Source organism: Zymoseptoria tritici, chromosome 9 (genome assembly GCF_000219625.1).
Source record: "Zymoseptoria tritici IPO323 chromosome 9, whole genome shotgun sequence".
Lineage (NCBI taxonomy): Eukaryota > Fungi > Ascomycota > Dothideomycetes > Mycosphaerellales > Mycosphaerellaceae > Zymoseptoria > Zymoseptoria tritici.
In genome coordinates, this window is record NC_018210.1 from 598,734 (window position 1) to 822,901 (window position 224,168).

The 224,168-nt window shown below is 52.0% G+C and overlaps 80 protein-coding genes across 80 annotated transcripts in view; 40 read left to right on the forward strand and 40 right to left on the reverse strand.

Moving 5' to 3' along the window:
• MYCGRDRAFT_95610 (uncharacterized protein) overlaps nucleotides 1-98 on the forward strand; it is a gene marked incomplete at both ends in the record, with an annotated part of 1,046 nt that extends 948 nt beyond the window's left edge. The window contains one exon of the mRNA XM_003849281.1: nucleotides 1-98. This exon is cut by the window's left edge and continues 672 nt beyond it. Within this exon, the coding sequence (XP_003849329.1) occupies nucleotides 1-98 (98 nt within the window).
• A 6,429-nt stretch (nucleotides 99-6,527) lies between these two features.
• MYCGRDRAFT_95611 (uncharacterized protein) lies at nucleotides 6,528-8,500 on the forward strand (the record flags this gene model as incomplete). Its single annotated transcript, XM_003849282.1, has 2 exons — nucleotides 6,528-7,131; nucleotides 7,884-8,500. The coding sequence occupies 2 exons, from the start codon at nucleotides 6,528-6,530 to the stop codon at nucleotides 8,498-8,500; spliced, it is 1,221 nt and encodes a 406-aa protein (XP_003849330.1).
• A 5,500-nt stretch (nucleotides 8,501-14,000) lies between these two features.
• MYCGRDRAFT_48237 (putative major facilitator superfamily transporter) lies at nucleotides 14,001-15,792 on the forward strand (the record flags this gene model as incomplete). Its single annotated transcript, XM_003849283.1, has 3 exons — nucleotides 14,001-14,167; nucleotides 14,279-14,587; nucleotides 14,658-15,792. 3 exons carry the CDS (start codon nucleotides 14,001-14,003, stop codon nucleotides 15,790-15,792), a joined length of 1,611 nt encoding a protein of 536 aa, XP_003849331.1.
• Nucleotides 15,793-25,353: 9,561 nt separating this feature from the next.
• MYCGRDRAFT_87428 (uncharacterized protein) lies at nucleotides 25,354-25,755 on the forward strand (the record flags this gene model as incomplete). Its single annotated transcript, XM_003849284.1, has 1 exon — nucleotides 25,354-25,755. The coding sequence occupies one exon, from the start codon at nucleotides 25,354-25,356 to the stop codon at nucleotides 25,753-25,755; it is 402 nt and encodes a 133-aa protein (XP_003849332.1).
• Nucleotides 25,756-25,917: 162 nt separating this feature from the next.
• MYCGRDRAFT_47899 (uncharacterized protein) lies at nucleotides 25,918-27,498 on the reverse strand (the record flags this gene model as incomplete). The annotated part of the gene is made up of 1 exon (XM_003849736.1): nucleotides 25,918-27,498. The coding sequence occupies one exon, from the start codon at nucleotides 27,496-27,498 to the stop codon at nucleotides 25,918-25,920; it is 1,581 nt and encodes a 526-aa protein (XP_003849784.1).
• A 1,642-nt stretch (nucleotides 27,499-29,140) lies between these two features.
• On the reverse strand, nucleotides 29,141-30,679 carry MYCGRDRAFT_47688 (uncharacterized protein; the record flags this gene model as incomplete). The annotated part of the gene is made up of 1 exon (XM_003849735.1): nucleotides 29,141-30,679. The coding sequence occupies one exon, from the start codon at nucleotides 30,677-30,679 to the stop codon at nucleotides 29,141-29,143; it is 1,539 nt and encodes a 512-aa protein (XP_003849783.1).
• A 513-nt stretch (nucleotides 30,680-31,192) lies between these two features.
• MYCGRDRAFT_26160 (uncharacterized protein) lies at nucleotides 31,193-32,044 on the reverse strand (the record flags this gene model as incomplete). Its single annotated transcript, XM_003849734.1, has 1 exon — nucleotides 31,193-32,044. A coding segment is annotated over one exon (852 nt), but the record flags the coding sequence as incomplete, so codon positions are not given.
• A 598-nt stretch (nucleotides 32,045-32,642) lies between these two features.
• On the reverse strand, nucleotides 32,643-34,133 carry MYCGRDRAFT_87430 (uncharacterized protein; the record flags this gene model as incomplete). The annotated part of the gene is made up of 5 exons (XM_003849733.1): nucleotides 32,643-32,782; nucleotides 32,843-32,948; nucleotides 33,000-33,921; nucleotides 33,971-34,026; nucleotides 34,077-34,133. The coding sequence occupies 5 exons, from the start codon at nucleotides 34,131-34,133 to the stop codon at nucleotides 32,643-32,645; spliced, it is 1,281 nt and encodes a 426-aa protein (XP_003849781.1).
• A 1,551-nt stretch (nucleotides 34,134-35,684) lies between these two features.
• Nucleotides 35,685-37,514, reverse strand: MYCGRDRAFT_47978 (uncharacterized protein; the record flags this gene model as incomplete). Its single annotated transcript, XM_003849732.1, has 8 exons — nucleotides 35,685-35,749; nucleotides 35,799-35,881; nucleotides 35,933-36,059; nucleotides 36,113-36,403; nucleotides 36,459-36,924; nucleotides 36,975-37,100; nucleotides 37,152-37,312; nucleotides 37,370-37,514. 8 exons carry the CDS (start codon nucleotides 37,512-37,514, stop codon nucleotides 35,685-35,687), a joined length of 1,464 nt encoding a protein of 487 aa, XP_003849780.1.
• A 679-nt stretch (nucleotides 37,515-38,193) lies between these two features.
• Nucleotides 38,194-40,920, reverse strand: MYCGRDRAFT_75388 (uncharacterized protein; the record flags this gene model as incomplete). The annotated part of the gene is made up of 3 exons (XM_003849731.1): nucleotides 38,194-40,620; nucleotides 40,680-40,707; nucleotides 40,766-40,920. 3 exons carry the CDS (start codon nucleotides 40,918-40,920, stop codon nucleotides 38,194-38,196), a joined length of 2,610 nt encoding a protein of 869 aa, XP_003849779.1.
• A 603-nt stretch (nucleotides 40,921-41,523) lies between these two features.
• On the reverse strand, nucleotides 41,524-42,119 carry MYCGRDRAFT_105683 (uncharacterized protein; the record flags this gene model as incomplete). The annotated part of the gene is made up of 1 exon (XM_003849730.1): nucleotides 41,524-42,119. One exon carries the CDS (start codon nucleotides 41,991-41,993, stop codon nucleotides 41,586-41,588), a length of 408 nt encoding a protein of 135 aa, XP_003849778.1.
• A 1,624-nt stretch (nucleotides 42,120-43,743) lies between these two features.
• MYCGRDRAFT_105685 (uncharacterized protein) lies at nucleotides 43,744-44,455 on the forward strand (the record flags this gene model as incomplete). Its single annotated transcript, XM_003849285.1, has 1 exon — nucleotides 43,744-44,455. The coding sequence occupies one exon, from the start codon at nucleotides 43,744-43,746 to the stop codon at nucleotides 44,422-44,424; it is 681 nt and encodes a 226-aa protein (XP_003849333.1).
• Nucleotides 44,456-46,175: 1,720 nt separating this feature from the next.
• Nucleotides 46,176-47,252, forward strand: MYCGRDRAFT_75392 (uncharacterized protein; the record flags this gene model as incomplete). Its single annotated transcript, XM_003849286.1, has 2 exons — nucleotides 46,176-46,330; nucleotides 46,383-47,252. The coding sequence occupies 2 exons, from the start codon at nucleotides 46,176-46,178 to the stop codon at nucleotides 47,227-47,229; spliced, it is 1,002 nt and encodes a 333-aa protein (XP_003849334.1).
• A 365-nt stretch (nucleotides 47,253-47,617) lies between these two features.
• MYCGRDRAFT_87434 (uncharacterized protein) lies at nucleotides 47,618-48,492 on the forward strand (the record flags this gene model as incomplete). Its single annotated transcript, XM_003849287.1, has 2 exons — nucleotides 47,618-48,397; nucleotides 48,460-48,492. The coding sequence occupies 2 exons, from the start codon at nucleotides 47,618-47,620 to the stop codon at nucleotides 48,490-48,492; spliced, it is 813 nt and encodes a 270-aa protein (XP_003849335.1).
• A 4,188-nt stretch (nucleotides 48,493-52,680) lies between these two features.
• MYCGRDRAFT_87435 (uncharacterized protein) lies at nucleotides 52,681-54,018 on the forward strand (the record flags this gene model as incomplete). The annotated part of the gene is made up of 4 exons (XM_003849288.1): nucleotides 52,681-53,188; nucleotides 53,244-53,542; nucleotides 53,594-53,756; nucleotides 53,807-54,018. The coding sequence occupies 4 exons, from the start codon at nucleotides 52,681-52,683 to the stop codon at nucleotides 54,016-54,018; spliced, it is 1,182 nt and encodes a 393-aa protein (XP_003849336.1).
• Nucleotides 54,019-54,643: 625 nt separating this feature from the next.
• On the reverse strand, nucleotides 54,644-55,101 carry MYCGRDRAFT_95620 (uncharacterized protein; the record flags this gene model as incomplete). Its single annotated transcript, XM_003849729.1, has 2 exons — nucleotides 54,644-54,817; nucleotides 54,901-55,101. 2 exons carry the CDS (start codon nucleotides 55,099-55,101, stop codon nucleotides 54,644-54,646), a joined length of 375 nt encoding a protein of 124 aa, XP_003849777.1.
• A 1,084-nt stretch (nucleotides 55,102-56,185) lies between these two features.
• On the reverse strand, nucleotides 56,186-58,323 carry MYCGRDRAFT_95621 (peptidase M28; the record flags this gene model as incomplete). The annotated part of the gene is made up of 3 exons (XM_003849728.1): nucleotides 56,186-56,536; nucleotides 56,650-56,790; nucleotides 56,845-58,323. 3 exons carry the CDS (start codon nucleotides 58,321-58,323, stop codon nucleotides 56,186-56,188), a joined length of 1,971 nt encoding a protein of 656 aa, XP_003849776.1.
• Nucleotides 58,324-58,483: 160 nt separating this feature from the next.
• Nucleotides 58,484-62,440, forward strand: MYCGRDRAFT_110699 (uncharacterized protein; the record flags this gene model as incomplete). Its single annotated transcript, XM_003849289.1, has 3 exons — nucleotides 58,484-58,491; nucleotides 58,846-59,059; nucleotides 59,117-62,440. 3 exons carry the CDS (start codon nucleotides 58,484-58,486, stop codon nucleotides 62,438-62,440), a joined length of 3,546 nt encoding a protein of 1,181 aa, XP_003849337.1.
• Nucleotides 62,441-62,599: 159 nt separating this feature from the next.
• MYCGRDRAFT_101169 (serine/threonine-protein phosphatase 4 catalytic subunit) lies at nucleotides 62,600-63,684 on the reverse strand (the record flags this gene model as incomplete). The annotated part of the gene is made up of 3 exons (XM_003849727.1): nucleotides 62,600-63,315; nucleotides 63,377-63,610; nucleotides 63,669-63,684. 3 exons carry the CDS (start codon nucleotides 63,682-63,684, stop codon nucleotides 62,600-62,602), a joined length of 966 nt encoding a protein of 321 aa, XP_003849775.1.
• A 622-nt stretch (nucleotides 63,685-64,306) lies between these two features.
• On the forward strand, nucleotides 64,307-66,466 carry MYCGRDRAFT_110701 (uncharacterized protein; the record flags this gene model as incomplete). The annotated part of the gene is made up of 2 exons (XM_003849290.1): nucleotides 64,307-64,590; nucleotides 64,648-66,466. The coding sequence occupies 2 exons, from the start codon at nucleotides 64,517-64,519 to the stop codon at nucleotides 66,464-66,466; spliced, it is 1,893 nt and encodes a 630-aa protein (XP_003849338.1).
• A 1,982-nt stretch (nucleotides 66,467-68,448) lies between these two features.
• MYCGRDRAFT_95625 (uncharacterized protein) lies at nucleotides 68,449-69,664 on the forward strand (the record flags this gene model as incomplete). Its single annotated transcript, XM_003849291.1, has 4 exons — nucleotides 68,449-68,563; nucleotides 69,147-69,294; nucleotides 69,395-69,497; nucleotides 69,581-69,664. The coding sequence occupies 4 exons, from the start codon at nucleotides 68,449-68,451 to the stop codon at nucleotides 69,662-69,664; spliced, it is 450 nt and encodes a 149-aa protein (XP_003849339.1).
• A 602-nt stretch (nucleotides 69,665-70,266) lies between these two features.
• Nucleotides 70,267-71,481, forward strand: MYCGRDRAFT_47515 (uncharacterized protein; the record flags this gene model as incomplete). Its single annotated transcript, XM_003849292.1, has 2 exons — nucleotides 70,267-70,821; nucleotides 70,909-71,481. 2 exons carry the CDS (start codon nucleotides 70,267-70,269, stop codon nucleotides 71,479-71,481), a joined length of 1,128 nt encoding a protein of 375 aa, XP_003849340.1.
• Nucleotides 71,482-78,159: 6,678 nt separating this feature from the next.
• Nucleotides 78,160-81,167, forward strand: MYCGRDRAFT_95627 (uncharacterized protein; the record flags this gene model as incomplete). Its single annotated transcript, XM_003849293.1, has 5 exons — nucleotides 78,160-78,230; nucleotides 78,283-78,502; nucleotides 78,566-79,101; nucleotides 79,233-80,942; nucleotides 81,095-81,167. 5 exons carry the CDS (start codon nucleotides 78,160-78,162, stop codon nucleotides 81,165-81,167), a joined length of 2,610 nt encoding a protein of 869 aa, XP_003849341.1.
• Nucleotides 81,168-81,750: 583 nt separating this feature from the next.
• MYCGRDRAFT_48067 (uncharacterized protein) lies at nucleotides 81,751-84,232 on the reverse strand (the record flags this gene model as incomplete). The annotated part of the gene is made up of 3 exons (XM_003849726.1): nucleotides 81,751-83,931; nucleotides 83,994-84,133; nucleotides 84,193-84,232. The coding sequence occupies 3 exons, from the start codon at nucleotides 84,230-84,232 to the stop codon at nucleotides 81,751-81,753; spliced, it is 2,361 nt and encodes a 786-aa protein (XP_003849774.1).
• A 301-nt stretch (nucleotides 84,233-84,533) lies between these two features.
• Nucleotides 84,534-85,097, forward strand: MYCGRDRAFT_18277 (uncharacterized protein; the record flags this gene model as incomplete). The annotated part of the gene is made up of 1 exon (XM_003849294.1): nucleotides 84,534-85,097. A coding segment is annotated over one exon (564 nt), but the record flags the coding sequence as incomplete, so codon positions are not given.
• Nucleotides 85,098-85,574: 477 nt separating this feature from the next.
• On the reverse strand, nucleotides 85,575-87,159 carry Nuf2 (Nuf2 like protein; the record flags this gene model as incomplete). Its single annotated transcript, XM_003849725.1, has 3 exons — nucleotides 85,575-85,691; nucleotides 85,815-86,996; nucleotides 87,049-87,159. The coding sequence occupies 3 exons, from the start codon at nucleotides 87,157-87,159 to the stop codon at nucleotides 85,575-85,577; spliced, it is 1,410 nt and encodes a 469-aa protein (XP_003849773.1).
• A 1,024-nt stretch (nucleotides 87,160-88,183) lies between these two features.
• MYCGRDRAFT_95631 (Ca2+-modulated nonselective cation channel polycystin) lies at nucleotides 88,184-91,791 on the forward strand (the record flags this gene model as incomplete). Its single annotated transcript, XM_003849295.1, has 2 exons — nucleotides 88,184-88,350; nucleotides 88,464-91,791. The coding sequence occupies 2 exons, from the start codon at nucleotides 88,184-88,186 to the stop codon at nucleotides 91,789-91,791; spliced, it is 3,495 nt and encodes a 1,164-aa protein (XP_003849343.1).
• Nucleotides 91,792-92,275: 484 nt separating this feature from the next.
• On the forward strand, nucleotides 92,276-95,283 carry MYCGRDRAFT_75413 (uncharacterized protein; the record flags this gene model as incomplete). Its single annotated transcript, XM_003849296.1, has 2 exons — nucleotides 92,276-94,085; nucleotides 94,137-95,283. 2 exons carry the CDS (start codon nucleotides 92,482-92,484, stop codon nucleotides 95,281-95,283), a joined length of 2,751 nt encoding a protein of 916 aa, XP_003849344.1.
• A 2,019-nt stretch (nucleotides 95,284-97,302) lies between these two features.
• MYCGRDRAFT_75416 (uncharacterized protein) lies at nucleotides 97,303-98,456 on the reverse strand (the record flags this gene model as incomplete). The annotated part of the gene is made up of 2 exons (XM_003849724.1): nucleotides 97,303-97,523; nucleotides 97,576-98,456. 2 exons carry the CDS (start codon nucleotides 98,450-98,452, stop codon nucleotides 97,303-97,305), a joined length of 1,098 nt encoding a protein of 365 aa, XP_003849772.1.
• A 144-nt stretch (nucleotides 98,457-98,600) lies between these two features.
• On the forward strand, nucleotides 98,601-101,838 carry MYCGRDRAFT_110705 (uncharacterized protein; the record flags this gene model as incomplete). The annotated part of the gene is made up of 3 exons (XM_003849297.1): nucleotides 98,601-100,292; nucleotides 100,445-100,486; nucleotides 100,798-101,838. 3 exons carry the CDS (start codon nucleotides 98,601-98,603, stop codon nucleotides 101,836-101,838), a joined length of 2,775 nt encoding a protein of 924 aa, XP_003849345.1.
• Nucleotides 101,839-102,367: 529 nt separating this feature from the next.
• Nucleotides 102,368-105,906, forward strand: MYCGRDRAFT_95635 (uncharacterized protein; the record flags this gene model as incomplete). The annotated part of the gene is made up of 5 exons (XM_003849298.1): nucleotides 102,368-103,318; nucleotides 103,735-103,769; nucleotides 103,976-104,747; nucleotides 104,954-104,983; nucleotides 105,196-105,906. 5 exons carry the CDS (start codon nucleotides 102,368-102,370, stop codon nucleotides 105,904-105,906), a joined length of 2,499 nt encoding a protein of 832 aa, XP_003849346.1.
• A 492-nt stretch (nucleotides 105,907-106,398) lies between these two features.
• Nucleotides 106,399-107,567, reverse strand: MYCGRDRAFT_95636 (uncharacterized protein; the record flags this gene model as incomplete). Its single annotated transcript, XM_003849723.1, has 4 exons — nucleotides 106,399-106,680; nucleotides 106,736-106,950; nucleotides 107,011-107,178; nucleotides 107,234-107,567. The coding sequence occupies 4 exons, from the start codon at nucleotides 107,565-107,567 to the stop codon at nucleotides 106,399-106,401; spliced, it is 999 nt and encodes a 332-aa protein (XP_003849771.1).
• Nucleotides 107,568-107,658: 91 nt separating this feature from the next.
• On the reverse strand, nucleotides 107,659-108,108 carry MYCGRDRAFT_105689 (uncharacterized protein; the record flags this gene model as incomplete). Its single annotated transcript, XM_003849722.1, has 2 exons — nucleotides 107,659-107,939; nucleotides 107,996-108,108. 2 exons carry the CDS (start codon nucleotides 108,009-108,011, stop codon nucleotides 107,716-107,718), a joined length of 240 nt encoding a protein of 79 aa, XP_003849770.1.
• Nucleotides 108,109-108,404: 296 nt separating this feature from the next.
• On the forward strand, nucleotides 108,405-109,273 carry MYCGRDRAFT_95637 (uncharacterized protein; the record flags this gene model as incomplete). Its single annotated transcript, XM_003849299.1, has 3 exons — nucleotides 108,405-108,444; nucleotides 108,495-108,652; nucleotides 108,716-109,273. 3 exons carry the CDS (start codon nucleotides 108,405-108,407, stop codon nucleotides 109,271-109,273), a joined length of 756 nt encoding a protein of 251 aa, XP_003849347.1.
• A 151-nt stretch (nucleotides 109,274-109,424) lies between these two features.
• On the reverse strand, nucleotides 109,425-110,117 carry MYCGRDRAFT_47222 (uncharacterized protein; the record flags this gene model as incomplete). Its single annotated transcript, XM_003849721.1, has 1 exon — nucleotides 109,425-110,117. The coding sequence occupies one exon, from the start codon at nucleotides 110,115-110,117 to the stop codon at nucleotides 109,425-109,427; it is 693 nt and encodes a 230-aa protein (XP_003849769.1).
• A 463-nt stretch (nucleotides 110,118-110,580) lies between these two features.
• MYCGRDRAFT_47930 (uncharacterized protein) lies at nucleotides 110,581-113,718 on the forward strand (the record flags this gene model as incomplete). The annotated part of the gene is made up of 2 exons (XM_003849300.1): nucleotides 110,581-113,174; nucleotides 113,223-113,718. 2 exons carry the CDS (start codon nucleotides 110,581-110,583, stop codon nucleotides 113,716-113,718), a joined length of 3,090 nt encoding a protein of 1,029 aa, XP_003849348.1.
• A 272-nt stretch (nucleotides 113,719-113,990) lies between these two features.
• MYCGRDRAFT_47119 (uncharacterized protein) lies at nucleotides 113,991-115,457 on the reverse strand (the record flags this gene model as incomplete). The annotated part of the gene is made up of 2 exons (XM_003849720.1): nucleotides 113,991-114,694; nucleotides 114,749-115,457. The coding sequence occupies 2 exons, from the start codon at nucleotides 115,455-115,457 to the stop codon at nucleotides 113,991-113,993; spliced, it is 1,413 nt and encodes a 470-aa protein (XP_003849768.1).
• Nucleotides 115,458-116,013: 556 nt separating this feature from the next.
• On the forward strand, nucleotides 116,014-117,585 carry MYCGRDRAFT_95640 (uncharacterized protein; the record flags this gene model as incomplete). The annotated part of the gene is made up of 4 exons (XM_003849301.1): nucleotides 116,014-116,112; nucleotides 116,408-116,483; nucleotides 116,656-116,924; nucleotides 117,241-117,585. The coding sequence occupies 4 exons, from the start codon at nucleotides 116,014-116,016 to the stop codon at nucleotides 117,583-117,585; spliced, it is 789 nt and encodes a 262-aa protein (XP_003849349.1).
• A 448-nt stretch (nucleotides 117,586-118,033) lies between these two features.
• MYCGRDRAFT_87443 (uncharacterized protein) lies at nucleotides 118,034-118,694 on the reverse strand (the record flags this gene model as incomplete). The annotated part of the gene is made up of 2 exons (XM_003849719.1): nucleotides 118,034-118,210; nucleotides 118,311-118,694. 2 exons carry the CDS (start codon nucleotides 118,692-118,694, stop codon nucleotides 118,034-118,036), a joined length of 561 nt encoding a protein of 186 aa, XP_003849767.1.
• A 932-nt stretch (nucleotides 118,695-119,626) lies between these two features.
• On the reverse strand, nucleotides 119,627-120,014 carry MYCGRDRAFT_105691 (uncharacterized protein; the record flags this gene model as incomplete). The annotated part of the gene is made up of 1 exon (XM_003849718.1): nucleotides 119,627-120,014. One exon carries the CDS (start codon nucleotides 120,006-120,008, stop codon nucleotides 119,643-119,645), a length of 366 nt encoding a protein of 121 aa, XP_003849766.1.
• An 802-nt stretch (nucleotides 120,015-120,816) lies between these two features.
• Nucleotides 120,817-121,605, forward strand: MYCGRDRAFT_95642 (uncharacterized protein; the record flags this gene model as incomplete). Its single annotated transcript, XM_003849302.1, has 1 exon — nucleotides 120,817-121,605. The coding sequence occupies one exon, from the start codon at nucleotides 120,817-120,819 to the stop codon at nucleotides 121,603-121,605; it is 789 nt and encodes a 262-aa protein (XP_003849350.1).
• Nucleotides 121,606-122,184: 579 nt separating this feature from the next.
• MYCGRDRAFT_95643 (uncharacterized protein) lies at nucleotides 122,185-124,300 on the forward strand (the record flags this gene model as incomplete). The annotated part of the gene is made up of 4 exons (XM_003849303.1): nucleotides 122,185-122,609; nucleotides 122,672-122,906; nucleotides 123,121-123,295; nucleotides 123,534-124,300. 4 exons carry the CDS (start codon nucleotides 122,185-122,187, stop codon nucleotides 124,298-124,300), a joined length of 1,602 nt encoding a protein of 533 aa, XP_003849351.1.
• A 424-nt stretch (nucleotides 124,301-124,724) lies between these two features.
• MYCGRDRAFT_75418 (uncharacterized protein) lies at nucleotides 124,725-126,104 on the reverse strand (the record flags this gene model as incomplete). Its single annotated transcript, XM_003849717.1, has 1 exon — nucleotides 124,725-126,104. The coding sequence occupies one exon, from the start codon at nucleotides 125,999-126,001 to the stop codon at nucleotides 124,925-124,927; it is 1,077 nt and encodes a 358-aa protein (XP_003849765.1).
• A 222-nt stretch (nucleotides 126,105-126,326) lies between these two features.
• Nucleotides 126,327-128,600, forward strand: MYCGRDRAFT_75420 (uncharacterized protein; the record flags this gene model as incomplete). Its single annotated transcript, XM_003849304.1, has 1 exon — nucleotides 126,327-128,600. One exon carries the CDS (start codon nucleotides 126,327-126,329, stop codon nucleotides 128,598-128,600), a length of 2,274 nt encoding a protein of 757 aa, XP_003849352.1.
• A 156-nt stretch (nucleotides 128,601-128,756) lies between these two features.
• On the reverse strand, nucleotides 128,757-129,492 carry MYCGRDRAFT_105694 (uncharacterized protein; the record flags this gene model as incomplete). The annotated part of the gene is made up of 2 exons (XM_003849716.1): nucleotides 128,757-129,109; nucleotides 129,208-129,492. Coding segments are annotated over 2 exons (484 nt in total), but the record flags the coding sequence as incomplete, so codon positions are not given.
• A 271-nt stretch (nucleotides 129,493-129,763) lies between these two features.
• Nucleotides 129,764-132,191, forward strand: MYCGRDRAFT_75424 (uncharacterized protein; the record flags this gene model as incomplete). The annotated part of the gene is made up of 1 exon (XM_003849305.1): nucleotides 129,764-132,191. One exon carries the CDS (start codon nucleotides 129,981-129,983, stop codon nucleotides 132,189-132,191), a length of 2,211 nt encoding a protein of 736 aa, XP_003849353.1.
• A 1,775-nt stretch (nucleotides 132,192-133,966) lies between these two features.
• MYCGRDRAFT_87449 (uncharacterized protein) lies at nucleotides 133,967-135,064 on the forward strand (the record flags this gene model as incomplete). Its single annotated transcript, XM_003849306.1, has 1 exon — nucleotides 133,967-135,064. The coding sequence occupies one exon, from the start codon at nucleotides 133,967-133,969 to the stop codon at nucleotides 135,062-135,064; it is 1,098 nt and encodes a 365-aa protein (XP_003849354.1).
• A 202-nt stretch (nucleotides 135,065-135,266) lies between these two features.
• On the reverse strand, nucleotides 135,267-136,043 carry MYCGRDRAFT_62256 (uncharacterized protein; the record flags this gene model as incomplete). Its single annotated transcript, XM_003849715.1, has 2 exons — nucleotides 135,267-135,836; nucleotides 135,895-136,043. 2 exons carry the CDS (start codon nucleotides 136,019-136,021, stop codon nucleotides 135,352-135,354), a joined length of 612 nt encoding a protein of 203 aa, XP_003849763.1.
• Nucleotides 136,044-136,662: 619 nt separating this feature from the next.
• MYCGRDRAFT_30166 (uncharacterized protein) lies at nucleotides 136,663-137,454 on the forward strand (the record flags this gene model as incomplete). The annotated part of the gene is made up of 1 exon (XM_003849307.1): nucleotides 136,663-137,454. A coding segment is annotated over one exon (792 nt), but the record flags the coding sequence as incomplete, so codon positions are not given.
• A 3,323-nt stretch (nucleotides 137,455-140,777) lies between these two features.
• On the reverse strand, nucleotides 140,778-142,506 carry MgAMN5 (putative 1,2-alpha-mannosidase; the record flags this gene model as incomplete). The annotated part of the gene is made up of 2 exons (XM_003849714.1): nucleotides 140,778-141,615; nucleotides 141,665-142,506. 2 exons carry the CDS (start codon nucleotides 142,504-142,506, stop codon nucleotides 140,778-140,780), a joined length of 1,680 nt encoding a protein of 559 aa, XP_003849762.1.
• A 4,376-nt stretch (nucleotides 142,507-146,882) lies between these two features.
• Nucleotides 146,883-147,970, reverse strand: MYCGRDRAFT_62258 (uncharacterized protein; the record flags this gene model as incomplete). Its single annotated transcript, XM_003849713.1, has 3 exons — nucleotides 146,883-147,461; nucleotides 147,523-147,623; nucleotides 147,676-147,970. Coding segments are annotated over 3 exons (966 nt in total), but the record flags the coding sequence as incomplete, so codon positions are not given.
• A 6,567-nt stretch (nucleotides 147,971-154,537) lies between these two features.
• MYCGRDRAFT_62261 (uncharacterized protein) lies at nucleotides 154,538-155,712 on the forward strand (the record flags this gene model as incomplete). Its single annotated transcript, XM_003849308.1, has 1 exon — nucleotides 154,538-155,712. A coding segment is annotated over one exon (1,083 nt), but the record flags the coding sequence as incomplete, so codon positions are not given.
• Nucleotides 155,713-155,855: 143 nt separating this feature from the next.
• Nucleotides 155,856-158,291, reverse strand: MYCGRDRAFT_101180 (RNA-dependent ATPase; the record flags this gene model as incomplete). Its single annotated transcript, XM_003849712.1, has 1 exon — nucleotides 155,856-158,291. One exon carries the CDS (start codon nucleotides 158,289-158,291, stop codon nucleotides 155,856-155,858), a length of 2,436 nt encoding a protein of 811 aa, XP_003849760.1.
• A 166-nt stretch (nucleotides 158,292-158,457) lies between these two features.
• MYCGRDRAFT_75437 (uncharacterized protein) lies at nucleotides 158,458-159,181 on the forward strand (the record flags this gene model as incomplete). Its single annotated transcript, XM_003849309.1, has 1 exon — nucleotides 158,458-159,181. The coding sequence occupies one exon, from the start codon at nucleotides 158,474-158,476 to the stop codon at nucleotides 159,179-159,181; it is 708 nt and encodes a 235-aa protein (XP_003849357.1).
• Nucleotides 159,182-159,836: 655 nt separating this feature from the next.
• MYCGRDRAFT_101182 (uncharacterized protein) lies at nucleotides 159,837-162,062 on the reverse strand (the record flags this gene model as incomplete). Its single annotated transcript, XM_003849711.1, has 2 exons — nucleotides 159,837-161,089; nucleotides 161,143-162,062. The coding sequence occupies 2 exons, from the start codon at nucleotides 161,927-161,929 to the stop codon at nucleotides 159,837-159,839; spliced, it is 2,040 nt and encodes a 679-aa protein (XP_003849759.1).
• Nucleotides 162,063-162,490: 428 nt separating this feature from the next.
• Nucleotides 162,491-163,113, forward strand: MYCGRDRAFT_110715 (uncharacterized protein; the record flags this gene model as incomplete). Its single annotated transcript, XM_003849310.1, has 1 exon — nucleotides 162,491-163,113. One exon carries the CDS (start codon nucleotides 162,491-162,493, stop codon nucleotides 162,815-162,817), a length of 327 nt encoding a protein of 108 aa, XP_003849358.1.
• Nucleotides 163,114-163,518: 405 nt separating this feature from the next.
• Nucleotides 163,519-165,403, forward strand: MYCGRDRAFT_62271 (uncharacterized protein; the record flags this gene model as incomplete). The annotated part of the gene is made up of 2 exons (XM_003849311.1): nucleotides 163,519-164,266; nucleotides 164,687-165,403. 2 exons carry the CDS (start codon nucleotides 163,519-163,521, stop codon nucleotides 165,289-165,291), a joined length of 1,353 nt encoding a protein of 450 aa, XP_003849359.1.
• Nucleotides 165,404-165,520: 117 nt separating this feature from the next.
• MYCGRDRAFT_101184 (uncharacterized protein) lies at nucleotides 165,521-166,890 on the reverse strand (the record flags this gene model as incomplete). Its single annotated transcript, XM_003849710.1, has 2 exons — nucleotides 165,521-166,694; nucleotides 166,765-166,890. The coding sequence occupies 2 exons, from the start codon at nucleotides 166,869-166,871 to the stop codon at nucleotides 165,521-165,523; spliced, it is 1,281 nt and encodes a 426-aa protein (XP_003849758.1).
• A 3,475-nt stretch (nucleotides 166,891-170,365) lies between these two features.
• Nucleotides 170,366-171,702, forward strand: MYCGRDRAFT_75448 (uncharacterized protein; the record flags this gene model as incomplete). Its single annotated transcript, XM_003849312.1, has 2 exons — nucleotides 170,366-170,616; nucleotides 170,673-171,702. The coding sequence occupies 2 exons, from the start codon at nucleotides 170,366-170,368 to the stop codon at nucleotides 171,622-171,624; spliced, it is 1,203 nt and encodes a 400-aa protein (XP_003849360.1).
• Nucleotides 171,703-171,708: 6 nt separating this feature from the next.
• Nucleotides 171,709-173,719, reverse strand: MYCGRDRAFT_75450 (uncharacterized protein; the record flags this gene model as incomplete). Its single annotated transcript, XM_003849709.1, has 4 exons — nucleotides 171,709-172,295; nucleotides 172,350-172,916; nucleotides 172,977-173,408; nucleotides 173,521-173,719. 4 exons carry the CDS (start codon nucleotides 173,600-173,602, stop codon nucleotides 171,709-171,711), a joined length of 1,668 nt encoding a protein of 555 aa, XP_003849757.1.
• Nucleotides 173,720-174,179: 460 nt separating this feature from the next.
• On the reverse strand, nucleotides 174,180-175,657 carry MYCGRDRAFT_95660 (uncharacterized protein; the record flags this gene model as incomplete). The annotated part of the gene is made up of 9 exons (XM_003849708.1): nucleotides 174,180-174,363; nucleotides 174,423-174,508; nucleotides 174,564-174,699; nucleotides 174,752-175,100; nucleotides 175,154-175,240; nucleotides 175,298-175,321; nucleotides 175,372-175,477; nucleotides 175,537-175,584; nucleotides 175,646-175,657. 9 exons carry the CDS (start codon nucleotides 175,655-175,657, stop codon nucleotides 174,180-174,182), a joined length of 1,032 nt encoding a protein of 343 aa, XP_003849756.1.
• A 430-nt stretch (nucleotides 175,658-176,087) lies between these two features.
• On the reverse strand, nucleotides 176,088-177,758 carry MYCGRDRAFT_87460 (uncharacterized protein; the record flags this gene model as incomplete). The annotated part of the gene is made up of 1 exon (XM_003849707.1): nucleotides 176,088-177,758. One exon carries the CDS (start codon nucleotides 177,756-177,758, stop codon nucleotides 176,088-176,090), a length of 1,671 nt encoding a protein of 556 aa, XP_003849755.1.
• A 1,098-nt stretch (nucleotides 177,759-178,856) lies between these two features.
• MYCGRDRAFT_95662 (uncharacterized protein) lies at nucleotides 178,857-180,290 on the forward strand (the record flags this gene model as incomplete). The annotated part of the gene is made up of 5 exons (XM_003849313.1): nucleotides 178,857-179,056; nucleotides 179,125-179,187; nucleotides 179,264-179,440; nucleotides 179,497-179,709; nucleotides 180,224-180,290. The coding sequence occupies 5 exons, from the start codon at nucleotides 178,857-178,859 to the stop codon at nucleotides 180,288-180,290; spliced, it is 720 nt and encodes a 239-aa protein (XP_003849361.1).
• A 225-nt stretch (nucleotides 180,291-180,515) lies between these two features.
• On the reverse strand, nucleotides 180,516-183,505 carry MYCGRDRAFT_95663 (uncharacterized protein; the record flags this gene model as incomplete). The annotated part of the gene is made up of 4 exons (XM_003849706.1): nucleotides 180,516-181,730; nucleotides 181,840-182,723; nucleotides 182,890-183,235; nucleotides 183,329-183,505. 4 exons carry the CDS (start codon nucleotides 183,503-183,505, stop codon nucleotides 180,516-180,518), a joined length of 2,622 nt encoding a protein of 873 aa, XP_003849754.1.
• A 2,859-nt stretch (nucleotides 183,506-186,364) lies between these two features.
• MYCGRDRAFT_87461 (uncharacterized protein) lies at nucleotides 186,365-188,244 on the forward strand (the record flags this gene model as incomplete). Its single annotated transcript, XM_003849314.1, has 3 exons — nucleotides 186,365-186,373; nucleotides 186,596-186,765; nucleotides 186,819-188,244. 3 exons carry the CDS (start codon nucleotides 186,365-186,367, stop codon nucleotides 188,242-188,244), a joined length of 1,605 nt encoding a protein of 534 aa, XP_003849362.1.
• An 841-nt stretch (nucleotides 188,245-189,085) lies between these two features.
• Nucleotides 189,086-189,498, reverse strand: MYCGRDRAFT_95665 (uncharacterized protein; the record flags this gene model as incomplete). The annotated part of the gene is made up of 2 exons (XM_003849705.1): nucleotides 189,086-189,211; nucleotides 189,316-189,498. 2 exons carry the CDS (start codon nucleotides 189,496-189,498, stop codon nucleotides 189,086-189,088), a joined length of 309 nt encoding a protein of 102 aa, XP_003849753.1.
• Nucleotides 189,499-189,554: 56 nt separating this feature from the next.
• MYCGRDRAFT_105698 (uncharacterized protein) lies at nucleotides 189,555-190,027 on the reverse strand (the record flags this gene model as incomplete). The annotated part of the gene is made up of 1 exon (XM_003849704.1): nucleotides 189,555-190,027. The coding sequence occupies one exon, from the start codon at nucleotides 189,886-189,888 to the stop codon at nucleotides 189,655-189,657; it is 234 nt and encodes a 77-aa protein (XP_003849752.1).
• A 384-nt stretch (nucleotides 190,028-190,411) lies between these two features.
• MYCGRDRAFT_47735 (uncharacterized protein) lies at nucleotides 190,412-191,028 on the forward strand (the record flags this gene model as incomplete). The annotated part of the gene is made up of 2 exons (XM_003849315.1): nucleotides 190,412-190,540; nucleotides 190,600-191,028. 2 exons carry the CDS (start codon nucleotides 190,412-190,414, stop codon nucleotides 191,026-191,028), a joined length of 558 nt encoding a protein of 185 aa, XP_003849363.1.
• A 25-nt stretch (nucleotides 191,029-191,053) lies between these two features.
• MYCGRDRAFT_95666 (uncharacterized protein) lies at nucleotides 191,054-192,161 on the reverse strand (the record flags this gene model as incomplete). The annotated part of the gene is made up of 2 exons (XM_003849703.1): nucleotides 191,054-191,975; nucleotides 192,034-192,161. 2 exons carry the CDS (start codon nucleotides 192,159-192,161, stop codon nucleotides 191,054-191,056), a joined length of 1,050 nt encoding a protein of 349 aa, XP_003849751.1.
• A 177-nt stretch (nucleotides 192,162-192,338) lies between these two features.
• MYCGRDRAFT_110722 (uncharacterized protein) lies at nucleotides 192,339-193,455 on the reverse strand (the record flags this gene model as incomplete). Its single annotated transcript, XM_003849702.1, has 5 exons — nucleotides 192,339-192,689; nucleotides 192,763-193,008; nucleotides 193,064-193,175; nucleotides 193,232-193,318; nucleotides 193,386-193,455. 5 exons carry the CDS (start codon nucleotides 193,453-193,455, stop codon nucleotides 192,503-192,505), a joined length of 702 nt encoding a protein of 233 aa, XP_003849750.1.
• A 477-nt stretch (nucleotides 193,456-193,932) lies between these two features.
• MYCGRDRAFT_47207 (uncharacterized protein) lies at nucleotides 193,933-195,635 on the forward strand (the record flags this gene model as incomplete). Its single annotated transcript, XM_003849316.1, has 3 exons — nucleotides 193,933-194,137; nucleotides 194,194-194,405; nucleotides 194,517-195,635. The coding sequence occupies 3 exons, from the start codon at nucleotides 193,933-193,935 to the stop codon at nucleotides 195,633-195,635; spliced, it is 1,536 nt and encodes a 511-aa protein (XP_003849364.1).
• Nucleotides 195,636-195,802: 167 nt separating this feature from the next.
• On the reverse strand, nucleotides 195,803-196,417 carry MYCGRDRAFT_87466 (uncharacterized protein; the record flags this gene model as incomplete). The annotated part of the gene is made up of 1 exon (XM_003849701.1): nucleotides 195,803-196,417. The coding sequence occupies one exon, from the start codon at nucleotides 196,415-196,417 to the stop codon at nucleotides 195,803-195,805; it is 615 nt and encodes a 204-aa protein (XP_003849749.1).
• An 849-nt stretch (nucleotides 196,418-197,266) lies between these two features.
• MYCGRDRAFT_75458 (uncharacterized protein) lies at nucleotides 197,267-201,871 on the forward strand (the record flags this gene model as incomplete). The annotated part of the gene is made up of 2 exons (XM_003849317.1): nucleotides 197,267-199,455; nucleotides 199,534-201,871. 2 exons carry the CDS (start codon nucleotides 197,267-197,269, stop codon nucleotides 201,869-201,871), a joined length of 4,527 nt encoding a protein of 1,508 aa, XP_003849365.1.
• A 483-nt stretch (nucleotides 201,872-202,354) lies between these two features.
• Nucleotides 202,355-204,478, forward strand: MYCGRDRAFT_75460 (uncharacterized protein; the record flags this gene model as incomplete). The annotated part of the gene is made up of 5 exons (XM_003849318.1): nucleotides 202,355-202,540; nucleotides 202,609-202,729; nucleotides 202,788-203,519; nucleotides 203,636-203,680; nucleotides 203,814-204,478. The coding sequence occupies 5 exons, from the start codon at nucleotides 202,532-202,534 to the stop codon at nucleotides 204,338-204,340; spliced, it is 1,434 nt and encodes a 477-aa protein (XP_003849366.1).
• An 882-nt stretch (nucleotides 204,479-205,360) lies between these two features.
• MgSCP4 (serine carboxypeptidase) lies at nucleotides 205,361-206,818 on the forward strand (the record flags this gene model as incomplete). Its single annotated transcript, XM_003849319.1, has 1 exon — nucleotides 205,361-206,818. A coding segment is annotated over one exon (1,458 nt), but the record flags the coding sequence as incomplete, so codon positions are not given.
• A 328-nt stretch (nucleotides 206,819-207,146) lies between these two features.
• On the reverse strand, nucleotides 207,147-207,623 carry MYCGRDRAFT_95672 (uncharacterized protein; the record flags this gene model as incomplete). Its single annotated transcript, XM_003849700.1, has 2 exons — nucleotides 207,147-207,261; nucleotides 207,313-207,623. 2 exons carry the CDS (start codon nucleotides 207,621-207,623, stop codon nucleotides 207,147-207,149), a joined length of 426 nt encoding a protein of 141 aa, XP_003849748.1.
• A 2,169-nt stretch (nucleotides 207,624-209,792) lies between these two features.
• Nucleotides 209,793-210,645, reverse strand: MYCGRDRAFT_75463 (uncharacterized protein; the record flags this gene model as incomplete). The annotated part of the gene is made up of 1 exon (XM_003849699.1): nucleotides 209,793-210,645. One exon carries the CDS (start codon nucleotides 210,546-210,548, stop codon nucleotides 209,793-209,795), a length of 756 nt encoding a protein of 251 aa, XP_003849747.1.
• Nucleotides 210,646-211,844: 1,199 nt separating this feature from the next.
• Nucleotides 211,845-213,983, reverse strand: MYCGRDRAFT_75467 (uncharacterized protein; the record flags this gene model as incomplete). Its single annotated transcript, XM_003849698.1, has 3 exons — nucleotides 211,845-212,811; nucleotides 212,869-213,045; nucleotides 213,109-213,983. 3 exons carry the CDS (start codon nucleotides 213,858-213,860, stop codon nucleotides 211,845-211,847), a joined length of 1,896 nt encoding a protein of 631 aa, XP_003849746.1.
• A 746-nt stretch (nucleotides 213,984-214,729) lies between these two features.
• MYCGRDRAFT_101192 (uncharacterized protein) lies at nucleotides 214,730-217,200 on the reverse strand (the record flags this gene model as incomplete). Its single annotated transcript, XM_003849697.1, has 2 exons — nucleotides 214,730-214,914; nucleotides 215,044-217,200. The coding sequence occupies 2 exons, from the start codon at nucleotides 216,980-216,982 to the stop codon at nucleotides 214,730-214,732; spliced, it is 2,124 nt and encodes a 707-aa protein (XP_003849745.1).
• A 1,080-nt stretch (nucleotides 217,201-218,280) lies between these two features.
• MYCGRDRAFT_48013 (uncharacterized protein) lies at nucleotides 218,281-220,118 on the forward strand (the record flags this gene model as incomplete). The annotated part of the gene is made up of 5 exons (XM_003849320.1): nucleotides 218,281-218,677; nucleotides 218,755-218,932; nucleotides 219,002-219,300; nucleotides 219,368-219,415; nucleotides 219,481-220,118. The coding sequence occupies 5 exons, from the start codon at nucleotides 218,281-218,283 to the stop codon at nucleotides 220,116-220,118; spliced, it is 1,560 nt and encodes a 519-aa protein (XP_003849368.1).
• Between the last annotated feature and the right edge of the window lie 4,050 nt (nucleotides 220,119-224,168).

The following is a 224,168-nucleotide window of genomic DNA, read 5'->3' on the forward strand; positions in this document are numbered from 1 at the left end:
GGCTGAAGACTACAGTGATCAGCATCGATGGTGATGGCTGGTCCCCTGAGGGCTGCAAATTCTCGATCCTCGCGAGAGGCAGACTTATCGATGTCTGAAGAAGGTCAAACGCCAGTGTTGGCAGGGAAGGAATAGGAGTGCGGCAGCCCCTTGCGAGTTTCTCTCTCACGACGGTTCGATCGGAATCTGCACATATGAGTCGTGTCGCTCATACGATCTGAATGGAAATATCGATGGCACCACTGGAGGAGTAGACACTCGCGGAAGCAGAAGTGCTAAGACAGCAGTACTGGCGGGATCAATACGCAATTTCGCAGCATCCAAGCAATCGCAGCGTTTCTGTAATTCAAGGATCGGTTGAAGTTGAGTCTTTGGTATTGCACATGGAAGTCCCTTCCTCTTCACAGTTCTTTTCTCATGTCTGCCAAAGCTAGAAGCTTGGGGAATGATCTCGCTTCCAGCGCTCAGTGCCAGAAGTAGGACCGAGATGGACGCCTGTCTGTCATAATCTGCAGCCTGCGACTGCGCCCGAGTGGTCGCCTCGTCGTTTGCTCAGAAGCTTTATGCATACAGAGGCCATGGTGCACATAATAAAGGGCTGACAGTGACTAACGTGATCCCTCACCGCCTCATCGCATCCCGTGGTAGAACTGCACCTTCCGAACTTCGACGCTGTCGGAATTCCTGCCTTGCAGGACCTAATCTATACATGATTTGCCTCCTCCTCTGAAATACGACGTGCTTTGCGACCCCGCATCTTCGAAGCATGCGACGCCCACCGAAAGTGACCATTTGCCGCATCTTGATGACAGCCCCTGACTGCAGCAAAATCTTCGGGATCCTAGTTTGTTTGTTTGTTTGTTTGTTTGTTCCATTTACGTCCTATAGGAGTCTATAACTATGTAGGACGGCTGTCTCGCGACAGTAGTCTATCTATGTACAATCGTTGTTCTCTCGTATCTCTTAACCTTAGGGAAAGACCCGTGCCTAGGATAGTAGCAAGCTAGTATCGAAGGACTTTAAAGAAAGACAAATAAGGAAAAGTAAAAGGAATGTAGGCTAGACAGTCTCGTCTTCGCCTCTTGCTAGGTACTAGGACCTAGAAGCAATCTTTATATCCGAGAGAAAGGTAGTAAGGTATTTCCGGAGTTCCTTATCTTCTACTATTTCTAATAGAGATCGTGCTTGTCGTAGCGGTAGTAGCCTAAATATATCGTAGATAGGGCAGCTACATATAAGGTGTTTTGCTATTTCTCGTCGTCCGTAAGGGCAGTCTAGCGTCGTTACGTATCTAAAGCGATAGAGATAGGACTTTAGGTATCCGTGTCCTAATAGGATAGTATAGAAGGCACTAGTTAAAGCGCGTCTTCCTCCTATTCTATGTTTTCCTAGCGAGCTCTATAGAAATCGACTAAGGTAGCTATTTGTATTCCTAGGTACCTTATTAATCTCCCGTTGTCTTACTATTTTATATTAGGTTTTCTAGACGCTAAAGAGATCGTCTTTTGCGTAGTTAGCCCTCTCGTATTCTACGAAATACTTATATTATCGGAGTTAATAACAGAGTAGTTATATCTATATTCTCTATCGTTTTTGCGGAAGTATCTCTCTCGAGTCCTCGTATCGGACTTCTCGCGTATCCGAAGGCGCGCTTTAGATAGCGAGTCTTACGGGGTAGTTTTTAGGTAGCTTTACTGCGCGTAGAGAGTATAAAATTAACTGTCTCTCTAGGCGTAGATCTAGGGGGAAGAGATTTAACTCTACTTCGGACGGGACGTTTAGGGCGGTACGGAAAACGCCTAGGATCTTTCTATAAGCTTTACTTTATAAAGATACTAGAGGTTTTATGCTCTTTTTCGACCGCTACTAAACTAGGGCCCCGTAGTCTGCTATTATAGTAACGCAGGCTAGGTAGATCTTTCTTAATAATATAGAAGATAGACCGCGTTCGGTATTTGCTAGTCTTTCTAATTAATAGAATGCCGCTTGTACTTGTGCCGATCTTATTATAATATGCTCCTTAAAGGTAAGACCGGCGTCTAGCTAAATTCTAAGCTACCTTATTACTTTCTTTACCGGGCGAACAATATCGCCGTTTAGAAGAATTACCGGGCAATCGGACCCTTTCCCTTTCGAGAAGTGTACTAGGTCTATCTTTACTAGGTCGAAAGTAATCGAGTTCTTCTTTCCTAGGTCTATTAGCCTTCTTGCCTTACGTTCTAGTACCTTAGAGTTCTTCTTAAGGGACGTAGACGAGGTAGATAGTCTAATATCGTCGACGTAGGAACTAGGAGTAACTCCTTATAGCGAGAAGAATATGTCGCGCGTATAGATAAGAAAGAGGATAGGAGATATCGGGCTGCCTTACGGAACACCGATCTCTACGTCCTAGAATTCCTATATCTATCCGTCGAATGCTATTCGTAGGCGTCTATTACTTATAAACGACTAAACCTAATATATAAGGCTATGCGGAAGCCTTAACTAGATTATTATTCTTAACAGTCGGTTCTTTGTAACGTAGTCGTATGCTCCTCTTACGTCGAGGAAGATAACCGAAGTCTTCTTTTTCTTTCTTCGATTCTCCTCGATTTTGTTCGTTAAGAGAAGTACTATATCGATAGCCGATTTCTTCTTTCGCCCTCCTAACTACGAGTCGTATAAAAGGGGCTTCGTCTCTATAATAATCCTTAGGCGTTTTGCAAGTATTCTCTCGCTAATCTTACTAAGATAGTTTAGGAGAGAGATAACTTAGTAGGCCTTAAGGACCGAATAGTCTAGTTTTCCCGGCTTTGCTAGAACTACGCCTATTGCAACTTTCTAGCATCGGGGATAGTATCCTTTATCGAGTAGCCTACTGTATATATGTAGAAAGGTAATAGGAATAGCGCCGTACGCTTTACTAATAATAGCTTGCATAATACCGTCTAGGCCCGGCGTTTTTCCTTTTACTATCTTCGTACTATAGGCGGCAGCGAGTTCCTCTTTAGTTAGTGTAGTCCAGCCCTAATCCCCGGCTGTATACGCTTCCTAACGGCTAGGTAGAGGTTCCTCGGCAGGAGGGCGCGGAAATAAGGCTTCGGAGAAGGCCTTATATTTCCCCTCGAAAGAATCTTCGTTGTTTATCGTAGGTATCTGTCTTCGGCTGCTATTCCTAGTATAGGATATAGCTTTAAAGATAGATTTCGAGTCTTCTTTTTCGAAGAAAGCGTTCTAGTAGTTCTTCTTAGCTGTTTTAATAGCTTAGAAGTACTCGTTTCTCGCTTTCGTATACGCCTCTTTCTCGTCTAGCGTCGGCGTACGTCCGTAGGTAAAGGTCTGTCTATATATTCTAGACATTATATAGCGTAGCGTACATAGCTCTCTATTCTACTAAGGTTTTGCGCAGGCGTATACTACTTTCTCTAGGATTGCTCCCCGCATCGATTCGGTAATATACGAGGTAAAGGAGTCTACGATGTCGTCGAGGGAGTTCGTATAGTTAATAGACGTCGCCTTACTTATTAGGAGATCTATAAACAGTTTCTAATCCGCGGAAGCTATATCTAGAACTACTTTCTTCTATTAGGCTCGATCTTACGCGCTAATAAGGTCTATAGATATAGCCTTATAGTCTAAGCCTATCGGAATCGTTCTCTAGTCGATTTCTTTCGTAGATAAGGATCCTCTTATAAACGTAAGGTCTAGGACCGACTCTGCGTCTAGGTACGGCCTATAGAAGGTCCCGACACCTATCGTATTACATAAAGTAAAGCCCTAGTCTTCTATCTACTCTATAAATTCGCGGGTACTAGTAGTATCCTTTCCCCTCGGATCCTAGGACGGGTGTCTAAGGTTAAAGTCTCCTACTAGTAGAGTGTTTAGAAGGAACGTATTACGTAGAGAGTAGAGGCTTCTTTCTATTATTCGTCGGTTTTGCGGGTTCTCGGTATCCCAAAGGTCCTTCTCGTTATAGAGATTAACTATCTGGATCTTATTGCCCTTCTTGTTTAAAATAACAAAGGAAAGTATGTCGCTATCGTCTAATAAAATAGGAGAGATATTAACGTTAAGTCTTATGCTAATATATAGCATTATTCTTAGCCGGATCGTCGAATCCGTAGTCGTTAGGAATAGCTAGTTATAATCCCGGTATGCGATAGATCTTGTCTCTTTATAGCCTATTATCGGGTCTTCTATAGTCTACGGTTCCTAGACTAGTAAAAGGTCGGCTTTCTGCTTAACCGCGACGTCTAAGGTAGACTCTATAGCCTCGATAGATTAGTTAAGATTAACATAGAAAATCCGTAGAGAGTATTTTAATATATAGAACGTTCTAGGGGCCTCCCTTTCTGTTATATACGATCCTTCGCCTTCTCGACTCTTAGGCTGTCCGCGCCTACGTATAGACGGTTTTAAATAGCCCTTTTTGCCTCCTCCTCGGTAGTAAAACCTACTAGAACTATCGCCCTAGTAAGAGTCTTTCTTCTCTCTTCGTTTATTAGCTAAATCGGGGTACCTACGAGTTTAAGACCTCTATTAAAGGTCTTAATTTCTCGTTAAATGTCCTATAGGCCTATTAGCGTATTAAAGTTCGCGGTTGAGATGCTATAGACTACGACCTTATGCTAGAGAGAGTCCTCTATTACCTATACCTCGCCTACAATATTAGTAACCTTAGTAAGGCTATCGATCGTTCGTTAGCAGGCTTTCTCTATTATAAAGTTTAGGACAATGTTACCCCGAACTAATTTCTTTATCGCAAGGATAGCTAGCTCTTAGTCTTCGCCTTTAAGAGCGTCGTTAATTTTGTCTCGGGTTGCGATCTAGTCGAGTTCCTTCTTTTTATCCTTTAGTATAAGGATAAGAGGCATCGGTTCTACTTGTTCTTTCGGCTTGCTAGCCCTCCGGGAGATAGTCGTCTACTATTGTTATTGTTGTTATTGTTATTATATTATCTTTGTTATCGAGGAGGTAGAGGTAGAGGTAGCGGATCCGCTATCTCCCTTAATAACGTCTACGAAAGTAGGCTTCTTCGCTTATGCTACTAGTTTCTTTGTTATCGTTTCTAGGTTCGAGACTTGCTTTACGAGGATTTAGGACGTTATCTTAAAGTCTATACGCTCGGTAAAGTGCTAAAAGACTTCGAGAAGGTCGAGAACCTAGGTTTGTTCTTCTAGAATCCCGCCTAGATCCCCTACTGCTTCGACTAGTAGCTATCGGGCTTATAGGATCTTCTCGTTCGCAGGCGTGCAAGAGAGTGTTTATTTCTTTCTAAGAGAAGGGCTACGAGTCGGGGAGCTACTAAATTCAAAGGGGTTTTGCCTTTTCCTAGGTAGGAAAGGAATGCCGGTTCTTTTTAGTAGTTCCTTCGGTAACGGCAGGGTTTTAAGAGACTTAAACGTAACTTCCTCGTCCCCTCTAGCTATAGCTTTTAGAGTCTAAGGGGCTATACTTACGTCTGTTATTTCCGTCTCGGTAGATATTATCTTATTATTGTTATTTGTTATTTAAAAAGAGGCTTAGCAGTCTTACGCCGAGAGGGCTGCTTATTCGTCTCTATTTCTAATCGCGTTCGGGTCCTAGCCTACTTACGATACTAGGGCACTCTTCTCCCTACTATATAAAGTAGGAGTATAGGAGAAGGTATACTTTAAAGAGGAGAGAAGAGATATATAAATATACCTCTGCTTCTAGGAAGTACTTTAGCCTATAGTAATATGCGTCTTTATAGCAGGCTTTAGAGGCGTTCTATAGGTAGCCGTAGTAAGTTCGGGATAACCTTTGTCTCTAGGGAAAGGTAGGCCTATACTCTATATAGAGTATCTAGCTATATAGTTAGTACTACTACTCTAATCCTTAAAGGTACAAATTCGTTCTTACTAAACTATACTACTTCTTTAGCTTCCTCTCTCGGCGGCGTAGGACAATAGGTAACTCTAGTATAGAGAGAACTAAGTATATATGTATGTTTATATATCCTAGGAATACTGCTCTTATTTAGCCTTTAGCTCTTTTAAAATTCGACTAAATTAGGCGTTTAATAGCTAGAATAAAAGCTCTCGTCGAGGGCTTTTAAACAGGCTATACGGCGTCCGAATCGGTAGCGTATTAGTTATGTTGTAGTATGTTAAAGTGTTGTAGTACAGGTTATAAACCTTCCTTGTATAATGCCCTAAATAGGGAATATTTCGAGTGTAGGGGAGGTAAGGTCGGAATAAGGTTTCGGAGGTAGGGGCTAAATCCTAGAGTTTAGGGTCCAAATTTGTACCCTAAAGGGGGTAACAAGGTAAATCTTTAAACTCTAGTAGCGGCGTAGGTTTTAAGGGCAGCGGGGTAAATGCGGGTTCGTTAAAACGGCCTTGATAAGGGCTTTCGAATAGTGCGTGTTTAGTAATAATCGGGTCAATATTGGGTGTGCAATGGAAGTGCGGATGTCGATGTCGGGATCCTAGTACATGTAACGTTCAGCATCGGTATCACAGCAGTAAAAGAGGTGCGATACAAATGCACTCACTCGTTCTCGACAAGTCCTGCACGTGTCAACTATGTCGCCCATGAAATCACTTCACTTCCTCGCGGGTCTTCCGCGCTCCCGTCGGTCCGCCACAAGCGCCGATACTTCATCAAAATTCGTGCACATGGATTCGCGCATGATGAGCAACCACCGCTCACGGAGACATCAACGAAATTCAAAGATGGTCAGCCAAAATAAGAGGAGACTGCGCAGGAATGATAAGAGGCTGCGCAGGATGGAGTGGGAGGACGAGAGGAGGAAAGAGCCAGAGAGGATGGAACTTGCTCGGCAGGCCAAGAAGGACACAGAGATCAAGATGCTGGCAAGAAACGAGCGCGACCGTGTCGACCGCGAGCTCTGGTACAACTCGGATACAGATGCCTTGTCGCACACGGCAAGACTCCTGCAACGACTTCCTCAAGAGCTCTTCGACGCCATCTATGAGCATGTTGTATCTGGAGTTTCGGAATCGAGCATCATTAAGGTCGAGAAGCATCAATACAAGCCGCCCATGATGCTACAGATCACGAAGCCGTTGCGCCAGAAGTTCATGAAGACGTACTACGGGACCAACATCTTCTCCTTTACTGATCCTGAAGTCTGCAGCGAGTGGCTTGAAACGCTCGCGCAGGACTGTACGTCGCTGCTAAAGACGATTCACTACGACACACGCTCCGCTAAGAGTTCGATCGGGAAAGAGACGGCATTATTTAGCATGAACAGCATCTTACGACATCTGCTGCATCGGCTGGCTCCTGGGTTTGTCCTCTGGCAGCAAGACATGGAATACAGTCCCTCACGCAGATGGCCCAAAGCCGAAGTGACCTCGTCTTCGGTCACGGGAAGCGTACGCTTTCACTATACTTTTGCTGTACCGGACGAGCGTTTGGGACACTGAATGCGAGCGACTGGAGGCATGCAGGGGCTGCGTCGGGGTAGGCGGGATCTGAAGGCACTGGGATCAATGACCGGGAGGGATAGTCGAGCCGCACAAGCATTGCCGCTACGAAATTCACGAACCGCGGAACCCAGACATGACCGGCAGCTGAAAATGCTGATAGAGCTCAAAGGACGAGAGACTGGGTAGCATGATCAGGAGCACAGCTTTGAGACTGGAAGGATTGTCGCTTGCACATCATAGCTCAAGACTTGCGTATAGCTTTACGAGAAGCCTTTGCGAGAGTGGTATCAGTTCATGAAGGTAAACATACGAGACCTGTTAATACATCCGTGCAACATCGTTCAAGGAATTCACTTCACTTCCTTGTGACGGCCCGTCCCGGAAGTTTAGACCCTGCATGCACAGGCCGAGCTTGCAAGTCGCGCCGGCTGGCGCACCTCCCTCATGCTTGCTGTCTGAACACACCTTCACTTTAACACTCAAAAGGCATCAACAACACCAACATGGCCACCGCTCGGAAGCCAAAGATCGAATCGGCAGAATCACGCAAGTGGAGCACAATCGGCGAAGGAACGCTTGAGGAGAAGCCGTCGGAACCCGTGACATACCAGCTGGTGGAACCCATCCAAGCACTTCCCCAAGAGCTCTACGACATCGTCCGCGACTGCACCGTGGATGAGTACATCCCTTTCCGGACCAAAATCAAGATCGACAAGGCGTACAAGCCACCAATGCTGCTCGGACTTACGGAGAGGACACGGTACCTGCTTTCTCCAAAGTACTACGTCACCAACGTCTTCTCGTTCACAGACCTCGAGATCGGCCACAAGTGGCTCGCCGCTCTTGCACCAAAATACAGCTCAAGAATCAGACAGATCTGTTACGACACTCGCTCCACGGATCACAAGCATCGTTCGGCGTCGAGCATGCAGTTGTACAGCGCGATCAATACGACTTTCATGGACACTTTCTGCAATCTGAACGATGGTCTCGTCATCTGGACGCCGCTGCAAGAGCACAAAGGTCAATCAGACGACACCTGGTTTAGGATTCAAGGTTCGGTCGGAACGTACAGTATTCCTGATACGGTGGTTTCCGAATGATTGCTGTGGGAGTACAGCAGTGACTAGAAGGTGCGAATAGAGCATACGCACAATGCACTGAGCTATGGTACGAGTACAATGGAATCCGACAGCTGCAGGTGGGAGAGTCTCTACATGATGATATGTGGATGCCACGGGGTCGAATTTGGCTGAGAAATCGAGAAAGGGTCAAATTTCAGCGCCCAAATCAAGTGCACTGCGAGGCAACACAGTGTTGTAGGTATTATTTTGCTTTTATGCGTGAGGTCGATGCGCTTCTGAGCCTTTGCTGAGCGCATATTGGTTCGAGGCTCCGAGCTGCATTGCATGTGCCAGTAAGGTAAGCATCTTGACACGACAAAATTTCACTTCACTTCCGTACCGCTCCCTCCCGAAGGCTTTCTTGGCTCGGAAAGTTTTCGCCCTTCTGTCTCGAACTTAGTCTCCTTCTCTGTTTCGGCATACAAAACCTGGCCACCACTTTCCCAGAACATCACGGTTCACCGGAGCACGACACTATGGTCAACGCCGACAAAGAAAACCGCGCAAGCTCATGCTGCGCGTCAGTTCCTTCGCTCACGCGCACAAATACAAAGGCGATCGAAGTCGCGCAGGCTCCATCAGAACAAGCTTCGAAGCGGAACATGCACGAAGCAATACCGTTGGCAAACAAGCAACGCAGAGCAGGCGAGGAACGATACCGGACGACAAAGAGGACCGCGGAGCTCGTGCAGGATCTCCCTCAAGAATTGTTTGACAGCATACTGGCCCTGGTCATGGCTCCAGATATCCCAATGACGAGCATTGTTCACATCGACAAGCAACACAAACCGCCGAAACGTCTGCAACTTACGCGATCCTTGCACAACAATCTGGCGCGGAACTACTATGCAACAAACGTCTTTTCCTTCACCAGCTTGGACCTTTGTCGCCAGTGGTTCAAGGCGCTCGCACCTCAGCATAGCCGGTGGGTCAAGACGATGCGCTATGCCCCGTCCTCAACGGCTCAATACCCCGAAAAGGGCGACGTCATGAATAATAGGACGCAAAAGTTCGAGGAAGCTCGAGAGACTCTCGCAGGTTTATACTGGAAAGTTACATCAGGTCTGATGTTCATAGGACCGCAGGAGCCGGTCTACAAGGTTATGGAGTGGCGGAAGGTCGAGCTCCCCGCCTGGCGTCACCCAAGTGTGCACATGTCAAGAGATGAATACAAGTGCTGGCTTGGATGGTCTACACGTCGTGCTATCGTCGGCGAAGTGTTGGGACTGTGATATCCTGGAGGCGTTAGAGATGGTGAATGGCAGAACGGGGTGGAAAGGCATGCGAGGGAGATACCAATGGATCGATCTTGGCTGGAGCAGGGCAAATGGTCTCGAGCTCGACGACCTGACTTCCAGATCGATCAGCATTGCACCGATATGGTGCAGTCTGCACCAGCGATACGTTGTCCAGTCGAAGATTACGAGTTCTTAGGCTGGAGTATCCCCTCCACGACTCGATCGCATGTGTTTACCCTCCTGATCATTGAAGTCGTGTACACTTGGATCCAATACGCTCACTGTTTCAACCTCCACTACTTTCAAACTGCGCTATGCCAAGATCTGCCTGCTTGCAGCACGGATTTCACTTCACTTCACTTCACTTCACTTTCTCACGCGGCCCGCTCCGAAAGCTCAGCTGAGCAAGCTCTTCCTCCGAGAAACTTCCAAAGTCTCTTTTCCTACTCAACACATCTTCAACGAACACTTCCTGTCCACCTTCTCAACATCACACCCTACCAAAATGGCGGACAACACAGGCCCAGATCCCTTCTGCAATCTCGAGATTGTATTCAAGCCGGCGAAGACTGTCATCACACAAGATGCCGACACCAAGAAGAGCATCGCGGTGACCAAGCACGAGTCTGCAGAAGCGCGCAAATGGAAGGAACATGCGGCGAAACAGCTGGCAAAGCGCCGCGCAGCGGCTGCGCTGAAGTTCAAGACTCTGCTTCACGACCTACCTCAAGAGCTTTTCGACAAGATTCACGACTACGCCATGGCTTTCGACATTCCTGAAGGCTGTGTCATCGTGGTCGACGAGAAGTACAAGCCACCGAGCTACCTGCAAATCACTCAAGAGCTCCGGGATGAGTCTGCTAAGGAATACTTCGCCAACAACATTTTCTCCTTCACGGACCTGAGGGACTGTCACAAGTGGGTGTGCGCGCTCGAAGCCCAACACAGCCGTCACGTAAGAAATCTTCGCTACGACGCTCACCAGATTCCGGATGCGGTCAACAGCCGTGTGGAAAGGCCAATCGCTCCCATGATCATACGCCAGGACCTCACATCTTGGAGTCGCGCTGCCAGTAAGTCCGGTACCGAGATCGATAAGATGTATGGTAACGCTGAGCAGTGGCTCAACGCGCTGCACACCAACGAGTCCGTCAGTTTGGAATGGAGTGGGTGGGTCTTGTTGGAGCCCGACTACTCGACGTGGAACTACGGCTGCCGTTGCAATGGCGAATGCAGTCGATAGGACTCTACGTAGTGCTCACTGAGGTGAATTCGTACGGGAGACCAGCGTTAAGAAGCATGCCGGGGCGCGCATGACGGGCGATCTGCTATACATAAGGGCAGACACATCGACATGTGGATGATGTGTATGCTTGATTTGCTGAGGGCTTTGCGACGTCATAGATCCAAGCGATTGAGAGACTTACGGCATCAGTTCACTGGTGCAGAAGCTTAGCAGGAGACCGGCATCTCGCAATTCAATTTCAGCGGCTTTCAACCTCGACCCAAAGGTATCTCAGTATGTGCTACTCCGGAAACGTGCTGATTCGAAAGCATTTAGCAACTTCACTGTCTCAGCGCGTGCGCATTATCCCAGCTTTGGTTTGCCTCAGTAACATAAATGCACAGATCGTCACGAAAAAATGGTTGCCATGCAAAACATAATTCATCAACACAACCTCTCTTTCCACGACTTGACATGCAACAACAAATGGCAAACATGAACTGTACCACGGAAGATCCAATGCTTATGGACTCTCCTTCCAGACAAAGCGCAGTGAGGTTCAAAGAGATTGCCAACATACCTCCAGCCGAGTAAGCAAACTGGCGCATGCCCCTATCCACTTCACCAGACGACAAGCACTCACAAGATACCACAGCACATCCTTCCAATCCACCTCCTCACCATGTCCACCTCCGCGCTCCCCCGACTCGAGATACGACAGCCTCCAACCCGACGAGGACTCTCAACAACCCGCACCAACCTCCAACCCAATCACCGACCCGAAACCCACCCCAAAACCCCTCCCACCACCAAACCACCCACCGCGCAAGAAGAAGAAAACCTCCAAACACTTCGATTACGACCAACAACTCAAACTCCTCCGCCAACACCTCCTCGCCCGCTGTCCCATCCTCAGCCAATCCTCCAACCGCATCCACGCCATCGTCTCCTGGGGCGGGAATATCTCCTCCACACTAGCTCTGCGACCCGCTGTCGAGGTCCAGCGGACCTTTTTGGAGGACACATTCCCGGGAGTTTATGCCAAGGAGGATATGTATGACCGGCTGCGGAAAGGGAAGAAGGAGGCGAGAGAAGAGCCGCCGCCGGAGAGGGAGTGGGGATTTGGAGTGGATCCGCATGAGGGTGTGGATCGAGGACGGTTGGAGTGGAGGATGGAGGAGGTATTTGATTTTGAGGGGTTTTATGGCGACCGGGAGGCCCGGGAGGGGGAGGTGAGGTGTGATGGGTGAAGGTGGGTGGTTTGGGAACATGAAAATGGGGAAGTCAAGGAGAACTTGGCCGCTGCGCATTCAAGGTTGGGATATTGGATTGCTTGATTGACTGGAAGATGGAAACACTGCTTGCTTGAAAGCGATACGGCAGGCGGAGGCAGGAAAAGGACACAATGAAGGCTGGCGGGAGAGATGCAAAGTTGACGGCAGAGAGACAAAATCGACGAAAGGAGAGCAAAGTGACCGCTGGAAAGATAAAGTCAACGAAAGGAGAGAAAGTTGATGGTAGAGAGCAAAAGTTCAACGGATCGGGCGAGAGTGTTGCTGGAAAAGAGCGATGTGAGAAATCAGTCGATGTCATTCAGCGCCAATCCCACGACGAACAAACCTCAACCTGATAAAGAGGATGCGTCGCGCAAAGACCTTGCAATAGCCAAATGTCGGTCTTTTGAAGCGAACCTTCTTTCACGTGCAAGTGATCTTCTTTGCCAAGTGCCGAGCTGAAAGTCTAAAAGTCAGCAGTTTGAACCGCCAGGAAACCTTCTGCGAGTGAAACCGGCGACCTCTGAAACGCTCGCAGGTTCGGCCATGGACACCGCTCTTTGGCTGCGGCACGAGGTCCGTTCCACGTCTATACTGAGCTGTTTCGCGGCAGCTTCCTAGAAGGAGCTTGTCTCGGTTCCTGGACATGCGTGCTGAGGCATGGAACAATCTCGCACAATTGCATGTCTGACACAGCACTGTCGAGACGGTCATGACTCCATGGATCGGCACACCTGCGACCATACGTTGCCATGCTTGAAGTCATGTGAACGTCTCATGCTCCAGTGCGAGTTGCAGCCATAGGCAGACATAGCTGTTGCCTCGGTGTCCTTTCTGGTTGTCGAAGCGGGGACGAATGCAGGCAAAGGCTTGGACAGCGAGGTTCAGCCAGCGACGTGCCTTGATCGACGCCGCACACGGCTCGTACTGCTCGTTTGGACGACGTCGTGCCGCCACCGAGATGGAAGTGAAGTTCGCCGCGAGTTCCTTCGCCGCACTACTGCACGTGGAACGCGGGGAATCATAGTTCTAACCAATTCGAAACTTAGCGCAAAGCTTCGTTCATCCGCACCCCCTTTCGGCGCACAGTCTCTGCACGTCGCGCTTTCGACTTGTCGTAAATTGGCGCTCTTCTTCACAAATGACGACGATGAACTCTGCGCTTACTCCAGAAATAGAGAGGATACGCGGCCGAACTGGGTCCATGGCGGCTCGCCGCTGACAGCACCGCCGGCCTCAGGGATCCCATCCCGGTACACCAATTTTAACAGCTCCGTTAAGGTTAACGGCTGGCGCAAGACCCATGAAGCATGATTGGCTTGGCCGCACCAATGCCGAGACCTTCAAGGATTACCCCGGAATCCGACTCACAAGCCTACCGAGGCGTTGGCCGCAGGGAACGCGTGAACGTGGTGTGCCCATGTTACACCTCTCAACGGGCTCGTGCGGGCTGGGTTATTAAGGAGGGCATGGGGCTGCTCTGTCTTTTCTTCCGGCCTACCCACCCTCGACCAACTGCGCCTCGACGCTCTGGACAGTGTCGTTCATTCCTTTTCTCTTTCACATCGATTGATTCGCAGTATCGATGGCCAAGATGAAGCAATCATCTTTTGACCAGGAGCCTGGCATTGCGATGCTGGAGAAGTCGCAGACGCTCAGCTCGAATGAGGATGTCACCGACAGGGCGGCGAGAGGAGAGGACAAGGTGGGCAACTACTGACATTGCGATGCAGGACTGGTTCATGCTAACGACCGCGACGCAGTTGACATGGCAGCTCTTCTTCTGCATGGTCGGAATGTGTCTGGCTTTCGTCGTCGCGGAAGTCACGCCACTGTTTTTGGCTACCTGTTTTACCATCATCGCCGCGGATCTGCACGCCTTGGAGCATGTCATCTGGATTCTTGTGGGGTGAGTATCTCGGGGAAGACTCTCCAGGCATGCCATTGGCGTGTTTTGCCAGCCCTGGCGCAATGTCTCGAGGTCGAGCATTTTCCCGAGACTCTGCTAATCATTGAGCAGTCCTTACATTGCGACAGGCGCCGTTGCTCCTTTCGTTGGCAACCTGTCCGATCTTCTGGGCCGCAGGGTGATCATCCTCGGCTCTCTCGTCCTTACTCTGGTTGCATTCTCGATGATGGCTGCGGCGCCAACTTTTGCAGTCTTCCTCACTGGCGCTATCTTCTGCGGTGCAGCGATCGGTACCCTCATCATGTCGGTCATTTCAGCTGCGTCGGAGCTGGTTCCGATGCACAAGCGAGGTGCGACGATCGGATACATTTCTCTGGGCATCATTCCTTTCGCACCAGGCAGCATGTATGGCCAATTGATGTGAGTAGAGCATTGGCAAAACGCGGCATGACATATTCGTCTGAGGCTTCACTGACATTTCCGCGTCCAGTGCCATGCACAACTGGCGATACATCTTCCTCATGCTCGGTCTGATAGCAGTTCTGGCTTTCATCTTCTTGTTCATATTTTATTCCCCGCCTCCTCGGCCGAACTCCGCCGGCCTTTCCAAGATGGACATCCTCAAACGCATCGACTACGGCGGCTGCTTCTTGTCCGTTTCCGGAATCGTGGTCTTCCTCCTGGGCATCAACTGGGGCGGCGAGTACCGCTGGGCCTCTACTCGAGTCGTCTCCTGCCTCATCGTCGGCCCGGTGCTCATGGGATTGTTCGTCCTGTACGAAATCTACGGCACGAAATACCCAATGTTCCCCATGCGCCTGGTCCAAAGCAAGCGTCACTTCGCCGCCGTGGCCGTCCTATGCCTCACGAGCGGTGTCAACTACGTCCCTATCACGGTCTTCTGGACCATCCAAGTATACACCGTTTACGGCGCCACCTTCTCCGACGCCGGCCGCTGGCTCCTCCCCCTCGGCTTCTGCATCATCGGCGGAGCTGGCATCTCCGCCATCCTAATCACAGTCTTCAAGAAACACATCCACTGGGTCCTCATGTTCTTCTGCATCCTGCAGACCGTCGGAATCGCGTCCATGGCGGCTTTCGACCCACACAACATCAATTCCGTCTGGGCGCCGATGGTAGTCGGCTTGATCGGTGTCGGAGGCGTGCTACTCCCATCGCAAGTTGTCTTCTCCGTCATCTCTCCAGATGACCTCATCGGAACAAGCGTCGCGCTGTCCGTCGTCATCCGCATGATCGGCCAGGTCATCGGAAAGAGCATGTTCTACAACATCTTCAAGACGGACGTGATCAAGCACGCACCGAAAATTATCGCCATCCCTGCCGTGCAGGCGGGTTTCACGAGCGTCCCACGCATTACCGCGGTCGTCAACCAGATGACTGCAGGACCTTTGAAGTACTACATCGACCGCGGACTGTTCCCAGAAATCACGCATGATCCGGCGAAAATCCAGGCTCTCATCGAGGCGGGCAAGACATTGTACGGCAATTCGTTGGGCATGATATACCTGATCTCGCTGCCGTGGGGAATTTTGGCGATTGGATCTTGTTTCTTGCTGTGGGGTGTGGACAAGTACATTGATGAGCATGTTGCGGTGCATCTGTGAGGGACGGAAAAATTTGTTTCATTGGAGTTTATTGCTAATATTCATACGAATTGACGTGTTGATCATGGTCACTGGCATACGTCTTCGTGTCCTGCTCGACGCCATGCCACCGCATTCCACCCATCACTCTTACATCAGCCACGTACCAGCGGGCATTGACGGATATGAGAACCACGCCGATTGTTGGCAGCTTCGCCACGAACTCAATCACCGACGACCAGGATCTTGCCCGTCTCAATGGACCGACCGGATCACCATCATGGATTGTACCAGCATCATTCAGCCGAGGTGTGACTAGGTTAAGTGCTTGATCCGTCAAGCTCATGGACCAAGCCTCGTGGGCAGGATTCGTGACAGTCAGGCCTTCCCGGCGCCTGAGTCGGAAACCTGCTCAATGGTACGCAATCACTCTGTGCGATATTGTTCCAGCCATTTCGCGGACTACCAATTGGACATCCGCTGGCTCTCAAGAAGACGGCTGCTCATTCGGCAAATTTTCTGGTTCCCGGTACCTCGAGAACCGGCAAATGATGATAGATCGATCACGGGTTCAAGGATATGCAAAAAGATAGGGCTCTACCCCTGGCGAGAAGCAATGCTTGTTGTTAATTAAGTAGTGCAATGCAGGGGTGAACTTCAAGATTAAGAAAAACCATGTGTTTCTTAAGGTTATCGACCTAAAGACTATATAGACGCCGTAATTCTAAATACCCAAAAGGGGTTAGGGTCTTATCGCTAATATCCTATAATATTATATAGGACACTAACTACGTAATTAGGTTGTTAGAGTTAATATCCCTAGTCTTACCCTGTTTTATAAATTAACGCTAACAGATCGACATACCCCCGAGATCCGTTTATATTATACTAAACGATCTTAACCCTCGCTCTCCTCGCTGTTAGAGTCGTCGTCCGAACCTTCGATTTCGGGGTCCTTCTTTAATAATACCTTAACATCCTCTTCGGGTAGTAGAATATTAATAAGCGCTAGGGCGGCGGCTTAACGACAGCGTTAAAGTTTAAGAGATTCTAGCTCGAACTCGCCGGATCCGCTAGCTATAGCGTTAAAGACGGCGGCTCCTTAGCCTTTTCTATGTTAGTTCCCTACTATCGCGGTTATAGCGTCCTCCTCGGCGTAGGCGTCTCTTATTATCCGGTCGGGAATAGTAACGTTACTCGATCGAGGTCCTTTAGGTAGAGGTAAGGGAGCGACCTTCCTAGCGTTACGGTTTATCTTTCTAGTCTTCGATTACTTAGACTTAGTATTAACGCCTATTACGTTTTCGTCTTCGTCCTTATCTTAGCGTTTACGTTTCGCGGGCTTCTCGACCTTAACGGTAACGGCCTTAGTAGGTTGCTTCTTTGCTAGTACCTTCCTCTTAGTCGGCTTAGGTATAGGTATAAGCTCCTTCTCCTCTTCGTCGGAAGAGTCGTTAATAGGCTAATTGCGTCGTAGGCGAGCTAGTAGTCCGGAGTAGTATAGAGTAAGGTAGTTTTCTAGATCGTTATCTCCTTTAGACTCTTCGTTAAGGGCGTCTAGGGCAGCCTAAGCGACCTGTCTCTTCTTTTTACGTTCCTTAGAGGCCTTAGACTTATAATTATGTTCTTTTACTATCTAGCGCATAGTCTTAATGTCTAGGATCCGGTTGTTTCTAGAATCGGCTTTAGGCTTATTTAGGGTTTAGTCGTCCTAGGTCGGCGTAGCATAGGCGCGAGTATAGTTTTTTAATATCGTAGACGTAGCGATAGGGTCGATGCTTTTAATAATTCGATCCTTTCCTTCGCCCTTAAAGGTATAGAGGGCCTCTAGGTCCTTAAGAATCTAAAGAAGTCTAGGGTAGTAGATAGTAACTCCGCTCTTAATATCGTTAAAGATACATTTAAGCTAAGTAAGAATGTCGATATACGGAACGTTAATAATAAAGGGAGCTAATAGGTAAAGTTTTACTAAATATAGCGCCTTAAACTCCTTTATGCGGTTAATCGAGTTAAGGAGGGTAAGTAGGATAGACTTTAACTACCTTTTAGGCTTTAACTTATTTTCCGTAGCGTCGCGTTAGAGTACTCCGTCTTCTCCTTTATTCTATTAGAACGCCTACTCCTTCGTTACGCTAAAGTTAGTAAACTGCCTAAATTCTCTAGAGAAGTTGTCGAATGCATTTTAGTAAGTCTTAACGATCTTATCGGTAATTTTAGGTTATTTGTCTAGAAGAGTTGTAGGCCTCTTAGTACTCTGCTACCTACTAGTTATACGTAGGGTCTTAGGAGTGCGAGTTAATTTCTTCGTTAGGGTCTGCTAAGGTTAGATCTAACGACGTAAAGTCTCTATTATAAAGGTTCTACGTAAGGGGCTATAGTTAAAGTTACCCTTTCTAGTCTTCTTCGTAGGAATAGGGTCGACTTCGGATCTATCCTACAACTCCTTCTTAATATTAGCGGCTTTAGACTCGGCCTCTTTAGTAGCTTTACGTTGTTTCTCTACCTTCTCCTCTACTTTCCGGATAGCTAATTCTCTTACCTTTGCGTCCTAGTATACTATTAGGTCCTCTTCGGTTAGGTAACTATTCGTTCTTAGCTTTATTTCGTATAACTAAATAGCTTTAAGGTCCCTAGCTTACTAGGCCTAAAAGGCCTTATCCGATTGTCTAGTAACTAGATTAGCTTAATAAAGTATTATAGCGTAATTCTTAAACTCCTTTTTGTCGAGGATAACTATTTCTTAAGGAGGAGCGTTGTCCTTATTTAGGACTTTAGCTCTAGCTACTATAGTATCCTCCTATGTATTCCTGTCGTTTAGGACTTATGCGCTTTAATCCGGTATCTACGCATTACTTGCTACGCGCTAATTAAGGTAGCGGTGTCGGAACATATCGTCCTTATCGCTTAGTTAATCTTCGGCCGCTAACAACTCGCGGTTAACTATAGCTTTAGCTACGACGTCGATTACGTCTTCTTCCCTTAGATAAGGCTACGTACCCTACTAGTTATCCTAAACTTTATCTTACGTACGAGCGGTTACGGCCTTAGCGGTAACTTAGCGTAGCTATTCTAGAGAGAATAGATTAATAGGAGTGTCGACGCGCGCGTTCGGGTCGTTAGCGTCGATGCTAGACTAGTTGTCGCCTATCGTAGAGGTAGTTTTCGAGTGTTTTCTCGACTTCTTAGTTAATTTAGGGATGTTTTCGAGTGCGTTAAAGTCTAGAAGTAGTGCCTCGTTCTCGGGGTTAAGGTTGTGCCTGTTTCTAGTGTTTACTATCGCGATAGTGCTACTATACAATGTTAACACCTCTACTAATGCAAAATAAGGTAGTTAAAGAAAAGAAGAGAAAGTAGAAGTGCAAACGGAAAAGATATAAGCTCTAAGAATAAGCATAGACTAGTGCTAAGGAATGCGTTACGGGTTTAGAAGTACGCGTAGTTCGGCATATAATAGCTGTTTAGGCCTTTAGCGGCTGCTAATTTTAGTTTAGCGCAAAAAGTAAAGTAAATTTAGCTTTAAAAGGGTAATCCGGTCGATAGATCCCTAGATGTATACGTCCTAGACTACTTGTTAAGGTAGTAAACGTAATAATTTAAGTCCGTATATAATGTGTATATAAGGCTATATAATAGCTCCTAATCGTTATATAGACTTCTTTCTAATAGTAAAGTTAGGCTAGGCATTTGCCTAGCCCTTACCCCCGGGATCCGGTAGTAAAGTTTTACTATTAGCGTAGTCCTTACCCCCTAGATCCGGTAGTATTATTATTCGGAGCTAGTCTAGAAAGGCGCGATGCCGTTGTGCTAATAGCAGTTTTGTTATCCCGTCCGCGGGTATTAAGGTAGTTTCGACCTATTCGACCTTAAGGTCTCCGGCTTAGTACCTCTTACGTAGCTAGCACTACTATATATCTATATGCCTTATCTTAGTATCTAGCTTTTAGCCTTATATAGTAACGACTCGAATAGTTTGCTTATTGTTATATAACAACCTGCCCTTGCTGTTAAGGCTTAGGTCTATGCTTTTAAATACTCGTTCCTACTAGATTATCTCCGTTCTAGTATAGCTAAGTATATATAGCTCTAACTCCGTAGATAATTTAGTAACTATAGTCTGCTTTATAGACTTCTAGTCGACAATTCCTCTAAATAAGAAGAAAACTATACCCTTTAAGCTTCTTCGCGTCTCTAGATCGTCTACGAACGAAGTATCTAAGGCTCCGAAGAACTCTAGCAGTTACGATAGGTAGGTAAGCCTACTATCGTCTTTGCTATACTAAACGCTTAATTAAGAGCTTTATAGTAGATATCTAATATAATAATCTGCTACTTTAAGATAGTGTTCGGCCGGATTTACTAGATAACGTACTAGCAAAGAAACTATAAAAGCGATATCCGGTCTCGTATAGGATACTGCGAAGTTAAGAGAACTAACTTTTAACTACATCTCCTTAATTATATAGGGTTTCGCCTTTTCTTTTGCCGGTTCCTAATTAAAGTTTATCGGTAGAGGTATATCCGCCCTTTTTTTAGTTAATAAGACATTATATCTTCCGGCGACCTTCTTAATGTAGGTGTCTTAGTTAAGCTATATGTCCCTAGTCTCTCTGTTCCGGATAATTTTAATTCTATAGAAGTAGTCGATTAGGCCTATAACCCTTATCTCGTATTTAGCTATTAGCCTTTTCTATATATCTTCGGCGTAAACTTTATATTTATAATAAAATGCTAATATAATATTATCGACGAAGAAGAAGATTATAACTTTTCTATCGGTATATAGACAATTAACGACTTGCCGTAGTCTAAGCTCTTCGACTCCTTTACTTAGATCTCCCTATTATAGCGCTAGGGACTCCTTAAAGCCGTAAAGGGCGCGAACGTATTTTAATAGTATGTTCGGGTCTCGAAAACCGTCTAGGGGTTAAAGGTAGATTAGCGTTAGCAACTTAGAGTTTAGAAAGGCGTTTATAGCGTCTATCTAGATTATTTCTAGGTTAAAGTATACTATAATTACTATTAATAACCTAAATAGCCTCGCTGCGAGGGTGGCTGCGTACGTATTAAGCTCGGTTAACTACAAATCTCCTCTTATATAGATTCGAGCCTTAAACTTCTCTAAGTGCCCTTTTAAGTCTTACTTATATTTAAATACCTATGTTAATAGGACGGTAGGGTTGTTTTCCGCTTAACTTTTAGGGATCTAATAGAACGTTCTAGTATCTAAGGCCTTTTAGAATTTAGCTCTTACTACTTTCTTAAACTCCTCTAAGTACTTATATATAATAAGATCTTTCTAGCGTTTTAGTTCTAGCGGTAAATCTCCGATTAGGACCGGTACGTCTTTTACGGATGCTCCTTCTTCTATAACCGCCTTTATCGTAGTAATAGCGAAGACTCTTAATATCGTCGTATACGTCGCGAACATTCCCGTAGTATTAAATAAGGTTATTTCGCTAAAGTTAAAGTCTATAACCTCGGCGTTGAAGCTTAGAGGTAACTAGTAATCGATTATTCTCTACCGTTAAGCCGATAACGTCGGTTTATCTAGCTTATCGTCCGGATCTATTTGTTCCGGTCCGCGCTTCTAAGCTTAATTAAAAGGGAAGAGTTAATTGTCCGTATACTTAATGCCTTAGACACCGACAAACGTTTTTATAATGTCCTCTCGTATCTCTTTAGGTCGGTTATAGGGGATTATATATTTAATATTACTATCGTCCTAAATTAGAGTACCTCTTCGGAAGGATTCCGGAATTTCGACCTTATTACCTTATCTAGCGATGTAGCTTATGTATATAGCCTCTTATAGGTTATAAAATTAATATACTTCTATAGCGTAGTCTAGTTCGACATTAATCGTAAGATTAAGTAGCACTACTATGTTTAGATCGAAGTCGTAGAGTCCTTCGTACTTTATCTTCTTATTAAATACTATATCTCTAGTCCTAATTACTCTGTCTAGGCTTAGGATCTAGATCCGAAAGATGTTATATCCCTCGAAGCCGACTAGGTATCCGATTCTTACTCGCTCTATTATCTTCTCCCTTTTAGGGACGTCTTTTAGATTAGTTTTATATATATACGCTCTCGACCCGAACTTATAGATGTAGGCGATATCTAGCTTCTAGTTTGTCGCTATCTCTTATATAGATTTATAACCTAATGCTTACGTTAGGGCCCTATTTATAATATAGGCTACTATTACGTAGGCTTTATTCTAGAGATCCTTTAGGAGCCTCGATTCGATAATTAGTGTCCTTGCTATCTCGACAATAACGCCGCCGGCTCGTTCTACTAGGTCCTATACTTACGTATACGGTGCTAAGGGCTTCTACATTACTAATCCCTTACGGAGTACGGATTAAAACGTTAATCCGTACTTAGGGTCTACGTCCGATCTAAGGGCGAATATTTTACGACCTATACTCTTTATAAAGGTCTAAAGTTCCTCGAAGTATCGTACTAGGCTCGCTTAATTAGCATTCGGCATCGTCTAAACGAAGTATAGGTATGTCGTTAAATCTACGGCGTAAAACATATATTTATCTCCGTTCTTTACTATATTAAATTCTACGATATTAGACGCAACGTCGGAAAAAGGTGCTAGCATCCTAATCTTAACCGGTTTTCTTTAAGAAACGACTCTTTTCGACTTACTCTAGGTATATAAGTAGCATTCGTACATTTTAGGGGCCGCATCTCTATCTTTTAGATACTCTACGCCTTTAGCGGCTCGATAGAGTTCTAATATACGATTACCTCCGATGTAGCCTATAACTCGGTACTATTAGGCCTAAGAGAGGACTCTAGGTCGTCTCGTAGCCCTACTATCCGTCGCGAAGGCGACGAGCTATTTGTCGGCTAGTTAATCCCTTTTTAACGCTATCTCGACGCTTAGGGGTTAACTGTCCTCGTTAAGTAGCTAGTTAATAATTTTAATCCTTACTTTCGGCGTAGTCGCTAGGTTTAGGTATAGTAGGCCGCTATATCGCTTAATCTTAGTAACAACTGCTCCGGACTTATCTATCTAGTTGTCGGTCCTCTCGTCTAAGAAGAGGCCGAAGTCTCTATATAGCCTAGTCGATACGATGTTAACGTAAAATCCGGGTATATATAGGACGTCCCTTAGTAATAGCGTAATCGGCTTACCTAAGGGTAATAGGAACTACACTTTTGCCGTACCTCTTATAGTAGCCTTTATCTATTAGTTCCCGGTGTAAATCGATACGTTATATAGTATATTAACGACCTCGAATCCCGCTATAGTTAGATTGTTTACGATATAAACGTTTAAGCTACTATCTAGAAGCTATCGATTCTTCTCGTCGTAAGCTTCGGTCGATATTACTCTAAACTAAGTTACCGCTCTAATAGCGTAACTGCTATACTACGTCTTCGGTTCGTTAGAGACGATTATCCTACTTAAACTAGGTGTTCCGGACCTAGTCTATTCCTTTAGTACCTTAGTAACCTTATAGTAATCCTTTAGTCCTATAGTAATAGGGTCTCTAAATTTTATCTACTAGAGGCACTTAGCCTTGTCCTTCTTAAGGATATTCCGGTAGTTGTCGAGGAATTTCTTATCCTCTTTTGTTATATCGGCTTTATTAGGTCGAAGACGATAGTTAACGATAGGACAATCTCCTAGTTTTAGATACGCTTTGTCGGCGTCTTTACCTATATACGGTTAATAGGTCCTGTCCTTATTATTAGGCCTGTTCCCTCTATTTTAATTACCTAAATTAGTCGTTACGTTAAATATTACCTAACCTATTCCGGTAATTTAAGCCTCTTTAGACCTAAACGTAGCGTTTGTACGGAACTACTTAGCTAAGTTGCTAGGGTCTCTATTAATAAACGTAGTTACGTCGTAAACGTATTAACTAAGATTATTCTTGCTTGCTAATAGTCTTCTTATAGTAATATTAATCTTATCTTCTACTATCTGTACGAAGTCGTCTTTTAGGATACTAGCGGCCGGATAGTATCCTCTAACTATCTTCTTTTTAAGCTTAATCTACTTCTATAGGTGTATAAGGATGTTAGATAACTTAGGTCTAGACAACAGGTCGTTATATTATTTAGAAAGTATTCTACGCCTCGTTGCGTCGTCCGGCGCGAATATCTTAGTTACGAAGTCTATCTAGCTTACTAGTGTCCTAGACTAATCGTTAAGGTCGTCTAGGTACGTTAACGGAATAGTCCGGCTAAAGTATTTTTTAAAATCTTCTTTCTTCTTCCTAAACATCTCGTAGATAACGGATTCTCTAGTATAGTTCTTTATTTTAGAGTCGAAAATAGCTTTATTTTGTTGCTACTTTATAAAGTTCTCGCCTTCTAGAAGTTAAGTGTCTATAAGGCCTAAATCCGTCTTATTCGGTATATTTAGGACCTTTAGTTCTAGAGTTCGGTCTACGGCTATACCGTTTATAACTATTAGGGTTGTCTCTCGTATATATTACTATATATAGTTATTAATTGCCGCCGACTTAGTGTTTAGGTACTATTCGTCGTACTTAGTTTAATCGGTGTAGACGATTTCTCGACGCTTTAGTCCTATTACGGTTAGAAAACCTAACGAGTCTAGCTTAAGACCTTCTATTGTTGCTTGTTAATGCGAATTTGTCTTTAATCTTGTTGTTTAAGTCGAAACCGGGCTTATAACTGTTAATTAAGTAGTGCAATGTAGGGGTAAACTTTAAGATTAAGAAAACCTATATGTTTCTTAAGGTTATCGACCTAAAGACTATATAGACGCCGTGATTCTAAATACCTAAAAGGGGTTGGGGTCTTATCGCTAATATCCTATAATATCATATAGGATACTAACTACGTAATCAGGTTGTTAGAGTTAATATCCCTAGTCTTACCCTGTTTCATGAATTAACGCTAACAGATCGACACTTGTCTTGAAACCCACACGGATCTGGGTCCTCCCGGAAGACTCGCTCAAGGCTCCCCTGCTCTCTCAAACCGCCTTATTTCTGAATTTGAACCTCGGCCTCGCACTGTCGCCAACGCACCAATCACCCCTCCATTCAATATCCTGCGCTCAAGCATCCCGAGCGTTGAACCACCTGATGTCTGGCAGTACGGTGACCACTCCGATGCGTTCAGCCACTGTGAGCTTTACCTAAGTCGACTGTTGTCAACGATCTGGCCTTGTCCTCCCGGGAGTGCTGTCAAAGGACGAATTGGTACTTTATCTTGAACCCAGTCTCGCCGATGTCATCGAATCGGAGCAGGGATATAGTCGTGGAAAGAGTCTGGGCCACTCTTGTATACACGAAACAAGATGAGCCTGGAACATCCTGATCCGGTGCTGTCCAACCAACTTGTGCAAAAGCGGACAAATCAGGAAAACAGTGGAAATCGTGAGCATCCGCGAGGAACAAGACAGCAGGTGGTCAACACCACAGCTCACCGCACTCGCGACAAGGATGGATGGCTGGATGGACTGACGATGTCATTTGATGACGCAGAACAGCTGGTCACTCTCGCATATACTACGTGAACTCGATCGCCCATTTCCCAACACTACACTCGACCAATCCAACTCAGCTGTGGTCGTACAACATCATGACTTCAATCAACGTCTGCAAGAACCGAAGCCGCTCAAACTCAACCATGGAAGTGCCAGACGACGAGCGACGCCAATCCACCGACAATCTGCGCCGCTCGACAACCACTGCCAAAACAACCACTGCCAAAACCATCGATCCCGCCGAGAACGCAAAGTACTGCTCCTTCTACAGGCGCCTCAGCCGGGAAGTCAACGAGAAGATTCAAGAAGCCGCGTACAACGACGATGTCACAGTGGAGCAAGTGAAGCAAGAGTCGAAGAGGAAGACCCCTCCGCCGGTCTTGGATGGACCGGAATTGCACGATTTCAGAAAGTTCAGGAAGGAGGACTTTGAGAAGTTCAAGGCTTCGAAGCAGGTGTATAAGGGCGCGGAGGTCGTGACCAAGAAATGGGAGTAGGATGCGATTTGTTCTGATCATGCGCCATCCGGACAACCGCGTGCGTTCCAATATGATTCCGGACGAGAAACTCCGCGATGTACATTGAGCTCAAGACCGATCGGCCGCCGCACCCCTCGACATGCTGGAGAATGAGCCCGACCGTCAGACACCGAACCTGCTTCAGCCAGCACCACGACTCTTCTTCGCAGCCCGTTTCCTCATGGGATGAGGCGGCTGCTTCCAAGCAGGCTGATCAGGATCCAATCCAACAAGACAGTTCACGGTCTCCGCTCCCTCTCCTGCATCATTGATCTGAGTGCCGATCGGCGAGCGCCAGTGTCCCGTCATCTTGATCTCAAGATCAAGCATCTCAGCTAGTGTTTGGCCGGCGGAAAGAGCGTCCGCTGCACGAGCGTGGTAGAAGGACGTCAATATTTGCTTAGCGGCTTCTCGGTCACCGGTGGTGATGAGAGCAGCGGCGGCTTTTTCGTAAACCTCAATGTCACTCCGCGAAGCGTTTTCCACTCCTCTCAGTATATTTTGCACTCTTGTTAGATAGTTCTCCGGGTCCGAGCAAGTGTAATATAGTACGCGCTTGAACACACGCCCAGCGAACAGACTCGCCTCCTGTAATTCGAAATCAGGATTCAAGAAAGAGGACGAAGCACCTGTTGTAAGATATCGATGTTGACCGTACTCCGGCGGCACCGAAGTCACCCCAAGCCAAGTCGGAATGAAAGGAGCAGTAACGGAGCCAATTGGAGCGTTCCACATGCGCAGAAGATCGCAATCAGTCCCAGCTCGAAGGCTCACAATCTGGCCATATCCAGCTTCGTCGTCGGAGATGCGGTAGTCTCGCACACGTTCCATGAGTTTCTCTTCCGTCAGAGGTACCATGGCGAGAGTCGCTTCTTCTAGCGCTGCTTGCGACATGTATTTGAAGCCTCCGTCGCGGGCAGTGTAGTTGCCTTGGACTCCGTAGACTTTGAAGATGTTGAATGGCTCGGAGCCTTTCGGGTCCCACCATCCCTGCTCCACAGCGAATGAGACCAGATTCGGAGAACCCATGTAGTCGGTGTTGTTGGTCATGTAGTCAGTCGGAAAGTCCTCGATATATCCCGGGTAGAGGACTCGCACAGTGTTCTCGCCCAATCGTTCCGCGGCCCAGAGTCCTTTGCCTCCGGAAAATTGCAACATCACCCAGCCTTCGTTGTGGTCCGCCACAAGATGCGAATTGCCTCCATAATCGGCGTAGCCGTACTCCGCGATCAGATCGCCCATGATCTCGATGCCCTCCCGGGCTGTGCTGGCTCGTTCTAAGACTCTGCGGGCAAGATCACTGTACTGCAGTCCTCGTTGTGGATTCGGTGTCATATCGTAAAGTTCCGTCCTCGAGTCGGACCAGACATCTCGGACAGTGATACCTTTCTCGTTCAGTCCGCCATTAGTTAATGGTGCCGGGAAACCCTCAAAGTCCGAGTATTCCATTGACATGTACCGGAAGGTATGGGCCACTTGCGGTATCTGGATCAATTCTCCTGGAAGTACAGCGTCCTCGGTAACACCAACCGTGATGGTCTCGTTCAAAGCATGGTCTTTCGCTGGGAAGATTTCGAGCCAATGGCTGCTCACTTCCTCACCGGTGCCTCCGACAAGAACGGACCCATCTGCTGTGAGATTCTTGCCGACATAGAAGGCGTGGCTTGCGGAAGCCGCTCCCGTGAAAGCCAGCAGCGCTGAGGCGAGACTTATCGCAGTCATGTTAGATGTACGCTTCGATCGAGGTGCGTATATTTCGATCTCTTGCCAGCGCTTTTCTTCGACGAAGTTCGTTTTGTGTCCCTCATGAATCGAAGAAGAAAATGGTACCAGGATCCTTGGCCGCTTGGCCGAAGCCCGATAGAGGCCGCATCTTTCGCAGGATAAGACGAGGAAAACTGACAGCTTTGAAGGCAGATCAGCCGCTGTCGTGGCGTGGACCACGGAGTTTCCTCAGGCCTCGATCCGACTCAAATGTCGGCGCCGATGTGATGGACCTCACGTATCAAAAGCCGGGCGAAACCCAGGTCCTGTCTCCAAAACATGAGTGAATGCTCGTCCGTTTAGCCCTTCCCGAGCCAACGTGATCATCAAGCTCGATCGTCTGTCGATGCCCGCCAAAAAGAGACATCGATTGAGTTTCCAACCTGTCTTTACCGGGAGGTCCGGGAACCCAGGTCGACACTCATGGCCCCCCCGCGGTACGAGACCGCCCTCTTCCGGTCATCCCGAGACGAACTGTTTAGAGCACATAAGCAGCTTGTCCCTCCCCGCCATTTTCAACTCCAACATTGAATCCGACTTCAAGATTGACTTCCACGCCAACTTCTACGCCAACTTCCGAGGTCACACCGGAACTTCGAAACAACAAGAACGTCAACGACAACAATGCAGATCTTCCAGGTCTCCATCATCCTCGCGCTGACCTCTACGGTCACAGCAGTATGGGCAAGTCTGCCCTCAGACTTGCGCGTATACTTTCGCGTACTAACACTGTCCAGCGATGCCAAACGTGCTCCGGCGACGTCGACTGTCAACAATTCCCTTACGGCCACTGTGTTGGAAACGGACCAGGAGAAACTGGTGTCTGGGACTGCAACTCCGTACGCATTTCTTTTTACCATCACGGGAGTGACAACTCCTTCTATCCCGTTGGCTGACGTTCGTTTTTCCCGAAGAATGCGCCCTGTCTTACTCATGACAACAACGACATCCCCAATCTCCATTGGTGCGTTCCTCTCACAGACCAGCCTGGTCAGACTGCGACTTGCACTTAGCGCTCGTTTGCGCTTGAGGATGTTCGGAGGTGTTTCGAAAGCATGGCACCCTCCTTCAATGGCCGGCGCCGAGTCGAATCATTGCTTTCTGCTTGCAGTCCTTGGCCTTTGACGAAGAGGACACGACACTCGTTCGGGGAAAAGAAAGAGGAGGGCACCGTCACACATGATGGCGCTGGTGGCTACCTGGAAGCTTTGTACGTCAGCTCGAGAAAGGAATACAAGTCATCGACCGATACACCTTTTTCTCCCTGTCCTGTGTGTCCGGTACCCACAGTGATGTCCATCAGCAGACTGGACAAAAATGTCATGGTATCTTGAGGATCGTATGAAGGACTTACTCGAGTTGATGCACTGTTATAACTCCCCTACTCGAAAGATTGCGGTTCTCCGCTTTGGGACGAGGAGAGATAGATCTGTTGATGTTACCCCGATCAATGCTGTTCTCATTCATCAGTGCCTGTAACATTGGTGGTATACATGCTGACCCGTCTTCGTGCTGCAACGCGCCCTATCAAAGTCCTGTTTTACTCTTTCTTGCCCGATGCCTTTCCGAGGGTCTGCATTTGCGAACCTTCTATCATGCCTCATCTGCCTCTTGCTCGAACCCACTTGTTTCTTACAAGTACCTCCGGCTTCCCGCCGATGAACGCAAAAGACAAAATGCAAGTAAAGAAGCAGATGGCTGCCAGCACAGCATTCATGTTGCCATACCCAATCTTCTCCTTTAACTCTCCGGCGAGCTCAGGTCCGATGCCCAAACCGAGGTTGAACACCATGCTGCTCAGTCCATAAAGCTGTGCATAAGGTCCATTCTGACCGAAAAGCTTTGGATTCGCTTCGTAGTATTTTTGCACGATTGCTCCAGCTTCCACAATACTGGGTGCTCCAATTCCAGCAAGACCGAGTCCACAACCACAGAGTAGGACAACATAGATGGCAATCTGGTCGCTCCCTCCAGGCTGAACAAGTCGGAGGCAGATCAACACTGGTCCCAGAAAGCCATATGCGAATACAGCGACGACTTTGGTGCCATATCGATCTACGGCCCATCCGATGACCGGACCAAACACAAAGTCGAAAACGCCAAGCGGGATGAAGAGAAGGCCGGCCTTGAGAGGTGCAAATCCAAAGGCCTGCTTCGCAAAAGTTGGGATCGTGGAGTCGAATGACCCCAGAAGGAGTGCTTGGACCATGGAGATCAGCAGAGCAGTGAGTAGCATGGGGTCTGACAAGCAATTGAGAAGAGGAATCTTTCTAAACAGGCCGGACATCGAACCCGCTGGCGGCAGATGGTAGTATTCGTCCGGAGGTGGCACGCTGCCGAGCAATGGCGTTTGCTCGTGATCCTGGCCATTGTTGTTTCCGTTGGAGTCCTGCTGTTCCCCGTCGTTGTTGTCCTGCTCCTGCTGTCTGGCAGTGAGGTCGCCGACAGAATCCGGGTCTTCGGCATGGTACTTCATTGCAATCTTCTTCTCGATCACAAGCAATCGCATGATAAAGTCGATGACCAGCATCGCCGCGCTAATGCCAAAGACTCCAATGTAGCCCGTCTTCTCGTACAGAACGCCACCCAGAAGTGGCGCCGCAAAAGCGCCCACCGAGATGAATCCAAAGATGCTCCCGATGGTCTTGCCTAGGTTCTCCGGACCAACTGTCTCGAGGCACATAGCCAAGCCGACCGTCCAGACGACCGCCGCACTGATACCCTGCAAGACCCGCGCCAACGCCAAGATCACCACCGTCTGCCCAAGGAACAGCAACACAGTAGAAGCCAGCAAAGCCGCCAGTCCGAATAAGAACGGCGCCTGTCTCGTCGCCGTTTTGTCCGCGAAGTATCCAGCAATGGGCGAAGCAATCACCGATGACGCTGCATATCCGGCCAGCAAAGCGGAGACATAGCTTTGGACTTGGTCTTCAGGAACTCCGACTCGATCTTGGAGCATGAAAGGAAGCACCGGAACGATGATGCCGTAGAGGAAGAGATCCGTGAAGAGACCGACTGCCACTGTGGCTATGATGAACACTGTGTTGGAACGCCATTCGAGTCCGGCAGGGAGGACGGAGTAGTCATTTTGGACCTGGATTGTGTTCAACAGCTTTGTGAGGCCACGAGATTTGGGCATTGCATCCACACCGGCCTATCCTGAGGTCGGACAATGAAACAGACACGATTCCGCGAGAATGGAAAATGTTGTAATGGGCAGGAAAATGGTCGGAGATAATGCATGATGCAGATGTCGCGCAGACGTCATCTCCTGCCAGCTTGAAGTCTGTTTGAGCCGTGAAGGCTCGACCCACCTCACCTCATCCTCAACATCGACACTTTCATAATGTTACAGAAGTTCTCATACTGTAGCCGCTGGCAAAGCGACAACATACACGCCGCCTCGAAGAAGAGCGGGTGTCGTTCCATGTTGCTACTTGAACGACGCACTACCAGCTTGAATTATCCCATCCTCACGCTGGGCATCCACATCCGCCAACACTTTATTTGCCTTTGCATATACTCTTTGTCGTTCTATTTCCACCTCGATCCATTCAGAATTCATCAGCTCCGAGCCACAGACTCGCTTAGACAGCAGAAACGTCAGCATTTTAACGATATTGAACACGGTCGATACTCTGGAACTCACCCCTCTTCTTTCCCGAAAGTCACGATGTAGACCTTCCCATATCTCTCTTTCTGCACACCCGAGCTCAGCTTCCGCAACACCACCTCCGCAACTCGGCCGGTATTGTTCCCAAGCTGGCTTCGACATCGGCTGCCAGGGCTTTGGTAGCGGCCAGTCACTGAAATGCACGTACTTCGTCTCTCGTAAAATCTTCTTCGCGTCCCAGACCTCACCTGCGTTCGCGAGGTATCCGGAGTGGTTCGATTCGCGGAATTCGCCAGTAAGCAGAATGTTGCCGCGATGTGGCAGGACGAGAGCAGAGTCTCCGTACAGCTTGTTCAAGATCTCCATGTCGAAGTCCTCCTTTCCGCGGGTAAGTAGCGCAGCTTGAATGCTAGCGAAAGCTTCGCTGGAAGGGGTGAGGAGTGTAACCGCAGAGGTGAGTTCGATCTGGCGGCCATCGGAGGTGAGAGGCTTCCAGTATGCGCGCGGCATTGCGACCGGAGCCTCGGCGAGATGAAAAAGCTCGTCGAGAGGCTGTAGTAGAGTGGAATCAGAGTCCAAGGCGAGGATACGCGAGAACTGAGTCTGATTGAACGCAAGCAACTTAGTAGGAGAATGCATCCAGGTCGAAGCCGCTGAAATTGACGACACCTCTTGTAGGTCGATGGGCTGGAGAACCGCTGAGTACAGATCACGGGCTTGCACGAGTAGTCGAGATTCGATGCTGTCGGTTGGTAAAGATTCCCAAGTTCGCGGATATAGTAGCAGTCGCTCGGGCTGCGAACCAAGGCGATGGAGAGTTTCGAGGAGCATGAGAGAATTGCAGAGATAGTCTGAGTCTGTGGCGTAGGTCGCGTACGCAAACTCATTCCAAGTCTTGCCTGGCGGTGGCGGTGTGTTGCTGTGGTGCTTGGTCCTGATCGACCAAGGGTGGCGAGGGAAATGAATGTTACGCCGATACAGGAGACTGCTCCTACTCAGTGCGAACCACAGCATGAGGAGTAACAGTGCCACAGCTAGGGCGAATCTTTCATGTACCTTGCTCCATCGCTTGATCATTGGCGTTGAAGAAGGAGAGAGGCGGTTCCACAGTACTTTCTTCGGCGAGTCGGATGGCCAGCTATCGTATCGTCCTCGCGTGCTGCTGTGTACTGGCGAAGCCCACGTGGAGCCGATTCTGCTCTTATGCTGAGCCGGTGATGGCATCCATACTTTGCCGAGAGACTTCGTCGAGTACAACGACGACATCGCCGATCAAGCCTGAGGTGCACTGCGTCTAGTAAGCAGGAACGCCTTGAGCGAAATTTCCCGATCGAAGTGAAGTGTTTCGTGAGAGCATAAACTGATGCGCGCGTTCCCGTCGCGCAAGGTGTTAAAAGCGCGCAATCTGGAATGTAGATCGTAATTCTTTCGACTTGGGTCTCCCCTGTCTTCTCCCACCACAACCCGGTCGTACCCCAGGAACACTACTCTACTTCTTTCCAAAGAATGACATAATGTTTCCTTGTCCGGGCTTTCCGCCCTTCTTGACAGCCTTGGTGCTCGCGGCCACCTGCACCTTAGCCTTCTTGGGTGCCGGCTCATCCTCAGAGAACGACTCCCATACAGCCTCTTCCCTGGTGACTGCGAAAGTTAGCGACCGATCATGGGACATGTAAGCAGAAAACATACCAAGATATCCATCCTCGTCCTTGACGGTCTTTTTCTTCATGACCCTCCTGCGACCTCTTCTCCGTCCATTCTCGACTGTCAACGTCTCTGTCGGCTCTTCCTTTGCCTGTGAGGTAGCTCCATCAATCGCGCCATCGTCATGCTGACTATGTTCGACCTCGGTGGGCGTTGCTGTACCTGGCGTCGCCCTACGGTCTTCCATCTCCTCATCCTCAGCGTCCATCATAGCCTCGAGCCTGGCTTTCCGATCGTTCTTCGACTCTCCCGTGGGTTCTTTGACTTCTGCTAGCTCTTCAGGAAGGCCGGAGCCTGCATCGTCGTCATCATCATCGGAAAAGCCGCCCATTGCTACGTCTTCTTTCTCCGCAGCCGCGGCTGCCTCTTGGGACTCCTCCGCCTTTCGTTTAGCATTGGCGGTTCCTTTGGCGAACGACTTGAAGATGCTGGAGTCGTTCTTCTTTGCAGGCTTCCTGGTCGTATCGAACTTGCTGGCGGGCACAATCTTCTCGGCGGGTTTGGCCTCTGCGGAGGGCGTGGCTGCTCTGGACGATGCAGCTGGCGCTGCGGCTTTCGCAGAGGCGGGTTTCGCGGCCGCAGGCTTCGCAGGAGCAACGACTTTCGGTGGCACACCGCCCTTTGCCCTTCTCCTAACCTCCTTGTTCTGTATAACACCGTACTGCTTCCACTCCTTCATCGGATCTTCTCCAGCATGCTCGGCGGCGACCCGTCTGTTGCAGTCTGTCAAGACTTGTATATCTCCGACAGTGCTTGGCTGTAGACTGTAGATGTGTATTCCGGAAATGCTTTCAAACCGCTTCCGTGCTTCTTCGAGATGCTCCTCCCGTACCAACATCACAGAGTGCATGCGAACGATAGCCTCCGACTCGTGGTCTTGCGGCTGCATCGAGCTGCTCGGTAGCAGCGGACTGCTCTGCAGGATACTGTCGTCCCCATCCTGCTGACTCTGGCTTTGCACCGGGCTCGTTTGGGCGATCGTTTTCGTGCCGCTGAGAATGTAGGTTGCGTGGACGCTGCCGGGCTTCTTGCTGTTCTGCTTGCGGTGAAAGTCGAACAGCATCCTAAACATGATCAGAAGCTTGGCATGCTTTTATGCGCATAGGTGCGTACTGTTTCGCGAGATTACTGTGGACTTTCAATGCTCTGCTCAAGTTGCGGTAGCTGATCTATACATTGTCAGTCGTCGCTTGGATGAGAATAGATGAAGAAGACTTACGAACTGCTGCTCGTTGAGCACTTGCACAGCAAGGTACTCATTGTAGTCTTGCGCCATGCTTGAGTGAATTGAGATGTCAGAGATGTGCTTCCTGGACGGTGGCCTCGGAGGTAGACGTGTCGAAGCACGAACTCGACGCGAAACCTCAGGCATCAACTTTTCCCTCTAAGCGTTCCTTCGTTCACGGCGACTTCACCTCTTTCACACCACCATCAGAATGTCGAATGTGCTCATCCTATGCATTGTGTCAACGACCGACGTCATTACCGTCGAAGATGATCAATGTTTTGCATTGCGGGACTCCCCAAGACGTCGCCCCTGCAGGATATATGCATGATGTAGCCACCACACTCCGCGTTGAGGAACATCATTAGACGGAGAGCCCTGTATAACGATATCACTGTGCAGAGGTTTGTGCTTTGACATTCCGGGCACGATGTCGAGCATATGACCGAGTGGCCATCAGTGGTGGGCAGCGGCTGCCTGCACGTATCGGTATAACATTTGCCAATTCTCAATTGACTATTTGCAAGCTGAAATGAGACAGTGTTGGACTCCTGGGTCATGCGACTTGCGAAAGTCAGAAGTGGGGTTCCATTTGATCTCGCTCTCGATAGGAGGCGTTCGATTTCGTTCGAATACAATTGGGCATTGGCATACCGATGCCACGGTTGAAGATGCGACCAAGAAGATCTGGGGCCGTACTGAGCTCCAAGGTCTGTGCAGAGCGCCGGAAGCCAGTATGGAGTGATGTTCACTCCGAGGCCATACTTGCGCAAGGAAGCCAGAGCCCGTCAAACAGTCGGAACACCATGAACCTTGTGCGTCACACCAACAGTCCTGAGAAAAGTCTGCCTGCTCATGTCCGGCCACAGATAGGTGAGAACAACATGCAAAATTGGCGGACGTCTCTGGTAAAGCCACATCGTACTAGAAGGCCAGTGCACGATGCTCCATACGTTTCGTAGCCCGTCCGAAGGTCGCAGCGACAGTCCGCTCCTGCCGCTTTCGGCTAGCTCAAGGGCCAACTCCGGCACTCAAAAGGCAATCAACATATTGAACAAACGTTTGCCTCCGCCATCTTCGGTGAAATGTCCTGGTGGGATTGTCCCAACTACCCGTTACTTCGTGCCCATCATCCGCAAGGTAGGTGTGAAAGGATGCAGTGTTCAAATCCTGCGGTACATTTCGACCATCGCTGAAGTAACAATAAACGGTTCTGTACCCGACACCGGTGGTCTGGTGCGAGACAGCCATCAAAGCCTGAATGTCCCTTTCTTTTTGCCAATTATCTTGGGTGGTGAGGGCCGCGTGGTCAAGTCCGCGTCGAAAGTTTTGTTTGCATCGTTATCGAAGAGCGAGGACGACCACCCACGAGCAGCCTCCTTTCCTGCTCATGTGATGTATCGCTGGTGGATATAGGCAAGACAAATCAGGCCTTCTCTCGCGCACCTTGATCATGCTTGGTTTGCCCACCCTCCTCGTGAAAGCTCTTTTGCTTCGTGTCGTCCGAGGCGTCATCGGCCGACACATCGATCTCGCGTTGATAGACAACCACTTCATCTGACGCAGAAGGAAGTCAGCACACCCACACGCACGGAGGAGTTTTCAAATTCTTGACATACCGACGTCTCCGAAAATGGCTGCGACTTCTTCGAGAGGCTTTCCCTTCGCTGGCCAGGGTGTCAGCTAAGCTCACTGTATTGAGAGACACAAACTCACTGTCCGGAAACCAGAACCAGATGATGACACTGCCGATCGTGCCAGGGATGATGAAAGCAAGATAAAACTTCCAGCCGATGTTTCTGAAAAATTTTAGTCTTGCCCAAGTGTCACGAGCGGCCGGAGAGACCTACTCGAATGCAGTTGGCGCTGCTTGAAGCCACATGATGTTCATCAACGAGATCATCGCTACGCCTGCGGACATACCCTTGGCACGCAGGTGGGCCGGCCAGATCTCAGCGATGTATGTGAATTGCAGTCCTGCGTAAAGTCAGAGAACAGAATTCAAACCTCAATTGTTCAGTCGGACTCACCGTCGAGACACCAGTCGTACGGAATCTCGAAAATGAAGAGCATTGCAACGGCAGCTTGCAAAGCGGCCTCATTGCTCGAGTTGGCGAACTGAGCTAGCAATGCTGCTTCGATGATGAGTGTGACCATGCAGCCGAACACACCCACGGCGATGAACCTGTTGCGAGAGAAGTGGTCGACCAAGAACGATGCCATCATGTTCAGGCCGACTGCCAGTGTCAACCACGCGGCTGGATAGAGCAGTTGCTTGGTTTCGGAGAAGCCAAGTCTTTTGTACAAGAGCGGGCCGTAGTCTAGATGTCGTCAGCATTCGGGATGTTATTGATATCAGTACTTCATGGTTCGTACTATTGATGACGAGCACTCCCGAGCACTGAATGAAAGCCGTGGTGCCTAACGTAAGCCACAGCCTCTTCCTCAACGACGGCTTCCGGAAGATGTGCATCCAGCGATCATCAAGCGTACGATCAAGTGCCAGCTGTTTTTCAATCTGAACATACTCCGAGCGGGCGAACGAATGATGCGGATCGGAGGCATCGTCGTGGAGACGGAGAAGAATAGCTCGTGCTTCTTCTGGTCGATCGTTCATGAGAAGCCAGCGAGGACTTTCGGGAACCCAGTACAATCCGCAGAGCAACATCAAAGGCCATAAGCACTGGAACATGATCGGTACACGCCATGTGTAGTTGCCGCCTTCACTCCACCAGTAGAAGCCGAAACCGATCCAAGCTTGTATCGCATAGCCGGTAACCAAGGAGATGGCATGGACGTTGACGAGAGCTCCACGGAGATGAGCCGGTACGACTTCGGACATCTGCAATTTTATTAGCACAGGGTCCGATGGGATCGAGTGATGGGACTGACCCAGATAGGCACGGCAGCCAGGATCATGAATGCGCTCGCTCCGGCGATGAAGCGAAAGACGAGGAAGACAACGATGTGAGTACTACCCGCCAGCGCTGCACCGGAGACCATGGCTATGAAGGCCGCCTGCGATGTATTAGAAGTGATGAGGTTGTTGGGGCCCGCAAAAGAACTCACGACGCCGATGCCAGCCTTACGTCCCCACTTATCCGTGAAGAGAGGCAGTGTGAGTGTCCCGATGACTCCACCGGCCTGGAATAGCCCATTCGTTGCAGCAATGAGCTGTGTGCCATTCGGACGAGTCGCAAGAGCGAAGTATGAGACGAAAGTCGGTTGTCCTGTTCGGCATCGATCAGTACCACAGTCGACGATCGACGGTGATATTCAGCACATACCCAAGGTCGATCCAATAATGGAGGCAGTGTATCCATAGGACAGAGACCCGATCGAAACGAACAACAGCATCCACAAATTGTAGGCATTAAGTTTGCGATCACTGCCTTCTTCTCCAGTAGCAAATATGCGCGAGAGGAGACCCATCGCAACAATGGAATGATAGAGCAGGACAGGAACCAACGACAAGAAAAGCTTGATGCTCGAGAAAGAACATACCCTACAACGATCCTCAGATCCTTATATTCACCCGCCGACCCGGTCGAGTCGCACCCGTCCATCCGGCAAACCTCACACCGTGCGGAGTCGTTTCGGCAACCGTGCTTGAGCCTGAAATGCTGGACGACACGAGGCCGAAGCTCGGCCTGGATACCATGCTCGTAGATAAGTGGTTGGCGCACTTGCATGCATTCCTGGTAGCGATGCCCGAGAGCGGTGATATGAGAAGACCCCGCATGATGGGCTGACTCGGCGGGGACGACTTCGTTGAGAAGGGCTGTTACCAATCCGAAATTCTTTTGCAAATGTTGGTAGACTTCGATAGAGGCAGATTGTCCGCACATGAAGTGCAAGACCATGGTCGCAAGCTTGTAGAGTACTCGCAAGGCCAAACGGTCCGGAGCGAAAAGCGCTGGCAAGAAGACTGTCGTCAATATAAGCCTGATGTACAAGCGAGCTTGACCACGCGAGGTGGTTCGAGTTTCGGCTACGGAGAGCTTGCTGGCGACTACAGCTGGCGGATCCGGAATGCAAGCAGGTGTCCCGCTTCCTTAAGGCAGTTCAAAGATCTGCCAGAATCATCCAAGCGTTTCTCTTCTCTGCGAAATCAAGGCACAAACAACCTCGAGTACGCCGCAATACTCGTCCTGCAACAGATGCACTTCGTGTAGTTTCTCGCCGCCAGACCCACCCGGCAATCATCACACATGCTCAAGCATCCACACGGCCAGACCAGAACCGTGCGCGGCGTGCTTTGACACACGACGCACTGTGGTCCGCTTTCACCCATACCTTCGGCGCCGGTCTCCCATGTGCTTTGGCGCTTGGTGGCTGCTTTGGCTTTCGAGCGCATTTTGAGCAGGAATTCCTCGAGGTCACGCTCTTCCTCCTCATCTGATGTGGGCTGGGTCGTGGTGGGAGGACGCAGGCCGCTGAGTAGCTCGGCGCGGCTGCGCTCCGTGGTGCGCCGGTATTGACTGCGAGTCATGGGGTGGTTGAACTGCAGGCGGAAGGAAAGAAGATGAGCGTCTTCGCGGTCGGATTGTGTTTGGGGATTGAGTAATCGTGAGAGGGAGCCAAGATCGAGGCCGGCGTCCGATGCTGGAGTGCCCTCCCGGTTGCGGGTCCCATATACGTCTGTTTGTGTCGGCGTTCTGCGGCCGCTTGATTCCTCCTCCCATTCTTGTTGATCATCTGTCGTGCTGGCGTTGGTCGACATTGAAATCATGCTGGTAGTGTCATCGTTATCATCGTCCTGTTCCTGGTAGTCCCCACTTGCATCGAGCTCTCCGAACCAGCCGCCGTTGCGGAACCATCTCCAAAGCTCGCCGTCCAGTTGCTCCTCGCCTTGGTATGTTCCAGCACGCTCAAGTCTCCGCCGAGATTCGGCCTCGACATCGATGTTGTCATCTCGCGCCAATGATAGCCTTCCGTCTCGTCCGATCATGTAGAATCCCAGAAAGTCCTTCTGAGCCTGTTCAGCTGGCATGGGGTTCGGCGAAGGTCGGTCGAGCAGACCGGCTACTTTCAATAGCCAATTCGGTCGATACCTCACACCAATCGTGCGCAGAAGATTAAGCAAGATATGCGCCTCCAAGCCGACCACCAGCCAGAAGATTCCGGCAACAAAGTCTCCCGTCAACTGCATGCGACTCCGGCGCTGCGCCAGCCCAAGCCCAGTCTCTCTATCTGCGTTGGGCTTGTCGGCTTGAGTTGTGCGTACAGCTTTGGATTTCCTCTCGCGCGCGTACGGCGACTGCCCGATGGCCGCATTTTGATGATCGACAAAGCTAAGACCGCGAGCGATGTCTTCGCCGAGTAGCTCGGTCGGTATGGCCAATAATCTGCGCTTCTCCACACCTGCCGCTAACTCATCGACTCTCTTCTGCTCCAGCCATGTCATGTTCGCAATCTTGATCTGCCGACCCTCATTCAAGTATACGGCCTCGCTCGCAGCTGTAAGCACGTTGAAGCCAATCTTGAGCAGAGTCGTGTAGAAGTCTTCCGACATCTTGATTCGTATCGTTGATGACTGCGAGAACTGGACGTTCGCTTGAAGGTTGTGGTAGGCCCAGGCGAAGCGCCGTCGAATGGAGCCGCCTTCAGCAGCACCAGATGGAACAGACATCGCAGTGAAGATCATGGCCAGAAGGTAGATTCCCCCGCAAAGGAGGATACCGCATACGATCAGGAAATGAGGTACGAAGCCGACGATGCAGACTGTTGGGAATCGGAGTACTCCAAGATCTGTGGCGAGATCGGTAGGTGCGAAGTAGATCTTGAGAAAGCTCCAGACGAAAGTAGTCATGTAACAGCAAGCCCAGATGCCGGTATTAACAAGCCTCGCCTTCTGTCTGATGCCAAAGACTGCCAGAGTTGCACTGCTCAGGTGACTGAAGCATGATATCAGACACACCAGCAAAACCTCCGGAGGGACATTCAGACGTTGCAGTACATCTCCCCGAGTAAGAGCGATGCCCGACGCCTGGATAGGTCCACTTTCTTTCGATCCAAAGAACCCGAATCCGAGAATACTGCTGATCATGGCTTCACACTCTGCAAAGGCGAGGGAGTGCTCGAATAGAGTCATCCCGGTCTCAGGTACTGGTGCCTTGCCCTGCAGCGCGCAGGACAATGTCTCGAAGAATTGGCTTGTGCAAAGAGTGATGAAAAACCAGTAAAGTAGCGACATTGTACCGCGCAGCTCACTTTTGTCGTCTTCCATGCCAATCATTGACATGGATCGGGCGTTGCAGCAAGTTGCATCGTCCTGCCAGAAGAGAAGTGTGGAGCTTAGCCAGTAGATGAAACCGCCTTCACCACCGAAGTCGATCGCGAGCGTCTTCAGAGGATCGCCGTACCGAAGTTGCGAGTAATTCGGCGACGTTTGACATCGCAGACCCTGAAGGATCATGATCGTTTGCATAATGAGAGCCGAGATCGGGACGAGGTATATTGCCGCTCGCACGTGGAGTCGAAATCGCAAATGTTCTCGTGAGGATGCATAGAATTGTGTGCGATTAAGCAAGATTGCCTGCGGCCGAATATCAGTACGTGTTGTCTGCATCCCCAACGACCGTCGATCTGCCTTACGATAGCGAAGGTTGTCAAAGCCCACTTCCTGCGATCCTGATCAGCTCCTGTGCTTATCACAGTTTATGCGGATCACCCAGACTTACGAAGATAAGTACGAGAAGATTCCTCCAATGTTCTTCATCTTCACGAATCCGTCCACCACACTCGTCCAGAACCATGACGACTGTTCCTCTCCAACGCGGCTCAGAGCCTCTCTGACCGAAGCCTCCAGTATCTCAGCCGTGCTTTGTGCGAACATTGAGCTCGTGATGGTGACCGTCGTGTTCATGGTTGTCCCAGTCGCGTCTGCAATCACACTGCCTCCACTCCACATCTTGTCAACCGCCTCCGGCATGTGGTCCCAGGCAAAAGATCCAGCTCGTTGGGCCAGGCGTGGAACGACCAGGAGAAGGTCCATTGCGGACGGAATGAGGGAGGAGTTGTCCATGCCTCCTGCTTCAATTGCAGGTCCGCCGCGTATGGCGGATTTCGGGTGGAGATGTATATGTGGTAGCTCTCATGCAGTGATTGCCTCTCCAGTCCGTTGACTGTTCACAAGTATGCTCGGTTTCGGTCGGACGACATGGCGCTTATGATAGCGCAGTTTTGAGGTAGGCGGGGGAAGGCGAAGGGACCGGTCGTCGATGTTTGGTGGTCGATTGTATGGATTCAAGGTTGGAATGAGGACAAGACGCGGGCAAGGTCGTTGGCTGACGTGACCGCGGCTTCCGACAGCGGACTTGGCTCCGTGCAGGTGAAACACCTTTTGACCTTCCATTCTTGCCTTCTCCTACATTTTCACTCCACGACTTCGTGTGAACGGACAGTCTAACGTCGATATTCATGGCTTCCTCTGTCAGGGAATTATTCGCTACAATGCTTCAATCATGGCTATGACTACCATGCACTTGACGACGGCCGCCTTCATCTATCTTCCCAAAATCGCTCCGGGACCTCCTGCGGACTCGCATTCAAGCTTGCCCTCAACGACGTCGAGCTATCGTCTCCGAAAAGCGCCACGATCGCAGCAAAGAAACCCGCGGCAGTGATGATCCAGCTTGCGATCGAGAAACCCGTCGAGAAGTCCTTATCAACAGCAAAGCCATACGCAAGGGCCACCGCCAGACTGAATAGGACAGCAAGCAACAATCCAACGCAAATCCTCTTCACATCAAAGGTCTCCAGCACTTCCATATCAATGACGGCGCCCGGTTCTATCAGCCCATCAAGACGACAGGTCCACTTCCGCGGAGCAGATTGTCGGCGTCCATCCCTCCCTCCTGCTCCTGCCCACCTACTCCGCAAACTGGACAACTTCTGCAATTGATACATGAACCACACCTTGGCCTTCTCATCATCAAGGGCCGTGATAGGAATGAGCTTACTAACATTCCACTTGCCCTGATTAAAGCGCCGAGACGGATATGCATGGTACTGCCGAAAGTACACGAAGTGAATCTTCGTATACGAAGCGATCGTCTCCTTAAAGCCAATCTTGGTCGCTTTGAGTATATGGTACTCTTCTTTCAGGCGGCGGGCGAATTGGACGTCGTCCCAGCTGGATTTGACATAGGGTATATCCCGTGACTTGTAGATCTCGCCATGCCGGGTCACAACGAGTCGGAGGTGGGCACTGAAAGGGGAGCCATCGGAGCTGGGACGTACGGCGCGAGTCCACAGGCCGCGGGCACGGTAGGAACGAGGAGGACGAGAGAGGTGCTCCGACTGACCGGTCACAGGTCGACCGTAGCTTTCACCGTACAACTGATTCACCGTAGGACGGGCGTAGTCATGGATGCGATAGTGGCTTGGTCGTGGAGGCCGAGGGCGGATTTCATGCTCGTCGTCTTCATCGTCCTCATCATCGCCGGAAGCACGCGAGTTCCCGCCGTAGAAGTCGTCCAGCACATCGTCGGAGTCCTCGAAATCTGCCTCCGGCTCGCTTTCAACGACAATGTGTTTTCGGGGTCGTCGCCGACGGCTACGGCGCGGCGATGAAGACCGCCGTTCGTCGGTGACGTCTTTCTCTGGGGCACTCTGATATATGTGGTAGGATCGTGGTCTCCGCTCTTCGGAACGCGGAAGTGGGGTTCTGGAACTATCATCGCGATATGCCATGTTCTAATACGAGCAGTTCGAGGAAAAACAAAAAACATATACTGGGAGCTTCCTCGCTCGGCAGCAGGATCCGAGCTAATACACTCATGGCGAGCGGGTCTAGAGCTCGGTATGGTGTGATGTGCGGATCTGCGGTCAGCCCCAGAACATGCAGCTAAATCGACCTGCTGTGCCAGATGCGGCTTGAAGTTCAGCCGCACCATGATGCAGAGTTGTCTGATCGCCAGCTTTCGCGAGTTAGCAAGTCCAGCCAGCATGACGCCCGGCTAGAGTTTGCCGAAGAGTCTTCAAGTGCGAGAATCCATTCGAATGGGTCATGGCGCATCACGTCTTACGACTATTGGTGTTCGTTGCGCTTTACGGAAGGAGCGACCACGACTTCTGTCACCGTCTTGGCCATTCACTCATGTATGCCTACGCTAGCGTGCTAGATGCTCGAGCACATGATCGCTCGACTAGTGTATGACCCATGATCTAAACCGATACCTCATGATGCTTTCAGAAGCTTTGTGCGCAAAGTGCAGGCGTTTGAACGAACTTCTCGGACGTAAATTGACGAGGAGGCGGCATTTTGTGGAGAACGCTCATTCACCTACAAGTACTAACCACGTCTCTCTGCGTGCATCACTAAATGCGCTAAAAAATCACATGCTTCCGTTCCTTCCGTTTGTAGACTGACGAATCCAGCTTAGCCGCCATCGCCTGCTCCGTTTGCTTGTGCTACCACTTCATCATCACTCCTCCACACTCAACTTTGCACCACTTCTCAACATCAACACCAACATCCGACATGGAGACCAACATCCAATCGTCGCCAGCCATGCCAGCCACGTCAGCCTCCATCGCTGCAGAGAAGGCAATCGAGCCCACTTCACTGACCTCAAACACTAACACCATCGATCAATCTTCAGACACAGTCCAGTCCCCGACCACCGCCATGACAGCGCCGCCGACATTTTCTGAAATGCCAGCGACCACTTCCACCGATCTCGCAGTCCAAGAGCCTCCCAAAGTCCACCCTGATGCCGCCGAAATCATCCGTCAAATCGAGTTCTACCTCTCCGACGACAACCTTCCCGGTGACGCCCATCTGCTTGCCCGCACAGGTCCCACCGGTGATGGCTGGGTCTCGATCAACGAGCTCTTCGGCTTCAAGAAGATGCGCAACTACAAACCGCGCACGCTCGCCAAACAAGCCCTCCTCATGAGCGACAAGCTCATCGTCAACGGCAAATTCATCCGCCGCAAGGATCCTCTCACCGTCCCGCTGCACGTCACGCCAGCGATCAACGATGATCGGGTGAAGTCTAAGCTGGTGATTGACAAGCCGTGGTTGACGAAGGGGATGTTGAAGCCGACGGGATTTGAAGAAGGTGCCACCGAGGGACCTCTCAAGCCGGAGGAGTATGCCGCGCAGAGGAAGTTGTTTGATCCGGAGATGGACTTCACCATTCGGATTGAGTATGCGGTTACGAAGTACCTGTCCAAGCGGAAGATGCATCAGAAGACGGCGAACATTTTCATCAAGTTCTTGCTGTTTGGCGGGTTTGATGGAGGACAGAATATGTTTACTGGAGGGCTGGATGAGAAGGCAATGGAGGAGTACGATAAGGATGAGATTATGCAGATGAAGGTATGCTGGTGACTTATATTGTCTTGGAGGAACTCACTGACTGTGATACTCGCAGGCTCAATACGGTGTCGCTGATTGCGTGCTGGACGGTCTTCTCGAGCCTCCCAACAACCAAGGCGAGACTCCTTGGAGCGTCGACTTCGAGAGCATGGCCAAAGCCTTCCTTTCATCCGAGTTCTTCCAGCGCTTCGATTGGATGGAGGAGCAAGTCGTGATCGACACGACCAACGTCCTCAAGAACTTCTACAACTATCTCCTGTACCACGACGTCGCTCCGGAGTTTGAGGAAGACATCCTCAACGCCCGCGAGATTTGCAATGTTGCTGCAAAGGAGTTGCCCATCCTCACAGCAGTCAGTCGTGCCCTTCCTGGAAGCTTCAACCAAGCCTGCTCCACTCTCTTCGATGGCTACTATCGCAGTGTACGCGTCAACGAGCCGAATGCAGAATGGGTGCATCCAGATGACGACCTGGGTTTGTCGGACAAGGTGGCCTGGAGAATGTTCAATTGTGGAGCCGGAGCACACTGCACCCAAGAGCAAATGGAGATGATCGCGGAGATCAAAGTGGCAGGCCTGAAAGAGCTTCCCGTGAAGACGTACGACACAGGTCTGGAAGTGACGGCAGTCGAGTTTGCGGACCAGGGAGCAATGGCGGTCTACGATGACCCAGATGTCAAGGGCACCGAACTCGACAAGCCGACTGGAGTCATGCACTGCAAGTTCTGGCAAGCTCCGAACCAGGCGCCAATGGATTTGACTGCGGCGAGGAAGGCGGAGCTCGATGCGCAGAAGCTGAAGACGTGAGTCTTCTCTCCATCAGGTCTTTGACCCAAGAAACTGACAAATTTTAGATACGACTTCATCGTGGAGGAGGCTATCCTCCGCAACTGCTTCCCCGGCATGAAGCTCGTCGTCACCATCAAAGAGCTTGAAGGCCTGGGTCTCGTGTGGATCGACCACTTCGACAAGGTGTATCCGAGCTTCCATACTTACACGCGGAACGAGTTCTGGCGCGAGAGGAAAGTGCCAGGGCCGCCAGATTCGTGGATGATGCGGGCAAATGAGAAGGACGCCGAGCGGGCTGCTAGCGGTGGTGAGTTAGGTCCTTTCAGAGATGAGGACGAGGAGTGTGAGCTTGACCGATGTCGTGAAGGTCGCGATGTTAGCGGAGGTGGCGATGGCAATGGCGGCAGTGATGAAGGTGGCCCGGACGGCATCGACAGCGTGGCGAATGGCGAACGCGATAAGGGAGATGGCCGTGCACGCGGAGAGGCCGACGGCGGCGAAATCGATGTCAACGGCGCTCACGTCGACACTGATGAGCTTCCGGCGCAAGCGAGCGACGTCGACCGCATGCCGCAAGACGACGAGCCGCCCAGTCGAAGGGATGGCGAAGAATTGACTTGAGGTCGATGAAGTTGATGTGCTCCTGCCAAAAGCAGAGCGTGCAACATCGGGCTAGCGGAAGCTTATTTATCCGCCGATGCCGGCCGGATGAGGGGTCCCCAATGGCAAGGATTCCGTCACAGGCGAGCTCCTCACCACAACAGACAACTCAGGCGTCCGTCGGCTTACCAATACTTAGAAAGCGGCACTGTAAGGTACCTTGCTCTTGCAGCTTCCTCTTGTTGATTATACTCTTCCTCTTCAAACCTCGTTCATGTCCCTCAGACTCGCCTCCAAACGCCTTCTCACTTCCACAGCGACCTCTAGAGCATCAGCCATAACCTCTCAGATCAGGAATCACATCCACATCCGAACCATGGCGTCCATACCCTCCACCATGAAAGGCGTGATCATCGAGAAGAACGGCGGCAGCGACGTCCTGCAATACAAAACCGACCTGCCCGTTCCTGAACCAAAAGAAGGGCAGATCCTCGTGAAGAACGACTACATTGGCATCAACTACATCGACACGTGAGACACATCCGTACACTTCCTAAAGATTCGACCTGACCAGAGTGAACAGATACTTCCGCACTGGCCTATATCCCGCCCCTCGAATGCCTCTCATCCTCGGCCGCGAAGCCGAGGGCACAGTGGTATCCACCGGCTCCGGCGAGACCTACGGACTGAAGGAGGGTGACAAAGTCGTATGGATGGCGGAGGGAGCATACGCCGAATACACCGCCGCTCCGGCCGCGAAAGCCGTCAAGGTACCTTCAGGCGTGGAGCCGAAGATCGCGGCCGCGGCTCTGCTACAGGGAATCACAGCCTTGACGCTGGTGAGGGAAAGTCATGCTGTCAAGAAAGGGGATTGGGTATTGGTGCACGCGGCGGCAGGTGGAGTGGGACTGTGGTTGTGTCAGTTGTTGAAGGCGATTGGCGCGAACACAATCGGGACTGCGTCAACACAGGCCAAAGTCGACTTGGCGACAAAAGCAGGAGCTACACACATGATCAACTACTCCGAGGAGAAAGATGTGAAGGGCAAAATCATGGAGCTCACAGGCGGGAAGGGCGTCATCGCTGTGTTCGACGGCGTCGGCAAGGATACCTTTGATCTCTCCCTCGACGTGCTCGCTCGGAAAGGCAGCATGGTCTCTTTCGGCAACGCATCTGGCGCCGTGCCACCCGTCACGATTGCGAGGTTGTCGGCGAAGAACGCGAGGTTGATGCGTCCAACGCTATTCAACTACATTGTTGAGAGGGAGGAGTTCGAGCATTACGTCAAAGAGCTGTTCAAGTTCGTGGTGGAGGATAAGTTGGACGTGAGGATCCATGAGGTGTATCCGTTGAGTGAGGTGGCGAGAGCGCATGATGATATTGAGGGCAGGAGGACGACGGGGAAGCTGTTATTGGATCCAAGCAAGTAGACTAGGACAATGCGAGATCGAGTCCTGGAGCGCTCAGCATATTCCATGCGATCGGCTCCTGTGTCGACAACTGATATGAAAGCCTCGAGACGAGCCACTCCATCTCGGCTGAATCGTCCCGATGACGGCGCTCTATCTTCCCCACTTGAAGCTCAATGGCTTCCATCAGCACGCAACAGCTCCAACGACACTCCGTCCCCTGCAGTGATCAATCAGGATCTTCTATCTCCCGCCATACAAATTTCTGCAGTCTCGAAGTCCTCCCTCTCCTCCGATCAACCGCCCCATGAGTCTCCTCAAGCCGACTCACTTCTTCCGAACACTCATCAGCACATCTCGACCAACTGCTTCCGCCCTGCACACCCCACTTGCACACCTCTCCCGCACTATGTCAACCGCAATGGGCAAGCGCCTCGAAGGCAAGACCATCGTCGTAACTGGTGCCTCCTCAGGCATCGGCCGCAGCACCGTCATCGAATTCGCACGCACCTCGCCCAACAACCTCAAACTCGTCCTTACCGCCCGACGGATAGACACCCTCAAGCAGATCGCCGAAGAAATCACCAAAGAACTCGGATCCGGCGTAAAAGTCCTCCCCGTTCAGCTAGACGTCAGCCAACCCGACCAGGTCCGGTCATTCGTCGAGAACCTCCCCAAAGAGTTCCAGAACATTGATGTCCTAGTCAACAACGCAGGTCTGGTAAAGGGCGTGGACAAAGCAGGCGACATCAAAGAGGAGGACATCGCCGTCATGCTCAACACAAATGTCACCGGCCTCATCAACATGACCCAAACCGTCCTCAAAGGCATGAAGTCCCGCGGCGAGTCCGGCCAGGGCGACATCATCAACGTCGGCTCCATCGCCGGTCGAGAACCCTACCCTGGCGGCTCAATTTACTGCGCATCAAAAGCCGCGGTGCGATCTTTCACAGACGCCATGAGGAGGGAATTGATCGCCACAAGAATCCGTGTGATTGAAATCGACCCGGGTCAAGTCGAGACGGAGTTCAGCGTGGTCAGGTTTTATGGAGACAAGGCGAAAGCGGACGCGGTCTACGCGGGCTGCACACCGTTGACGCCCGAGGATATCGCGGAGACGATTGTATTTGCGGCGGGGAGGCCGGAAAATGTGGTTATGGCGGATACGCTTATTTTCCCGAATCATCAGGTATGTGTTGTCCCTTTTGTGCGGTTTGCTTTTTGTGGAGGTGAGGCTGATGATGCGGCAAGGCGGCGGCGACGGTCATGCACAAGAAGGGTTGAGCAAATGGTGTCTGACTACTGTGATGTAGGCCGGTGCGGGAGGAGCGCTGTACAAGAAACCGCAGCCGAATGCGAAGATTTAGACGATGAAGTAGATTGGAGAGTCTCGAAAGAGTGTCATGTACAGTCGACATATGTCTCGCGCGCGCATGTAGCAGCAGACTGCGCTCCAATCATCGCTTTCCTTTCCTCCCTTCCGTCCTCCCGAACACCTTTCCCATACCCGTCCTTCCGTGCTCCACAACATCTTTCCCTCGCTCACTTCCTATCCGGCTGAGGCTGAGGAGGCTTGGGAGTAATGCAAAACCCCTTGCAAACTCCCGAGTCATCATGCAACGTCTTCGGGTTCGCGGCGGCGCATCCACATTTCCCGGCCCTTGGGTGCCAGAAGCCCGCCACATTTTGACCTTGCTGCGAGGATACAGTCAGCAGCTGTTCGTGCAAGATGTGGTATTTAATGACTTGGGATGACTTACGGAGTTCTTGGCGGTGCAGCAGTGGCAGTTTTGGTGGCATGTGGATGCTCCGAGGGTGAAAGGGAGGTTGGCGAGGAGGAAGAGCGCGGTGAGGATGGTGGAGCGCATTTTGGTGAGTTGAGTTGGTGGTGGTCGTCTGGGTTTTCGAACGTGTTTGTAGTGGAAGGCTCGTTTGATGGGAAGAGAAGGAAAGAGGTCATTGGAAAAGCTGTGAGCTATGTACGCATGCTGTCCCATGTAGCCATGGGCCAGGAGCCGACTGCTGGGCAGCATCAAGTTAGCCGATGCCTGGGTTGCGAACCCGCAGTCCTCCATCTCAGCTAGAGGTGTTGCCCTTAATGCACGCACTGTGCACACAGTGCATTTTGCACTGTGTGCACAGTGGTTTCTAAAAGGTCCGTTGTGCACACACCGGCTTGCTATAAATAGTAATCCGTAACCGATATAGAGCCCTTATAACCTCCTTTAATCTTATTGTTTATGCTCTTGCTATGCCCTTACTATCCTGTGTATATCTCCTGCTCTGTAAATAGCAGCGTGCAATGTTGCGTCGTAGAAGAAGCTAGTAGATAAGGGCGGTGTCGGTAGATAAGTTGTTAGACCGGTAGAGGTATAAAGAGGTAAGGAATATACTATAAAAACGGTTAGTTAGTCCTTTATTGCATCCTTATTTATTAACTAACATAACGAGCTCTTACGCCTCTAGCTCTTAATCCACCGCCTTCGACGAGCTAATAGACCGTGTAGTGTTGCCGACTAAGAAGCGCAAGACTAATAAGGGTAACTACTAGAAGGAAGTCGTCCGAGACTTTACTGCTAGCAGCAGGAATTACCCTTAAGTAACATGCATCTATTGCTCGGATCGATAGCATTCCGGATCTGCTAGTCGTTATGTTACATACCTTTAGAGGTGTTAGAGACTGCCGGCGAGGTTGTATCTAGTCTACTAACGCCACCTCTTAGATCCGGACGCGGTCGTGAACTCGGACTCTAAGGGTGAAGACTACAACGACAGTTAGCAAGACATAAGGGTGTTAGGGCTAGTAGACTCTATAAACGATCGTAACTACTATGCTGCTACTAAGGCCTGCGCAGAGTAGATATTCGCCGCCGGCTTGCTACTGCATACTGTTAACCATCCGGTGTTTAAGAAGTTTATAAAACTCGTCCGGCTAGCCTTCACACCGCTAACTCGATAGTAGCTTACTAAGACGATCCTACCGCGCTAATATAAGACTCTTAAGAGCCAGATTAACGAGGAGATTAGCAAGGCTAGAAGGATTACGTTGCTAAGTAACGGCTAGACCGACAGAGCGAGCAGGAGCGTTGTTAATTACCTCGCGGTTACTACTAAGGCTGCGTATTTCCTATCGTCGGAGTGGGTCGGTGCGGAGCGTAGCTCGGCGCAGAATTATGCGAGAAGTCTTATGCGTGTCGTCCAGAAGTTTCCGCGTAGCAAGGTAGTTGCAATAACCTTAGATAATGCGAGTGTAATAAAGGGTGCTTAATAGAAGGTTAGTTTAGAATCGAAGAAAATAAAGCTTAGCTTTAAAGTTTAGCGATCTGTAGATATCTACCTAAAGGGGCTAAGCGTCCGCTACGGTCCGCAATTTCGGCTGCACCCCGCATGCTGTAAATTCTCTAATTAGCTCGCTAACAGCTTAGTTAGATATCCGAGTAGTATCCTTAAATTGTCGGACTTAGCTGCTGCTCTTACTAACTTAACCTTCTTATAAACGACCTTTACGAGGAGTAGCTCGTTAAACTTACCTTCCGCGACGCTTAGGCGGTCGCCGAGTACTTTAAGAACACCTTTATGCCTAAGGAGTTAATTATTAAGATTAGTAAGGGCCGTGCGAAGCGCTTCTAAGTGCAAGGTAGTGTGCGTTAGCAAGGCAGACTAAACTGCGCAAAATCAGTCTAAGACAACCGCGTCTACATTAAGGAGCTAGTTAAGAGGCACTAGGATCGACTGCTTTATAGCGCCGACGCAAAGTAGAGGGCAGCATAGCGTAAGATCTTAAAGATCGTAGATAAGACCGCTAACTTCTAGCATAACCTTAAGCGTTACATTAACCTTATAAAGCCCTTCCTTAAGGTAACTATTGCTCTTAAGCACGACTACCCTCGCCTTAGCTATATATATAGCAACTTCCGGTAGCTATATAATTAGTCGTAGAACAACGGTCTGCTTACTAACAACGAGATTAAGCCTATGATTAACATGCGATACGAGGCTCTTTATCACCTCCTTATGCTCGTCGCTTACCTCGCTAATGTTAAGGAGCGTAGCAAGGACTGCAACGCGTTCGTCCTCGTTACTAACGACTAGCTTTACTCGATAACTAGCTTCCTTGTCGACTTCTGTGCTGCTTAACAACGCACTAGCACTCTTAAGGGATATAGCGGTTAGCTAGAGTCTACGGTCGAGATATACACTCGTGCTAGTGCCCTCTTAGCTGATCTACAGAGCCTTCGCAACCGTAATAGTGTCTTTAGCAACTTAGTTATATAGAAGTCCGGCTTAGCTAAGAATATGTTAACAACGCAGTAGTAGCATAACAACTTCCGGACGAGCTATCCAGAGCTTACCGCCCTCTGTTTATTCGCTCTAGCAGTATATCTAATAATAGGGCCGGCTAAATGCAATTAGTTAGCCTATAGCTTCATTTAGAGCCTCCGCCGCAATCGCCTTAGCTATAAGGTCCTTAAGATGCTTATCTATATGTTCTAGAACCTTCGCATTAAGTATCGCGTTAACAATAGCATCCTTAAGGACATTAAACGTAATTCTGATAATATAGCAGGCCCTGCAGAGATGCTAGAGCTATTAAGGGAGTTATAAGATAAGGAGCAGATAACAGCAACGTTTACAGAGGTTGTTAAAGAGGCGTTATTAATAGATCTAGCACTAACAGAGCGATAGCAATAAACAACGAGCACTATTTACTAACATGCAACTTCCTATTAAGGTTAGCGTGGCCACTGTGTGCACCATGGTGCACACCAGTATGTACACGTGCACACCGCCATTTTGCTTACATGCACCGTGCACCAACACCTCTAATCTCAGCCGGATCTGATGTCGATCTTAGCCATCGATGGCCTGTAGTCTCGCACCGTGGGCCTGCTCACGTGGTGGTTGCTCTCTCGTTCTTTGCTGGGAACAAGCTCGAATGAATGAAGACCATCTGGGCTCCCCTTGTCGACGTTCCGGCGAAGCCGCCTGGGCTCGTATCCGAGGATCTGGCTACGTCAGCTACGATGAATTGACAGTGCCCGATGCTCCAAGTCATGGTGGCTAGGAGCACTGGTCCACGCCTTTCAGAGTGTGTAGCTGTTTCGAGGCAGGCAACAGGAACAGTGCTGTATCGAGAGAGAGCCTGATCAGATCGCTTATGTCAGCAGCTCGGGACGCTCCGTCTCCCGCGCTACTTAGATTTCATTTCACGACACAGTCCTCCTCCGCCCCTTGTTCACTCATACTCCCGCCGTTTCGAGCAATGGAGTTACAGGCTCCAGTCAGACGAAGCGCCAGCCGTCAGGTCATCAAATGATCGATTGAAGATACGCGCTCGGGCCACTTGACATGTCTGCAGCCGTCTTGCGGCATGCATTGTTTCGATCTTCACATCTCCGCACATCTTTCCCTGCACTTCAGCGCGGCCTCCTCTGGACGGTTTCTCATGCGAACATTCGAACGCCAGTAAGGATGTCGCACACCGCGAACTACGACAAACTAGAGCCTTCGGTGCCGCTCGAAGAAGAGACTCTGCGTCACTACAAGGCCGAACGATACTATCCTATGAACATCGGTGATGTGTTTCAGGATAGATATAGCATCATTGGCAAGCTTGGATATGGCACAAGTTCCACTGTCTGGCTGTGCCACGACTTGCTCACACCCCAGAAGTACGTTGCGCTGAAGGTGTACGTCAACAGCGGCAAGCCTCTTCGCGAACTATCGATTTACGAGCACATCAATCGTGTGGAGTCTAAGCACGGTGGACGTGCTCGCATCCGCGCGCTTCTCGACTCATTCGTCGTTAGTGGGCCGCATGGCGAACACACTTGCCTTGTTCACGAGGCTCTCGGCATGAACATGGAAGAGCTGAAAGAGCTCCTCGGAGAGATTCCACCCGATTTCATTCAGCAGTGTCTGCGTGACATACTGCGTGCAATCCATTTCTTGCACCAAGAGGCTCATGTCATCCACACTGGTGAGATTCGCTTTCTGACCTCATATTTCCGCTATGCTGACCTTCGAGCGAACAGACGTACAACCAAAGAACATTCTGATGGGAGTCCTCAAGACCGACACGGCTTTTGAGAGATACCAGCAAGACGAGGTCGAGAAGCCTTCGCCACGCAAAGAATTGCCCGATCGGACAATTTACGTGTCCCGACCAATGCGATATACGCTAGGCTTGCCGTCGCTGTCCGACTTCAGCGAAGCACGATTTGACGAGCCACAGAACAGCGGTCTCATAATGCCTGATGTCTACCGCGCGCCCGAGGTGATCCTAGGCATGCCCTGGGGCCACTCCGTTGACCTATGGGGCTATGCTATGACGGTATTTCTGCCTGGTCAGCGCACTGGGGAATGTCGGCTAATCTGCGAACAGATTTGGGATCTTTTTGAGCCAAGGAAGCTCTTCAACACGCAAGATGTGGACGGGCGCTACTCTGAAGCCATTCATTTGGCACAGATGGTGGCTATCATGGGACCCCCTCCGCTCGAATTCTTGAAGCGCTCGGAACGAAGCCGGCTGTTTTGGGATGCGCAAGGTTTGTCACTCACTCGCGTTTGCGCACGCATGTGCTAACTTTGGGCGAAGGCAACTGGCAGTGTGATGTTCCAATTCCTGATATGACGCTCCACTCCAAGGAACAAAGATTGCACGGCGAAGAGCAAAAGTTCTTCCTCGAATTCATGATGAAAACACTTCGATGGGATCCGGATGATAGGAGCGCTCTCGAACACGTGTTCATGGACGAATTTCTGCTGGCCGACCTGATTGCAAAGGGCGAGGTTGTGCACAAGGAATGACGAGTCGGGACTTCACAATCTCGCAGACTCCTGACGCTCATCACGGTAGGTCGGCGGCGCCACGTCCTGCGCCAGAACGGGCGACCTCGAAGAGTCCAGATTGTTGATTGACGTAGGCCATTCATCGGCGGGTGGACGACAAGACTCGCTTACGATACTAGTCCTGCCTGGCTCTGAACGGGGCTGTTTCCAGCACAACGGAACACCCACATCCACGCCACGATCTCTCTCCCTTTTCGGGAGAGATGAGGGTGACGTGTCTTGGACTCCTTCGGGACATTCCGTTGACCAGCCAGGCACTACAGGAGGCTGTTTGACCACGAGACTTGATCAATTGCGGACGAAACTGACCCGCCAGCCAGATTCTTCGAGACTGGTATACCAGTCTGTGTGTCTCCCATGGCGAGATGACGCACCGTGCTCCTGCGTGACTACCGATGTCTCCGTGTCATATTAGCTGCGTTGAAGCAACGCACGATGCGCCACTTGGCTTTGCGCCAATCTCGACGCACGCATTTCCACCAGACCGGACGGGCCGTCTCGTTGGACTTTGTTGAAGCGACATCAAAGCAGATAAGGAAGGTTTGAGTGACGGAGGAACCGCTCTGCTTTGCGACCCACATAACTACTCTCCAGTATCCTCAACCTCACTTTCCTCGACCTCCAATTCAAATCTTCTCAGTCTCGACAAGCCATTGCGCTCCTGCGAAATATCAAACACGTCTATCCACTCCCGCACATCCCCTCCAATCGCCCTCTCCTCTTCCTCCCTTCGCCGTCGTTTCGACTCGGCGTAGCTCTACCATCTAGGAAGAGCAAGTTTGCTGCAGAGAAGCGGTCAGTCTCGTGTCATCTACCATCTTGATCAGATCCTGATCTTACAGTACGGCCCGGGCAGCGTTCGCAGTACGCTCCAACTATCCTGTGTCCGCTGCAGCAGATAACCACACGGTCGTCCGCCGGCTGGCCTTTCTCGTCGAGGCAACGTGGGTGTGCGTCGTTGGCTTTGGTGGGCTCGGAGTCCGCGGTGACCATGGTCGCGAGGACGCTGATGAGCGCGATGGTGATGGTGCGGAATTGCATGGTGGTAGGTGGATGGTGTTTGGGTGACTGTTGGTGTTATCGCTACGAGGAGTCAGTCTTGATCCAAAGAGGATTGACGAATGGAGCCATACCTTTCGATGTCCTTGATCGAAATTGTGAGACGAAGAGCTTGCAGAGAAGTGTTTGTTCTGCTCGAGGCGCAGCTCGAATATAACGTCTACTACTCCTCGACCGCACTGGCCATCTGTCGATGACAGTTCTAATTCAGGAGCAGAATCCTGTCATCAGATCATACGATCTGCTGACCGCGTCCAAAATCAAACTATCGAAATCATACATCTACCATCTCCCGGTACAAAATGGGCCTCTGAGCCCCTGTTGATACCTGGCTGGTATGCCTCAGCGCCTTTGTCTTTGCCATTCTTGACGACTTTTGATCGCGATCCGTTGGAAAGAGCCACGGAGTAGAGGTCTGTCAGGTCATACCATGTGCTGACCACATCCTGGATAGAACTATCGAAACCGTATTTTGTGCCGTCTTCAAGCAGAGACCGAACGACTTCGAGCCCCTGTTGCTGCCTGTCCGGCATTCCTCACCGCCTTTGTGTCAGCAATATGCCCTATGTCAGCATGATCGTTCGAAGACCTCCCGGTGTATTCAACGAAATTGAGTTGCAAGTGAGAACTCACTTCTGACTTCCCGGGCTAATGTCCAAACTTGGAGAGGTCCAGACCTCGTGGGACGTCTTCACCGCTCGATATCGGCTGATGATGAGTGTACTTTGACAGACTACCTTGCCGAAAAGTGATCCGTTGCTCAGCGCCGGGATTGGGCGAATGAGTTCTTGCGAGGCTCCATGCGCCTTTCGGGTCGCGATCGATCACTACACTCTGAGCCATCCGCACTGAGGGAGCAGTCATTTCGAGAAGCCTGTGTGCCACATCTGTTGCTTTGTACATGTTTCCCATGCATACCAATGCGTCACTACAAATCTGTATCGTCGTTTGTCTGAGAAGTTTCATTCCATAGTTCCGCAGTCCATATGGCCGGATGGTGATCTCTCCTCGGAGCCCAGTGAGCCGTATTGACCCCTGTTTGACTCCCCAGACCACTTGGCGATATTTACGCCTTCAACACCTCTCCAGCAGCGACGATGACACCCGCCGTAATCTCCACCCATTCCATCGCCAATTTCAGATTCTTATCCAAAACAATCGACTCCGTGATTCCCGGGAACGTGACCGGCGCGTATCCATCATCCCTCCCAGGAGCGAAGATTGCATGCCGATAGAACGTCCGATCGGGCAGACCAGGTGTATCGGCGAACCTTCGGTGGAAGCTTTGGTACTTCTTGTTTTGCGCGGTAATCAAATCCGTGTCTCTTGCTGCTACAGCATCCGCGGTCAAGGAGTCCGCTTGCTCGGCATGAACGCGGAATGTGTCGATTGCTGAGCGGAGGGCAGTGAGATCGAGCTCAACGCTTTGTGCAGCGATGTTTTTTGTAGCTGTGCGTAGTATATATCCATTTCCGTGGCGAAATTGGTGAGGTTGAAAGGCAGGGCGTCATCGCTAGCGAAGTTGTAGACCAGAAGAGAGACATATTGGGCAACGGCGGCGTGGACTTGGAAGCCTGGGTCGCCGAAGCGGCGCATCCATTCGTAGGTGTCGTAATTGCTGTGATACATGAAGATGGGACTCGTGGGGCTTGCGACCGAGCCGACGTCGAGCTGGGAGGAATGTTAGTTTCAATGGTCTGTTTGTGCAAGTGAGATGAGACCTACCGTTGGGAATCCGTTCTGCACAAAGGCAATGTAGTCACTGCCGGCACCAAGAACCTGCGGCTGTTTACTCCAAGCTTCGTACATGGTGCCGCTAGTCCTTGGCCATTGTACCTTCTTCATCGTCTCGATTGCAATCTGGTGCAGCTCAGGAGTGCCGGCAAAAGCAGGAACGGGCCCGATGGTAGCAGAGTCGAAGTTGATGTATGTCGCGGCGGACGCATTGAGCCAGGGAAGGTATTCCTCCACGAATTCTGTCGAGCCAACCATGCCGTACTCTTCAGCGTCCCAGGATGCAAAGATAATGGTGCGTTTGGGCTTCCAGCCAGTCTTTAGTAGACCCCCGAACGCTTTTGCGACTTCATTCAAGGCGGCTGTACCGCTATTCGGATCACCGGCTCCGCCGATCATCCATGCATCTCTGTGGTTCCCGATAATGATTGCACCCTCATTAGGGTCAGTCCCGTTGATGACCCCAATTGCGTTCCAGATATCGGTGTAAGTTTCGTTCATCAAGTTCGACAGACCGAGCGTGACGCCTGGAGCAGGGCCAGAGTAGTAGCCAGTGTCGTAATCGCCGATCCACTTGCTACGGTTGACCTCTGCTCCCGAAGCTCCGAAGCCTTCGAGCGCGGCTAGAAGTGGACCGGCGTTGATATAGCTGATTGGTAGAGATGGAATGACTGGGGTAACATCGTCTCTTCCCGTTCTGGGTACGCCCGCTTTGGAAGGGTAGCCTGGAGTCGTCGGGTCTCCTGGACGAGTTGACAAAAAGAGGACGGTACCTCGCTGGACGTAAGTCGGATTACGAGCTGGACCGTCCGGGTAGGCCAAATATCCACCCGATACTTTGATTCTGTCATCGGCCAGGTCGTTGAACATGATGCAGCCGATCATGCCGTATGCTTGAGCGTTCTTGACCTTCAGTCCGCGGAACGGGCCTCCATATCGAGAGAGGGCAATTTTGCCTTTCAGCTCCACGCCCAATTCGAGGAGACGTTCGAAGTCGGGAATTTGTCCGATGCCGACGTAGACATATTCAGCTTCGACCGAGCCGCTGGCAGAGTAGGCATGAAAGGTGGGTACGCGGTTCGGGAAGCCAGTGACGGGATCCTCCTTGAGGACGGCCTCCTCTAGCTCTGGTTGGTAGACGCTGCCATTGGACCAAGTCGCGTTCAAGCTGTTGTCGAGAGGATAGTTCAAGAAGACGTTGTATACATCGAGTCGGCTGTCAAATCCTGCCTCAGCCCAGAGATCAGCGGTGTACTGAGCCTGGCTTTGGTTGGTTCCTGCGAGATGGAGGCCTTGCGTGTAGTAGAATGAGTATTGCGAGATGCTGCTGTTGCTGATAGAGTTGGTCAACAGTCTCTCGTTGTCAGTGAGCCCTGGACTGGCCTGTCTCTTGGAGTGGACAGTGGAGGAAGATGCAGAGACTCCAAGCACAAGCAAAGCTGTGCCCAGCTTGAGAAGATGAGATGCCATGGCGAATTTGGACAATGCCTTTCGGACCTGCCTTGTTGGGGAATGGCGAGGCGTTATATGTCGATCTGCAATGCACTACTCGTGAATCTCCCGAGTCTTCTCCGTGTAAATACCTGCTAGATCTCTCTTGTAGTTGACACCCATCAGGACTCACAGGGACATGTTGTCGTGAGTCGCCAAGCTCCCGGGCTGGTGTCGGAGTCCGATCTCAACTTCAGCCTGCACCGACCGAAGTAGCTCTTCGGCCATCTTGATGGAGTAAAGCTCTTCTCGGCGTTACTTGGGGAGCACTGTCCCGGGCCTCGCCAGCAAGGCGCTTCCGCCCCATCGTGTAGCAATTGATATGACACTCGTGGCGATCAATACCGCGGGCGCAATGTCAGAGATGCTGCTGCAAACTTCCGATGTCGTTATTCATCAGAGAGATGGCCTGCGACGATGAGGCGAAGACAACAGGAAGCCGCGGGTAAAGCTCGGGGAATTCTTTGCCAAGCACCTTCCTCCTTGCTAGCATGCATCCAGGTCTCACTTCGTCTCTTCGACCATCGACGAACATCAAATGGAGCCGCAGGAAGAAGATGATGATCTCAAGCTCGCCAAAGCGTCAGCAGGTCTGCTCAACGATCTCGAGCGAGACCTGCCTAGAGTGCTGTGGAAGGCATCAAAACCTGGATCAGGTACCCGAAAGGCGCATACAAGAGTGAGAAAGCGCGATCTGCAGCGTATCACTTCCTACGTACGTAGGGACTTCACTCCAGGACATGCTAAAACTGCTTACTGACACCCGAAATAGATAGAGCCATTTCAAGGTGAACCGCAATTACTGGATGCCAAGCTGAAGACGATTCTACCACCGATTGTAGACGCCTACCTCGAATTTTTGACTTCACAAAAGTCATTGGATGATACACAGTCCGATCATCTCGACTTTCAGACCGCAGTTTTTGCTTTGCTGTACACTCTGTGCAAGGTTCGTGGCCAGAAAATCATCGCTGGCTTTCTCAACAATGAGCCTCGCTTCCTGGAGCCGGTTCTCGAAGCTGTGGAACGGTGCACTTTCGATACCAATGATCGAGAAGTGCAATGGCAAGTACCATACGTTCTCTTGCTCTGGTTGTCTCATTTGCTCCTCACACCGTTTGACTTGCAGTCCATTTCGACCAGCGTTGGTCCTGCAACTTCTGCCGACAATGACTCTGCTCTTCTTCAAGGACTCCCTCCTCTGATCTCGAGGATCCTACGAGTTGGGCTACACCATCTGCGCATGCCCACGAAAGCTCAAGATGCGGCCGCTGCCATGCTTGTGCGACTTTCAACACGACCCGATGTGCACAAGGTTCGCTTGGCAGACCGACTGGTCAACGATCGGCTGCCGAAGCTGGAAAGCAAGGCTACGGACATGCCCAATATGTACGAGATGCTGGGGTCGCTGCGCTTCGTCGCCGGCGTGGCATCGTCGGCCGAGTTGAGTCATCTCATCCCAAGCATCTATCGTACGTGCGAAAAGACCTTCGACGAGAGTGACGAGTCCACGTTATCATCCAACGCGGTCGCCAAGAAGGTTATTGTCAAGATTTTTCGGAATGTCGCAATACTCTCGCTACGATCAGTCGCGACTCGAGGACCTCTTCTCAGCTTTCTTCAGACGACCAGCGTGCTCGAAAATGTGATCGATTATCTACTTCGCTCCCTTGGCGACAAAGACACGCCTGTGAGATATGCAGCTGCGAAGGCGATGAGTCTCATTGTGCTCGAGTTGGAACCTGAGATGGCGCACGAAGTCATACAGGCGGTCTTGGATACTTTCAAAGAAGACATGCCGAAGACCATCCAAGCCGCGGACTTTTCCACTGCGAATCCTCTCAAATGGCACGGCTTGACTTTGGCGCTGGCGCATACCCTATTCAAACGTTCCGCATCACCAGCTCAACTCCCCGACATTCTCGATGCACTGATCTCGGCGCTTCAATTCCAACAGCGGACGGCGACGGGAAGCACACTTGGGACAAATGTCAGAGATGCAGCGAATTTTGGCATCTGGTCATTGGCCCGGCGATACACCACTGCAGAGCTATTGCCAGTCAAAGCCAACATCTTGCATAGCAGCGATGATCAGCGATCAGATATGCCCGTGGTCCAGCTGCTTGCTATCCAGCTCATCCTCTCCGCATGCCTCGATCCGGCCGGCAACATCCGTCGTGGGTCATCAGCAGCATTCCAAGAGCTGGTGGGACGGCATCCCGATCAGATTCACGAAGGTATTGCTCTCGTCCAGGTGGTCGACTACCAAGCTGTGAGTCTGCGACACCGAGCCATGGTCGATGTTGCGAGCAAAGCGGCCGCGATGCACAACATGTACTGGTCCAATCTGCTCTCGGGGCTCCTAGGCTGGCGTGGTCTTGGTTCCGCAGATGTGTCTTCCCGAGCGGATGCAGCGGAATCGATCTCGCAACTGTCAAGAATGTTGCATGTTTGCGAGCGGCTCGATGTGCTTGGAATGATTGGACGTCTGCTGTCTGACTGCTCGGCTAAGGACGTCGAACAATTGCATGGCCTGACTCTTGCGGCGGCGTATATGCTTGAGCCCTCGCACTCCATCACTTCGGATCAAGAAGTCGAGCCGTTACAGCCCGACATTATCAGCATGTGGAAGCATTTCGCCTCTCTGCAGGCTTCGATAAAAGAATTTCATCCGAGACTACTCAAGTCGGAGCTCCCGGCATCTCTTGGCCTTTATACCACAGCCCTGTGCAATGCCACGCAGAGAGTTCCCGGAGAGGCTCTTCAAGCAGAACAAGTGCCCTTCGACGTACTTGACATTGTCACCGATCGTTTGCTCGCGCGGCATGAGGAGTCGATACTGCACATCGTTCCCGGCTTGGCGCGGTCGGTTCATGGGCTTGTCAAGGCCGCCGGAACCTCTCTGCCATGTCTCGAGCCATATCACCTGGCTCAAAAACTAGCAGCCGACAGTACAAAGAGCACCTTGACGAGCGCCGGCCGAGCAATGGCCTTTGGCGTTCTGTCATCATCCTACACAGATGACGGCGCATTCGACAGGCAGAAAAACATGTTAGTCGTCAGCCTGTGTTCTCTAATGAGCAGCAAAACCGTCGACTGGCGTGTCATCTGCGCGCGAGCCCTCCAGCTAGCCGTGAATAGCGTCCCACATACTGCAACCCTCGATGCCGCTACCGCGCAGTCCATCTGCTCCGCTATCCACCAAGGCCTAAACGACTATACCATCGACGAGCGCGGCGACATCGGCTCCCTGGTCCGCCTCCAGTCCATCACCTGCACATCCACAATCCTCTCCCACCCAGCATTCAAATTTCACCTCGACTCCCTCCAACTCCTTTCCAACGACATCCACCGCCTCTCCCTCGAAAAACTCGATCGCGTCCGCCTATCCGCCGCCCACTGCCGCGCCACCCACCTCGACCTCACCCTCCCCATCACGGACATCCCATCCGTCTCCTCAAAACCCTACTTCCGCGCCGCTCTGCACCCCCTCACAGACCCTTCCACGCCCTCAGCCACCACCCACGCCCTCCTCACCGGCATCATCTCCTCCGCCGGCTTCAGCGCCGAATCCCTCCTCCAATCCTCCCGGCACGTCCTCGCCACCCTCCTCTCCACCACCAAACCCCAGCACTTCGAATCCCTCCTAACATCCTACACCACCATCCTCGCCGACCTGCTCACCTCCCCTTCCGCCAGCATCTCCATCCACCCCGCCCTCTGCCTCCTGTCTTATATCCTCTCCACCCTCCTGCCTCACTTCCCACACCTCGCATCCCCAGTCTCGAAATTCAAGTGGCGAACTCTTCTGTCTACTGTGCAGAAGGCGCATCATAAGTCGACGGATATAACGAGGTTGATGGCTGCTGTGGGGGTGTATTGTGCGATGGCGGAGGTCGGGGTGGTGAGAGGGGAGGTGTTGAGGAAATTGGTCAGCATGCTCAAGACCAATCCTTTTCCACGAGTTAGGGTGGCGGTGGCGGAGGTATCGTGGATGGTGACGGGGGAGGAAACGCTGTTGCCGGTCGACTGGGCGAGACCGGTTAAGGAGAATGCTGGTGTGGTGCAGGGGTTGCAGAAGGTGCTGTTAGATTAGTAGGACGGAGAAGAGAAGAATTGAAGCGTCCGCTGGAAGTCATGCAAATTGGCTCTATCGTGGTATCTCTCTCTCTCTCGTCTTGACTGTAATTCACATCTCGTCCCGTCGCATCGCATCGTGTCAAAAATCATCCATGCCTTTCAAAACCCATCACCATCACAAAAAGTAATCCCGAACCGGATCCCCACCACCCTGAGCCTGCTGCTGCGCCTGCTGCTCCACCCTCATAACCTCATTCTCCGGCGCCGCATCAAACACATTCCACTTCCTCTCCCCTCCCGGCCCGACCTCCAAGACACTCGCTAAATTCCCACACCGATAACAGTAATTGGGAGCACTCCAGACTGTACTCAGTCGGTCTTCAAACATGACCATGTATCCCTCATTACAGAGTTGATGCGCGCGGAGGATGTGCGTCATGCTATTCACCGCCAGGAATTTCTTCACCACTTGTGCTCCGAATGTGTACCCCGCTCCTCTAGGCGAAAGAGAGAATTCATCCCTCTCAGCGTCCGGATCCGACCATACCAAATCCGCCATCGGTCCTTCGTGGGGAATCTCCCGGAAGCGGTCGATGATTTTGATCTGGTCGATACTGTGAATCGAGGGAGACAAGCCGCCGTGTACGCAGAAGATTTTGTCATCGATGACGCAGGAGAGGGAGAGGTAGTCGAACATGTCGGTGAAGTGGTGCCAGACGGCGGGATTGCCGTATTTGCGGGAACATTCGGTGTAGAAGCCGTAGGATTGCGTGACGCCGCGGGACTCGTGGTTGCCGCGGAGGAGGTGCACCCGGGAAGGGTAGCGGAGTTTGAGGCAGATGAGGAGGGAGATGGTTTCGATTGAGAAGAGGCCGCGGTCGACGTAGTCTCCTGTTGAGGGGAGGGGATTAGTGGGTGGAATTGTGGTATTGATCGCGTGACCTCGACATACCCAAGAAGAGATAGTTTGTGTCCGGACAGTATCCACCGATTTTGAAGATCTCAATCATGTCGAAGAATTGGCCGTGGATGTCGCCGACGACGGTCACGGGGGCTTGGATGTGGACGACATTGCTCTCCTTCATCAACAGCTCTTTTGCTTTGGCGCAGACGGCTTCGATGACCGAGTCGGCGAGGAGTTCTTTGCGGTAGAGGCGGTCGATGCATTCGTCGAGATCTACGCTGGCTGATGTTGAGGTCAGTCATGGGTGAGATGTCAGTGTGAGGAGAGATCTCATGCTCACCCGGCAGACCAGGCATTTCTGTGGGAAGGCTCTCGCTCTCGAGCTGTGGTGGCCGTAGCTATGACCGGTCTTTGGTTCAGGTGCGGAAGCAAGTCCGGGCCGGTGCTGGCGAAACGAGCGGGATGCAGTCGGCTGTCACCATCATTGGGACATCAAGACTGAGATCGCTGGGGGAGGTGAGAGTCGTAGTAGAAGAGCAGGCGATCCGGCGACACAACGACAAAACCACGGCGGGAAGATGTCGTTCATTGCCTGTTGCTTCTGATGCGGCGAAGTCGGGAGTGCCGTGCTGGGTATCTCTCAGTCTGGATGAATATCTGATCCTGCCGTTTCCACCACCCAATTTCATTTCTCTCGACCAACGACGACAATTAATCTCCGACAACCAGGCACGACGACCTCTTCTTCCTCTCAACAACAACATCGGATGCCCACCATGCCACCGCTCGCCTGCCTGGATCGCTAACCGGAGACTGACTTTGAGAGATTGTCCATACTAATTGTGACTTCCAGTTGCTCGACGACGTGTTTGGCCGTACAACGTCTCCCTGCGAATCTTGGGACGGAAGAAAATCTACGATTCAACGCTCCGAATGAGCATCGTCTGAGAACACATCTCACTACTCTTCTCTACCTCGTCAGAACACCACCAAAAGGACGGGATTTCAGCAGATTGTCTCCTTGCAACTCTCGAAAACAATTCCAATTCTTCTCCCGATCAGCAGCACTCCTTAAATCAAACAAGACCGACCTCTCTCTTCTCCACGGTCAATCTTTCCCATCTCGACACATCTCTTCCCTCATCAGCACACATCTGAGAAAGATAGACTGTCTGCAACCTTTTCGTCATGTACCCAAATCAGGGTGGCTACCAGCCGCATCAACCTCCACCATCATACGGGCAGCCGTCACAATACAGCGGGTATGTTGGCAGATGTGGCAAACTTGTCTCAACACGAACGACTAACATCATGCCTAGACCGCCACCAGCGAAAAAGCCAAGAGGTAACCCTGTCATCACTCGCTATCCTCCACCCCCTGGCTACAGAGGACCGGCACAACCGCATCCTCAATTTCAGCCTCCACCTCAAACTGCCTGGCAGCAACCACCGCCACCGCAAGGCTTTGCGTACGGCGGCTATCCAGGATATCAGCAGCCACAATTCCAGCAGCCGCCTGCGCAGTATCCGGGCTATCCGTATCAGCAACCTCAACACCCTCTGCCAGCTTATCCTCCGCCACAAGCGTACCAAGCTCCTCAATGGCAAGCGCCGCCACAAATCTCTCCCAATGCTCAAGCCGGCGCATTCCAGCCTCCACAAGCTCGCAACCCACGTCGGACAGCCTCTCAATCTCAACACAGGAATGCCTCCGGAAGTCTACTCGATGGCAATGGCGAAGTCATGCCACCACTTGATGACAGCCTCGGAAGCGAGGAGAGCTTCGAGGAAGACTTCGACGGAGAATGCTACTTTGCGAGGTATCCTGAGGAGATCAATCCGGATCTGAGTCTGGGTATCATCGAGTGGAAGGCGCCGTTGCCTACCAGGCGTGCTCTGCCGTCCACATTCGATGAAGCAGAATTAGAAGCTTTGGCACCTCGCAAGCCGCCGCCGGTGGATGAACAGTCCGTATCGGATTACTTCACCATCGCACGACGAGAAGAGGCATTTCTCAGCGTGCGTCAGACCGATGGCTGGCACGAGATCAAAGACAGCCTTATCTTCAGAGAATTTCCAGCGGTCTGCAGAAACCTCATCACTTTGCAGGAACTGATCGCACAATACCGCAACCGTTTCGATGCAGCCTGGGCATCAGAAGATGAGGACATGTCCCGGTCGCCCACGCCCGACCTCTCACGCGGACCCACTCCATCGCGCACCGTCTCCGGCCATAGCATGGAAGTGGACCACGAGCATGCCACGGCTGTGCCCAGTAAGGAGATGGCCGAAGCTCCGAGCCAGGATCCACACGGCTACCTCGATGGTCTGGAGCAGGCTTTGCACAACAACAGCCGCCGTAATGCGCACCAGAACCAACACAACAATCCTCGCCCGAACAACAAACGCTCTCACTCCCGCGCCAGCTCGGTCGCCAACCACGGACGCAACGGCTCGATCTCTCATTTCCGCGCCAACTCCGTCTTCTCCAACCATTCTCGCGCCGGATCGGTCAACCATCACTCTCGCGCCAGCTCCGTCTCACACTCCCGCGCCCTGCCTAAAGTCCGCGACCAAGCTCAAGAAGACATCCTTGCCTCGCTCGGCGTCGAAGGCTCGCCCAGTCAAGTCTACGAGACTCCCGGTCCAGCGTTCGGCCCACCGCCTACCACGGCGGAGAAGGAGAAGGAGAGGCATAGCCGTGCTAACTCAATCGGAAGTGGTCAAGTCGGAAGCGTCAAATCTGGGAGTGGTCATGCTCCGCCGTTTGCGATCCCGCCTCCACCGCCTGGTCGTCCACCCTTCCAGTCCCAATCGCAGTATTTCAACCAGCAACGCCGGGCTTCGCGAGATCCATGGGCTGGAAACGGACAATACGCATCTCACAATGGCAACCGCCCGACGTCCCGCCCGACTTCCGCTTCATCCCACCGTACAGCTGCGGGAAGTGACTTTGGCGACATCATGGAGGAGGAGAATGAGGCTACGCCGAAAGCGGCGGAGAAGAAAGTGGGTGTGATTGGACAGGGTAGGAAGAGGAGCTATTCGGATCTGAAGAAGGGTGGTGGGAGGGGTAGGAATGAGGATGGAGAGGAGACGCCGCGCGCGAGGAAGATGGGAAGAAAGGGCGGGAGATAGTGAATGAGCGGAGAGGGCAGTAAGTATCTCCTTTCCTCACTGAGGTGAGAATATGCCTCGAAAGTATGAATTAATGCATAATATCTCTCTACTTTTGACCCTCTCTCTTCTTCGAGCTGACCGACTGAGCAAATGAGGTCGAGATTGGTACTTCAAAACGACAGAGCGCGAAAGAGATCAACCTGCTGGAGAGGGAAAACCTCGTGTTCGCTGCAGAACCGAGGCACCGCGGACGCGATCGTGGTTGAGCAGCAACAGCAACAACAACAACAACAACAACAGCAACAACACAGCACCAGCACCAGCACCATCAGCAGCAGCATCAGCACCATGGTTAGCGAGAGGATTAAGTCTTCGATCCCAAACGCTACTACTGATGCCCAACACTAACCATTCGTTCCTAGTAGCACCAGGCAAATACACACTGTGTACGATCGATGGGTATACTTTACTGCCCGCACGCCTTCTGACCTCCGCGCGAGGGAAGAGGCCAGACGCGTTGTGGTCCTCATTCGCAGAAGTCAGACCCGTTGTGCTGCTTCATCCGCAGCTTCGACGGCCTACCGTTGTCGCGCCGAGAATTCCATCGACTTCTGCGCGTACTGGCGCCGCTGGGGAGTAGAGTTGCACGTGCAAATCTACCAGCACTAACCAAGGTCTGTCCCTGAAGGACGAAGAGATCATACGACGGTCGCATGTTGCGCTTCGGGGTGGCTTGGTGTAGCTGAGCCGCTTGTGGCGGATGTGTTCTTCCAAGAGGAGGCGATGCGGGAGAGGGTGGCTGATTTGGTTGGTGAAGGGTTTGTTCGCTGCTGAATGGAGTGAAGCCACGGTTGCATGTGGTGGGCCGGAGGAGGATACACTTACCTTGAGTGATAGGCGCGATCTAAAATCACCTCAGCAACCAAGACCACGGAGAGACCAGGACGAGGATCGCGGAGGAGATGCAGTCGAGGAAGAGGACGAGGACAAGACGGCGTCTTGCTCGCCTGGCTGGCCCACGAACTCTGGCTCTTACTTTCCATTGCGATCGGTACGGCTGGTGTCTTCTCTTGATGCTGCTGAGCAGCTGAGCTGTTCCGGGCGCATGCGTTCGTTTCGAAGCGGGAATGGCAGGAGAGGGATACTTGGTCGGATGAGAAGTGGCGTGTTCGCTGCAGAAGTGATCGTCCGCACTATTGCGAGCCACCACGCGGGGGGAGTCGACACTTGTATCAGGCGGTTGAAGGGATCTGAACTACTTCAGCGACGATGGTGACGACGACGGCGACGACGACGACAGCGACGACAGCGACGACGACGACAGCGACAGTAGCAGTGAGGGAAGAGAAGTTTGATCTTACGTCTCGGCTTATTGTTGGGAAGCTGAGTTGATCGAGCCAATGGTATTCCTTCCAGAATGGGCGGCGTGGAGGAGAGGGATGGAGGTGAAGTCGGATGGCATGTTCGCTGCAGAGCTGAAGGGACGCATGATACTTTGAATGAGGAATGATTACCTATAACTGCAGCAGTGGAAGACGTGTCTACCATGCAGACAACACGCACCGCCGCGCATTCATGGCGCCGTCCCTCCCTGGCTTCGAACGCTGCACCGAACAGATGTTTGTGAAGGACACTTCATTCTTCATGTGAATCATCGATTACCAGAAGGTTGGATCTCTCCGTTGGAACATGAAGCTACCAAGCTCTTTCAATCCATGATGTTTGCTTAAGATGTGGCAAAAGCACAGAAATGCCGTACGGTTCCATTCGCACCAGGGCCTCTGGTGGATGTACTTGTCACCATTTCAACTCAGACTTTTGGTCCAAACGAAGGAGCTCTGGCTGAACTTGCTCGATTCGACACCTCAGCTCGACGTCGTCGCTTGCGACGTGATCAGTGAATTGGATCGCAAGCCTCGGCTTCAAGTCCCAGTACTGACGACGCAGAGCTGTTCTTCCTGAAGTGCGGCGATGAGCGATGAACCACAGTCCTGGATACTATGCCGAGCAGTCCATACGCTGACCTGCTGCTGAGATGTTGTCAAGGTGAACTGTTCGCACTCGCTCCGGAAGGCGAGGAAAATCTGCTGGGCATGGCGAGAAACACTGAAGTTGGTATGTATGCCTCGTTCGAGACGGCCTGCGATGCGAGCAACGAAGACGTGGGCGGGGCGTTTGAGTCGCGATGAAACTGACATCGCAACTTCCGACTCTCCTTTCACTTTGATCTAACAACTCTCTGATCTGCACTGTGCCTCCATGCATCTACGGTCGAGGCCATGGGATCAAAGTCTCGATATGGGTAGGAGGTCAGCGAGATTGGTCTATCGGGCTTGTTCGCACCCAGGGGTAAGGACTCAAAAATCCGCGCGGTGGAGACCGCAATTCACCTGTATGCACATCGGCGAGGGACGCATCTGTGACCTGTCCACTCCGCCCTCCAAGCACGATCGTCTCGGCATCGCCGCCGCACCAACGCCGCTGCGCTCCGCTTCTCGCTAACTTTGGCTGGCAGCTTCTTCTTTTGAGATAACCTCCGTCTGCAACATGGGGTGAAGCACGTCGACGATACCGCGAGGTGATCGCGGGATACAGTGCGCGTCAAAACTGTCGATTAACGGGGACTTGGGTTCAACAAGGGGTGCCAGCCAACACACGCATCGTGCGCTCCGGACACCTCTCACCTCTGGATACACAGCTGTGCCATTGGAAGGCCGCGAGTACGGCAAACGGGTACGCTTCGTCAAGATACTGGGCTTCTGCGCCATAGATTGCAAGACAAGTGCTCAAAGAGAAAAACGTCGAAGAGTAGAGCGCACAATGCATGTTCGCACTGGAACCGTGAGGTGAGGCATGCTTGCGCGATTGCGGGAAGAAGGTGAAGTAGGACCCATCTCTCACTCAACAATGTCCATCGGGCAAGCGATTGCATGACCCTCAGCGCAGGAGTAGAGAAGCATTGGGACAATCGGATCCCGGTGCTGAGCGTCAGGCTATGGCCATTCCGTGCTGGACTGCCTCGGTGCAGCAGGTCATCGCACCTTTCGCCGTATGATCGAGGCCATCAGACAGGGAGAGCTGTTTGCCGTTCGCACCCGTTTGCACATGGGAAGATGTATGCTCAAGATGCAGGCGACCGTGCTCGTGTGGGAGGCAGATGCGATCAAAGCCAAGCTGTCCAACGACAAGGCGTCCGGCCTCACGTTGCGGTCCTGATCATGGACACCTGCGACGACGTCGTAAACGTCCCCGACAAGTGGCTTAAACCATCTCTGACGAAGAGACAAGCTTTGCGATTTTGCAAGCAGCTCGTCGAATGCCTCCTTGATGCCCAGACCTCGTTCGAGCAGTAGGCCGGTGCGCTCCCTTTAACCATCATACTTGGAGCACTGGTGCGTTCGTGCTATGTTCGGTATATATCGTCGCTCCTTGATACTGAATACGGTAACAAAAAGGTGTAGTCGTGGTGTGATCCCAGGGAGGTTGCTACGGTGGCGTCAGTAGCGAGTTCCGTATTCTAGACCATTGAGCTCCCTCTCCAGCGCCACTTCTGCAGCTGCATCGGCTATATCATGCACCTCAGTGCTCGTGAGGATGCCATCTCAGCCGTCGGCTGTCAGCCTCGCGCAGAGCGTACGTGTGCAGCAGCCTCGTAGTCCGTCAGGCTAGGTATCTTGTTTCCTTCGTTCCGCAATGTCCTTTATGAAGCTGATATAGGACTTCCCAACATCCACCAATCGTCCAACCGCACGAGTTGACCATCTCCGTCGTGCTGCGAGCCATAGTACGCGCGAGGATCGCTTCCGGCTCCAAGAACGATGGCAAACCTCAGCCCGCCTCCTGCGACTCGCGACGACTTCGAGACCGCAATCATTTGCGCACTGCCAGAGGAACGCGACACCGTGGAGGCATTGATGACAAGGGACTTCAAGAGTGAGGGAAAGATCTACGGCAAGTTGGAGAACGATGACAACACCTACACACTCGGCGTGCTGGGGAACAAGCCCGTGGTTCTGGTCGCGCCTCGCGACATGGGAACTACGAACACACGAGATCTCGCGCGAGGTCTGAAAATCAGCTTCAGTAAGGTAACTTGGGCTTTCGTGGTCGGTATCGCGGGCGGTGCACCTTTCGTTCCGGACGGCCCGGGTTGGAAAAAGTCGGGAATTCAGCTTGGAGATGTCGTGGTCAGCACGCAGGTGATTGAGTATGACTTCGGACGGGAGTTTGAGAATGGCTTCAAGAGGAAGACTGAAGTGGAGAGTGTCCTTTCGCGCGCTCCTCAGAAGGTGGCCAATTTCATCAATCAGTTCAAGCTTGGAAGAAGCGCAGCATTCCGTCGCATCCTGGCAAAGACGAATGCTGACCTCACTGTAAGTGCACCCGAAAGAGCTCAGACTCCCATACCAAGCGAGAAGAACTTGCTGACCCTTTGAAACTAGAGTCACAGTAACCTTCAGACAGGCAAGGGCGAGGATCACGAGCATCCTGGTGCAAACGCGGATCACGTATACGGCCTCGGGTATCGCCACAAGCACCAAGACCCTGAGGCCTGTACGAAATGCAGCCAATGCACGGAGTGGTATCATGAGGTATGCGCGACAGCTCTCACGGCCGATTGCCTGACTCTCGGCTGCAAGCCGCATCACAGCAACAACGACATCAAGGAGGCCCAAATTCACTTCGGGAGATATGCCTCAGGCAACGCTGTGATGAAGAGTGGACATCGAAGAGATTTGTTGATCCGGGACGAAGGAGTCATCGCGTTCGAGATGGAAGGTGCTGGCGCATGGGAAGTGTTCGGCACTATCGTGGTCAAGGGTATTGTCGACTACGCGGACAGTCACAAGAACAAGAAGTGGCGTGGGTACCCGGCAGCACGGGCAGCGCTGTGTGCTGCGGCGATGATTGAAGAGATTGAGCTTCCGGAGAAGCCACGCCCAGGTCAGCGACTCGCTACTTTATTTCTACGACTTGACAACTTGACGGTCCATTTTTCCCCTGCCTATCTTGCTCCGTGCAGTGGCTGGTGACTTCCCTGCTCATTACGGTTATTCAACTGTACCTGTCTGTCGTGGGTGGTACATGTTGTGATTGGACTTAAGCTAAGTGGAAGAGGACCTCTAATTAGCAGGTATATATTGTTATGCAGAGAGAATCTTAAGTGTGAGATTCTTACTTTAGCTATCTGTGTGTAGGAATGCCTTAGCACTAGTTACGTGCACTTTACTAATAGTTAGTCTAATAATCTACAATACTCCCCTATTAGCAGCTGCATTATTACGAGCTGTCTGTTACCTAAATATAGCAGGTATTTACCTACTACGTAGCTAATGCTCAGCTTTAGCTTGTTAAAAAGTATCTTCTTCTAGCTTTTTTTTATTCCTCTACTTTATAATCTATACCTCTTATCTATTTAGCTAATTTATTAGCTAATCTATTATCTATCCCTTATAGCTATTAACAATATAATTTATATTACTAGCTATAGCTTCTAGAAGAAGAGCAGCTTTCTCTGTCCCTAGGAAAACCTTCTAGCAAGTTATCGATAAAGTAAGAGCTGTTAGTAGTAGAGATCTCCTATAGATCTACAAAGATAGTTCTGTAGTATATTAGACTATATATTAATTTATTAGAGGAGAGATAAATAGATACTATAATAGAGTAAATGTTAGGGCTTTTAGTTCCTTCTCTTTTATAGCTTGCTTTAATAGGTTTATAGCTAAGCTTAATAAAGATCTCCTTACTACAGACTTTATTAATATAGTAATAGAGGAGCTATATAACCTAAGGGAGTAGGCCTTCCTAGTAGAAAACTACCCTAGTCTAACAACTCCTAATCCTTAGGGTTTTGTATTATACTATAACTAGACTCCTCTTAGCTAAATATTAAGCTCTAATAAGGCAGAGATAAAGTAGTAGTTAGTAGCATAGCATCCTATATATATTCTCCTTAAAATCCCTTCTTCCCTAATAGAAACTAATATTCTCTTAGGCTTTAAGTTAAGATTCTAGGGGAATTAGCTTAGTCTTTTAGTAGTAATTTTAGGGGGGCAGGCTGCAGGTTCTAGGACATGCTCTAATGCTTTTAGGTTTTTATAGAAAAGTTTTCCTTTAGCTAGGTGTTTTTCTTATAGTTTCTTAGATACTTTTATAAAGGTGTATAGTTGCCTCCTTTCCTTTATACAGATAAGAATAAAATAAGTGTTCTAAGTATTATGCTTCTTAGTTTTGTAACAAATAAAATAGTATAATTCTAGGGAGGGAATCCTTCTTAGGTAGGAATGCAGGTATTAAGGCATAAATTTAAGAGCGATTTCCCTCTTCTTATTAAGGGCTAGTTAGTCTAGTAGTATAATTTCTAACTACAAATTAGAAGGTTACAGGTTTAATTCCTATATTAGCCTCTCTTATGTGTCTATATTAGCTGCCTAATACGGACATATAAGTATCTTTTTGCTAGATTTATAGATCTATATATTAGAGGATAGTGTTTAGGGATTTTAGTTTTGTTAGACAGTCTACAAGCTGTATATCTGTCCTTACAAACTCTACCTTAATACTCCCCTTATTATGTTGCTCTCTGCAGTAATAGTTCCTAAGAGAGACATATCTTAATCTTTTAGAGTTAGCATAGTTTTCTATAAGGCTAATAGCTAATTAATTGTCTACTTTAATAAGGATAGTAGAAATGCTTTTAGCCTAGGTAAAGGGCTAGAGCTTATTAATAAGATTCCTTACCTAATTTACTTCTCTTATTGCCTTAGTAAGGGAGAGGTACTCTGCCTTAGTACTAGATAGTACTACTTCTTTCTACAGTTAAGATCTTTAGATAACTAGGCCTCCTACAATTTTAAAGAGCATTCCTAAGGTAGACCTAGATATACTAGGATTACTAGCAAAGTTAGAGTCTAAGAATGCTTTAATCTAAATTTGCTCCTTAGTTTTCCTATATATAAGGTACTTATTAATTATGCCTGCAACATATCTCTAGATGTGTTTAGCTACCTAAATATACAAAGGTCCTAGGTTCTAAAGGAACCTTGCATAGTAGTTAACAGCAAAACTAATATCTAGTCTAGTATAGTTTAACAGATGTTGCAGTTCCCTAATAATCTTATTAAAGAGATTATAGTCCTCCTTTGTTCCCTTATCCTAGAGGGGTTTAAGGAGGGTGTTAAGAGGGTACTTAACACTCTTTGCATTACTAAGACTATATCCTTAAAGTTTGTCTCTAGAATAGTGTTCCTAAGAGATAGATATAGAGCTATCTTTCCCTTCCTTTAGGTAAAGTCTAAGAAAGATATTAGTATTAATAACCTTAATTATGTACTTCTGCTCTAATCCCTTAATTAGCTTGTTAATCTTATAGTCTAACTGTCTAAAGATCTAGAAGTTATCTATATAAAGGAGAACAAGGATGCCTTTCCCTTAAAAGAGGCAAGTATTACTAACAGTTCTTATTAGACTAAGCTTTTAGAGAGTATCTATAGTATCGTAGTGCTAGAGAGCAGCTGCCTACTTAAGCCTATACAGTCTTTTCTTAATATATATAATATACTTGTAGGCATCTTTCTTAAAGAGATAAGCTCCCTCTAGTAGCTTAATAAAGATCTGCTTATTTAGGTTTAGATTTAGGAATGCAGTCTTAATATTAACTTATCTCCTCTTCTAGCTAAAGTTAACTAAAAGGGACAGAAGTATTCTCCCTATTACAGCTCTTAGGGTAGGAGCAAAGGTATTAATATAGTTAAGTCCTTTCCTTTATGTAAATCCCCTAGCTATCTATCTAGCCTTATACTTCTCTATAGTTCTATCTAGGAGCACCTTAATCTTAAAGACCTATTTCCCTATAAGAGGGACTCTCCCCTTAGGGAGGGTGCTAATAAGTTTCTATTTAAGGCATTCTATAGACTTAAGTAACTTAGCTTCCTTAATAATAGCTTTCTCTTATTCCTTGTAGTTAGATCTAGAGAGAGCTTCCTTAACTGTCTTAGGATTAGACAGATTAGGATTTGTTGCTTTAAGTCCTATCTTCTAGATCTTGCTGTAGTCTTTTCTTATAACTAATCTTCTACTTCTTAAGAATCTAAATGTGCCTAAGCTTTTAGGACTTGCTTTATTACCTAATTTCTTAGGTCTCTTAGGGCTTCTCCCTACTTTCCTCTTTCCTATAATATAAATATCTAGGAAGGGAGTTATAGTATAATCTTAGAGGTCTTCCCTTTTAAGGTAATTCTCTGCTAATACTTAATATTATAGCTATGTTAATAAGGCATTAGCCTGCTCCTAGAATCCCTTAGGACTTCCTTAGAATCCCTTAGGACTTCCTGTTTCCTTAGAAATATGCTCTCCCTAAGCTAGCTAGGAGGCTTCTTTATACTTAGTAGCCTCTAGCTAATTAGGCTTAGACTACTTGTGTTAGTTATCCTAGGACTATATGTCCTAATCTAATATTTGCTCCCCCTAAGATATTAAAAGGGAGGCTTAGTTTCTCTCTCTCTACATAGTATTAAACATATTCTCTACTTCTTAAAGATAAGAAGTAGTAAGAGGTTAGGCATCTTGCCCTTAGGCATCCTAGCCCTAATCTTAATTCTTAGTGTAGATAGTATAGACTTCCTATTCTGTAGTAATAGGTTGCATTAGTCGCAGGAAACTCTCCCCCTAGAAGTCTAGGGCAGCAGGTATTATATTATATACCTTATCCTTATTATGTATTATATAAGGAGAGGTTATAATCTTGTGCTAAAACCTAGCAAGGGCAGATAGTTTAAACTTCTAAACTATATAGTTAGTTAAAGTGTTCTCCTAGAATCCTAGATTCTAGTATTTCTCTACTCTAGGATAGAACTTCTATAAATTAGGTCTCCCCTAATTATGCAGATATGCTCTGTATCTAAATCTCCTAACCTTTGTTAAATTAATATATAGAGTTCTAGTATTAAGATCTTAATTAAATTCCTAAAGAGGAATCTTGTTAGTTAACAGGCATACTAGCCTATTAGTAAGGAAGATTGTATATATAACTACAAAACTCTAGAGAGGGAGAGGTAGGCTAGAGTTAATTATTATTACTCTTACCTTGTTAAGAATAACCTTATTAGATAATTCTGCAATTCTATTCTACTTAGGAGTATAGGGAGCTAAGAAATCCTATCTTAGTCCCTTATTCTTTACAAATGTAATTAGATTATTATTGTTAAATTCTCCTCCTCTATCTAAGAACTAGATCTTAACTATCTTTTTATACTAGTTAAATGTCTTAGTAGTCTATTTCTTAATAATTTATGCAGCTTATAATTTAAGCTTGCAGAAGATAGCCTATCTCCTTCTTAACTTTGCATTAGTAATTATAAGGATGTACTTGTATCTAAAGATGTCTAGTAGAAAGATTAGTCCTATAATGTTAATATAGACCTTATCTAATAAGGATTAAGGTATTAGTCTTAGAGTTCTTAATACTACTCTCTGTAACCTTGCAAGCTTGTATAGCTTATAGTGCTTAAGTGTAGATATATTAATCTGCTTAAGTCCTTAGACTTAAGCCTTTATTATACTAAGAATCTTGTTCCCTATATAGCCTAGTCTCTAGTGCTATCTTGTTATATTAGCCTTAGGCATAGCAAAGGCTAGATAGGACATGTTCCTATTAGTTATAGAAGCAACTTTAGTACTCCCTTTAGGGAGAGAGATAGTTACATTCTAGAGGATTAGAATATTATAAGTAGACTAAACCTTGCCTATCTTCTTGTTATTCCTTAGAATACATAAAGATAGCTTGTCTAAGTAGACCTTATACTTTAGCTAGAGAGTCTCTGCTAAGATAAGGTTGTAATTAGAGTTAGGGGAGTATAACACATCTTGCAAGGTAATGTTTAACTTATTCCCCTTATACTTTATTATAATCCTTATACTTCCTAAGTATATAACTGTACTTTATCTAATAGCTTAAGAGAACCTAATTAGGGTTTCTAGGGGTTTAAGGTCTAAGAACTAGGACTTGTTATTAAAGAAGTAGTATAATATACTAGAATCCTAGATAATAGTGTTACTCCTTTATATTCTAGCGGCAGCAATTGCTGCTCCTGCAAATAAGCTGTCTAAATTAGAGCCTAAGCCTATATTAAAAGAGGAGATAGGCTTAATTGCTATAGCACCCTTTCCTCCCTTCTTGTTATATCTCTTACTCTTGTCTTAGGACTTCTTCTTGTCCTTATTAGGTCCTCCTTTTCCTCTATATACCTAGGACTTTAGGGCCTTATTAGGGTGCTTCTTAAAGTAATCTATATTTATATAGATATAATAGGTATACTTAGTATACTAATTATTATCTACTACAGTACCTCTAAATCCTCCTGCTATCCTCTATGTCTATAGAGGAGGTTCCTTAATTAATAAGGTAATTAGCTCTTTAAGAGTTATATTCTTAATATAATAGGATTGTTTCTAGCTTCTTAGGTATTCTAGATAGTAGAGGCCCTAGATAAAGAATAGCCTAATCTACTTATTACTAAAGGTAAGCTTTAAGACTAGAATAGTCTTAGACCTAGAGTATTATTCTATTATAGAGATATACTTATAATGCTACTTCTAGAAGTCCTTATAGTACTTCTAAGTATTTATTCCTTAGATCTTAATATTACTAATTCTAAGAATCCTTAGGCTATTATAAATGTTTATAGTTATAATAGGCCTATAGGTAGCTGTAATAGTATTATATAGTTCCTTAGCTGTCTTCTCTATATCCCTAAAGTTAGGCCTTAGAGATTAATTAATCCTTTTGCTAATAATCCCGTATACAATTAGGTTATACTTATGCTAAACTTAAAGAGGAGTTAGTCTTAGTCTACTAGTTAGAATAGGTTCTGTTACTAGAGTATCCCCTCCTTCTTTTTAGGAAGGAGTTAGAGCCTAGGAGGATAAAGCAGTACTATTCTTAGTTAGTAAAGAGGGATATCTAACTTTAATTCCTAGCTTTAGTTAGGCAGGGCACTAGGGAATATTATAAAAGACATAGCCTAATACCTCCTTGTCTATAAGGGCTGCTTTAAGCATCCTTAACTAGTCTAAGAAGTTGCTTCCCTTTCTTAGGACTTTATTCTCCTTTGTAGTTTTAAACTTATTAGCCTATATTGTAGCTATTATTATAACTAGCTCTTTCTCGGCTCGCTAGTTAACTGTCTAAATAGTATATAGTAAGGTTCTAATAGCTGCGCTTAGAACAGACAATTCTTCCTTAAGTGTGCAGTAGTTACGCCGGGCTTATAACCTGTTATAATTAGACTTAAGCTAAGTAGAAGAGGACCTCTAATTAGCAGGTATATATTATTATGCAGAGAGAATCTTAAGTGTAAGATTCTTACTTTAGCTATCTGTGTGTAGGAATGCCTTGGCACTAGTCACGTGCACTTTACTAATAGTTAGTCTGATGATCCACAACAGTACATTAATGCTGATGACCAGCACTGCTTTCAATGGCTAGAAAATCATTACGTTGCTACTGACAGAATTTCGATCAATCAAGCTGAGTCTCCATCTGCCCAGCAAACATACTCCAGCGCGATACACCTCAGCAGCTTTGGCTGCCCCCCCGGCAGGCCAATCCACGCTACACTGGCTACACGGACGTCCTGGAACGACTGCAGAATTGCATGCTACCCCAGGACGATGGACGGGACTCTACCCAGGCTGTCTTTGTTCTTTCGGGCATGGGAGGCGTTGGCAAGAGTGAGACTGTGCTGCAATTTGTCAGCAAGAATGAAAAGGCACTCCGTCAAAAGTATGTATACATTACGCTTTACATGAATAACGGATGGCTTATGATTGAGCAGATTCTGGGCTGTGCTCTGGGTGGACAATAGCAGTGATATCTCCACTCGAGCCGATTTTAAAAGAATCGGCAATCTATGCGGCTGGCCCTTGGACGACACAGACGCGCTCTACGGCGTAAAGGATCGGCTCGCCAGCTTGACGACATCGACACTTCTTATCTTGGACAACTGCGACGATACCGAGACGGATTATAGCCGTTACATACCAAACGGCACCCAGGTCAGTGTAATACTAACCACCAGATTGTCCGATGCCGGAAAGTACGCAACCGTCGGTTCGCAGGGACAAGGGAGAAAGCTGTTCCACAGGTTACGAGGTCTGGACGAGGAATCTGCTGTCAAGCTACTGCTGGATGCGTCAGAAGTCCAAGAGCCAGGTCAAGATGATCACGAGCAAGCGAAACAAATAGGCTTCGCCCTTGAGTTTCACCCTCTTGCGCTCACGATTGCGAGCTCGCTCATTCGGAGCCGTATGTATTCGCTGGAGGAGTACGCTAATGCTCTCGGAAGCCGGCTCACTCAGAAGGAGCTGCTGGATACAAAGTCCGAGCAAGCGAGATATCAAAAGCTGAGCGCTACGTTTGAGGTGTCCGCGGAATGCCTCCAGCGTATGGCTTCGACTGACCCATCGGCCAAAAGAGCGTTGGCCCTTCTGGATGTTCTCGGTTTTATGCATCATAAAGGCGTGGCTGAAGAGATCTTCGTGCAGGCGTGGACTTACGAGGAAGAGCTTCTTTCAAAGTGGATTGAAGACGACGGCGACGACGGCGACGTCCTTCTGTCCAGATACAATAACCGGGAATGGCATGACGATGACCCGTACGATCTTTCGCCCCGGCACATAGCTCACAGCCGATCAGTCTTCCCCTTGGCGCCACCCGGTGAACGAAGGCAGTCATTCCTCGATCTCATCTAGAACGCCTGTCACTCGTGACTATCAATGCAGCCAGCAACTCCATCTCACTCCATCATACAGTCCACGCCTGGGCGAGAGAGCGCAACTCGCGCCCCGGCGAAACTTGGATCGCTGCTGCGTCAATTTTGGCGCTATCTACGCAGGAGGACGTGGATTGGTCATTATTCGATGCCCGGCTTGCTCCGCACCTTGAGACAAGTTTCGCTGTGTTGCAAAATTTGGGCAGCCAGATCTCTAGCCAGCTGGATGTCTGCGCACTTTGCTACGTCTACGCATTGACGATGTACTGGGCGGACAGTGCACATACGGTGGGCGTCTCTGAGTATATTCTCGAGCTCAGTCTGAAGTGCAAGCTACCTCAAGCGAACATTCTGAGAGCACAGCGCCTTTTGGGAACGGCGTATGGTGTCGACAGACGGTTCCCTGAAGCAATTGAGATTCTAGAGCGTGCCGAGAGGTCACACAAGGAAGCATGTCCAGAATATCATGAGGTTGGAGCGAGCATCCGGCACGCGCGTGGTCAGGCCTATCATGATCAGGGTCAGATCTCGAAAGCACTCGATAAGCTAGAGTATACCGTCAAGGCCCAGACAAAGCTGCAAAATCTGGACCTGCTTGCTATTCAGCACGAACTCGGAAGAGCGTACCTCGCCAACGGACAAACCTCAGCTGCTATTGAGACTCTGAAGCACGTAGTCAAGTCCGAAGAGATGCTGCCTGAGAGCGATCCGGATCGGCTATCCTCTCAGCATGCACTCGGGAGCGCTTTGTACGAGAAAGGACAGATTCCCGAAGCCATTGAGATTGGAGAGCACGTGGTGAACGTGCGAAGAGAGAGCTTGCCGGAGGACGATCAGACTCGGCTGGCATCTGAACACTCCCTCGCCGTATATTACAGAGAGGACGGACAGACTTCGAGAGCTGTCGAAATGCTAGAACATGTGGTGAAAGTCCGAGACATGCTACCTGAGAGTCATCCGTGGCGGCTGGACTCTCGGCATGAACTTGCGAGGGCGTTCTTCAAGAATGGACAGATCTCGAGAGCTGTTGAAATGCTAGAACATGTGGTCAAGGTCCGAGAGATGCTTCCCGAGAGTCATTCAGATCGACTGCGCTCTCAGCATGAACTCGCGGTGGCTTATCTCGAAGACGGACAGATCTCGAAAGCTGTCGAGTTACTAGAACATGTGGTAAAACTCCGATCGATGCTACCCGAGAGTCATCTGGATCGGCTGAAGGCTCAGCACAGTCTCGCGGTGGCTCACCTCGACAACGGACAGATCTCGAAAGCTGTCGAGATGCTAGAACACGTCGTAAAACTCCGAGAGATGCTACCGGAGCTTCACCCAGATCAGCTCAATTCTCAGCGCGAACTTGCACTTGCATACCAGAGCAACGGACAGATCAACGCAGCCATGGCCGTCTGGTATATGGTGTACACAGTGCTCGAAGCAGCTGTACCCACGAATCATCTTGACCTCACCGCGGCCGAAGATCGCATGATTCGGACGGCACATATTCACGCCTCTACCGATGCAGAATCACATCACAGCGAGAAAATGGTCTGTCCTGGCATAGCATCGATGTTAGAGCGAGCGCGTGCTAGAATCATGTCAGCAGAAAGCACCTCGGGCCACGCTGGCAGCATGCCATCGAAAGACAGCCTCGTCGAGATGGCACTTAGGAAAGCATTGATGTTAGAGCAAGCACGCGCTGATTCCATGTCAGCAGAGGGGACCTCGGGGTACGCTAGCGGTATACTCTCCGAAGACAGCCTTGTCGAGGCATTGACGCGAGAACAAGTCTCTGCAGGAGCCGATTCTGATCCGGAGGCGCAGCGAGTCTCTTCTTCCTCCAATACCATCGGAGAGCAACCGTCTGCTAGATCGACCTCAGCAGAGCAACTCTTGGACCAAGCGCACGAGCAGCAGGAAGTCCAATCTTCCGAAATCTGGCTCGAAGATACTAATCGGCACGAGGAACTCGATACAGAGCCGGGTTATGCTGGCCCGGCCTCGACGACACGACAGACTTCTACCGGACTTGAGCTAGCGGAACAAAGCGACCAGAATCGTGCCCCCCAGACCATGAAGCTGTCGGAAGAGCGGCTCAGAGACTTGGAGCTGAGCAGCGAATTCATCCCTCGACAAATTTTTGCCAGCTCTGCCAAGGGAAAGGAGGCCGCGGGTCGCAGTCCTGCTTTGTGGAGAAGAATGAAAACAGCTTTGCGGCCGCGGCAACGTGGCTGAGGTTGATGAGCAGGATTGTGTTGAGACACGAGGAGCTTCTAGCGACGAATTTTCAAGACATTGTCGGCATACGTCCGCGCGGGCGTGTCAGCTTTGTTTCCGGGGTATCTCAGCATCCGGCGTCACAATGGGAGGATGCAAACGTTCGCGAGCGGTGACAACGAGCCATGGGGTGTGAGTCTGGTGACCAGGGCAACGAGTGGCATGGACAGTCAAACCGAAGACCGCTGGAAGCCAGAGGATCATGTATGCGTGTGGGGATGTAAGTCGAAGCTGTATTCAACTTGCTTCGACTTCATGCTCTCAAGCCACCAAACCCCTCCTCTCATCTCGCTCGTCCTCGCTATCTGTCTCAAACTCACTACCCGTCTCCTCATCGTCTTCTTCGCTCTCCGTCTCACCGCTGTCCTCATCGCTGCCTTCTTCCTCCTCGCTCTCATCCTCAGACTCGGTCTCCTCTTCACTATCATCCAACCACCTCTCCAAACTAACCACCTTCTTCGGCCCACCCTCTTGCCGCAACACATCATCCAACTTGCTCCCCGCAGCCACGGTCTCACTCCTCCTTCCATCGTTCCTGCCGCCGGCTTGGAATTCTTCTGCATCCCTGACTCCGACCGGCTCTTCTCCATCTTTCACCCAGTCTTCTATTGTCCAGTTGCCCTTCACTTGCTCCCCCACGACTAGCCCGGAGGTCCCCACCACGAAGCCGAGGTCTTTTCGACTTTGACCTGAAGATGGCATTTTCGGTATCGGTTTTGGTGCGAGAAGGAGTAGAGATGCGAGATCTGTGGATGTGGGGTTCGAGAGGAGCGCTTGGAGGAATCGGGTTCGCGAGCGCAGGGAGAAAGAAGGTGTGTAGCGGGAGAGGGTGAGGAGGTGAATGTAGAGGATTGTTATGGAGTGGGCTGTGTCGTCGTCGGGACGTGCACCGGAATCTTCGTCGCCAGGACTGTGATTCGAGTTGAGAGCTTCTCTCGCGGATCGCTTCTCGTTCTCGACGTTCAAGTGGTGGAGGTAGACTTTAGCGCCGAGAAGCACAATCTGCGCGCGGACTTCGTCTGTCTCGTCGGCATAACCCTTGACCAGAATTCGTAATACATCCGCTGCGATGCTTTTACCCGAGTCCAATCCAGCGTCATATTCGCCGATCAACCACACAATGCTCGCGCGGGCAGTGGGGGAGGTCAAAGTATCCAGATTCTTCGCTAGTCGAACAAGCGTCTTCTGGTGAGACTCCGGATCCCGCTGAATGAGATGGCGTATGACTTCGATCGCTTCGCCGACGAGATGTTGATCCGCCGAATGGATCTGTTTGAGCAGAAGCGTAAGACAACGGCGGGATGTGGCTGGCGAGGAAGCTTGTGCGCAGCGGCCAAGTGCACGAACGGAGGCACGGGTGAGTGACGGATTGTAACTGATGAGAGAGAAGTGTTCGAGTTCGGCGAGGAGCAGGGTCCGTTGAGATGCAGAGGTATGCGGGAAGATGAGGGTAAGGAGTTCCAGTTTGAGTGTTTGAATTCGAGGCGGCTCGCTGGTGCGGAGGAGGAAGTGTCGAGTATACGGGACGAATAGAGTCGGAGAGTGGAGGCATATCTGCAGAATGTCGTGGAGGGCAATTTGTTGGATATCGAGAGGTGATCGAAGAAGGGCGATGAGCGATCCAATGGCAGTAGGAAGGTATGATGTGGGCGAGAGGTAGAGGTACGCTCGAGTGACAGAGACGATGACGGCCGAGTTGCGGCTCGAGAGGAGCGGCGAAATGGATTTCAGGAATAGGTCGAGATCCGCATCGATGGAGTTCACTTCTTCGTAGTCGTCCACATTCTCTTCTTGCGGATCTAGGTCTTCGTAGAACTCTTTGGCTCGCTGTTCTTGGGTAGCAGCTCGTTTGACTCGCTTTGTCCGTTGCGGGAAGCATCGTCGGGAGTAGTTCGTGAGGAGCTTGATCAGAGAAAGCTGTCCCCACTCGTCCATATCGACAGCCATCTTGCACAGACTTCGATATACCGGATGGATCATATCCAATCGCTCCGGGCAGATTTCCATGAACGCTTGTACCGCAGCACCCGCCACATAGTATTGGTTGTCCGCAAGCAGAGTCGCGAGATATTCCTCCACCTGCGGTCTTGTCGTGGGGTCCAGCTTCACACACTTCACACACGCCAATGCCGCCGCTTTGCGAACCAAAGGTGACAGATCACTCGCGCCTTTCTTGATCGCCAGACTCACAATCTGCGAGATAACTGGCACACGTATCCCCGACATAGTCTTCAATGCCATCGCTCTTATCCGTGGATTGCTATCCGAAAGGGACTTCTGTATAGTGTTGATCGAGAGCAAGGCAGTATCGGGGTCTGCTTCGGCATGATAGATGAGATAGTTGTACACCAGCGGCCGAGTCGAAGGAAAGGGGGTTGACAAAGTCTTGAGAACAGCCGGAAAGAAGGTTAAGGTAGGTTGAGGAGGTGTGGCATATTGCATCTATGGGCTTGTATCAACTCTTGCATGTCCATATCCCACGATGTATGCCTGATCAAACATACTGCGACCACTCTTCGCAGCCCTTCCAGCGTATCTCTTTCATTCCTGCTGTCCAGCAGCTTCTTGATCTGCGCCGCCGGGAGAGGACGAATCGTTTTCCGTGGACCAGCATCGCGAGCGGCTTCGAGGGTAAGGTCGCGTGCTTTGGGTGCTGTCAGTTCCCATCGAATGCTCTCCATTGTTGTGTTGTTGTGTACTGACCCTGCTCAAGCAGCCCGCTGAGACGTGATATCGATTCCATCGTGGCACGACCAGGTAAGTGCGACCAGCACTCAAATACTCAATGTCCAGTGCGATGCCAGTTGCCTGCGGACCACATCCCCATGTCCATCAGATGCTCTAGTGGGGCATGCGATGAAGTCGCTCGCCAAGACTTGCCCCGTGCACCTTTCCTCAATCTCAAAAAACTTCCGAACTTTTCTTCCTCAGCTCCGCACCATCACCAACAACACCAACATGAAAGTCGAGACGCCATCTGCCGATGAGCATCGCAATGACTCGAGACGCACAGTGCAGACCACGTGAATGCAGTAATGGCTCCATCCACGCCCGTGGTGCTCCAAGTCGAGTCCGCACATGACTTTGTTCAGTACATCTTGGACAAGCATGCACCACCAACAACCCTGGTGGTCTGCTCGTCCAAGGCCGACTTTATCACCGCATTGCAGAGCACAGAACTTGAGAGCAGCGTATGGCAAGTCTCAACACTGCGCATGCTTTCGACCTCTCGAACGGTCAAGCTCGCATTCTGCCCGGACATCACACATCTACGTGCCTATCTCGCGTCGCGCTCTACTGACAACAGTACCTCAACCGACACCGGACTTCGACAAAGCAATGCGATGCCGATGCTGGCCCTCCTCGATCCCATTCAGCTCCACCGTCCGACCTCTGCCTTCTCAGCTCAAGGTCTGAACAGGTCCTTCGCCATTGCTGTCGAAGCTGCACGGCACTTGGGCGTCAAGCTCGTGATGGCGGAGACCGACGCTACTGCTTGGGACGAAGAGCTGTCCATGCTGAACGTCACCACCAAGCGACTCGGTGAGCTGTCTGTCGGACGGACCGTCAAGGTGCGGGTCGTTGCAGAGCGATGGTGCACTTTTGAGCGACTGCACGACATGAATGACGAATGAGCGTCCACACGACGACTGCCTCACACAAAGACACGCCAACGGCGATTGGGACAAATGGTGAGTTCTGCCCAAATTTCCTTTCCCTCTCTTCATATGACGAAACAAATGTATTACACAGACCTGTTCTGAACACTCGTGTGGAACATACTAAGCTCTAGATCTGATTGAAAACCACTCTTACCTTGCTCATCATGACCGCTGCATACCATTGGAGAAGTTTTGGGCTAACTTCTCGATCAAACAGATATTCGTCACGATCATCCAAATGCGAGGCTGGTGTGGGACAGAATCGCCATGCAATAGTGCGTCCAATAGTTCATTCAACGCAAAAGTTCTGAGAACCGAATGACTTCATTCAAAGCACATCATGATCAACGCCGTGCGGGTATTGTAGCGCCATTCGCAGTCTGCAAAATCAATTCGTTCCATTCCCCCATCATTCCATCCTCCTCATACAATGACCTGGTCCATCTCAGTGATATACAGCTTGATATGACTCTCCATCTTCATATACTCCTCCCTCGCAGCCTGCACCTCATGCTCAATCTGCTCTTTCAAGTCCGCCATCTGCACGCACGAAGAAGGTTAGCAAAGCTCCTTCAAGCAACCATGGTCCAATCTACGCAATAGTGCGAACCAGAAACACCAAAACCAACAGATGAGGGGGACTTTAGACTCGTCAAAACATACCTTCTTCTCCGTCTGCTCGATCCGCACCCTCCGCTTCTCCACCTCCTCGCCCTTCTCCCGCCTCTCGCTCGTCAATTCCCGATGCATCTTCCGCAATCCCTCCATCTTGGATTTCGCGTTCTTCGCGCGTTCTTCTGCGTCGTTCCGGAGTTTCTCCGTGCGGTCCGTCCATTGTTGTAATTGTTTCCTGAGCATCTTCTCTTGCCGTTCCACTTCTCTTACATTATTCGACTTTTCGGTGAGAGCTTCGCGGTTTCGTGCAGCTGATCGGGATTCGTCTTCTTCTTTTGCCAATTCGGTGGACAGATCGGTTAGGAGGCGGTTCAAGGATTGAATGTCTGTTTGGAGGAGGGAGAATGTGTCGCAAGAGGTCTGCAGCGCGCGGGAGCGTCGGTCGAGGACCTCGATCTGGTTGCGATCCGTGTTAAGGTTCGCGGAGAGGTCGCGGAGGGATTGCTCGAGGTTTGCGGGTGATTGTTCGGTATATGGCCGGAGCTTGTTGGCTTCTGTGCGGGTTTGCATAACTGTGGAGGTTTTGTCTTCGAGAAGGGATTTGAGGCGGGATTGGTCTGCTTTCACACGTTCGAGGCGTTCGGTGACGCGTTCTTGGGACTTCTTGAGCTCAAGGAGGCGAGTCTTGAGATCTGAGGCTTTGCGTTCTTTTTCGGCGAGTGCGGCTTCGACGTTCGCGCGGTTGTGTTGCATTTCTTGCAGATGATCTTCCTTCTCCTGATTCGCGTGGTAGAGCTGCTCGATTGCATTCTTCGTGCGCTCGCTTGAGTTGTAGTGTTCATCGATGACTGCCGTCTGTGACTCGCGAAACCGGATGAAGTTGATGATGTAGCTGAAGATTTTGACAAGACGAGGGTGTGTCGGTCGATATACGTCGGAAAAGGTAAAGTCTTTGATGCCGCATTCGAGGAGGAGTTTGCGCATTGTGATGAAGAAGCCCATAAGCTCGCGCGTATCGGCAGTGAAGATTCGTTCGTAATCATCGGCGCCGCACATGTCTTCTGCTGCTGCTCGCATAGCTGGTGCGACAATTTCGCGTGTGGTCATTGTGAGGAGTTCGGCGAACCATTCGAAGACTTTTTGGATTTGCTGAGGGTTCGGCTTGCGGAGGTCGTCGATGCTGAAGTTGATGCCGATGTCACTGATACAACCTGCAATCTCCTTGTCTGGCTGTGACATATGTTAGAAATGCGCGCGCATTGCTGTGTTGTATTGTCCGTACCAAGGTCATAAACGCATCTTCGTCGGGCTCTTTTCGCTGCTTTTGCTGGCTTGAAGGAGGCTGCTGGCTTCGAGCCATACTCATGCGAGGGTTATAGTCCATACTGGGCATTCTGGTCCGTCGAGTTATGCTTTTATCGTAGGAGGCTTTGTGCTGAGCTGTCTGAAGTGTCAATCTCGAAGTCGAAAGTCGTCAATCAACATCGCGTCTCGTTAGCGCCAAACACGAGCTCGCGCCGTTGCCATGTGCGGGAATTTCCGTCGTGCCCAACGTCAGGTCTTGGTCGACTTCACCACCACCTCATCACCGTCCGTGGATGTTCATCATCTTCGATGTCGGTACGTCTATCGTCACGCCGCCACACCTGCAAGATTTATATATTTTGTCCGGGTCCTTCCTGCTTCGTCGCCGGTCTGCCAGGACTTCAACCGTCAATTCAACACCTCCCACACCTGCTCCTCGGTATGGACAGCACCACTGCCCTTCAAGAATTGCAACGCCTATATTGGTAGCCAGACCTTTCGATCTGTTCGAGAGGCCGGCAGATGGACCAAGGGATATACGAGTTGGAAGTTGTCCTGAGTCCTAATGAGAACTGCAATCTTTCGACTCCTTGCGAGCGCGACCAATTGCAGCTCAAGCACAATCGCATGCACATCATGCAACGCCGTTTCTCATCACTCGAATAGAATTCGGCATGACGCAGGATTTGTCCTCATATACGGCCATTGTCGCACCACTTGGCCGCTGTTGATTTGGTGACCGTGGATAGGACGCCGCATTGACAGCGAAAGGATTTTATCAACGTCGCACAGACACATCCGTGCGACAGCTCGGTAAGCTACAAAGTCCGTTCTACTGTTCGCATTGGATTTCCCAGTTCGGCACTTTGGTGCTTTCTGCTATTGTTTTTGCAGCATTCTATACCACCAAGGCAGAACACTACCGCTGGTATACACTGTTCCTGAATCCCAACATCTTTTTTTTTTGCAAGTATTCGCATCATAAATTGCTGCACCAATTCGACAGGGTGCACGTCCCTTACCCTTGGTCTTTTTGGACAAAACCTCTCCCGATCCTGCTGCTCCTTCCTCTTTCCTCTTCTCTCACAACCCCAGAGTCCTTCGTTGCCAACATGAAGGTCACCACCCTCGCTGCCGCCCTTGGGGCACTCTCAGTCGCTAAAGCAGCTCCGCAATACGGCTATCCGCAGGACGCTCCTCAGTACGCTACTTCGGAAGAGGCGCCGCAGTACTATACCTCGGAGGCGGCACCTTCTTATGCTGCTCCGTCCGAAGTTCAGTATGCCACGGAAGAGCACCCTCAGTGTAGGACAATCCAATTCCGCACCGAATTCCAGCGCTGACCTTTTCAGATGAGACCCCTTCCCAGGTGAACTACCCGGTCTACTCCAGCGAAGCCCCGTCCTACCCCACCGAGTCCTCCGAGCAGCCTGTGTTTCCTGTCTCCAGCACCTTCACCTCCACCACCACGAAGCGCCACTCGACCAAGTTCATCACGATCACGAAGACGATTCAATCGGCTATCTCCGGAATGCCTTCCACCGTGGTCATTACCGTGCCCGAGACCGTCACTGTGACCGATGATCCCGTTGATGCTACAACTTCGGCTGATAGCACCTCGACCGACAGCGACTCAAGTGGCAGCACCTCCACCGAAAGCACCTCCACTGATGCCAACTCGCCCGAAAGCACCTCCGCCGAAAGCACCTCGACCGACTCTGCTACAGAATCTACTTCAGACTCCACTACGGAAACTGCCTCCGCGACTGATTCTGCTACAAGCACTGTCACTGATTCTACTTCAAGCGATTCTTCATCCACGTCTACTTCTACCTCTTCCGCCGCTACGCCTGTCCCAACTGACCAGTCTTGCGACTCGCTCAACAACAGCAACAACGGAGAGGTTAGCAGTGGTGACAAGAACTTCAGCTTGCAATGCGGAATGCCCGTGGATGGAACACCTCTCGAGACGACTTCGAGCGCGGATTCCTTCGGAGAGTGCCTGAACGAGTGTGGTGCAACAGACGGGTGTGCCGCTTTTACATTCAATCCGACCGCAGCTACCTGCACTCTCCTCTCCTCCGTCAGTGATGGCCTGCCGGACGACACTAATGGCGACTCTGGCGTCGTGATTCCTGGATCCAGCACTACCACATCTTCAAGCGCGACGGCTTCAACGACGTCCGACGACAGCAGCTCCACCACTTCCGACGTGAGCACCACTGATAGCGACTCTGCGAGCTCTAGCCAGACGGCCTCTCAGACAACTGGCTCAGCCTCCCAGACAGACACCACCACAACTGATTCTTCCTCTGAATCGGGAGTGACGACCGCATCAAGCGCGTCTCAAACGAGCCAGTCTGAATCGACAACGGAACCTGGCGCTCAGAGTGATACTACGGGGTCCGCCAGTCAGACTTCGGACAGCTCTGCCAGTCAGACCTCGGACAGCTCTGCCAGCCAGACTGATACTTCGGCCACCGACTCACAGACTTCCAACTCTGCATCGACGACCACAGATAGCTCTGCTAGCCAGACTGAGAGCTCGACATCCGATTCGCAGACTTCAGGGTCGGCGAGTACCACGTCTGCCGAAAGCTCCACGAGTTCAGCAACCTCTGCCAGCGACTCTGCGACCTCCGACAGCAGCTCGGCGACCTCGGAAAGCGCCTCATCGCAGTCTACATCGACTGATTTTGCCACCTCGGCTTCGCAAACTTCTGAGTCGACCACTTCGACTGATAGCACGCTCACCACGCTGCAGACTACCGTCGTCTCAAGCACGACGATTGTCATTCCGAGCTCGACCACATCCGAGCAGTCTTCGACCACACAAAGCCAGACTACTACATCCGAGCAGGCTTCAACCACGTCTACTATTACACAAAGCCAGACCACCACCGCTAGCACATCGCAGAGCTCCACCAGCGAATCGACAGGCACCAGCAGTGATTCTACAACATCTTCAGCCGGAAGCACGACTTCGGGTTCCACCACCACTTCTGGTTCCGCCACCACTTCTGGTTCCGCCACCACTTCATCGGCTCCAGCCTCTTCCGGTGCTTGCTCTTCCATCGGTTCTGGCAACACATTCGGTAACGGATACACTGCTCGTTGCGCGAGTGACTACCACGGATTCGAAGATGGCAGCGCTGCAGCTGATAGCTTCGCTGAGTGCGCGCCGCTCTGTGACGCTAAGGACAGCTGCGCTGGCTTCTCTTACAACGGAGAAGTCTGCTTCTTCAAGTCCGCCCAAGGAACTACCCGCCGCTCGGATCCCAATGTCGATGCTGCATTCAAAGAGGGTCCATCGGGAGGGACGACAACGACGACCACCACGAACGTGACGAATGCGAAGCGTCAAGCATACTACACGGAGACCAAGCCGATCTACCAAATACCTTCGACCTACCTGGCCCCTGTTCCGACCTATCAGGCTCCTTCCACCTATGGTCTGTCATCTCCAGGCTATCAGGTGCCTACAACATATGAAACCTCAACGCCAATTTATCAGGCACCTTCGACATATGGTCTGTCAACTCCAGGCTATCAGGCGCCTTCAACACATGAGATGTCAACGCCAGTTTACCAGGTCCCTTCAATATCTGAAACGTCAACGCCAGTTTACCAGGTGCCGTCGACATATGTCGTGTCCGTACCAACGTACAGCGCACCGGCTCCTTATCAGACAACGGTGCCTGGGTCGTACCAGCCTTCTTATGTTGCTTCCTCCACGACCTATGTGGTAAGCCAGGCTACTTACCAGGCCCAATACAAGCGCGCTGAAGAGGAACACCCTGCTTTGCCGGAGACCTACGCATGCAACCCTGCTCACTCATACCCGAATGGCCAGAGCTGCATCTCTACCGCCGGAAGCCTGACTCTCGTCTCGCCCAGCGCCCACGCCGCTCAGTACCAGACGACGAGCGAGCACCACGCTGTCTACACTACGAAGGAGTCGCACCCAACTTACATTGCTTCTCCGAAGTCCTCGCCTGCCTACGTGGCCTCTCACCCAACCTACGCTGCGTCCGTGAAGTCTGCCATTCCAACCTACGCTGCTTCTACCAAGCATCACAAGACTTCTTCCAAGATCTCGTACCACAGCTCGCCGCCGGCAAGCTACCAGACTAAGCACACTTCGCCGCCCGCTTCTTACCAGACGAAGAACAGCTCGCCACCAGCTTCGAAGCCACCAACATACCAGACGACCACGAAGACGTATGCCGTCGTTCCTTCTGTGCCAGTCTCCAAGCCAACATACGCGGCGTCTTCTCCCGTGCCGCCTCCAGCTTCAAAGGCTTCTTCTCCTCCCCCAGCCCCACCTGCCAACACCCCAGTCTATTCTGGAGGAAAGCCACCTGTCGCCCCGCCCGCCGCTCCTCCAATTGCTCCACCGGCCGCTCCGCCCGCCGCTCCTCCAGTTGCTCCACCGGCCGCTCCGCCTGCCGCTCCACCAACTGCTCCTCCGATGGCTCCACCGATGGCTCCTCCGATGTCTCCACCAGCCGCTCCGCCCGCTGCTCCTCCAATGGCTCCCCCAGCAGCGCCGCCCGTTGCTCCACCAGCCTCTCCTCAGGCCGCTCCTCAGGCCGCTCCTCCTGCCGCTCCGCCAGTAGCTCCACCAGCTGCCCCGGCCTACACGGGCGCCGCTGAGCGCAAGGAGTTCTCTCCCACTTTCGCACTTTTGCCTCTGGCTTTTGTGGTGTTCGTGTTGTGAGCAACCTGAGTGACGGGATCCTCGAGATTATCTGCGGCTCGCGCGGCCGATGTCTCTGGGGGATCGCGTACTCTACATGCTGAACGAATAGAGATTCCTGCGCTTCGTGCGCGGAACTGAGAAGATGGATTAATGTTTATTAGAAGATAGGTTCCAATCGGATCAAAGCGTTGGAATGCTTCGAGCTGCCCGTCATACTGGGTGTAATGTTTAGCTGCGGTACTATAGAATGGTATCAAATGTCGATTGGAACATACTCATTGCTTCGACTCCTTTTGATAAGGACGCTGGTCAGTACTATATTTCTGTGCGATGATTGGTCAGTCTGCCTCCGGACATCGGTCCGTCCGCTTATGCATATGCATCTCTATGCCTGATAAGGTGCTGTATGGATACGAGCTGGTGCTCTTCGAACATGCTGTTTCAATGTCTCCTCGCACCGGCATCGTCGAGAGTACGTCAGGATCCGTCCGACTCGTCCTCCATCCTGAGCTGTTTCACTTTGTCGGGATCGACTAATTCCGGAAGCCTGACATATAGGAAGGGACGAACGTCATGGTTACTAAACAGTAGCACCTTCTGTACTCTTGAAAACACACCGTTCCCGATTGCTATCTGATACTTTGCCATATATCTGGAAATCTCGTCGCCCATGTTTCGCACGTATACGGAAAGAAATCTTCGACCGCCATGGACTTTGCCATGAATGGAGTCGCGGGAAAGCCTTGGCCGCAGACCGCCGTGTCGTCGAGAACCACGAATGGGGCCAACACCGGCAAGCCGAAGCAACAACGAAGCCGAAGGAAGAAGGACGTGGAAGAGGACGATCCCTCGAAGAGAAGATGTGTCTCCACAGCGTGTATAGCGTGCAGGAAGAGGAAGAGCAAATGCGACGGTAATCTTCCTGCGTGCGCGGCCTGCTCGCAGGTGTATGGAACGGACTGTATATACGACCCGAACTCGGACCATCGGAGGAAGGGCGTGTACAAGAATGATGCGGATACGCTCAAGACGAAGGAGTCGACGCTGCAGACGATCATTCATGCGATCTTGAACTATGCTGAAGAAGACGTGCCGGACCTGGTACAGGAGATCAGGACTTGCGAAAGCTTGGATGCTGTGGCGGACAAGATCGTGGCGAAAGAGAATGGAGAGGATAATGGCGATGGTGGAGGTGGAAGGAGTTCTATGGACTCCTCGGAGCGAGCACCGCGAATGTCGACCTTCGAGTCGCATCTGTACGGCAAGATGGGAGACTTACGGCTGGACGAAGGATCGGTACGATATATCGGCGGAACGAGCCATCTAATACACGCCGGGCAAGGCTCTCCCACTCCACCCAATATGGACGAGTATCTCCCGCAGGAGAACGCGATTACGTCCTGGACGAACGTGACAGACGACCCGCAGCTGGTTCTGCATTTGCTCAACATGTACTTTACCTGGCATTACACTTTCTTCACACTATTGTCTAAACAGCTGTTCTTCCGAGACTTTACTCTTGGGCGACCTCCTCCAGGCACAAGACGGAAAACGCAGCACTGCACGCCCCTACTTGTCAATGCGATTCTGGCACTTGGATGCCATTTCACATCTCACGCGGGAGCAAGAGTAGATCCGGAAGATTCGGCGACCGCAGGCGATCACTTCTTCCGGGAAGCGAAAAGGCTGATCATGGAGAACGATGAGCATGAGAAGCCGAGTCTCACCACAGTCCAAGCTCTTGCGCTAATGTCTGTAAGAGAGGCAGGATGTGGCAGAGAGGCGAAAGGCTGGGTCTACAGCGGCATGTCATTTCGTATGGCCTGCGATATGGGATTGAATCTGGATTCAAGCTCACTGAGTGCTAGCAAAGAAATCAGTGGCGACGATGATGAGGAAGACAACCGGAAAGTCACGTTCTGGGGCTGCTACCTGATTGACAAGTGTTGGTCTAACTACATGGGTCGTCTGCCACAACTGCCGTCAGCAATTGTCGCCGCGTCAAAATATGACGTCTTTCCAGAGGAGGACTCTTCTCAGTGGAGTCCTTACACCGACTCTGGGTTTACACAGGCACACGCCCAGCCTGCCCGAACAAGGGCCGTGGCGCTGCAGATATCCAAGCTGTGCGATATCAGCAATGACCTAATGGCGCACTTCTACAACCCGATTGACATGGAGAAGACCAGGGGAAAAGCGGCGGAGCTCAGGAAGCTCTCCGCCATTCACACCAGACTCGAATCATGGCGAAGGGATCTGCCAAAGGAGTTTGAACCGAAGGAAGGGGTTCTGTCCTCGGTTCTGGTCATGCAGTAAGTGTGCTATGCGCGATGCCGGTCAACATTGCTAACTGTGTGTCTCAGTATGTTCTTCCAACTGCTATTCATCCATCTCTTCCGACCTTTTTTGAAGTACACACAAGCAACATCGCCACTGCCAAGCACTGTCAGTCCTCGGAAACTGTGCACCCAAGCGGCAGCTATGATCTCAAAGCTCATGCGGCTTTACAAGCGATCTCATGGCTTGCGACAGATCTGCAACATTGCAGTCTACATCGCTCATTCGGCGTGCACGATTCACCTTCTCAATCTACCCGACAAGAATGCCAAACGCGACATTGTCCATGGTGTGAAACATTTAGAGGAGATCGCTGAGAGTTGGCTTTGCGCAAGGCGAACACTCGCAATCATGAGCATGTTGGCCACGAAATGGAAGGTCGACTTGCCAGACGAAGCCGCAGCCGTGCTCGCTCGAACAGACGCCAAATTCAGCTCGTACCACCGCGAGATACAGTCGCCGGCATCGAGCCAGAGGCGGGAGTCGGACCTCATGAGTGTTCCTGAACATCTCGCTATGCAACCCACTCAGACACCAGCCCTCGTACAACCGACCACCGCACACAACTCGCCCCTCTACAACACCGCCTCACCCATGTTTGTCCCTGCCGCCATCGGTGCCTCTGGCTCAGCAATTGTACGCTCTCACGAACCGCAATTTCCCGCCCCACCCGCCGACGCATACAGCTTACGCGCATCTCAGTTCCCCTCCGCCGCTACCACTCCCGCGACCCCACAGAACCAAGCTCGACAGCACTCTACACGAGCAGGCGCCAGTCCCAGTGACATGTTCGGCGGCGTGGAGCAGCTGCTGCGAGACAGCCATGACTGGGCGTATCGGGACCAAGCACAGTTTGCGACTGGATTTGGGAACTGGAACTCCACACCAGACGCAGATACTGCAGCTTGGGCAGCCAACATGACGCCCAATGCTCCACTGGCGGGAAGTGTGGCGCCGGCACGTCAGCACAGTCAAGCCAGTGCAGTCAGCATCCCGATGAATGCTCAACCTGCCGGATATGTGCCGACTGCGAGCGCAACCTTGAACGGTGCGAATGGCGTCAATGTCAATGGAACTGGGAATGTCGATGGCATGATGACGAATTGGCTGAACAGTATGACTGCTTATAATACTATGGCGACGACTTATAATGAGGATGAGTGGTATCAATGAGGACATTGAAAGCGGGAAGTCGGCGCACTTGGGGATCGGAAAAGAGGTTACCTTATACCCGGGCTTTGGAGAAGGTCCCGCGGAGCGAGTGGGAACATCGTCCCAGCGTTTGTGGAATTGAAAAGAAGTCTTGTTGAAAGCGCGACTGCACAGAAGACAGTCATCTGATATGAATGTATGAGCACTTGGGTTTAATTAGAACGATGAATTGACGTTAGGGTTAGGGTTATCCAAAATCTAATTCACACCATCTGTGCCTCTCATACTTGCATACTCGGAAGTCCGCCTCGGTCTGATCGACTCTTGGATCCAATACAATCATCAATGAAACTCCTTTGCGCCTTGCTGTCTGTAACCAAGCGCGTCGTGTCGTATGCCCATCTCGTTGACGCTTCGTCACGCCCTGAACCACCTGCTCGCCTTTACTGCCCGGATCCGGCCGTGTCCCGTCGATACGCTTCGGTTGTGTCCTCAGCGCCTTCATGTGGGCGGCATGGATCGAGACTACTGATCGGAGTCGTCCTGCTCGGAGTCGTTCAATCTCTCCGTAAGGTCCGCCTGAGGGGAGAAAGAGGCAAGGCTGCCCGGATTGTACAGCTGGAGGCGACCCCAAGAATGAGCTTGGGATGGAGCGGTCGGGGATAGCACAATCTCGGGCAGTTTCGATCGCTCATCGAAGGATGGAGTAGGTACTTCGATCCGAGTCGACGCGTCGGACGGGTGAAGCAAACGGTGCGATGCGCATCTCTCCGCAATATGCGAGGCTGATGGGACTGTCCTGGACATGGACTGGGGAGCTGGAAGTTCGAGATGGTGATTTCCAGTGCCGGAGTCGAGGGCAGGAATCGTTTGAAGGTGGGCAAAATCTGGCTGTCTTGCATGCTCGGGAGGATCTTCGTCTTCAGCTTCGTCATCGCTGTCTTTGCCGACACGGTTGCCTGTCCTCCTCTTGCTCGCACGTCTGGCGTTGCTGAGCTTCGACGTGATCTTGCGCTGCACAAGCCGCATTGGATTTTCGGCGATGTCACGGATGAACTCTCCGACAATGGCGTCCGCAGCAACATTGCCATAGTCTCGCAGAGTGGTGATGATCAGCTCCAAGCGGTCGGAGCACTTCAGGGTGTCTTTGGGGGCACGCGGAATGCGGTCCTTGACGATCGCTTTGTCCAAGTTCTTGGATGCTTTCGCAACGTTGAGGATACCATTCTCGTGAATGTCGTAGACTTCTTTCTGCTTCTGGTCAGTTCTGGTACTCGAGCGCTACAGCCTGTAGTAGATAATGGAACTTCCGCTTACCAGAATCATCCATGCAAACCACTCCGCCTGACGCACTGATGGTGGGAACTCGTTGATGACCGTGACTTGATGCTCATACTTGTTCAGCCAAGTATTCCACTCTGAGCGCTCCATACCGGTGGGACAAGGGGCCTTCGAGTCGGATGCCATGGCATTCACGATCCTTGCGACAAAGTGCTTCTCGTTGGCTTTGACGATATGGACATCGTCGAAGTCAGGAGCCACTTTAAAGCGCATGGCTGGGCTGCGAACAGCCTCGTCGATGCTGTTGAAGGCGAGAGTCGTTTGCGCTGCTGGTCTCGAAGCTTCCCCGATCATGGTCGTCTTCTTCGGTTGTGCGCGCTCCTTGTCCGCGTTTCGCTTTATACCACTGCCGTCGGCTGGATGGCCGCTGCCCGCCATTTCTAGTGTGGAACTCCGAGGCGCTTCGATGCGCGCTGTTGCTGCAGTTGGCGGTGGTGGTGGTGGTGATCGAGGCGATCGAGGGTTCATGGCGAGATGTTGAAAAGAAAGAGAGAATGGAAATGACGGAGGAAGAAAGACTTGCTACTTGAACGGACAAGCACTTAGTCTGAGGCACTCTTGCCAAGCTTTCGGCGTGAGGAAGTGAATGAACATCGCCTGATGAGATCAGTCCGACTCACCGGTATCCGATCCACAGTTCTCTCGAGAAGCACCCTGCGAGATTGAAGATGACCGCAAGGTCGTTCCGCCGCTGCACGACTATTTTACAAGACCGCCATAGTATACACCCCGTACATCCACCAGCTTCCTTCCTCTTGCTCGCGCAACATCCTCAGGCAAACGCTGGTTGGTCAGAGCTTCGAAAGCAGCTTTGACCACATTCATCTTGTTCCTTGATCGAGGCGTCCGAGCTGCGAGGTCGTGAATACCGGCTGCTCGAGCCAACTCAAATATCAGAGATTGGCAGCGATTGCCGAAGCCTGCGAGTCGTGTTAGGAGGTCTTGGAAAGAGTAATACTGCTACCAACATACCTGGCGGTCTTGCAGACAGCTTGACGACACTTGCGCCCACTTTCGCCTCCACTTCACCAAAGATCGTCCTCTCCTCGTATCGCGGAATCGGCTTCATGTTCCTGATAGCGTTCATCATCGCCTGCCGCCGTCCGTCTTCGTCTTCTGCAGCTTTGCCCTCCCCAATGCCCAGCATGCCTTCTTGGTTTCCCGCGATGGTCAAAAAGTACAGACTTGCAATCTTGCCCATTCTTGTCTGGTTGACCACGCGATGTGTAACCAAATTCTTGACTCGAATTCTGCGGATTTCCTGCGGTGTGAGCCCAGTCTGTTGGCAAAGCCGTAGCAGATGCTGGTCTTCTTCCGTCTTCTCGTCTGCCTGCTTTTTGTCCGATCTCGCCGACTTCTCTCGGTGTTGAGAGCTCATGGCATCGGTCACAGGTTGTGCGCCTGGCGTGAGCTCTGCATGCATCTCGGCATCGATTCCGTGAGGTGCCTTATCCACGATCGGTCGTACGGTCGCAAAGTCGTCAATGTAATCGATGCGCATGGGATCTGAGCGGAACCGTCCTTGGGTCATCATATCTGTCGCATCGATCGCCTTCTCTCCTGCTTCAATGGCTGCCATCTGCTCCGGGGTGTACTTCATCGCCAGCAACTTCTTCTCGCGTGCGGTGTACGGTCTTAAGTGATCCGCGAGAGCATCGACTTCAGATTGTCGCGTGGATGCAATTCCCAGGTCTTCGGCTTTGATGTTCGGATAGCGACTTCGTGTTGTTCGTTTTCGGGCTTGCTCGATGGGCGTGGAGGAGAACGAGCGGCGGACATTGCTGGCAGATTGGGTGACGGTTGACTTGAGCCGACATGACAAGCATTGATAAGTCTTCGAAGGATTCATGGCCGCGGTGTGGTGTGTTGTCGTGCGGGTGGTTGAAGCGTTGAAGGAGAGATGTCCGCAAAGTCTCAAAAGACCTCCGGCTTGCTTGGCACTGTCTCGCAACCAACTCCCATCTGATGCGAAGCTCCTGCACTTTTTCTACATCACCATGGTACTGCCTACAACAGCAGCGAAGAACGCGGCATGCCACTGCTGCCGTCAATGGGTGTTGCGGTCGTTCATCGCCAGCATCGGCGGCTCGGGCGTGCTGCCTACATCCCAGCATGCTCAACGGAGAACTTTCTCGGTATCGCCCAACTGGAGGAATCCTAGACAGCGGGTTCGACGAGACGCGAAAGAGGACTTTGCACTTAACGACATCAATGATGGCTTCGCTGCGCCAGTATACGGGCATGACTACGCCGCTCAAACGCCTGCCATTGAGGAGAAGCCACCATCCACTGAGGAGGCCGCCACCGAAGCTCCGGCGGTATTGGAGAAGGAAATAGCCGAGCCAGAGACCTCTGTGGCCAGCGAGACTGCATCTCCACAGCAGGAACATGTGCCTTGGTATCTGCAAGTAGACCCGCCAATACCAACCCAAGAGAACAACATTTCAGCGCGCCAGAAGCTCCCCGACTTGCCGGACCACCCGCCTCCCATTCTTGAACCTCTCCTTTCGCAAATCTCCATTGACCTCGGTCTCGACGATCTTACGATTCTCGATCTACGTACTCTCGATCCACCTCCTGCCCTCGGGGCCAACTTGCTCATGCTGATTGGCACTGCACGGTCCGAGAAGCATCTTCATGTTTCGGCCGACAAGCTATGTCGATGGTTACGTTCTCAGTACAAGTTGAGTCCGTTTGCGGATGGGCTGCTGGGAAGACAAGAGTTGAAGTTGAAACTACGGCGGAAGGCGAAGCGGTCTAAGCTGATGTCGGCTGTGGGTGTAAAGAGCACTGCGGAGACCGAGTTGGACGAAGGAATAAGAACTGGCTGGGTTTGCGTGAATGTCGGGCGAGTAGAGGGAGGCGATCTGCCTAAGACAGAGGAGGAGATCGCAAGAGAGCAGAACTTTATTGGGTTCGGAGAGAGGAGCACGGGATCGAGGATAGTGGTGCAGATGATGACCGAGGAGAAAAGAGGCGACCTTGATCTGGAGAAGCTGTGGGCTACAATTCAGCGGAAGTCTGACCGGGAGAAGCAAGCGCTGCTTGCGGAGGATGAGACCGCGAACACGGAGGAAACGCTGTCCGAAACATTCCCTCGGAATGAGATACCAAAGGTCGATGAAAACCCCAAGGAAACTCGGCTCGAACCACCGCCAGGGAACGAACTCTTCTACCTTCGTGGCGTGAATGGACAACGTGGACAAGTTCGCAGTTTTCATTCCTACGCTCCAAGTTTCCGTCAGGCTTTCTTCAGCGCTTCGAAGAGTGAACCAGCAGCTGATGACTTTTCATCACTTGACGTGGACTGGCCCACAAGAGCCACAGATGAGCCAAGCTCTCATGCCGCTGAGGGACATCGGAAAGATGGACAGACCGTCGATGTCCAGGACTTCCTCAAAACATGGCGCAGCTACCCGCAGACCTTCCGCCCTCGGAGCCGAGAATTGTACGTATCGTTCTTCAAGGCTTTGGGAGAAGGAACGCTTACACCTCTATCCGCCGAAGACAGCAGTAGCGGCATGGAGCTTTCTGAAGGCGTGGGTAAAACGGACGTCGACGCTGGTCAGCATACCTCTGAGGTCTTCGAAGAGTCGTTTCAGGCGCAGGCATACCTCGAAGCGCGAGAATATCTGAGAGATGCGCTGAACGATATGGAGGCAGAGGATCCGATTGTTACCTTCGACGGAGTGCGCGCAGCAGACGCTAATGGCGCCAGCGACATGGCCGGAGCCGTTGATTTGGCGATGGGCATCTTGCGGTCCATCAGATTCGTCGACCCCGAGAGTAGATCGAAGGAGTGGAACGATGTGCGAAGTCGATGCGAGACGTTTCTGCGCAGAGTGCTCAAGTCGGCATGAGGAAGTGGTGTGATGAAGACCTTGTAAGTGCCCTGTATCATAGCTGTAAATACCATCGACCACATTGACGGCCATCCGGAGCGGCATGTCTTATCTCCTTACCGGCTCCCTGCAGCATATGAACGCCCTAGCGCCAAAACCTCTCCCGCTTCCGCACGTCGTTTGCCGCCACAACGCCGTCAACGTTGATGTACTCTCACCTTAACTACTTCCGACTTCTTCTACCATCGAGACGACTGCTCGACTACCATATCGCACCCAACAACACGACTGAATGGACAAAATGTTTTCAATGCTTTGTTGCGCACGACGCCGCCGTCAAGACCGTTTGCAGCACGATGCTTCACCACCGCGGATGACAGAACATGCCACAGCGCTCCGACCCACACCTTCACCGGCTGCCGCGAAGCCCATCTTGCCATCAATCGAGGAATCAATATCACCGTCGCCTACCAAATCAGCGGTACGTCTTTCAGCTAGCGCCTCAAAACATCACTCCGCGGGCGAGCTCCTTCCGGCGATCGACTTCACAACATTCAACGTCCCACTGGCCGGCAAGGAAGCGCAGTCAATGCAGGACTCTCCGCCGACTACAGAGAGGCCCGCCGTTCACAAAGTCGCTTCGGGACCGAGCATTTGGACAGCGTTGCCAGAGAACTATCCGTCTAGTGCGAATGCGCAATCCACGACTGATGAAACTACACTCGTCGCACAGGCCAGCGGATCGGATCACCAGTCGGTCGTACCGGCTTCCGCCCCTTCTCAAGCCGCGCTACCTGCGGACGAGTCAGTCGTCGAAGCCCTGATTCAGTCATTGGACTTTGCTACATCTTATTTTCGCCAAGTCATTCAGCGCACGGTTAAGACTGACCTCGATACACGAATTCAGAACCTTCCACAAGAGCTGAGCGATCGGATACTCGAATGCTACCTCAACTCTACGATGCCATCGGGAGACGCTGCTGTCAATATCGACCACACACGTGAACCTGTCAAAGTACCGGCAGCACTGCACATCGACAGGAGTCTTCGCTCGAAGTATGCGAAGCTGTACTACGGCCATGGACAATTCAATATCGCCGAAGAGTTTGGCTGGACGCCAGCACTGTTCGCGGCGCGCATCCTGAAATGGGTATCAATGGTAGCTCCTGAGCATCGTCGACTGATTGCCACAGTCAGGGTCGGCGTTCCCGATGTGCCATCAGCGCCGGAGTTTCGAAGCATTCATACGTGTATGATCACGCTCGCTCTGCGTGGGCACCCGTTGTTGAAGAGATTGGCGATGCACGAGAAGCTGTGTGTCTACAGCGATGAGGGCGAATACCGGGTGGAGGACCTAGGCTTGCCGAGGGCGCCGAAGGAGAACGACGATTAGTCATGCGTCTGCTACAAGGGCTTGTTGCCATACCAGAATGGGCTCAGAAGGATACGGACTCATTGGTGCTTACTTTTCCGGGCCGATGGCAGACATGAGATTATGTGCCCAATAGGGAGGACGGGACGCACAGAGCTCACAGCAAGAACTTCCAACCTTGCGATGGGACTCGCAGAAGAGATGTGTCTTATGAATTCTGTGCAGGTCGGAGGTCGCATCGCTTCTCCATGAGGTACGTCTACTTTTTTCTGATCTTCAAGAAAGCAAAATCCAAACATTCTCTTGTGGTGTTTTCAATCCATGGTAAAGTTCGTTCGTTCCAATGGTCGCATCGCCGAGCCGCTCTATTGTAACCATGGATCTCTTTTCAGTCATCTCATCATAACCATCTGGACCTGCCATTTTTTGCGCACCTTCAATTCGCATTCCCTACTTGAAATGGTTTCATTCCCGCTTGAATTCGTTCGGACGTTCCCACCGGCTTGACATCACCATTGGCTTCTCTGACAAGGCCACCAGCACACTAACGATGGCTCCGAAACGAGAGCGCACTCTCGAAGGAGAAAGGCCACCACGGCCACATACAACAAGAGAGCCTCGCATGGCTGAGGACTCGATCGTGACGGGCAAATCCGCCACGATCGACAGGATCCTTGGAAGTCATATCCAGGAAGCTCTTGGGAAGCGCCTCGAGAGGAGTGATCTCATGCTAGAGAAGCCTTCTCCACTTCCAGCACACACATCCAAGAAGCGACGCCTGGCCAAGGATAAGATCGAGACCGTGAACACGGAGTTCTACGGCGAGGAACTTGAAGGACGGGCCCAGGCATTGCTCGCCAAACGCATCCAGAAACTGGCGCAAGAGCTGCAGGACATCATACTGGACCAATTGCTCGCGGCAACACTGCCGTCGGACTCCGCGCGCGTCACTATCCTAGACAGATGGTGCTCTCCCAGGAAACACTTTCCCGAGAAACGGAAGACTTTCAACATCCCGGTTGCGCTCTGGATCAATCAGAAGACTCGTGCCAAATACGCCAAGCAATTCTACAGCCGCGATCAGCTGCTGTGCATTGAGACCATCGGCACCATATTCCATCCCAGCTGTATTAATATGGCGATAGATTCGTGGTTCGAGCTCATAGACTCTGAGCATCGCCACCACCTCGGCAAGATCCTCCTCAAGTTCGTGGCCCAGGGCTATGCTGTCATGCCCAGGGAAGTTCGTCACTGTTTCGATGTCAGCGACGTGTCTGATGTCAGCGACGTTGGATTCTCCATGGAAAAGGAGTACCAGTCCCATCATGTGTCACCTAGCATGTCTACTCTTGGGGTGCTCTCAAAGCCTTGGGGCTCTCTTTCCCACCGGAAAAAGCAGGAATATGTTTCTGGGATCGGTTTGCGGACTTGCATCGCGAAGGCGGAGCACTATTCGTTATTCGGTCACTTGCCCACCAATCCAGCTCGCATTGCAGAACTTGTGAGGTCCTCGCTAAGAATCGAAGACCGGACACCATCTTGATCATCCAGTCCACGCCGACATCTGATGGGGCCAGCTTAGCATCTCGCAGTGGACGCAGCAGTCTTGTGGAAATGTCCAGTCTGCTGGCTAGTTTGGGGCGGCAAGGGACCGCTGGCGCACAGTGGAGAGGTACGGAAGACCGTCACGCATGATAGCTGTGGGTATGGGCCGCAGCATGTCTGGCAGTCTACGAGGAGTTGGGACAACAGATGCTGCTCACGGCGAAAAGCGTCAACGGACTACGTACGCTGTGAGGTCGAGTTCGCAAAAAGCAATGTCATTTGAGGTAATTACATGTATGTATTCATAGTACTTTCGACCGAATATTCCGCCGTTCCACTGCTGACTTTGAGATCGCCTCTATTTCAGTTTAGGTCTTCCGGCCTGAAGCACTTCTTCAGCTCGACTTGTGAGTCCTTAGCGTAATCCTGATTGATTTGTGTCGTTCACTCACCAAGAAGTAAATCCATATTCATCAAAGTAGTCCTAGCCCATCGCTTCTGCGTCATAGTGTTATCATGCAGCGTTTGCACGTGAAAGCCTTGGCACATCTTCGCTTCACTACCTTGCGGCGGCTCGTTGCTTCACTTCTAACAATTTGCTTTCTTCTTCCAGAATCTCGACAACACCATCACCACCTTTGGAAACCGTCCCCAAAATCACCATCACCAATATGGCTCCGAAACAAGAACATACCGGCGCCGAGCTCAGCTCACCACATCAACAAGCATCCACGAAACGGCTGAAGCTCACATCAGAGGACGCACTTACGCCCAGACCCGAGAAGAGGGCTCGCAGACTGCGTGCTCGGTCGGATCTAGCACAAAACATACAGAAACTTCCACAAGAGCTGCAAGACGATATCCTGGATCTCGTCCTCGCTGCATCACTTCCATCGAAGCCCGCCCAGATCACCATCGGCAGAGAGCACAACACTTTCAGCACCCCGCTTGCACTTAGGATCAACCGTAAGACTCGGGCGAAGTTCGCTGAGCTGTTCTATCGCCAAGGACAGCTGCTGCTCATCGACACTCGCGGTCTTCCCACAGAGGTCCTTGCTAAGGCGATCGATGATTGGTTTGAGATTGTGGACCCGAGACATCACGAATACATCGTCTCGGTAAACTTTCAGTGTCAAGACAGAAGCATTCGTCAATACGATTCTGACGATTCCGATGACTCCGGCGGTGGATATGACGATCGATATGAGATGCAGGGTTACAACATGGACGGCGTTTCGATGTCTATGGGAGAAGAGTACCGCGGTTCCAGTCGGGTAGTTGGAGATGGAAGACTCTGGATCGAGCTCTCACCGCACGAAAGAAGGCAGTGGATCTGTGGCCAGGGGTTGAAGGCTTGCCTCTTTGGCCTTGCCATGTATTCGGTCGTAGGATCCTTTGCCTGAACTTCAAGGTGGATTCATCAACGGCACACCGGCGGTCACAAATGACTTCACTATGCAATGCTCCTTTCACTGCCGACTGGGCGATAGTGCGATCCATGAGACCCAGAAGCAAAACGCAGTAGGGACACTTACCCAAGGACTCTTAGCATAGCTTGCTTGTATCACGTATTCAACTTCGACGAGAATAGCGCAGTTGTCACAGATTCAAGTACTCGGATGTAAGTTATCAATTACGCACGGTGCCTGAAATTGTCAAGAAGTGAAGTGAATGCATTTTCGTCATGTGCAATTCACTTCGTATTGCGCCTTCCCAATGCTCAGCGTGTAACGAAGTCCTCGATAACTAATGCTCACACACAATTCATCAACTTCACACTTAATGTCTTCATTCTCATATCGGACCACGGACTCTGCGATTACCAATCCACAGCCTACCATTGCCACCAACATGGCACCGCTCCAGGCACCGCTCCAGCCGCGCAAAACCTCCCCAGCTACCGCGCAGATACTCGATCCCGCAATGAACGAATACCATCGCCTCACGGAGCACATGCAGGCGCTTCCACAAGAGCTCCAAGACTCGGTCCTCAAAGAAGTCCTGCACGCATCGATGGAGGCCCCTGATTCGGTCAACGGCAGCGTCATCGCCATCAATGCCAACTACAAACCGCCCCTTGCTCTTCAGGTCAATCGAAAGCAGCGGGACATTTCGGCCACGGAATACTACAATAACACAGTATTTCTCGTCGAATATCCTGGTCTACGGAGGTGCGCGAAGTGGCTGTCCACCCTCACCTCAGCACACTTGCAATCAATCAAGACCATTGAATTCCCGGATCTTCGCTACTACAGCATCATCGAGAGCGGCGTAGACAATGCTCCATTCGACACATACCGCGATTCAGCTTTCCATGAGGCAAGACTGATCGTCAGACTCATCGAGAAATACAGTGGGGCCTACATCGGCCCCGGTAGCAAGGCTGTTGTACTTCGACCAAACGCTCTCAAGGTCGAGCTACGATTCCGGCAGTCGGATGGGAGTCTACGGCATCGATGGTATCGCGAGGGGCGCCTTGAGAATGAGCAGTGGGAAAGCGAAGCCTACGGCCGGACATCCACGACATCACCGTGCAAGGAGTGAGTCAGTTGCGCGGTTCGTTGAACCTCACACAAGATGTCCACAGAGGAGGCGTGCTTTGAGTCCCTACTATTTGCCAGTGTCCCAAGCTCTGACAGCAACCGCAATCAGGATCAGATGCGGAAGAATGGCATGCCCTTCTTTTCGCACTCGTTTCTGAGCATGCAGCAGCTCTATGTCACAGACTCGCGCGCCTCCATGCCGACGGAGGGAAGGCAGCTTGCGAAGCGTTCCCAGCATACTTACGTTCTTCGGAGAAGCGCAACGGTGCTGTGTCATGCAGGAAGTTGAGCAGACGGAGCAGCTGACCTACACGGAAAAGCTTCAGCAATTGGAGCAGAAGATGTACCATTCAGTCGATGCAATGAAATGGAGCCGACCATCAAATGCGCCTAGCAAATAATAGGCTATGAATTAATTCTCCTTTTGTAGTGTCTGCACCGATCCCCTGTCGACCCATTGCTCCTACCAGTTGTCGTCGTCCAGCAAGTAGGCTTACTTGTTCGACGGTGCCGTAGTCAAATCCCACTTCTCAAAGAAGTCAATGACCTTCTCCGTAAAGTCCAAGGAGCGATCAGTGCAGTTCTTCTTGCCAGAGTCCGTATTACTGCCTTCCATGATCGGCCAGCAGTGACCCAGTTCTGTCCCATGGTATTGCTGCACTACACCAGAACGGGAATCGCAAGAGTAGGACCTGATATCGTAGTTGTCCGGCGGGCTGGATATGGTGTCCCGCGGGGTCGATGCACTGCAAGTTCTTTCTTTCCACCAGGTGGTCTGTTGGAGTTGCGTTAGTCTTGAGCATCCGATACCATATGGTCGAGGAACATACCCATTCGCCAATGCGTGGCGTCTTGCCCTGACTAGTGTCCTTTCCAGGGTAAGGAATGATACCGTCTTTGTCGCCGTGCGCTTCAAGAATAGCTCGCTTCTTCGGGCAGTTCCCCTTTTCGTTGTCCGTGTACAAAGCGGCTGCCGCCATGGCGAATGCTGCGAATTGATCTCCATTATCGTCGCATGCCAGCGTGTCGACGAAGCCACCGCCATCTGGGAGCATGTCAATCGTGCACTCTCGAGCGCAGATTACAGGAAAGCTGTTGGACTCACTGCTCTTGCCGGAGGCATAGACCCGGTCTGGGTCAATACAATACTCGTCTTTGAGGTGCGACACAAGCTTTGTCACGAAACTGAAGTCTTCTTCCTTGCCAGTATTGGCATAATTGGGTCCGAACCATGCTCTCTCCTCATCTGTCTTCCCGATCACGCCTTCCGGATCTGATATTTGTGTCAGCGTGCTTTGTGGAAGCCATACGTCCAGAGGACCACCCACAAGCTACAATGTATTCCTTGCCACGAGAATTCTTGTAATACAGGGAGTTGTTGTGTTGGAGAATTGGAGATCCACCATGTCCGTGGAAGTCGATGATCAATGGCCAGAGTTTGGCAGGCTGATCGTTGTAGTCTTCGGGAATCCAAATGCTGTAGTTCCTTTGCTCGTTTGGGGCATCGCCCGTGTTGATGATGTGATGAGTGTCCGGGTTACCATTATATCCCGGTTCGTGGTCCTTGTGCGCAGCACATGTGCCCGAAGCACGACGCTGTGGTAGAGTCGATGCTGCCGCCAAGGAGATGACATATCCGCTGAGCAGGATAGCTTTGAACATGGTGGCGATGTGATGCGGGAAGAGAGGATGAAGAAGGAAGATGGTAAATTCTCCTGCTGACGAGGCGGGCGAGGAGCAGATATATCGGCGGCTGCGAGCCTCCTATCTAGACCGTTATAGGTAGTGGCACGCCTTGACCTGCAGTAGCTCAGATGCGGCCGTGGGAAGCCTGACGGTGGATGGTATTATTCGGCGAGGTTGCAAGGCGTCCTGCCGGCCCATGCGGTGAGGATTGTCGATTTCCAGAGCAGCGGTGTATACCTCCCCATTCATGAATGCAGCGAAATGTTTGTAAGCAGATGATCGACCATAAGGCGTCCAAAGGAAGACAAATCGAAATCATCCGGCATGGATGCGCGACACAAATAGACACTACCGATGACCGGTATCTTGTCAGCGGCGGATACTAGATCGCGACCCGGACTCACAAAGGACAGTTCGCATGAAACACCGGGAAATTGTGCCCAGCAGCGGGAAAGCCGATTGAAAGTCAGGGTTCCTTGAAACTCAGCTTGAAGCCGACTGCAGAATGCTCTCGGGAGTCGCTGTCCAGCATGAACATCCAAAGTCCCTATGGCTGACAGCGATGTTGGAAGCGGCAGCATATCTAGCCAGGACCTGACCACCCGTTCGAATTTGTAGAACCTGGCGATGTCTCCACACGCTGATGTCTCCACACGCTGACAGGAGCTGAGGAGAAGCTCGCTCACTACGTCATCGAATCCACTTTTGTTTCGGCATTTTGTCGTGAACACGAGGGGACCAGAAGCAGGATCCTTGATGAACAGTGCAAGCAAGTAAGGCGTAGTCCAACAACTCGAAACAAGTCTAGCCAAGATGTATCTCGGCCTCGAGAAGAAAGTAATACTGGTGACCGGTCCGTGGCGTCAATCCTTCATGCCTCCGACCCAGCTGACATGAACACAGGCGGCACGAAGGGCATCGGCCGAGCCATTGTTCGATCCTTCCTTAAAGAAGGCGCAACAGTGCACTTTTGCTCCCGCACTGCGAAGGACGTCGAAGCCGCCAATGAGCGGTACGCAAAGGAGCATCCGGATGCAAAGGCGATCGGTGCTGTGGTTGATGTGACGAGCAAGGCATGTCGCACAACTGTATCTTGATGCTGACTCTGCTGACGCAAGCAACAGGACAAGCTCGGTGAATGGGTTTCCTCTGTGGCCAAAGAGAGCAGCCGCATCGATGTCGTCGTTGCCAATGTATCGTCGTTGTCTATCGAAGACAGTGTTGAGAACTGGCACTCTGCCTTCCAGACCGATATCATGGGTACCTACCACTTGATTCAGGCCGCCCTGCCACATCTGGAGAAGACAAAAGGCAACATCGTCACCATCTCGTCCGTGAGTGGCCGCGACGTTGACTTCACCGCTCCAGGTCCGTACGGCACCATGAAAGCCGGCTTGGTCCACTACACTGCCCAGCTGGCGAGGACCTTGGCGCCGAAAGGCGTTCGAGCAAACACGCTTTCTCCAGGCAACATCTACATCGAGGATGGTGTTTGGGGCGATGTTGAGCGGAACATGCCGGACTTGTTTTCGTCTCAGATGGCGGCCAATCCGATGGGTCGAATGGGTAAAGCTGAGGAGATCGCGGACACGGTCGTATTCCTTGCGAGCGAGCGCGCGAGCTTCATCAGCGGCACAAACATGACTGTTGATGGTGCGTTGTGTACTGGAGTGCAGTTCTAGACACAATTTTGCGAATGGACTTGCCGCACCATGTTCAAGTCTGCTGAATATTGCTGACGGTGCGAAATATGTGGTACTGCCGTTCCCTGGACGTGTGGGTTGATTTGCGTAATTGAAGCAGTATACCGATCGTGAAACTTGACCAAGATACTCAGGGCAACGAACTTGTGTTGCTGTCCTGCGCCGCTTTCTCGCTCAGCTCCTCGACCCATGTCTCAAACGCCATCTCACCGGCACGGACGGCTCTGAGCGGCAACGTGCGCTTGCCATTGACCTCACCTAAGCTTTCATCGCTGCCTTGAACTGGAATCCATGGCTGAGGGTGTGTCAGGGGTGCATCGTCCTCACCCTTCAACTCCACAGCAATCGTGAACGTGCAGCTCTTCGGCAGCACATCGAGCGAAGCACTACAGTTCGATAGCCTGCTCATCGTAGCTCTCATTTGTTCTTCCAGATCCACAAGCGGCAGAACAGATGGCGACGATCCTTCCACGTCTGCACTTTCCAGAGGCACATCCAGGTCTGAAGTGGGCACCGTCGGGAAGCGAGATACGTCAAACATGAAGCGTTCCAAGGGCTTGTTTTGCTTGCTGTATATCACAACTGAAATTCTGTCCACGGTGCCTTTCAGCAGCTCTGACTCCACAGATGCTACTGCATCGGTGATCCATTCGCAGACTTTCGGATGCCGACTCTGACGGACCGCGAAGTTATATCGTCTCGCGGAGAGGAAAGATGTTTGCGGGTAGATTCCGCGCTCGTACAGAATCGTGTGGATGGCGACGACGAGGAAGTCCGTAAAGCTGGCCACAAAGAGGCGGAAAGTAGGCGCTTCATCCGCCATGTTCTCGGCGCGACACTGTGATAGACGATGTTCAGTCCATGTTGTGATGAGATGGAGGAAGTGAAGGGACCCAGAAGTGATCTGTCGTCCCGTCGTGTTTGATCTGCACGGATGAGTCAGCAACACGTGTTGAAATTGAATTTTGGCTGAAGTGTCGCGCGTTTCGACCCGCAGACAGAAAGAAAGAAACCTGGAAGACATCAATTCTTCGGAGCTTCATCTTCAATTCTCAGACCACTCACCTCACGTACGGACTTGGCCAGATTGAACTGCCGGCGCAGAATTCATCAGCGCTAGTCGACAAAGGTCAGCCGCCGGAGCACACACTCCCGGAACCGCGCAAAAGTCTCCGACCTTCTCCTCCCCGACGACGTGGGAGCGTTACTGGAGTCTCGCCTGGGACAATTCTGCATTCCATGTTGCATCATTAGGTCAAAAAGTCAGGAGCTAGACACTTCCCAAGATGGAGCAGCAGCTAGTGACTTTGCTTAGCGACACGCAATCCGCTCAGGAGACGACGCGGAAGAATGCCGAATTCCAGCTGAAACAGCTGTATCAGAATGTCGACTTCCCACTAGGCCTGATCTCGGTCGGATCACATGCGGATGTGCCTGTCGATGTTCGACAAGCAGCGCTGTTGTACCTGAAGACATTTATCTTGGCGTGTTGGTCTCCTCAGTACGACGAATTCTCTGGACCTCTGTACGCCGACGAGACGAAGAAAGCTCAGGTCCGCCAGAGACTCCTGGAATTGGCATTGAGCGGACAGGATGAGAGGAAGATCAAGAGCGCCGCAAGTCTGGTAGTCAGCAAGATTGCTACCTCAGACTTTCCGGATGAGTGGCCAGAACTTCTGCCGAGCGTACTCAGCGTGGTCTCCACCGGCGCCAACTCCCAGCTACACGGAGCTCTCAAGGTCCTGAACGAGCTGGTCGACGACTGCTTCAACGAAGAGCAATTCTTCAAAGTTGCTCGGGATCTTGTCAAGGTTGTGTTTGATGTGGCTGTCAACGGGAACCGAAAGCCAACACTGCGAGCACTGGGCGTCTCAGTCTTCAGGTCATGCTTCGATACCCTCGAAATGGTGATGGAGGACCACAAGATTGAAGTCAAGGCGTTTGCAGTTGAATCTCTGTCGACATGGCTTCCCTTCTTCCTCGAAACGATGAAGACGCCTCTGCCACCATCACCGGCTCAGACACAAACCGCAGACGATGCATCTGCTGCTGAGTCATACCGCGGCCACGTCGCGCTGAAGCTTCAAATTGTCAAAGTCCTGATGCGAGTACGCTCACTCTTCCCTTCTATCCTCTCACCTCAAAGCCCTGCGCTGTTTTCCGCTACGTGGCAGGAACTTCTCCAAGTACAAGGCCAATACCAGCAAATGTACATTGAGGACGACATGCAAGGTCGCTTGGAAGACGCCGATGGTCTGCCATATACTTTGGACTTCTTGGTGCTCGAAGAGCTCGACTTCATGCAGGCATGTCTGCGCGCCCCGCCGGTCCGGAAAGAACTCGAGCAGCAATTGCAAGCATCCAATGGCGGCCCGACCTGGATCACTGAAGTCATGAAGATTGCGGTGGCATATGCACAGATCACAGCCGAAGAAGAAGGCATGTGGGATTTCGACGTCAACGTCTTTCTGTCGGAAGAGGTCAACGTCACTGCAAATTACACACCCCGATCAGCTTGTGGAGACCTCATCATCAAGCTTGGCGAATGGCTCAGCAGTGCTACGGTCGACGGCCTTTCTGCGTACACGCGGAGTCTGTACACCGAGAATGCAGGCTGGAAGGCGAAAGAGGCCGCTCTTTACCTGCTCACGCAGCTGTTGGGAGACTTTCAGGACGTGGAGAAGCACGTTGGGCCAGAGTCCGCAAACAGCTATGTTGACTTGTTCAAGCACGCCATGCAAGAGCAGGACATTTTCCTGAGAGCGAGAGGCTACCTGGCCGCAGCTAGCTTGACGCGCACATCGGGCGATGCGCTGCAGTCCGTGGCAACTTCGTTTATGGAGGCCTCGTTGCAAGCTATCAGCAACGACGAATCCGAGATTGTGAAAGTGTCATGCATTCGGGCGCTGCAATTCTATCTGGCCTCGCTTCCGTCTGCTGCGACAGTGCCTCGTCAAGCTGCCATTGTAGCATCGCTGTCAGATTTCCTCAGCACGCAAGATTTCAGCGACGTGGTCGACAGCGACGACTTGTTGATCACCATCATCGAGACTCTGCGAGACACCATCCTCCTAGAGACTCGTAGCTGTCTAGAAGGTGGTGGTCTCGATCTACTCTTCACAACGGCGAGTCGAGGCGCTGCCAATTTTCAAATCTCTATGCTCGTGACCGAAACGTTCGAGCAGATCACTGAGACTGTCTCGGAAGCAGGTAGTGAGGCATACGCCCAGCTCTCTATCAAGGTCTTGCCTTCGCTGATGGGCGCATTCGATGTTGCATCTCTGACCGAAGAGAATGCGTTGGCAAATCTTGCTGCCGAGCTTTTGGCCGTCCTTGCAGAGCATGGCTCATCACCTTTGCCGGCAGGATTCGTGACGACTGTGATGCCACGACTCAATCGACTCCTCCTGGCTTCTCAAGACGATGAGCTTCTCAAGTCGGCCACCGCGGCGGTCAAGCACATGCTCCATCACGACTCGGAGCAGGTCTTTGGCTTCCACGATCAAGATGGCAAAGGCGGTCTTGAAATGCTTCTCATAATTATCGATCGACTCCTGACGCCCGCCGTTGATGACCACGGTGCAGCAGAGGTCGGCGGTCTGGCAGCGGAACTGGTTGAAAAGGCAGGCTCGGAAAAGCTCGGACCGTACCTCATGCAGCTCCTTCGCGCTGTCGCCGCCCGTCTTGCTACCGCGACTCAAGCGCAATTCATCCAGAGTTTGATCCTCGTATTTGCCCGGCTCTCGCTCATCTCAGCTTCGGACGTCGTTGGCTTCCTTGCTGATGTTCAGCTCGACCAAGGCACTGGCCTTCAAGTGGTCATCAGCAAATGGCTTGAGAACTCCGTCAACTTTGCGGGCTACGAAGATATCAGGCAGAAGTGAGTTCACCGCATACCTCACTCGAACATGTACTAACCTCGACGCAGCGTGATTGCTCTATCAAAGCTGTTCGAACTCGGCGACCCTCGCATCACAGCAGTCCAGGTCAAAGGAGACATGATCGTGCCGACCTCAGATCGTATCATGACCCGTTCCCGCGCACGCAACAATCCGGAGCAGTACACGATAATCTCAGCTCAGCTCAAGATCATCAAAGTTCTGGTCGATGAACTTCTCTCGGCTTCGGGCAATGCACGCAACATCGACGCCAACAACGCAGCCGAGCTCGATGATGACGACGAAGACGACGATTGGGAGGATGATGGCGGAGACTTCCTCGACCTGGGTTCTGGCATGACAAAATCGCAGTTGATGGCATATGCTGCTGAAGACGGACCGGGTACTTCTCGCGGCAGAGACGACGAGACGCAATCCTACCTGGTGCAATTCTTCCAGCAAGCTGCACAAAAGCCGGGCTTCACCGATGTGTTCAATGCCTTGACCGCAGACGAGCAAGAGAAGCTGCGAACTATGAGCGAGTGATTGGCGAGACATTGGCAGAAATCAGAGGGCCCAACCACTGCCTACATCATCAGGAAAATTGGAAATTGGGCGGCGATACTGGCAAGGACATAATGAGATACCCCAAAGCCTGAATGAAATAGATCGCCTTCGTTTGAAGTTGTGGACAATTGTAGCTTGGCTACGGAGGAAACAATTGCTGCTACAATGTTTCGCCATGCGTGACAAAACGCATGACCAGTGTCGAGCTTGGTCCCACCGCACTGCCTTCTCTGAGCCATGTCCTCAACTGCTCAACCGCCCAGCGCAGAAATTACAGCAGGCAGAACCTCCACCTCTGTGAAGTCCCAGATTGTGCTTGAACTACCCGACGTCCACGCCTGACCAGTCCAGAACGTCCTCGTCTGACCCTGAAGTGCAACATATCGTTTGAAGAACCCAGCCTTGATCGCATCCACTGACACGGCCAATCCAGAAGGCGAATGGTTGTTGAAGCAGATGATCTCCGTCTCTTCCTCCGGATTTGGCAGACTGAGCGCTTTCCGGACCCGACCCACGGAGTCAAGAATATCAGCTTTGATCTCTTCGTCGGTTACTGGGCTCGGACTGGAATGCTGTACACTGCGGAGGCCTTGAATTGGCTGGTAATCCACGCTGTAGATACCCGGCAGTGGAGGCAATCCGTAAGTGGCGTGCTGGTCGTAGTTGATAATGGTTGTGTTTTCGGGAAGTCCGGTGTTGGCGATCACGGCGTTGGAGTAGTAGCTGTTGTTGAACTGGCCGAAGAGCTGGTTCTCTTCATCTGTGAGGTCGAGAAATGGACTCAGCAAGTCGAGTTTCGGTTGAACAGTGATTATGAGTATGGAGGCGTGAATAGTCTTGGTGCCTGTGGGCGTTGAGACCACGACCTCGACGCCGTCGTTGTGACGTTTGATACTGGTCACCTTCGAGTTGAGAATCAAAGACTCCTCGCCTAGGTATCGCTGGGCGGAATCCCCTACAAATTGTGTTAGATCTGCTTTGCGTGTAAGTATCAGGGTGTAATTCTCACAAAGTGCCTGCGTGTTGCCGTTCGCCTCTGAGACTTTAGTCTTCTTTTCCCGCGCCTCCACCTGCATTGGATTGAAAAGCTTCATCATATATAGAGTTGGCTGGGCGAGGATATTGCCCATCCCTTGAAACTGGCCAAAACCATCATACGCCAGTGGTCCAAGGTCGTACTTCGCCAGGAATTCGCCCCACGGTATCAACAAGTCTTCCGGTACTGGGTCAGGAAGATGGTAGCCACGAAAGAACTCCGGGGAGTATTTCGCCAGCTGGACCTTGTACCTTTCGAGAGCAGCGAGAGAGTCGTTCGCATTCACGACTGGCCACTGAGGACCGAGCTCTCCATGTGCAAAGTCCGCCGCAACGGTCTTTGTCGCAGGTGACACGGCACCGAGTGGAGCCAGAGGAATTTCCAGACTGGTGAAGAAGTTGTAGACCAAAGACGTGTTGACAAGAACCTTAACGCCGTAGTCGAAAGTCTTTCCGGTAGCTTCGTCTTTGTATGTGTTGGTGTTGCCACCGGGTCGACCCTGTTTCTCCACGACCGCCACGCTTTTCCCCATCTGTTGTAGGCGAACAGCTGAATACAATCCACTGGAACCACCACCGAGAATCACCACATCACGCTGAAAAGTCTCGCCCTGATCCGAGCATTGAGCGAGAGCGGCCGGCAGAAGCAGGCACTGCAGTGCCGAGAAGAGTAGGTACTTCATCACAGCTGTGTCGTGAAGAATGAACTCACAATTCTTTCTTGGCGCTTCGATGTTGGCAAAGAAACGACATGGTTATTATGATGAGAAATGTGAGGACTCTTGGAATAGCTTGTACTTGGTTGATCCCTGATCCGATTCGGCGACACCCCTGACTCATGGAGCTTCCAGTGCCGTGCTTTTACCGGCACTCTGTCTGAACTTCCGCACCAGAGATGAGAGCTGAACAACTGACCCGGCTCCGCTCTCGTCTGTGAGAGCATGTGGAAGTCAGACTGCGAACAGCGGTGCCGGAATGAACTTCTTGCGCAGGTCTCTCGAAGTCCGCTGATCGTGTCCAAGCTCTCCTGGCGCCGGACGTGGCAAACTCGGCGAATATGTGCCAATGTCCGTATGCATGGCGCCAGAAGCAAGCCGAACAGGGAGCCGCCACGTGTAGTTCGAAGCCCCGAAACGATTCTAGACTGGCGCCATTTCGCCTTACCGCTTGTTGTCCTTGCTCGCACATTGCATTGGAGCTCGGCATCTGGGCATGGACAGACGCTCACGCTGGTCAGATATGACCCTCGTGTCGCCAGCAGGTGACGGATTTGGTACAAAGCGGCTCGAGGACCGTCCACTGCGTCGGCTTAGCTGGGTGAAGAAGATGCAGACCTTGGTGAGCAGAATGGACGATGACGGGAGGTCAACCTCGTGCATGACTCAGCGATGGATGCCTCAGGCGCAAACAAATACTCTCGAAACGCAACGGCATAGCTGACCATGCCACATACTTCCGCCAAAGACGACTTGGTCAAAGGCGGCCATTCGAGGTCAGCATGAGGCTCGCGACTCTCTTCCTCTCGCGGACATCAAACTGATCCTCTCCCTTCGCAATGGCTGACTCCATCTTCACATCCTCACGCTTGACCTATCGTACAGTGAACGACTCTGACGATGACTTCTTGTTGCAGCTCCAAACCGACCCGGAATCGCAGCTGCGACTTTCGCCCGCGTTCTTAAACCCCCCAATCGAAGGCCTACGTGGAGGTAAGGAAAGCGTTCCATGCTGGATGCATGCTCGTGGCTATGATCTGGACCAAGGCCAGTCCCGGGAACCCCACCGGGTTGGCACCATAATGCTCGAAGGGTCAAGTACTATCCCCGAGAATCGGCAATCTGGACGCCGGGACTTGGGCATTAGCATCCTGCGGGATTCCAGGGAAAGAATATGGGACTGAGTCAATACAATGGCTTTTGAACTGGGCGTTTCGGTGGGGTAAATTGAGGAAAGTGGGCCTGATGGTCTGCGATTACAATGTCGGTGGGACCAAGCTGTACGAAAAGTTAGGCTTCAAGTTGGAGGGAAGACTGCGGGGAGAGATGCGGTACGACGGCGAGGGGGGGATGATTTGGTCTACGGAACGGTGGAGAGAGAATGGGAGGATCGCTATGGGAATGCTGAAGTGGAAGTGGAGAAGTCTTGATCGAGTAAGCTCGTCAGTGGCATCATTGTGGTCAAAGAGGACGACTGAGATCAGGTACCGTAACAACGTCTTCATTGCACCGAACCACGAAACTGTCTGACCATCCGGAAAGCGCCCAGCGACGCCAACCCTCCGATCACATGAGGAGTTGTGTATATGAAGCGGCCGCCAAGATCCATCTGTCGCCAAAATGTTTTGTAAATCGACGGTCGGTGGCAGAAATCCAGCTCCTTCCTGATTCGGACTAAGACTGCAGGCAGACTGAAACACTGCGGATCTCATACTATGAAAGGTCACCTACCCGGAACGTACTTCTGCAGGACGCAAATCATGGTGTCGAGTTGAAAGAGCCGTTCATAAATATCGACGACTTCTCTACTCGGCTTTCGTCGGCGACGAGCTCACTTCACCGTTTCCGCCTTCCTGACAACCTTGTACTCGAATACAAGACCGCACTTCGCAAGGGCAGCTACGAGGATCTCAACCTCTACTTCCTCAGTGACATCCCCGGCGGCAACCTCGGATCCTGCACATACCCTCAACAGAACATCACCGACCTCGCGCGCAGGCGAGATGGCTGCTCAAATCTTGCTGGGACGCTTCCGGGAGCTGAGACAACGGATTTTGATCTTGGGAAGACTGCTGTGCACGAGACTGGACACTGACTTGGTCTGTTTCATACTTTCGATGGCAACAACTGTACTGGTGAGGGCGACTTTGTTGCAGATACTCCGGCGCAGCTCACTCCGACTACCGGGTGCCCCATCGCGAACCGGACGGATTCTTGCCCGATGCAGGAGGGTTTGGATCCAATCCACAATTACATGGACTACTCGAGCGATGTGTGTATGATCGAGTTCACTAAGCTGCAGTGTCTTCGCATGTTGAAGACGTTCGCGGAGATGCGCAAAGGAAGGGAATGAGCGAGGTCGGGTTTCGAAACTTGCAAGGACAGTGATGAGACATCGGAAACGGGTGCAATACTGATGGTATCGAGACATTGCACATTTCAACAGATCGTGATGATGTTTATGAGACAATCAGAGCCTTCGCATTGCAAGTGGTCAGCTTTACAATACTCAAAACTAGTCAACCAATCGATCGGACATACACTCACTTGGACGACTTCTTCGCCGCAACGAACGTAGCAATGGCATCCATCAAAGCCGGGCTGAGACAATCATAGCTCTCCAAACCAGCCTTCTTGAACGCCGACCTGATCTCGTCCATCTTGGACGGCTCCGCTCCTTGTTCGATGACACTGCTGACGAAAGCGGCGAATTGCGGCTCCTACAGAACAGAAGTATAGCGGTCAGCAGGTGTTTCACAGACTCATGGAGGAGGAAGGATTTTGAGACGTGCTCGAAGCCTTCCATATTTGACTGCATACCTGCCATCCCTTCTCCTGCGAGAGCTCAACGTGGATAAAGTCCAGACCCTTGAATGGATGATCTTGAACGATTCGGCCGAAAAGGTGCACGCCGCATTCCTTGCAAGCGTTGCGTTGAATCGCTGCCTCCGGGTTGACGATTTTGAGCTTGTACTCGTTGGCGGTAACGGAGACGTTGTCCTTTGACACGACTCCAACGAGAGAAAACAGAGAGCCAGTGGGTTTCCAGCAGAGCGAGCAGCCGCAGAAGTGGTTGTGGAGGACGTTGCCTTTGATTGAGACCGTCACTGGCGAAGAGGGGCAGTGGCACTTTAGTGTGCCGCCGTTGAAGTTGTCGCTGCCCTTTTGGAAGCCATTGTCGAGGATTGGGTGGATATTGGGCATGTTGGCGGATATTTGCAGGTGTGTTGGAGAGACTGTGGATGGATGGGTGAGCTCCAAAGTACCTGCGGGCACTTCGAGCTTTATCTAGGCGCAAAGCTGTGTCGACCAGGATGTTGTCAAGCGGAGTCAATGCGGATGCATCTTAAGCGGGGTCAATTGCGAATGTTCAAGAAGTGGAAGGATTGTCCTGGGATGCGAAAATGATTTGCGAACCCAATGGAGTAACCATTTCCCCTCGTTCAGAATCCTGTGGGACAGTTTGCTCTATCCCGCGGTACGTCTGCACCGACTTTTGAGCTGTACCTGAGCTACTTCTTGGACCAGTGGGTCAAGTGTGCATAAGCAGCCACGGAACGCCCGGTTCTTGGACAAAACGCTGGTGCACAAGTCTTGTGGCCGTGCTCCGACTGAGTCGCAACGAGCTCCCACGATACCTCGCCGCAATCGTCCTTGAATAGGGTCGTGAATCCCAGTGGGCCTGATCACGTTGCACTGGACGCTTGCCGCTGTCTTGATATCGATCGAAATCAATGATCAGTCTCAGTTCGTAGTCTTTACGCTGTCGATGCGAATGAATGAAGTCGACTTAAGCTCATATCAATGCTCCACAAGCGCGTTGTCAAACATCACCTTGATGGTCAAGTCTGTGCAATATATGGCCGCTCGAGCCTGGCCGCCTCCATCATCGTCCAGACCTTGTGACCGGTACCTTGTTCGGAGCAGCATGCCGGCCATTGGAGCGGCGCTTGTCAAGGAAGTCATCAATTCGGCCTAGGAGTCCGCGAAACGGCACCCTCCAGCACACTTCCAGACCCGCAACCTGACCTTGACCTCGACTGCCGACTGCCAACGATATGTAATGACATATCGCGAGCGTGCTTGTAGGTTGACGCAAGTGCGTCACAAGCGACTCGCGAAGCAATCTTGTCATCCAAGAGCATTTGATTGTCAGACTTCTCCCCACATCTTCTGCGTTTGTCGTGTGCGGACTGATGCACAAGTAGCCTTTATCTGAAGCAAGCCATCAAGCGTTTGGCGGATTTTCTTCATGGCCGCCTGCTCAGCTGAAGTAGCACCTCCACTGCCATCATGGGCGTCTCGCACGTCTGCAGATTGCCTATCGAAGGAACGAACAATACCAAGCCCAGGGCAGCATGATGTCCACTGCTCCTCCAAGTGCCCAGTCCTTGAAATCGTTCCTGGCATCAGAGGGTTAAGCGGCCTTTTAGACAGGTGCCTGCTGACACGACATGCTCCAGACTCGACATCAGGTGCCAGACTCGATTGCATGCGCCGGACTCGACGGGAAGACATGCGCTATCATGCGCTCGCGATTCACTCCGAGCCGCCGTATAATCAGAAACAAGCATACAATGTCCAGTATAATGAGACTGCACTCCCTTAGGTGGAGTCGCTGGTTGCTGCACCGTCCTTCGGCACTTCAATTCCGTCGGCGTCGGCGACAGAATCGATTTCCAGCTCCGGAGGGAAGTCCAGCTGGCGGTCGTATCCCATTCGGTGCAGACTCGTGGTCACGCGCTGGCATGTGCTGGCATGTGGCATTGTGGGGCTCATTCACTCGGAGCCTCGATTCGTGTCACTGGATGAGAGTGAATACAGCCGCACATGCTGTGAAGTGGGCACACGTGCGCTAAGCGGGAGTTAGCGGGCCCGCTCTGTCGCGGCCAGGCAGCGACCACTTCTCTGCCTCTCCCACAACCTCATCAACCGCATCTTCCTCTTCTTCTACCTTCATTGTCGACATCAACCATCAGCTTTCTCCATCGAACTTTCGACATTCGAGTTCCACTTCCACCTTCTTCGTCGGCCTCCTTTGTCAAGCTTCATCAACGGCTCTCACCGTCGACCTCCGTCACCAGGCTTAATCGATCTCCAGTGTTGAGCTTCATCAACGACGACTTACGTTGGTGACCTGCGTCTCTCGACTCCTGCCGAAGTTCCTTCTCGTCCTTGACTTCACCATCGACCAATCGCTGGACCCCGATCGCCGAACTTCATCGAACTCCACCCTTTCCGCTCCGTTCCTTCTCCTGCGTTGTTCCTTCGAACCACTCAATACGATCAACTGCTCAGAGAATTATCCATTGCTCGGTTTCCTACCATGTCTGCAGCGAAGAAAGCCCAACAAGCTAAGATGGCTCAAGCACTTGCTATTGCTGCTCTCGTACAAGCACCAGCTTCTCCAATGAAGACCAAGCTTGATCACGAAGAAAGGGGCAAGCGCAGCACTGCATACAGGATCGGACCGTCTAGAGTGTCCAAGAACTCCAGCCCTAAGGGCAAAGGGAAGCTCAAGAAAGGTACGCTGCAGAAGAGCCCAATGCAGAAGTCTCCGCCGAAGCAGAAACGATCCACCGGCAAATCGAAGGGCTCCAACGTCAACAATCCGTGCGACTTCCTGGCACTCCACCCGGACGTCCGCAAAATCATCTACAAGTACGTACTCGCAGGAAGTACTCATGCCGATCTCGAACCAGCAGGCATCCAGCGGCCATCGCACCTCAGCAATGGCTACACCATCCCTGCCATTCTCAAGGTTTGCAGCTCCGTTCGTCTGGAAGCTGCTCAGGTGTGGTACCCTCAAATGACCTTTCTCTATTGCCACGAGAAGACCCTGCTTGATTGGCTCCGCCTGATCGGGCCTGCCAATAGAGCAATCGTCAGGACTCTCCGCCCGGACCGCATCCTCCAGTCGCAGCGATGGGCCGAGGCTGCGGTTGTGTTTACTCACGCCAGGATCAAGGATGCCGGCTTCGAAGAGATCGTCGAGGACGCTATCGAGGCGGCGTTCTGGAAGAAGTCGCCGGAGGTGGTGGGTGGTTCGTGTGAGGGCAAGTGGGCGTTTATTCGGGGCGAGAAGTGGGCTGTGGACGGGGCTGTTGCCGCATAAGAGAGTGTCGCCGAGGCGGACTGAGTGTATTGGCTGTATTGAGCATGGCGATGGTGTGCAAGGTGTGGGTTTCAAAAGGCGGAACGGAGCGGAGAGTAGTATATATTCCAGCGGAAGACTTCCCCGACTGCAGCGTATTTGGTCGAGCGGCCATCGATTCTGTCGGTAAAGGAGATGTAAAAGTTTACGGAGAGCGACTCCTTCGAGCTCTCGCGGCGTTAGTATTACAATGTCAATCACCCTTACAGCGACTTTGTTCTCTCCAAATGTAGCTCCCTCTCCAAATGTAGCTCCCTCTCCAAATGTAGCTCCCTCTCCAAGCACTGTCGTTGACGACGATGCTGCCGCTGTCGAAGACGTGAGCTCAGGCGAGAGCATCACTAAAGAAGCGAGAGTCTCGGCGGAAGAGAAGAGGAGGCTGGGATCTCGAAAGCATCTCCGTGAAATTGAGAGGCAGCATGGCCAGGCATTCCATACTGTCAGAATAGGTCAAATTTGTTCCCATGAAGCGCGGCCTCGAGGTTCGGGTGGCTTCAAAAGTCTTCAACGAAGAGTGGTCCATTTGGTCTCGAGGACACCATGGGAATCGCGGCGCCGATTCCCTCAGAGATTGTAAATGCTTTCAACACCGCCAATGGCACGATGCCTAGAGTCTACAACAGTCCACTGGTCTCAACCCGTGGGCCCCTCGCATCCTTGTTCTTTGAAAATCTCTTCAACAAGACGGGCGAGCCGAACATTGCGGAAGTATTCAAGAAGATGTGCCTGGTCTTTGGTGATCGGCAGGACAACCCTACTCGTCCTTGTTCGGTGCTGAAAACGATCTTTCTCACGAACGTCAAGGTCGACAAGGTGTCCAAGATCGGCCATGACGGCAAGACTGCTTTTGCGTTTTTGGGTCTTGGTGCGGTGTCGGGTACCGACAAGATGACACTGCCAAAGGGCCTGGGAATCCCCCGCCAGATCGGTAACCGCCAGATCCAGGCCGCCGTCTCTCGAGAAATGTACGCCTCGAAGCAGTTCTTCTTCAGCACCGTGGCAGCCTGGCGCCTCTTTGAAAGTTCAGATTGGTTGGCACGAGACTCATTTTCCAAGGTATCCACGTTGGCCCCGACGTGCAAAAGAACACCATCATGCGCGACTTCGTGGAGCAAGACATCCGCGCACAGTTCGAGAGGAGAGTCAGACTCCGCTCCAGCTCGACCGACTTCCGTGGGATCGGGAACTCATACAGCGGCGTTCGTCCAAGCTTCGAAAACATGCTCGTATACCAGGGTGTGCTCGAGACTCGCAAGAGAGCAGTTCGTCTGCGTTCCCGACCGGTGAACGGCGAGCTGCCATTCGTCGCGCCCAACATCTACGACGCCGAGTAGAGGCGGAGGAGAATGAAAGTCTGCTTTCGGTGCTGTGGTTGACGTGCATAAACCTCCGCTGGTGGAAGTGTTGCGAGCCGCGCAGAGGGCGATGAAGGTGCAGCTGACTTCGATCGAGAACTCGTTGCACTACAAGAATTAGCGCGAGGGGCTGATTGGTGGCTCGCGAGGCAACGTTGAGACCCTTCCCGACTCTACGAGTCTCGACGAGATCAAGGCTCGCGAGAGGGAGGTGAAGAAGACGAGGAAGAGGCAAAGGATGGAAAGGAGAGCTAAGGCGGATGGCGACGCGGATGGTCGCGAAGCGCGGTCTCGAGGTCCGAATGCCTTCGGGATTCCGGAAGACATGTGATATAGTTTCAATCGATCTCGCGGAAACCTCGTCCTCTCCGACTTCGAACGGCTCTCCCAAAGCTGTCGTTGACGACAATGCCACCACTGACCGAAACGTGAAAATGACCTGCAGTCTAACCAAGGAAGTGGGAGGGCTGACCAACGAGAACAGCAGGCACCTTTTGAATGAGTTTGCGTGCACCGTGCTTAGCAAAAAAACAGGTGCACCGGACCTGCGCGCCGTTGTCACTCAATTCCACACGATCCGACAGGACGAGATCACCGGCAAGGCCAAGCGTGGTTCTTCCTTCACATTAGTGGAGAACTTCCGTGTCCTAAGGTCCAGAGAGATAGCCCGCGTGTATCACTACGTCGCTACGACTTGGGAGGCCTATGCGCCGGGATATGTCAACACGGAGACGGCGATGGTGAAGTACAAGCCAGCACAGGACGCTAAACTGGTCGAGATGGTTTTGGCAAAGCAGAAGTGTGGGAAGCAGCCCGGCTGGTACAAGGCGTGGTCCGCGATGAGATCCTCTGCCAACAACCCTCCTCGTCTAGGCGGTGGCAACAACCCTCCTCGCCCTGCCGATGGCAATACCAATCTCTCTGCGAACGCGGCGGGCAAACTCCCAGCAATTACCATCATGAACGGCGCTACTAGCAATCCAGCATTCTGCGGAATCGGTGGTATCTCTGGCGTCGCCTTCGTCCGCAACCTGACCCGACTCTTGCTCATCCGGAGCATCTGCGGAGAAACGCGGCGTGGCAAAGAGGTCCATCCCGTGGGTTCAAAGTATGTTTCAGCGAGCGAAGCGCGGTCGCGAAAAGAGCTCATGGTTCATCAATATCCACGACGCGATAGCGTATCAATCAGCCTGACTGTGGTCGTATCACCTCCAGATTCGCGCTTTCTCTTCAGTGCAGTCCGTGGCAACCAGGATGTGTTGAGTTGCCTCACGAACGGAGCAGACGAAGGTCTCGAGTAGATCCTGGACCGCCCTACAAGAGAGCATGGCAACGACATTCGTGCTGTCGGTTGACGTTGTATCCGAGCGAGCGAGCGTAGCTTCAAAGTCTCCCCATTTTCAATGTTCCAAGAAAGGTTCGAGTAAGATGTGTGAGATGCGGCTTCGTGAGCGAGGGAGGCAGGCATCTAATGTCTGTTCTCCGCTAGCAAGTCTCTGCGGCATGGCAAGGCGCTCCGCCCTGTCACTCGAGATTACGTTCAAGTTCACGAAGTGCGCCCTTGACTTTGGAGATTTGTCAATGTGACGCTTCACCTATTAGACGAGGGAGCATGGCAAAGAGCTCCGCACTGTTGGTCAAAACTGCGTTCGAACCTAAGAAGCGCGGCGTCCCAGATTCCTGGTCACGCAGAGGTGTCAGATGGTTGCTCCGCCAGCCAAGCGACGAAGTATGGCATCGAAGTCTGTCCTGCCGGTCGGAATTCTGTTCGGATCCATCAAACCCGAGCTCAGAAATCTCGCGTGATCTCGCAGAGCTGTCAAGTGGATGCTCTGCCATATAGACCTGACATTCTGGCAAGAAATACCATCCTGTCGGCCGGGATTGTGTCTGAGCCCGCGAGGGGCAGCCTCCAGAGTCTGTCTTCAAGTAGCCTGAGGCGACAGTGGAATATTGTCAATCAACCTGACGGCGACTTTATCATCCCCAAGTCCCAGCTCTTCACCAGGTGCAGTCTTCTCCAAAGGCAACATCTTAATCGCACCACTCAAAACCGCACCCTTTGCCCCATCCACCACCTCGATCTCCTCCAGCGTATCCGGGTCTGCAAGCGAAATGTAGTCCACCTCAAACCGCACCCTCTCCTCCTCGCCGAGCCCATCCTGCTCCATATCCACCCGATTCGTAACATCCCACGCCATGGCCAGAATCTGATCCCTCTTCCTCTTGCCCGTCAGATACGCCGCCTCCGCAGCCCTTAACGCCTGCGACAACACGATCCCCACCGTTCTCCTCCTCTTTCCCAAGTACACATTCCGACTACTCATCGCCAAACCATCCTCCTCCCTCTCCGTCGGTATGATCCGCACCTCAGTGTTGATGTGTAAATCCTTGACCATCCTCTTGATCACCACCGTCTGCTGCACGTCTTTCTGCCCGAAGTATACGCGATCCGCTTCGACGATGTTGAAGAGTTTCATACATACCGTTGCTACGCCGCGGAAGAAGACTGGACGGCTCCTGCCCTCGAGGAGGTTGGCGAGGGGCGTGATCGTTACGAATGAGCCGACGCCTGGGAGCGTGGAGTCGGGTGGTAGCGTCGGATACATGGTCTTGCTCGTGGGTGCGAAGATGGCTTCCACGCGGCCAAGACCTTCGCTTGCGAGCTGGTGGTCGAGGGTTTGGAGTTGTTCGAGGTCGGCGTCCCACGTTTTGGGGTAGCTGCCGAGATCTTCATTCACGCCGAACTGAGTGGGATTGACATAGATTGAGACGAAGACCTTGGTGTTCTCAGAGGCTGCTTGTCGGACGAGGGAGAGGTGTCCCTTGTGGAGGGCTCCCATCGTTGGCACGAGACCGACGGACTGGCCGTCTAAAAGGAGCTCACGCCGATGTTTCCTCAGAGGAGCGACATCGCGGAAGACATGGAAGTTTCGCCATGCTGTTCTTTTGCTTGTAGCTTGGAGGAACCGCCATTGTCGCCGGAGTGTGCTGCCGAACATGCTCAATTCAGTCGTTCTCCTTGGCGGAAGTATGGTACGGACGTGGAATCCGATATTTACGCAGCGTAGAAACTCCAGTAGTCCTCCATCGTGAGTCAAGAGAGTCGACTCAACCTGCAATGGGAGCCTTGTGCATGTGAGTGATGTTACGCTGGAGCTCTGAGCATTGGAAGTAGAGTTGTGGTACGGCGGACGATATTGTCAATGGCTTCAGCTAGAACTACGGCGGACCAAAAGCTTACTCACCGACTTCTCGCCTCGAAAACTTCAGACATGCGCCACTGCGAGAACATCATCCAGGACGACAAAAATCAAATCCTCCAACATGGCCGACGATGGGATGATGCTCAATTTTGAGCTTCCATCCGGAGACTTTACTACACCGAAGCCGACGTTTCGAGGCGGAAGCTGGAAAGATAGATTGACCGCAAGGAAATCCGCAGAATATGGGAGGAACAAAGCTGCTAAGGCGAGAAATCCAGAGAACGATGATGAACCACAGGAAAGGCCAAGCAAACGACCAAAGACCGACAACACTGCACCGACAAAGACGTTACCAGGAGACTTCGTATCATCATTGTTCACATTCAATCCTACCTCCAGCATACCAAAAGAGCCAGCACCACCAGCAGAAGACGATGAGCCGGTCGAAGCCTCGAACGCACCTCTCAACGATGAGCTCGCAAAGTTCACATCCCTCGGCCTGTCAGGTTCTCTCGTAGCCCATCTCCTCAAGAAACTCGAAATCAAAGCTCCAACAGCCATTCAACGCAAAGCCATAAAGCAGCTCGTAGACCATGACACCGATGCCTTCATCCAAGCACAAACCGGTTCCGGAAAGACTCTAGCATACCTCCTACCCATCGTAGAGAGGATCATGACCATTTCGAAACAAATGAAGGACTCGGGAGAGAACTTCAGTCGACACTCGGGACTTTTCGCACTGATTCTGGCGCCGACGAGAGAGTTGAGTAAGCAGATCAGCACGGTGTTGGAGGGTGTACTGTCGTGCTGTCATTGGATCGTGGCGGGTACGGTGATCGGAGGGGAGCAGAAACAGCGTGAGAAGGCGAGGCTGAGGAAAGGGTTGAATATACTAGTGGCTACACCTGGACGATTGGCTGATCATATGAACAACACGGAAGTTCTGGATTTGAGCAATGTGAGGTGGTTGGTGCTGGATGAAGGTGATCGGCTGATGGAGTTGGGCTTCGAGCAGGACATTCAGAAGATTATCAGTACGTTGAATTTGAGGTCGAGGAAAGTGCAGGAGAAGGCCGTACCCGGGCTGCCGGAGAGGAGGACGACGGTGCTGTGTTCGGCTACGATCAAGTCGACTGTCGAGCAGTTGAGAGCGATCTCATTGAAGGACCCAGTGTCGATCTCTGTTGATTCTGCCGACCGGAACGATCAGGACGACACCGTCGAAGAGAACAACTTCTCGGCACCCGCCCAGCTGAAGCAAAGCTACGCCGTGGTTCCGGCTAAACAACGCCTCGTCACGCTCGTCGCCAGCCTCAAACAGACCTTCAAACGCAAAGGCAGCGTTATGAAATGCATCGTCTTCATCAGCTGCGCCGACAGCGTAGACTTCCACTTCGAACTCCTCACCCGGCCCGCCAAAAACGCCAAACCCGACTCCTCCTCCACCACCGACACCGACGCAGATCCCCTCGCCGACATCGGCACCGCTCCCAAGCCTGGCAAAACCAACCGCACAAACCACATCCATCAAGGCAACACCATCTCCGAAACCCGCACCTCCGGGCCCTCCACCATCCTCTCGTCTCCCTCAAATCCTCTGACAGTTTACCGTCTCCACGGCTCCCTCCAACAATCCACCCGTACCTCAACCCTCAAAGCCTTCTCCGACACCACCTCTCCCGCCATCCTCATCTGCACCGACGTCGCAGCCCGCGGTCTCGATCTCCCCAACGTCGACCTAGTAATCGAATACGACCCTCCCTTCAGCAAAGACGACCACCTCCACCGCATCGGTCGCACAGCCCGCGCAGGACGCGAGGGTCGAGCAATGATATTCCTACAACCCGGAGCCGAGGAAGGCTACATCGACATCCTCAAAGAATCCCGCCCCCGAAACCTCACCCGCCACGACGCCTCCGAACTCCTCAAAAAAGGCTTCGCCGCCTCCTCCGGCGTGGTCAACTCCCGCGACTGGGAAACCAAAGCCACAGACTTCCAACTCGATATTGAGCGCTGGGCGTTGGAACACCCGAAACATCTCGAACAAGCACGGCGAGCGTATCAGAGTCATATTAGGGCTTATGCGACGCATGTTGCGAGTGAGAGGGCGATTTTTAATATGCAGGAATTGCATTTGGGACATCTTGCTAAGGCGTTTGCGTTGAGGGATCGGCCGGGGAGTATTCGTGTGCCGGGGTTGAGGCCGGGGAAGGAGGAGGGCAAGAAGACGAAAGCGGCGAGGAAGGCGAGTGCTGGGAAGTCTTCTTCTGGGGACAAGAGGTCGAAGGGAGGAGATGACGATGATGGTGGAGAGGTGGATGCGGCGGAGGCGAGGAGGAAGATGGTGGCTATGGCGAAGGGCATGGGTGGTGCTTCGGAGTTTAACTTGGGATAGACTGTTGGTGTGAGGAATGGTATGCAGCATATCTTCGAGGTGTGGAAGGCAATATGACAGTGTGAGCATGAGAGGGACATCCTTCTGCAAAAGTCTCATGGTCATAAATCTCATATCTGCGAAGCCTAGCCATCTACCTTCTTAATCTCCTTGTATACCCATCCTTTTCCTTTCCCTCCACCCATAACCTTCCAAAGAGTGTCCTCAGTCCCGTCCATCCTATCCATCCTCTCTTCTATACCATGCTCTCTCTCCCCACACCTAACGCTTCGCACTAGCATCCCTCTCAATCGCCGTCTTAGCCGCCGCCTCAGCCGCCTGATCCTTCGCCAACGCCTCCTGAATCTCCCTCTCCGTCTTGGAGTTGCCGTGCATGATCAGCTTGTTGAGGAAGCTGCCGGGACGGCCGTAAGGGTGGCCTTCGGCTTCGGCTTTTTCGATTTCGCGGTGCAGGTGGCCGGTCGTTTCTTCGTCGATATCGTCGGCTTCGTAGTTGTCGTCGAGGTTTGCTATGTGAGGAGGAGGTGTTAGTGGGAATGTGGGAGGTGGGTGGAGGGTGGAGGGTGGAGGGAGGAGGCTGGAGGGTGAGCAGAGGGAGGACACATACGGTTGGGATCCTCGCGGATGGAGAGCTTGCGGCGGATTTTGGCGCGGATGTTTTGCATTGTGGAGGACATTGTTGGTGGTTTGTAGGTGTTGTTGTTGGTCTTTGGTGATTGAGCGGTGTGACGTTGGTGAAGTCGAGAGGGTGGATAGCTCGGTGTAGTGGAGGTAGTTGGGAGGACGTCGATGGAGATGTTGTTGGAGCAGGTCACAATTTAAGCGGCAGTCGTTGGAGTTATTTTGAGCACGAGTTCTGGGCACCGGATAGTGACTTGGTCTGATGGATGAGGTCTGGTCAGGAGGATGGAAGGATGAAGGTGACAAGAGCAGCAGCTCTCTGGTCTCTGGTGGTGGCGGTGGAGCTTCCTTTCGCATGTGAGGGGTTGCCTCTGGGCTCCAATGGCCAAAATATCTTTATGCACGCCGCACCTGGACCCTGCATAGAAGATGTGCGAGGCGGTGCACAAAGGTTATGGAACGCTGGACTTCTTTGAACATGACCCGACATCTTCATGAAGATACTCCAGTCGGCAACAGTCTAGAACGTCGTCTTGCGCGGCCGGTGTCACTTTGTCGAATTTCGCTCCGGGAAGATCCCCACGACTTGAAGCTGTCTGTTTATTCCAGGATACGCGTCCGACAGCTGTCAAGCGCGTCGAGAGAACGCCTGTCAAGATCCATGTATATCGGGGATCCCTGCTATACCACAGAAGCCGTCAGCGACCCAAGACGTCACGGCATCCATCTGTACAGCCTCGAGGACAAGAGCTCGACACCATGCTGCACGAGGTCCTCCTAGCTTTGTCGGGACATCCGTCTCCCCTGTTCTCAAGCAACGATGCCAGCCATGGAAGCGAGGACTTCCCTCTACTGTCGCCCTCGGAAAAGGCTCTCCTGGCATCAATTGGTCGACTATCAGAGCTCCATCGCAAGCTCAAGCGCCATCTCGAAGCCATCGCAGCGAAGCACTCCTCGATAGTATGTCGAGCAGTGGCCACCTCTGTCAAACAGTCACATCTCTCCCGCTTCCAACAAAAGATTGTCGATGTCGAGAGCAAGATTCTCAAGCGAGATGCAAGCATGGTGGGAGCTTACCATATCGTACCTCTGGCGAGTGTGGTTGGGGAGTTTGACGATTGGCATCGGAGGATGAACTGGTATTGGGATGTCGCGAGCTTCATGTCGCCGTCTCTGGACTCCGGACGAAAAGGAAAGGATATGACAACTTCGTCGTGCACGAGCGCTGCTATCATAGACAAACTACGAGCGGAGTGCCAGACCGGATATCCAGAGATCGAGGAAGCCGCAACAGAGCTCACACGTGTGGCTGAGACCGCCTGGCTGCGGCAATTATCTGGCTGGATCGTGTACGGCAAATTGCCAATACACGGAGCACAAGACTTCTTCGTCCGAGTTGAAGAGTCTAGCGAAGGCAAGACCTTCACCAAGAACAACGACTTGCTTCCCAGCTTTGTGGCACCCAGAACTGCAAGTTCTCTCATGTTCATCGGAAAGTCATTGCATCAAGTCGAACATCACCGCAAGACCAATTCTGCAGCCTCTGTGAAGACTGATCACCTCTCCAATGTGGCATCCGCGCATTTGAAAATACTGTCGCAGATCAGTCTTCCTATCACGGCATCACAATTTTCTCGGACAGTCTCTGAAGTCCGCCTGTCACTGTCTAGAAGCGTGCTTCAGCACCTTTTACCGATGAACGTAACCCTTCAAGTGCTGAAGTGTTTGCGGCAATTCTTCCTCCTGGACCACGGAGACTTTGCCATGGCGCTCATTACTGAAGCAGAGGATCGCCTTCAGGCCAGGCAGCAGAGCATGGGTCGGCTTCTCCAGCAGGATCCGACTCGAGCAATGCAAAGTCTCACCATCAAAGACGCCGAGCTCAGCCAGGCTCTCACTCGCGTGTGGAAATCGTTAGCGATTGAAGGCGATGATATGGACGACGACCTTTTGGACTACGCGCAGAGACATGTGACACTCTCATCTGCGAAGCAAATCACATCACGTCCGTCAACAGCGGACAGCTCTTCTCCAGCAGTCCCATCTCTGTCACCAATAACATTCAACGATCTGCTCTTCCCAACGCCCAGCGAGTTGAGTCTGAAAGTTATACCACCACTCGACCTCTTCCTCTCAGCGCGAGATGTCGGCACGTACTCCAGCATCAGTTCCTATATCCTCGCTATCCGACGAGGCCACCACCGCCTCAGCGATCTCTGGCGCCGCACACCAGCGCGAAGAGATCATCCCATATCCTCAGCACAAGATCCCGAAGCACGAATCCGCAACAAACAACGGGCCATCAAGATGCGCAAAGTCTGGGCAACCTGTAGCGCCGCCATCTTCCTCCTCTCCGAGACCGCCGCCTACTTCGAAGGCGAGATCATCCGCGGATCATGCGATCACTTCCAGCAGTGGGTTGAGAAGCCCACCGATACAGCAGCTTCACCCTCTACTGCCAACGACAACTCAACAAACGCTGCGCATCTGAATATGAACGCCCAACGCGACCCAGAAACACTAGCCACAGCCCACCGCTCCTTCCTCGCAGGCTTGACGTACTCCCTCCTGCTCACGGACATAGCCTATACCTCCGCACTCCGCACTCTACTCTCCCACATCGACGCTCTAGTCGCTTTCTTCACGCACCTCCTTTCCCTGCAACAAAACCTCGATGCGCAGATCGAAGCGACGGGGCACGAGTCTGCCTACACGTTGGAAGAAGAGAAAACGGCAGCTTTAGAGCTCGACCGCGCAAGGAAGAGGGTGGACTCGGGCATGAGGGATGTTGTAGGAAGACTTCGGGGGCTGGATCAGGAGAGGATTGGAAGTGGAAGGTATTTGGACCTTGGTGTGCCGAGCGCGGATGGGTACGAAGGGTGGAAGGGTGGCGGGGTGGATCGATTGTTGATGAAGTTGGAATTCGGGACGGTGGTGAATTCCGAGGAGGAGAAGTTACTGGACGTGTGAATGACGTGAAGCACAGGGGAAACTGGTGCCTGCGGGGGGAGGACAAACGGAGTAAGGTTTGAGCATGCCTGGCTACCTTAGCGTCCATATTGTTGCATAAACAATCATTGGTGAATTTCTTTCTTGTGAAGCTTCTTTTCCTCTTCTTCTGCGTCTACCAAACGCGACTTCACCACTTCACTTTCCACCGACGCATCTTCCACTCCACCTGCACCGCAGCACTCCCACAGCTACCACATCGACTCTGCACTTCATTTCGGAAACGTACAGACAGAGTTTGCTTCTCCACTCGAGCGATATTCCGAGCCGCCGCCGCAGAGGAATCGCCTTCACAATGTCTCAACTCTCCGAGCAGCAACCCTGCTACCTCCAGCAGGCGCCGCCAGAGATCAGAAACCGCATATACCGCGAGGTATGCGTCTCAGACCAACCTATCCATCTCAACGACCAGGAACCCTCTCGAGTCGAGCCTGCGCTGCTGATGGCCTGCAGAGCGATCCGCTTCGAAGCCATCGGCATCTTCTACCATGCGAATACCTTCACTGCGGGTTCCACAGCGACTGTGGGAGCCTTTCTCAACACTCTCGCCGTTGAAGCGAAGATATTGGATCGAGAGGCCGCGGCGGAGAGGCATGTTAAGAATGTAGCCAAGCAGGACAGAGCGAGGGAGGAGAAGGAAGCGAAGGAGAAGATGAAGGAGAATAAAAAGCGCAAGCGCAACGGCGAGGAAGAAGTTACCGAGTCCACTACACCAGCGCAGAAGAAGCAGAAATCCCTGCCCACGTACCTGGAAGCGGAAAAGTCCTTGAAGCGCAAACGCGAGCTCAACGAACCTGACTTCGAATTCGACGAGTATGGCCAACCTCAGACTCCAGCGCAGCGAGAGCAGAAGAAGCAAAAGCTTCCCGCCTCGCCGAATCGCCTTGCATACCTGTCCAACCTCAGCATACCGTCTCCCAATAAGCCGTGGAAAGGTCCTGCGCCGCGAGAGATTCCCCGCTCATTGCGTGAGAATCGGAGATGTCTGACCTCGTTCGCTCGGGACTTTGGCAGACTGGGGCTGAAGAAGGACGTATTGCGCATCGCTATGAGAGTTTGGAATGGAGTGAAGAACGAGACGGTGCTTGCGACAGGAACGACGGTGGAGGAGTATGAGGCTGTATTGGGTGGACCGAGGAGGGCTGGGCCAGTTTCTATCATGAGGAGGAAGGCGTAATAAAAGATTGACAAATCAATGAAAAGAGGTGGATTGACAAGAAAAGGGTGGATGTCGAAAGGCCATTTTTGCCGCAACATTCACTCGCAGCCGAAGATGAGTTTTTGGGAAGAACAGGGGAGGACAATGGACAATGGAATGAAGAGGTGAATCTTGACAGGCCATTTTGCCGCAAGTTCACAGAGAAGACGTCTCGCGGTACGGAAAGAGAGCAAATTGGACAAGACAGTGGGTTGGCGATTGTTGATACGGGCTTGATGACAACGAAAAGAGGAGGTGGTCTGGACAAGGAACTGGAGTGATAGATACTGCCTGGCCTTCTTGCCGCGATCTTCACCCGACTCCGTTGTGGAGAGTGTAAACACACGGGATTTGGGCATCCCGTCAGATAACAGGATGACAATGATGATGATGATGATGGGCAAGAGAAGAAGAAACTCAAAGTCAAGTGAAGTCGAAGTAGCCCTGCCAGAACTCAAACCGCACTAGCGCCATGCACACCTGCCTCGCCTTCCATCTCCCTTCAACAACCAAATCAACAACACCAACCCCAACAATCATGGCAATGGAACGAGCCGTCCGCCTCTGGCTCAACGAAAATCACGTCCCACAATCCACCTGGTCCGCCCTCCTCCGCAAACTCGGCCGTTCCTACACAATCTACGGCCACCTCCTCCTCCTTCCCCCCAACGCCCTCTCCGGCCCCGAATGGGACACCATCTCCACCCACCTCTCCCCATCCAGCATCCAAGACCTCTACGCCCTGCTATCAAAACATCTCAAAATCACCAACATAGCCCTCAACAAACCCATCCCTCCTCTCCAAACCAACTCCCAAGACGAAAATATCCTCCGTGCCCCCACGAATTTCACGCCGATATACGGAGACTTTGGCCCCTCAACTTGCGACTCCCCTCCTACAGAGGAAGACTTCGATGCCGCGTTTTGGACGACGTGTAGGCAGAATGGGATTTCGCAGACTTGGGCGCCGAGGTGGACGATGTTTAGTCGGGGGAATGTTAGTGAGAAAGCAAGGTTGTTGACGTTGCCGTCGGTGGGGAGGGTGGTGGAGGAAGGGAGATTGGATGGCAGGGGGAGTGCGGCGGTGGATCTGTATTGCGGGATTGGGTATTTTGCGTTCTCGTATGTGAAAGCGGGGGTTGGGGTGGTGTTGGGGTGGGATTTGAATGCGTGGAGTGTGGAGGGATTGAGACGGGGGGCGAGGGGGAATAAGTGGGAGGTGGAAGTGTTTGATGGAGAGGAAGGGAGGATGGCGAATGGGGATGCGAGGTTGTTGGTTTTTAATGAGAGTAATGAGCTTGCGCCGGAGCGGATTGCGAGGATGAAGGGAAGACTGCCGCCGATACGGCATGTGAATTGTGGGATGCTGCCGAGTTCGAGGGCGAGTCTGTTGCTTGCGGCGAAGGTGCTGGATGCAGGGTATGATGGGTGGGTGCATGTTCATGAGAATTTCTTGGTGGAGGAAATTGAGGCGAAAGCTGAGGGGACGATGAGGGAGTTGAAGGCGTTGTTGGAAGAGCAAAGGGGAGGAGAGGTGAGAGTGGAAGTCGAGTTTGTCAATCGGCTGAAGAGCTATGCGCCGGGCGTTATGCATTGCGTGATAGATATTGTCGTTGGAGCGAAGGATATGACATGATACCCCTTCCCGCTTCGCTGTCGATGTTGTATTGTCGTTGTTATCGTCTTTCCTCTCCCTTTCATAGGTGGTACGCTGCTGTCACAGCCAGTATGACAGCCGTCCAACCCAGCATCTGTGCGTAGAAATCATGCTGATTCTGCTCTGCCATGTCCCAGAACGCCATCCAGGCGAGAATTGAGAAGGCGATGTACACCCACTCCCTCTTGAATCGTAAGTCCTGTGCTGTAACATCCTTCAGTACGCCGTACAAGGCTGCTCCCTCTCCCGTCTCTTTCAGATCCTCACTATCCCTTCCGCCGAAACTTCTCCGGTATGTTGGCCTCAACTATTGCCTGCTGGTCCATTACCCTCTGTCGTTCCTCCTGCTCGTCCATCTCCTCATGATGCCTGAAATGCTCAATATCCTCCGGATGAATCAGATCCTCCTCCTTCGTATTCTCATCGTGATACTTCTCCCAATGGTGGATCTCATACTCGTACTCATCATCGCCGTGATGGCCCGGTCCCCAGCCAAAGTCCGGGAGTGTGATACCCTGTGCTGTGCCGACGGTGTATTCGGCGAAGGAAACCGTACCGCTAGCGTCTCGATCGTAGAGCTTGATGACTTTGTTCACTGCTTCCTCTTTGTCCGCGGAGGATATTTGAGATGTGCTCTCGTGGTCCAGGCCGTAGAACTTGTAGATGTCGTCGTGAGTCCATTCGTTGGAGGAGTCGAAGTCGTGGAGGGTGAAGAAGGAGCCCGCGTCGAAGTTGGCAATGTGGTGTTCCTCTGGGCTGTTGTCAGAGAGTTGGAGGTATGTGCTTCAGGGTTTGCAGGGCTGTCGTACCGGCCATATGCCTTGTTGTCCAGTCTGCATCTTCTGCGACTATCGGTGCTTGTTCGTGAGCGTGGGAGCCGTGGGCTTGAGCGGTTGTGCAGAGACTCGCTGCGACGGCGAGGATGATGGGGAACATGGTGGCGAACACTGTACGGAGAGACTTTGGACTTTGATGGAGCGAACAAGGTTGGAACGTGTGTTCAAGGAATGGGAACAGCATGTGAAAGTGGTTGCATATGGGTATATCTCATCCCGGTATCAGAACTGCTGCAAGATATACGTTCGACGGTCCGGGCTGCGACTTTCGACTCTTCCATCAACGATATCCGGAGTCAACGAGGACACCAGTCGTTGAAGCGTTGATCGGGAATCTGGATCTGCGATCATGCTGGACTGCTTCGAGAAGATCGGGTCCGTGGGACGACATTCAAAGAGCTCCTACGCGTAGTCAATCGAGTTCCTGTTGTGTACGTCCCGGACCACTCCCACATTATGGCCAGCGATGGGACCGAGAAGTCGTGCACAGTCGTTTTGCACGATGATCGTGTCTCTCCAGTCGATATCTTAGCCGGACAGCGGGTCATGCACGTTGGCGAGGTTGCCTGGCTTTCGGCATCTGGAGCGAAGACGTTGTGTATATGTCCTGCCGGTACGGCCACCAACTCGAACGAGATATCAATGCACATCTCCCTGGCGCAGCGATTTGGCTTTGAGAATCGTGTTAGTGGTCGAGTCCAACTCATTGACGACCTCGATGGCGCAACGGCAACCCATGCGGAATTGATGTTTCGAGATCAATACCTTTCTCGAGCGGACATGTGGCAGCTACTGGGCCGTGTGCAGGATACGGTGCTGTATCGAGGACAAGTGCTGAATTATCTCGGAAATGCGACTGCGGAAGTCAAACACATCTACATTTCTGGGAATGAAGTGGAGTCTGGATTCTGCTCTCATCCACAAACGAAAGCCATCTTCCGGAGCGCAAGCGCGAGATACACGATTTTAGTCGAAATCTCGCAAGAAATGCTGTCAAGCTGGAGCAATGGCGAGTTGATGTATGAGCGACTTCTCAATGGCTTCTTACCCGACTTATTCAATCGATGGAAGACGTTGAAGGTCAGGCATCAGGTGTCGGTCATCTTGTTCGGCCGATCAAAGGTGGCCAACGGAAATGGAAAGCACGATTCTTACGAGTCGGGCCACGGCGAGGACTTCTTTCACGTCTTGGTGTCCGAAATCGTGAGCTCGAACTGGCCATTGATCATCCGCAAGCTCAAGCAGGCATTTAACGATCGCACGCTTTCGCGGGCGGTATCTCTAGCAGCTGAGAGTAACATGCTGGAAGCTATCCACTTGACTGCATTGGACTTCTCGGACGATCAAACGGATACTCATCTCATGAGTACGGGGACATCCATCATCGCAGTCACTGCGGGCACTGGGCTGTTCGACGCGGACCACACGTTGTTGAAACAAACCACCGACCTTCTTATCGGCAATAGCATCGGCGTTGATATTGTCGCATTGTCACCTAGACCACTGACGCCCGTACCTCTATTCAAGTACGACCACAATGGTACCACAGAGTACGGACTGCCACACTGGGTCGATATCTCCTTCTGGAAAGGCCCACATGATACCGATATCTCCACCTGGACTATACCAGAAACCGAAGAGCCAGTGAACGACATTGCCTTGCCCTTTCTGAAAGACAGTAGCAGTAGCGCTCTAGACATCAGCGGTCTCGATGCACAAGACAATCAAGTCTTTCGCAACGAAGTTAATTCTCTGCCGAAGGAGAGTCTTCGACCAGTCATGTTCTCGGTGCCCGAAGACTCAGTGGGCTCTGCGGACACAATGAGAGGCCCGGTGAAGAATGAAGACCGGTACAAGACACATCTGCCCCGTGATGTTGTTCCTGTCGATATACCAAACGCACGACCTTCTGCCGCGGGACCTAACGAGCCACTAAATCGAGCAAAAAGGCAGAAATTGCCCCTTCACCCACTACTCCAATCTGGACGCAAGATCAGTGTTGGGCCCAAAGGTCTAGCTCCCAGCAGGGCCGTTGCAAGTACAACGGTCTCGTCTGAGCATGCTTTGCATGAGAGAGATTTTACGATCGGGCCCAGTCTCCCGATCAACGACGCATCTAATGGTAGCGGCATTGCAAAGGCTATCCGTGCATCGCTGGCACGGAAGCCATCGTACGCCAGTCTCGCGTCTCATCAGATTAGTGATCCAGGCGACAATCTAAGCTCGCGACCTATCGACATCCAGCCGGCCTACAGCCATGAGAATAGCGATCTTGCAAGTATCGTCGAGCAGCAGATTGCAGGCACTATGGTAGGAGGTGTGCTCGAGGGAGACGTATCGCTCTCGGCAACTCCAAAGGCGGGAGATGAAATGCGCGATCGTCGTAAGAGAGGCTCAATCAACGAGAGCTTGGATATGGAATCCCCATGGGTGATGCTATTGAACCCGTGCAATCCGAGAAATGACAATATGCGACTCGCCAGCCAATATCGCAAATGGCAGCATGTCTTCCCACGAGCCGTCACTCCTGGTTCTTTCAAATGGGCGTCGATGTGCTCTCCTGCGGCACTGCCACTGACAGCAGAATACAAGCCTTCTGCGTCGGAGTTGAAGGCACACTATCGTGCGGTCGTGCGGCGACATGTGATCTCAAACTCATCAGGGCTCAGGCACGAGACAGCGAGGAACCTCGTTGAGCGGCTCATCGATGTCCGGCTGATTCGCGGCTTCCAAATCGTTGCTATTCGCAACAGTGGAGGTGACCAAACATTTCAAAGTACAGATCGACCGATTCTGATGGCGCTGGGCAGACGGTATCACGAGCTGCAGCGCTTCTCGGATTTCGAGGTGCAGATCGTACAATACGAGCCGAATGCCGGCATCGGCAGTGAACATGGCGATGCTCAACATTACACCACACACTACAAGCCCAAAATGCGAATGCTGACTGGTGTGGCATTGAAGTCAGAGGTGACGTATCATTCAGACCCACCGCTATCTGACTGGAGTGCCTTGGATGAACATATCCTCGGATTGGCGCCAATGCCCAATATCAAAGCCAGCTTCAAAGTGCGGCTGGTACTCGTTCCCAGTGACCAGGTTCGACACGATCAGCTGGCAGCCACTCGTCTGGGCGGTCTGTCAGATGACGAGAGACGAATTGAAGGTATCCAACGTCTGACTCAAACATGGCAGCGTCAGAAGTATGTGACCGCAGAAGATCAGCAGCATCACGTTTCCTTGACCAAGGTCAGGACAGAAGCGCACCCTGCTGAGCGCGACCCAAACCCCTTGGCGATCGAGTACCACACAAAAGACCCCAGCATCGTCGTCAACGCTCACGGTCCGATACTATACAGCCAGCTCGACGACGGCGAAGTCAACACTCCCTTGTTCGCCGACTCCGAGAAGCATCACAGCAGCAACTTCGACCTGTCGAAGCTCATCAAGCAGATGCAAGAGCTTCCGCCGTACGGAGTCGAGATGCGAGATCGAAGGTGGCTCACACTCACTCACATCAAATGTTTTCGTGGAGATGAGATGACTACATGGCTACTTGGTGCTTTCAAGGATTTGAAGTTGAGAGACGACGCTGTTACGGTTGGGAACGAGCTTATGAGTCGAGGCGTGTTTGCCCATGTGAGGCAAAAGCACAAGTTCCGGGACGGCCATTACTTCTACCAGATCAGCGGAGCACATCGAACGACGGAGTACCCGGATACTCACAGCCTGTTCAGCAAAGCGCCATGGAGATCAGCTCCCACCCCTGTCGGTGAGGGTTTCTCTTCGCCAAATGTTCGCCCGGTGAGCGGCATTAGTGGCGATTCTGGGTCGACGGCTTCTTCAAGGGGCACGCCAGTGACTGGACCGGTGGATGCGAAGGAGATCATGCTCAGTCAAGTGATGCAGTATAACGTTGATCCGCAAAAGAAGTCAGATCACTTGCAAATCATTGATTTACACTATGGTGAGAGCATATCGATTTGACATACAGGGCATCACTAACTTCAACAGACCGCATTCACAATCCCGAGAACTGCTATCACATCCAGCTAGAGTGGCTTGGTACTTCCACGAAGCTCGTCCGGGACGCCATCTCTCGCTGGTCCGGCGCGGTCGAAAGCTACGGCCTGCGACTCGTCCAGGTCCCACTGGAAGAAGCCTCGAAATTCAGAGAGCATCATCCCTTCGACCAGCCACAGCCCATCAGTCTCGCCCTAACACCACCGGACAAAGTTCTTGCCACCCCTCTCATCGAACCGACAACGTTCACACCTCGTATCGTCGAAGATCGCCACTGGTATCACAAAGCACTCCTCCGCAAACGAGACTTCGTGCTCGACTTCGAAGCCGCTTCTGCTTTCAGCTCCAAGCTTCACGTTCGCCACTCATGGGGCACGCCGAACTATGCACATACCCAATTTGTGCACAAGTCTGGCCTTGTGCTCGCGCAAGTCCTCAGCGACGACACAGGCGACTTCCTTCTCCTGCCAAATCGGCTGGCATCAAGTCGACTGACCGGCTCTTCCGCAAACACTAAGCAGACTCCGGAGAACGCCGAGACAGTGGAGAGTATCGTCAAAGGCTTCAAGACATTCTGTCACGACGAAGAAGCATTGAGGTTGTTCTACAGCGAGGCGGACAAGCCCAAGCCTGCAGCTGCTCCGAGTCCGTTTACACATGCAGCGCTGGCGGCAGACCTGGATGTGCCGCCCATCTCGTTGCCGGCAATATCGATGCCGCACGATAAATCACAACAGAGTGCTCGTGGAATGGGCGTGAGAGGAATTGTGTGAAAATAAAACGACAGCGCTATCACGGATCCCCCCCCCCCCCCCCCACTCTCAAAGAACGTCTCATACTGGATGCTTCGCTGCCACCCTGAACGGATGCGCCTCAGTGTTGTACACGAAGAAATTCGTCTTGTTCTCACCCTGCTGCACATTCCACACTCCCTCCTTCGGCGACTGGATCAAAAACTGATACTTCAGCGTCTCAGCCAACATGAAGCTCGGCATGAAATCATCCGTGCCACCTCCATCTTCCGCCAGGACATTCTGCAGACTGCCGAATCCCACAGGAAGACGCTCGGTCTTGTTTTGGGCGATGGCGTACGCCCATGCTACGTCGCGCCAGTACTGGTCGCGGGTGGTTTGATAGGCGTAGTACCATGATTCTACTGCCTCGGGGGTTTGGCCGCCGTCAAGATGGCCTGTGGGAATGAAGAAGCCGGCATGCTTGTAGTGCTCGGTCTGGTCAGCGAGGGATGGGTCGCTGTCAAGCTCCGTGTTGTTCCAGCTGGACCGACTTGGACCAATGCCAGAGGATGTGTGGCGATACCCATTTGCGCAAAACTCGCTGAATTTCAGTCCGTACTCGCGGTACTTTGGTTCATTCAGAGCGGTGCTGCCGAGGAGGAAGTTCCCGCCGATGAAGCAGGCCAGATAGTCGGTTTCCGGACGCACGATCTTGCCCCGATACCTTCCCGCCATGACGAGGTCTGGCCGACTGCTTGGACTGCTGAGCAAGTGCTCGATGGTGGAATCTGCAGCCTTGCGCCACTGCTCGCTATAGTTGCCGTATCGTTCTGGATCGTAGACGTACATCTTGATCAGATACTCGTACGCGCTGTCACTTCCGCTGGTCCAGCCTCCTGCATCGTCGATGGTGGAGCCGTTTTCGACACTGAATTTGCTTCCTGCAACGCGGTCAGCAGAGCCTTCTCGGCTGATGTCAAGGTAACATACCAGTGAGGCCGGGAAATATTTCGGTCACATTTCTGAACCAGTACGCCTCTGCCTTTTGCGCGAGGTCGCCATACAGTGGGTCTCCGGTCAGATCAGATAAGTGCTGCCACTCCAACACAAGCGTACCAAGCTCTGCCAGTCCGGAAGCAGAGTCGCCATTTTCCAGCAGCGAGTCAAAGGTGGAAGTTTGCATATCGATGTAAAGTCCGTTGACCGGAAGCCCTGTGGTCGTACTGAAAGCGAACTTCAGCGTGTCCGCCAGCCGAACTGCCTGGCTCAGAAGAACATCCACCTTCTTCTCGTCCGTGACCATGTGCGCGAAAGGTCCTTTGAGCAGATCGTAAGACGACAAGAGGCCTCCAAGATACCGGATCGTGGTCTCGAAGAGACTCGTATCCGCGGAATCTGGTGAATTGTTCTTGGTGAAGTCCACAGTGGGAATGAAGTGCAGAATAATGTCCACGATGTCTTGCTGCCCCATTATGATGGCGGTGTCCAGGGAGTTGATCATCGTGAGACCCCATCCATTACGGCTGTCGCTGTAGCTGTTGCTCCTTGGTAGAAGGTCGTCGTGTGGGTACGCAAACTGGCGATAGCCGTCCCAGGCATGTCGGAACATCTCCACCACAGCATCTGCACGGTCTTGCTGGTTCGTGGGGTAGCTGGTGTAGTCCCAGTCTCGGCCGCATTGGCGATCGTACGAACGGTTGGGGCAAGCATGGGCCGCATGGTCGATTGCTGTATTCTGATGAACGGGACTGGTGGTATTATTGGCTGCAGGCGCTTCAGCAGCGTAAGCGAATGCTCCAAGGAGGTAGAAAATGTTCAAATGATGCATCGTTGCTGGATATCATATGTGCTCTACCGAATCAATGTCGTACAGACGCCGTGCTGGCATCCTTTTTACGCTGAGATCGCGACATAGTAGAGACCGCCTCAAAGCCTTCTCGCAGTACGGAAACGACCTCCAGATCGCCATTGCTGCCTCTGCTGACGACTGCACAATTCTTGTGACCAAACCAATGCAGAGCAAGCGTCAGCGGCGGTCGAATCTTGGTTGCTCCTGCCACAAGACGAGGGCCACCGGCCACAGCATGGTAAGACATGAATAGTACACAAGAATCATGCTAAGTAGTCGTACAAATACTTACCTGTATGGCAATATAGCAGGCCTATCAACTTACATGTACGCCTATTTAGCATGCGTGGTACGGTACCGGTACGACCATCGAGCATGTTATGCTGACTTACCTGTACCCTAATTTAGCATACCTATTATAGTACATGTACGACCATATAAGCATGTCTGCTAACTTACATGCACGCCAGCGTAGCATATCTTGCTAACTTACCTGTGCGACTTTTTAGCATGTCTGCTAATCTCCCTACACGGCTATATGACATGTCTTGCTAGCTTGATTGCACGCTGTGCGCTAATGTGCATGATATTCAACACAGTCGTCCGTGTGTCCAGGTGTCGTGCCAACCGGCGAAGCCTTTCGTCGACAAGTCATACGTGCGGTGGAACATGCGGTGGAACATGGACATTATAGAGATTGACTCTACTAGCTAACCAAGCAGAGGATCGCAAGAATGCATACACGAAGACAAGGGCAGAAATACAGTTGATTTGTGGCTGACTATTTCCCTGTGCTACCCAGCTCAAGTTGTATTGTAGCATTGCTCGGACACAATACATTCCCGTACCCAAGCCAGTGATCCAGGAAAGGCCTCATCAATGCCAGGAAAGGACGACATGCGATTCGGATCCGAACCGAGACGTCTCCGGACAGCTGATGTCTGGCAGATACTCCGCAGCCAAGGGTTGAGTTGACGTCGGTGATTGAGTGCTGTCGACGAGGATCGATGGTGAACGAAAGTTTCGTCGTCGGGTGTCGACGATGAAAGAAAGTGGTGCCGATAGTGGTAATGTCCTAAGCTCGATGGTGGTTGGAAGTGGCCGAGATGTTGGTCATGATGTCGGTGCAGGACGTCGATGCCCGAGGTCGGCGGTGAAATCGGTGGTGAAGTCGTTGGTCAAGTTGCTTGCAGCAGCCCACAACTGTTTCGACGCCGTGTAAGCATCTAGATGCAGTTGTAGCCACCAGCAGCGCCAGCCGGGGGGTCTTTGCTGTTCGAGAGCGTCAGCGAAGACTCGGACGAGAGGTTTGTTGGGCTTGACCAACTACACGCAATTTCCAGCGGTGCCGCAAGGTTGGCCGAAGTAGTCGCATGCCTGACCGACTGCGGCAAAGGCAAGGACCGCTGAGACAAAGGCAGTGAAGCGCATGGTCGGTGATTTGAGGTTGAGTGGGAGATGCGATGGGAAGCGTGGAAGTGTGGAAGTGTGAGTGTGCAATTCTTGGAGTTAGGGAAGTGAAGAGATGGAAAGCAACGAAGGAATCGCTCGCAGCTGGCTTCTATATGTGTATATTTTCTCTCCGAGGATCAACCACCCGGAAACCTTCCAATCGACGTTGCAATCGTCATTGGCGAGAACTGCGGGAAAAGTGTAAACGAGGAGCGTCATATGTACGTTGTTGCTGGGTGTGAAACATATAGCTTTGCAGGGCAGCGTAACGTCGCCGTGACCAAGTTCGCATCTGTTGCTTGTGAGATCGCGTTGCTGAAAAGTGTCGTCGGGTCAACCTTCAGTGAAGGCTAAGTCAAGCGACGTTGGACTGATGAGGATGAAGAACGAGGAGGAGGGAGAGAGGACGAACGCCGTCGTGGGACTGGGACCAGCCAGGGCGGTTGAGCCGACGGAAAGGAGGACTAGGATGAGGTTTGAGAAGTGCATGATGTCTCGGTAGGAATGACGTTTTCGTGATGAAGAGGAGATAAGAATGGATGGAGGAGATGGAGTAAGCAACGAGAGGAAGGATATGCTCACAGCTTATACGCTGGACATCGTGTGTACAAGAAGTAAGGTCGGGACCATCGAGCGGATGAGAGCATCATCGGTTCAGAACTCGGTTGTAGATGGCCCAACTTCGATGCCGCTTGCTTGATTGCTTCTTGCGTACATGAGGACCTCTGTGTGCGCCGTCTCGGAGAGTCTGGTCGCGACCGTCCGGTATATACTCGGCACCTCGGGGGAAGAACAATGAGTAACTTCCTCTTTTTTTAAAGGGTTTGTGCATGGATTCGACGAGGGTGTAGCGGAGGCCAGCAGCAGCAAGAGTTGAGAGAGAGGACTCCGCGGTTGCTTTGCCTATGATCAAGGTCGAGCAAAGAGTTGACGTGCGGAGTGATTTCCATCAGCAATAGCAAGACCACGAGAAAGAGCACAGTCGGTCATCCTCTGCTGGTCGGCGGCGTAGGGCGGAAGTCGAAGTGGGAGCCCATCCATGTATTGCTCTGGCACCAGACAAGTCTCCTTTCTGTCAGTTGACCAGCCGAACTGTCCAACTGGTAGTAGTAAGACCGAGCGCATATGCGAGCGGGAATTTCTCGTATTCAATGGCACGATGTTCGTCAGAAGGCTGTCGGCAAGATCGCGGCAACAGGTGATCCGCCTCCGGAATTGCTAGAGGGATGTCGTGCGATGTTGCCCGAACGTCTCATCGATGACGACATTGCACTGTATGGCACAAGGCTCGTATGCTCGTGTGTGGTACCTGGTTGATGCAAGATGATGGACAAGATGGACAAGAGCATCTTGAAGAACAGTTGAAGCCTCAGGCTGAACTTCGGCACATTCATCTGAGCACGCTAAATCTACTAGCGTCAAGATCACATGCTCGCTACAAACTTCCACATTGAACCAAACCTCGACCTCCGCATGACTAAGCTATACGCGTTTCACTGATCCTGCTGCATATTGAGTCCTGCTGGAGCCGCCAGTGGTATAAGTATTTTCTCATTTCGAACAGAATCCTTTTCTTCTTCTTTCCCTTTTAGCTCTCTTTGCCTTTTGGCTTAGGTATGTCACACTTCCACACTTTTTCCAATCGAGCCTCGCTAACATCATTCAGATCAAGTGTAGTATCTGGTATGCACCTTCCTCATCCAGCGCACAACGCTCCTTCCTTGCTAACCTTTCGCAGTTCTTTTCAGTTTAATCTCTGAAACGTCACTACGGTGACATTCTATGATTATACTTATTTTTGGACCTACGCCGGTGGCCGCTGAGCTTGCTCATGTCACTGACGACCGTGTCGCCAGTATTGCACTGCCTCTGGCTGACGCGAAGCTACTTTTTTCATCAGTTGTGTGGCATTTCGGTGCTGTGCGTTGGAGAAGAAATCTCTGTCACCCGTTCTCACTCAGCACGTTCGGCCTGCTGGCCACCTCGCTCGCGGGCGCGGCATCTGAAATCACAAGCTTGCATCAATGCTTTGGTGGCTACCTGGATGTCATGCGCGTTCTCCGTTGATGATCAAAACTTCCATGCGCGAGCCTTGCAGCGCAAAGGTCAAGCAGGCCGTCAAAGCCATCACGGCTCAACATGGTTACACTGCAGCGCAGCTTGTGCGGGGATGCGACGACGGCCACATTGAGCAGCCATCAGCCGCAGTCTACCTGGTCATCTATACCTGACTTCAAAGTTGCTGCTCCTGTCACCGATCCTTCGATGCCTTCGAACACACTCGATGCTGCTGGCGTCGCTGGGACCTGGGTCGCGGCAGGTCTGGGCTTCATCGGAATCTTCGCCATTATTGGACCAGCGCTTGTCTGGAGAGCGAGTCTGACACAGCGTCACAAAGCTCTCATGCGCGTAGGTCGCCATAACAACGGCTTCTTGTCCGATGGCATACTGCTCTGGCCAGGAATCCGCTTGTTTCGGATGGAGCGGGCTCCTTTACTCGACACCGCACGACCCTTCGCAGGTGGGGAGTGGCATGACTTCGATCTCACTCGGGTTAAAGAATGGCTCGTCAGCGAAGCATCTTGGACAAAGTTTGGCGCCTGCCTTGAAGCATACGGTCTCAGACTTCATCGCGGGCGGAAACTTGTGCTGTTCGTAGAGTCGTTGAAGTTGCCAGTTCATAAGACTCAGCTGATGACCTTTCTCGTGCTCGTCCGGTACCATCGCTATGACTTTCTCACCACCTTCGCCCCAGCACCGCCTTGCCCGCTCTTGGCCTGTTCCTCCATCCACCTCCGCTGCTCGGCCAGCAGATCATCATCCGCATCATCCATTTCGGCATCACCTTCAGCTTCCTTCCGCCTCACACTTGCCGCCGGCTCCTCCGGCAATGCACCTGCCAGCTTTGCCTCTTCCTCCCATCCCTTTCTCTCCAGCTCGTCATACTCCTCTCTGCGGTCAATCCACCTTTCCTGCACATCTCTCACTTCCATCTTGCCGTAGTTCTCACTCATTGCCTGCGCCCAAATCGAGGCCTCGTCGTTCAGCGTCCGCCCGGACTCGTCCGTACCTCGCGCTCCCGCAAAGACATATCCACTCGCACGATCGATGGCGCGGAGTAGTGCAGACATGCTTTGACGGTCTTCCACGGCGAGAGTCTCGAACCCAACCAAGCCATGGTCTTCGACCAGCCCGATGAGAGCCTCATTCAGACGATCCCATTTCTCAGTTCCGCCCATGGTCCCTGCCTGCTCCGCAGCGAGACTCGGCAGCAGATAATGAAGATCTTGAACTTCGGTGTAGTAGTCGAGGTTGAAAGGGAGATCCGCACCGCCCACTGATTTGAGGTTGTCGATCTTGGTCAACACGTTGACGATGGGGTATGGGAGGTGCAGCATTCCCCGTAAGCAGAGAATCAAGCTGCTGAGGTAGAGACTCGGACGTGTCAGGACAACGGAGTCTAGGAGTTGAATGACGACTATCTACTGTGTTGGTCAGTCAGCGGCGTTGGGAAGAGTCGAAGGCAAAGCCGGAGAGCATTACTCGATAGCCAGCTTTCTCAAGGCGCTCCAATATTCGAGGAACGGCAGTGTGATGTGTTGTGAGCTCGGCCTGGCCAGGCGGATCTAGAATGATCGTTTCTTCTGCGTTGAACATTAGCAAAGCCCAGACAGCTATGCAGTCGAAATGCCATACCACAATCTGCAAGATGGCCTTCTAGCCACTCAAAGTTCGCTTCGATCTCCTCCATTGCCCAAAGCACGCCTCCGTTGGGCCCAAGTTCTTCTCTCTCCATCACCTCCTCCACGTCGACCAGTTCTCGTACGTCAAATGCGGGCTCGTATGGAATGTTGTCATTTGCAGGGTCCATGTTGGCTACTGAGCATGGGCGCGCTACTGCTCGCATGAATTGTTGTAGGCCATTACAGAGCGTGGACTTTCCGGCTCCTGGAGGACCGATGGGTACCAGTATTGTGCGCATTCTGAGTATGAGTCGACTCGAAGAGGTCTTCGATGTTTGTTCGCTGTCGTGAATGTTGTTGTACCTGCGTTGCTGTTCACGTGCTGACATGTGAAAGATATTCCTTTCTGTTGTGGATCATCAGACTGACCATTAGTAAAGTGCACGTGACTAGTGCCAAGGCATTCCCACACACAGATAGCTAAAGTAAGAATCTCACACTTAAGATTCTCTCTGCATAACAATATATACCTGCTAATTAGAGGTCCTCTTCTACTTAGCTTAAGTCCAATCACAACAGGTTATAAGCCCGGCGTAACTACTGCACACTTAAGGAAGAATTATCTGTTCTAAGCGCAGCTACTAGAACCTTACTGTACACTGTTTAGACAGTTAACTAGCGAGCCGAGAAAGAGCTAGTTACAACAACAGCCGCAATGCAGGCTAATAAGTTCAAGACTGCGAAGGAGAATAAAGTCCTAAGAAAGGGGAGTAACTTCTTAGACTAGTTAAGGATACTTAAAGCAGCCCTTATAGACAAGGAGGTGTTAGGCTATGTCTTTTATAACATTCCCTAGTGCCCTGCCTAACCAAAGCTAGGAATTAAAGTCAGATATCCCTCTCTACTAACTAAGGAGAGTACTACTTTATCCTCCTAGGCTCTAACTCCTTCCTAAAAAGAAGGAGGGGACACTCTAGTAACAGAACCTATTCTAACTAGTAGACTAAGACCAACTCCTCTCTAAGTCTAGCACAAGCATAACCTAATTACATACGGGATTGTTAGCAAAAGGATTAACTAATCTCTAAGGCCTAACTTTAGGGATACAGAGAAGACAGCTAAGGAACTATATAATACTATTGCAGCTACCTACAGGCCTGTTGTAACTATAAACATTTATAACAGCCTAAGGATTCTTAGAATTAGCAACATTAAGATCTAAGGAACAAATACTTAGAAGTACTATAAGGACTTCTAGAAGTAGTATTACAAGTACATCTCTACAACAGAACAATACTCCAGGTCTAAGAGCATTCTAGTCTTAAAGCTTACCTTTAGTAATAAGCAGATTAGGCTGTTCTTCATCTAGGGCCTCTACTATCTAGAATACCTAAGAAGCTAGAGACAATCCTATCACATTAAGAACACAACTCTTAAAGAGCTAATTACCTTATTAATTAAGGAACCTCCTCTACAGATATAGAGGACAGCAGGAGGATTTAGGGGTGCTACAGTAGATAATAATTAGTATACTAAGTGTACCTATTATATCTACACAAATGCAGATTGCTTTAAGAAGCACCCTAACAAGGCCCTAAAGTCCTAGGTACACAAAGGAAAAGGAGGATCTAACAAGGACAAGAAGAAGTCCTAAGACAAGAGCAAGAGATATAACAAGAAGGGAGGAAAGGGTGCTGCAGCAATCAAGCCTATCTCCTCTTCTAATGCAGGCTTAGGCTCTAATTTAGACAGCTTATTTGCAGGAGCAGCAATTGCTGCCGCTAGAATACAAAGGAGTAACACTATTATCTAGGATTCTAGTACATTATACTACTTCTTTAACAACAAGTCCTAGTTCTTAAACCTTAAACCCCTAGAAACCCTAATTAGGTTCTCTTAAGCTATTAGACAAAGCATAGTTACATACTTAGGAAGTATAAGGATTATAATAAAGTACAAGGGGAATAAGTCAAACATTACCTTACAAGATGTATTATACTCTCCCAACTCTAATTACAACCTTATCTTAGCAGAGACTCTCTAGCTAAAGTGCAAGGTCTACCTAGACAGGCTATCTTTATGCATTCTAAGGAATAACAAGAAGATAGGCAAGGTTTAGTCTACTTATAATGTTCTAATCCTCTAGAATGCAACTGTCTCTCTCCCTAAGGGGAGTACCAAAGTTGCTTCTACAACTAACAGGAATATGTCCTATCTAGCCTTTGCTATGCCTAAGGCTAACATAACAAGATAGCACTAGAGACTAGGCTATGTAGGGAACAAGATTCTTAGTACAACAAAGGCTTAAGTCTAAGGACTTAAGCAGATTAACACATCTACACTTAAGCACTGTAAGCTATGCAAGCTTGCAAGGTTACAGAGAGTAGTGTTAAGAACTCTAAGACTAACACCTTAATCCTTATTAGATAAGGTCCACATTAACATTATAGGACTAATCTTTCTACTAGACATCTTTAGATACAAGTACATCCTTATAATTACTAATGCAAAGTTAAGAAGGAGATAGGCTATCTTCTGCAAGCTTAAATCACAAGCTGCACAAATTATTAAGAAATAGACTACTAAGACATTTAACTAGTACAAAAAGATAGTTAAGATCTAGTTCTTAGATAGAGGAGGAGAGTTTAATAACAATAATCTAATTATATTTGCAGAGAATAAGGGACTAAGATAGGATTTCTTAGCTCCCTATACTCCTAAGCAGAATAGAATTGCAGAATCATCTAACAAGGTTATCCTTAACAAGGCAAGAGCAATAATAATTAACTCTAGCCTACCTCTCCCTCTCTAGAGTTTTGCAGTTGCACATACAATCTTCCTTACTAACAGGCTAGTATGCCTGTTAACTAACAAGATTCCTCTTTAGGAATTTAATTAAGATCTTAATGCTAGAACTCTATATATTAATCTAACAAAGGTTAGGAGATTTAGATGTAGAGCATATCTGCATAATTAGGGGAGACCTAATTTATAGAAGTTCTATCCTAGAGCAGAGAAATACTAGAATCTAGGATTCCAGGAGAACACTTTAACTAACTATATAGTTTAGAAGTTTGAACTATCTACCCTTGCTAGGTTTTAGCACAAGATTGTAACCTCTCCTTATGTAACACACAATAAGGATAAGGTATACAGCATAATACCTACTGCCCTAGACTTCTAGGGGGAGAGTTTCCTACAACTAATACAACCTATTACTACAGAACAGGAAGTCTATGCTATCTACACTAAGGATTAAGATTAGGGCCAGGATGCCTAAGGGCAAGATGCCTAACCTCTTACTACTTCTCATCTTTAAGAAGTAGAGAACATATTTAATACTATACAGAGAGAGAGAAACTAAGCCTCCCTTTTAATATCTTAGGGGGAGCAAACATTAGGTTAGGACATACAGTCCTAGGATAACTAACATAAGCAGTCTAAGCCTAATTAGCTAGAGGCTACTAAGCATAAAGAAGCCTCCTAGCTAGCTTAGGGGGAGCATATTTCTAAGGAAACAGGAAGTCCTAAGGGATTCTAAGGAAGTCCTAAGGGATTCTAGGAGCAGGCTAATACCTTATTAACACAGCTATAACATTAAGCATTAGCAGAGGATTGCCCTAAAAGGGAAGACCTCTAAGATTATACTATAACTCCCTTCCTAGACATTTATGTTATAGGAAAGAGGAAAGCAGGGAGAAGCCCTAAGAGACCTAAGAAATTAGGTAATAAAACAAGTCCTAAAAGCTTAGGCACATTTAGACTCTTAAGAAGTAGAAGATTAGTTATAAGAAAAGACTATAGCAAGATCTAGAAGATAGGACTTAAAGTAACAAATCCCAATCTGTCTAATCCTAAGACAGTTAAGGAAGCTCTCTCTAGATCTAACTATAAGGAATAGGAGAAAGCTATTATTAAGGAAGCTAAGTTACTTAAGTCTATAGGATGCCTTAAATAGAAACTTATTAGCACCCTCCTTAAGGGGAGAGTCCCTCTTATAGGGAAATAGGTCTTTAAGATTAAGGTGCTCCTAGATAGAACTATAAAGAAGTACAAGGCTAGATAGACAGCTAGGGGATTTACACAAAGGAAGGGACTTAACTATATTAATACCTTTGCTCCTACCCTAAGAGCTGTAACAGGGAGAATACTCCTATCCCTCTTAGTTAACTTTAGCTAGAAGAGGAGACAAGTTAATATTAAGACTACATTCCTAAATCCAAACCTAGATAAGCAGATCTTTATTAAGCCACTAGAGGGAGCTTATCTCTTTAAGAAAGATGCCTACAAGTACATTATATATGTTAAGAAAGGACTATATAGGCTTAAGCAGGCAGCTGCTCTCTAGCACTACGATGCTGTAGACACTCTCTAAAAGCTTAGTCTAACAAGAACTGTTAGCGATGCTTGCCTCTTTTAAGGGAAAGGCATCCTTGTTCTCCTTTATGTAGATAACTTCCAGATCTTTAGACAGTTAGACTATAAGATTAACAAGCTAATTAAGGGATTAGAGCAGAAGTACACAATTAAGGTTGTTAATACTAATATCTTTCTTAGACTTTACCTAAAGGAAGGGAAAGATAGCTCTATATCTATCTCTTAGGAACACTATTCTAGAGACAAACTTTAAGGACATAGTCTTAGCAATGCAAAGAGTATTAAGTACCCCCTTAACACCCTCCTTAAACCCCTCTAGGATAAGGGAACAAAGGAGGACTATAATCTCTTTAACAAGATCATTAGGGAACTGCAACATCTGTTAAACTATACTAGACTAGACATTAGTTTTGCTATTAACTACTATGTAAGGTTTCTTTAGAACCTAGGACCTTTGCATATTCAGGCAGCTAAACACATCTAGAGATATGTTGCAGGCATAATTAACAAGTGCCTTGTGTACAGGAAAACTAAGGAGCAAATTCAGATTAAAGCATTCTTAGACTCTAACTTTGCTAGTAATCCTAGCACATCTAGGTCTACCTTAGGAATACTCTTTAAAATTGCAGGAGGCCTAGTTATCTAGAGATCTTAACTGCAGAAAGAAGTAGTGCTATCTAGCACTAAGGCAGAGTACCTCTCTCTTACTAAGGTAACAAGAGAAGTAAATTAGGTAAGGAATCTTATTAATAAGCTCTAGCCCTTTACCTAGGCCAAAAGCATTTCTACTATCCTTATTAAAGTAGACAATTAATTAGCTATTAGCCTTATAGAAAACTATACTAACTCCAAAAGATTAAGACATGTCTCTCTTAGGAACTATTACTACAGAGAGCAACATAACAAGGGGAGTATTAAGGTAGAGTTTGTAAGGACAGATATGCAGCTTGCAGACTGTCTAACAAAACCAAAATCCCTAAACACTATCCTCTAATGCATAGATCTATAAATCCAGCAAAAAGATACTTATATGTCTATATTAGGCAGCTAACATAGTTACATAAGAGAGGCTAATACAGGAATTAAACCTGTAACCTTCTGATTTGTAGTCAGAAATTATACTACTAGACTAACTAGCCCTTAATAAGAAGAGGGAAACTGCTCTTAAATTTATGCCTTAATACCTGCATTCCTACCTAAGAAGGATTCCCTCCCTAGAATCACACTATTTTATTTGTCACAAAACTAAGAAGCACAACACTTAGAACACTTATTTTATTCTTATTTGTATAAAGGAAAGGAGGCAACTACACACCTCTACAAAAGCATCTAAGAAACTATAAGAAAAACACCTAGCTAAAGGAAAACTTTTCTATAAAAACCCAAAAGCATTAGAGCATGTCCTAGAACCTGCAGCCTGCCCCCCCTAGACTACTACTAAAAGACTAAGCTAATTCCCCTAGAATCTTAACTTAAAGCCTAGGAGAATGTTAGTTTCTATTAGGGAAGAAGGGATTTTAAGGAGAACATACACAGGATGCTATGCTACTAACTACTACTTTATCTCTACCTTGTTAGAGCTTAACATTTAGCTAAGAGGAGTCTAGTTATAGCATAACACAAATCCCTAAGGATTAGGAGTTGTTAGACTAGGGTAGTTTTCTACTAGGAAGGCCTACTCCCTTAGGTTGTACAGCTCCTCTATTACTATGTTAATAAGGTCTGTAGTAAGGAGATCCTTATTAAGCTTAGCTATAAACCTATTAAAGCAAGCTACAAAAGAGAAGGGACCCTAAGCCCTAACATTTACTCTGTTGTAGTGTCTATTTATCTCTCCTCTAATAAATTAATATATAGTCTAATATGCTACAGAACTATCTTTGTAGATCTATAGGAGATCTCTACTACTAACAGCTCTTGCTTTATCGATAACTTGCTAGAAGGTTTTCCTAGGGACAGAGAAAGCTGCTCTTCTTCTAGAAGCTATAGCTAGTAATATAGATTGTGTTGTTAATAGCTGTAAGGGATAGACGATAGATTAGCTAATAAATTAGCTAAATAGATAAGAGGTATAGATTGTAAAGTAGAGGAATAAAAAAGCTAGAAGAAGATGCTTTTTATTAAGCTAAAGCCGAGCATTAGCCACGTAGTAGGTGAATACCTGCTATACTTAGGTAACAGACAGCTCGTGATAATGCAGCTGCTAATAGGGGAGTGTTGTGGATTATCAGACTAACCATTAGTAAAGTGCACGTAACTAGTGCTAAGGCATTCCCACACACAGATAGCTAAAGTAAGAATCTTACACTTAAGATTCTCTCTACATAACAATATATACCTGCCAATTAGAGGTCCTCTTCCACTCAGCTTAAGTCCAATCACAACACTTTCCCCACCAAAAAAGCTCGGACCACATCAAAACATAAATACTCGACAACGAACTTCAACAGATCCCGACTTCTTTGAACATTGTCGCCCACACCATACTATCCGCACGCCGCCATTGGATCGCCTCGACAAATCTGACCAAGAAGTGGCCCTAAATCTTCCCAGCATTGCTCCAATCGAAACGCCATCACGAGAACTCAACATGAGCGTCACCGAGCTCACGCAACCTCTCTCCGATGTCGTCTCCGCCGCACGCTTCTCCCCCGATGGCCAGACGCTCCTCGTGAGCTCATGGGACACCGACATCTACGTATACAACCGCGACGACAAAGGAGCCTTCGCCTTTTCTAGGAAAATTCGCTCCACAGCGCCCGTTCTCGACCTCGCCTGGAACGCGAATGGCACAACCTTCTACGCCGTGGGACTGGCGCAACAGGTCTTGCAATGCCAGCTTGACGGCGACAATATTCCCCACACAGTCCTGAGCGTCCACGACTCCGGGGCATGTAGAGTCCGATACAGCGCGAAACATAATGTGGTCATATCAATAGCTTGGGACGAGACAATGCATATACACAATTTGGAGAATGGGGGAGTTTCCAGGATGGCACTGTCTGGAAAACCGGTGGCGCTTGCCTTGAATGATGATTATGCTGTGGTTACGCTGGTGAATCGCAAGGTGTACGTTCACGACCTGGCCACCTTGAAAAGTCAATGCACCCAGACGTTCGCACAACAGCAGCAGGAGGAAGAGAAGCCAGTGGCAAGGGAAAGCCCGGTACAACTCAGAGAGAGCAGTCTGAAGTTTCTGACCCGCGACGTCGCATGCATGCCAGATGGAAAGGGATTCGTGTGCAGCAGTATTGAAGGACGAGTGGGCGTGGAATGGTTCGACAAGGAGGACAACAAGCAGATGTACGCTTTCAAGTGTCACCGGGAGAAGACGACGACGGTGAACGAGAAGGGAGAGTCGGTGCCGCTGGACGTCGTCTTCCCAGTGAATGCGGTCGCGTTTCATCCTGTGCACAAAGGCTCTTTCGCGACGGGAGGCGGAGATGGTGTGGTTGCGCTGTGGGATGCGAATACGAAGAGGAGGATCAAGCAGTATCAGAAATTGCCGGCTAGCGTCGCGTGTCTGGAGTTCAGTGCAGACGGGCGGTATCTTGCGATTGGAGTGAGTCCTGGGTTTGAAGATGGCAAAGAGCAGAACGAGCCGGATCAGTCGTTGATCAAGGTTGTGATTCGAGAACTGGGCGAGTCAGAAGCCAAGGGCAAGGCTGCGAAAGAGAAGTCATGATTAGGGAAGAAGGAATATTCTTACGAAAGGGCACATGCTACTTTAGCGAGGCGTTGTGGAGTGTCGATATTGCTATAGTACCTGCGCAACCAGAAGTGAACGACATCCTCAGCGGCTGGATGCTTTTACAGTCACCCAAGCAGCCTTGCAGCCGCCGCCTCCAGATCATCCATCGTCTCAATCTCCCTCTCTTCGCCGCCAAGATCCTTCCTCTTGCTATCCTCCTGGAACCACTTCTTCGCCTTCTTGGACTTCGGCTGCTCCTCTTCATCGTCGCTCCTCTCGCCCTCACTTCCCGATGAGCCTTGCGCATCTCTGATGAAATTCGCCATCGCATCCTCCCCATTGTCATCCTCTCCACCAATGAATCTAACACCACTATCCTCTTCAGCCTCCGCCTTCGCTTTCTCCTTCTTCTTCTCCTTCTTCGCCCGCCGCTTCTCTCTAGCCAACTCCTTGTCCTCCACGTCCGCAACCTTGACCCTCTCCGCTTCTTCCTCGAGGAACTTCCTTCTCTGGTCTGCCGCCTCACCGCGAGCCTTGAAGTCATCTTCATCCTCCAGCTCGTAGATTTGGTGCGCGTTGCCGTCGTCGTCGAATACGAGCTTGCTGCCCTTGTCTTTGAATTTGAGCAGCTTCTTCTTGCTCTTGAGGAGTTTCTCGCGTCGTTTCGAGTCCAGAACAAGAGGTGCTCGAGCACCATCGATGTTGATCGACTTGGCAATCTCACCGTCGGCAGTCTTGGTTTGTGGCAAATCAACATCCGAATCGTCGTCGACATCTGCAGGAATGCGACGTTTCACATCAAAGAGATCGTCGTCTGCATCTTGCTCGCCGTCCAGCCGATTGATGTCTGCAGGGTCGTCCGCAGCGATCATCTTGGAGTAATGGTCGGCCAAGATATCTTGATTCTGGCGCTCGAACATGCGATCGTACTTGGTACGGACTTCCTTCTTCTTTGACTTCGGTTTGGCGCCGTCCTCGCCGTCCCCTGCATCCTCGTCTTCCTCATCCTCCGAGTCTGATACAAGCGCCTGTCGAGAGGCGTTCTTCTTGCGCTTCACTTCTTCTTGGTCGGCCTTCAGGAACTTGATACGTGGTGCACCGGGTAGACCCAGGCTTGCGGCGAACTCTTCCAACGGGTACTTGTCGAGCTTAAAGATCTCCTTGTCCTTTTGAATGTGTAGACTTCGGACATAACTGGCGAAGCACTTCTGTCCGAGGTACTTCAGTTGAGGGTCTTTGAAGCACATGCTCTGCAATTGGTTCTTGATGCTGGTCTGCTTCTTTGCCTTGACATTGATTCGCTCAATCGGGACTTTCTTCTGCTCCAGGCGGCCAAGCATGCCCTCCTCTTCGCTGGGGTCGAGAAAGAGTACAGCTCGCCCATCTCGCTCGTAGCGCGCGGTACGACCGACACGATGAATGTAGGTGTCTGCGTCCTCGGGACAGTCCACCTGTACGACCCAGTCCACAGCGGGAAAGTCCAGACCTCGAGCCACAACATCAGTCGCAAAGAGACAGCTGTTCTTCGCCGCAGAGAACTTTTGCGTGATGTCCAGCCGTGCTGTCTGCTTCTGTCGGCCGTGGAGATGCAGTAGCGGAATACCAGGTTGCATGTGGCGGAAAGACTCATAGACAAATCGAACTTGCTTGCCAGAGGAGAGGAAGATCAGTAGTTTTGACTTCTTCGCAGATTGTATGAATGACCACAATGTATCCAGCTTATCCTGTAGAGGCGTAATCACATAATTCTGCTGCAACGTCTTCGGCGTGGCAGACTGCGCGGCTTCGTGTACCGAGACGTACTCAGGCTCGTTCAACGATAGTCGAGCAAGGTCTCCAACTTTCTTCGTCTGCGTTGCGCTGAACAGCATTGTCTGCCTTTCCTTCGGTAGGTAGTCCACGATAGCATCCACATCTCTTTGGAACCCCATGTCCAGGATGCGATCCGCCTCGTCCAGTACCAGCATTCGCAAGTTGTCCACGTTGAACATCGCCGTCTGTGAGAGATGTTGCAACAGTCGTCCAGGTGTACCAACAACGATGTTCATCCTCGCCAGAGCATCCTGCTCTTCCCTCAGACTCTTGCCTCCAATTACCAGTCCCGCGGCAAATAAATGTCCCTTTCCGCCAACCTTTCGCAGTACCTCGAAGATTTGTATGGCCAATTCTCGAGTTGGTGTGATTATCATCGCTCCCAGTCCAGCATCTCCTCCGACACATTGTGCACGATACAGGTTCTCCAAGACGGGTATGAGAAACGCCAGCGTCTTTCCACTCCCTGTCTTTGCAGCACCGAGAATGTCCTTGCCTTTCAGAGCCAACGGGATCGCCTTGGCCTGGATATCGGTAAGAGTCGAGAAGGCAGAGGACTTCAGCCCTGCTCTTGTTGGATCGGATAGAGGAAGATCGGTGAAGTTGGTGTATTTCGTTTTGGTGTCGAGCTGGGCGACTTCTTCTGCGAGTTTCTCAACGTCGACATCTTCGCGCTTTCGTTTTTGTCCTCGTATCGGCTTCTTCGCATTCGGTTTGCCCTTCGCCCGGGCATTTGTGGGCGGCGCCATGATTGTTGAAGTCGAAGATCGGAAGAAGGTCGAGCCAAAAGTTTCTCGAAGTCTTCACATGCAAGCGGGATCAGCTCCGGCAAAACCTTGGGGGCCGTTGCGCCCGCGCTACATCATCGTCGCTTCCTTCCACACTGCTTCACTCACACGACATCTGCTTATAAGCGACACAACTACCAGCCATGGGCGAAACGGAGAAACCCGCTCAAAAAGAGCCAGAAAAAGACCTCGACAAACTCACCGCCGAGCAAGAAAAAGAAGACGCCGCCTTCCTCGAGAACCTCGCCCGCGACTCCAAAGAATTCGACAAAGACAGCGAAATCGAACGCATCCGGCTCGCCTTCCGCGCCAACGCCTACGACGTGCTCGATCTCCAACCTGGTGTCCCACCCGAAGATATCAAGAAAGCATACCGCAAAAAGTCCCTGCTCATCCATCCCGATAAGACCTCTAATCCCAACGCGCAAGATGCGTTCGACCGCCTCGCCAAAGCGTACCAATACCTCCTCGACGAGAAGAAGCGCCCTCTACTCGACGAAGCGTACGGCGACGCGCGCATGCTGGTGATGCGGGACTTGGGACTATCGGCAAACGATGAGGAGGTCAAGGATCCGGACGTGGACTTTGTCAAGAAGTGGAAGGACAAAGTCAAGTGGGTGTTGGCGGACATGGAAGCGAGGAGGCAAAGGCAAATGAAGGCGCAGATGCAGGAAGAGGGAAGAGCGCAGAGGAAGGAGGACGAGGAGATTGCGGAGAGGAAGAGGAAGAGGGACCACGAGCAGGAGTGGGAGAAGACGAGGGATGAGAGGATTGGGAGTTGGAGGGACTTTCAGAAGAAGAAGGACGGGGAGAAGACGGGGAAGAAGAAGAAGATGAAGACTTTGGGGTGAGAGATGTGCGGTGGAATGGGGCTTGAACTTTTTGGGTTTGGGTTGATATCTTAGCGAGGCGTTCAGGCGTAAGAAGAAGCGCATAGCGATGTCCTATGGCAATACAAGCCGGACAAAATGACCCGCACTTTTTCTGCACAGGTCCTCTTCATGTTTTGTGGTTGTCATGCAAGTCTCAATCACCTTGCGCTGGTTATCTCAGACCTCGATATCTTCGTCGAGCAGGAACAAGAACTCCATGATCGCGAGCGCAAGGAACAAGATGCAACAGAAGACGCAGCAGTTGCTTGCAGCTGCCATTGTGACGGTTCCGCCGCTACCTGCGAGAGAGACGTCGGCCATATCTGCGCTTTGGTGTATGCGAGATTCGGTTGATGTGGGTTATGGTTGAAGGGAGGGACACACTTGATTGGGTGTGTTGTCAGTTCTCCTGAGTGCAGCTCATTCCGCCTCCGTGAGTAGATTCAAGGCGATCTCCGTGCCTGCGGGACGATTCACTGAACACATAGCATTCACTAGAGAGTTCGTTTGCTCTAGTGGATATTCACGTCACTTCTACGGGACACTCCGAAGGTGTCCCGTAGAAGTGATAATGCATTACGGTTCAAGACTCGCCTCGCATTTCTAGCGCGCGAACACAACGAACATCCCTTAATCACAGCCTTCTCCTCTGCTCCTGGCTACTACTCCTCTCCTTCGCCTCCTCCTTCACACCCTCATCATCACTCCTCGTCTCAATCTCAACAACTGGCAAAGTCCCTTCAATACTCTTGATGTCTCCCACAACCGTTCCCTCAGTACCCTCATGTCTCCTCTCGGGCGGCACAAAGACAGCATAATACCTCGGGACCGTGAATCCAAACAGAATGATCGCCAGCCCAATATGCGACACCGTGAACCCCAAGATCATCAACGGATCATAGCGCAAAGTATGGAACTCAGGATACGAGAAACTGAAGACGATCGCGAGGACAGGGGCGGAGATGTATCGGAGTAGAAACGGCCAGAAGACGGGAATGTTCCAGTTACGACCGAGGCCAACGATGGCATTGAGATCGCGTTTGAGTTGATTGCCGGAGTAGAAGGCTACGTAGTAGAAGCGGTCTAAGGCGGTTCGGAGACCACGGGTGACGCTGTTCCGGGACCAGAATGGTTGGCTGAGTTTGGATCGCGATGGGGTCTTGCCGGCGATCATGGCGATGATGGAGCAGACGAACCAGAGTCCGACGCCTGCACCAACGCCATCACCAGGTCCACCCGTTGCGTGGGCCACGCCGACTCCAATGATTTGGCCAGCGATGTAGCCAAAGTTGTAAATGTAGAACGCTGGCTTGCCGACTTCAGTGGCGACATCTTGCCAACGGTAGACTGTCGTAGCGCTCATAACTTCCGACCAGACCACGAAGATGAGCACGACGTTATTGATCCAACGATCGATTCCGTCGAGGAGGTAGTAGCCAAATTCCGTGCAGTATGGCAGGCACATGAGGAAGCAGATGAGTGTCAATATTGTGACGACCCATTCACGGCGCAGCTTCGTGAGGCCTGAGTCCGTGATCATCGTCGCGACGACATCCAACATGACGAAAGCGGAGCTGAATCCGAGAACGATCAGGGTGAAGAAGAGCAGGAATGCCCAGAAGTTGGCGCCTGGCATTTGGAGGACCGCTTCGGGAAGAGTGAGGAAGCCGACGACGAATGCACCGAGGCGTACGCCGTCTTGAGGCCATCGCTCGAGGAAGCCGACCACGCCGAAGACGGAGAAGGCGGCAAAGTTCTCGAACAGCACGTTGGATCCACAGATAAGGATAGCGTCCATGACAGCGTTCGAGTGACGCTGATTGTATGAAGCGTAGCTCGTGAAGTAGCCGAAGCCCACGCCGGTACTGAAGAAGACTTGCCCGACCGCTGTGGTTCTTGTTAGCTTCTCATTATCGCATCTTCTCGTGTTCGTCGCTCACCTGTCTGCCACACGGTCCCGTTGGCCAGCTCGCTTCCTCTCCAAGTCGCCCACAGCAAGCGAATGCCTTCTCCAGCGTTAGGTAGAGACACCGAACGGCCAACAAAGATGATAGTGGTAATGATCGGCAGTCCCATGGAGAAGTAGACAACTCGGCCAGTCATTCCTACCCCACGAAAGATCGAAAACCAGATGAGGAACCAGACAAAAGCACTCCAGCCGACTGTCTCGCCAATGAGCGCAACACCTGGGTATTGCGTGTAAGAGAGAACGCTTGTCCCATCTGCGCTCAATTGTCCAACTATCGGATCCGGATTGGCCACGACATCGCGATTGTAGAACTCCTCGATGCGATTCTCCCAAGGCAGCGGACTGATGAAAGAATTTCGAAAATAAACCATGATCCATGCCAGATTGACGGTGAAGTATTGCACGACAATGAAGCTGACGAAGACCGGGCCAAGTCCAACTCCTCTCAATCGCTTGTGGATGTTGTTGAATGCTAGGACCGTGCCGCCTTGGTAGGCCTGACCGATAGCGATTTCCAGGATGAGGGCCGGAATAGCAATGAGGAAGACGGCCAATAGGTATGGAATGAACCATTGCAGTCCGTAATTGTTGTAGACGACTGAAGGGTACCTGAGCAAGTTTCCTTGCCCAGCACAACCTCCCATAGCAGCCAGCAAGAACGCAGCCCGAGAAGGCCACTGATCGCGACCGCCATCGCCCTTCTTCGGAGGTGGCGCGATGGTGTTGCCGACCTTTTTCAAAAGTTGTAAGAATGGCATGATTGACCACAGCGCGAACGCAAGTGTTGTAGTGTGGTTAGCGTTGTCAATGCAGCATTAGGGTGTGAAAATGGAAGAGCTTGTCAAGTGGGGAACGTAAGAGTTCAGTTCCTGGGGCGAGGATCCCGACCCAGCGGTGGTTTTGTTTGCTCTTGCTCATCGCCAGCCAAGATGCTTGGGACGCAGGTTCCCAATTGTTCGTCGAGATGTCGACAGCCAAGGCCTCCTTCGCTTCTTAGAGAGCAGGAATGCGACGTCAGGCTTGGCTTTCACATGCTTGGCGGAACCGATTCACCAACCACGTGTGGTCCGCGGGCCGAAATATATGGGTTTCCAAGGTGTGACTTGCATTTGATATTTCTGGTGATTCTGATTATGGGTGGTCAGACGCCACAGCTACTGGGCTGTAATTTTTGCAGTCTTCTGTTGAGTGTGGCACAAGTGTTTTCGGTGCCGAGAGTAGACGATGGAGCGTTCCCACAGTCCGTTTACCATGGCATAAGTATTGCGTGCTGAGAGTTCCCCTGGTCGCTGCATCAGCCGTCCACGACACCGCCGAACATGGCTTGCAATGCGCCCAAGACCTGGCTCGAACTTGTGCACGCCGCTCATGTCTTCATGAAATCGTTCAAAGCCAAGCCGAACCCTTTGACTGGCTTCGCCGACTTGCTATCCGCCAGCATAGACTGCAGAGTCGACTTCTTACCACGCCCTCTTTTCTTGACTCCTGAAGGCTCTGGTGTAACACTCGGAGGTGCAACAATTGCGGCTGAGGCTGGTTCGGACGGTCGAGCGGCGACGCTTGGAGCGACAGTATTGCTCTTGGAGGATGATCTCGAGAGCTTGCCTGGCACAGACTTTGCCATCTCGACCGCCGTGGAGGTCTGACAGCGAGAGCACTCCAAACGCATGCGCTTCACGCCGGGCGGCTGATTGAGACGATCCTGGCGAGTCCTCTTGCAATGTCCTTTGGTGCTCGAAGTAGGTCTCTCACAGTTGTAGCCTGGCAGAAGGATGACACCGCAACCAGAGCATGAGAGCGTGTCCTCTGGGTGTTGAGGAGCGGAATATTGAGCCGTCACCGTGCCTAGGTAACTCGAAATTGCTGGCGAAGACACAGCAAGCGATCGGGCAGCTCTGCGGAGATGCTCCTGTCGCATGGTAGCGACTTTTGAGGCTGCCATACCTTCATGAAGAAGTGATCAGCATGTCGATGCGAGGGTGAGAGGGCAAGCAAGATGTGATGGAAGTACGGGGAGAAAGAGAGGAAATCTCACTAGAGGCTGATTGGTACGGACAGCGCCGCTGCTAGCTGAAGTTCCTGCGCGAAAAAGAGCGCGTGAGGTCAAAGCGGGGGCTGTGAATGGCTCGGTCGGATCCGCCGCTAACGGAAGTTCTTTCTTCTCAGCCCGATGCCAAACCGAAATAACCTGAATCCGAGGAAATCGCGTTCAACTGCTGTCGATTGTGTTGGCTATTTCCAATTCTAGAATAACGCAAACACGGAAACTCATGGGACTAGCAATCTTCTGCAATATTGCTGCACTACATCATTCCAAGCATGATCCGATGATCCTCACCCCTTCAACATGAGCATCGAACTCCAAGAAACCAACGGCGTCCGCCTCGCCGTCGAAGGCTGCGGTCATGGCACACTTCACGCAATCTACGCTTCCATCGACGAAGCATGCAAGCAGAAAGGATGGACGGGCATTGACCTTCTTATCATCGGCGGTGACTTTCAAGCTGTTCGGAATGCATACGACTTGAACTGCGTCAGCATGCCGCCAAAATACCGCGATATGTGTGACTTTCACGAATACTACTCGGGACAACGAACAGCACCGTACCTCACCATCTTCGTCGGCGGCAATCATGAAGCCAGCAATTACATGTTTGAGCTGTTGTATGGTGGCTGGGCGGCGCCGAACATCTACTACATGGGAGCTGCGAATGTGCTCAGATTGGGCCCGCTGAGGATCGCCGGGATGAGTGGAATCTGGAAAGGCTTTGACTACCGCAAACATCACATCGAACGATTACCGTACAACGCGTCCGACATCAAGAGCATCTATCATGTTCGCGAGATTGACATGAGGAAGCTGCTCCAGATTCGAACTCAGGTTGATATCGGCATCAGCCACGATTGGCCGCAGGGTGTAGAGTGGAAGGGCAATTTCAAGAGACTCTTCCAGAAGAAGTCGTTCTTTGAAGAAGACGCAAGAAGCGGCAGACTTGGCAGTGTTGCTGCAAAGTATGCTATCGAGCGTCTTCGACCGCGATACTGGTTCAGCGCACATCTGCACTGCAAGTTCGCTGCAATCTGGCAACATGGAGGTGAAGCCGGCGCTGATGCGAAGCCAAATGGCGAGTCAGCAGGAGCACAGAAGGGTGCGGCTGATATGAAGTCGAACAACGAGCCGCTCAAGAACGACGATGAAATTGATCTTGACATGGATGATGATGATGATGATGATGGCACAGCGCCCGCGAATGCCAATGCCAATGGCGACAACACTCATATCGCTTCAAATGGGAGCACAACATCACCAGCTATTGCAAACGCAGACGAGATAGACCTAGATCTTGACGAAGACGATGAGACTCCCGCTACAGCGATCACACACCCAGCTTCGACAACTACAAACCCCAGCACCGCAACAGAGAACGACAGCACTCTCGCCTCAGCCCGCGCCGCCCTCCCAGCCTCCTTCTTCCAGAAACCTCCCGAACCAGAACACATCCAGCATCCACCAGAAATTACCAACACCACAACCCACTTCCTCGCCCTGGACAAATGCCTCCCAAACCGGGACTTCCTCCAACTCATCTCCGTCCCCGAGCCAACCTCCTCACAAGGACAATCACCGCCAAGCCGCCCCTTCAAACTAACCTACGACCGCGAATGGCTCTCCATAACCCGCGCCTTCACCCTTACCGAGCCTTCAATCTTCGGTAAACCAGACGTCCGCCCCGCACCCGCCAAATCCCAATCCGAATACCTCGCCCTCATCACCGAGCAACGAACTTGGGTGGACGCCAACATTCCCGACTCGGCACTGGAGATACCAGAAAACTTCTCCGTCGTCGCACCAGTCTACGATGGCGGTCACTTTCAGGATCCAAAGTATCAGGCTGTGAGGGAGTATCCCAATTCGCAAACGGCGGCGTTCTTTGAGATGCTGCAGGTGCCGAATCCGCTGGAAATTGGGGAGGGGGACATTGAGAAACGGATGGCAGAGGGTCCGCGAGAGGATCCAGATGCGGGGAGGTTTGCAGGTAGAGGGAGGGGTGGTCACAAGGTCCGTGGGCACGGAGGGCGAGGCGGGCGTGGGAGAGGACGAGGCAGGGGACGCGGATGATGTATCGAACACGGAGCGAGTAGATCCCAAAGGAAGGGGCTTCGACTGTGTTATAATCTGCGGCGAGCTGTGTGCTTCGAGCCGCTGACTTTAAGTCAATACGGTTTACCGGCTGTCGCTTCCCAGCAAGAGCTGTCCCAGTCTCAAACACGAAATAAAAAATTCGGCGAGTCCAATTGCTTCAAGCCGAAATCACCCCACCCAACTCGTCTCATGCACTCCCTCCACCTCACCGCCCACCATCCCTCCCCCTCCCACCTCTCCCTCCCCTCACACCCTTCCCACCCCTCTTCCCTCCACTCTGCTTCGCCCTCCTCTCAAAAACCCTCTCCGTCCCAAACGCCGCATCCGCCACCCTCACAAAACTCGCAACCCCCTGGTCCACCACCGCCAAAATCACATTCTTATACCCATGCCTCAATTTCGCGTACATGTTCGCTCCCTCCTTGGGTGGATCCCACGGACACGTCTCCATTAGCGCATCTAGCTGTTGGAGGGTAGGCGGGTGGGACTCCCGCGCGTTGACGACTGCGATGCGGAAGTCGGGAGTGCCGGGGGAGGATTTCTTGTAGGTTGTTGAGCCGGGTTTGTAGATGTGGTAGGTTATGCGGAAGGGTGGGGTTGTTTCTACTGCTTCGGGGTTGGAGGGGTTGGGTTGGGTTTGCAGGGAGGGGTTGTAGAAGGGGATTAGAGCTAGGCGGTGATAGATGGCGTCGTAGGAGCGGAAGGAGTCTCCGGGTTGGATGATGGGATCGGTTGGTGAGGGAGGTGGGGAGGGAGTGGAGCGCCATGCGAAGAGCATTTTCCATAGTGAAGCGGAGTTGAGCAGGCCGGTTTGCCAGGTCGCTTGTCGTAAGGGCGGATAGCAGTCTGCTCCGTTGGGTGGATCGGGGGAGTTCCATGTCGGCGCGCGAACGACGGTGTAGCCCATGCGTTTCAAACCCGAGTAGACGGAGTACCGCTCTAATGTCAGTCCGCCTTCACCATCACCGATGAACATCGCATAAGCACCCTGCAAACTCATCGGCAAGCCTTCCTCTCCTTCCACCGCAGGCGGCCAGCGGACATCCAGCGTCCCTCTCTCCACCAAATACAGGACTTCCTCGGGTAGCAACCACATTCTCTGCCCTCTCTCCTCCACACCCCCACCGAGCGGATCGTCCTTGGCGCTGCGAACATGCCCCATCTTCGCAAACAACGGACCCTTGGGATTCATCGTCCACGCCATTCCCGACTCAGGATGGTAATGCCCGACTGTCATGCCCTTCGGCGCATGGGTGCGTTGATACGAGAGAGCATTGTGCATGGCATCGCGGGACGCGGCGAGGGTATTGGATTGTAGGGCGGTGGCGTGGGGCTCAAAGTCTTTTTCACCGCGTTTGGGGAGGGAGGATTCTGATTTTCTGTTCTATTGATCAGTAACTACATTCATCCATTGCGACCCTTTCGAGGTTGGGTATATTTTGGACGCACGAAATGGAAGTCAAAAAGCGAAAGTCTTGCGTTTCGTCGGAGAGGTCGATGTCCTCGGTGCCTTGGCTTGGGCCACGGGGCATGGTATCTTCGTCGGCGTCGGCCATTTTAGCAAGGGGTGTCTATGCAATGCAGAGGTGATGTTCTTTTAAACGATGAAGAAAGAGAAGCGGCTTGCAAAGTGAGTAAGTGAGTAACCCGCCCCGATACGAGGAATACGAAACGCACGGACTGGAACTGAACTTGACGGCATCGACTTCAGCGATTCAACTTTCTTCTTTACTCAACACAACACAAATACTGATCGACGATAATGGCATCTCCATCTCCTGACGATGAGCTTCTACTGATTGTATGATTGTCCAATTCATACACCATGATGAGCTCCACACCTGACTGAGCATCCAGCTCCTCCGCAACCTGCAAAATGCCTCCTCAACTTTCGGCGAGAAAAGCCAACCCTACAACGACATCCTCAGCACGGTCAACGAGCATTTACAGGACATGAAACGTAAAGGCATAACGACGAACATCGCTCAAGCTCGTGGGTTGCTGGGAGATGTCGAAGCCACAGCGGACTCAACTCCGGCCGCCAGCTCGAATTCCAACCCGTTTGGTGCGCTGGCTTTCCGACCACGACCGAAGTCTTGAGAGACCGTGAGCTGGAGGGAAATTCGACTGCCCGTGAGACAGGCGACTGCGCAAACCAATCATCGATTTTCGACCTCGTCAAAGGATATCATACCAAGACCGGCCTTCGAGGGACTTCACGCCTTGCCCTTCTTCTTCCCCTTCTTTGACCCAGCCGCTTCTCCGCCCACCTCCCCGTCTGCATCCCCCTCCTCATCGACCAACCCCATTGCAGCCCTCGCCCTCGCACCCCCTCTCTTCCTCAACTCCCCCGTAACCCCCCTCAGCGCAATCGGAACCTCTCTCCCCGTCTTCAAATACCACAACTTCAAATTCCTCGCTTTATCCTTCAGCTGCACTTGATTTCGGTCTTTCAGCACCTCACTCACGCTTCCACCTCTTCCGTATAAAGCGAGAATTTGCGACCAATGTGGGCCGCCGACTCTTTCGAGACCGGAAAGTAAGGCGTCTTCTTCGGGTTTCATCCAGGGTTGGCGGATGGCGGAGGGTGTGGGAGCGGACTTTGAAGTCGCGGGTTGAGAGGTGTCTTTGCTGGGCTTTGGTACTGCGACACCAGGGATTGAGCCGTTCTGCAGGCCGCCGGCGTTGGCAAAGGTGGCTGGTTCTTGGTTCGCCGAAGTGGACGTCGTTCCATTCTTCGTCCCGCCACTTCCGCCGAGCGCTTGCGATCGAGTGGGCACGTTCATGATGCCATCGACATTTTTGGAGATGCAGGAAGCAAACTCGCGCACAAAGTCCGCCCACTGGTACTTCCTCGGCAGCTCTCTCAGCGCCTCTTCCGTCGTCGGCTCCGCGAGCAGATAGCTCCGCCTCGCCCTGCTTCGATCAATAAAGTCCTGCTCACTCGGACTCAAACTGGGCGCGTCCGGATGTCGTGTCAGAATCTGCGCATCCAGATCTGCGGGGAACAACTCGTCCAACATCGCCTCCGGAGGCCCATCCGAGTTCATCAACGCACTGATATACGTCTGCGTTTTCAGCTCGAGGTATATCGCGCCCTGCCATTTGAGCAGTCGATGACCGAGAGGTACGAAAGTCTCCATGAAGAATTCGTTGAGGTGGAAGAAAGAGACGTCGTGGGCGCCCAGAATGGAGGAGATGAAGGTGGCGATGTTGGCTTTGCGGATGATTTCTTGTTGCGTGGGCTGGAACATTTGGATGGCGATAGCGTCGATGAAGGGTGTTTCGGAGGAAGAGTAGACTTTGCGGGTTTGGTTGAAGAGGTTTTTGAGGGTTTTGTAGGCTTGATTTTCTTCGTTTTCGGTGCCTGTGAATCATGGTCAGAATGGGTGTCCGAGGTCCGATTCGGTACCGCTCACCTCGCATGAGATCTTGGATCTGGGTGTAGCTGGCTTTGGAGATGGTTTGGATGACTTGTGTTGCCTGGAATATGTCAGAGGTGGTCAAGGAGAGCAGTGAGATGTTCCTGACGAACCAGATTATCGAGAATGGATAAGCTTTGTATCTTCAAATGCATACTGGCGTCGTCAAAATAGAATGTGGACGAGTCGCTCGCAGCCTCTCGCTGTGCTGCTGCCGTGACCATTGTGACGGAGGAATCTGATTGTGCATTCTGTGAGGTCTGTTCCGCACTTGTGTAGCCTGCCGTCGGCACTTCGTCGTCCGCGCTGCTGCTAGGTTCTAAATGGCCGGTAGATGTTGGAGGAAAGTATGGCATATTTACAGGCTCCGCTTGGTTCTGGTTCGAGTACGCAAGCGGGGTTGCCTGCATATATGGCTGGTGATTCTGCTCGGCGGGATTCCAAGAAGTCTGATATGGATTCGACGCGGGCTGCTGATAGAAATATGGTTGCTGATGGTAGGAAGCCAGGTCCGGGTATGCAGGAGGACCGCCGGCCGACACTTGCTGTTGCCAGTGCTGCTGATGATCGTTCAAGGCAGGGTTCGCTGCTGACTGGGAGATGTACTCGGCCGAGACGTTGTACGGTGGTACCTCACTAACGGAGTTGAATCCGGTAGACGCTGTGCCGTTCCATTGCTGGTAGTGGTCTGACGGGACATGGCTGTCGGAAGGAGCGGGACCATTGAACCTTGGTCGCTTGTTCATGCGGCCGTGGCTTGAGCCGTGTATGGAGTCTGCCATCACGGGTGGGCCCCACGCGAAAGCGAGGGAGGGCGAGACCTGATGACGCGAGGGTCAGCGCGGTCTGCACGCTCGCGAAAGCGACAGCAGCAGGGCAGCAGGATCCAGCCCATCGTTGCCGATATTGTATGCACCCATTGTGAAGCGTCGCATGAGGGCTGTGAGGGCAGAGAAGGGCAGGTTAGGGCAAGAGTGATACACGCACCTGGAAAGCCCTAATTTAAGTGAATCAAGCCCTTAGATCCGATGCCCTGGCCAGGGTTTGCAGGTCAGATCGCCAGACGGGCCCGAAATGGTGGAGACTGTGCAGCAAAGTGTACAACAACGTGAATTAGGGCTGGAAACGCGGTAGATGGAGTTGTGTTGCTGGATGGAATGTCTCCCCCTGTTGTGTTGAGGAGGTGTGGTCGAGCAGCTCCTTCGGCCAGATTGCGGTACCGGGTGTTTCTGCAAGCACTACTCGTCCTTGGCCGCGGCTGATCACATGGGAGAGATCTTCATCCAGGTCACGACCAGGTCAATGTTCGAGTCCAACCAGGAAAGTAACGCTCAATGCTGGTTGGAGTCGAGATCTTCCCCAATCACGTAAGTTTAGCAATGTTAGGGCAGGTTGTGAGGGTGGAAGGGAAGGTCTTGCAGGGATGTTCAAATCATGCCTCAGGCAGAAACATCTGGTCCAACTTTGACGGCACTTTTACCGACGAGCATCCTTCATGAAAACAAGGTAATGGCCATGTCTTTATTGTGTTGTCGTCAGATGCTTTCCCAGTCCAGACTCATGTGCTGTATGTTTGAAGGTACATCCGCAGACAACAGTTGACAGGAACAAATCAATGTTACTCAGCCATGGCAGGACCTCTGAGCATTGAGCAGAGCTCACAGAATCCGCCTGCTCAGCCGGCATATGTATTGCGTGGCCATTCTGCGCAAATCCATGCCGTGCACTTGCTGCGGAAAAACAGCCAGTTGCTGACTGGAGATGCCGATGGATGGGTGGTGCTTTGGAATACCACTACCAAGAGACCAGATGCTGTATGGAAACCGCACAAGACTACCATTCTAGGCGTCGGCAGCTGGGGTGAAGACAAGATCATCACGTAAAGTCACTTCAATCATTGCAAGCACTCTTCTACTTGTGCTTACATCCATCCAGACACGGCCGCGACAACAAACTCCACGTCTGGCAACTTCGACCCGAGGACGCTACGACCCTAAGCAAAACCCTACCAATCGACGACTCCTCCACAGACAACCGACCTCAACCCTGGCTCCTCCACAGCCTCGACGTCAACGCCCTCAACTTTTGCACCTTCGGCTCCTGCCTTGACCCGAACTCCTCCGCAACTCCTCATTCCCAGAACCTCCTCATCGCCGTCCCTGGCCTTCAAGATGGTCACATCAACCTCACCTCTCTTCCCACCGAAGACCGCATTGCCACCATCCCCTCTCCAGAAGAATCCAACACGGGAATGGCAATGGCCATCCGGCTCGTCTTCGTTCCCACGTCCTCAAACTCAAGACCTCAACTCCTCATCCTCGCCGGCTATGAAGGCGGAAATGTCTGCGTCTGGTCTCAGCCAAAGTCCTCGTCCAACACAGCGACTCCGCACTTCCAACTCATCTACTCCCAAAAGTCTCACGCTCAACCTGTGCTCTCTCTCGACATCGCCCTTGCGCAGGGCACATTCTATACTTCATCCGCAGACGCCATCATCGCTCGGCATCCGTTACTCCCTACATCTGCGCTGTCAACCAAAGCCGTGCAAACGAAACATGCAGGTCAGCAGGGCTTGACGGTTCGCAGCGATGAGAAGATATTCGCCACTGCGGGATGGGATGGGAGGATGAGGGTGTATAGTGTCAAAACGATGAAGGAGCTGGCGGTGTTGAAGTGGCACGGCGAGGGGTGTTATGCTGTTAGTTTTGCGGAGATTGTGGACGGAAGTGAGATTGAAGGTGATGGTCAGACTGCGCAGATTGGAACGGAGGTGGTAGAAAGGAAAGCGCTCACGGTAGCGCAGAAGAGGGAGGAGAAAGCGAGGAGCACGCATTGGCTGGCGGCCGGAAGCAAAGATGGAAAGGTCTCTTTGTGGGAGATTTACTGAGATCGACTTTCTGCGAGAAGAAAGCACCTCAGCTGAGAGAGACACCTCGTGGAGTTGCGCCATATGGAAAATACTCGTCACGATCTACTCCGTTTTAGGCGACTCCCTGCCATCCTCCTTCACTTCGCCCGCGACGTTCTTTCCCATCTCCGGATCAACGACTGAATTACCCCGACTGGCAGCAAGCACCAAACCTGGATTCTCCTCCTTCAACCTCTGGAAATTCTTCTCCGCCTCCCACACCCACGGAGAATCACACTCAAACAACAGATCAATCTCCTCCAAGGTCCTCTGATTCGTCTCGGGATACAGCGCCCACACCATCGGGATGGTAATGACATTACACGCGCCGAAGATGTACAGTGTCTTCTCCTGAATGGCGTTGAACATGACCGGACAGAGGAGCGTCAGCCAGCCGTTTCCGATCGACCAGCCGACTACACCCCATGCGTTGCCTTTTGCGCGGACTTCGAGCGGGAAGATTTCGGCGGGGTAGAGCCAGGGTACGGTCAGCCAGGTGGCGCCGAAGACGAAGGTGAAGATGTAGACGAAAGATGCGGCGGCGATGCCGTAGGCGGAGGCTGCGGCGTCGTTGCCGGAGGCGGTGGCGTTGATTCCGCCGCGGGACATGCCGCCGGCGAGGAACATGGCGATGCCCATCCCGACAGAGCCTAGAAGCACAAGTCAGCAGAATGTTCGGAGAGCTCAGGGATTGTTCGACTCACCCCAGTACAACGTCCACCGTCTCCCAATGCGATCCAACGTAAACACACAAATCAGCGTCGAAAACATGTAGAAAATGTTATTCAAACCCGAAATCCACTGGCTCTTCTCACTCGAAAACCCGGCGATCCGAAAAATCGTCGGCGCATAGACCGTCACGCCCGCGATGCCAATCCACTCCTGCATAATCTGCAACCACACCACCAACTGCACTCTCCGTCCCGTATGCAGTTTCCCCGATCCAGTACCGAAGAGCATAGCATAGTACGTATTCTGGGAGGACGTCTTCCGCTCCCGGGCCACAATAGCTTTAATATCGGCGAACTCGGCGTCGGCTTTAGCGACTCCCACGGGATCGCTACCGCGCAGACGACCGAGGACCCATCGCGCTTCTTCGTCACGGCCGACTTTCGCGAGCCAGCGGGGAGATTCGGGGAAGAAGAGGACGATGGAGAGCAAGATGAGGAGAGGGATGATCTGGAAGGCGACGGGGAAACGCCAGCGGAAAGCGGACTCGCCGTTGTCGATGAAGGAGAGGCCGTATTCGAGCCAGTAGGCGACGACGACACCTGGGAATAGGTCAGCGAAGTGCTCCGACTCCCGAGCAAGCCCTTTTACTCTTTTCGTACCGAAGATGTTGAGCGTAAATTCAATCGCCACAAACTGCCCTCTAGACGTGTGCTCCGCCGTCTCCGTCGCCCAAACCGGCACAATTGCATTCAGAATCCCCGTCCCGATTCCATTCACCAATCGCGCGCAAATCATCCAATTTGCGTTCATCGCTGAACACTGCAGACAGGCGCCGAAAATCGCCCACACGGCTCCAAGAGCAATGGTCTTGACGCGGCCGACTTTATCACCCACCCATCCACCGAGTAAGCAACCGACGAGGGTGCCGAGGTAGTAGACGGAGACGATGCCGCCTTGGAGCAGGGAGTCGGTGATGATGGGGTCTTTGGTGATGGGGTCTACGTAGCCGAAACCCATGAGGTCGATGTAGTGTTTTGCGTTGTTGACGCCGCCCATCATGCCTTGGTCGTAGCCGAAGAAGAAGATTGAGACTAAACGGAGGGTCAGCTACAGCTCGATATGGAGTGGGTGAGGGGCCTGGAGCAAGCGGAGAGTTCTGTCTCACAACATGCTGCGGGCCTTGAGTCCTGAGGGAGGACTTACGAGCGGCGACAGAGTTGATGCCCAGGAGGAGGCGGGATTTCTCCAGATGCTTGGCTACGCGGAAGCCGGAGAGCTGGTCCATTTTGGCGGTGGGGGTTGTGTGGTATTCGAGGTCGGTTTTCTGGTCGATGGCTCTAGCAGAGGGATTCCGCTATGTAGTCTTCTCGCAGACCCGAAGCGCGACTCAATCACAGCTGCAGCCGATCTCACAGTACCCCAAATCTCGGAAGAAAAAGAAAAGCATCACCGCCGATTTCTGGGCGACCCACCTGCATCTTATAATTTTCGCTTCAAGTAGAACTTCGGGTCAACTCTCAAGCGAGCCAGCGGCAGGTGATGTCGCACGACCACCGGCGCGCATCCGAGTATTCGGCTGTGGAGAAAGGCATGATGGTTCTCCCAATGAGGCAATCCGGAGGCGGAGTGTGAAGTGGCTTGTGGAGAAGGAAAATCAACAAGGTTTACGTCGGTGGGGATTTAGCGTGGGTTTAGACTCTGCAAAAGGCGGGTTTTGACGGTTCTGATGGAGCCAAGCCGGGTAAATTTATGGACGATGGATTTGTGGTCGGATGACTTGCCTTGTGTACTTTCTGAGGCATTAGGGTTAGGGTTGTGTTGATCGCAAAGGCAACCGTTACATTCAATTGGTAACTCGCGCTCTACTTCTTCGCCTTGGCAGCAGCAACCTCCTCTTCCAATGGCAGAATTGCGGGCTCCGGACCCAACGGCGTAATGCCGTATGGGTTGATCTGCTTGTGGCTCTGAGTGTAGTGACCCTTGATGTGAGTGAAGTCGGTCGTCTTGCCGAAAGCCTCGTTGTTCCAGTAGCAGTGGCGAACCCATCTGCTCGAGCTGTCAGGTCTGTACTGAATTTTGTGGAACGGCGAGGATGCAAGACGTACTTGTGAAGTGCTGGGTATCCACTGCGAATGTCACGCAGGTTGCACTTGAAGTGCTGGACGTAGACGGCGTCGAAGCGGACGATGGTCTGTGAGATATGGTGAGCGTCTGGCGAATTTGACTGAGATTGTAGGGATACTGACAGTGAACAGGCGGACATCTGCTTCGGTGACTCTCTCGCCGTGGTAGTAAGGGCCAGGGTTGTTGGCCAAGTGCTCCTCAGCACGATCGAGAGACTTGAAGAGCGTCGTCACCGCCTTCTCGTAGGCTTCCTGGGAGCTGCAATTCATCAGTATGAGCGTCCTCCAAAAACCCACCATCAGCAACTCACGTAGCAAATCCACTCTTGTACACTCCATTGTTGATATCATTATAAGTCCAGTCATTGGTCTCCTCAATCTGATCCTTCAGATCCGCCGGCAAGAGGTCCAAAGTCTTATACTTCTCCGGCAACAAGTCGTCAAACTCGGTATACAACATCCGGATAATCTCGCTGCTCTCATTGCTGACAATCTTCTTCTGCTTCTTGTCATACAAAGCGGGCACCGTGAATCGCTGGTCGTAGTTCGGGTCGCTCTCGAAGTACAGCTCCCGAATGTGCTTGAACTCCGGGTGCAGAGGGTCGGGAACAGTGTTCTCGCCGGGGAGATTCTTCTCGTCGGGAGTGGCGAAGCGCCAGCCTATACCCATAATCAACGCAAAGTTCTGAGATGATTGAGGCGGGTTGGCATACCTTTTTCGCCCATGTGCCAGTGTACGGAGGTGAAGGGGAGGAACTCTTCGAGACCTTTCAGCTTGCGGACGATGAGGGCACGGTGGGCTGTGGCATTTGTTCAGTTGCTGGCGGTATTGGCAGGCACTCATCGCTTGGACATACCCCATGGGCAAGCGTAGGAGACATCTGGGCCTTTGTCAGCTTTTATTGTTTCCAAGTTGTGTGTATTATCGTACAGAGATGATAACGATCCTTCTCAGCTGGGAACTCAGCGCCAGGCTTCTTCGAGATGAAGTTCCTGAACGACGACGTCTGACGCTTGAATTCACCAGACTTGTCCGCCTGCGAGCACGGTCAATCACAGGGCTTTCCACTTCACTCATCTCAGGTCCAAAGCCTACCCAGCTCAAGATGCCATTCTTGCCATTCCCATCCTTATTGTCATCGGTCTGTCCAGTGATAAGCCAACGATCGCCTCGCATTATGTTCCGTGGCGTGGCATTTGCTCACCTGTGACGACATTGTTGCTTTTGCAGTTCTGTTGATCAAAGGTATCTGTCGGTTCAATTGCTGTAGTCGTGTTGAAGATCGTAGCATTGACTTTGGAGACGATGCTCGAGATGCTTACTACAAGGATGTAGAAGCTGAGGTCTGGGCTGTTATAGTTCTGTTGCTGTCCTACGTTGTTGCTAGTGGAAGCTGCATCTTCTTTGGTGACGTGCTGACCGATGCTTGGAAAGCCAGCTAAATCAAGCTCAAATCCGGGTTAACTATGCGTAAAGGCAGCAAAAGGGCCGCTAAACGATAAAGACCGCGAGATCAAAGTGAACCCGGGAGATCACAATCGTCTTCATTCAATGCTACTTCGCCGAACGCTTCACCTTCAACAACATCTGGTCGCCTCATCTGTCTCATGCTCGTCCGCCTCATCACCCCAACGCCACCCATAGTTCTAGTAACTCCGACCAAACATCACCCACTTCTCCGCTTTCTTGCCACACTTCGGGTTGATACACTTCTCCTCCAGACCATCTGGCTGCACCTCTGGAATACACAACGACTTCGCACCCATAGACGGCGCACGCGCATCAACGACCTGGCCCTCGATGTTCCCTGCCGAGTCCTTCTTGATCTCATCCTCACACTCTCCGCCCAAGCAGTGCGACACGAGAAGCACGTTCTTGCCGTTCAGCGTAGGCACAAAGTCCTTCCACTCGCGCACGATCTTGCGGTGTGCAGCGTACTCCTCATCCGCCTTCTTGAACATGTCATTTTGAATTATCTCGAGCAGTTCCGGAACTTTCGTGCCGACCTCCTCAATCGGGATGGTGTCCTTGCCTTCCTTGTCGCGGCGAGAAGTGGTGACTTGACCCTTCTCAGCGTCCTTCGGTCCAAACTCGATACGGAGCGGCACGCCCTTCAGCTCCCAGTCGTTGAACTTGTAGCCTGGAGAGTAGCCCTCTCGTAGATCGGTCTCAACACGGACGTCCGCATCTAGCAGAGTACTCTTCAGCTCGTTGACCTTGCTGTAGAGCTTTTCTCGGTCCTCGTCGCTTGTCTTTGCTGTCACGCCTACTGGGACAATCACGACTTGGACTTCTGCCACTCGCGGAGGCATGACCAAGCCCTTGTCGTCACCGTGGATGAGGATCATCACACCAATCGAGCGAGTGGTGAAGCCCCAGCTGTTCTGCCAGACATGAAGCTTCTTGCGAGCCTCGCCGTCCTTGACAATTTGGTGTGGATCCTCAACAGTGATGTCGAACATCTTGGCGAAATGTGTTCCGAGACAGTGTGATGTGGCAGCTTGAATGCCGCGTCCAACTGACGGGATGAAACCCTCAATCGTCTTCGTGTAGTGTGCTCCGGGGAATTGCTCGTTCTTCGTCTTTTGGCCCTTGACCACCGGCACGGCCATGAGATCCTCGTAGATCGACGCATAGTGGTCCAAGATCTCCATGACCTCCTTACCCGCCTCCTCTTCCGTCATGTGTGCGGTATGACCCTCCTGCCACAAAAACTCACGCGACCGCAGGAATGGCACCGCATGCTTGAACTCCCACCGCACCACATTACACCACTGGTTCAGCTTGAGCGGCAAATCTCGGTGTGATCGGATCTTCTTGGAGTAATAGCTGTACATGGCCGTCTCACTCGTAGGGCGAACGGCCAATGGCTTCTCCAGCTTTGTCTTTCCTCCATGTGTCACCCATGCGACCTCCGCCGCGAAGCCCTCCAAATGCTCCTCTTCACGTGTCAAGTTCGCCTCGGTGATGAATAGCGGAAAGTATGTGTTCTTGACTCCCATCTTCTTGATCCGTACGTTGAAGTACGCGGTGATCATCTCCCATATTGAGTACGATGCGGGCAGGTAAATGTAGCAGCCGGGGACGTCGGTGAACTCGAGCAGATCGCCTTTGAGGATGACTTGCTGGTACCATTCGGAGAGATCGCCAGACTTTGGCTCAGTGATGCCAATGAGTTCCGGTCCGTCCGCCTTCTTCTTCGCGGCGGGAGCTTGCTGCGGTTTTACCTTCTTCTCTTTTGGCGGCTTGGGTTCCTTCTTTGGCTTCTCTTTCTTCGCTTCGGTGGGCGCGGTGCCGTCGACCTCGAGTTTCTCCATCTTTTGCTCAATGTTGTCGTTTGCCGCCATGTTGAATAGGTCTTTGATTGCAGAGGAAGAGGTTGTGTTTACTCGGTGGTCAACAGTCACTTTTGGTCGCAAGTCAATTTTTGGGTGCGACCCCGCCCTGGAAACAGCCTGACTCACGACGCGGCAGGAGCAGCCCGGCCTCTTCAGGAGCATTTTCAACCTCACCTCTTCACCTGATCTGATTCGCCGCGTTACAAGACACATTGGATCGCAGGTCTTCTTGCGTGCCATCGGCGACGCTACGAGTGCCGGACCTCGATCGTCGCGAGTTCTCTCATCGCCGTCGGTCTTTGTGCTACCAAGACTGCTTTGTACATGGGAAAAGACTCTGGCTCGTACCAGCCATCGCTTGTATTGCCAGAACGCCGCAGCTGAGTGTCAAAGAGCCTCCAGCGTAGCACCTGCCGACTCTATCATTGTCGTTGTGCTGCAATCATGATAATTGGAAACACTTTGCCCGGACTTAAGGGGCCCACACAGAGCCGAGCTGGACTTGAACGGCCGTGTCTGAAATCCGAAGCGGCGAATTCTGAGTATACATTGCGATATCGCAGGAAGTCTTGTGTCAGTGCATTCAGCTGACACAGTACGGGCTGAAGATCGTCACATGAGACGCCGGTGAAAGGCCAGCCGTCTGCGGCTTGTGCAACCTTATTTGAGACCGAGCTGTGAAATTGCCACAAACAGAGAAGTCAGCTTCGGCCCAAGGCGAGTGAAAGATGCTCTGTGGGTGTCCTGGAGTCTGGGTGACTGGAGTTTCGACACGCTGGCACCTCTCATCGAGGATCGTTCTGCTGATCAAGCCAATACACCGGGCAACGCCCTTCGAGTTTGCCACTGAGTGTGCAAGCATCTGAGTCCTCGCGAGCTTCAGCTCGTCAGGACCTCCTGCTCCCTTAAGGCCGCTGGGCATGAGCGTCGGCGTTGTCCGAGGAGACTCTGTGTGCGGCTGCACCGCTGAGACTTTTGGAGACCCGCCATGTGCCCAAGTTCACCAAATTCGAAGCCATGGGAACGAATAGCATGCTACATATGGCGGGTGGTAAGCAGTAGCTTATGCGTACTATCATGTCTATGGAAGATCGATACTTTGACGGTGCAGAGAGCCGCCGTGCTCGACCTTTCCGCGCCAAGGGCGTATACTGTATACCTGGGTCGCCGGTGACGACGAGGATCCCGCAGCTGAGTGCTGTGTCGAAAACAGAACCAAACACTATGCAGCTGCATCGCAAAGCGTCAAGTCACAGCCTCCAACCTCCGGACTTAACGTTGGTTTGAACGACTTTTCGGTCTCGCAAGAGAGCACAACTCACCGGTCAAGATACTCCTGCTGTAGACCTTCAGGAGCTGAGATGCCAACAATTTACGCGAGATGTGACGCCAAACCGAGTTTCAAAAGGTATATAGAAGAAGCGATGCTGCCTCCAAGAACCACCAACACACTCCACCAAGACAAGAACTGTCCAACACTTCAGCACATACAACTCTCAAATCCCTCACACGATCCACCCAACAACGAAGGTCTACACCATCATCACCGCCCTCGCCATCGGCGTCACTTCCGTCGCTGCGACTTGCTACAAGTCCGGCGACTTCTGGCCCAACAAAGAAGAAGCCCGTGCCTTCGTCCACGATGCCTGCTACAACCAAGGGTGAGTGCTAAACATCCCCCGCCACCATCACCACACTGACACTTCCCCTCTCACAGCGGCATGTTCACCGGCGGTTGGGCCCCTCTGCAGACCAAATCCATGTGCCCGCACGCCAAGTCCAACAACTTGGGCTTATTGTTCGAGATCGAGAACCAGAACACCCGTGAGGGCTTCGATCTCAAGGACGACGATTGCTACAACCGCTTGACCGATGAGATCTTCGCTTGTGAGCACGGAGGAGACTCTTCTGTTGCTGGGTGGCGTGTTCGGTGAGTGCTGGGAAGGATGTTCAGTTTCAAGCTCTCTGGCTAATGACAACGTCAGCGCCGACCCCGGCAACTGTTAGAGGGCCAACATTGATGTAACGGCGGCGATCGTCCCCCGACGACCGTTGGTATCTAGGAATGCAGATTGAACGACGTTGCTTTGGAGTTTCGGACTGGGTTGTCTGTTGCTGCAGTCATCTCTACACATTCGTTTTAAATTTGGGATAGTACATCAATGGCACATGTCTAGCTTTTAGTCTGTGTTTAGAAAACAATATGAAGGCCTTTATATTGAATGATCATGCGTTTGAGTGACTTGGGTGGCCTTGAACACCTCGCCCTGGTAGCTGGTGCCTGGGGGGCAGTCAAGAAACGGATACGGTTTGCTCAAACATTCCTTTCGAACTGCTGCTATCTGGCATGCGTTGCTGAATTACCTGTTCGACCATGTAGCACACCTGCTACCTTGCCTGCTACCTTGTATATACGACCTTGAACTACCTATACGCCTCCACAGCGAGCTTCGTCTGGAGGTTTGCTGCGGTCATGCTTTGCGCGGCGAGGCGCTTGAAGGAAATCACTGACTCTGTTGTCGAGTAAACGATGTTCCCGAAGAATTGGACCCATCATTGGAATCCAAATCTCCAGGCGAGAATACCTGAAGACTGGCATCATCGAGAGCTGAGTTTCGAGGTGTACTGTGTGAAGACATGGTCATAGCGCAAGGACGTGTAAGAGAGGAAGCCTTTCGAAAGGTACCTAACGCGCTATGCTACATGATCATTATTAATGTCCAAAGCACGGACCGCTCATGTACTCGAAATCGCAAAGGAGTCAAGACGAATCTCATCCCTGAGACCGAATCCGCCGGCCACATTAGTGCAAGTGATGGCGCCCGAGAACTTGACGTAGATATTCTTGCTGGTGGACGACTGCCTCACACCGTTCTGACCCACCTGGAAGGGTCCGGTGCTATGAGAGCTCGGATCGATCCAGCTCTGTCCGTCCGGAACGGCTCCCGAGAAGACTTGGGTGTCGCCAAAGGAGAGTGTCATCTGGCAACTATCGCCGCCGGAGGTGCGACGCCATAGGAAGGTCAGGTCGTACTCCACTCCGGGGCACATCTCCACTTCGGTCTCGAAGGTTCTCGTGAGCTTCTTGAGAAGTTGGGATCTGAAGCCGATCTGCAGGCTGGCTGTGTCGTCTGCAACAGGGTCGAATGCGACGCCAGTCAACGTGCCGAAGGTCCAGCCATCGCCTCCTCTTGCGAAGTCGCCATTGCTGAAGCCGCTGGCAGTGGTGCATGTGTCTGCAGGAGGATCGTAGCACTGTCCTTTGTAGCAGTAGCCGCTGGCACAAACGTTGCCACATGAGCCACAGTTGTTCGATGAAGACTGGAAGTCCGTGCAGCGATTGCCACAAGTGTCTATGGGGCAGATACAGGAGCCACCACTGCAGCGAGCCCTCGCTGGACATTTCCGGGCACATCCGCCGCAGTTCTGCATATCTGTGCTGGTAGTATCGGTGCAGGTAACACCGCCGCCGGAAGTCTTGGGGCACAGGGTCAGATTGTTCGGGCATTTGCACTCGCAGCGGTCCTTGGTGGCATCGTTGAAAGCGCCGCGAGCTGCATCTCCGGTGACGGTCCAGTAGTAGAAGTCGGCGGTGGCAAGACAAGTCCTGTAGAACGCCCACGTGTACCAGTGATTGAGCTCGTCGCATCCCTGCCCTCGCATGCAGCTGCGGAACTCATTGTTGCATGTCTCGAAGTTGCCCTTCGCGCAGTCGTCGTAGCATAGATCGTGACCGGAACAGCAAGCGCCGAAGGAGAAGTTGGGAACGAATTTGGCGCTCGCGGCTCCGCCGCAGCCGTTCGATTGTGCTGGACGAACGGGAGGGTCTTGGACTCTAACTTGACCAGTCAGAAAGTCAGGGGTAGCGGGACAACGGGGCGCGGTGCCCTCGTTCCATATGCTCCGTCGGCGACGACGGGAAGATGGTATGGGAGTGACAGGCAGAGTAAGCTGGACGAGGATCAGCGATGTTCGAAATGTGTTTGAGCGTCGGTGCAGGAGCTGATTCATTGTGTGCGTGTGCCACGCCTGAGCCACCTCTTCTAAAAGTTCGACTTACCATGCTTTTCCCGCCATCAGATGCAGCAATCAAGGTGACCTTCCCTTTATCCGTGTTGCTTGTGTACGACTGACCATCTTGAGTGATGGACAAGAAACCTTGGCAGTCCACACCGAAAATGGTCGTGTACAGCTTCTGGCCATTGACGATCTGGCCGGCCGCACCGGTCGACGCATCTGTAAGGACAATATCGCCATTCGCGGCCTTGGCGACATACTTTGGCGTGGGAGCCACGATGAGAATATCGTACAACCCCTGTGGAGCGCCTGCAGGCTGCTGGAATGAGAAATGAGGCACCTGGAAGTCCTCGGCGGGACCAAGAGCATTTGCAGCAGCCTGCGAGGTCGGGCTGGGCAGAGGACCAAGGCTGTTGACAGCTTGATTCGCAATCAGTGGCATACCCTCCTTGCTCAAGAGCTCGAAGAGAGCATTGGGATCCGTCGGGTTCAGCACGCACGGCGCTGGAGCCTGCAGGCTCGTATCGGCGAGTAGGCCAGTTACTGGAGAGACGCCCATGTCGACGACATCGAGAGTGAAGTCTTCGTAAGCGACGATATTGTTTGGGAAGTTCGGATCATCCGTTGGGTAAACAACGGGCCCCGCACTCGTCGTTGAAGTCGTGCTGTCAACCGCGGCAGGTTCAGAAGATGAAGTGCTTACGGAAGTAGTGGTGTCGGTTGTGCTGAGAGTGGTCGTCGATGTCGTTTGGCTCGAGGCCGGGGCCGTGGCAGAGATCAAGCATCCTGCATCAAAGAAGATCTTCTTACTGTCCGGATCGTATCCGAAATTGCCGTCAAGTCCTTGGTCGTAGAGGTAGCATGTGGCATCGTCCACCGCAAAGGCTCGGCACTTGGACCCAAGCTTGCACTGTGCCATACACCCAGCTGGAGTAAGCGCAGCAGTATCAGTGGTAGATGTGAATGGCGCGGGACTTCCGCCGTCGTTTCCGCGCACATTGCATACACCAGATGGAAGTGGAGCTGCAGAAGTGGTCGACGTAGTCGTTGACCGGGCGGTCGTCGAGCTGCTAGTCGCTGCGGTGGTTGTGACCGAGGTTGTCGACGAAGGCTTGGTGGTCGATGATGTCGCAGCGGCACCTCCGCTGGCCGAAGTCGAACTCGTGGCGACGCTGGTCGTCGACGATGTGGCGGCAGCACTGCTGGTAGTCAAGGTAGTGGAGCCTCTTCCTGGAGTCGAAGTGGCCTGTGCCCTTGAAGACGTTGTCGTTGTCGTTGTCGTTGTCGTTGTCCTTGCGGATATAGTTGACGTCGATGGTCGCGAACTTGTTGTAGTAGGTCGCGATGTTGTGGTGGTCGAGGTGGTGAGCGCCGCGACCTTGCACGATCGGTCCCAGAACTTCCACGGAGCGTTCTTCACTCTCCACACATTGCGGTTTCTGTGATTCTGTCAGCCATGCCACGCAAATGACTGCTTTCCGCGGGGTCATTGCTCACGAGGTGCGAGTGTACAGCTTGCATGTCTTCCTTACGACCGCGAAGCTGTTACACTTGACGTCTTTCTTGCATAGTGTACCGCAACTTTTCTGAGTGGCCAGGTTCGCATCAGTCTTGGAGAAGTAAGCCCAGGAGACTGGGTAGCCTGTGATGCCGCAGTCGATGGCATCGACAAAGGGCAAGGCCAAGAGGAGTCCAGCGAATAGCTTCATCTTCGGAAGAAAGAGGAAGAAACGAATGTGTGAAGCGAGGGAGGAGCCATGCAGAGAGGAGGTCGAGGCTTATGTAGCCAGACCTCGCGGTGCAAAGCCATCTCTCCAGCGCCTCGCGTATATTCTCCAAGACTATTATGTTGTCGGGGCGGCCGCCAGACACCACGTCCGTGCAGCCACACGGGGTCTGGGCTCACAGCGCGCATGTCAAGGCGAGAAGGCGGCTCTGGAAGTCTGTAGCGTTGACTGGTCCACGTGCCGGGCACGGATCCTGCGAAGATCGGACCACCTTTGTCCAACAACCTATTCGGGGTTGGCGTTGGAGATAAAGTTCTCGGAGCGTCCGCACAAGCTTGGAAAATGCACGCTATGGCGGGCCTGGAACTTTTCGTGTTGATTTGTTTCCCAGCCCAAGGTGAAAAATTGAACACATGAGGGCCAGTCGAAGTCCAGGAAGGACCGGGCTGTAGGCAAGGCTTGCCTTCGTCGCTCGCAACTTCGTACTCTCATATCGATGATGACCCGGGTTGCAGCAGCAGTGAACGGCCGTGAGAAGCGTATCAGACCATCTGCCTGCCTTGCCTGATTTCAGTCTCGCCAGAGCCAGATCTGCTGCACGCTTCATACGCGATTTCGACGGAGAATCTGGTTCACCTGATGTGGTGTGTTGAAGCATAAGCCGGCTCCAGATGCAAAGTCCCAGCAAGCGCGCTTAAGGGCGAAAGCTTCGGTCATATCAGAAAGCTTGCGGTCGGCCGAGGCAGTAGTTTTGTGGCTGAGCCAGTCGAATCGAGTAGCTCTGTGCTCAATCACAGAGGTTTGATGCCCGTGAAGCGCGCATTTGATGGCCTCTGCCGACGTCTGACAGGTCGCGCGAGCCATCCGAGCAAAAGTGATGGATGTATGCGATGGCGCATGGTACGACAGACAAGTCATCAAGCAAGCAAGAAGTCGAGGGTCTTTGCGGCGCATGGTAGCTTTCGCTGCACAGGAAAGCCACAAATATGTTCCGCCCAATCAATTCGTGGGGAAATGCAGACCACTCTTCTGTGAGATCTGGAGGCGTTGACGCTGTTCAGCGTAGGGTCTTCATACCTGGCGGTGAACATTTCCGCTTCAACAAACCGGACACAAGTACACATCAAGCTGCATTGGTCGTGGCCATGGCTGGATCGCAAAGGACATGCTTTCGACAGCGGACGCAGGGTCTTGGTGCAGACCATGGGATCTTGATTGCAGTCACCGCGAATGCTAGATGTGAGGACCCGGAAGGCGCGCAGTATGCTTGAGCGTTGGTGGCGAGATCAGACCACTATGCTGCACGTAGGGTGTTTGGCTTCAGCGTGATCGCAAAGACAAAGTGCTAGACCTGAAGTCGATGTTGCTCTTCGTTCGTGCACTGGAAGCGAGGCCGGCGCGAACTTGTCCGGAGCGGTAAAGGTGGCGCGACGAGCCTGGTCGTGTGTCATAAAACTTGTGAGCGGGTCATGTCGAGATGGAGTATGATTCCTCATCTTGCTACTGTGCTGTCAACGGCCGAGCACTGTGGAGTATCAGGTCGCGGATTGCCTCGAGCGGGTGTAGTTTCAAGTCCCCGACAGAACTCAGTGTCGCTGGGGTCTTGCTCATGAAGATTCATCGCAGCATCGCAATTCATTGTCGAAATCCGAGTGTTTCGGCGCGAGAAAAGATGTGGTCATGAAAGCGCGGAGCTGCTCCCGCACGAAATTCGCCGGCCTGATCAGAACAACAATGCCCTGGTTCGTCTGGAGGACAGGCATCATCCTATCTGCGTGGGCGGGAACCAGTATCTTGCCGGTAAAGAGCAGAACGCCTGATCCGTGAGTGAGATCGCTGACAGGAAGATGCATGAACAGACCCGGCTTCTTCAGGCAAGCAACCGAGCTGGTATGGCTATGTCGATCAAAGATCTCGGAGTCGGAGAATAATCGCTTTGACTTCCATTTTTGTCAGGACAAGTCACAAACACTTTCCGCGTACCATTGTCGGCTCGAGTCTCGAGGCCTGTCGTTTGAGGTTGACACGGACTCGGTCGTTGGCGCTACAGGAGAAGGGGTGGGTTTCATATGCGAACACACGCTGGCTTGGGATGTCGTGCTCTTATTTGGTGATACGGCGGATGTCTGGCGATGCCGAGAGCGACAAGATACACTCTATTTCCATCTCAGGATTGCACATCTTCACATAGCTATTATCGACGATGCCGACGGCGAAATACCTCATAGTCGGGTTGTTCTTGTGTGCGTGTCGAGTCGAGTCGAGTCGTGGGTCGTCGCTCCGCAAGTTCGCGATCGACGTCCTCAAATTTCCCATCACGACGCCGCACCGCAAGCCGGACGAATCAGACACATCACATCAGCGGGCCGAAGAGGCTGGCCACGGGCCGTCGACAGGGAACCGCAGTCCAATCTCTGGGAGCACAAGGACAGGGAATAAACCGTTGCACCGATGGCTCGATCGCGACCTCCTGCCTCACCTCCTTCTCGTCGAGTCTTGTTCTGTGTGTGTGTTGTGCAGGTGCAATCGCATCTACACGTCCAGTCGCTACCTCGCCAACTCCCGCTCGCTCATTCCACATACTCGGAGAGTATTCGCGTCCAGTCGTCTACACCGCCTACCAATATGCCCGCGATTCAAGCCACGTCCGACCTCAAACCGTAGGGTGGAGCATCCCTCGACGATACAACTGCCAGACAGCCGACAACGTTCGACAACGACGACGATTGACGATCCTCCACAGAGTCCAACTCCGATCGCTGGTTCGACGGCTGCCGACGTTGACAACGACGAACCGTCAGATCGCAGCGTCGATCCTTCGAGTCAAGGTTCCAGAATACAATGGACGAGGTGAACATATCACAATACTGTTGCGACAGCCGCCTGGAGCGCGAGACAAATACAACCAGTGGCACTACGAGGATACCTATAGATGAAGCAGGACTTTCGGATATGCATACACGCAGCTCCACATCACAACCACGCCCACGAAGATCTCGACGATCAAATCTGTCAACCTCTACCTCTCTTTGCGCCTTGCTGGTCTGCAGCGCTTCACTGGCCAATGCACAGGACTGCATACCGCTCCGCGACTCCACCGCGTGCCCGGCGTTCAATTCAGCTTCCATTTCAACCAACAGAGATTTGACGGGCTTGTTCCCGTTTCTTTCTTCCGTGACGGACACATCTTCTTTCGATTCGGGTCTGACATCATACATCGCTGGAGGCTTCACAGAATTACGGTAGGCTTTGTTGAGGGGCATCATGCGACACGAAGACTAACGATTACTTGCAGATTCCAAGATCTTATAGGGTGCTCCAACGTCAACTTGGACAACACCACAGCCTTCTACGCCAGATACACGACGAGTGTGCTTTGCAATGCCATCGTCCAGAACTCCATCGACGCCTGCGGCTTGACCGGCGATGCGACAACGCCTCTTTGTGCCAACTCATGTGCCGACTATGCTGAAAGCGAGCAGGAGATCGTCGCCAGCGATGTGTGTGGCAACGCGGGAAACAATGCCCTCACTCAGATCCGCGCCGACTTCACAAATTGCGCCTTGCCCGCCAGAGCCATAGCAGGTGATTGTATCGAGGGCTCTGCGAATGAGCAGAACGACTGCGGATACTCCAACAATCTCGGAGGTCTGTGTTCGTACTGCAGCATGAGCTCGCCAAATGCGACCGACTCCTGCTGCGTGTTCTCCAAGACTACCGAAAGGTGCGAAGGTGTCGTTCTGCCAGTTATTGCGACGGCATCATTGCAGCCGTTGACCACTACCGTCACCGCCACCGGCTCTCAAGCTGCCGCCTCAGCGACTGGCGGTGCATCCGAGGATCACAAATCTAACCGCCTCAGTGGCGGTGCGATCGCCGGGATTGTCATTGGCAGCATTTTTGGAATTGCAGCCCTTCTAGCACTCGTAACGCTCGGCTGCCTCGCAGTTCGCCGCCGCAAACAAGCAAGTCCTGCAACAAGTGTCTTCAACCAACCCTACCAAGGCCGCGCTCCTTCGCCAGAGTATCACGATGGCGCTGGCGAGATGTCCGAAAGAGGAGGCGGCGGCCTACCAGTCCTCGGCGGTGGCCGCGTAGCCCGCATGGCCGCACTGGAAGACGCCCGCGCCGATGGCCGGCCAGCCTACCTCGCCTCTGGCTACGCCACAACCTCCGAATCCGACCCATCCCCAAACAGCCGCCCGCAAGGACCTAAACGCAGTGGCTCCCTCTCCGGCGCCAGAGCAATGATGCTCCCCGGCGGCAACAATCCCATCAACAACAACGAAACCTCCCCCAGTTCCGGCGGTGAATACACCTCGCCCGAATCTCACGGCCAATCCGAACAACTCGACTTCTTCAAAGACTACTACTCTCAAGATGAAATTCGCCCGGGCAACCTCGTCTCCACGCTCTGGGCATACGAACCGCGTGCCGCCGACGAATTCGCCCTCGAGCGTGGCGACATGGTCAAGGTGCTCGGTATATGGGACGATGGATGGGCGACGGGTACAAGGGTGAGACAGCGCGCCGCGGAGTGGAAACCTGACGGCGAGATTCAGCGAGATAGTGGGTTGAGTTCGTCGCATGGTAAGAGGAAGACGTTGGACGAAGGAGAGGTCAAAGCGTTCCCGCTGGTGTGTATTTGTTTGCCGCAGCATTGGGCGAAGACTATCGAGGGAGACTCGACTGAGGAGGGGCCGGTATTTGGAGACCGGTGAGAAGTGAGATGGTTGCCGACGCCATGACCAGCTTTGCTTTGATGCGTTTTTGCTCCGTTCTATACCCTCATCGACTTTGGTCGGTGTGTGCTTCTTTGCTTTTACTGTTGTCGAAGGCGAGGAGATGAGAGGATGGAGAGTCGTTGGAACGAGGAGGGAGAGAGGAAAGCAGAGAATGGAGATGTTGGATCGTGCAATGCATCTCTTCCACCATATGCTATATGGTTTGGAACGCTTGGAAAGAAAAAGAGGGCGAACAGGATAGTGGAGGATATCAACAAAGTTGTATGTATGTCGGGATAGCTTGTATAGCTTTGATGGAGGAAGTATGTGTAGAAAGAGAGAGGGTGGCGGAAGGGAGGAAGGGGATTGTATAACAACTTTTCACGATGTCCAAGGTATCTCCTCACTCTGGTCTTGGATGTTTGCGCTGGATGTAGAGCTTGCTGTGGTTGGTCGGTCGAGCGCCGTCATGTCCTGCTCCGTTTACTTGTACAAGCAGTGTGTACGAGTCGACGATGCACAACGTCAACGCCGCTACTTTTGAGCGCCAGTGATCGATGATTGAGCAGATGATCATAATGCGAGACATGTTCCGACGTTTTCGAGCACGCGGATCAATATTTGGGACGGTGGATATTTGACAATGTCGCCATCAGCTCACACTTTTCCTGCGCCATGTTGGACCATACGTTCTCGCATCCAACGCCGCACTTCCACAGGTCATGGTGCATATCAGCTTGGGCGCCAGATCCCACCGCCACGCGACAATGGAGACAGTAGTCTCCCACATTATCTCCCAACGTGCTGCGGCCGCCATGTTGGATGGCGGTCTCCAGTATCATCCCTCACCCATTCCCACCGTCTCTGTCTCCCGTCCCGAACGACGACCGACACTCAAGACCTCAGCAGCAATACCTCCTCCATCCTTCTTTTGCGACTCGACTCCTCCCGTTGGGATCGAGGACTCGTCTAGTAATAGCAATACTAGATCAAGAGCGCACGTCAGCATTGCGCTTCCAGGTTCACTCAGGTTCTCAGCCGAGGCAGTAGTTTTCGCCGACAACGTACCCTGTCTTGTCCGCAGCGTCCGTGCCATAGTGAAGGTCCTGCTTGCGAGGGACCTTTGTGAGGGCGAGTGCAGGTGCACTGGGCCGTCAAGGGGCACTGCTCCAGCTGGCAGCTGTCGGCGAGGACCTGTCCGGGGAGCAGGAGAGCGGCGAGGCTGGTGAGGAAGATGAGGTTGATTTGCATTTTGGAGTTGTGGTGATGTTTGGCGGGGTGTGGTTGGACGCTTGATGTGTCGGAGTCGGTGGACGGCGAGTTTGCTTTCGGGTGCGATGAGGGTTGGGTGCGGAGGAGGTTCAGAGGAAGAGCTTCTTCTGAAGTATTACTTGTATCTTGTCACGCTCACCACAGCGCACCGCCAGGAAGCCGGTTGGTCGAACTCAAAGTGGTGTCATGGCTCATGTTGGCATCCCATGTCGAGTCCCATGGCGAGACGGAATTACGGGAGCCGGGTTGCCATACGAGGTATTCGTTTGCAGGAGGTGCGGGTTTCCGGGAAAAGCAGCATGTCTGGTATGATTGAGGTTTTCGCATCTTCTCCACCACATCATTAAGTACCTCGTAATTGGAACGCATGAACGGAAAGGAGGAAAGAAATGGCTGATGAAGAGAAGGAGAAAGTATTACCAAGAATCTGTATGTTTGTATGTCGGCTGACAAGAGGTGGAGAGCATATGCGTCGAGTGAAGGGAGGAAGAGTCCCTTATCAACATTTTCCTATCGGATCGCTTGAGACGTATTCTTGGAAAGATGTTGGTGGTTAAAAAGATGTCGAGAAGGAAGTTCTTTGTGGATCCTCTCGAACGCCACCGATCCGCTAGTGTGGAGAGCCGAGATTTCGCTTTGGTCAGCAAAAAACAATGTCCGCTAAATGCGATTGCAACGCGAAACAGGTATTTCTTGCGCCTGAGTTGAGGAGCAAAAAATCCATTAAACTTCTTCCATGCAGCGTTCCATCTGCAATTTTATGACATCTCGTTCGACAAGTGTTTATTCGACGAGGCTTTCGAACAGCTACGGTCCAGATTCCTGGAGGCCAGCACCAATAACAAGCATTGCCGCTAGCAGGCACTTTCACCACAGTAGCAGAGAGGTCAGCATGTCGAGCGAGAAGAGCAAAGATGTCTCGAATACACAGACGACAGAGATAGAAGATCAAAGTCTCCCGAAACTCAGCCCTCAAGACCATAAAATCTACAACCGCCTCTCGGAACGCATGGACATGTTCGTAAGTTCCCTTCCAAACCCCATCGTTCTCCCACCATCCCGACTGACTTCGCCCATCAGCACGAACACTTTCGCCAAACTTGGACAACACTGTTCACCGCATGCAGCACCGGCCGCCGGCCCTCCGGAATGTCCATCCGCCAATTTCTCTCCCTAGGCGACTCTTTCTGTCGCATGCTCGAAATGCACCACGGGATTGAAGAACAGCACATCTTCCCCCTTCTCGCGCGGAAAATGCCGCAATTCCAGAAGTCGCATGAGCTGTTGACGCAGCATGTTGTCATCCACAAAGGACTGGATGAGTTAGATGCGTATCTTGTGGCGTGCAAGACCGGGGAGAGGGAGCTGAGGCTGGAGGAGATGAAAGGGGTCATGGATGGATTCGGGACGGTGTTGTGGGAGCATATGGATGATGAAGTGAGGGCGTTAAGTGCGGAGAATATGAGCCAATTCTGGACGAGGGAGGAGATGGCAAGGTTGCCGATCTGATTGTTGTATGCGGGTACGGCTGCGTTCATGATTTCTTGGATGCGCGGAATTTTTCGTGCCATTTTCGCTTTGCGCCGAGGGAGGATTTTGCTTCGTCGGCTGTGTTGGCGATGGCGCCTTTGGCGTCGATGGTGCTGGTGGTGCTGGTTATCGTGCTGCCGGCGTCTTGGGTGGTGTAGGAGCCCTTAAGGACAGAGAGCTGGCAGTCTGGTCGCCACTCTTCGGGCACGGCGTCTTTCCATGCTTTGAGGAATGCTTTTGTGTCTGTTGGTCGGCCTTCGGATTTGGCTGAAAGGTGGGCGATGCCGACGAAGCGAATGCATTTCTCCTTGTCGACGACAAGGGTTCCCTCTGATGATGGTTTTGAGACACCGGCAAAGACGGCGGCCACGAGTTCGCTTGGCCACTCTTGCGTGAGCTCGGTAGCATAGTTGGGTATGTCGCTCGCGGAGAATGGTAAAGCCAAGTCTGTTCGCTCAGCCACGGCGACGGTGAAAGCTGCGTCCCAGATTTGTGCTTTGACTTTGCCGCTGGGCACAAAGCTGCCTGGTGGATTTGTCGACTCGAAGCATGCGAGCTCTGACCATCCTATCTCGCATTCTACTTCACTAAGGGGGATGTGTGAGAACAGCTCCGCTTTGGATATGTTCTTTTGTGATGAGTAGTTGCCTGTGGAGGAGAAGACCGGAAGAGCTGCTTTGATATAGGGAGCGGCGGATTGCGTCGCTGATGGGAGCAACTCGATTGTGGACTCGCATTTCGCTATTGCTTCAATGCCAGCTCGAGGTGGTCCGCCGTTGTCAACGGGAAGCTCATGTGGTCGAGTGAGATAGACTGTGTTGGAGTGGCTGACTTGGCGAATGTCGTAGGTCTTGTCTGAAGTGCAGAGGACTGCGTTCGCATCTTTCGCTGTGCCGTCTGCATCTTCCCGGGACTTCAAGTGTAGACTAGCAGTTTTGTCAGCAATAGTGCAGTACCGTATTTTTGGAAAGTCGTTAACCCTACACTGGTGGTCGATCTGAAGTCAGGAGTGCAAGCAAGTCCGCCGGCAACTCCAGAAGACGATAATGCTCGAGCTGGCTTTCAGGTCTGACTTGTATAGGCACACCAGCATTGGGATCTTGTGTCGACATTCTGTTGGTGATGATGCTACAGCGTGGATGTCTTGTTCACGGGAGGACTATTCTACCGCAGCTCTCAGCACGCTGCGTATATCTGAGTCGCGAAGGTTTCGCGTTTTATGTAGCCTAGCTCTTCCTTTCGTTACTCCTTCCATATATCCACGTCTTTCAAGACCATTTACGACCGACACGGATGCAAGGCGCCAGGCGGGAAGCGTTGGTTCGAAGACTACCCCAAGCTGACTTGGCCGACGCAAATACGCATACATCACGATTCCAGAGAAGACGAACATGAAGTGGAACAGCACATCTTATTCCCATTCAACAAGTATGCAAGCTCTCTGTCCACCATATCATCGCCCTAGAAAAGCGCCATGCAGTTTGGCGGCGACAGAACTCCTCGCGGATGGTTCAGTGGGCTGGAAAGTGACGAAGAATGTCCACCGATTCAGCTTCTTGCACAAGTCTGCCAATCGTTCCAGATCAAACATTTCGCCGATCGGAACACTCCAGCCTGCCAGACAATAGTGGTGCATCGACCTGAAAGGCGGAAAAAGAAGAGTCAGCGATCTTGCGCACCAGCTCAGCAGCATTTCTCCAGTCTGTGTCTTACCAGTCATCGTCTCGATTTGGCCGCACTTCGACACCGACACCATCTCCGGCAACAGCTACGATATGGTAGTCCCACATGAACCGAGCTACTGCCTCGCTCTGGATCAGGCCACTGTGTCTGTGTTTTTGCGTCTGGGTCTGCGTCCGGTACTCCTCCTTCTGGTCAAGAGTAAGGGATTCCCAGGTCTTGGTGCCGCCGTACCAAGCTCTCGTGCCATCTCCCATGTCCGTGGAATAGTGGCGGAATCTGCATCATACGATCAGCCTGCCGTGTCGCGCAGTGCTCCAGCAGAGAGCCATACCCATCCCACTGGCTCGAAGCCTGAGGATTGAAGCGCCAGATGTCGTCCCAGGCAATGCCTTCATAATTCGGAATCGGCACAATCTCATGCTCACATCGGAATCGATTGAATCCTGCGATGTGTGTAAGCTCGATGATCTACATTGAAGCGTGGCGGCGACATTCTTACCAGGCGTTTCCAGTCTTGTCATTTCCCAGTTCACGCATACTCGCTCCCCTGTCCGGACTTCGGACTTGACTACTTGTGCCACATGTGCTGGAATCAGATATCTCATGTGCTGGAGTCAGATATCTCAGCATCGCAAGACCTTCATCTCTGCTACCCTTCTCTGCTGACCAGAAGCGCTTTGGGTCTTTCAACTCATCAAACTTGGGTAGATCAGCAAACGACATCTTGTGCGAAGGTGAAAAGGGAGACTGCGACTGGGCTTTGGACTGTTGTCATGACACGCTGCACTGTGGCTCGGTGCCGCGTTATAACGGCATCTCGGCACAGTGAGCTGTAAGAAAAGCAAGCATTTGACGCTATTGCCGACGGCGATCCGCGAGCTGGTAGTACTGTGGTAGTCTGATGCGAAGCCAGCTTCCACATGCCGTAATTGTGCATTCAAGCTTCGCATTCTGATTGCCGATCGTTAGCCGGCTTCACCGCATTGCAGACGCGTTAGTGATGAACAGGGATGCTGCGAGTAAAAAGATGCTTGATGACGAAGAACACATGGCATGCGCGATACTGAGTCGAACGACACAGCGATGTGTTGGCAGATCCAAAGCTGTTCATCGATGGGGTCCTGACATATTACAGATGGATGTCCTTTACCAGCCTTGGTCGCTATCGACCGCACTACAATCAACTACGAATTGTTCAAGATGCAGAAGTATTGGGGACTTCGTGGCTCGCGTGTGACGAATGCCGCCCTTGGTCTGATCGTTGGCCCCGCGTACATCTGCTATGGATACAACCAAGGAGTCGCTGGCAATGTCTTGACGCTCCCTTCGTTCGTGGAGCAGTTCCCTGCTCTGGACATCATCAACACGACGGGAGCACAACAATCGCATAATAGTACTGTTCAAGGTACGGTCCAGCATCTTCACTACACTTCATCTTGCTGACAGTCCGGCTGTTTCAAGGCACCGTGATTGCATTGTTCGTCCTCGGCTCCGCGTTGGGTGCGCTGGTGTGCATGAAAGTCGGCGACATGCTCGGTCGACGAATGACCATCTTCTATGCAACTATCATTGCCATTGTCGGAGCAATCTTGATGGCCTCGTCAACCACTCTGGCGCAATTCATCGTCGCAAGACTTGTTCTTGGATTCGGTAGTGGCGGACATACGGCAACCGTGAGTCTACCGAATGAGGGAGCCTCGCAGGCATGACTTCGAGCGTGCTCTGCCAGCTCCAGATCGTTGCGCTTGACATAACTGGGACGTTTCTGACCTTACTCTTCGCAGATACCTGTCTGGCAATCCGAAATCGCTGGAGCAGAGCACCGTGGTGCATTCGTCAACGCCGAGGGAATTTTTCTCGGCGTCGGAATCGTACTCGCACTCCTGCTCGACTTCGCTTTCTTCTTCATCACCGGAAGCACAGTCAGCTGGCGCTTCCCATTTGCGTTCCAGCTCATCTTCCTCATCGCAGTCCTGGGCTTCGTCAGGACCTTGCCAGAATCTCCAAGATGGCTCGTGAAGAAAGGCCGAATCGAAGAGGCAAGAGAAGTTTTGGCCGTACTGAGTGACTTGCCCATCGAAGACGAGTCGATTGAGGCCGACATTGCGATCATGAAGCAGTCTTTGGCGGCGAACGACCGAAAAGCCGGCTCTTTGCGGAACCTGTTTCGCATGGGCGAGCAACGCATCTTCAATCGAGCGCTGAGTGCAGTCTTGGGACAACTGTTCCAGCAGATGTGCGGCTGTAGTCTCACGGTTGCGTATGCGACCGTCATCTACGAAGAACGTCTAGGCTTCGGCGCCGTGAAAGCCAGAGGTCTCGCCATCGCGATGCAGAGCCTTCTCATCGTGGGCGGTACCGGGACAGTCGTTGCTGTCGATCGCTTCGGTCGGCGGCCGCTCATGCTCCTCAGTGCCACGGTCATGACGATCTGTATGGCAGTCCTGGCCGGAGCCACCTCTCTGCCGGAGAACACCAGCGCGCTGTATGCCGCCACGTTCTTCCTCTTCCTCTACACTCCATTCTTCGCCCTAGGATTCCTGAGTCTCACCAATCTCTACGCTACCGAGGTGGCTCCGCTGGAGTTCCGTGCTGCCATCGCCGGCATCTCGACTGCCACATCCTGGATGGCAAATTTTGTTGTCATTCTCGTCACGCCGATCGGTTTCGAAAATATTGGCTATCGCTACTGGATTGTGTATGCGGCCATCAACGCTTGCATCGTTCCCACGGTGTACTTCACATTTCCAGAAAGTACTTCTCTCACGTTGGAAGAGATGGATGAGGTGTTTAGTCGATCGAAAGGGATGCTCGACCCACCTAAAGTCGCAGCGGCGTTGAGAAGGGCGAAGAGAACTGGCAGTGTGAGCGACTCGATTGAGAAGATGGTGGGCAAGAATTAGGATCGAATTGCTTTTGCTTGTCTATACCTTTGTCCTTTGAGTGCAAGCGTCGAGCGAAAGCCATGTCGCCAAGTCGGCACTGTTTTGGCATTATTCGGCTGTATCAAGCTTGCTGCTTGCTGAATAAGATCCGAGCTCGAGACGTCTTCATGGTCTGATAGTCTGCATCACTTCGCCCGTCCAAATCCTTCCTGAAACTCCGCCGCAGTCATCACCCACCCTCGATTGTTCAACACCTGGGTGACCAGCAGATCGTGGGCGCCAGGTTTCGGATCCGCACAGGCGTCCGACATGGTAGTGACAATGAATCCCAGATCACTCGCCGACAATGCGGTCCATAGTACGCACCCACTCGTGCTCAGTCCAGTCATGATGAGCGACTTGATGCCCTTTTCCATTAGATATTCCTGCAGTCCCGGAGATCCCATCGCAGAGACTTGGCCAAGACGCCTGGTGAGAGTCACGTCCCCTTCGTCGCCGTCGAGAAGTGCCGCCGGCTCGCTGCCGCCCTCTTGCCGCAATGTCTCTAAGAGCCCGATAAGTCTGTCGCGGTCTTTGTATGTCTCAACGGGTGTGCTTTCGAGATCGAGCGGAGCGTGGATGACTTGTATGCCTTGCGTATGAGCCCAGTGTCGCATATTGACTGCGATGGATGCTGCTCGCTTGCCCAGATCTCCTGCGGCAACATTCACAAATTGTTCGTGAAAGTCTAGGAGGAGTAAGGCGGTTTGTGAAGCGGTGTATGCTCCTGGCGAGGACTTGTCTGATGCGTTGAAGGCCATATTTATTTCGACTTCTTGACAGGTCTCCTCACTGCATGTTCGACAATGTGGCTCGTTGCGAACTTTGAAAGCTGGCGTCATCTGCCTGCCTTGGATGAATCAGCTCGTAAGGCGTGCCATTCCAGGTTGCAGCTCGACACGCGGCGGGGCCAAGCTCATTCGACCTTGGACGAGCTATGGTACGAGAAGGCCGCTTCATCGAGGCAGACTTGGATGGCCGGCTCCGTTGTTTCTCTAGAATTGTGGTACACGACTTCGCCATTCTCTGCTGGGGAGTAGTGATGGTGCCATCGAAGTGGAGCTGATGTCGACTTCACTGCTGGGATTAAGCGGGACCGATCATGGATCTGGCCGAACCACGATACGTGGACCGGGGTGTATGTTGTCGGACTTGTCGATAGCATGAAGGCCAGCCGGTAGACTGCATTCGTATGTGCAAGTTATGTCGTTTTTATGTTCTATCACAAGTCGAGATACCTTATGCCCCATGCACTGCACGAGGGGGCGCACTTAGCGCGGTATCGGACCAATGTCGTGCATTTGGTACCTCGCAGGACAAACCAGGATCAGCTTCCACAAAGCTGCAAGTTGAGGCTGTCGCGCCCAATCGACTGCAGGAAGATCAACCTTGTGCGGCCCACTCCTGCCATTGTTTACTTTGTCGCCCGGTTTACTCTCTTGTACAGCGAACATCCCTCTCAAAATCGACTCAACGCGACGCGACGAGACGAAATATCATTCTTGTTCACGACCATGAACGGCTCCACCGACATACGATAACGATCCACACCCCACATTCAACGCGACAGGCATACGGCGCATCAACAACATCACTCGAGATCCTCTTCAATGGCGACCATCATCCCCGCGGCGCCCGCGCTGTCGGGGGACCTCTCCCTCTTCCATACCACCGATCCACTGTTGGGAAACTCGCCAGTCCTCGTCTTCTACGGCCCTGCCGCGACCATCGGCGCAACGAGCTCGCGCATCCAGGTTCACATCTTCACACCAGCCGGCCTGGAATCCTACGCGCGATTATCGGTGTCGCCCAACTCGCCCTTCTACTCGGCTGTTAGCAACCTCCCACGAGAAGAGCAAGGCGACGAAGTGTGTCGAGGGTTGGCATTTGGATTGAAGAAGTACTTTTCGGAACTGTCTGGCTCAGTGCGGAAGACATGGTGTGCGACGTCCAAGGCGCCTTCGCTTGGCGCATTGTTTGGTGACGATCACATTGCTATTCTAGCGACGCGCATGGTTCGGTCTGAGAACGTGGACGATGTTATCGCAGATCTGTCAGATGCATTCTGCGAACAGAAGCTGTCATGGATGGACGTGGACGTCGTGCTTCCGTCTGGATCGATCAAGGAGGTGACGAATACCGCGGAGGATATCAGCGACGAGGAGATGCTCAGGCAGCAGTATGGGCGATATGCAGACCTGATTGCAACGCTTGGGGATATCTCTTTCCTGCCGACGTCGAAGGTGAAGCGAGCACCTTCAAAGGCCACGGCAATCGGCCGGAGCGCTTCGTTCCTCAAAGATCAGAAAGAGAAGGTCCGCGATCAGCTGTCGGAATTGTTATCGACTGAGGAGAACTATGTTGCGCGATTGGAAGAGCTTAAGAGCTTCTTCGAGAGTCTCGGCGCGGATTTGAAAGAGCGACACCAGCAACAACTGGCCGAGGTGTTTCCAGCGACCATTAGCGCCATACTGGACGTCAACGCTGGCTTCCTCGACGATCTTCAGACTCGAATTAAGGATACCGCCGAGGCTGCTCTGCGAGACATCGAGAGCGCGAGCAATGAAGAGGACAGTCGATTTTCTGCAGCAACTCCTCCAGATGCTTCTGGTCTGGGCAGCATTGCGCAATGTCTGTGCGACTGGCTGCCAAAGTTCGCGGGATGCTACAAAGACTACATGAGTACGCACGCACATTCGTCTCAGACTCTGCGGAAACTCTTGCGCAACGGAGACTCCCTCTCGGTAGAGCTGCAAGACATCGGCGAGCAGAAGCTTACTTCTCTTCTGATCGAGCCCGTCCAGCGACTGCCACGATACAATTTGTACATCGACAGTATTGCAAAGCAGCTGCCTGTGAAGCATGCGGCGCTCACCTCTCTTCTCAAAGCTCGCGACTTGGTCACCGAAATCTGCGCGGAATCAGAAGGATCGGAGGCCTCTGAAATGATCGCTCGGCTGCAGGCTCGTACAACAGGGTGGCCGGTCGATATTTCTATCGCCGGCAGACTGGTCACCGCAGCTGACTTTGTGGAGCTCGCACCGCCGCACAGGCTTGGTACCACAGATAGCGCTCGCGGCATTCTGCTACTCTTTACTGATGGCATCGTCGTCGTCGAAAAGACCCTCAAATCGAAGGCCACGGCTCGTGCTCTGCTGGCCGAGATCGAAAGTGGCTCTCTGCCGTCCAAGTCAGTCGAAAGCCTCTCGGAAAGCGGTGGCGATCTATTGTTTGTGCGTCGGCTACAGCTCGATGCGGTGCAATGCTCGGAGAGCCATGACGGTCAGGCTTTGCAAATCCTCAGCTTCTTTCAGCTTAGCATGGGTGCGGTCCCGGCGCAAGAACCCATTCTAGACTCATGTCAGACTCTGCAATTGGAGAATGCATACGACGGACGAGCAGCACGATTCGTCGAGGAGTTCTCGAAAGCAAGAGTGGAAGCTCGCTTCTCAGAGGCCGAGCGTGAGTCGTGCAGTTGGGAGTTTCGAGCCACGAACCCGGGATCGGACAGCCTTGGACTTTTCGCCGCAATCTTCGAGGATTCCAAGCCTGACTTCGTCGCATCGAGGATGGCATCTGCCCAGGTGCGAATCATCGTGGACATCGATCGGCACGCTTCACCGCCAAGAGCCGGTCAAAACGGGATACGGACGGTCATCGCTCTCTCGCCTAATCGCGGAGGAGACTGGCGAATGACGGTCGATTCGGTCGATGGAAGTGGCGGACGTGAACATCTTCAAACCCCTGATCTTGTCCCAGCTGTACAGAGGAAAATTGCAGCGCTCACAGGTCTTCGCCTGTCAATCGACCAAACAGCCACAACAGCATGTTTGCTCGACAGGAACGCCGATGTTCTCTTCTCGATCGACACCCAAAGCGAAACACCAAACGCCCAGCAGAAGCCAACTCTTATCCCGCGGGAGCGCTATCAGCGGCCCAAGTCGCCCAAGAAACTCCTCTCGAGCTTTCTTTCCAGCGTTGGACCTGGCATCGAATCACCCTTGCTTGCCAAGAAGGAGCTCCCGAGCTTGCCTGTTTCCAGTACGAGTTCACGACATTCTACCTACATCATACCGAAGCCGCCCAGCAGGGAGTCAAGGCCGTCTTCCAAGGAGCAGAACACATCATTCTCGAACATGTCATTCTCTTCAGTATCAACGGAGCAACTTCCATCGCCTGTCAAGAAGCTGGAAGAGACGCTATCAGCATACATACTTGCGCTTCATGCGCGCAAGGGCAACATCGTCGGCAAGAACCTCAAGATGCGAATCGTCGCAGATGAACTCATGGTCAGTGAGCTGTACAACAGCTTACTGGAGGATCCGAACATGATGGTGCTGGCTGCCCAAGCGCCACTTGACGTGCTCTTTGCTGCGTTCGAGAAGTTCCTCAACAGAGTCTGGGTTGAGCATATTGGACAGGTCATTCCAAGCGCTATATTGCAAGATATTCAGACCAAGGCCGAGACCATGTTCCCGACCGACTTCGACCAGTACTTCCGGACTGCGCTGGCCAAGCTTGCCCCTCAGAATCAACGTGCATTCAAAGCCATCATGAAATTGCTGGCGGATCTGCTTGACGGCACCGGCAATGATGGCGATCGCGGCATCTTGACTGCCGCTTTCGCGGAGGTTCTTGTCACCGATGGCAACCCTCATGAGTACATAGCGCTGATTGATCGCTTCGTCGATGATACCGACACGTACTTTGGTGAGCCTGTGGAAGAGCCGATCAGTCACAAACACGATACAGGCTCCGTCAGCTCTCACAAGAGGACACGATCTGCAAATTCAGCTTCACTCACAAGCAACACATCTTCCCTTCGGCGAAAGTTCGGCTTCGGCACATTATCGAGGGAGAACAGCAAGACTGAAGAATCAAAAGTGGCATCTGTGTGGCGAACCCTCAGTAAGAGTACGCGCGGTGATGTCAGTCCTGGTGGGAGCTTGAGCAAGGCTTCCCTTGGCCGGTCAAGGTCCATCGACACTGGTGATCGTCCGAAGTCTCAAGAAGGGCTCAAGGGCTTTGGCACGATCTCTACCAACAACCTCATGACCATCGGCGAACACCCAAGCTTCATTCCAACCGGACCTCCTCGAAAGAAGCGGCGTAGTTCGCTGTCTGATTTGAAGGTCTTGAACGGTGCATCAAGCCGTGAGCCATCTGCGCCAAACACGCCTCACCGACCCACTCTTGCTCCAAGCGCAATCGAGGATCTGCCTACTATGCCGCCCCTCGTGCCGTCTACGCCTTCTTCCATTCGCGGAAGCTACGCTCGGTATGGCACACCACAGCAATCTTCGCCTCGGTCACGGTTGCCATCGTCCTTTAGGAGAGACCTTTCACCCGGACCGAACAAAGCACTTGCAAGCACCGAGACTCTATCACGGCCCAAGACGAGCGGTGACAAGCCGGATGAGGTTGTCATCACAGCACGACCGACCTCCAACATTCCAAGCCTGATGCCCAAACCGACCTTCATCCCCAAGTCTTCACCCCGTGCCGGCCTCTCCGAGCGACCTGGAGCCGGCAATATCGTCAAGCAGCCATCTCCTCAACCTGAAAAGAAGCCGGCCTATGTCCGACGCAATACCAATCCCGATCTCTCCGCTTCCTCTCTCGCGCCTCGCAAGCTTCGCATGCAGTCTCCGCAAAAACTTCGCGAACGCCTTCAGAATGAGCAAAAGTCCATCGCCGCCGTGCAGGACAGCTTACAAGATGAACTGTCCAAAATCGGTAACGAGCTGACCGCTTCATCCACGACTAACAGTCCTCTCCGACCCACCACCTCCCGCGCCAATAAGACCTTCACCGGCCGCAGCCACCTTGCCTCTATCAACGGCACGGGTCCCAATACCATGGACCTCGCCCAGCGCGTCCTGAAAATGGAAGCTCTCCTCCCGACTCAAATTGACGAAGCCAACCAGCGTATATCTGCCATCCAGACGGACTTGCAGTCCTCTCTCAGCGTCTCCGAGAACAAATGCAAAAAGCTGGATGAGCTGTACCGAGAAGCGAACGGCGAGAATGAGGCGCTCTATTCGCGCTTCAACGAGGAGTTGGGACGGGTGTTGAAGGTCGTCAGGGGAGGGGACGGGGTGGAGGAATTGAAGAAGCAGTTGAAGGAAGCGCAAGAGGAGGCGGGCATGTTGAAGCGGGAGACGATGAGGTTGAAGAGGGAGAATGTGGGACTGAGGGCGCAGTTGAGGGAGTGAGGTTGAGAGCTCGTGTTGGTGGATTGGGCTTTTCGTATGTCGGGTTGTTTGATGGCGTCGAGCTGATAACGAATTTCTTTGCCCTGTTGGCTTTACGATGGAGTGTATCTTAAGCTGGCAGAACGGAACGACGACGGTCGGAGAAAAGTTCTATTGTATACATTATGGAATGAACCAGTCCAATGTACTCTACAGTGTTTGTTAAAGCTACCGAGTCCTGGAAGAGTTCGTCGATAGGTACCTGTAAGATCGCTGTAGTGACGCAACGTGGTACAAGGATGGGCCATCAAATCTCGGTCTTACTCTGACGAGACCTTGTATCTCGCCAAATCAACACGAAAGTTTCGGATCCCAGTGGAGTTCGTGCAAGGAAGCGAACAAACAGATAAGAGATCTCTCGGCTTGGCGTTGGTGTGCTCTTGCCAAACAGGGCAGGGATGCTTGATCCGATGTGCTTGCAGCGTTTGCATGGGAGACGCGCGGTGAGAAGTTCGTGACCTCCTCTCTTCGTTGATCACCTTGTTCCGTTCTCGACTCTCTTCTTGTGTGCACAATTCGACTTCGTCGGCCGACTGTCCTTACTGACAATACTTTCATTCACTTGCGCAACGACATTGGAAAGCTTGTTCTCCACACGGTTCGATCTGAGATCTCGACATCATGACACGAGTAAGTTTGCGACTTCTTGGAGGGTGACTGTCAGACTCAGGTCAGACTTATGCTGATACCAACATCAGTTCAATGTGTTGGCTGCAGTGTGCTCGCTGTTGGCTACGGCTGCCACTGCTCTCGACCCGATCAGCGTACAGCAGCAGCAATTCATCCAGAAATCGGGAGAGCGATTCATGATGATCGGAGGTACACATCGTTCATCCATTCAGGCCACGCCCCCAATCCCTGACATCTGGTCGAACAGTGGACTACCAGCCAGGCGGTGAAGGAGGCTACGGTACCGGCGCTGGCGACCCTCTCAGCAACTCGACCATCTGCCTCCGCGATGCAGCTCTCATGCAGCGACTCGGCATCAACACCATTCGCATGTACAACCTCGATCCAACCCTCAACCACGACGAGTGCGCCTCCATCTTCAACGCGATCGGGATCTACATGGTCGTCGACGTCAACGCACCACTCGCGGGAGAGTCTCTCGACCGCTCCCAGCCCGAGGCCTCGTACACCACCAGCTATCTCACCCGCATCTTCAGCATCGTGGAAGCATTCAAAGACTACCCGAACATTCTCGGATTCTTCGCTGGCAATGAGATCATCAACGACATTCCCACCGCTGGTCCAACTCCTCCGTACATCCGTGCCGTGCAACGCGATCTCAAGAATTACATCGCCGCGCATGCGTCGCGCAAGATCCCTGTTGGCTACTCCGCTGCGCAGGTGCAAGAAGTGTTGCACGATACCTGGGCTTACCTGGAGTGCGACAATGACGGCGACAATTCCCGCTCCGACTTCTTTGGTCTCAATTCGTACTCTTGGTGCGGCGACGCTTCGAGCTTCACCATTTCGAAGTACAATGTTTTGGCCGACTGGTTCAACAATTCGACTATCCCGGTCTTCTTCAGCGAGTTTGGATGCAATACCCCGAGTCCGCGTCTTTTCCAGGAGATTCCGACGTTGTACGGACCGCAGATGGTAAGTCTCAGGAAGTGTACAAGGCATGCGGCGCCCGAGATTGTCTCGAGCCATTTCATGTCTTAGCTCATATCACCTTGTCTTTTCAGCATCGCTGACCCTCATGTCCTTCTTAGGCAGCTCTCTCCGGTGGACTTGTGTATGAGTGGACCCAATCACAAGCCGGTAAGGGAATCAAAGGACAGAAGGCCTGCCAGCGGTCCGCGAATTGTCCTTCGGACTATGCTGGCAGCTCTGCCTCTGCCTCTGCTCCTGTTGCATCCGAGCCATCGCTGACACTTCCGCCCTTCTCTTCCAGACTATGGTCTCGTCCAAACCGAAGAAGACGGCTCCCTCAAGCTCCTCGCCGACTTCGACCGCCTGCAAGAACAATACAACAAGCTCAACATCACCCAGATCACAACGCAAAACGACACAGCCACCAACCTCAAGCCGCGAAAGTGCTCGAAGATCTTGATCTCCAACGACGGTTTCAGCTCAAATTTCGATATCCCGGAACCTCCCTCCGGTGCGGACGCTCTCATCAAGAATGGCATCAAGAACCCACCCAAGGGCAAGATCGTGGAAGTCAGGGACACGGCTGTCACTGTCAAGGTGTACAAGTCGGATGGAAGCGAGGTCGAGAACTTGGAGATCACCATTCAGGAGGGAGCTAACAGCCCGGGCAAGAATGGCGATGGATTGGAGACGGCGAGTGCGACCTCCACGAGTACCGATGGACCGAAGCCGTCGGCGACGAAGAAAGGCGGTGCTGGAGTTGTGAGAGCAGTGGGAGGCGGATTCGGAGCTGCCGCAGCTGCTTTAGTATTGGCGCTTCTGATGTAGCGAAACTTAGGCCGCAGGCGATGGTGATGGTCTCACGGAGGAGGGTCTCGCTCCAGAGACGGAATCCAGCTCGATGTTGATGACCAGTCAGAGTATATGGAGGCAGAAGTCCTTATTAAGCCATCGGCATATACGAGGAAGAACCATAAAGCATATACAGAAACATACATGATCACCGTGCGAAGACAGAGTGTGATGTGCTTGGTATTGTACGAACAGTGATCTAGATGCCTGAGGCATGACGTGGAACTACTTAGTCATGCGGTGAATTTACGTCCACATTCCCATCTTTCTCTCACTCGACTTTCATCCTTCAACACGAGAGACTGACACCGCCGGGGGGCACGCGCCTCATCGAACTCGTGGAGCAGGAAGCGCCCCAAAGAACATGCTTGTCACTTCATCCTTTTCGGCTCCTGAACTGCACCCTTGTGTTCTGCGACTGGGATTGCCAGACGAACCTACAGAACCTTGCAGACCAGAGCACCGCCGCTGCTTCCAATGCCCATCATTGTAAAGCATCGATGTGCCACATTGCTCAAACACTTCTGGAGTCTCTCGTATTGATCTTGATGCAAGACTTCGAGATCTGAGCATCCTGCTGTTTGCAACCGACTTTTGTCTCGGTGACATGGAGGTATCAACATCCCTACCACCGAAATGAGATGACCGTATGGCCTGGTGGTTCTCAACACGCTTCATCAGGTGCACGCATTGGTGGAAGTTATCTAATACTAATCTTGCAATCTGCCCGTGTCAGACTCAGATTTTGGTCCTCCCTTCCTGAAAAGATGCAATGCGCTTTTGAGGCTTCACTTCTTCCTTTCCCTTTTTCTCTCTCTGTGCCTCTCTGTCCAACACGCAATGCACTTCTTCCTCGTTTTCGCCGCCTTCGCGGCCGAGGCATTCGCCTTACGGAGCTCGATGCTGGGTGCCGCGCGGGTCAACAGCCTTCCAAACGTCTTGAAGAATGTGGCGAGGGACACTGGTCCAGTGAAAGGATATCCCAACATCCAGCAGGCCGAATTTCAGCAACCTCTTGATCACAATGATCCCAGCAAAGGCACCTTTGCCATTCGATATTGGTTCGACACAACTTACTGGAAGGGCCCTGGTTCGCCTATCGTTTTGACGACCTATGGCGAGACTGATGCGACATACTACATCAATGGCCTGACCAACAGAAGCATGGTCGGGGTTACAGCAAAAGCGATTGGCGCTGCCGCAATTCTCGTGGAGCACAGATACTTCGGCCAGTCGATTCCGGTGGACAGCCTGACGACTGCCAACATGAAGTACCTGACCTTGGAGGACTCGCTCAAAGACCTTTCGTACTTCGCCCGCACCGTCGAACTGCCTTTTGCTAGAGACGCCGGCTGCGCCAGCAACGCTGCAGATGTGCCATGGGTATTGATGGGGGGATCATATGCCGGATCTCTGGCCGCCTGGACGGCAAAGCTCTTTCCGGACACCTTCTGGGCATACTACGCTTCTAGCTCAGTGGTGCACCAGACCGCCGCCTTCTGGCAGTTCTTTGAGCCGGTCAAGCAGAACATGCCGCAAGACTGCCGGGACGACGTCACGGCCGTCATTGACCACATGGACGAAATTCTTATTCACGGCTCCGAACAGAACATTGCCGATTTGAAAGCTCGTTTCGACTTCCCGGCCAAGATAGACAGCGTCGACTTTATGTACGCTCTTGCGAGGGCGCCTTCGCTGTGGTTCCAAAGGGATATCGCCAGCGAGGCCAAAGAGGGCGCCCCGAGGGCTAAATTCCTCGTCTGGTGCGACTACGTCGAGAATGCCGTCAACAAGTCCAGTTCGTCGACCGCTGGACCCGTCGGCGTCGAAGCAGCTCTCGATGGCTATGCCAAGTGGTGGCATGAGCTTGGTGCAAATGAAGCTAAGAGCGAAACCGGCTGCACTCCGGATACTACCAACTTCGACTGCTTCGACACAACCGAGACCGGACCAATAACAGACAGGTCTCTGAGCCTCGCAGACGATATTTCATACTCGTGGATGCAGTGTAGCTGGCCGGACGAGAATTTCCAGGTCGGCGCGCCTCCGGGCATACCGTCTCTCCTCTCGCGTTTGATCACAGTTGAACACCGCCTGACGAGCTTCTGCGCCAAGTACTTTCCCCCCGGACCCAACGGAGAGACGTACGGCATTGCAAAGGGCCTAACCGCAGAGGACGTCAACGCCTACACCGGCGGCTGGGACGTGAGCGGCACCACCCGCCTTATCTACGTGAACGGTGAATACGATATGTGGAGAGCAGGTGGCGTGTCCTCAGATCAGCGACCTGGTGGGCCGCTACAAGATACTCCACAGATCCCGGTCAAGGTCGTGCCAGGTGGATTTCATTGCAGTGATTTGTCCACAGCGAATGGAAACGCGAGTCCGCGTCTGAGACAGGTGCAAAATGAGGTCGTAGCGCAGTTGGAGGAGTGGGTTCGGGAATGGCCTAAGAGGGCTCTGCTACAGTGATGGGAATGGAGGGAAGAGTTCCGATGAAAGCGAGCAGATGTACTCATTGAGCGACATACTTGTCGCAACGCCAACATTTGGGACTGAGGGAACTTCACTCGCAGCGGGACTGATTATTGATCATCACCACACACACTCTCTCGGCACTGGCGAAAACATGTATTGGTTCGTCGGCCCCCTCGAATGTATGAAGAACATGCGCGAACTTCGGCTACAGCAAAGATGGTCCTGCTAAGCATCACCTTCTTCTTGTCCGTCCGGGGTCGGATCGTTCTGGCTCTTGTGCCAGCACGAGACCCGACAGAGCTGCCTAGCACGTGATCGATATCGAAGCGTAAAGAACCGAATTGCATCCGTTGTTGCGCCCAATGGTAGCTTGAGAGCCCCGGCAATCGGTACCGCTGTGTGTCTTCACAGTGCACCCACTGTAGGTTGATCAGCACAGCTTCGTATGAAGAAGGAAGGGGGTCTCTTACCTTCCGTCATGGGTGATGGACCGTTTGTTTGTGACCTGGATGCAGCGATCTCCCTGATTGATGACTGTGTAGCGATCCGATGAGCCGTCGCAGGCATCGCCACTCCACGCAGTGACGTCCGCGCGATTGATGTTTTGGCGCTTCACAGGAGCATCCGTAGCGGCGTCATCCACCAGCTGGACATGGTCGCCGTCGAAGATGATATGAGCGCGGGGCGCGAGGCTGACATCGTTGACGGCATCTGGAACGGGGTTTGCGGCAGCGTAGGTGACCACCATGATGAGGGAGAGGAAGGTGTTCGTGATCTGCATCGTTGCTGGTAGGCTGCAGAAGCGTAATCGGAGGGCTTGGTTGGATTGAACTTGTGGTGAAGGTGGTAAGGGCTGTCTGGTGGACGAAGAGCGCTCGCAGGGCAATACTTATAGAGTCGAAATCAGACACCTCTCTCTCTCTCTCTCTCTCTCTCTCTGCAAGAGACGTCCTGCACCTTGCGAGCAGGAGACTTCACCGAGCTCAAGGTCTGGACCTCGCCGACGAGCGCTACCCGTTGTCCAGAAAGTGAGCACTTTCCACGACCAGGGCTGGACCAAGAAATCACGCGTCGTGAACCTCGCCGAGCCGAGCGCCCAAATCCTGCCGGCCGCCCGATTAAGCTGCACAAACAGGCACCGATGCTGGGTAGTGATCCGCATTTGGGAGGAAGGAGGATTCGCCAAGGTCGTCGTGACTTTAGACTTCGCCGAAAGGATTGCAGACGCTTTACCGAGCCTCAGCCGGTCACACAAAAGATGCAAGGTGCCCTGCGCATACAGGTACCCCCCTGTCCTCGCGCGTGGGGGAATACGGGTGGTCGAGCTCGTCCTGGTGTCTCCGCGAGATGTGTGCCAGATGCTGAATACATCTGTTCTACCTCAGGGGCTGATTGGGGCGTCGTCGTCTGGAGATGAGAGCGGACTGTACATATGAACGGAGGATGCAACTTTACGCAAGTCGTCCTTGTGCAGGGCGTGGGAAATGCGCTCAGGAGGCACAGTAATAAGATGCTTCACAGCCGATGCTCCCCAGCCAATGCTTGAGAAGCTCGAGGGACAACCCAGAACCTGGCCTGCGCCAATTGACGGATCCAGGGAAGGTGTGGGGGTCATGAGGCTTCGAAGCGCTTATGACTGCAAAGAAATGCCGGCATGCAAGGGACTTTGAGCGAAAGTTCACAGAGTCGGCAGCAGGATGTAGTCGAGGAAGACAACGCACACAGGAGCATCAACGACACCATCCAGGTTCCCGGCGCTTAACACAGCGTGGCACTGCAGCAGATTTCGTTCTTCAAGCGTAAGGGGGTTTCAGATCATGGCTCGAGAGTACCTCCTACAAGCGAGGGAGAGAATGTCCTCCACCTGACGTTCCCACCACGAATCCGATCGCTGGCCATGGAGGATCCTGGGCAGTCAGTGCGGGGTCTTCGAACAACCTGCGATCGTTGCAAGTCTTGGAAGGTTCGCTGCGGCAAGCAGCGCCCGCAATGTGATGCGTGCGGAAAGAAGGGTCTGGTGTGCGAGTATGGCTATAGCAAACAAGGCCAGAGGAGCAAAGATGCAATGAACAGTGCGCATATGAGTCCCACATTGCCCAGCGACCCGTGCGATTCGCATCTCCATGTCCCTTGCGGTGCGGAGCCCAGGATGGCCACAGGCGACATAGCAGACGCGATGACGACTTGGATGGAAGACAATGCATCATTGAGCAGGTTAGTGGCCGGATGAAGATGACAGCCGCGAATGTGAGGAGCATCTGGATATTGACGAGTTGCAGTAACTCATCATCAGATGTCAGCAAATGTCAGAGCATAATTCTTCCGCGCGGTGACTCTCTGGACTGTATGGCACAGGCGGTCTGTCTTCTAGCTGCAACGCATGTCCCAAGAACGACGTGCACGGCTACTCCGGAGAGTCCCTCTTTTCAGCCGGCCAAGGAACTCCATGAAGTCATGTCGATGAATATCAACGCCATCACCCAGATCACGAACATCCTTGAGTGCGGATGCTCGAGCTGGAGCAGAGCTCTCCGTGTGTGCTATTCGATCGTGGAGGCTGTCATCGAATGGTACTCGGCTGCGGCCGTTTGTCTAGAGCTAGTAGCTCAGTGGGACGGTGTGTCGGTCTTGCACCAACTGGCGGGTTGCGTTAGACCGCTATTGACGAGGCTCATGACAACTGGACCATGGATACTGCACGAGGTGGTACCGGAAAGCATTTGTCCCGAGCAGCTGCGTTTGGATGTGCATTGCCTCCACTCCCAGCTTCAGCTCCAGATCGACCCTTCGTATGCTGCGATGGTAGTAGTTCCAGGTCTCGCGACGAGTATTTCGCCAGAGCACACCGGCTTTCGAGAGTATGGAGAGTGTACGGAAATTGCCTAGGGAACGGAGCGGTCCTTTGGATGTTGTCTTTCTATCATTCCATCGTGTTTTAACTGTTGCGACCTTAGTCCTCCAACAGAAACCTCAAAAATGCCGCTCCGACCTTGACACCATCATGCGGTCTCCTCACCCTCTCCATTCCCTCCTCAAACATCTTGTCATCGAAAATGCCCTGCTTGTGCCGACTCTGCAACAGCTCCTCCACGATATCACCCGTGAACTCTGGATGGCCCTGCACCGTGACAAGTCTGCCCTTCTCGTACATGCCCTGCACATCACACCGATCTGTTTGTCCCAGCGGCTCGACAGATGGCGGGTAAGTGTAGACAATGTCGCGGTGCATCTGATGTATCGCCAGCTCTTGTCCCTCTTTGATACCAAACAACTCCCTCCCCTTATCAGTCATCTTGACATTCACCACACTCACTTCCCATCCGCGATCACTCCGGTCGACTTTGACATCCATCGCCCTGCCGATAATCTGATGTCCGAAACATACTCCGATCAACCGCACACGTTTCTGCGCCAGCACTTTGCGTGTGAACTCGACCAATTTCAAAATCCATGGGTCGTTGTCGAAGGAGTTGTATTTGCTTCCTGTGAGAAGTATGGCGTCTACATCGTCGAGCTCGGGGTATACTTCGTGGTTGACAACGTCGTATTTGCGGATGTCTAGCTCGGGTGGGTGTTGGGCGTTCACTTCTTTCGCGCCGTTTTCGAGGAGCTCTTTGAAGAGGTTACCGTAACCACCGTATTTCTCTTTTGTGCGGCCGATTGGCGTGTCGCACTCGAGAACCGCGATTCGGAGGGATGGTTGCATTCTCGTGGGAGGAGGATTGAGAAAGCTCGAGATGCTGGTACGCCGCGGGCGTCGGAGGCCTTGACGAAGCGGACGAGATAGGTCTATTGTTCGGGAAGCCTAGGCAGATAGCAATGTCAATTGAAAGTGTGAAATAGGTAAAACAATATGTATCGAGTGAGGAAAAGTAGTTGTCTTGATACTCAAAACATTTGTCGGTGTGAAGTCACCTCGACCTCCGATGTTCGGAGATAAGAAACCTTGTCATTCAAATCTCACCTCACGCCATTCCTCGACAAGGTCAGGAATACCGTATGAGGCGGCTTGCGAGAAACGTTGCTGGAGCAGATGGAGGCGGATATTCCGGCACCGAGGTCATAGCATGGACGGAGCCTTGACCTGTGGTGACCTCAAGCTATGAGCAGGCGAAGCGAAGGTTCAGAATGATTCCTCAAGTTACATAGAACTACACTGCCAAGCTTTCACTGCTTTTCTCACCCTTGACAAGAGAAATAACGAAGTAACACGAAGAGGTCGACATCCTCGAGCAACCGTGATGCCGTCGCACCTGTTCCCTCTGCTCCACCTCATATTTCGATAGGAAGCTCGAAGCGATGATCGGACCAGAACCAACGTCGAACGAGCGACAGGCTCCCATATTGCACATGCAAAAGACCAGGTCTGTATCCAATTCCTTTTCGCATGCTTTCGTTCGGCGTGTACACGGTCGGAAGGGTTGTACCACAAATTCGGCAGATGCGAGAGGATGTCCTGTGACTGATATGGTATGCATGCCGCTATTTGTAGTCGAGCATCGCAGCCTTGACACATTCAGATACAATGACCCTTCTCGACGTACGTCCGTCGGTCTGATATGAGCGAGGGAAGCACGGTCGACGAGTGCAACGAAACAGGTCTTCCCGGCGTAGTGTCTTGGCGATAGGAGTTGTCTTTCCAGCACTCCTTCATACCGGCGAGCCTAAGTTTTCGGTTGAGTACTAGCAACAAGTACTAAGCACGCAGTACTCCAAATCCAATGCTGCAAGCAAAGACGACAAGTCAGTATCTGAGGTCGGCTCCACGAGCGTAAACTCCACAGCAACGACCGACCAACGTTGAGTTTCAATGGCCGTTTATCGAAGGCAACTTCCCGCTGATTCGGAATAGGACCTTGTTGAAGCGGCAAAGCAGACATCCTTGCACATATGCTCTGCCTGCCTGCAGGATGCTGTTCTGTACAAGCTCGAAAAGACCTCACTCCGGCGCCCTGTAGTGATTACTCTTCCTCGGATGCATTAACACCTACACCGCAAACCGTCAGTACCGACCCACTCCAACATCAATTAAACACACACAAAAAAAAAGACCACTTACCCCAGGCATATAAACCGTCCCATTCACCTCCGCCATAAACCAAGGCAGCTCATTCGGCACCTCCACATACTCCGGGTGCGTATGCTCTCCACCATCTCCCTTGAAATGTTCCGGCTGCAGTCCCATCCACCGCTCGAAAACCGGATCGCACAGCGAGCTCCACCAACTCCACGTCAACGGCCGAACGAAGAACGGCAAATCGATGCCTCTCGCGATCCCGTCGCCGTAGCCTTCGCCGTTCATGACGCTTGACAGTTCCAAGATGTCTCGTTCGGGGAATTGGAATTTGGGGATTGGAAGTGAGACGATTTTGAGACCGAGCCATACTGCGAAGGAGGGCAGGGTGGACTCGCTGGCTACTGCTATGCCGTGATCGTGTTGTGCGCGGTGGATGCCTTCGAGTAGTTCCCAGGATGCTCGTGCTTGTGCGGGGGTTGTCAGGTAGCGTGGGAGGTTGTCGTAGTCTTTGAGGTCGCCTGTACGCCAGTATCCGAATGGCCAGTGTGAGGTACGGACGTCGGTGATGGGGCCGAGTACGAGGAGGTCGGCTTCTTCTCCGACTCGCCATTCCAAAGAGCCGTTCCGTGGATCCTGCATTAACGGCGTGGGTCCGATGGGCGTGACGTCCTTAACTTTGACCGGACCCCACACTGAGCTACTGCCTTTGCTCGCTTCGTCGATGGCCTTGGTGAACTTTTCGTAGGTACCGTGGATTTTCGGAACGTAAGCGAACGATGCCCTCTCCAGCGCTTGCTTGTACGGCTGCGCTGCCCCGAATCGATCGAAAGCCTCGAGCATATCGCCTACGTGGCCCGTGAAGCGAGTGTCCATTTCGAATTGCCAGTAATGATCGAAGTCGTTGTAGAAGTGCGCAAGCAGCTGTAAAGGCTGCATGATCTGCCAGAACGGTCTGCAATTGTGTCAATACGCTCTGTTGGACGGTCGACAAGATATTCGAAATGCTCACTTATACTCTCCGATCTTGTCGTACCAGCTCTCTTGAAGTTTCGGATGGAAAAGAACTGCGATGTTGCGGAATTCCTTCGGGACTGACTCCTCGAGTACCCGCTGGTATTTGCTTGGGTCGCTGTGAATAGTCTCGCAGCCTTTGCACTTGACATCAACAAGCAAGATGACGCTGTACCTGAAGGTCGTCTGCGTCAGCGGGCATGGACCTCACCATGAGTGATTAGGTATCAAAACTTACTTTCCTCCAGTCGCCAGACTGGCTTCATTGATGATCGAGCGAAGATTCCAGTAGTCTTCATCTTTGTAGACGTAAGTACTCCATGTCCGCATTACAATAGCATGTCGGCCCGTCCTCGAAGTTGGAGGCAAGATGGGCGCAGTGGTTTCGTTTCGAAGTCGAAATCTATTCTCGCCAATGCTCTGGTTCGATGCGCCAAACATGCGCTCATTGTCTTGCAAACACTCGGTCTGTAGTGCGCCCCAATCGACCTTGTTCCAGTTAACTCTCGGAAAGTCGTACGAGGTCTCCTGCTCGCCATAGCCATAAGGTCCATATCGCTGCGCAAAGGACATCCACGACTTTTCCAGTCCCAGTTCTTCGTATGAGCCGATTGTCGGCCGTGGGAAGATTGTGACATTCAGGGCTCCGGGCAGAGCTTTCAGAGGCCGCTGTAGGTCACGAGAGTCCCGGTCATCCAAGCGCAAGCCTCGTGGTCCTTTACAAGCAATGCGGCGGATGTGAGGCAAAGGCTTGTGGAAGGGTTCCCGCGCAATGGTAGGCTCGGCAGGGTCAGGGTCATCATGCCAGACCGCAGGGATATACTCTCGATGCCATACCACGAGCAGGACCAATGCCAGAGTGCAGCACGTTGCGACTGCGATGCGGCCGAGCCAGTAGAGCCGATTCATGATGGAGCGCGTTCCAGAGTCCTGGGTCCGACCATGTCGAGGGAGGAAATCGTTCGTTTGTCTTTTGACCAAACTCGTCATGATTCAGGGAACGGCTGTCAAAGGCGTTTCCAAGATTTGTTTGTGAAACACACCTGCGTTTTCCGTCCGTGCAGATGGGAACGACTCGAGTCGCACACAGAACGGAGGGCTGGAATGTGAAAAGTAAGGTACCATGATGGATTGTGCCTTTTTCTTAAGAGTGGACATCATCGCTCTTGCGAGGTTTTTACGGTGACGCTGGCAACGACCCGCAGGTGCGATGGCAGACGATGTCACATCGCCGCAGCAAAGCCATTGTGATAGGTCCGCAGGAAGAAGTCCTCCACTTCCACACGTTTCAGAGTCCCGCTCAGAGAGCACTCTTCATCTTCGATAAGAGCAGTCATCACGGGACTGCTGTAGACCAGCTCGGATGGACTCCGCCATCCCGTAAAACGTAGTACTTTGGTGTAGGTACGTTTCAACGCAGTCGTGAGGGTGAAGATGTTGGTGTCTTATTTGGCTGTGCAGCCTCAGGCACACATATGCAGCGCTTGCTCACAGTCCATGCAGGACGAACAACACTCGGTCAAAACGCACCTAAGCTTCACGAAAGAGGTTCGACTTCCATCAAGACCTTGCGTGTGAGATTTGCATACAAAAATACTGCATTGCATCGCTCTCGCGATCCCTCCATTATTCCGTCCAGTCCTTTGATCCGTACAGTTCTCCATCTTCCCAACCATCCATCTCACCATTGAAAGTCCCATCGAAAAAAACGAAATTGCTAGCACCTCATTAAAGGCCCGCCTAGCGAACGACTTCAAAAACGCCTCCAACACCATCGCTCAAAAATCCAAACAAGAAAATATCTGTACAAGCCCAATGCAAACCGGTCAAGACCAATGCAAACCGGTCAAAACCACCACTTATTCCAAATTCTCCTTAAACGGCGTCAACGGACTCGTCCGCCGTGTAGGACTCGTCCGTCGACTCCTTGACCTACTCCCCAATCCCGATCCCGGCCCCGCATTCAAAAATTCCCGACTCTCACTCCTCGACAACAATCCACCCCTCTCAAACGCCGAAATTCCCAATCCATGCGAACCCGGCCCTCCCAGCGGCGGCGTCATCGCCACCCCAATCGTAGAGTGAACCTGCGCACCAGATGCAGCGTCAAAGTATCCACCTTTAATCTTCGGACTGGAGCGGAATTGGTCAGGCGAAAGACCGCGTGCGCCACCAGGTGTAGCGAGACCGGAAGTCCGGCCGGTGCGAAGGGAGGATTCGAGGAGGGTGGGGTCGGGATGTTCAGCGCCGTCAAAAGAGGAAGAAGAGGAGTGGGAAGTGTAGGGGGCGAGTTCGAAGTCGTCCGGGTCGGCTTCTTCGAGGACACGGTCGTAGGAGGGGGAGGTGCCGAAGAGTTTGTTGGAGAGGGAGGGGAAGGCGCCGCCGCCGCCGCCGGGACGTCTGGTATGGAGGTGAGATTTGCGGCCGCCGGTGAATTTGTGCCAGAGGGAGAGGCGGCGTTCGCGGCCGCAGTAGAGGTAGACTGCTAGCGCGAGGATGAGGAGGAAGATGAGGATGCCGGGGATCTGGCGGGAGTAGGAGGATGCGAGGAGGCGGTCGTGCCAGTCGTCGCCTGAGGAGGCGGATGGGAGGGAGGAGTTCGATGTTAGACGCGTGCCGCTGGGGAATTGGAAGTCGGAGGGGAGGGTGTTGCCTTTGACGTTGCTGCCAAATCCAACGGCCATGGCGCCTGTTGCGGCGGGCATTTGTGAAGAGGCGTAGAGGATGATTTTGCCCAATGTCCAGCTGACTTCTTTGCCGTCGATTTCGTCGACTGCTTGAAAGGGGTCAAGGAAGCCGCGGTCTTTTGCTTTTTCGATGACTTTCGTGGTTTTGTTGGTGGATCCTCCTGCACTCGCTTCGATGCCGACTCGAGGAACGCCGATACCTTCATGGAGCATGCTGATGAGCCAACTCGCTTTGAAGCACACTTCTTCCACCGTCTTCTCGTCGACTTTGTGGCCCCACTTCTGCTTCGCGACGTCCTTCTCGATGCTCTTCCAATCTCGCGAGCAGAACTCTGTAACTTGCTTTTGGTAGGTCTGGAAGTCGTATGCTTTATCCTTGTGTGCCATGGCGAAGATCTCGTGGGTTGTATGCCAGTATTCGGATACACCAACGAAGTGGTTGACTCCAAAATCGATCGCAGGTGTATGTATACCATTCAGCAGACAAGGCTCATCTGTGCACTCCTTCTCTTTCTCCAGCAATGGATACGTCCTCTTCAGACATTCTGCGAAGTCTCCCGTCCCTATTAAATGCGGCTCTTTGCCAGATATCAAATCCTCCGAACCAGGCTCAATCTCCTCTCCGGTTTTCTTGATCGTGATGCCCACCGGAAGACACGGATCCGGTAATTCGCGCGCGTCGGGTGATGCCTCCAGCAGATGCGTGACATATCTCCTCCTCGCCTCATTCGCTCCAAATCCCAACCATGTCGTAACAAATACCCGGTACTCCAACGCCGTGCCATCCACCTTTCTCAACCTCAGCAACTTCAAATCCTCCGCATGCTTCTCCGCCTCCGTCGCATTAGGTGCAAACGCAATCTGCGCCGACGCACCACCCATGTCCAGAAATCCATACGTGTGATGTCCCTTTCCATGATCGTGGTCGTCCGGAGAGTCGAATCCTCCCAGTAGATAATTCGCTGCAATCCATCCATATAATCCCTCCGTCTCCCCTGGAATCACCTGCACATGCGCATCGCAATCCGGTAGCAGGAACTTTGTATTCTGCTGAAAGTACGAGCAAACATGTGACAATACCGCAGATCTCTGATCACTGGGTAATAATCGCATACCCGCCGTCGCAAGCAGGAAAACGGGCGTATTCTCCACCTCCTTCTTCGGCACGATATCCAACGCGAATTCTACCAGTGCCTTCAAATGCTCACTCCCCACCAATTCGGGTTTCTCGCCGAATGTTGATATCCCGGGATGTACTTTCTTCACCCATTTGTTCTTCGATTTGATTTCCGGAAGTCGCTCGAGATCATCGTGGTCAGCCTTTCGGCGCGCGGCGGCAGCTTTGAGCCAGGAGTAGACGTAGACACGGGTGCCAGAGCTTCCTGCGTCGAAGACGAGGCCATACTGGTGGTCCTTTTTGCCCATGTCGTCAGGTCAGGGAGGAGCGGTCGCGCACGATCGCGTTATTGTGTTGAAGAGGCCACGTTGAGGATGTTCTCGTTGTTGTGCTGATTAGCTATAGGGCTGAGGAGCGTCGCGGAGCATACTAGTCCGTGGAATCGAGGGGTCGTTGTTGTGGTGCAAACGAGAGTGGGGCACTGCAGTACTGGTCTACAGTACCAGCATTGTGGTGATATACAGCGACAGTGAGGTCGGAATACAGAAGAAGAAGGAGAGAGAAGTGGTGAGATGGTGAAATGTGGTCTCAGTAGTTCCGTCCGATCTCGACCTCTTCTTCTCAAAGATTGTGGCGCACCAGCTCCCTGCCGTTGGCCCAATCGAGACATCGGCCGCGCACGCGCCAAGGAACAAGGGAGTGGAGCCGAGAAAGCTTGACGATCGAGAGCAGGGATGTGTCGCCATTTCCCCACGGAGATTGGTCGCTTCGCATCAGGAACAATGGAAGTTTGCCAATCGCATCGAGAACAACCGCTCCGAGATCATGGGCTATAGTCCCGAGTACGACTGACAGCATCGACCGGTATATCAACTAGATTTAGACTCCTGTCCGTTTCGACGATAAGGTAGTTCGAGCATGAAACGGCCTTGCGATTGCGGGAGAAGTATTAATTGCGCAAGCGAGCTCGACATGATTGAAGCCATCGACGCACAGGCAGGGCTGCAGTATGTCGACGTCGTGGAACAATCGAGCTCTCGAGCTGGTAGTTCTAGTAAGCTGGCAAGGATCATGCTCGACGCCAGTTGGCGTGGCCTTCTCATAACAATGGACAGATCATCAACGCGATCAATTCTGCACGTTGCACGTACTCACGTTCGAGAACAGCACCTAAGCTACTGGAACAGTAAGGTACCTACTAAGGGACGCACAGCTCCAAGGAATACGCTCGGCATTGCAGAGCATCGGCCGGCGGTGTCGAAGGCCTCTTGTATCATCCCCTCTCAGGTCTACATACTACCGGTTCCTCGTTGACAACGTCGATCAGACGAGCTACGGACATACTCAAGCTGAACGGTTACTCGGCAGTCAAGCCGAGGACGAGAGGAGATATCGGTTAAAGGAAGAAGCTTAACGACGATCACCTCTTGCATACCTCCTACACCTCACCTCGCCATCCTCTCCTCTACAACATATCGATCATGGATCCCAGCTTCTGCAGACAAGCCCATTTCGAGGCCTCTTCAATATATCACATCTTATAAAGAAAGATGTGAATCCAGCAAGAATGTCTCCCAACCCATCATCCGCCTCCTCACCGCCCAGAATGTCTTCCCTCAAGGACTCCTCGGATATCACAATCCACGCCTTCCCTCCCAACGATCCATCCAACCCCTACAACTGGTCCTTCTCCCGGAAATGCCTGATCATAGCCCTCGGAACCCTCGTCGTGCTCAACTCGACCCTCGCATCTTCTCTACCATCTCTCGCTTCCCCTCAACTGGCTCGCCACTTCAACGTCACAGACGACTTACAACTAGTCCTCCCCAACTCAGTCTATCTAATCGGCTACGTCGTCGGACCGGTCTTATGGGCTCCTCTGAGTGAGAACTATGGACGGAGATGGATCATCATCTCGACGTTCTGGGCCTTCACAGGAGCGATGGCGGGATGTGCGGGTGCGAACAGTTGGGGGATGTTTGTGGTGATGAGGTTCTTGAGTGGTATGTCTACCGATGATATGGACAAGGCAGTAACAGAACGTATGAATGCCACGAGACTAACGGTCTCCGAACTGCAGGCCTCTTCGGCGCAACCCCCATCTCCCTCACAGGCGGCCTCTTCGCCGACGTCCTCGACGACCCCATGTGGAGAGGCCGCTCAATCGCCTGGTTCATGGTCGTCGCCAGCGCAGGGCCCTGTTTCGGACCCGTACCGAGCGGTCTCCTAGCAGAATACAGTTGGCGATGGCCCTTTCTGTACGTTCACCAAGCCCAACTCTCACCCACCAGCCCAACAATCCCTCAACTAACAAATCCTGCCTCCAGATTCGGTCTCATCCTCGCCCCAACCTCCGCTTTTCCGCTGAGCTTCCTCCCCGAGACCTTCGGTCCTGCAATACTAATGTCACAAGCGAAGCACCTACGCCGCCAGGACCCGGACGCGAATATCTACGCCCCCCTCGAGTTGAAACATACCACCCCGCGACAGCTTGTCACGCAAGTCCTCGGTCGACCCATACGAATGGGAATCACGGAACCGATTGTCAGTGCGGTGTGTTTGTATTTGTCGTTGATTTACGGCGTGATTTTCATGTTGTTTCAGGCTTATGGGGTGATTTTTCCTCGTGAGTTTCGATCAACCCTTGCTTGCTCGGCATTCGTATCGGATACGGGAGCTGACGAGCAATGTAGCGATCTACAATTTCACCCAAGGCCAAACCGGCCTCGCCTTCCTCCCCAGTAAGCACCCTCCCACCACCCGACCCCCCTCTCCCCTCTCAACTAACCCCCACTCCTCCCACAAGTGGTCCTCGGCACCCTCCTCGCCCTCCCCCTAAACTTCTCCTACGACACCTACATCGCCCGCGCCAAATCCCGCTCCGCACCCTGGTCCCACCTCCAAGAATCCCAACGCCTCCCCCTCGCCCTCCTCGGCGCGCCCCTCATACCCCTCTCCCTCTTCTGGACCGGCTGGACCGCGCGCGCTTCAATCCACTACATCGTCCCTGCCCTCGGCGGTCTCCCCTTCGGACTAGGTTTCACGCTCGTCTTCATCGGACTGATAAATTACATCGTCGACGCGTATGGAGTTCTGTCGGCGAGCGCGTTGGGCGCGACGAGTATGGCAAGGAGTACGTGTGGGGTGGTCCTACCCTTTGCCGCGCGGAGGATGTATCGGGACTTGGGTGTCGGGTGGGCGTGTAGCCTTCTGGGGTTTCTGAGTTTGGTGATGTGTGGGATTCCGGTGGGGTTTTTGAGGTGGGGAAGTTTATTGAGGAGTAGGAGTCCGGTGTGTAGGGAGTTGGAGGGGGAGAGGAGGAGGGGTGGGGAGGTGGGGAGGGGGAATGTGGTGGTTGTCAGTGGAGGTGGAGATGGAGGAGTTGCGGTGGAGGAGAAGGGGTCGGAGCAGCGGGAGGAGGATGTGCAGAGGGAGAAGGGGTAGTTGGAAGCAGAGATGCTATATCAGATTGATGAGGTCCAGCTTGATGACTCTATCCCTCCCCAACGCCTCCAAATCATAGATACGTCTGTCGCAGGACATCTCGGCCACGTACTTTTCGGGGATCCGAGGGTCGTGCTCCACCTGTCCCGTTTCAATGCGTCTGAACATCACATGTTCGCTGCTGTAATCACCAACCATGCAGCTCTCGTGGGTATGTGGAAGCGGACCCAGCAATGCTTCACCCTCCATGACGCCGTCGTAGAATGCCGGTCCGACGACAGTGAATGCATTGTTCGGGGCCGGGCGTAGCATCATCGCCGGGTGGCAGGCGATCAATGTTGCGAACACGTCGCCCACGCGGGCGTGTGCCGGGACAAGACCCAGACGACTGTCAGATCCCTGGGCAAGAGCGCGGCCTCTGCAGTTTTTTCTGATCGCTGCCCAGAATCTCCAAGACTGGTATTTGTCCTGCGGAGTTTCTCGGGCATGAAGCGTTGCGAGCACGGCACTCTCCGCTGCTGCATGGCTGGGGTAGAAGTCCCAGGCGGGTAAGCTATCGGAGAAACGGTTGGAGCACAGGACTCGACAGAGTTGACGCAGGACGCCATCGTCGCCCTCGCGGATTGCCTTTGCGACAGAGTCGAAGATCATGGTCTTCATTGCGGACTTTGTGGTTTCCATGTCGCTCTCGTGCTTGTTGGGCCAAGGAGAGATCTCCTTGATCTTTCCCGCCATCCTCCCCTGAATGCGAAGTACTCCACGGTCGTGTTGAAGATGGAGAAATCGATCGGAAAGGCCTAGCCAGAGAGGGCTTAACTGTGCAGCTTGAACAGATGTTGACCAGTCTGGCGCCCACGTTGGTAGACCACTGGCCGCCAGTATTTCACTTTGAGCTCCGACATGTGTCAGAATGGTCAGGGATTCGTGTCTGCGAATATCGCTCAGGGCCGCTTCAGCATAGACCTGAGCCACGCTCTTCGTATAGTCTGGCACAATCCCGTAGTTGACGCTGCTCAAGGACAGTGTAGCGTATACTCTATCTCGTTGATCGCTGCATTTGGCTGCCCTACCATTCCGGAGGAGCTGAGGCAGGCCGACGTTGAGATCGTTGCGTAGAAAGTATATGTAGCCATATGACTCTTCTCGGGCCCATTGGTTCAACTCGAAGGAACCATGACCCTTCCGATAGATGTAGCCGACGGCACTGCGCAAATTCAACCAAGGAATGGTTCGGTCGCCGCATCTCATGACGGCACGATCGAAGCCAAGTAGAATCTCTTGTCTGATCCATAGCCTCGAGAACCCTGATTACGTTAGAAGCGTCATATATTATTTCAAGCATGTACTCACAACTCCGCTGGAAAAAGCGAATGATGGCTGCAGATTGCACCTCGTTATTAATTGAACTTCGCTGATCATCAACCCAACTCAGGTCACTGGTCTTTGCGTGGAGTTTCGGTGCGACGCCAGGGACGATGTCGTATGTGACATGGTTACTGATGTTCTCGAGGCAATCGAAAGCAAGGTTGCTATCATGATCGTGCGGACCTAGCCAGGCTATGACTTTGGTCGCTCTAGTGTAAATTGACGCCATGTATCGCACTTGTTCGCTACGCTCGGCGAGATCTTGTTGGTTCACGCAGACTGCATCAATCCACATCCAGATGTTCTGTGCGTTCGAATCGGAGCGGAGATATCGTAATGCTTCCAGTAAGTTGCGAGTGGCGGGAATGACTGCGCCAGTCTCATGGACAAGAATCGTGCCTGGATCGTGCGGGCTGCCCCAGACGTAGGACAGTGCTTCGAAAGATATTAGCTCAGCATCGAGAAACGAGACCGTCTTGAGATTGATGACCACTTCGTCTTGCCAGTTCTGTGCCGGCAGCAGACGCAACAAACGGATCTCCTTCTTGGTTGCGTCAAGAGATTGGTAGTCGCGGGCGTGTGCCATGACCGGCAGTAACCCGCCAGCGGTGCGAGAAGTGGTAAGGTACCAGGAAAGAGTGATTTCAACTCGAAGCAACCTGGAAGTCATCTCAGGGCGGCATCAAAAGCCGAAGCACACACGTGAGCAGGAGCGAAACGGCGCGAGCTCTCCGTCGCCGCACCGTCTACATGCAAGCTCGACTGTGCTGCGCCATAACATACTCGGTAATATAGCTGGGCGAGACTCCATTTCGAGCTGCGTATCGAGATCAGACATTTGAGATGAAGCCTCTTCCATCTGCTCTGCTCTCAATCAGCTACTTGGGTGGGCGAGTGGCCCAGATGCAAGCCACGGATGCATGTCCTGCAGCTATTGGAGGCTCTTGAAGATCGGCGATAGGTCGTCTGCGGTCGAGACCTCCGCACAGCCCGTGAGGCTGCGATGCTTGGCCGCCATCATGATAGTCATGTCTTGAGTCCCGCACCAAAGACCCTGATGGTGTTCAATGTCGACGTGCTGCGTGGACATGTCGAGTGTTTGAGAAGTGTGTCCGTGTGCGGTGTTTCATCACGCAACACTCGGCAGTCGTCGCCCGACGGATGACATGCGGCACAATGCGGCACAGTGTGACGACGAAGGAGGGTATTGGAGTGTAGGTACACGCCGGGTAGAAGCGTTCAGTGTGGTACGTGTGGTACCATGGTCGTAAGTACTTGACAACATCGCGTCGATGGCGGTAGTCGAGCGAATGAGGCTCCCGCTGAGCTCATCATCAATGTTTCCGATCGAAGATGTCCGATTGACAGCGAAAGTGTTGTGGATCATCAGACTGACCATTAGTGAAGTGCACGTGACTAGTGCTAAGGCATTCCTACACACAGATAGCTGAAGTAAGAATCTCACACTTAAGATTCTCTCTGCATAACAATATATACCTGCTAATTAGAGGTCTTCTTCTACTTAGCTTAAGTCTAATTACAACAGGTTATAAGCCCGGCGTAACTACTGCATACTTAAGGAAGAATTGTCTGTTCTAAGCGCAGCTACTAGAACCTTATTATATACTATTTAGACAGTTAACTAGCGAGCCGAGAAAGAGCTAGTTATAACAATAGCCGTAATGCAGGCTAATAAGTTTAAGACTGCGAAGGAGAATAAAGTCCTAAGAAAGGGAAGCAACTTCTTAGACTAGTTAAGGATGCTTAAAGCAGCCCTTATAGACAAGGAGGTGTTAGGCTATATCTTTTATAACATTCCCTAGTGCCCTGCCTAACTAAAGCTAGGAATTAAAGTTAGATATCCCTCTCTACTAACTAAGGAGAGTACTACTTTATCCTCCTAGGCTCTAACTCCTTCCTAAAAAGAAGGAGGGGACACTCTAGTAACAGAACCTATTCTAACTAGTAGACTAAGACTAACTCCTCTCTAAGTCTGGCATAAGCATAACCTAATTGCATACGGGATTATTAGCAAAAGGATTAACTAATCTCTAAGGCCTAACTTTGGGGATATAGAGAAGACAGCTAAGGAACTATATAATACTATTGCAGCTACCTACAGGCCTATTGTAACTATAAATATTTATAACAGCCTAAGGATTCTTAGAATTAGCAATATTAAGATCTAAGGAACAAATACTTAGAAGTACTATAAGGACTTCTAGAAGTAGTATTATAAGTACATCTCTGCAACAGAACAATACTCTAGGTCTAAGAGCATTCTAGTCTTAAAGCTTACCTTTAGTAATAAGCAGATTAGGCTGTTCTTTATCTAGGGCCTCTACTATCTAGAATACCTAAGAAGCTAGAGACAATCCTATTATATTAAGAACACAACTCTTAAAGAACTAATTACCTTATTAATTAAGGAACCTCCTCTACAGACATAGAGGATAGCAGGAGGATTTAGGGGTGCTGCAGTAGATAATAATTAGTGTACTAAGTGTACCTATTATATCTACATAAATGTAGACTGCTTTAAGAAGCACCCTAATAAGGCCCTAAAGTCCTAGGTACATAGAGGGAGAGGAGGATCTAATAAGGACAAGAAGAAATCCTAAGACAAGAGCAAGAGACATAATAAGAAGGGAGGAAAGGGTACTATAGCAATTAAGCCTATCTCCT